The following is a 259,239-nucleotide window of genomic DNA, read 5'->3' on the forward strand; positions in this document are numbered from 1 at the left end:
GTTTACAAATCTGTAAAATAGTTTTGGTTGATCTTTACATTTTTCTATGACATCTTTTTCATATTTTCTTTTTTCGTCTCTGTACACTTGTACATATTCATTTCTATAACTAGTATATATTTTCCATTTTTCAGGTCTTCTGTCTTTCTTCCATTTGGTCCAAACTTTATCTCTTTTGTCTTTTAACTCCCTACAACTTTTGTTGTACCAGCACTTTACATATTCTTTTTCTTGTTTTTGTCTTGGGACATACTTTTCCACTCCTTTTTTTTTTTTTTTTTTTTTAATAAATTTTTGTCAAAATATTTCATTTTTCTTCCACTGTTGTTTCTTCTTTGTATATTCCTTCTCAGTTTTCTTTTTGAAAGAATTCTCTTATTTTATCAAAGTTTGTTTTTTCATGCATCATTCTTCTTTTTCTATATTGTTCATTTCTTTTCATGTATTTTTCCTCATTTAGTTCCAGTTCAATCAATATGTGGTCACTTTCACTTATTGGTGTTTTATATTCAATCTTGTCCACTATTCTAGGTTCAGATGTGATTATTAGGTCTAGTATCGATGATTCTTCTTCATTTCTATACCTTGTGTTCTCTTGTATCCACTGTGTCATTGTATGTTCAATAATCATCACGAGTAGAACATTTCCCCATGAGCCGTCTCCACCCTTTAGTGTTATCTCTTCCCCGAAGACTTCTTTGCAATTAAAGTCGCCCATCATAACTATTCTTCCTCCATCTTCCATTATCTTGTTTAATGTTATTCTTGTGTCTTCTAACATACTTTTATGTTCACTTTCTTCCCACGAGGCTGTTTTTGGAGGCACATAATTTATCACAAACTTTCTGGTCTTCTTATCTCTGTCTTCCACTTCGATCATAATCATCTCTAATGTATTCCTTCCATATGTGACACACCTCACATTTATATCCTTCTTAGTCAGGAACATAACTCCACCCCCTTGTTTTGTCTCTCTGTTTCTAATCCAATAATTATATGCATCATGTCCTACAATGTTGGGTGGTAGTGGACCTTTTAATTTCGTTTCTACAATTCCCATTATGTCCTATTCTTTTTCCTTCAGATAGTCATTCAGCTCATTCAATCCTGTTATTTATCCATCTATATTTGTGTAAGACACTTTTAGTTTTCTGCCACTTACATTGTATTCTCTGTTTCCCTTTTGTTTTTCTCTAGTATGTCGTATTTCCTTACTTTCATATTCACTACTCTCCAATAGAACTTCTCTTTTTCTGACTCTGTTCTCATCTCGTTTTTTTCCTTAGCTTCATGTCTTTTCATTTTTTCCTCCTCTCTTTCCTCTTTATTCATTTTTTTTTTTTTAGCCATACCTTTTTTTTCATTGTTCACTTGCTGCTAGTTTCCCTGTTTTTGCTAAGGTATTCTCTGCCGTCGTTTGTGACCAGAATTTAATCTTAATTGGTCTGGTCTTATCTGTACTATACTTTCCAAGTCTATACATCACTTTAATTTATTTCATGATTTCAGGTTCATCTTCCTGAACTAATTCTAGTAAACTGCTTACTTTTTCTTTTTCATCATTCATTCGTGTGGTTCTATTTAGGTTATGTTTCTCTTCCATTCCTAATATAATTATACATTTCTTTTTATCTGCTAAGTCTCTTACTATATTCTTCTTCTGTCTCATCACTTTAATAACTTAGTCTTTAGTTTGTTCTTTCATTTGCCGTTTCATTATGTCAGTAAATGCAACTTTACTTTTTTCTTGTTTTTTTTTGCAACCCTGTGCTTCTTTTGCTATGGCCTCTTTATTGTCTTTATTATTCCTCTTTAATTCTTTATTCTCCTCTTTTATTTCTTTTAACTGTCTTTTTAAATCTTCTTTTTCTAAAGTTAAGTTTTTTTCACCTTTAATTCTTCCCAATTTTCAACTCTCTGCGGAATCTTTGCTATGTTACCGAACTTACTCTCCCAATGTTCGGTCATTTGTTCAAGTTTCTCCTCTAGTCTTGCTAATTGGGGGAGGTTGGTATCTGCCCCCCCCCCTCATTAAATCCCTGGAAATTACTATCTGCACCTTCTATTGTGCTGCTCTTATCTATATTTCTAATCTTTACATTTTTGTTAATCCCATCACCAAAATCATCTGTCCTTTTCTTGTTTACAAGACACCTGGGCTCCTGGACCAAGTCCTCCCCTTCCTCCTTTCCTTCCATTTCTCTCAGTAATCCCTCCCCTTCTCCTTTTTCCTCACTTTCCCACTACACCACGAACTTTACCCTTCCCTGTAGATACAATAAGGTACTTCCTTTGCGTTGAGATCCACGAAATTTTTACTTTTTCTTCAGAACTCCAATCTTCGCCGTCCATCTGACGAAAGTGTGTGTGTATTTACCTAGTTGTATTTTACGGGAAGGGAAGCTATGCTCGTGGGGTCCCGTCTTCATATCTCATTTTATCTAAACTATTTTTAAATTCATGTATTGTTTTTGCACACACCACTTTCTCATCTAACTTGTTCCAACTGTCTATTACTCTGTGAGGAAAGCTGTTCTTTTTCAAATCTCTTCTATAGCTGTCTTTTTTTATTTTCTTTCCGTGTCCTCTTGTATTTCTGTCATCCCATTTTATCAGATTCTCTCTGTCTGTAATTTTTATGCCTTTCATGATTCTGTAAATAGCTATCAAATCTCCTCTCTCTCTTCTTTGCTCTAGTGTCTGTAGTTCAAGTTTTTCTAGTCTCTCTTCATATGATAGTTTTGAGAGTGTTGGTGCCAATTTTGTAATTGCTCTTTGTATTCTTTCAAGTTTTTTTTATACATTTTTTTGTACTTGGTGACCATATCGTTGCTGCATATTCCAATCTTGGTCTTATCAGGGTGATTAGGATTTTCTTCACCATTTCTTCATCCAGGTATGTAAATGCCACTTTGATTGTTCTTATTAAATTATAAGTTTCTCCAAAAATCTTATTTATATGTTTCTCAGGTGACATATTATTCATAACAAGGACTCCCAGGTCCTTCTCATTTTCTACTATTTTTATTCCTTCTTCTCCCAATTTATATGCTCCTGTTATTCTGTTTTTGCTTTTTCCAAATTCCATTATACTACACTTTTTTGTATTGAACTCCATATCCCACTTCCTACTCCATTCTTGTACTTTATTTAGATCTCTCTGTAGTGATTCACAATCTTCTTCAGTTTTCACTCTTTTCAGTAGTTTTGCATCATCTGCAAAGAAGCTCATATAGCTTTCAATTCCTTCATCCATATCATTAATATATATAGCAAACATTATTGGGGCCAGAACTGTTCCCTGCGGAACACCGCTTATTACTTCATCCCATTTTGAGTGCTGGTTTCTTATCACTACTCTCATTTTTCTTTCTTGCAAAAAGTCTTCCATCCAATTTAGTAGTTTGCCCTGTATTCCTCCTTCAGTTTCTAATTTCTTAAGCAACTTCTTATGTGGTACTTTGTCAAAAGCTTTCTTTAGATCTAAAAATGCACAGTCCGCCCATCCATCTCTTTCTTGTATTATATCTATTAGCCTTGAATAGAAACATATTAAATTGGTGACGCATGATCGTCCTTGTCTGAATCCAAATTGCCTTGGATTTAACACTTTGTTTTTTTTCTAAATATTTTACCCATCTACTTTTGACAATTCTTTCACAAATTTTTGCTATTGTACTTGTTAGAGAGACTGGTCTATAGTTGGTAGGTTCTTCTTTATTTCCTCCTTTATATATAGGTACTATATTTGCTTTTTTCTGATCTTCTGGAACTTTTCCTTCTTTCAAGGAACTATTTAGTATGCTATGTATTTTGTCTGCCAGTTCATTCCTGCATTCTTTCAGTATCCAGTTTGCTATTTCATCTGGTCCATGCGATTTTCTGACATCAAGATTACTCAAGCGTGTTAATATTTCATTCTTTGTTACTTCTATTTCTTCCATAGGGGGGACTTTCTCTTTCCATTCGTTCTCTTCAGGTTGTATGTTCTCCCTTGTAAACACTGATTTAAAAGGCTTGTTCATAATTTCCGCCATTTCCATTTCCTCAGTGTATTCAACTCCCTCCTGTCTTAATTTCTCCAAGTCTTGTTTGTTTTTCAGTTTATTGTTTACAAATCTGTAGAATAGTTTTGGTTGATCTTTACACTTTTCTATGATATCTTTTTCATATTTTCTCTTTTCCTCTCTGCACATTTGTACATATTCATTTCTATAACAGGTATATATTTTCCATTTTTCAGGTCTTCTGTCTTTTTTCCATCTGGTCCAGGCTTTGTCTCTTTTGTCTTTTAACTCCCTACAGCTTTTGTTGTACCAGCATTTTACATATTCTTTTTCTTGTTTTTGTCTTGGGACATACTTTCCCACTCCTTTTTTGTAAATTTTTGTCAAAATATTCCATTTCTCTTCTACTGTTGTTTCTTCTTTGTATATTTCTTCCCAGTTTTCCTTTTGAAAGAATTCTCTTATTTTATCAAAGTTTGTTTTTTCATACATCATTCTTCCTTTTCTATATTGTTCATTTCTTTTCATATATTTTTCTTCATTAAGTTCCAGTTCAATCAATATGTGGTCACTTTTACTTATTGGTGTTTTATATTCAATTTTGTCCACTATTCTAGGTTCGGATGTAATTACTAGGTCTAGTCTCGATGGCTCTTCTTCATTTCTATACCTAGTGTTCTCCTGTATCCATTGTGTCATTGTATGGTCAGTAACCATCTCAAGTAGAGCGTTTCCCCATGAGCCGTCTCCACCCTTTACTGTCATTTCTTCCCAGCAGATTTCTTTGCAATTAAAGTCGCCCATCATAACTATTTTTCCTCCCTCTTCCATTATCTTGTTTAATGTTATCTTTGTGTCCTCTAACATACTTTTATGTTCACTCTCTTCCCATGAGGCTGTTTTCGGGGGCACATAATTTATCACAAACTTTCTGTTCTTCTTATCTCTGTCTTCTACTTCGATCATTATCATCTCTACTGTATTCTTTCCATATGTGACACACTTCACGTTTATATCCTTCTTAGTCAGGAACATAACTCCACCCCCTTCCTTTTTCACTCTGTTTCTAATCCAATAATTATATGCATCATGTCCTACACTGTTGGGTGGTAGTGGACCTTATAATTTTGTTTCTACAATTCCCATTATGTCTGGTTCTTTTTCTTTCAAATAATCATTCAGCTCATTCAATCCTGTTATTAATCCATCTATATTTGTGTAAGACACTCTTAGTTTTCTGCCACTTCCATTGTGTTCTCTGTTTCCCTTTTGTTTTTCTCTTGTATGTCGACTTTCTTTAGTTTCATCTTCACTACTCTCCAATAGAATCTCTCTTTTTCTGACTCCGTTCTTATCTCGTTTTTTTCCTTTGCTTCAAGTCTTTTCTGTTTTTCTTCCTCTCTTTCCTCCTTATTCATTTCCCTTTTTATCCATACCTTTTTATATTGTTCACTTGTTGCTAGTTTCCCTTTTTGGATAAGATATTCTCAGCCGTAGTTTGTGACCTGAATTTAATCTTAATTGGTCTGGTCTTGTCTGTACTATATTTCCCTAGCCTGAATTTCTCTTCGATTTGTTTCATTATTTCTGGTTCATCTTCCTGAACTAATTCTAGTAAATTTCTTACTTTTTCATTTTCCTCTTTGATTCTTGTGGTTCTATCTGGGTTATGTTTCTCTTCCATTCCTAATATAATTATACATTTCTTTTTATCTGCTAAGTCTCTTACTATATTCTCCTTCTGTCTCACCACTTTAATAACTGAGTTTTCAGTTTGTTCATTCATTTGCTGTCTGATTATGTCAGTGAATGCAACTTTGCTATTTTCTTGAATTTTTTTCCAACCCTCCTTGTTCTCCTTATTATTCTCCTTTAAGACTTTATTCTCATCTTTTACTTCTTTTAACTGTTTTTTTAATTCTTCAATTTCCTTAGTTAAGTTTTTGTTCGCCTTCTCTAGTTCTTCCAATTTTTCAACTCTCCGTATAATATTGTTAACATCACCGAACCTACGCTCCAAGTCCTCGATCATCTTATCGACCTTCTCTTCTAGTCTTGTCAGTCGGGGGGGGGTTTGTGTCCCCCCCCACCCTCTTTAAATCCCTGGAAAATATTCTCATCACTTTCTACTGTATTGCTCTTATCTATACTTCTAATCTTTACATTTTTATTAGACATTTCATCGTCGTCGGGGGGGCCTTTTGTTTACCTTTCGCCTGTCTGCCTGGGCCAAGTCTACTCCTTCCATTTCCCTCAGTAATCCCTCCCCTTTTCCTCTTTCCTACTACCCCATGAGCAATTTCCCCCCCCCCCCACCCTGTAAATACAATAGGCACTTCTCTTTGCGTTGGGATCCACAAAACTTCAATTTTCTTCAAAACGTCTTCTAAGCCGTCCATTCGTTAAAGTGTGTGTGTTTGTGTGTGTAGTCGTCACTCAGGTCAGGTCATCCGGATAGCTGCTTCAGTTAATGATATGTCGAGTGGTTGTGTTACCGTGTTCAGCGCCGATGAGGTACAATCTCTACTTAGTAGAATTGAATCCTTGGAGGATGCTGTAAAGTGCCTTAAAGAGGAGAATCGAGTTCTCCGCTCGAAGGCCCAAAATGGGGAGGACAAAACTAGCTATGAGCTTGGATGGAAAACGACGAAAAACAAGATGCGGATTAGTGGAAAAAAGTCCTCGCTTGTAAGTATTTGTTTCAAGTTCTAGCGAATCTGCAGGAAGAAGCAAATGAAACTCAAGAGAAGAAGGGAAGGGCATACGCTGGATCCCTGCCCACAGGTAAGATTTAGGTTGTAGGAGACAGTCAAGTGAGGTACTTAGACAGGGCTTTCTGCAATAAAGATAGGAAACATAGGACGCAGGTGTGTTTCCCCGGCGCGGGGATAGGAGATGTTAGAGATAGGATTGAAGAGTGTTTAGTAGGGGAAGGTAAGGACCCTGTAGTTTGCTTAAGTGCCGGGGGAAATGATATAGGTAAGTTAGGGATTGAGGAATAGTTTGCGCGGTTCTGGGATGCACTAGACAAGATTAGAAATAAGGGAGGTGTTCCTGTTGTATGTGGACTCCTTCCGAGGCATAGAGTTGGAGGCATGTGGCATTCCAGGGCTATTGCAATGAATTGCAGGCTGGCAAAACATTGTAAGGCCAATGGATGGGCAGTTGTCGACAACTGGGACAGCTTTTACTGTAGAAACCATCTGTATACAAGGGACGGGGTGCACTTGTCGCCCAGAGGATTTCGGCTCTTTGCTGAATCCCTTGAGCGAGAAGTAGGCATCCTACAGGTTGTTTTTTTCGGGTAGATTACGTGGGAGTAGGGGGGAAGTATCGGAATATAGTTTAGACAATAGAAACAACTTAGAGAGGGACTGTGAAAAGAATCACCAAAGCAGGTGGAGGGAAGATAAACTTAAAGTTTACTATACAAATAGCAGAAGCGTAATTAACAAAATTGATTTGCTGCGAGGTAAAGCATGCGTAGAGAACTTCGATATTATAGCTATTACTGACTCCTGGATCAACATGGCTGATAAAAATTTCCTTCCGGAAATTGAAAAAGAAGGATATAAGTTTTTTCACAAGGATAGAGTTGGCAGGAGTGGGGGAGGTGTAGCACTTTTCATTAAAAATTCAATAAACTATATTATCAACAATTTGATTAAGGAAAAGGACTGTACGGAATCCATTTGGGTAGAGATTATAGGCAAGAATAAGAAAGTTATTATTAGCGTCTTGTACAGACCTCCTAACCTCAGCATTGAGCAGACTGATCCCCTGATTCATGAAATTCGCAGAGCGTCGTAGTACAAAAACGTTGTGATCATGGGAGATTTTAATCATAGAAACATTAACTGGGAAACTTTAATAGGAGATCAGGAAACAAAGAAATTCCTAGATGTGGTACAGGATAATTTCCTAAAACAAAAGATTACCGACCCTAATAGTGAACACCTAATGAGTAACATAAAAGTGGGAGATAGTCTAGGCTCTAGCAATCATCAAGAAATAAGATTTAATATTATTTGGGAAGAATGAAAAAGTACGAATAATGTCCAAGTACCAGACTTCAGGAGAGCAAACTTTGACAATATGAAAACCTATTTGAATTTGAATATGAAATGTCATGCGGACGATTTGGACATTGTTGAGACTCGGTGCGTGGCCGGGGTCAGGTCATGACTAGAGGTCAGGTCATGGAGGGTAATATGCATATCCTTGGGTCAGGTCATTTGGGGGCGAGGGCTCAACAGACAGGTCAGCGATTTGGATGAAATGTATAGCAATCTAACTGATTTAATTATTAATGCACAAAATACATTTATCCCCCTGAAGTCAATACGGAAAAATAGTAATACTCCCAAATAGATGATGGACAGATTGAAACATGAGATCCGAATGAAAAGAGGACTTTACGTAAAAATTAAAAATGGGGAAACACTCCTTAGATCAAGATATAACAAAATGGCACAGCTGGTTAAAAAGAATACACGTACAGCGAAACGTAATTATGAAATTAAGGTTGCTAGTCAATCAAGATCTAACCCAAAGGGTTTCTTTCATCTCTATGGAACAAAAAATAAAGAAAGAATAGGACCAATTAAAAACGATGAAAATGTCATGATAGAATCCGAGGAAAAAATGAGTGAGGAGTTTAACAATTATTTTCTATCGGTGTTTACTAATGAGAGGTTAGATAAAGTACCTGACTGCGATCCGATTTTCAGAGGGGATGAAGAAAGTAGACTATCTAATATCAGCATTAGTAAAGTAGAAGTAGTCAAACAGATTGAAAGACTTAAAGCTACAAAATCCCCGAGTCCAGACGAAAATTTTCCGAGAATGCTAAAGGAGTGTAAATTTGACATCTGCAACCAGTTAACTGAAATATTTAATAAATTAGTAGACATTGGTTTTGTGCCTACTGCTTGGAGGCAAGCAAACGTTGTTCCTGTTTTTAAGAAGGGAGACACATACATACATATACCAAGGCTTTTTCCCCCTTACAAGGGGGGTAGTCAAAAAGGAAAAGGCATAAAATCATTCCCATCCATTCCATCCCTGAATACACTCCACACCCCTCCACCCTCCCTCTTATCTTAGCACCTCCCGGATGACGGGTCATCCCTGCACCTTGTCCACTGCCCTGGGTCAGAAGCAGTGTCGCAAGACACAGCACATCCACAGCAAGGCCGCTACATTAAATCGGCGACCCCCCCCCTCTCCATTGAAGGAGAAGACGGGGAGAAATCCCTTCGGGCTGCGTCAAATTTTGCTCACACATACTACCTCACCCCCCATCCCCCCGTCCATTCCACCTCATGCATCACAACATCATCCATATACAACCATTCTCCATTCACCCCTGTCTTCTGTCCTCTCCTGTCCTTCCTCAACAGACATTCCCCTCTTCCCCAAAGCACCCTTCACCCCATCCATCCACCTCATCCTAGGACGTCCCCTCATGTTCACTCCCTCCACATCTATCTTCCAAACCTCTTTTACTAGTCTTTCTTCACTCATTCTTTCCATGTGTCCAAACCATCCTAATACTCTTTCATCAACCCTATCTCCCAACTCCCTTTCCACCCCCGTTCTTCTCCTCACCTCCTCATTTCTCACTCTATCCAGCCTAGTAACCCCCATCATACTTCTCAGACACCTCATCTCAAACACATTCAAACTCCTTCTCTCTTCCTCTCTTATGTTCCATGTTTCTGCCACATACAGTGCTGTTGGCACAATCACTCCTTCATACAGTCTCCTCTTGGCATCCATTCCCAAATGTCTATTCCTCATTACACTCTTCAACCCACCAAGGCATTTACTCGCTTCTCTCAATCTACATTCTACCTCCACCTTTTCCTGCCACATTTGCACCCAAGTATCTAAAACTACCCACTTCCTCCAGTCTTTCACCCTTAATGCTCACTTCCAGTCTACTGCCACTTTCACCCCTTGTACATCTCATCACCTTACTTTTACCCACATTTATCTTTAGCTTTCTTCTATCACATACTCTCCCAAACTCTGTCACCAACTTCCTCAGTCCCTCCTCCGATCCTGCCACAAGCGCAGTGTCGTCTGCAAACAACAGCTGGCTCACCTCCCACTTTTCTCCATTTTCTTTAACCATCTCCAGTCCCTTGCCCACTACCCTTGCATTTACCTCTCGCACTACCCCATCCATGTATAAGCTGAACAGCCAGGGCGACATAACGCATCCTTGATGAAGTCCCACCTTTACCTCGAACCACTCACTCTCTCCATTTCTAATCCTGACACAAGCTCTACTACTCTCATAAAAAATCTTGACAGCTCCCAGAAGCTTTCCTCCTATCCCGTATATCTGCATAACCTCCCACAGTGGCTTTCTGTCTACCCTATCGTAAGCCTTTTGCAGATCCACAAAAGCCCAAAAAACATCCTTCCCCTTTCCTATAGCTTTCTCACATATCTGTCTTACCACAAAGATCTGATCTACACAACCTCTACCCGTCCTAAATCCACACTGTTCCTCACCAATTACTCCCTCTGTTCCTCTCCTAATCCTCTCAATCAAGATCCTCCCATAAGCCTTCCCAACTACACTTAACAAGCTAATCCCTCTGAAACTACTACATTCACACTTGTCCCCTTTTCCTTTGTGAAGAGGAACTATACAGGCACTCCTCCGGCACTCTACCCTCTCTTAAACAAACATTAAATAACCTCACCAGCCAGTCCACCATCACTGTACCTCCTTTTTTTAGACATTCTGCATGTCATCCATCCAGACCAGGTGCCTTACCTGCTCTCATCATCTTAACAACTGCCTTCACTTCATCCTTCCTTATTTCTCCTCCATTCTTCTCACTCCTCATTCTCATTTTCTTAGCATTTCCCACTGCAACTATCTTTTACTCCCTATCCTCCTTCACATTTAGCAACTCCCTAAAATATTCTGCCCATCTTCCCCTTACTGCCTTCTCTTCCATTTTTATCTCTTCATTTGCACCTTTTACCTTTTCTTCTCTACTTGATTCGTCTCCTCTTCCTCTCTTAATTTCTTTCCAAAACATCTTTTTATTACTTTCAAAATTTTCTGTCATACTCTTACCCCACTTCACATCTGCTCTCCTCTTTGCTTCCTTTACCTTTTGCTTTACTTCTCTTTTCTTTTCTTTGTACCTCTCATATGACTCCCTCATCCTATTTTGTAACCAATCTGTGAAAGCTCGCTTCTTTTGTTCTACAACCTTCTTTGTAGAAGAGAAGAAGCGAGCTTTCACACATTGGTTACAAAATAGGACGAGGGAGTCATATGAGAGGTACAAAGAAAAGAAAAGAGAAGTAAAGCAAAAGGTAAAGGAGGCAAAGAGGAGAGCAGATGTGAAGTGTGGTAAGAGTATGACAGAAAATCTTGAAAGTAATAAAAAGATGTTTTAGAAAGAAATTAAGAGAGGAAGAGGAGGCGAATCAAGTAGAGAAGAAGGGAGACAGATCGTCTATATGCAACTACAGCCCAATCAGTTTGACATCGGTTATAGAAAAAACGCTTGAGTCAATAATAGTAAATAGACTCAGAGAACACATCGAAAGACATAATTTAATTCGTGATTCACAGCATGGTTTCTCCAAGGGTATGTCATGTGTGACTAATCTTCTATCCTTTTACACTAAAGTATATAAGGCATCAGATAACAATGATAATTACGATATTATTTACCTTGACTTTAGCAAAGCGTTCGATAAGGTGCCACACCAGAGACTACTAAATAAAATTAAAGCCCATGGCATAGGAGGAAAAGTGTTAGAATGGATTAGAGCTTGGATTAGTAACAGAAAACAGCAGGTCACCATAAATGGAGTAAAATCTAGGTGGGGCAATGTTACCAGCGGGGTCCCCCAGGGCTCGGTTTTGGGTCCCTTGTTGTTCATTATATACATAAATGACTTAGATGACGGGATAAATAGTGATGTTAGTAAGTTTGCAGACGACACTAAAATAGGATGCCTAATTAGATCAGGAGACGATGCAGAGATTCTGCAGGATGATCTTAACAAATTGTTCACATTGTTGGTGAAATGGCAAAGGGACTTCATTATCTCTAAGTGTAGCGTGTTAAACATAGGTCTACACAACCCCGAAAATAGATACAGCTTAGATAACATGCTTTTAGAGAAAGCTGAGTGCAAGAAGAGAGACTTGGGAGTTCTAGTGAGTCCGGATCTTAAAACCAGGAAACAGTGCATTAGCGCCAGGAGTAAAGCTAACAGAGGATTAGGTTTCATTGCTAGGATGGTAACGAATAGAAGTGCAGAGGTAATTATTAAACCCTATCTAGCGATAGTTAGACCCATCCTTGACTATGCAGTACAGTTTTGGTCTGCGTCCTACAGAATGGACATCAATTCACTAGAATCAGTATAGAGAAGAATGATCAAAATGATACATGGACTCAGAAATTTGACATACCAAGAGAGGCTTAGGCACCTTAACTTACACTCTCTGGAAAGACGTAGAGTGCGATGTGATCTAATAGAGGTGTTCAAGTGGATCAAAGGCTTTAACAAGGGCAATGCAAACAAGGTCATCATATTAAAACAACAGGGCAGGACTCGCAGTAGTGGGTATAAACTGGACAAATTTAGATTTAAAAAGGAAATAAGCAAGAATTGGTTTACTAATACGGTGGTTGACGGATGGAATAAACTTAGTAACCATGTAGTGAGCGCTGAAACTATCAGTTGTTTTAAGAAACGATTAGACAACTTTATGGATGAGGATGGCAGGTGGTGATGGATACGGAGCTGCTTAGTGTAGGCCTTGTGGCCTCTTGCAGTCCCCTTCTGATTCCATGAGTAATACCATCCAAATCTGCGTTCACTCATAACTGTTCTGACCCCCCCCCTTTTTTTATTTGTTCTTCAGAAGTTTAGTTTAGTATAACAATGATTGATGTTTACAAATTGGCTTCCACCTTTGTTTTGCCAGTCATAATATGTTATATGGTATATGTCTCAGGTAGGGTCCGAGAACAGTTATGATCTGACCTTTTTCCTCGTTCTCTTTGTTGTTCTATTCATTCGAGTACTGGTCCCCTGTACCCTACCTCTGGTGCTTCAGGTTATAATGTACTACTCCCTAGTGCTCATATAAATTGCCCACTCCGTCCTGAGATTCAGGTTAAATGTTAGATTTAATTAATAGGTGACCCTAGCTAAAGTGTAGCATTCACTATAACTACATGTTGTTACAGATGTAGAATATTGTAGTATATCATTAATGGTACTACTCTGATATAGTACTCACTCATACATGTTGATACAGCTGTAGAATTTTACAGTATATCATTAATGGTACTATGATATAGTACTCACTCATACTATTTTCAATTTTGTTACAGCTTAACATTATTTTGTTGTTCCTTTGCTTAATGTAATGTTTCTTTTTGTGTTGGTGCTCAAATTTTTGGTATCAATATTATATTCCTATGTGTACAAACATTTTAGTAATACTAGCAAAACTATAACAATGTTTATGTGTCATATGTGTACTGACTGGTATTACTCATGATTGTCTCTGTTCCCCTTAAACCCCTACATATGTTGTCTGTGTGACTTAGTGTAGAATAACAATCTGATGAGGACCACAATGGAAATAAGCGTACATGCTCTTTGTGTTATCATCGGCAATTTGCATTTATCATTCCCAACTATGTGTTCTTGTCATTATTTGCACTTCATGTACAATGATTCATTGCCAAATAAAGTCTCTCTGTTTGTCTGTCTTCATTCTTGTTCTTATGTTTACTTGATGTTTACAAACGTACAGAACAGATCACAGTAAATTTTGCGTTTTTACAGCCGATCGTATGTTAGCCGCCAAAAAACTTGGAATGGGTATGCGTATACAGCTATTTTAACACTAGAGTCATAAAAAGTGTACTTTTAATAATCAGTAGCTTATAATAATCTATGATCAATTCCCTTGTTTGTCACTTGTCAGATGTTTCATACTCTACCATTCTACACACAAACATGTAATGGGAACAAGATTTGGGGATAGGCTTGCCAAGCCACTCCGGAAGAGCTGACATATGTATTTGGTGATACAATAATTTAGCTTGCCTAGCCCCCAAGTATATTGAGTAAGTAGTCTTTTTTATGCATGTGAATGTATGTATATATATATATATATATATATATATATATATATTTATATATGTATATATATATATATATATATATTTGTATATATATATATATATATATATATATATATATGTGTGTGTGTGTGTGTGTGTGTGTCTGTCTGTCTGTCTATCTCTATACATTTACAATTGGTTTATTTTAACGATATAATGTGCGAACTACAATTGGTAGATTTTTTAGTGTATTCTGCACTGTCCTCAGTAATATTTTATATAGTCAAATCCAGAAACAATAAACGCCGAAAGTTACGCTCAGCGTTTGAAATCAAACGAAAAGTTGTATGTAAACAAGCTTAGGTCGTGTTTCCATGTCGTGTGTTAATATCAGTGATCGCATATTTATAAATATAGATATTGAAAACCTGTTTCTGCAGTTTTGCAGAGAAAAGTGCATCATGCTGTTAAATTATGAAGTTATAGGTGCCTCTCATGATTTTTAACTTCATTCATTGTTAAGTAATAGGTAAGCATTTACTCGCCAGGTTTACTAGTACGTGTAAACTTACATATGATAATAATTATAATATGTCATTCAACCCACGCCATTATTTTTTCCAGTTATTTTGGCATGTATACGCACATGTATAAAAATTGTCACAGTTAAAGTTATCCTTCTGCAGGGAAATGACTAGTTAGATTAAACCCTTCATAACTTGAGGATGTCTTAGTTTTTTTTTTTTTTTTTTTTAGTGCTACTTCACTCGTCATCCCTGACTGGCATTTCATATTCATTCTAGGACACTTCTTCCAAGACATCACTGATTGTAAATAAATCATCCTGGAGATGATATTCTGAATTGGTTGAGTAATGGAATGGAATGGCTTATATATCAAATGAGTGCTTACCATTCATTATTTTGGTAAACTAACCAAGGTAGCTAGGTCAACATGAAAATGAAATTCCTGATATTTGAGCTGAAGTAGTTCTCATGGGATGCAAAAAGTCGCTATGAGTATAATGCAATTTGGATTATCCATCTAGCTGTCCTAATTCTCGAGATATTGCATTTTGAATGGAATTAAATCGGGCCTATTTTTTCCCAGAAAATCGGGCCGAAACGTGCGGTCTGACTATCGCCGATCAAACGTAAACAATGACGGTTTTTACTGACAGGCACAATTTTATATAAAAATTTAATATATGGTTGCATTATTTGACCTATTTTCTATAAGATGTGTGATTTCCATGTAATTTGATCATAGAATTACGTTTCTATCCTTTGCAAAATTACCCACCACAGCTACGAATACCGTCAAATTACATTAAAATCACACATTTTAAAGAAAATAGTTTGAATAATTCAACTATATGCAAGCTATTACACTAATAGCACAATAGTAACAAACTTAATAGTGTAGTTTGATCCATACCACCAGTGATCATAGCGGGCAGGACGAATCGTAGCTGTGGTCCGTAATATTACGGAGGATAAAAACGTAACTTCTCTTTGATCAAATTACATGAAAATCACACATTTTAAAGAAAATAGTTCAAATAATTCAACTATAAGTCTATTACACTAATAACATATTAGTAAGAAACTTAATAGAGTGAAGTTTGATAAGATGGCGGGATGGATGTTGATGTTGTTATCCGATAATCCGACCCGATAGAATAAAAAACTAATTAGTACCACCGATTTCTCAGCTCTACCGTATCACGCTGCCTTTATTTTGGTATAAGAATAATCCACGAGACTAGTAGTTTTCGTTATTTTTGGTTAGTTGTCCGCACTCTGAATTTATTTAGCTCATTTTTTACGCTGAAACATAAACCAATTTTCGATTTACTGCTGAATGCAAGCCGCCATGTTTATCTTATGTTTTTATGTACCGACATGTAACTGATGATGTAATTGTTTGAAATTTACTACGATCGTAGTAAATACACTCGTATAACATTTGTATGAATGAAATATCCGGCGGTATGTAAATTTGGCCGTTTGCATGGCGTGCGCATAAAATGACGCGCTATTGGGCTCCTCATCGACGGTGGCGCCTCTGGTGGTATTTGACCTACCTAACCAAGGTCAACATCATACATGAAAATGGAATTCCTAATATTTGAGCTGAAGTAGTTCTCATGTGATGCAGAAAGTCACTATGAGTATAATGCAATTTGAATTATCCATCTAGCTGTCTTAGTTCCCGAGATATTGAATTTTGAAAGGTACCAAATCAGGTCTATTTTGTCCCAGGAAATCGGGCCAAAAAGTGTGTAGCCAAGTACATAACATTGTTTGTAACAACACTTTTGGAAACGTAGTGCCAAATTGACCTGAGAGGTTAGAAGTGCCCTAGACTTCGTTTTTCAAGCATCAGAAAGTTGGGAGAACTACGAAATAACTATTACCTTGATTAGCCAATATGGCAGCCCAAGTAATGACATATCAACCAGTACAGTTATTCACACAATGTTCAATAGCAAGATATAACTGGATTACACTACCTTACATTAGGTTAGGGTACCAGTATAGATCATGATAAAGCATGCAAAGATGGTTCGATGGACACATCTGCATCGGCGGCTGAGATGCCACAATACATTTAATGTTGTCGTTACCCGACCTAATAGAAAAAACTCATTTTCTATTTACGATTTCTTAGCTCTCCCGTGATACCCTGCCCTGGTTTTGGTATCAGAATAATTTGTGAGACTAGTAGTTTCCATTTATTACTTTACTTAGTTTACTTAGTGAAGTTCCGAGGTCAATCCTCACAGCCGTAGTGGACTACCGCTGCTGCCAGTCCTGTTGTCCCTCCTCGCGAGGGCCAGTTGGTCTGGTATTGAGTTTGGAGAAAACCTACTGATGGCGGTGTAGCCTAGCACTGGAGGCTCGTCTGGCACCTTCCACATAAACCTGTCCAGTGCATGTTTGAAGCTGTCCACCGAGCATTTGGTTTTCTCTCTCACTTCTTTTGGGTCTTAATCCTTTCCGGGGCTCTTGATGGGAGAATTTGTCTCTCACACTTTCGCCCTTGCCTTACACTGTGGTATGGCTTGATTGTTGAGGGCGTGGGGTCCGGAACAAGTCTCTCTAGGATATTCCATGTGTAAATGACCCTGTATCTTTCTCTCCTCCCTTGTTGAGAGTATAGACCTAGTGCTCCCAGGCGATCCCAATAGTTGAGATCTTGCATCCCTTTGATATGCCTGGTGTAGTTCCTTTGGACAGTTTCAAGCATCTGGATGTCTTCGCGTTTGTGTGGCGACCAGAGTTGGCTACTATAGTCCAGGATCGGTTGAATAAGCGCCATCCAGAGGGTAAGCATCACTTGAACCTCTCTTGAGGAGAAAGTCCTTAGTACCCAGCTGGCCATCCCTCTTGCTCTTTTCACTGATTGCATGATGTGGTGCTGGAAAGTGGCATCATTACTTAAGTGAATGCCCAGGCTTTTTACATGGGCTTTGGGTGTGATTTTTAAACCTCTTTCCGCTTGCAGTTCAGTGTTGTCTTTAATGCCTTGGTTTGTGCCATATCTCAAGACCTCAAACTTCTCTTCGTTGAATTGTATGTTGCTGTTGTTGGCCCATGCATAAACTGAGTTGAGATCGTCTTGTAGATGTTGCATGTCCCCACTTTCCCGCACTGCACAGCTGATGTGGGTATCGTCGGCAAAAGACAGGAGGGTTGAGTCCACACTCCTATTTATGTCATTCATGTGGATTAGGAATAGGAGGGGGCCGAGTACAGATCCTTGTGGTACTCCATTTATTACCTTGGATTCAATGGACTTCACACCATCAACGGTGACTGTTTGTGTATGGTCTGTCAGAAAGTTGTGAAGCCAGACTCCTAGCTTCCCTGAGATTCCTAGATCCCTTGCCTTGTGGAGGAGGACACTGTGGTCCACCTTGTCGAAGGCTTTGGCAAAGTCTAGGAATACTACGTCAACATTTCTCCCCTCTGACAGGTTCCGTAGTAGCCAGTCGTAGTGTGCCAGTAGGTTTGAGAGGCATGACCGACCTTTCCTGAAACCATGCTGATTCTCTTTTATGAGTTTATTCACTTCAAGGTGTGTGAACAGCTTGTCCCTTATGCATTTCTCAATTATTTTGACAATGTGGGACGTGAGGGCGACAGGTCGATAGTTCTTTGGCAAGGTCCGATCTCCTCCTTTGTATATTGGGCTTATGATGGCTTGTTTTAGTAGTGCCGGGATCTCTCCTTTGTCTAGGGAGGCTAGCCACAACATATGGATTGGGACTGCCAAGACCTCACTGCATTGTGGGAGTAGGATTGCCGGAACGCCGTCTGGTCCAGTGGCCGAGATAATCCTGAACTCCTTTATTGCCTTTTTGATGTCCCCTACTGTCACTTGAATGTCGGTAAGCTGGTTCAGGTTTGTAGTCACCTGGTTGAAAAAGGTTGTGGGATCGAGGATTTCCATATGTGTCTTTGGTATGCTGAACACACTGTTGTATTGGTGTGCCAGCATCTGGCAGGTTTCCTGTAGGTCATCTGTTATGATTCCTTGTTCAGTCACTAGGGGCCCAATCTGTGACTTGGTTTTCAGGAATTTCTTACAGTAGCTGTAGAAGAATTTTGGATTGTGCTTTATGTTTTCTATAGCTTGGTATTCCTCCGTTCTTCTCTGCTCCTCGTGTGAGTGTTTGATTTTCTGCTCTATGTCCTCAATTTTTTAGGAGATTGAGAGCCTTTGTGTCTCATTGCTACTTTTAGTGAGTTTTAAGTTGAGGTTGGCGCGCTTTTGCATGAGGATTTTCCTGTCACGCGGGATGGAGTACCTGTGATCCTTTTTGTTGTTTTTTTGTGGCACATAGGCAGTACACACCTCCAGCAAAATCCTCAATAGTGTGTTGAGAATGGTGTTGGGATCAGTTTCCTGCAGTGCCATCTTCCAGTCAATCTTCCTGAGATCCTGTTGTAACTGTTCCCAGTCTACCTTTTGACTGAAGAAGTTGAAGCTGGCAAAGGGTGTCATGTCCGGAGGAGTCAGGCATTCCTGCGGTGTCTTACTTTTGATGTAAGTTGTGTTGATATGGATTGTTTTCTCTGACCTGCAATTGCTGACCGACTCTTCATTATTGGTAAAAAAGAGGTTGAGGATGTTGCTCCTTCTAGTTGGCTCCATTATATTCTGGTTTAGGAACAGTTTGTGTGCCGTCTCTAAAAGGAGTTTGGCTTGGGCTTGGTCTTCTAGAGTGCCCCCACAGGTTCTGCCATCAGGCCAGCATATAAAGGGGAAGTTGAAGTCACCACACATGATGATATCTGTCATGGCATATGGGGCGGTCTCCAGCACTTCATTCAGTTTTTCCAAAGCTTTTGAGACTACACTGAGGTGGGCGGTAGCAGTTTACAATGATTAGATTTATGTTAGTGATGTGTAAGGCTAAGAGTTCTATCACCCCGTTTGAGTGGGATAATAGTGTCTTGGTGTGGGCGGCTAGATCGTGCCTGAGATAGACCATTGCACCACCATGGCTTTTTCCTTCTCTGTCAGCTCTAAATGGGGTGTAGTTGGTTATTCCTATCTCAGAGTCTTTTACGTCAGTAGCCAGGTGAGTCTCTGTTAGGGCAATGAACAATGGGTCCTCTTCTAGTGATAGTTCCTTCAGGAAGGAGACTTTGCTTCTGTTGCTTTAAGGGTAGAGGCCCTGTATGTTACCCATTAGGATGGACTCTAGTTGGTGTGAATGACGGGTGCCCAGGGGAATGCCGGATGGGCCTGAAGTGGTGGCCAGCTCCTGTGACTTCCTTGCATCAGGGAGGGTAGTATTAAGCCCTGGGACTCTACAGCTTTGGTCAGCGTGTTCATGGTGGTCTGTAGACCTGTCGCTATCTCTAAAAAAGGTGAGCTAACGTTTGTGTGTGTGTTTGATTGGGAGCCTGTGGGTGTCCCTGGTGCTGCCCTATGTCTGGTATTTCCTGGTTTGCTTCCCAGGTTACCAGGTTTTTTGTTGTTGTTGTTGTTGATGTTTGAGTTTGTGACCTGGGTTTTGGTGTCATTTGGTTTCCATGTCCCTTTGACATGCGTGAATTTGCAAGACTTGACTTGGCATATGCTGTGCCTTACAGAATTCTTACACATGAATGGGTGGAACTGAGGGCATTTATCCCTTCCTAATTTGCAACCACGATCATCCCGAATACCATGCATCAAAAGCTTGTGGCATGGTTTGGGTTGTTTATAGTTGCATTCTGTGCCTGAGTTGCCATGTCTGTATCGGCCCTTCTTATAGTACCGGCAGATAGGGATTTCCTTGCCCTGGTCCTTGAGCCCAGCCCCGTTCTGAGGGGGGTTGGCTGGGCTTAGACTTATAGGTGGGTTTGCCTGGGTGGGGGCAGTGGCTTGTTTCGTCTTGGCATCCGAAACTTTAGCCTTGGGAATTGTCCTGGTAGGGTGAGGTACTTTCGTTGCTTTGTTTTGGACAGGGTTATGAGTCTCCCCTGTCTTAATGGTGACCGCAACTGTGTCTGTGGCGTCAATGGCCTTAGCCTCGGAAATTGTCCTGGTGGGGTGAGGCTCTTTAACCGAGTTGGTGTGATCAGGGTTACTAGTTACTTGCCCTTTCTCTGTAGTCTTGGGCCTAGTCCCTGTGGGGTGGTTTGGGGTTTGGTCAGTTGATATGAGTTGTTGTGTGGTGTGCTGTGTTTGTTGGGATGTTGTGGTGTCCTTTTGGGTCAGTGATTCCTCATTATCTACCCTTGTTTGTGTTGGTGGAAGTGGGTTCAATGTGTTCGGGGAGGCACTGATATCTCTTGTCAGTTTGCTTGTTTTTGGGAGGTTTTTATCCTGCCAGATTAAAGCGTCTTCCGCCTCCTTTGTTTCGTTCATCGCTACGTCGTCATCCCCGTATGTCTTATCAAAACACATTTTACACGTGTATTTTCTGTTTGTTTTTATGAAGAACATGATTTGATATAAGGGAAGCCCCGTGCAAAGATAGTGGATCCAGTTAGGACATCCATTGCAGCCTATGGTATGTTCAATGTCTCCGTCCATGCCACACGAAGTGCAGATATCTGTATGTTGTGATTGGGCGGAGGCAGAATTTTTTCGATTTACTGCTGAATGCAGGTTGCCATGTTTTTTTCATGTTTCTATGTACCAATATGTAACTAATGATGTGATTGGTTGAAATTTACTGTGATCATAGTAAAATACACTCACGTGACATTTTTATGAATTAGATTTCCCATGATATGTAAATTTGGCCGTTTGAATGGCATACGCATAAAATGACATGCTATTGGCAGATGTAATAGATGGTGGCACCTCTAGCTGTGTTTGACCTAGCTAACAATACTATATGAATTAGGTACGAGCACAAAAAAAAAATGGTATCCCTTAAATTCTTGTTGCATGTGAAAGACAATTTCATTAGAAACAAAATACTTTTTAAATTTTTTAAATAGCTTGAAAAATAAGGGAGACTTTTTTTTTTTTTTTTTTTTTTTTTTTTTTTTTTTTTACCTGAATTTTTGGCTAGACTACCATAACAAAATGTTAGAATTAAGAGTGGTAATTCATAAAGATTTTGGTAAAGAAATACATATAAACTCAAAACCACTGGTCCAATTTTATTGAAATTTGGAATACTTGGGCTTTGTGGGTCAACAAATTACCTGGGCATGTCAAAAACTCACAGATACTCACAGATGATTCCCTGGAAGAGGCCCATTTAAAGGGCCTTTGGCTCCAGTATGGTAGCCAGGACACTGTGTGGCTGGCAGTAGCACATTGTATTGATTTTTGCTTTATAATTAAAAAAAAATTCCTGCCCATGCCAATACTTATCCAGTCTGACTTCAAACTGAGCAACTGTTTTGGAGGCCACTACCCTATCTGGCAGACTGTTCCAGACACTAACCAGTTGGTTTGAGAAGGAGTATTTGTGATGATTCAATCTGGCTCTGGTCTTGTATGTTTTCTTTTCATGTCCTTTCGTCACACTGTCTTCCCTCATCCTGAAGAGACCCTCAGTACAGTCCTTATCATACTTGTTGGTAATAATCTTAAAAGTTTTGATTTGATCTCCTCTGGATATCCTGTATGTCAAGGTAGGCAGACCTAGTCTCTTCAGCCTCGCTTCATAAGGCAGCTCTTTAAGACACGGCACCATTTTTGTTGCTCTTCTTTGCACATTTTCAAGTGCTTCACAATGTCCTTGATAAGATATGGGCATCATACCAGGTTGGCATACTCTAATTGTGGTCTGACCAGGGCAGTAAAGAGAGTTTTAAAAACTGTTGGTTCCAGATGTGTAAAAGTTCTTCTTATAAGACCCACAATCTTGTTGGCATTGTTTATTTTCTCAGCCAGATGATCAGAGAAAGTAAGTTTGTAATCAATGACTACACCAATATCTTTTTCTGTTCTTGTTTTACTAATCTCATTGTACATGGAGTAGCTATAGTCTTGTACCTTAGTGTTGCCAATTCTCATATATATACTTTTCTCGGGATGGAAACTTAACCCCTTCCATACGGTGCCGCACACGTAGGCGTCATGGGGAGCGAGTGTATTCGCGAGGCTGCCATATCGGCGTCTTAATTATATTTATTGTAGTCGCCCCTCCATAATGACATTCTTTCTAATTCTTTTGTAATCGCATTTTCTATGGTTATCAAAATTCACGGGTGAAGAGAGAACGATCGATATAAGCGGTGACTATATTTTATGATGCGAGTATTATTACGACACGTCGTACGGCTGGCATTGGCTGCTGCCACCGAGATCTAAGTCCATGACGCCTACGTGTGCGGCACCGTATGGAAGGGGTTAATAGCCATTTTTCTGTCCAGTTCTGGAGCTCATCCAGGTCCTCCTGCAGCTTTATGCAATCTTCAGCCTCCTGTATCCTGTAGGGAAGAGGCCAAACGCAGAGTATGGGAGTCCAATATATTTTACGTTTCGCCCAGCAGGGCTTCTTCAGAAATAACGAAGCCCTGCTGGGCGAAACGTAAAATATATTGGACTCCCATACTCTGCGTTTGGCCTCTTCCCTACAGAGCTGTTGCAGTCATTGCTGCCTTTACTCTCCTGTATCCTCCTGAACACCTTAGTGTCATCAGCATACAGGATCACCTCACTGTTATGTTTAACTGTATCTGGCAAATCATTTATAAAAAGAACAAATGACAGCGGTCCCAATACCGAACCTTGGGGAACTCCACTTGTTACTTCCTTCCAGTCTGATGTCTCTCCATTTACTAAAACTCTCTGCCATCTCCCATTTGAAAAGCTCTGGATCCATTTCAGTAGTTTTTCTTGTATGTTATAGCTCGCCACCTTTTCAATCAATCTTCTATGTGGTACCACCCGGTCAAACAAACATACATACATATACCAAGGGCTTTTTTCCCCCTTACAAGAGAGATAGCCAAAAAACAAAGGCATAAAAATCATTCCCACCCATTCCAACCCCAATACACTCCACTCCCCTCCGCCCTCTATCCTCCCTCTTATCTTGGCACCTCCTGGATGACGGGTCATCCCTGTATCTTGTCCACTGCCCTGGGTCATAAGCAGTGTCACAAGACACAGCACATCCACAGCAAGGCCAAACCCGGTCAAACACCTTCATAAAATCATAATAGACTGCATCAACTGCCTTCCCCTCATCCAGGGCATCTGTGCAGTTGTCCAACACTTTTATAATTTGTAGTACTGTTGATCTGCCTGATATAAATCCGTATTGTCTCTTACTAAACATTTTATTTTCCTTCATATGAGTTATTATTTATTCTCTCAACAATGATTCCATGAGCTTACAAATAACACTTGTAAGGCTGACTGGTCTATAATTCCCTGGGTCTTTCTTATTTCCTTTCTTGAATATGGCAGTAATGTGTGCAATCCTCCAGTCCCGCAGTAGCACACCTTTCCGTAATGAACTACTGAGCAGTATTCTTAAGGGTTCCAGTAGTTCATCTGTCAGTTCCTTAATGATTCTTGGATGTACTCCATCAGGGCCGGGCAATTTATTCTTCTTAAGGTTTTGCACAACTTTATTTATTTTTGTTTCGGTGATCACTTCTTCAAGCACAGGTACTTCTCTCACCATAATCTGTGGTACCTCACCCTCTAGTTCTTTGATGAAGACCCCTGCAAATTATTCTAAGAGAATATCTGCTTTATTCTTGTTATTAGTTGTGTTAGCTGTCCTCTTATTATTAACATACAGATCACCTATACTTGACTTGGTTCTTGTCTTGGACAACATATATTTCCAAAAAATCTTTGGGTTATCTTTCACGTGCCTAGCTATTTCCCTCTCTTTTACCTTTACAGCATTTCTGGTATATCTCCTGACTTGATTATTTAGTCTCCTATATTCCTCTTCTACTCCTCTTACTGTGTCTCACAAACAGTTATCTTGCTTTAATTGTTTTAACCTCATCCATAGCCTTTGTTTCATCTTTATTTTTGACCACAGTTTTCTGTTTATTGGTAGGTTCTCATTTGTCCTTTTCCTCATCTTATTTTATCCTTTACATTGTTTCTTTGGTACACACTCTTCAATCATTTCATGAAGTTTTGAAAGTAGCTTCTTCCATTTTTCTTCCATGTTTAGTTCCTCTGACAGGTATTGGGTCCAGTCCAAATTTAATCTCTTCCTCATAAGCTGATAGTCAGCCTTTTCATATAAATAAATTTCTCTCTTACCTTGATCCGCAACCTCCTGAATATCACAGTTAAACAAAATACACACATGGTCACTTTTACCCAATGGACACTCTACTCTTATATCTTCAACTATAGAATCATCATTACTAAAAACTAAATCAAGGGTATTACCAGCACTATCACCTCTTATTCTAGTAATGTCAAAAATATCTTGGGTAAGGAAACAATCCTGGACTATTTCTATGAACTGTGTGTTGAAGTCTGTCAGCCCAGCATCCGTCATGCTTTTTCTCCATAGGATGTGAGGAAGATTTAAGTCTCCCAACAGTATTTTATATTGCATATTAATATCACACACTTCCTGCATTAGTTGAAGAAGCTTGCTGTTATTTTCCATTTTGCTGTTTGGACTTTGGTATATCACAATCACGATCACGAATCCCTTAACCCCCCTGGGTCGTAGGGGCACTGCATCGATGAACAATTCAGTAGTGACCTCCATCTTTCACGGTCGTGGGCAAGGGCCTGGGTCTCTGCAAAGTTCTTCCCTGTCCATTCTGTGATATTGTCTACCCACTTCTTCCTCTGCCTGCCTCGTCTCCTCTTCCCCTGAACTGTCCCATGGAGGATGGTTTTTGATAGTCCGCTGGACCGTGTCACATGTCCATACCACTTCAGCTTTCTCTTCTTCACTGTGGTCAGGAGGTCTTCATAGTGCTTCACATGCTGTGAGATCGTCTTGCGCACTTCTTCATTTGTGATGTGATCTGTGTATGAGATGCCAAGGAGTCTTCTGAAACATCTCATTTCCATTGCCTGGATCTTTCTCTGCAGTTCTGCTGTCAGCGTCCATGTCTCACATGCGTACAGGAAGATGGACAGGACTAATGCATGGAGTAGCTTCAGCTTTGACTGGAGACAGATGTTCTTATCTCTCCATATGGGTTTCAGCTTTGCAAGTGTTGTTGCCGTCTGTGCTGCTCTTGCTAGAACTTCAATCTTTGATCCTTCTTCGTTGTGTATGGCTCCAAGGTACTTGAACTGAGTCACAGTCTCGAGTTCTTGTCCGTTGACTGTGATCTTTCTTTCGATTGGTGTTGCGCTGTTTGTCATCAACTTTGTCTTCTCGGCACTGATCTCCATTCCAAATCTGGATGATGTTCTGTCCAGGCGGTTCACCATGGTGGCGAGTTCCTTTTCGTCTCCAGCCAACCCATCGATGTTGTCGGCGAACCGCAAGTTTGTGATGGTCCGGCCTCCAATGCTGATTGTGCCATGATGATCTTCTAGGGCCTCAGTCATTATGCGTTCAAGGAAGATGTTGAACAATGTTGGTGATAGCAGACATCCCTGTCGGACCCCTACCGACGTATGGAACCAGTCTCCCATGGTGCCTTTTACAAGTACTGCACTGCTGGCCTTGGTGTATAGTTGCTTGATGGTGTTGATTAGCTTCTGGCCCATGTTGTATTTCTTCATTGTGGCCCACAGTGCGTCGTGCCATACTCTATCAAACGCCTTCTTGAAGTCAATAAAGACGTGATAGATGTCCTGCTGATGTTAACACTACACTACAGTATTCTTCATAATTAGTTGTCAAATCCACTGTAGTAAAATGCAGATCTTTCTTTATATACATTATCAGCCCTCTACCATATTCATTATGCAGGTTCTTTTCCACTATCTCGTAACCATCTAAGCTATACTCCACAGTAGTTCTCTCATGCCTGAAGTTCTTTGGTTTGACTTCCTCAAAGGCTATAATACTGGGTGGTATTACCATCTCTTTGAGCCTAGTTTCTAATTCAGGTCTCATCCATGCTATATACATCCACATTACTAAATATAAACAACAATTTATTTCTATTTATACTATTTACACATCCTGAGGACTTCATTATTGTGTTTAGTTTTACTGAGATTCCATTCTTCCCTTTGGCCTTTGATCTCCTGTCCCATCTGTTTGTTCCTGTGGGTTGTTTGCTTGCTCTTCCTTTGCTTTCCCTATCCTTCTTCTCCAAGGTGGTTCAACGACTATATGTTTTCCCTTTCCCTCCTCTGATAAGTTTTTTGTTTTGTTTCACATTGCTGATTCATGTTGTAGTTCCTGTCGAATGAGATTGTGCCTGATTCTTATATTATCAAAATTTTTGTTTCCTTGTAGCAATTTTAATTTACTAAAAATGTTATGCTTAACAGTTATGTCCAAAAAATTCACTAACATAGGCCTTGGTTTGTTTCTCTCAAGCCCCGGTCTTCCCAGTCTTATCACCCGAAGGATTTTGGCTTGTTCATTTACTAGGAGATCCTTCACTATGTTACAATCCTGCTCAGTTCTTCTCCTCATGTCCCCAGTTTGACAATGGAGAGCCATAAGTCACAATATTATTTTCATTGATTCTCGTGTCACATATTTCCCTATACAGACGCTCCTCTACTTACGTTCATTCGTTTTACATTTTTTCGATTTTACGTTTGAACTGACTGTAAAAATTTTTTTGTAAAAAACATTTTTGAGTGAATTTTTTAGTTTAGCGCACTCTCCGTAGTTCAAACAATACTTACGCATGATGCTGCGTCCATTGTTTACATGGCACAAACGACAGACTGAACGTGCCTTGCCTCATCATCCTCCTCCTCCTCCCCCTCCCCCTCCTCCTCCACCATCTCAATTTATGTTGCTTGAATTTAATTTATTTGAAATTAATGTTATTGTTTTACAATGTTATGTGTATAATTAATGATTTAGGGGTGTTTTATAAGATACGGTAATAGAATTTACGGATGTACGGTACAGTAACAACTTACGTTCATTTTCAACTTACGTTTGGCCGTTCGTAACGTAACTAAAATGTAAGTTGAGGAGCGTCTGTACATTTCTTCTTTTTCTGTGCTTTGAATCTGACTTGTATCATCTTTCTTCAATTTTGGGCTTGTTACTTTCTTCTCCAATCCAACAAATCTCATCTCTAAAGAACCTAACCTTCCATCTAACTCCTTACCGTCTACTCTGTTCTTATCTATTGAATCCTTACTATCAGTTGCACCTACCTCTATAATATCCATCAGTTTAGCTTCCATATCACCAAGCCTCTTTACATTTTCATTTGTCTGTGTTATACATTTCTCCACTGCCTCATTTGCTTAGAGTGTTTTTTGCCTTCAGATTCCCAAGCCTGACCTCCATTTCATCACTCTTCACTTCAATTTCATTCACATTAACAACTAATTTACTTACTGTGAGCTCTGTTTGCTGTTGTGCTTTGTCCATTTTCAACTGTTTATCTCAAATTTTCTTCATTCTCTTTAGCAACATGCTACACCCATGGTGACAAAAACTACAGTACCAGATTAACTGCTTTCCCTGCTCCTTACTAGACATATAGTCATACACTTCTCACACGTAGTCTTCACACTTTATATGAAACCAATACTCACACACTTCACATCCTAGGGCCTTATCTTCATCCAAAATCTTCTTTTTACACCTTTTGTATACGTCTTTCATCTCCTCGGTCATGCAATCCTTGGGTACCTTTTTTTTATGTTTATCAGCTGATGACTCCATCTTATATATTTCCAGTTTATTTCCTACTTACCTCAATTTCCTTCATTTATCCACACTTCTTTTACTAATCTTTCTTCACTCATTCTTTCCATGTGTCCAAACCATCCTAATACTCTTTCATCAACCCTATCTCCCAGCTCCCTTTCCACCCCTGTTCTCCTCCTCACCTCCTCATTTCTCACTCTATCTAGCCTAGTAACCCCTATCATACTTCTCAGACATTTCATCTCAAACACATTCAAACTCCTTCTCTCTTCCTCTCTCATGTTCCATGTTTCTGCCCCGTACAGTGCTGTTGGCACAATCACTCCTTCATATAGTCTCCTCTTAGCATCCATTCCCAGATGTCTATTTCTCATTGCACTTTTTAATCCACCAAGGCATTTACTCACTTCTCTCAATCTACATTCTACCTCCACCCCCACTCCTCCCTTTCCTGCCACATTCACACTCAAGTATCTAAAACTATCCACTTCCTCCAGTCTTTCACACGTAGGCGTCATGAGGAGCAAGTGGATTCGCGACGCTGCCATATCGGCGTTGTGATTATATTTATTGTAGTCGCCCCTGTGTTTTTACATTCTCTAAAATCTGCTCTTAATACCATTCTCTGTGGTTTTCAAATTTCACGGGTGAAAGAGAGAACGATCGATATAAGCCGTGACTATATTTTATGATGCGAGTATTATTACGACACGTCGTACGGCTGGCATTGGCTGCTGCCCACGAGATTTAAGTCCCGTAGTGAAGTGGTTCCAGCCTGCTGTCACTCTCTCCCCTTGTACATCTCATCACCTTACTTTTGCCCACATTTATCTTCAGCTTCCTTCTTTCACACACCTTCTCAAACTCTGTCACTAACTTTCTCAATCCCTCCTCTGATCCTGCTATAAGCGCAGTGTCGTCAGCAAACAACAACTGGTTCACCTCCAACTTTTCTTAATTTTCTTTAATCATCTCCAACCCCTGATCCATTACCCTTTGATTCATCTCTCACACCACCCCATCCATGTAAAGATTGAACAGCCAGGGCGACATAACACATTCCTGACGAAGTCCCACCTTTACCTCAAACCATACGCTCTCTCCATTTCTAATCCTAACACAAGCTCTACTACTCTTGTAAAAACTCTTGACTGCTCTTAACAGCTTTCCTCCAATCCCATATATCTGCAGTATCTCCCACAGTGCCTTCCTGTCTACTCTGTTGTAAGCCTTTTCCAGATTCATAAAAGCCCAAAAAACATCCTTACCTTTTCCTATAGCTTTCTCACATATCTGTCTTACCACAATAATCTGATCTACACAACCCCTACCTGTCCTAAACCCACACTGTTCCTCACCAATTACTCCCTCTTTTCCTTTCCTAATCCTCTCAATCAAGACCCACCCATAAGCCTTCCCAACTACACTCAACAAGCTGATCCCTCTGAAACTACTACACTCACACTTGTCCCCCTTTCCCTTGTAAAGCGGAACTATACAGGCACTCCTCCAGTCCTCTGGCACTCTACCCTCTCTTAAACAAACATTAAATAACCTCACCAGCCAGTCCACCATAACTGTACCTCCTTTCTTCAGACATTCTGCATGGCATCCATCCAACCCAGGTGCCTTACCTGCTCTCATCATCTTAACAACTGCTTTCACTTCATCCTTCCTTATTTCTCCTCCATTTTCCTCACTCATCACTCTCATTTTCTTAGCGCTTCCCACTGCAACTACCTTTCCCTCCCTATCCTCCTTCACATTTAGCAACTCCCTAAAATACTCTGCCCACCTTCCTCTCACTGCCATCTTTTCCATTATCATCTCTTCATCTGCACCTTTTACCTTTTCTTCTCTACTTGATTCGCCTCCTCTTTCTCTTTTAATTTCCTTCCAAAACATCTTTTTATTACTTTCAAAATTTTCTGTCATACTCTTCCCCCATTTCACATCTGCTCTCCTCTTTGCTTCCTTTATCTTATGCTTAACTTCCCTTCTCTTTACTTTGTACCTCTCATATGACTCCCTCGTCCTAATTTGTAGCCAATCTATGAATGCCTGCTTCTTCTCTTCTACACTTTCTTTGCTTCCTCATCCCACCACTCACTACCCTTCCTTCTATTTCCTCCTATCCTCCTTGTTCCACACACCATCTTTACACACCTTATGACTCCCTCCTTGAACCATCCCCATTCCTCCTCCACTCCTAGTTCTACTCTATCCTTTACTCCCTCCCACTCCTCAATAATAATATAGATATATGTACAAAGATATCCTATTACACATTCATCCCACTTTCACATTACAAGAATTGAAATAATAATTAAGCATTCAAGAATGGCGATCACTACAACTCTCACGGAAACTTCGAGAATAATTACACATACAAACATACACACTTTCAATTATGCTTTACTTTCCTAATTCTTAAGGTTTAATATTTTGCCATAAATTTATGAAATGGACATACAATAGGATGATACCAGTAGAGAGTCCCAGATCATCACTAATAAGAGCAATCATTGTTTACCTATCTTTGTGGATCATTTGTCTGACAGCAGCAATGTTTTCCTCAGTTTGTGGGTCATCTTCAAATGACTCCCATTCTTAAAAGACAATACCCATCCTGCTACTGTGCAGTATGAAGGACAATGCCCACCTAGAATTTGGTTAAGGTCAGCTTGAATCTGCTTTGCATCCTTGCCGAGCTTCATCCTCATGAAAACATAGAATCTCCATTCAGTTCTGTGCGGCAAGGCCATTTTCAGGCAGAGTGTAGGAGTAGTGTATGTTCTGCCTCCTGGTAATGCACTAAATAGCAGTCGACATATGTCTCCTGAGTTCCATTTTGTTCCAATAGATGGCACACCACACTGTCACAGTTGCCACCTCATTCCAAAGACGGTCTTTTGTGAGACATACTTGCAAAACTTTTTGAACACCCCTCATAGAAGTTCCATTGTTTGCCTCTTGTTTTACAGAAACTAGTCACCATGATTCGGATTGCTGCACTGAATGACTCATCAGCAGGGAGCAGTGATGAAGAAGATGTTGGCCCAACACGTGAAGCCTTGGAGGCAGCTGCAGCCAAGTGCTACAAGGATGCCATTATGTATATGGCAAAGGATGATCTTTCAAAGGCAGAAAAACTTTTTCAAGAAGTTCTTGAGAACCCTTGCATTGAAAAGGTACTGGTACCTTATGAAGCTGTTTGGTATAATCATTATTTTTGTTTTTCATATAGAATGTTTATGAAGCAAGGGAGGTAAACCAGCTTTGGTTGTCAGGCCATGCCATGGAAGTGCTATGCCTCACTGCTTTGCTGTTGACACAAATGGTGTGATATGAGGTAGAGATGAATCTTTGTCAACAAGGTGCTGAGATGGGGTGGACGTGAAATGAGTTTTGAACATGTATGTCCCTCTCATAGATCTCTCTGGAAAGAAACATTGGACTATTGTTTGTGTTAGTGTGGGACTGTTTCTGTTTTGTTGGCTTAAAGTAATAGTAGGAGCGATTACCAGTTGTGAGAGTGTTGATGGGTTTTGAAGAAGATAGAAGGGATGTATTTGTTGATATGCATCTTAGAGAACCACCTTCCTGTAACACTAAGCTAGGTGAAAATGTGTATACAACTTCATTCGAGGTTTTATATTCTTTCACATCCCATGGAACTTGGTTGATTATAGGATGCATGCATGGTCTTTTTTTTCTTTTAGGTTTGTCCTTCAGAGGATGTAGAAGTTGGAGGAATTTTGCCGCAGGATTTAGCCCTCAAGTATTCATGTTACAAGAATTTAGGCAACATGGCAATGAAAAATTCACAATACGACAAAGCTTGTCAACATTATTTACAGGTAAGCTTATCCATGAGTTGTATTAAATCTATAAAGTTTTCACTGGAGCAGATGATGTGCTACATTGGCTACCAAGCCATCAACAAGTGCTCCAGTAAGCTACATCCAAAAGACGAAATTTCTCAATAGTGCAAGAGAGCAAGAGGCCTGGGTTGTATTGAGTAGGAAGGGTTGCCTGAGATGGTCTAGTGCAGTGCTATTAGTGTCTATTGAGCGAAAATGTAAGGGAATCAGGTTGGAACAAGGAAAAATGGTGGCAAGATTGAGCCAAATGTTGACACAAGCGCAGAATCCTCTAACAGCGCAAAACTGAAGCTTAATGTAAACAGAGGCCTTGAAACTCCAAGGTGATTCCAAAAGTTAAGTGAAGAATAACCTTTTTATGGATTTGGTAAATATGAGAGAAAAAACTTGAGTCAAATCATAGATATAGAAAAAGAGATGAGTTTCAGCAAGAGTTCATGGGATAAAGAAATCATGGCTCTAAAGAGATTATGAATCTAAGAAAGGAATACCTCTAAGTAAACAAAGAGGTGTGTGATTTAAAGAAAAAGAATTCTGAAATAAATAACGAGCTAAATGAATTAAAAAAGATTAATTGAGGATACCACCAATAGTGTGACTTAAAAAAAAAGAGGTAAATGATAGAATACAGGCAATGCCTGAAAAAATTGTGGAAAATTTATTAGAGGAGAATTTGCTAAAGATTAAAAAAGAATGGAAAGAAAACTAATAAACTGAAAAGGTAACTTTTAAAGTAGTACAACAAATGTAGGAGAATGCAAAAAACACAATTATTCAAGTAATCAAAGAAAAAGCAGATTGGGTTAGAGATACAATGGATAAGAAAAAGTGTATTATAGTACAGGAGTCCCTCAAATAACGCGGATTCGAATAACACGGATTCAATCATACGCGGATTTTATTTCAAAACCATCTCAAATGTAGAGAACTGTTTTAAAATTCGCGCCGAGTCGGGCACGCATACGCACACACGCGGCAACATCGCAAACATTTGTAGTGACTGCTTTTTATTTGACCATATACAGTCGATCTTCATATAACGCGGTCATTATGTACACTGGGAACTGCTCAAACAAGGGTGTGGGGTGAGGGGATAGCCGTGGGTGGCTGCCTGCGGTTACGTGTCAACCTCCGGATACTGATGCAGGAGGGAGGGAGGGGAGGAAAGGGGGAGTAGGGGGGTAGCCAACAAGCTTTAGCTTGTTGTTTTCACCACCTGCACTGTGCTATCGTGAAATTTTACCGCCCTAACCTGTTGAAGTGTAATGTTTCTTTCGTTTGGAACACAACTAATAAGTCTGATAATGACTGTGCTTGTTGTACTGTATCTTAATTTCTCTTATGAGGTTCTTGTTGTTACTGGTGGTGGTGGTTTGGGAGATCAAAAACAGACATATACACGCACACGTAGACACATGTTAGACAACCAGTGTATGTTGTGAATGTGCGTGCATGTACACACAAATACTAACACAGACACACGCACGTACATGCTTACTTGTACATGTGAACACAGACACATACACACACACACACACACTTCAGCGAATGGACGGCTTGGATGACGTTCTGAAGAAAACTGAAGTCTGTGGATCCCAACGCAAAGAGAAGTGCCTAGTGTTTTTGCAGGGTGGGGGGGAAATTTCCTTTGAGTAGTGGGAAAGTAGGGAAAGAGGAAAAGGGGAGGGATTACTGAGGGAAATGGAAGGAAATGAGGAGGGAGTAGACTTGGCCCAGCCAGACAAGCGAAAGGTAAACAAAAGACTGAGTGAGGATGAAATGTCTAATAAAAATGTAAAGATTAGAAGTATAGAGAGGAGCAATACAGAAGAAAGTGACGAGAATATGTTCCAGGGATTTAAAGAGGGTGGGGGGGACACAACCCCCCCCCCCCCGACTGATAAGACTAGAGGAGAGAGTTGATAAGGTGATCGAGGACTTGGAACGTAAGTTAGGTAATGTAGACTCCATTTTCCAGAGAATTGAAAGGTTGGAACAACTAGAGAAGGCTAACAGAAACTTAACTGAAGAAATAGAGGACCTAAAAAGACAGGAAATGTAAAGGAGGAGAATGAGAAATTGAAGAAGAATAGTAATGAAAACAGAGAGAAAATAGCTAAAGAAGCTAAAAATTGGAGAACAACCCAAGAAGGGAATAAGGTTTCATTCACTGACATAGTCAAACAGCAATTGAAAGAACATAATGAAGACTCAGTTATTAAAGTGATGAGACAGAAGGAGAATATAGTAAGAGAATTAGCTGACAAAAAGAAATGTATAATTATATTAGGAATGGAAGAGAAACATAACCCAGATAGAACCGCAAGAATCAAGAAGGAAAATGAAAGAGTAAGCAGTTTATTAAAATTAGTCCAGGAAGATGAACCAGAAATTATAAAGGAAATTGAGGAAAAATTCAGACTCGGAAAATATAGTACAGATAAGACCAGACCAATTAAGATTAAATTCAGGTCACAAACAACGGCAGAGAAAATTCTATCCAAAACAGGGAAACTAGCAACAAATGATCAATATAAAAAGGTATGGATAAAAAGAGAAATTAATAAGGAGGAAAGAGAGGCAGAAAAGCAGAAAAGACTTGAAGCTAAGGCAAAAAACGAGGAAAGAACGGAGTCAGAGAAAGAGAGATTCTATTGGAGAGTAGTGAACATGAAAATAAAGCAGTTCGACATACTAAATAAAAACATAAGGGAAACAGAGAACACAATGGAAGTGGCAGAAAACTAAGAGCGTCTTACACAAATATAGATGGATTGATAACAGGATTGAATGAACTGAATGATTATTTGAAAGAAAAAGAACCGGACATAATGGGAATTGTAGAAACAAAATTAAAAGGCCCACTACCACCCAACAGTGTAGGACATGATGCATACAATTGTTGGATTAGAAACAGAGAGAAAAAACAAGGGGGTGGAGTTATGTTCCTGACTAAGAAGGATATAAACGTGAAAGGTGTCATATATGGAAAGAATACAGTAGAGATGATTATGATAGAAGTGGAAGACCGAGATAAGAAGAGCAGAAAATTTGTGATCAATTATGTGCCTCCGAAAACAGCCTCATGGGAAGAGAGTGAACATAAAAGTATGTTAGAGGACACAAAGATAGCATTAACTAAAAAAATGGAAGACGGAGGAAGAATAGTTATGATGGGCGACTTTAATTGCAAAGAAATCTGCTGGGAAGAAATGACAGTAAAGAGTGGTGATGACTCATGGGGAAATGCTCTACTTGAGATGATTACTGACCATTCAATGACACAATGGATACAAGAGAACACTAGGTATAGAAATGAAGAAGAACCATCGAGGCTAGACTTAATAATTACATCTGAACCTAGAATAGTGGACAAGATTGAATATAAAACACCAATAGGTAAAAGTGACCACATATTGATTGAACTGGAACTTAATGAAGAAAAATATATGAAAAGAAATGAACAATATAGAAAAGGAAGAATGATGTATGAAAAAACAAACTTTGATCAAATAAGAGAATTCTTCCAACAAGAAAACTGGGAAGAAATATACAAAGAAGAAACATCAGTGGAAGAGAAATGGAATATTTTGACAAAAATTTACAAAAAAGTAGTGGAAAAGTATGTCCCAAGACAAAAACAAGAAAAAGAATATGTAAAATGCTGGTACAACAAAAGTTGTAGGGAGTTAAAAGACAAAAGAGACAAAGCCTGGACCAGATGGAAAAAAGACAGAAGACCTGAAAAATGGAAAATATATACTGGTTATAGAAATGAATATGTACAAAAGTGCAGAGAGGAAAAAAGAAAATATGAAAAAGATGTTATAGAAAAGTGTAAAGATCAACCAAAACTATTCTACAGATTTGTAAACAATAAACTGAAAAACAAACAAGACTTGGAGAAATTAAGACAAGGAGGAGTTGAATACACTGAGGAAATGGAAATGGCAGAAATTATGAACAAACATTTTAAATCAGTGTTTACAAGGGAAAATATACAACCTGAAGAGATTGAGTGGAAAGAAAAAGTCCCCCCTATGGAAGAAATAGAAGTAACAAAGAATGAAATATTGACACACTTGGGTAATTTTGATGTCAGAAAATCGCATGGGCCAGATGAAATAGCAAACTGGATTCTGAAAGAATGCAGGAATGAACTGGCAGACAAAATACATAGCATAATAAGCAGTTCCTTAAAAGAAGGAAAAGTTCCAGAAGATTGGAAAAAAGCAAATATAGTACCTATATATAAAGGAGGAAATAAAGAAGAACCTACCAACTATAGACCAGTCTCTCTAACAAGTACAATAGCAAAAATTTGTGAAAGAATTATCAAAAGTAGATGGGTAAAATACTTGGAAAAAAACAACGTACTAAATCCAAGGCAATTTGGATTCAGACAAGGACGATCATGCGTCACCAATTTAATATGTTTCTATTCAAGGCCAATAGATATAATACAAGAAAGAGATGGATGGGCTGATTGTGCATTTCTAGACCTAAAAAAAGCTTTTGACAAAGTACCACATAAGAAGTTGCTTAAGAAATTAGAATATGAAGGAGGAATACAAGGTAAATTGCTAAATTGGATGGAAGACTTTTTGCAAGAAAGAAAAATGAGAGTAGTGATAAGAGATCAGCACTCAAAATGGAATGAAGTAATAAGCGGTGTCCCGCAGGGAACAGTTCTGGCCCCAATAATGTTTGCTATATATATTAATGATATGGATGAAGGAATTGAAAGCTATATGAGCTTCTTTGCAGATGATGCAAAACTACTGAAAAGAGTGAAAACTGAAGAAGATTGCGAATCACTACAGAGAGATCTAAATAAAGTACAAGAATGGAGTAGGAAGTGGGAGATGGAGTTCAATACAAAAAAGTGTAGTATAATGGAATTTGGAAAAAGCAAAAACAGAATAACAGGATCATATAATTTGGGAGAAGAAGGAATAAAAAAAGTAGAAAATGAGAAGGACCTGGGAGTCATTGTTATGAATAATATATCACCTGAGAAACATATAAATAAGATTTTTGGAGAAACTTATAATTTAATAAGAACAATCAAAGTGGCATTTACATACCTGGATGAAGAAATGGTGAAGAAAATCCTAATCACCCTGATAAGACCAAGATTGGAATATGCAGCAACGATATGGTCACCAAGTACAAAAAAATGTATAAAAAAACTTGAAAGAATACAAAGAGCAATTACAAAATTGGCACCAACACTCTCAAAACTATCATATGAAGAGAGACTACAAAAACTTAAACTACAGACACTAGAGCAAAGAAGAGAGAGAGGAGATTTGATAGCTATTTACAGAATCATGAAAGGCATAGAAATTACTGATAGAGAGAATCTGATAAAATGGGATGACAGAAATACAAGAGGACACGGAAAGAAAATAAAAAAAGACAGCTATAGAAGAGATTTGAAAAAGAACAGCTTTCCTCACAGAGTAATAGACAGTTGGAACAAGTTAGATGAGAAAGTGGTGTGTGCAAAAACAATACATGAATTTAAAAATAGTTTAGATAAAATGAGATATGAAGACGGGACCCCACGAGCATAGCTCCCCTTCCCGTAAAATACTAGGTAAATACAACTAGGTAAATACACTTCAACGAATGGACGGCTTAGAAGACATTCTGAAGAAAACTGAAGTCTGTGGATTCCAACGCAAAGAGAAGTGCCTAGTGTTTTTACAGGGTTGGGGGGGGAAATTGCTCGTGGAGTAGTGGGAAAGTAGGGAAAGAGGAAAAGGGGAGGGATTACTGAGGGAAATGGAAGGAAATGAGGAGGGAGTAGACTTGGCCCAGGCAGACAGGCGAAAGGTAAACAAAAGACCCCCCGATCAGCTGAGCGACGATGAAATGTCTAATAAAAATGTAAAGATTAGAAGCATAGATAAGAGCAATACAGTAGAAAGTGATGAGAATATTTTCCAGGGATTTAAAGAGGGTGGGGGGGACACAAACCCCCCCGACTGACAAGACTAGAAGAGAAGGTCGATAAGATGATCGAGGACTTGGAGCGTAGGTTCGGTGATGTTAACAAAATTATACGGAGAGTTGAAAAATTGGAAGAACTAGAGAAGGCGAACAAAAACTTAACTAAGGAAATTGAAGAATTAAAACAACAGTTAAAAGAAGTAAAAGATGAGAATAAAGTCTTAAAGGAGAATAATAAGGAGAACAAGGAGGGTTGGAAAAAAATTCAAGAAAATAGCAAAGTTGCATTCACTGACATAATCAGACAGCAAATGAATGAACAAACTGAAAACTCGGTTATTAAAGTGATGAGACAGAAGGAGAATATAGTAAGAGACTTAGCAGACAAAAAGAAATGTATAATTATATTAGGAATGGAAGAGAAACATAACCCAGATAGAACCACAAGAATCAAGGAGGAAAATAAAAAAGTAAGAAATTTACTAGAATTATTTCAGGAAGATGAACCAGAAATAATGAAACAAATCGAAGAGAAATTCAGGCTAGGGAAATATAGTACAGACAAGATCAGACCAATTAAGATTAAATTCAGGTCACAAACTACGACTGATAATATCTTATCCAAAACAGGGGAAACTAGCAACAAGTGAACAATATAAAAAGGTATGGATAAAAAGGGAAATGAATAAAGAGGAAAGAGAGGAAGAAAAACAGAAAAGACTTGAAGCAAAGGCAAAAAACGAGATAAGAACCGAGTCAGAAAAAGAGAGATTCTATTGGAGAGTAGTGAATATGAAACTAAAGAAAGTCGACATCCAAGAGAAAAACAAAAGGGAAACAGAGAACACAATGGAAGTGGCAGAAAACTAAGAGTGTCTTATACAAATATAGATGGATTAATAACAGGATTGAATGAGCTGAATGATTATTTGAAAGAAAAAGAACCAGACATAATGGGAATTGTAGAAACAAAATTAAAAGGTCCACTACCACCCAACAGTGTAGGACATGATGCATACAATTATTGGATTAGAAACAGAGTGAAAAAGGAAGGGGGTGGAGTTATGTTCCTGACTAAGAAGGATATAAACGTGAAGTGTGTCACATATGGAAAGAATACAGTAGAGATGATAATGATGGAAGTAGAAGACAGAGATAAGAAGAACAGAAAGTTTGTGATAAATTATGTGCCCCCAAAAACAGCCTCATGGGAAGAGAGTGAACATAAAAGTATGTTAGAGGACACAAAGATAACATTAAACAAGATAATGGAAGAGGGAGGAAAAATAGTTATGATGGGCGACTTTAATTGCAAAGAAATCTGTTGGGAAGAAATGACAGTAAAGGGTGGAGACGGCTCATGGGGAAACGCTCTACTTGAGATAGTTACTGACCATACAATGACACAATGGATACAGGAGAACACTAGGTATAGAAATGAAGAAGAACCATCGAGACTAGACCTAGTAATTACATCCGAACCTAGAATAGTGGACAAAATTGAATATAAAACACCAATAAGTAAAAGTGACCACATATTGATTGAACTGGAACTTAATGAAGAAAAATATATGAAAAGAAATGAACAATACAGAAAAGGAAGAATGATGTATGAAAAAACAAACTTTGATAAAATAAGAGAATTCTTTCAAAAGGAAAACTGGGAAGAAATATACAAAGAAGAAACAACAGTAGAAGAGAAATGGAATATTTTGACAAAAATTTACAAAAAAGGAGTGGAAAAGTATGTCCCAAGACAAAAACAAGAAAAAGAATATGTAAAATGCTGGTACAACAAAAGCTGTAGGGAGTTAAAAGACAAAAGAGACAAAGCCTGGACCAGATGGAAAAAAGACAGAAGACCTGAAAAATGGAAAATATATACTGGTTATAGAAATGAATATGTACAAATGTGCAGAGAGGAAAAGAGAAAATATTAAAAAGATATCATAGAAAAGTGTAAAGATCAACCAAAACTATTCTACAGATTTGTAAACAATAAACTGAAAAACAAACAAGACTTGGAGAAATTAAGACAGGAGGGAGTTGAATACACTGAGTAAATGGAAATGGCGGAAATTATGAACAAACATTTTAAATCAGTGTTTACAAGGGAGAACATACAACCTGAAGAGAGTGATTGGAAAGAGAAAGTCCCCCCTATGGAAGAAATAGAAGTAACAAAGAATGAAATATTAACACACTTGAGTAATCTTGATGTCAGAAAATCGCATGGACCAGATGAAATAGCAAACTGGATACTGAAAGAATGCAGGAATGAACTGGCAGACAAAATACATAGCATACTAAATAGTTCCTTGAAAGAAGGAAAAATTCCAGAAGATTGGAAAAAAGCAAATATAGTACCTATATATAAAGGAGGAAATAAAGAAGAACCTACAAACTATAGACCAGTCTCTCTAACAAGTACAATAGCAAAAATTTGTGAGAGAATTATCAAAAGTAGATGGGTAAAATATTTAGAAAAAAATAAAGTGTTAAATCCAAGGCAATTTGGATTCAGACAAGGACGATCATGCGTCACCAATTTAATATGTTTCTATTCAAGGCTAATAGATATAATACAAGAAAGAGATGGATGGGCGGACTGTGCATTTTTAGATCTAAAGAAAGCTTTTGACAAAGTACCACATAAGAAGTTGCTTAAGAAATTAGAAACTGAAGGAGGAATACAGGGCAAACTACTAAATTGGATGGAGGACTTTTTGCAAGAAAGAAAAATGAGAGTAGTGATAAGAAATCAGCACTCAAAATGGGATGAAATAATAAGCGGTGTTCCGCAGGGAACAGTTCTGGCCCCAATAATGTTTGCTATATATATTAATGATATGGATGAAGGAATAGAAAGCTATATGAGCTTCTTTGCAGATGATGCAAAACTACTGAAAAGAGTGAAAACTGAAGAAGATTGTGAATCACTACAGAGAGATCTAAATAAAGTACAAGAATGGAGTAGGAAGTGGGAGATGGAGTTCAATACAAAAAAGTGTAGTATAATGGAATTTGGAAAAAGCAAAAACAGAATAACAGGAGCATATAAATTGGGAGAAGAAGGAATAAAAAAAGTAGAAAATGAGAATTACCTGGGAGTCATTGTTATGAATAATATGTCACCTGAGAAACATATAAATAAGATTTTTGGAGAAACTTATAATCTAATAAGAACAATCAAAGTTGCATTTACATACCTGGATGAAGAAATGGTGAAGAAAATCCTAATCACCCTGATAAGACCAAGATTGGAATATGCAGCAACGATATGGTCACCAAGTACAAAAAAAAATGCATAAAAAAACTTGAAAGAATACAAAGAGCAATTACAAAATTGGCGCCAACACTCTCAAAACTATCATATGAAGAGAGACTACAAAAACTTGAACTACAGACACTAGAGCAAAGAAGAGAGAGAGGAGATTTGATAGCTATTTACAGAATCATGAAAGGCATAGAAATTACTGACAGAGAGAATCTGATAAAATGGGATGACAGAAATACTAGAGGACACGGAAAGAAAATAAAAAAAGACAGCTATAGAAGAGATTTGAAAAAGAACAGCTTTCCTCACAGAGTAATAGACAGTTGGAACAAGTTAGATGAGAAAGTGGTGTGTGCAAAAACAATACATGAATTTAAAAATAGTTTAGATAAAATGAGATATGAAGACGGGAACCCACGAGCATAGCTCCCCTTCCCGTAAAATACAACTAGGTAAATACACACACACACATGTACACATTCACATACATACGGTTCTCGGTATTTAATATGGAAAGTCAGCATACGCGGATTTGGTCATATGTGGTAATTTCAGGAACCTAACCCCCGCATTATTTGAGGGACTCCTGTATATAGACTAAAGGAAAAATGCGGTCAGGTTAGGTACTTGAGAGAAAAAGAGAAAGAAATAACAAGAACAATTATAAAAGAAGTACAAGATGGAGATCAAGAAATAGAAAAGGAAATAGATGAAGTGTATAGAATGGGATATTACAGAAAAGAAAGAAATTGACCACTAAAGATAAAATTAAGGTCACAAATGGTAACAGAAGACATATTAGCAAAATCAGGAAAGTTAGCAAAAAGTGAACACTGTCACAATATATGGATAAAAAGAGAAAATGTTGAGGAAAGAGAAAGAGAGAAGATACTAAGAGCTGAAGCTAAAGAAAAATGCAAAAAGAACGGAGAGAAAAAAGGAGTTCTATTGGTATGGTAAGGGAAAGGAAAGGAACAGAAAGCAAAATGAAGGAAATAAATTAAGAGTGGCTTATACTAACATAGATTGATCTCAGGATTAAATAAACTAAATGATTACCTGTCAGAGGGACATTCTCTGTCAGATCAACCAGTGCTTAACACCATCATCTCTCAGATTTTGCTGAAATTTAGTATAGAGGGAAATTGTGGGCCCTGAATCCATTTCTGAAATTTTTAGATCAATTGGACAAACGGTTCAAAAGATATGACCTCGGGAAATTTGAGGTCGCGTGTGAGGTCATATGTTTTCAGTGACCCATAACTTGGTTAATAATGATCAGAATTGCATATATGTATATATATTTAGAATCAGAAAAAGCCAAGGAATTCAAATATACAGGTTTTAAAGCTCTAGGATGAAAAAAAAGTTATACAAAAAACAAAATTTAAGGTCACAATTTGACCTCTGGGGTATCAAATGAGAATTTTTTTATAGATGTAAAAAATGAAGGCAAGGGCATTAGCTATAAGAATCAACAAAAAAAAGTTTGTTTATGTAATTATTTTTTATAAAACTAACCTATAAATGATCATATTCATAAGTCTGGTGTCAGTTCTACCTATTTTTCCACACTTAAGCCCATGTTTTGACATATAGATTTTTTTTTATAGATATAAAAACAAAGAATTATTAGCAATGAGAAACAATCATAAAATGTTTGGTAATGTTAGTACTTTTTATGTAACTAATTTACAAGTGAACAAAATAAAAAATCATTGTTGGTACTTTCCATGTCATTTAAGAAAACACTAAAGTTATAAATTGCATATATATTCCAGGAATTGTAATATCTTAGTCCTTAGATTTGAGGTTGGCAAACACCAAGAATATAAGAAATGAAACTTATATTACTGTTAACCTGCACTGAAAATAATATATATGACAAAGAACAATGTTCACCTACTTTAAGGATTCATGTGCTAGCCAACACCAGTCTTGCATTTGCAATGCTTTCATCAATTTCTTTTTTGGGAAAAATGTATTGAATTCTGCTGCCTCCTCCTTTGCTAGGACAACTTATTACAGATAATATATGATGTCCTGGCACAGCACATGAATTCTTGTTTGAGGGATAATAATATGAACTTGTTCCTGATGACCCAGAAGGGTGTAGAAAGTTCACTATGAAATCATCAAACTCTTCACAGTATTCTTCCAAAATTCCATACCAAACTTCCTTGTTGTAAATACACCCAACATACTCTCGTGGTCACCAAGTATTTTAGGTTCATTAGAAATATGACCTTTCCTTATTCTTTTCTTTTCTCCAATGCCACTTGAGATGGGATACACCATCAGCTCTTCCTTGTTCAGGGGTGCAAGAACTGAGGTTGAAGGATTTTCCGCTATGAAGCAATCACTGTCACTTTTCACATCTTTAATTGGAGACATGTTACTCAAATCACTGTCAATAGCACATGGTTCACTTGAATCTTGATCAGACTTGTTTTCAGTGGTACTAAGTACAGTGGGGTTTTTCATTATAATTTTCCAACAGTTCACACACAACAATGAGTCTTTTTTTCAGTCTACCATCACATTTTTCAACAAGTTTATCTGTCACTTTTCTAAGATTGATTGTTATGCGTTTTTTGTTTTTTAATTGGATCCTGGCAATATTTCAAATGTCAAACCATTGTGATATAATCTGGAAAGATATGAATACAGGAAAATCAATTAGATGACATAATATTTTTTTTTTTTTTTTTTTTAGAAAATATACCCATGTTTTGAGCCTTGAGTCACGATGGATCAGAGCACCATACCCACCAACCACCCAGTTATATGGCTGCAACTGTACTAACCTGTGGACAAGGATGCTAAAATTAGACAAGTAGCAACTTGTTTCAACAGGCTGTTTAGCAACACTGTTAATTGTTTCTCATAGCTTACCAACATACGCTTTGGATTTTATGATTGTTTCTCATTGCTAAGGTACCTGTCTTTGCTTTTATATATATAAAAAAATCTATATGTCAAAATATGAGCTAAAGTGTGGAAAAATAGGTAGAATTTATGCCAGACTTAGGAATATGGTGTTCACTTATAGGTTAGTTTCATGAAAAATACACAAACTTTTTTTTTGCTGATTCTAATAGCTAATGCCTCTGCCTTCATTTTTTACATCTATAAAAAATTCTCATTTGATACCCTGGAGGTCAAATTGCGACCTCAAATATTGTTTTTTGTATAACTTATTTATTTTTCAATTTAGAGTTTTAAAACCTGTATATTTGAATTCTTTTTTTTTTTCTGATTCTAAATATATATACATATATCCAATTCTGATCATTATTAACCCCTTCCATACGGTGCCGCACACATAGGCGTCATGAGGAGCAAGTGGATTCGTGACGCTGCCATATCGGTGTCTTGATTATATTTATTGCAGTCGCCCCTGTGTTTTTACATTCTCCCAAATGCGCCCTGAATCCCATTCTCTGTGGTTTTCAAAATTTGCGGGTGATAGAGAGAACGATCGATATAAGCGGTGACTATATTTTATTATGCGAATATTATTACGTTACGTCATACGGCTGGCATTGGCTGCTGCCGCGAGATTTAAGATCCGTACTGAAGTGGTTAACCTCTTCACTCCGGGGCACATCGCACGTCGGGCAGCATTAGCTGCCCGACGTGCGATGTTGCATCACAATAATCACATTATAAAAAATAAAGTCAGTGCTCAATCGTTCGTTCTCTTTCACCCGTGTATTTTGATAACCATAGAAAATTGATGAAGCCAGTTTAGAGAGAATTGAAATTACGTAGGTACGACTACAATAAATATAATCAAGATGCTGACGTCGGCATCATCGAGTACCCACTTGCTCCTCATGCCGCCGATGTAGGCGTCACCGTATGGAAGTGGTTAACCAAGTTATGGGTCACTGAAAACATATGACCTCACATGTGACCTCAAATTTCCCAAGGTCATATCTTTTGAACCGTTTGTCTGATTAATCTAAAAAATTATGAAATGGATTCAGGACCTATGATTTACAAAGGATTACAAAGGATTACAAAGGCAAAGCATGCCGACAGGAGACCTTTTGATCCATATCTAGGTCGGATGCAAAAAAAAAAAAAAAAAAAAAAAAAAAAAAAAAAAAAAAAAAAAAAAAAAATCATATTAATAATAAATTAAAACTATAACAATGTAAATAACAATTAAAATGCATAAATAAATGCATTGGTATAGTTGAATAACAAACAAACAGGTAAATAGTAAATGATAATAAATTGACATATAACTAATAATAAATGAAAATCAGACAGACAAATTATAACAAAACAAAAATAAATAATATAACATTAATTATAATAATTACAGCATCTTACTTAGGTATTTATCTAAATGATTCTTAAAGCTTCGAACTGAACTACATTGCACTACCGGTGCAGGAAGTTTATTCCATTCATTAACTACACGGTTGGCAAAGTTGTTTCTACCTACTTCCAAATTGAATCTATTTCCGGACAGTTTGAGACCATTGTTTCTTGTCTGATTCTCATTCAATGTGAAAATTTGGTCACTTTTGATGTTGTCAATTCCCTTTAAAATCTTAAAGACCTGTATCAAGTCACCTCTGAGTCTACGCTTTTTTAGGGAAAACAGATTCATGTGCTTAAGTCGATTTTCGTATGATTTATTTTTGATATTTGGAATCAGTTTTGTGGCTCGCCGTTGTACTTTTTCCAGTCTGTCAATGTCTTTAATGAGATTCGGTGACCATACGGAAACAGCATATTCCAAATGTGGACGAACTATCGATTTATATAGCTTGTTAATGAGTGATGGACTTTTGAAATCAAAAGATCGCGCAATCAATCCCAGAATCTTATTTGCTTTCTCAGAGGCTGAAATACACTGCTTGGATGATTTGAGGTCGTTACTGATAATTACGCCGAGATCTTTTTCACTATCCACTTTTGTTAACGAATTTCCAAATAACTTGTAATCGTACTTGCTGTTATTTTTACCTATGTGCATTACCTTGCATTTACTTGTGTTAAATTTCATTAGCCACTTTTCAGACCATTGCTGTAATTTATCTAAATCTTCTTGAATATCTAATTGGTTTGAGTGATCATTTGCCACTCCGCACAGTTTTGTATCATCAGCAAATTTGGAGACAGTAGATTTTAGTCCATGGTCTATATCATTTATATATACTATGAATAGAAGTGGCCCAAGAACGGAACCCTGAGGAACTCCACTTGCAACACTTTTCCATCCAGACGTTTTTCCATTTAAAACAACTCTCTGTTTTCGACCTTTCAACCAATTACTAGTCCAACCTAATAGGCTACCACTTATTCCATGCAAAGCTAATTTAGTAAGTAGTCTTTCGTGTGGGACGGTATCAAAAGCTTTTGCAAAGTCTAGATATATTAAATCTATATTGTTTCTTTTGTCATAATTCGAGATAACTGTGTTGTAGAATTCGAGTAAGTTAGTCACGCAAGAACGTTTCCGTCTGAAACCATGTTGGCTATCATTTATCAAACGGTTACTTTCTAAATGATATTCGATAGCATCTCTGATGATAGTTTCCATTACTTTTCCTACGATCGAAGTCAAACTAATAGGCCTATAGTTATTTGGTTTCTTTTTGTCACCTTTTTTGAATATGGGAGTAACGTTAGCTAGCTTCCATTCTCTTGGGACATCTCCGGATATGATGGATTTCTTGAAAATAATTTCTAATGGAACAACAATCTCATTTTTAATTTCCTTTAAGATTCTTGGATGCCAACCGTCAGGCCCTGGTGTTTTATTAACTTTGAGTTTGTCTATACACCTTTTAATTGTTTCTTTTGTTATATTTACCGTAGTGAGTAAGTTTACCCCAGACTTTTCACAGGTTTCAGTTTGGAATTCACTTTGAGGTGTTTCGTTTATGAATACCGAGCTAAAATAATTGTTTAAGAGATTACACATTCCTTCATTTGAATATTCAAGTTGACCGTCAGCAGATAATAGTGGACCAATGTGATTCCTAACAACCTTTTTATCTCTAATGTAACTATAGAATTCTTTGGGATTCTCTTTGGATTTCTCAGCGATGTTCATTTCGTATTGTCGTTTTCTTTTTCTTATTGTCTTTTTTAAATCTCTCTGTATTGATACATAACTTTCATAGTCATTAGATGCACCCGAGCACTTATATTTCTTATAAGCCTGTCTCTTTTTAGCAATACTTTTTTCAGTTTCTTTGTCGAGCCACTTTGGGCGAGCCTGATTTGGGGGACGTCTGTCCTTAAAAGGAATGTAAGTTTGAATCATCTTAGTGAGCGTATTTTGAAATATTTCCCACATCTGATCTACAGGCCTTTCGTTTAATTTTTCCTCCCAATCTGTAAGCTGAAGCTCCTGACGTAGTTCTATGAACTGAGCTTTACTGAAATCGGGTATTTTAGAAGCACAAGTATCTATTCTAAAATTGTTTAGGAGTTTGAATCTGACTAAGTTGTGATCGCTATTTGCAACAGATTCACCGACTTCTACATCAGTTGCCATGCTTTCGCGGCTAGTGATCAATAAATCGAGTAAGTTTCCATATCTTGTGGGCTCTTTTACATGCTGAATTAAGTAATTGTCACCAAGAAAATCAATCAAGCGACTACCTATATGGCCATGTTCAAGGGTCATCCAATCAATGTCAGTAAAATTGAAATCACCCATTATCAATAAATCCCGGTTACAGAAACTAGACAGTTCTTGAAATAACAGTTTGTCGTCTGCTAATGATAATGTCTTTGGCCTATATATTACACCTATATTCATTTTCTGTCCATTTGTTCGGGTTAACTCAACCCACAAACTGTCATATGCATCCTGTTTCACTTTCTCTAAAACACAAGCATGAACATTGTTTTTAACGTACAATAGAACACCCCCACCTTTCTTGTGGTTTCTATCCTGATGAAAGTGTTTAAATCCCGCAATATTAAATTCAGCTTCGAACTCTGTACCATTTAACCATGTCTCAGTTATTCCTATCATATCGAGATTTTCGCTTTTGACATACGCCTGTATTTCTTGAAATTTGTTCCTAATACTACGAGCATTAAAGTACATAGTTTTAAGAAACTCCTGATTATTTCTTTTTGACACATTTTGAGTTTCAATATCATGTCTTATATTATCATTTTGTTTTTTATTTATGCCTTGTTCTATATTATTATTATTTGGTCCTTCATTGACATTCAATATCTCATTAACATTTCTCCTATCAAAATTAACATTTCCCCCATCACGGACATCTGGTCGATTACGGTCATCCGATCTATTTTGTACATTTTGTCCCCCTACGTCACCGTGATTCACGCCGGCCTCCCGTCGTTCAGTGACATTATGTCCGGCATCCCTTTCTAAAATTATATTTTGTCCTCCAGTGACATTATATCCTACCGTGATATTTTTTCCTCCACTATAATTACATCCCATCGTGATATTTTGTCTTCCACTGTCATTACATCCCATCTTGATATTTTGGCCTTCATTGACATTCTGTCCGGTATCTCTTCCTAAAATTATAATTTGTTCTTGACTGAAATTATATCCTACCGTGATATTTTCTCCTCCATTATCATTACATCCTATCGTGATATTTTGTTCTCCACTATCATTATTTCCCATCGTGATCTTTTGTCCTCCACTGTCATTACATCCCATTGTGACATTTTGTCCTAAGACATTACATCCTAATGTGTCATTTCGTCCTCTAGCGATATTACATCCTATCATGATATTTTGGCCTTCATTGACATTCTGTCCGGTATCCCTTCCTAAAATTACATTTTGGCCTTCAATGACATTATATCCTACCGTGATATTTTCTCCTCCATTATCATTACATCCTATCGTGATATTTTGTTCTCCACTATCATTACTTCCCATCGTGATTTTTTGTCCTCCACTGTCATTATATCCCATAGTGACATTTTGTCCTATGACATTATATCCTAATGTGACATTTCGTCCTCTAGCGACATTATATCCTAAAATTATATTTTGTCCTATACTGGTACATTGTTCTACATTAATGCTATACTCTACACTGTTTTCCCAAGTACATTCTATTTCCCCTTCCCTTTGGCCTTCTACCCTAAAAAAGGAGCTAGTTCATTACAAACTCCCACAATGAGGTTTGTAAGAACATCTTTGCCTCTGCGGGTAAGGTGGATCCCATCAGAAGCGTAAAGGTCATGGCGCCTAGAAAAGAGATACCAAGGATCAAGAAAGTGGTATCCCAATTGTGTGCACAACTGCGATATCCTATCATTGATCCCTATGGCTCTACTGTTCCAACACGAACCTGCGTAGATCCTCGGGAGGATCCCACAGACTACGTGACGGCTCCCACGTTCCTTCATCTCCTGAAGGAGGACCTTGTAATTCCGAACAAGCTCCTCTGATCTCACCCTACCTACATCGTTACTACCCGTATGTACAATCGTAACCGTGTTCTTCCGTCCTTGCTCCCTGATGGACCGGGTACAATCAACGATCCCACGGCCCGGTTGACATATTTCATCAAAATCTTAGAGATGAGGGTGTTAAAAAAAATTTGGTTGATTTAGCAGAGAATGCCTCCAGAAGAAAAGTCAGACATAATGGGAATTGTGGAGATGAAATTAAGGGGTTCATTACCACTGAATAGTGTTGAATATAGAACATATAATCATTGGGTCAAAAATAGTGATGAGAAACCGGGTGGAGGAGTCATGTTTTTGACTAGGAAAAACTTAAATGTGACGAAGGTTACAGAGGGTAAAAACAGCGTGGAAATGATCATGATAAAAGTTGTAGCGACATGAAAAGTAGAAAGTTTGTAATTTATGCGCCCCCAAAAATGGTATCTTGGAAAGAGAGTGAGTATTAATTTTTTTAGAAGATACAAGGCATTTATTAAATGAGATTCTGATAGATTGGAGGAAACCCGGTACTTATTGGAGATTTTAACTGCAAAGAAATCTGTTGGGAAGTGATAACAGTGAAAGGCAGAGAGGATCTATGGGGAAATGTATTACTTGTCTATAGAACATACAATGACACAATGGGTAAAAGAATATACCATAGAAGTAATGAAGAACCACTCAGAATGGTGACACGTTTTGTTTCAGTGTGGAAACTGTGTAGTGACATGATGTTAACTGGGGAACCCGTGTTGAGAAATATTTTCACTTTGGTGTTACTAGACTTAGCATTGAAAGTTAAAGAATCCGAAGACATATCTGCAATATCCAGGGTATGTACCAGTAGAGTTGCAGATTGAATATCTTGGGATGCACCGAGTCTTTTTATTCTGTAGTCACAAGGGAGATGTGTTATGTGAGTGTCTAACAGATGTGTTACATGGATGTCTAACATGAGAGTGATCTGGGATTCTGGTCTGTTTTGTCTCCATGCTAGCAGCACATAGCAACAATCACTTGTGTGGAAACAGGTATCTGTGATAACACACGTCAACGAGGTGTCCTGGTTTGTGGTAATATGTACAAAACATTCGTGTTCTTGAAGGATAGCGTTGACGTGGGCGATCTTGTGCACGTGATGTATTTCTTGATCTCGTGTTATGTGAGGGCAACCATGTGACCTGTACTATCATGTGTTTGGGTGTTATGGGTGCTGACTGGTTTTGTATCTGAGTAATAACTTGGTCCATGTCAGATAATTTCCTGGGGAATTTGCCTAATGTGATACCTGGTGTAAATGTAATGGTGCTGGCTTTCTGGAGTGTGGGTGTAACTGTGAGAGAAGACAAAAGTATGCAATGAAGGAGACTAAGTTTTCCAATGAAATTGTGTTGTCTGAGATACAGTGAGTTTTTGAGGCTTTCTCTGAATTCACTCTTAAATGCTGAAGCTATTTTGACTGCCTTTTCTTTAGTGGTGTGTGGGCCATGATTGTAAGTTTTTGCCAAAGAGTATAGGGGGAAAGTGCTCCAAGTGGCTCAAAAGCAGCAAATGACTTTTTAAATTGTTCTACAAATTGATCAAATGAATGTGTTTCCTCAAATAAGTCAGACTGAATGACATCAGCTAATGTTCCATGCTTGTCTATTTTGGATGTTAAGTTGGATATCTTTGCTTTGTCATCTATGACAGTCTTACTTAGTATTTCTGAGTGCACCTCAATGAGGAAATTGTGTAGAGGAATGTTCCTGCCATTGAAGAGTGGTAATGTTGTCTCATCCTTGATGACTGTGATGAGATTTTGTGTTGTCATGGTGTTGTGAATAGGAGGTGAATTTTCTGAAGAGTTTGAAGTAGAAGGTGGGGACATGGTTGGTGTAAATGTAGCTTGGCTTCATGTATAGGGTCTGTATGTTGAGTCAGAGAAGGCTTTGGACACATTCGATGGAAAGATGCACTGCTGGAAACAGGGAACAATTAGTAAATGGTTGTGAGAAATGAGTTAGAAAATATGTAATCAGGATGTGTTGGAATATGAAGCAATAAAAGAAAATAGTGGGTAGATCTTGCATAGTGAGATGCAGGGGGTGGGGGGAGTGTTGGATTGTAGATGCCGTGATGATCATTGGTGTGTAGAGGTGATTGTGTGGAGCATGATGCGATGTTGGAGAAGGGGGTGGATGATCTGACTCGTACAATGGTGGAGAAGGGTGTCCAATGTCTGTGTTGATATGGTGGAGGCAGCGGGCATCGTGGATACTGGAGAATGCATCTCTGCTTATGTGGTGGAGGCAACAGACATCATGGATGTTGGAGAATACTGTGGGGGGGGGTTTCTCATAGTAGGTACTGGAGGAATGTCTCAGAGGGGGATTTCTCATAGTAGGTACTGGAGGAATGTCTCAGAGGGGGATTTCTTGTCGTAGATGTTGTAGGATGCACAGTGTAGAATTAGGGATTGGCTTCGTAGTTGGATGGTGGACAATGGAGCTAAGAGGAATCAGCATGTAAGTAGGGCTTCACTTTATAGTTGGATGGTGGACGGTACAGTTATGAGGGATTGCCTCATATGTAAAATGCTTCAGCAAAGATGGAAGCCACTATTGTTGAATTGTTTGCTTTGGAGTGGCATTGAGAGGGTGGGTGATGCAGCGAAGAGTGTTGGTGCTTCAAAGGAATTAGTGTTGCACTGCTGCTTTGATGTCCACTGCTGTAGAGTTTAGTGTAGGTTCATATCCCTCTGCTGGCCACCAGAGTGTAGGTTGTAAGTTAACACTACATTTAGTGGAGAAGTAAACTCGGGAGGTCTTCTTGACTTTACTAAGTCCGACAGCTTTCTGCTTTATGAGTACACAGCAAAATCTGTTCAAGACTCAGAGGGTTGCCAAACATGGTACAGTAGGCTATTGCCATATTATAAAAAAGGAGAAAAGTTTCTTTGCGTGGACTTGAGCGAAGGTGAGAGACACCGAATTCACCTTTGTCCACGCATGTGTTCCTTTGTGCGAATAGAGGCTTGATGTGAAATGCAGAGAATCTATTTTTCATCAAAAGGGCATCATCTGGAAAAGTTGGTGAGCTGTCACTTGAATAATGAACCGTCCCTTGGGAGATCGGTGACGTCATCGGAGTACCAAGTTGTAGCCTATGTGTATTTACCTAGTTGTATTTACCTAGTTGTATTTTGCGGGAAGGGGAGCTATGCTCGTGTTGTCCCGCCTTTGTATCTTGCAGTGTCTAGTTTGTTTTTAAACTCATGAATGGTTTTTGCGCATACTATTTCATTGTCCAGTTTGTTCCAAGTGTCCAAAACTCTATGAGGAAAACTGTTTTTCTTCAGTTCTCTTCTATAGCTATGTTTTTTTATTTTCTTTCCATGTCCTCTTGTGTTTCTTTTGTCCCAGTTAAGTAAGTTCTCACTATCGAGTACCTCTGTGCCTTTCATGATTCTGTAGATGGTCAATAGGTCACCTCTCTCTCTTCTTTGCTCCAGTGTCGGTAACTCCAGTTTAGCCAATCTCTCTTCGTATGATAGGTTTGCAAGTGCAGGTGCCATTTTTGTAGCTGCTCTTTGGATTCTTTCTATTTTCTTTATATTCTTTTTGGTACTGGGGGACCACAATGTCGCTGCATACTCTAATCTAGGCCTTATCAATGTAACCAATATTTTTTTCATCATGTCTTCGTCCAAGTATGTAAACGCCACTTTTATTGATCTTAGCAAGTTGTAAGTCTCCCCGACAATTTTGTTAATCTGTATATCATAGGACAAGTCGTTCGTGATAATTACTCCCAAATCTTTTTCGGATCCTACTTTCTTTACTTCTTTGGTTCCAATTTTATATTTTCCTGATATTCTGTTTTTGCTTTTTCCAAACTCCATTATGCTACACTTCTTAGTATTAAAGTCCACTTCCCATTTCTGACTCCAGTTCCATACCCTATTTAGGTCTTCTTGCAGTGCTTCACAGTCCTCATCAGTTTCTATTTTCCTTAGCAGTTTGGCGTCATCGGCAAAGAAGCTCATGTAGCAGTTCATGTCCTCATCCATGTCATTCATATAGATAGCAAACATTATTGGTGCCAGCACAGATCCTTGCGGTACTCCACTGATCACCTCTTTCCAGTCTGAATATTTTTCTCTGAGCACTACTCTCATCTTTCTACCAGTCAGAAAGTCCTCTATCCATTTTAGTAGGTTTCCCTGTATTCCTCCTATGTGTTCCAGTTTTTTTAGTAGTTTTCTGTGTGGTACTTTGTCAAAGGCTTTTTGCAAGTCTAGGAATGCACAATCAGCCCATCCATTTCTTTCTTGCACTATGTCTATGTGCGTGCACACATGTGCATGCTATGCTGAATATCAAAGATGATGATGATACCAGTGAAGGGAGAGATGATAACATAAATTTTAGCTGTTAAAATGGGTATTTTTGTTTTGTCATCAGTGCCTTTTCTTCGTATTATCTATGAATCAACCTTAGTGAGGAACTTGTGTACAGGAATGTTCCTGCCATTGAAGAGGCATAATGTCTTTGATGACTGTGATAAGGTTTTGTGTGATCATGGTGTTTGGCAACGTGAGTGCACCTTGTGACGAATTGCTAGAAGGAGTGGTCATGTCTTGTGTATTTGAATTTTTCGCAGAGCATCTTTGTCCAGGGTCTATCTGTCAAGTCAAAGGTGGGTTCAGACCCATTTATGTATGAAATAAGATGTGTGGAGACTGTTTTGCTCCTAGGTGGCACTGAGAACGGAAAAATATCTACTTACCCATGATGTATGGAGGGGGGTGGAGGGCTGTAGTGAAGGGTGCCGTTGGTTGAGTTTGCAGTGAGGTGCACTGCTGCCAACAATGGGAGGAATTGGTATTTTGTACATGAGAGTTGATTACTTTTATATGTATATATATATATATAGATATATATATATATATATATATAGATATATATATATATATATATATATAAATGTACAATATATATATGTTTGGTTAAGAAAAATAGGAAGGGAGATTGTGTATCTCGTCGCTCATTGAGCAGCTGGGCGAGGGTGGCGTTGGGTGGTCACGTTGGTTGTTGGGCAGTTGAGTGAGGGTTGCATTGGGTGGTCACAATGCTCGTTGGGTAGCTGGGTGAAGCAGCGAGAAGGTGTTGTCTCATGTGGTGTCTCTTGGGAGAGCTGGGTGATGCAGCGAAGAGGGGTTGTTTATCCGATTCGTCTCAGTGGTGGTGGCGGGTGTTGTGGGTTGCTGGTGAACAGCATAGAATTTAACGAAGCAAGCAATCAAGTGGTGCTCTGATGTAAAGCTTGCCAGGTAGATGGCTATGTTCCTCTGTGTTGAAATGTGCTGTTGTCATAGAGCATTTTCTTGGGAGGGCCTTACTTTCCCTTAATTGTAGATGGCTATGTTCCTTTATGATGAAACTGGCTGTTGTCTTAGAGAGTTTGTCTTCAGAGGGTGCTTCATAGGTTCGAATCCCTTCACTCCCACTACCTGTTGGAGGCCAGTTTGAGGAGGAACCAAATTTGGTTTTGTTTAACCAGTTTAATGGTTAGTCCTGCTCTGATACAAAAACTGCTAGCAAGTCCAAAGGAAAACTCCTCCTAAGGTTGCTAGACATTCCTATATAGATACACAAAATGTACAAAAGGGGCAGCCCCCTTGAGAGGGTTGCCAGAAAGGTCATGTATGAAATGGTGGCACTCTTGAGGGTTGCCAGTAAGAAAAATATATCTAAATGTGAGATTCATTGGGCCAGTCCCAAGATGTGAACTTTTCCCAGGCATCTATGCAGCCGGGTGTCTAGCTTCATGAAATGGGACACTACAAAGTTTATAGGGCTTGTCTGTCACCTTGGCCCTTTCCTGACAAATGGTCAATAAAATGCCTGGCTAGCAATGTCCCTGAGTGCCTGGCTGAAGGGCCTTTTGAGAGTTGTTCCTTCACACATGAAGTGAAAGAAAGCTGGCATCGATCACATGATTCAACTCAAATTTCTTCATTTGTACTTACCAAATCCAGAGAAAGGGTCATCAATACTTAGCCTTAGTGGGCCTCTAGGCATTTCTAGGCCTCTGCTTACATTAAGTTTCAGTTTAGCACCTCCAGAGGGATCTGCATTTGTGTCAATATTCAGTTCAAAATCATCGCCACTTTCAGTTGATCCTTCTTGATTTTGTTGCATTTTCTCTCAATAGACAGTACTAGCAGCACTGTTTTAGATCATTTTGGGCAACCACAAGTGCTCCCCCTCCCACTCAATACAGTCTAGGCCTCTTGCTCTCCTTGCACTATTGAGAATTTTCATCTTATTCGGTAGCCTATGGAGCTCTAGTTGATGCTGTTGACTGCTTAGTGGTTCATGTATTTGAGGTGAGGTGCCTGAGAAGTATGATAGGGGTTACTAGGCTGGACAGAGTGAGAAATGAGGAGGTGAGGAGGAGAACGAGAGTGGAAAGGGAGTTGGGAGATAGGGTTGATGAAAGAGTATTGTGATAGTTTGGACACATGGAAAGAATGAGTGTAGAAAGATTAGTAAAAGAGGTGTGGAAGGCAGAGGTAGAAGGAGTAAACATGGAGGTGGGGGCGACCAAGGATGAGATGGATGGATGGGGTAAAAGGGTAATTGGGATATATATATATGTATATATATATATATATATATATATATATATATATATATATATATATATATATATATATATGGAAAAGCTCTAGGAAAAGGTAAGGATGTTTTTTGAGCCTTTATATATTTGTAGGTTTGGAAAGGCCTTATGGCAGGGGAGACAGGAAGGCAATGTGGGAGGTATTGCTGATATACGGGATGGGAAGAAAGTATTTAAGAGCAGTCAAGAGTTTGTATGAGAGTAGTAGAGCTTGTGTTACAATCAGAAATGGAGAAAGTGAGTGGTTTGACATAAAGGTGGGAGTTCGTTAAGGATATGTTATGTTGCCTTGTCTGTTCAATGTATACATGGATGGGGTGGTGTGAGAGGTAAATGCACGGGTAATGGGTTGGGGATTGGAGATGGTTAAAGAAAATGGAGTAAAGTTGGAGAAAAGCTAGTTGTTTGCTGAGGACATTGCACTTCTGGCAGGATCAGAGGAGAGATTGAGGAAGTTAGTGTCAGAGTTTGGGAAGGTGTGCGAAAGAAGGAAGTTAAAGAAAAATGTGGATAAAAGTAATGGGATGAGATGTACAAGGGGAGAAAGTGGCAGCAGACTGGAAGTGAGTATTAAGGGAGAGAGACTGGAGGAAGTGAATAACTTTTGATACTTGGGTGCAAATATGGCAGGAAAGGGAAGAGTGGAGGTAGAATGTAGATTGAGAGAAGCAAGTAAATGTCTAGGTGGATTAAAAAAAGTAATGAGAAATAAACATTTAGGAATGGATGCTAAGAGGAGATTGTACTTACCTAGTTGTATTATATAGGAAAAGAATTATGATCATAGTGACTTGTCTTTGTATCTTTCAGCATCTCATTTGTTCATAAATTCTTGTATAGTTTTTGCACACACTGTTACCTCATCCAGTTTGTTCCAGATATCTACCATTCTGTGTGGGAAACTATTCTTTTTCAGATCCCTTCTGTAACTATCCTTTTTGAGTTTCTTTTCATGTTTTTTTTTTCTCTTATCCCACTTTAATGAATCATCTCTGTTGAGGACTTCCATCCCTTTCATAATTCTGTAAATGGTCAGTAGATCTCCTCTTTCTCTTTGTTCCAGGGTTGGTAGTTCCACTTTGGACAATCGTTGTTCATATGCCAATTTAACCCCTTCCATACGGTGCTGCATACATAGGCGGCATGAGGAGCAAGTGGATACGCGAGGCTGCCATATCGGCGTCTTGATTATATTTATTGTAGTTGCCCCTGTGTAATGACATACTCTCTAAACCAATGGTTCCCAAACTTTTTTCTGTCATTTCCCCCCTGCACCCAGTTCAACCATCCAGATTCCCCCCTTCATGTGTATGAGGGAAAGAGTAGTTAAAATGCACTGTGACTATTTACTAATTTATTTTTCAAATGTACATATCGCTTGTTTGCGAAAATGTCGTCATAACTCAAAATATCGAATTTTTCAGGAGAGGCATTTTAAAGTTTCAAAACGCTCTCAATATTATAAAAAGCCCTCAAACACCATAGGTGGAACATTTTTTGGAGCATCAAATATGCCTCTAAAGTTTATAGAAGTTGAAACAATCATAATCTTTACTAATTCTAAAATATTTGTTGGAACAAGTTGGAACATGTAAGGTTATGTCGTTGGGACATTTAGCACTCCCTAGCGGTCAATTTTTGAGCTACAGATGTGACACTGTTACCAAAAAAATCCGTGTTTGAAGATGAATATGTCTGTATAGATAACTCAAAAATTCAGTTTTTTGAGTTATGACGACGTTTTCGCAAACAAGTGATATATACTGATACACAGGCATTCTCTCTCTCTCTCTCTCTCTCTCTCTCTCTCTCTCTCTCTCTCTCTCTCTCTCAGACATGAGAAAATTCATCTGAGATTTTTTTAGTTTGTAGGTAGTATGATTATTTCCCCCCTGGTAGCTTCAAATTTCCCCCAGTTTGGGAACCCCTGCTCTAAACTGTCTTCATCACATTTTCTATGGTTATCAAAATTCATGGTTGAAAGAGAGAACGATTGATATAAGCGGTGACTATTTTTTATGATACATTATTATTACGAAACATTGTACGTCTGGCAGCTAATGCTGCCCGCAAGATTTTGGCCCGTACTGAAGAGGTTAATGTTGGTGCCATCTTTGTTGTTGCTTATTGGATTCTTTCTAATTTCTTTATATTCTTTTTAGTACTGGTCTTATCAGTGTGACTAATATTTTCTTTACCATATCCTCATCCAAGTAGTCAAAGGCTGCTTTCATTGATCTTAATAAATTGAAGGTTTCTCCAACTATTTTGTTGATATGCTTGTCTGATGACGTGTCTTTGCTGATAATTACTCCTAGGTCACTTTCCAAGTTAACCTTGTTTTACTTCCTATATACCAATTTTATATTGCCCTGATATTCTATTTTTACTTTTTCCAAACTCCGTTATACTACATTTCTTGATGTTGAAGTTTACTTCCTCTATACCAATTTTATATTGCCCTGATATTCTATTTTTACTTTTTCCAAACGCTGTTATACTACATTTCTTAATGTTGAAGTTCACTTCCCACTTTTGACTCCATTCCCAGACTTTATCTAGGTTTTTCTGTAGTGATTCACGGTCTTCCTCTATACTTACTTTCTTAAGTAGTATTGCATCATCTGCAAAGAAGTTCATATATTCCACACCATCTATGTTATTTATATATATATGGCAAACATTATCGGAGCCAATACAGAACCTTGTGGGACTTAACTTATCATTTCTTCCCAGGTCGAGTTTTTGTCTCTAAGTACCACTGTGATTTCTCTCCCATTCAAGAAATCTTCCATCCATTTCAATAACTTTCCTTTTACACCACCTATTGTTTCAAATTTTCTTAGTAGCCTTTTGTGTGGTACTTTATTAAATGCTTTTTGTAGATTTAGGAAAGCACGATCCTCCCATCCGCCTCTTTCTTGCATTATTTCTATTAGCCTCAAATAAAAGGAAATGAAGTTAGTGGCACATGATCTGTCTAAATCCAAATTATTTTTATATTCTGTATATTATTATCTTCCAGATGTTTAATCCATCTACTTTTGATAATTTTTTCACATATTTTAGCTGTTGTACTTGTAAGGGAGACTGGTCTATAGTTAGTTGGATTTACCTTGTCCCCTCCTTTATATAGTGGTACAATATTTGCATTTTTCCAATCTTGTGGTACCTTTCCTTCTCTGAGTGAGTAATCAATTACACTGGCCTGCGAAGTTTCGAAGGTAAAGCATCTGATAACTGATTCTAGGGTAATTTGCTATGCAGAATCTAAAAATCACACTCATTTTGTTCAATCAGGTCACGTTTTTGAGATACAAGGCGGTAAAAATAATTAAAAACGCCATTTAGTGCTATTTATTCCCTTTAATTCTGGAAAAAAATTCTTGACTAACGAAAAAAAAAAAATTCTTGTATAGTTCAGAAGATAAAGAGGATATATTACAGAAAATCTAATCATGGATGAAGGGCCTTTTCAGTGACTTTCTCCTGTGTTGGGCAGCCACCACGTCTCGTTTCAAACACCAACAGTAGTCTGCAAGAAAGTTCACATCCCACCGGCCTTGGTAGCGTTCTTCCATGACACGAATATCCTGGTGGAAACGTTCTCCCTGTTCCTCACTGAAGTCACCACAGTTCTGAGGGAAATAGTCTAAGTGGGACCGTAGAAAGTGCATTTTGACTGACATGCGAGCCCCTAATTTTTTATAGCTGTTCAAGAGCTCATCGACTTCTTTCTCGTATTCTGCACTTTGGTTATTTCCTAGAAAGTTTCTTATCACTGACTTAAGCGACCACCAAACGGACAGCTCAGCTGCATTCAGTGCATCGTCAAACATTGAGTCCTTCATAAGTTCCCTTATCTGAGGCCCATCAAAGATGCCAGCCTTAAGCTTTTCCAGACTGATCCGAGGAAACTTCTGCTGAAGAAAAGTAAATCCCATGCCGTCCTTGTCCATTGCCTTCACAAAGTTCTTCATCAGTCCCAGTTTGATATGTAAAGGTGGGAGTAAGACCTTGTTTGGTTCAACAAAAGAACGAGCCTGAACATTGTGTGAACCAGGTTCCAAACGTTGTCGTGGTGGCCATTCTTGTCTGACAAAATGTTGATCATCAGCCCGACTATCCCACAAACACAAAAAGCATGGATACTTTGTGTACCCACCCTGTAGTCCCAAAACCAATCCAGCTACCTTAAGATCTCCACAGATCAACCAACCATGGTCATTGTAGTTCAGAGCAGACAGTAGCTGATCCATGTTGTCATGAGTTTCTTTCATTTGCACCGAATGACCGATTGGAATTGAAGAGTATTTATTTCTGTTGTGAAGGAGGACTGCCTTGAGACTTCTGCTGGAAGAGTCGATGAACAGTCTCCATTCAGTAGCAACATAGTCCAGCCCCATTGATTGAATCAAACCAGCAATGTTGTTGCTGTAAACTAATGACGAGTCCTTCTGGGTTGTGAAGAACTGTCTAAATTCTCTCTCACGCTCTCGGTACCAAAAGAATGTTGTCTCAGGTGCTAGCAAATTTTTCTCACGAAGACGAGAACCCAGAAGCTGTGCTGATTCCTTTGATAGGTTTAGATCCCGTGTCAGGTCATTGAGATCTGCTTGTGTTAGAGGCACTGGCCAGTCATTCTCTTCTGGCATGTATTCTCCACCCTCTGCCCTGTCTAGTGCGTTATCAGATTCCGATTCAGAGCTAGATTCCATTGCAACATCTGGCTCGGGAACGGGCAGGCCTGGATCATGAGGGACTGGTCGTATGGCAGATGGAACATTAGGATACTGAATACAATGCTTGTTCTTGCGGTTGACTCCTTTAAGGTTAGTCATGCAGAAATAGGAGTCTGACACATGATCTTTACCCTCTCTCCAAACCATTGGAACAGCGAATGGCATACTCTTCCTTTTTTTATTTCTCCAATCACGCAAGTTCTCGACACATGTTTTGCAGCTAACATGGGGTGCAAATGGCTTGTCCTGGTCCCCAAGCTTAACTCCAAAGTAAGCATGATATGCCTTCTTCACAAAATCAGTTATATTTGCTAGTCGACGAGGAAGAACCACATTACCACATATGTAGCAGAACCTATCAGGATGATTTGTGCATTTGCGTTCCATTTTCTGTCAATCTAAGATACGTGTCCAAAATAGAAACACAAGAAGCACAGATTCTTGTAAAAAGCACAGATTCTTATAAAATCAGTCACATTGATTGGAGATCACACTTTTCTAAACCATTTTCAGTTTCAGTGTTGTCAATGCAGCTTGTCAATGTAGTCAATGCAGTTTCAGTTTCAGTTTCGGTTTCAGTTTCCTGAAAGTAAACAAAAACATCATTAGGTTTCAGTATCAGTTTCGGGGTGCTACAGTATAATTTTTATGCAAAAAAAAAATAAGAATAGGCTATACATGCAGCCTCGTTTTCCTTATACTAAGTACTATACAAGGCCCAAAAGTCGCACTTCTCATATCTCAAAAACTAGACCTGATCCAAGAAAACGGATGGCATTTTTGGATTCAGCGCACCAAAAAACCTACAAATCACTTGAAAAACCTTCGACCTTTGAAAAAAAAATTTAAACGCAGGCCAGTGTTATCTTATATGTTTTGTTTGTTAGTTCATCAATACATTCTTTCAATATCCAATTTGCAATTCCATGTGGACCGTGGGATTTTCTGACAAGATTTTTTATTTGGTCCCTTATTTCCTTCTGTGTCATAGTTATTTCTTTCATTAGGGTGGGGGGATCTTTCTGTCCTTCCTCCTAATTTTGTGTACTTTCAATTGTGAGTACAGATTTAAAATATTTGTTCATAATTTCAGCCATTTCTACACCTATATATTCATCATTCCCTTGATGCAGTTTTACTATTTCTTGTTTATCTTTTAGTTTACTGTTCACTTACCTGTAGAATGAATTAGGTTGGTCCTTGCATTTGTCTGTTATGTCTTTTTCATAGTTCTCTTTTTTTTCCTGTGTATTTTTACATATTCATTTCTTAGTTTGATATATGTTTGCTACTTACTCATTTCTTTTTTCCATCTTTTCCAAACTTTGTCTCTATCTTTAGCCTCACTACATGAAGGAGTGATGTGCTGACAGAACTGTATGGGGTAGAAACATGGAACATAAGAGAGGAGGAGTTTGAATGTGTTTGAATTGAGGTACCTAAGAAGTATGGATAGAGTGAGAAACAAGGAGGTGAGGAGGAGAATTGGGGTGGGAAGAGAGTTGGGAGGTAGGGTTGATGAAAGAGTATTGGGATGGTTTGGACACATGGAAAGAATGAGTGAAGAAAGAATAGTAAAAGAAATGTGGAAGGCAGAGGTAGAAGGAGTGAACATAGGGGGGCAACCAAGGCTGAGATGGATAGGGTAAAAGGGGCATTGGGAAAGAGGGGAATATCTGTTGAGGAAGGATGGGACAAGACAGAAGGTAGGGGTGAATGGAGAATGGTTGTATATAGATGATGCTGTGATGCATGAGGAGGAGTGGGTGAGGGAGTATGTGGGATTTCTCTGACCCTGCCACAAATGAGGCAGGGTCTTTTATATAATGAATTATATATATCTATATATATATATCTATCTATATATATATATATATATATATATATATATATATATATATATATATATTACAAGGGAGGTAGCCAAAAAAAACAAAGGCATAAAATCCACTCCTATCCATTCCATCCCCACATACTACACTCCCATTCGCCCCCCACCCTCCCACTTATCTTGAATCCTCCTGGATGATGGGTCATCCCTGCATCTCACCCACTGCCCTGGGTGAGAAGCACTGCAGCAAGACAGCATATCCACAGCAAGGCTGCTTCATTTAATTGGCAACCCCCCCCCCCTCTTCACCCCCTCATGCAGAAATGGAGAAGGGGAGAAATCCCATTGGGCTGCATCAAAATTTCATTCACACATACTCCCTCAACCCCCATCCCCTACCCACTCCTTCTAGGCATCACAGCATCATCCATACACACCCCCATCCCTCACCCACTCCTTCTAGGCATCACAGCATCATCCATACACAACCATTCTCCATTCACCCATAGCTTCTGTCTTCTCTCTTCCTTCCTCAACATTCCCCCCTTTTCCAATGCCCCTGTTACCCCCATCCATCCATCTCATCCTTGGTCATCCCCTCATGTTTGCTCCTTCCACCTCTGCCTTCCACACTTCTTTTACTAATCTTTCTTCACTCGTTCTTTCCATGCATCCAAACCATCCTAATACTCTTTCACCAACCCTATCTCCCAACTCCCTTTCCACTTCTGCTCTCCTCACCTTTTTTCTCACTCTATCCAGCCTAATAACCCCTATCATACTTCCCAGGTATTTCATCTCAAACACATTCAAACTCCTCCTCTCTTATGTTCCATGTTTCTGCCCCATACAGTGCTGGCAGCACAATCATTCCTTCATACAATATCCTCTTAGCATCCATTCCCAAATGTGTATTTCTCATTACACTTTTTAATTCACCAACGTATTTACTTGCTTCTCTCAATCTATATTCTACCTCCACCTCCATTCCTCCCTTTCCCGCCACATTCACACCCAAGTATCTAAAGCTATCCACTTCCTCCAGTCTCTTTCCTTTAATACTCACTTTCAATTGGCTGCCACATTCTTCCCTTGTACATCTCATCACCTTACTTTTACCCACATTTATTTTTAATTTCCTTCTTCCACACACCTTCCCAAACTGTCACTAACTTCCTCAATCCCACCTCTGATCCTGCCAGAAGTGCAGTGTTGTCTGCAAACAACAACTGGCTTATCTCCCACTTTTCTCCATTTTCTTTAACCATCTCTAATTGCAGAGTTGTTGTTTACTGTTTACTTCTACATTGATGAATTATATGTTGGAAAAAAGGATTGTGGTACTCCCCCAGGTAGGCGTAGCTCCTCTTTGGGGATCGGTGCCATCTGCGTAGAGCTGATGGCCAGGGGTGGTTGCTGCTGATTGGCCCCCAACTCTTGGGGGCCAATCGTCCCATATTTACCTAGTTGTATTATACGGGAAGGGAGCTATGCTCGTGGTGACCCATCTTTGTATCTTTCAGCATCAAGTTTATTCTTAAAATCGTGAATAGTATTTGCACACTGTTTTTTCATCCAAGTTATTCCATATATCCAGCATTCTGTGTGGGAAGCTATTCACACTGCGTATTTTTACATAATCGTTTCTTAGTTTGATGTATATTTGCCATTTGCTCTTTTTTTTTTTATTTGTCTTTTTTCCATTTTTTCCAGGCTTTGTCTCTTATATCCTTGGCTTCACTACTTTTTTGTTGTAGCAGTTTTTTATGTATATTCTTTCTTGCTTTTGTTGTGGAACATATTTGATCACACCCTCATTATAAATTTCCTTTAGTATATTCCATTTCTCTTCCATCATTCTTTCCTCACTAAGGAATTTTTCCCAGTTTGCATTTTGAAAACATTCTTTAAGTTTCTCAAAATTCATTTTTGCTATACATTGGTCTTCCTATTCTATGTTTCTTCTTAGGTCCATTTGCTCTTTTAATTTGAATTCTATTAGTACATGGTCACTCTTTCCTAATGGTGTTTTGTATTCTATTCTGTCTACAATTTCGGGTTCCGTTGTGAGTACTAAATCTAGTCTCGAAGGTTCCTCATTGTTTCTGTATCTGGTATTTTCCTTTATCCATTGGGTCAATGTGTATTCAATGGTCATATCAAGTAGCATGCTGCCCCATATGTCCTCTCGACCCCTCACTGTCAATTCTTCCCAACATATTTCTTTGGAATTAAAATCACCCATAACTACTGTATTTCCTCTTTCAGTATATCAGTTAGTTCATGTTTCGTATCTCCTAACAATTTGGAATGATCATGTTCTGTCCAGGCCTGTGTTTTAGGGGGCACATACACTACTACAAATTTTCTACTTTTCATGTGGTTGTTTTCTATCTTTATCATGATGGAATGGAATGGGTGGGAATGATTTTATGCCTTTTCCTTTTTGGCTACCTCCCTTGTAAGGGGGAAAAAGCCTTGGTATATGTATCATGATTGACTCTACATTATTTCTTCCTTCTGTTATCTTTTTCACATTTAAGTCTTTCCTGGTCAGAATTAGTACTCCCCCTCCTTGTTTTTCACTTCTATTCTTCACCCAGCAGTTATATAAACTTTGTCCCACTGTTTTAGGTGGTAGATTCCCTTTCAATTTCGTTTCCACTATTCCCATTATGTCTGGCTTTTCTGATGCCAGGTAATCATTCAGTTCATTCATTCCTGAGATCATTCCGTCAATGTTGGTATATACTAATTTTAATTTTCTTTCCTTTCTTCAGTCTGTTTTGTTTCCTTAATTGTGATATACCATTTTCTCAACTTCAGGTCCACTACTTTCCAAAATAAATAATTCTTTTTGTTCTCGGTTCTTTTTTCATTCCTTTCTTTCGCTTCACTTCTAAGTTCTTTTTCTTTTTCCTTTTCTTCACTCATTTCTTTCTTTATCCATACATTTTTGAGATTTTCACTATTTGCTAGTTTTGTTGTTTTGGATAGTACTTCCTCTGCTATCAATTGTGACCTAAGTTTTACCTTTAGCGGCCTAAATTGCTTTTCTTCTTAGTATCTCCCCATTTTGTAAGTTTCCTCGATTTCTTTATCCAAGGTTTGATTTTCCTCTTGAATCTCCTTTAGAATCTCTTTTACGATCTCTTTTTCTTCCCTTTCTCTCTGGTATCTAGGCACATCATGCTTTTCCTTAATACCGTAAATCACAATGCATCTTTTCCTGTCCACTGCATCCCTAACTAAATTTCCTTTTTCTTTAATCACTTGGATTACCGTTTTTTCGTATTATCCTTAACTTGTTGTTCCATTATTTCCTTGAAGGATAATTTTTTACTTTCCTGTTCCTCCTTCCACTGTTTTTTAATTTCTTGAAAGTCATTTTCTTTCATTTTTTCTTCCACTTTCTCAGTCACCACCTGTATTTGATCCTTCATCTCTTTTTTCAATGCTTCATTCCTATTCATGTTTTCATTTTTCAAACTTATATTTTCTCCCTTTATTCTATTCAGTTCCATTTTTAGATCATCTATTTCCTTATTGTTTTCTTCATTGGCTTTCCTTAATATAGCTACTTGTATATATTTTTGCATTCACTTCTCAGTTCAATTATTTCATCCAACAACTCGTTTATTTCTCTATTTCTTATAATATTTTTAAACCTAGGTTCTCTATCTGTGTCAAGCCCTCTATCTATTAAATCCCGAAAAGAGACCTCTATCCAACCTTTGTTATGATTTTGGGGTCTCATTCAGACACATTCTTTTTTTTATTACACCAAGTGGGGACTCTATTGTACTTACTTCCAGTTGTTGCTTTGCCTTTGCAGTTTCTTTATCACTGAATTCGTTATTTAATTCATCCATTGTTATCACTGGTTCTTCTTTTGCAGTAACTGAACAAAGATACAAAGACTACATTTTGGTCACCTTAGTTTCGATACTCCCACCCTGTATGTACAAACCAGGTTGTTGTTGATAATATGTTCCAAAATCGTATGTCATCAAATCCCTAGGTAGCGGTTCGGAGCATGTTTTGGTTCGTCCTTCCTTGATCGCTGCTCGAATATGTGTGTATGTGTGTGCATGCTGGACATTAAAGTGTTTGATAACAATCCTTGACCCATTACCCTTGCTTTTACCTCTCACACCACACCACTCATGTACAAATTGAAAAGCCAAGGCAACATAACACATCCCAGGCAAAGTCCTACCTTTACCTCAAACCACTCCATTTCTGATTCTACCACACATTCTACTATTCCCATAAAAACTCATAACTACTCTTAACAGCTTTTCTCCTATTCCATATATCTGCAATACCTCCCCCAGTGCCTTCCTGTCTACCCTGTCATAAGATTTTTCCAAATCCTTAAAGGCACAAAAAACATGCTTACCTTTTTGTAAAGTTTTATCACATATCTGGCTTACCACAAAGATCTGATCCAGACAACCCCTACCTGTCCTAAACCCACACTGTTCCTCTCCTAATCCTCTCAATCAAAACCCTCCCTTAACCCCTTCCATACGGTGCCGCACACGTAGGCGTCATGAGGAGCAAGTGGATTCGCGATGCTGCCATATCGGCGTCTTGATTATATTTATTGTCGTCGCCCCTGTGTTTTTACATTCTCCCTAATCTGCTCTTAATCCCATTCTCTGTGGTTTTCAAAATTCACGGGTGAAAGAAGAACAATCGATATAAGCCGTGACTATATTTTATGATGCGAGTATTATTACGACACGTCGTACGGCTGGCATTGGCTGCTGCCCGCGAGATTTAAGTCCCGTAGTGAAGTGGTTAAGCCTTCCCAACTACACTCAACAAACTCATCCCTCTGAAACTACAACACTCACACTTGTCTTCTTTTCTCTTGTAAAGTGGAACTATACAGCCACTCCTCCAGTCCTCTGACACTCTGCCCTCCTTTAGACAAACATTAAACAACCTCACCAGCCAGTCCACCATCACTGTACCTCCCTTTTTTTTTAGAGACTCCACATGGCACCCATCCAGCTCAGGTACCCTACCTGCTCTCATCATTTTAACAACTGCTTTCACCTCATCTTTCCTTATATCTCCTCCATTTTCCTCACTCATCACTGTCATTTTCTTAGTGCTTCCAACTATAACTACTTTTCCCTCCCTATCCTCCTTCACATTTAGCAACTCCCTAAAATACTCTGCCCATCTTCCCCATATTGCTGTCTCTTCCATTATCATCTCTCCATCTGCACCTTTTACCCTTTCTTTTCTACTTTATTCACCTCTTCCTCTCATAATTTCCTTCCAAAACATCTTTCTATTACTTTCAATTTTTTCTTTCATACTCATACCCCATTCATCTGTTCTCCTCTTTGCCTTCTTTATCTTATACTTTACTTCTCTTTTCTTTGTACCTCTCATATGATTCTCTCATCCTATTTTGTAACCAATCTGTATATGGTTGCTTCTTCTCTTCTACAATCTTCATTGCTTCCTTATTCCACCACTCATTACCCTTCCTTCTATTTCCTGCCATCCTCCTTGTTCCACATCCAACTTTGCACACCTTATGACTCCCTCCTTGAACCATCCCCATTCCTCCTCCACTCCTAGTTGTAGTTACCTAATTGTAGTATACAGAAAAGGAGCAACACTCGTTGGGTCCTGTCTCCTATTCTCTAATTTTCCAAGATACCTAGACTCAGATTTATGTATGGTTCAAGCTTAATCTATATCTTTGATTTCTAATTATCATATTTAGATTTGAACACATGTATTGTTTGAGCTTGGACTATATCACCATCTAAGCTATTCCACATATTTATACATCTATATGGAAAACTATTTTTTCACATTTCTTAATTTACTTCCATGACCTATTGAGGGCCTCCCATCTTTAATCAGGATACTCCATTCAATGCAATCTAACCCCTTTAGTGACCAGAACACTAATCATGTCACCCCTTTTTCTTCAATCTTTCAAAGTTGGCTGACCCAATATCTTTAGTCTTTCCTCATATGGTTTATCTGCCAGACTAGGGACCAGTTTGGTTGCTGCCCTTTGTATTCTCTCAATCTTACTTATATCTTTCACTCTGTGTGGGGACCATACTACTGACACATATTCCAGTCTTGGACATATCAAGGTTTCAATGAGTTTTTTTCATCATCGCTTCATCCATATAATGGAATGCCACTTTAGTCTTCTGCAGTAGTCCATATGTCCCTCTCACAAGGAATAGTTTAAAGATGGCCATTTGCTGTTATTGCCCATTTCCAGTACTTTGCATTTTTTGGTATTGAACTTAATTCCCATTCTTGGCTCCATACAAAAATAGTATCTAGATCTTTTTGCAATATTCTACTGTCCTCATTTTTCACTCTTCTCATGATTTTTGTATCATCTGCAAACTTGTTGGCATAGCTTGTTCCTTCCATCATGTTAACATAGATAAGAAACATTATTGGTGTAAGCACTGAACTTTGTGGAACTCCGCTCATTACTGCTCTCCAACTTGACATCTTGTCCTTTACTACTGTCTTAATGTATCCTTCCTTCAAAAAGTCTTTAATTCATTCTAATAGTTTGCCTTTCAGTCTTCCAACATGCTCCAGTTTCCACATAAGTCAACTGTGAGGTACTTTATCAAATGCCTTCTAGGTCCACATGCAGTCCATCCACCCTTCTCTCATGCAGCACATCAGTCACTCTCAAGTAAAAGCTTAAAAGTTTCGACACACATGACCTTCCAGATCTGAAGCCAAACTGACTGTCAGAATGTTCATCTTTTCAACATATTTGGTCCATTGATCTTTTGCAATCCTTTCACATAGTTTCATTATTGTGCTGGTTAGTGATACAGGCCTATAATTTTGTGGTGTTTCCTTGCTTCCTCCTTTGTGAATTGGCATTTGCTCTTTCAATGATATTTTGATGCTGCTTGAAGGGATTTCTCCCCTTCTCTTTTTATACATGAGTAGACAAGGAGGGGGTCTCCAAATATGCTGATGATAGAAAACTGTGCTGAATGGCAAATGATCACTTAAATCAGTTAGATATTCAAGAAGATTTAGATAAACTACAGCAATGGTCTGAAAAGTGGCTAAAGAAATTTAACACAAGTAAATGCAAGGTTATGCACATAGGTAAAAATAACAGTAAGTATGAATTCAAGTTATTTGGCAATTTGTTAACATTTACAAAAGTGGATAGTGAAAAGGATCTTGGCATAATTATCAGTAATAATCTCAAGTCATCTACAGGGTCAAACAGATAAATCCGTACAACTTCTTATCACATGTTTTAAGATTAATATCTCGGGTTATAATAAACAGAGAGTTATGAAATTTTCAGTATATTTAGAAAAGGCAATAAGAACAATGATTTAATTCAATGTAACCACCTTCAGCTGTTATGACGCTTTCAACGCGTTTACGAAACTTGGATACAGCGTTGATGATCTCAGACTTTGATAATGAACCCACAGCCTTCTTGATGTCTGTCTTCAGGGTTGTTATACTTCTGTGTGGCTTGTCACATGCCTTGGCCTCAATTCGCGCCCAAAAATAATAATCTAAAGGGTTTAGGTCTGGCGAATTTGAGGGCCACAACTCTTTGTTCCAGAACTGCACATTTGACCCTTCGAGAAGGTTGGTGGTCCTCTTCGCTGTGTGGGCTGGAGCCGAGTCTTGTTGGAAGACAAACTGGTTGCCACTAGCCTTATCTTTCATCCAGGGTATTATTTTCTCTTCTAGAACTTTGCAATAGACAACGGCATTGACTTTCTCCTTGTTGTTGAAGAAGTGAGTGAAGACGTCCCCCTCAGTTGACGCCACACAGAGCACCATGACACTTGCTGGTTTCTTCGTCGTTGTCTTGTGTTGAACCTCTGAGGATGAGGAGGCTATCCAGCGATCATTCCGCTTATTGAAAGTCGCATCAACCGTGAAAATCTTCTCGTCGGAAAAAAACTTGATGACTGAGCCATTCGACTTCATCCAGTTCAACAGCTTTTGGCACCTGGTCAAGCGGATTTCTTTCATTTTTCGTGTCAAAAGATGTCTTTTTCCTTGTGAGAATGAGGTTAATCCCAATTTCTTTAATGCTCTGTGAATTGTCATTGTGCTGACACCTCTCTTCTTTGCCAATGTCGATAATGGTAAGGCTGGATTTGCATTGACACTTCTCTTGAGACTAGCTAAAAAGCGAGGTGTTAGAATTCTGCCCCTTCTGGGCTTGTGAGCAGCTCGTTGGTCTTCGCCGGTCTCATCAAAATGTTTACAAACATCGTAAACAGTTTGTCTGGAGTATTTTAGCATCCTTATTATGGCGCTAGGAGTGAGACCCGCGCGACGAAGTTCGCATATGGCTGAACGTTTGGCTTGTTCCATTGCTTAATGTTTATTGCACCGGTGCTAGTATACAACTGGTTAAATTATTAGACAAATGGAAGTATCTGGAAACAATCAGAATTGCCATATGTTACTTTTTAAGTGCTTAAAACCTCTTCAAAGTTTGTACGGATTTATCTGTTAGACCCTGTAAGCAATGCATTTCAGCCTCTGAGAAATTAAATAAGATTCTAGGACTGATTGCACAATATTTTGACTTCACAAGTCCATCGCTCATTAACAAGCTATATAAATGGTTTGTCCACATTTGGAATATGCTGTTTCTGTATGGTCACTGAATCTCGTTAAAGACATTGACAGATTGGAAAAAGTATAACGGCGAGCCACAAAACTGATTCCTAATATAAAAAATAAACCATACAAAAATTGACTAAAACATATTAATCTGTTTTCCCTAAAAAAAGTGTAGACTCAGAGTTCACTTGATAGAGGTCTTTAAGGTTCTAAAGGGAATTGACATCAAAAGTAACAGAATTTTCACATTGAGAATCCGACAAGAAATAATGGTCTCAAACTGTCAGGAAATAGATTTAATTTGGAAGTGGGTAGAAACAACTTTGCCAGCTGTGTAGTTAATGAACAGAATAAACTTCCTGCAGAAGCAGTGCAATGTATTTCAGTTTGAAGCTTTAACATTCATTTAGATAAACACCTAATCAAGATGCTATAATACCTGCCATTTGTTTTATATTATGTTATTGTCTGTTTATTATTATTTGATTGATTATAATTTATTATTATTTATCTGTCAATTTATTATTACTATTACCTGTTTGTTAATTATTTAACGTTACCTATTTATTTGATTTATTGTTATTTATAATGTAATTTTTGTTTATTTACTTTCATTTTTTATCATTTTTTTCACATCTGGCTTAGTTATGGACCAAAAGGTCTCCTGTAGGCATTCTTCTTTGTATTGTACCCCATCTGGGGTATTGGCTGCATGTTATTATGGCAAAGTGGCATGCAGTTGATACTTTAGGGTCTATATGGGGCGCCCCTACGGATCAGAGCCACACATCATTTTGGCTGTGATAGAGGAAAACTCTGTTCATAGAGAAATGATGACACTTTTATACTACGACTGTCCCTTCATTATGCTGTCCCCCAACCCCTTGTTACTGTCCTGTACAATTTCTCTGAATATTCATTTCCTTTTTCGCCTACCTTCCCTGTGGTGGGGGAAAAGAATACTGTCACCAAGTATTTCCACTTGGATCGTAAGAGGCGAGAAGAAAGGGACGGGGATTGGGACTAGGCATCCTTCTCCTTGTAGCCCCACAGGGGAAATTCCTAAAAAAAGTAAAGGCATAAGAGGGTCTGGGAGTTTTCCGACCAGCACCCTAAGGTTTGGGTCTTTTAATGTGCATGGATGTGGTACAGATGAGAGTAAAAGGGAAGAGATAGGTAGTATGTTTGTGAGAAGAAAGATGGATGTGTTGGCTTTGAGTGAAACTAAGCTGAAAGGGAAGGGCAAGTGTAAGTTTGGGAGTGTGAGAGGTTATCAGGAGTGAAAAGAGGGCGAGGAAGAGAAGGGGTGGCTATACTAGTAAGTGAAGAGATAGGTAAACGTGTAGTGTAGTGGAAGGAGGTTTCCTCAAGGATAATGTGGATGAAGGTGAAACTGGGAAAGGAGATGTGGGTTTTTGTAAGTGCATATGGGCCTGGCAGTGAGAAGAGTGTAGAAGTAAGGGAGGCTTTTTGGATAGATGTAAATGAGTGCATAGAGGTTTTAGGGAGAAATGTCAATGTAATAGTACTGGGAGACCTTAATGCTAGGGTAGGAAATGATCCAATTGATGGAGTGGTTGGGAAATGTGGAGTTCCAGGAAAGAATGGTAGTGGAGAGTTGATGGTGGAAATGTGTCTAGAAAGAGAGTTGATGATAGCAAATACAGTGTTTTGGAAGAAAGTCAAGCATAAGTACACATGGGAGAGGGTGGTGGATGGAAGGGTGGTAGATAGAGCGTTAATGGATTATGTAGTGGTAAATAGGATTATGATAGGAAGAGTTAAGGATGTACATGTGCTAAGGAGAGGGGGTGGGGGAATATCAGATCATTTTTTGGTGGAAGGTAAGTTGAGAGTGGAGGTTAGATGGAGAAAGAGGAAAGGGACAAAAGGTAGGGAGGTGCTTAGAGTGAACTCTTTAAATGAAAAGGAAAAGGAGGAGTACAAAAAGAAGCTGAAGGAGGAGTGGGAGGGAGTGAAGGATAGAGTAGAGCTAGGTGCGGAGGAGGAATGGGGATGGTTCAAGGAGGGAGTCACAAAGTGTGCAAGGATGGTGTGTGGAACAAGAAGGACAGGAGGAAATAGAAGGAAGGGTAGTGAATGGTGGGATGAGGAAACAAGAGAAGAAGCAAGCTTTCACAGATTGGTTACAAAATAGGATGAGGGAGTCGTATGAGAGTTACAAAGAAAAGAAAAGAAAAGTAAAGCAAAAATAAAGGAGGCAAAGAGGAGAGCAGATATGAAATGGGGTAAGAGTATGACAAAATTTTGAAAGTAATAAAAAGATGTTTTGGAAAGAAATTAAGAGAGGAAGAGGAGGTGAATCAAGTAGAGAAGAAAAGGTAAAAGGTGCAGATGGAGAGATGATAATGGAAGAGAAGGCAGTAAGGGGAAGATGGGCAGAATATTTTAAGGAGTTGCTAAATGTGAAGGAGGATAGGGAAGGAAAGATAGTTGCAGTGGGAAATGCGAAGAAAATGAGAGTGATGAGTCAGGAAAATGGAGGAGAAATAAGGAAGGATGAAGTGAAGGCAGTTGTTAAGATAATGAAAGCAGGTAAGGCACCTGGTCTGGATGGATGCCATACAAAATGTCTAAAAAAAGGAGGTACAGTGATGGTGGACTGGCTGGTGAGGTTATTTAATGTTTGCTGGAGAGAGGGTAGAGTGCCGGAGGACTGGAGGAGTGCCTGTATAGTTCCACTTTACAAGGGAAAAGGGGACAAGTGTGAATGTAGTAGTTTCAGAGGGATTAACTTGTTAAGTGTCGTTGGGAAGGCTTATGGGAGGATCTTGATTGAGAAGATTAGGAGAGGAACAGAAGGAGTAATTGGTGAGGAACAGTGTGGATTTAGGACAGGTAGAGGTTGTGTAGATCAGATTTTTGTGGTAAGACAGATATGTGAGAAAGCTATAGGAAAGGGGAAGGATGTTTTTTTGGGCCTTTTTGGATCTGGAAAAGGCTTACGATAGGGTAGACAGAAAGGCACTGTGGGAGATTTTGCGGATATATGGGATAGGAGGAAAGCTTCTAGGAGCTGTCAAGAGTTTTTACGAGAGTAGTAGAGCTTGTGTCAGGATTAGAAATGGAGAGAGTGAGAGGTTTGAGGTAAAGGTGGGACTTCGTCAAGGATGTGTTATGTCGCCCTGGCTGTTCAACGTATACATGGATAGGGTAGTGCGAGAGGTAAATGCAAGGGTAGTGGTTCAGGGATTGGAGATGGTTAAAGAAATTGGAGAAAAGTGGGAGGTGAGCCAGCTGTTGTTTGCGGACAACACTGCGCTTGTGGCAGGATCGGAGGAGGGATTGAAGAAGTTGGTGACAGAGTTTGGGAAAGTGTGTGATAGAAGAAAGCTGAAGATAAATGTGGGTAAAAGTAAGGTGATGAGATGTACAAGGGGTGAAAGTGGCAGTAGACTGGAAGTGAGCATTAAGGGAGAGTGACTGGAGGAAGTGGATAGTTTCAGATACTTGGGTGTGAATGTGGCAGGAAAAGGTGGAGTGAAGGTGGAGGTAGAATGTAGATTGAGAGAAGTGAGTAAATGCCTTGGTGGATTAAAGAGTGTAATGAGGAATAGACATTTGGGAATGGATGCTAAGAGGAGACTGTATGAAGGAGTGATTGTGCCAACAGCACTGTATGGAGCAGAAACATGGAACATAAGTGAGGAAGAGTAGGAGTTTGAATGTGTTTGAGATGAGGTGTCTGAGAAGTATGATAGGGGTTACTAGGCTAGACAGAGTGAGAAATGAGGAGGTAAGGAGGAAAACAGGGGTGGAAAGGGAGTTGGGAGATAGGGTTGATGAAAGAGTGTTTGGATGGTTTGGACACATGGAAAGAATGAGTGAACAAAGGCTAGTAAAAGAGGTATGGAAGGCAGATGTGGAGGGAGCGAACATGAAGGGACGTCCTAGGATGAGGTGGATGGATGGGGTGAAGGGGGCTTTGGGGAAGAGGGGAATGTCTGTTGAGGAAGGACAGGAGAGGACAGAAGACAGGGGTGAATGGAGAATGGTTGTATATGGATGATGTTGTGATGCATGAGGTGGAATGGGCGGGGGGATGGCGGGTGAGGTAGTATGTGTGCGCAAAATGTGACGCAGCTCAAAGGGATTTCTCCCTGTCTTCTCCTTTTATGCATGGGGGGGATGGAGAGAGGGGGGGTTCACCGATTTAATGAAGCAGACTTGCTGTGGATGTGCAGTGTCTTGCGACACTGCTTCTGACCCAGGGCAGTGGACAAGGTGCAGGGATGACCCGTCATCCAGGAGGTGCTAAGATAAGAGGGAGGGTGGAGGGGTGTGGAGTGTATTCAGGGATGGAATGGGTGGGAATGATTTTATGCCTTTTTCTTTTTGGCTACCCCTCTTGTAAGGGGAAAAAAGCCTTGGTATGTATGTATTATTTATTCATTTATTTATTTATTTATTTTTTATGTGCTGCATCCTGTTTATTGCCTCTGACCCAGGGCAGTGGGGGGATACAGTGATTACCTGTCATCCATGAGGAGCTAAGTTGAGAGGGGGGAAGGGGTGGTGGATGGGAGTGGAGTGGGTAGGAATGAAATGGGTGACAGTACATGCCTTTTGACATGGCTACCTCCCTGGTAAGGGGGAAAAAAAGCCCTTGATATATAAACAGAATAGTACATATAAGAAACTACAGTTATACTATCATGAGCTTACATATTTTTTAACAACTTTAATTGATGTTGTTATTCACAGGCAGTGCAGATTGATGGAACTGAAGTCACATTGTGGCAACGGCTAGGAGCAGCTGCCATTAAACTGCAGGACTTTGAGTTGGCTTTAGTTGCATTTCAAGAGGTTTGTATTTGTTCTTAGTCCACATCATTACAAAAGAAAGCTTGATATTGACACAATTTCCTTTGCATATCAAGGTGAATGACCATATATCTAGGATGAGTGATGTCTTCAGCTCTACTCCTAGAATAAGGATGAAGGACCTTACCCCATTGAACTATGATCAGATTCCCAGGTCTCAGTCCTGCCCCTGGTCTTGAATTGGGAAGTCATTAGGATCAGGTCTGCTTGCAGTTCTGACTGTCATAGCAGTTGCATTGATTGTCTCCAGAATTAGGATAATATGCATGAAAGGGTGTAAATCAATCAGTCTGTTGGCCCAGATCTCTTTTGCAATACACCTACAGCTCCCAGGTAGCAAACACCAGTCACTGGATTGACCCATAAGTCACTCAAGAAGGGAATATTTTGTTATCTGGGTATGGCTAGTATGGAGCAATGTAGGATGAGGTGTTCAATATCTTTTTGTGTGATGGTTGCATCTGAGGTAGTTTGCATTTGTGGCCCAGCTTATTCTGTGTTGGTATTATTTTAATGCTGGATAGTAACCTGAATAGACTCATGCTAGTGTGGTTCTTGCTTCCTTTGGGAGGGAGAAGTGTAGATGAAAATAATAATTGTTGCCTCAAGTCTCATGAACCACCTGGATCCCCACAGGAGCTAATGAAAGTTTTTAGGCCTTCCCATAGAAAGAAACTGTGGTGTATTATTGTGGAACTGTTCTGTGTAACTGGCTGAAAGTAGTAGTAGTAGGACAGTGGTCACTACTTATCAGTTTTCCGTATATGATATGGAAGAAATACAATTGAAGTTGATTGAAAGAGATCTTGGGCCTGGCCAGAAAACCAGGTATCATTCCTTCTGAGATGCACCTCCAGATGGAATTGAGGGGGTTGATGGGTTTTGAAAATGGATAGTAGGGAAATGATTCTTTCTGCCATGTATCTTGGAAGACCATAAATGGAGGGTGCCCATCATTGATACCAGGAATGTAGATATGATGTTGCAGAAAGTGAAAGCCCTTCATGCTGGGGCATTTGCTATGAAATATTTTATAAATACCAGGCAATTTTATTCAGCTTTAGAATTAAGTGTAGACTTAGGCATATCTTTATTCATCATTGGCCCACCACACCACCACCACCACCTCCTCCTCCTCCTCCTCCTCCTCCTCCTCCTCCTCCTCCTCCTCCTCCTCCTCCTCCTCCTCCTCCTCCTCCTCCTCCTCCTCCTCCTCCTCCTCCTCCTCCTCTCCTCCTCCTCCTCCTCTCCTCCTCCTCCTCCTCCTCCTCTTCTACTCCTCCTCCTCCTCCTCCTCTACTCCTCCTCCTCCTCCTCCTCCTCCTCCTCTGTAGTCTGTGATCCAGTCCTTCAGTTAGATAAAGTTATTTGGTGTTAGGTGTAACAAAATCTTGTATGACTTGTATGAAAAGGTTAACAAGTACATATCAAAACAAGGAATGTTAAAGATGATGTAGTTGGGCTAAATTATTGTTTGAATCTTGGAATTTTGTTTCTTTGATTTAATCCTTTATTTTACAGGGACTGAATGTTAATCCAAACCATTGGCCATGTATAGACCAGCTGTTGTCAATTGTGTTTATATTGAGAATGTACATAGATTGCCTAGGCCTCTGTATCAACACTTTGCAACGGGATCCAGGTTACATCAAAGCTTTGGCCTTCAAAGACAAGATATTTGAGCAACAGCCATCTTTGATGCAGGATATTAAATATTTCTTTAAAGACAGGTTAGATATGTACCTCTGAAGTACTAGAAGCATTTGGGCATATTTTACATTGGATTTTGTAATACTGATAATCTATCTATCAATCTATATGTATACCAAGGGATTTTGTAATACTGATAGTCTATCAATTTATCTGTATACCAAGGGATTTTCCCCCCTTATAAGGGAGTTAGCTGCTGGTTGTGATAGAAAAATATTTTGCCTTCATAATTATGTTCATTTTGGTTTTCAGCTCACTTCTATTCAAAAAGGTCGAATATGATAAAGCCAAGGGCGATAAATTTGTAAGTGTTTGTGAAAGTCTTCGACAGCCTTACAAAACTCCTCAGAAGCTTAAGGAATCTCCCTTGCAATGTTTTAAAAGATCCATATCATCTCTTACATGGTCTGAAGTTGCTTTGTCACTCATTGAAACCTATGATCACCTTGTGGAGCAGGATGCAATGGTGAGTTGTTTATCATGCTAATGTTGATGTGTAGTAATAAGATTACTTAGGATTAGTCTTGTATTACAATATTGTAGTGAAATAGAATTGTAGCATTATCTGCTAAGATGTTGTAAGACTAGAGAATGAAAAATGAGCAAAGTAGAAGAAACAAGCCAACTTTTAATAGACTGTTGGTGGATCATGCACCAACAGTCAACTTATATTTGAAGTTTAAGATGCAGGGATTTAATTAGTGTTCCATTTGAGTAATAGATCAAATGGGCTAACTGATAGAAGTACCTACTATAACTGAACTTCCAAAAAAGGTTGAGGGCTAGTATAGGTCTGGAATATCATTGTACATGCAAATATATATACCAGTGGCTATTTCCTCCTTACAAGGGAGGTAACCAAAAAACAATGGTATAAAATCCACTCCCACCCATTCCATCCTAACATACTCCACTCCCATTCACCACCCTCTATCACTCTTTTATTGGCTCCTCCTGGATAACAGGTCATCCCTGCATGTCGGCCATTGCCCTGGGTCAGAAGTAGTGCAGCAAGACACAGCATATCCCCAGCAAGGCTGCTTCATTTAATTGGTGACCCCCTTTCCATCCTTTCATGCAGAAAAAGAGAAGACTGAGAGAAATGCCTTCAGGCTCCATCAAAATATCATTCACACATACTCCCTCAACCCCATCCCGTACCCACTCTCTTCCATGCATCACAGCATCATCCATACACAACCATTCTCCACTCACCCCCAATCTTCTGTCTTCTCCTTCTGTCCTCAGTAGACATTCCTCTCTTTCCAATGACCCTTTTACCCTATCCATCCCTCATATCCTTGGTTACCCCCCCCCCCCCCCGGTTCACTCTTTCCACCTCTGACTTCCACATCTCTTTTACTAATCTTCATCTTCATTCATTCTTTCCATGTGTCCAAACCATCCCAATACTCTTTCATCACCCCTATCTCCCAACTCCCTTCCCACTCTCACTCTCCTCCTCACCTCCTCGTTTCTCACTCTATCCAGCCTAGTAACCCCTATCATACTTCTCAGGCACCTCATCTCAAACACATTCAAACTCCTCCTCTCTTATGTTCCATGTTTCTATCCCATACAGTGCTGCTGGCACAATTACTTCTTCACACACACACACACACATGACAGTCGAAGTGACAGCGAAGATTGGAACTCCAGAAAAAAATTCAATTTTTGTGGATCTCAATGATGAGGGAGTACCTGTGTTGTATTAGTAGGGAAGGGGAAAGCTCATGGTGTAGTGGGAAGGTGAAGAAAAAGGGAAAAGGAGGGATTACTGAGGAAAATGGAAGGAAATGAGGAAGGGGATGAACAGGCCCCGGAAGTCAGAAGGAATGTCAGCAAAAGGTGCGCAGACGACAGAGGTGAAGTCGAAGAAATTAGTAAAAATATAAAAATTAGATAAGAGCAGCACAGTGGAAGGTGAAGATAATTATTTCCATGGATTTAATGAGGGAGGAAATGAACGAACAATGGGAGGTTAGGTTCATTCAACTTGCGCTGAGTACACAAAGTTGATAAATTGGAATAACTAAAGGAGAACCAAAACCTAAATAAAGAAATAGAAGAATTAACCTGTTAAGCATCACCCTCTGCGACCATTGGCGCTTTGGCAGTGTCATTCTCTTTCTACTTTAGGATGCATTTTTTTTTTTTTTTTCTATTACTCATTTCTCAAGAACTTGTTTGCTTTTGTTTTATCATTTTTGTATTCTTCAAACAATTCATTTGTCTATTTTGACATAATATACATATTTAGTCAATGTTGGAATAATGAACAAATTAGGGAAAAGAAAAAATTACTTGATTTCTTTTTATTTAAAAAATGTTAAATTCAATGACAAGAAAATGGAGAAAATGATGCACACACACACACACACTTCAGCGAATGGACGGCTTGGATGACGTTCTGAAGAAAACTGAAGTCTGTGGATCCCAACGCAAAGAGAAGTGCCTAGTGTTTTTGCAGGGTGGGGGGGAAATTGCTCGTGGAGTAGTGGGAAAGTAGGGAAAGAGGAAAAGGGGAGGGATTACTGAGGGAAATGGAAGGAAATGAGGAGGGAGTAGACTTGGCCCAGCCAGACAAGCGAAAGGTAAACAAAAGACTGAGTGAGGATGAAATGTCTAATAAAAATGTAAAGATTAGAAGTATAGAGAGGAGCAATACAGAAGAAAGTGACGAGAATATGTTCCAGGGATTTAAAGAGGAGACTAGAGGAGAGAGTTGATAAGGTGATCGAGGACTTGGAACGTAAGTTAGGTAATGTAGACTCCATTTTCCAGAGAATTGAAAGGTTGGAACAACTAGAGAAGGCTAACAGAAACTTAACTGAAGAAATAGAGGACCTAAAAAGACAGTTAGGAAATGTAAAGGAGGAGAATGAGAAATTGAAGAAGAATAGTAATGAAAACAGAGAGAAAATAGCTACAGAAGCTAAAAATTGGAGAACAACCCAAGAAGGGAATAAGGTTTCATTCACTGACATAGTCAAACAGCAATTGAAAGAACATAATGAAGACTCAGTTATTAAAGTGATGAGACAGAAGGAGAATATAGTAAGAGAATTAGCTGACAAAAAGAAATGTATAATTATATTAGGAATGGAAGAGAAACATAACCCAGATAGAACCGCAAGAATCAAGGAGGAAAATGAAAGAGTAAGCAGTTTATTAAAATTAGTCCAGGAAGATGAACCAGAAATTATAAAGGAAATTGAGGAAAAATTCAGACTCGGAAAATATAGTACAGATAAGACCAGACCAATTAAGATTAAATTCAGGTCACAAACAACGGCAGAGAAAATTCTATCCAAGACAGGGAAACTAGCAACAAATGATCAATATAAAAAGGTATGGATAAAAAGAGAAATGAATAAGGAGGAAAGAGAGGCAGAAAAGCAGAAAAGAATTGAAGCTAAGGCAAAAAACGAGGAAAGAACGGAGTCAGAGAAAGAGAGATTCTATTGGAGAGTAGTGAACATGAAAATAAAGCAGTTCGACATACTAAAGAAAAACATAAGGGAAACAGAGAACACAATGGAAGTGGCAGAAAACTAAGAGTGTCTTACACAAATATAGATGGATTGATAACAGGATTGAATGAACTGAATGATTATTTGAAAGAAAAAGAACCGGACATAATGGGAATTGTAGAAACAAAATTAAAAGGCCCACTACCACCCAACAGTGTAGGACATGATACATACAATTATTGGATTAGAAACAGAGAGAAAAAGCAAGGGGGTGGAGTTATGTTCCTGACTAAGAAGGATATAAACGTGAAAGGTGTCATATATGGAAAGAATACAGTAGAGATGATTATGATAGAAGTGGAAGACCGAGATAAGAAGAGCAGAAAATTTGTGATCAATTATGTGCCTCCGAAAACAGCCTCATGGGAGGAGAGTGAACATAAAAGTATGTTAGAGGACACAAAGATAGCATTAACTAAAATAATGGAAGACGGAGGAAGAATAGTTATGATGGGCGACTTTAATTGCAAAGAAATCTGCTGGGAAGAAATGACAGTAAAGAGTGGTGATGACTCATGGGGAAATGCTCTACTTGAGATGATTACTGACCATTCAATGACACAATGGATACAAGAGAACACTAGGTATAGAAATGAAGAAGAACCATCAAGGCTAGACTTAATAATTACATCTGAACCTAGAATAGTGGACAAGATTGAATATAAAACACCAATAGGTAAAAGTGACCACATATTGATTGAACTGGAACTTAATGAAGAAAAATATATGAAAAGAAATGAACAATATAGAAAAGGAAGAATGATGTATGAAAAAACAAACTTTGATAAAATAAGAGAATTCTTCCAACAAGAAAACTGGGAAGAAATATACAAAGAAGAAACATCAGTGGAAGAGAAATGGAATATTTTGACAAAAATTTACAAAAAAGGAGTGGAAAAGTATGTCCCAAGACAAAAACAAGAAAAAGAATATGTAAAATGCTGGTACAACAAAAGCTGTAGGGAGTTAAAAGACAAAAGAGACAAAGCCTGGACCAGATGGAAAAAAGACAGAAGACCTGAAAAATGGAAAATATATACTGGTTATAGAAATGAATATGTACAAAAGTGCAGAGAGGAAAAAAGAAAATATGAAAAAGATGTTATAGAAAAGTGTAAAGATCAACCAAAACTATTCTACAGATTTGTAAACAATAAACTGAAAAACAAACAAGACTTGGAGAAATTAAGACAAGGGGGAGTTGAATACACTGAGGAAATGGAAATGGCAGAAATTATGAACAAACATTTTAAATCGGTGTTTACAAGGGAAAATATACAACCTGAAGAGATTGAGTGGAAGGAAGAAATCCCCCCTATGGAAGAAATAGAAGTAACAAAGAATGAAATATTGACACACTTGGGTAATTTTGATGTCAGAAAATCGCATGGGCCAGATGAAATAGCAAACTGGATTCTGAAAGAATGCAGGAATGAACTGGCAGACAAAATACATAGCATAATAAGCAGTTCCTTAAAAGAAGGAAAAGTTCCAGAAGATTGGAAAAAAGCAAATATAGTACCTATATATAAAGGAGGAAATAAAGAAGAACCTACCAACTATAGACCAGTCTCTCTAACAAGTACAATAGCAAAAATATGTGAAAGAATTATCAAAAGTAGATGGGTAAAATACTTGGAAAAAACAACGTACTAAATCCAAGGCAATTTGGATTCAGACAAGGACGATCATGCGTCACCAATTTAATATGTTTCTATTCAAGGCTAATAGATATAATACAAGAAAGAGATGGATGGGCTGATTGTGCATTTCTAGACCTAAAAAAAGCTTTTGACAAAGTACCACATAAGAAGTTGCTTAAGAAATTAGAATATGAAGGAGGAATACAAGGTAAATTGCTAAATTGGATGGAAGACTTTTTGCAAGAAAGAAAAATGAGAGTAGTGATAAGAGATCAGCACTCAAAATGGAATGAAGTAATAAGCGGTGTCCTGCAGGGAACAGTTCTGGCCCCAATAATGTTTGCTATATATATTAATGATATGGATGAAGGAATTGAAAGCTATATGAGCTTCTTTGCAGATGATGCAAAATTACTGAAAAGAGTGAAAACTGAAGAAGATTGTGAATCACTACAGAGAGATCTAAATAAAGTACAAGAATGGAGTAGGAAGTGGGAGATGGAGTTCAATACAAAAAAGTGTAGTATAATGGAATTTGGAAAAAGCAAAAACAGAATAACAGGATCATATAATTTGGGAGAAGAAGGAATAAAAAAAGTAGAAAATGAGAAGGACCTGGGAGTCATTGTTATGAATAATATGTCACCTGAGAAACATATAAATAAGATTTTTGGAGAAACTTATAATTTAATAAGAACAATCAAATTGGCATTTACATACCTGGATGAAGAAATGGTGAGGAAAATCCTAATCACCCTGATAAGACCAAGATTGGAATATGCAGCAACGATATGGTCACCAAGTACAAAAAAATGTATAAAAAAACTTGAAAGAATACAAAGAGCAATTACAAAATTGGCACCAACACTCTCAAAACTATCATATAAAGAGAGACTACAAAAACTTAAACTACAGACACTAGAGCAAAGAAGAGAGAGAGGAGATTTGATAGCTATTTACAGAATCATGAAAGGCATAGAAATTACTGATAGAGAGAATCTGATAAAATGGGATGACAGAAATACAAGAGGACACGGAAAGAAAATAAAAAAAGACAGCTATAGAAGAGATTTGAAAAAGAACAGCTTTCCTCACAGAGCAATAGACAGTTGGAACAAGTTAGATGAGAAAGTGGTGTGTGCAAAAACAATACATGAATTTAAAAATAGTTTAGATAAAATGAGATATGAAGACGGGACTCCACGAGCATAGCTCCCCTTCCCGTAAAATACAACTAGGTAAATACAACTAGGTAAATACACACTTCAGTGAATGGACGGCTTGGATGACGTTCTGAAGAAAACTGAAGTCTGTGGATCCCAACGCAAAGAGAAGTGCCTAGTGTTTTTACAGGGTGGGGGGGAAATTGCTCGTTGAGTAGTGGGAAAGTAGGGAAAGAGGAAAAGGGGAGGGATTACTGAGGGAAATGGAAGGAAATGAGGAGGGAGTAGACTTGGCCCAGCCAGACAAGCGAAAGGTAAACAAAAGACTGAGCGATGATGAAATGTCTAATAAAAATGTAAAGATTAGAAGTATAGAGAGGAGCAATACAGTAGAAAGTGACGAGAATATGTTCCAGGGATTTAAAGAGGGTGGGGGGGACACAACCCCCCCCCCCGACTGATAAGACTAGAGGAGAGAGTTGATAAGGTGATCGAGGACTTGGAAAGTAGGTTAGGTAATGTTGACTCCATTTTCCAGAGAATTGAAAGGTTGGAACAACTAGAGAAGGCAAACAGAAACTTAACTGAAGAAATAGAGGGCCTAAAAAGACAGTTAAGAAATGTAAAGGAGGAGAATGAGAAATTGAAGAAGAATAGTAATGAAAACAGAGAGACAATAGCTAAAGAAGCTAAAAATTGGAGAACAACCCAAGAAGGGAATAAGGTTTCATTCACTGACATAGTCAAACAGCAATTGAAAGAACATAATGAAGACTCAGTTATTAAAGTGATGAGACAGAAGGAGAATATAGTAAGAGAATTAGCTGACAAAAAGAAATGTATAATTATATTGGGAATGGAAGAGAAACATAACCCAGATAGAACCGCAAGAATCAAGGAGGAAAATGAAAGAGTAAGCAGTTTATTAAAATTAGTCCAGGAAGATGAACCAGAAATTATAAAGGAAATTGAGGAAAAATTCAGACTCGGAAAATATAGTACAGATAAGACCAGACCAATTAAGATTAAATTCAGGTCACAAACAACGGCAGAGAAAATTCTATCCAAAACAGGGAAACTAGCAACAAATGATCAATATAAAAAGGTATGGATAAAAAGAGAAATGAATAAGGAGGAAAGAGAGGCAGAAAAGCAGAAAAGACTTGAAGCTAAGGCAAAAAACGAGGAAAGAACGGAGTCAGAGAAATATTCTATTGGAGAGTAGTGAACATGAAAATAAAGCAGTTCGACATACAAAAGAAAAACATAAGGGAAACAGAGAACACAATGGAAGTGGCAGAAAACTAAGAGCGTCTTACACAAATATAGATGGATTGATAACAGGATTGAATGAACTGAATGATTATTTGAAAGAAAAAGAACCGGACATAATGGGAATTGTAGAAACAAAATTAAAAGGCCCACTACCACCCAACAGTGTAGGACATGATGCATACAATTATTGGATTAGAAACAGAGAGAAAAAACAAGGGGGTGGAGTTATGTTCCTGACTAAGAAGGATATAAACGTGAAAGGTGTCATATATGGAAAGAATACAGTAGAGATGATTATGATAGAAGTGGAAGACCGAGATAAGAAGAGCAGAAAATTTGTGATCAATTATGTGCCTCCGAAAACAGCCTCATGGGAGGAGAGTGAACATAAAAGTATGTTAGAGGACACAAAGATAGCATTAACTAAAATAATGGAAGACGGAGGAAGAATAGTTATGATGGGCGACTTTAATTGCAAAGAAATCTGCTGGGAAGAAATGACAGTAAAGAGTGGTGATGACTCATGGGGAAATGCTCTACTTGAGATGATTACTGACCATTCAATGACACAATGGATACAAGAGAACACTAGGTATAGAAATGAAGAAGAACCATCGAGACTAGACTTATTAATTACATCTGAACCTAGAATAGTGGACAAGATTGAATATAAAACACCAATAGGTAAAAGTGACCACATATTGATTGAACTGGAACTTAATGAAGAAAAATATATGAAAAGAAATGAACAATATAGAAAAGGAAGAATGATGTATGAAAAAACAAACTTTGATAAAATAAGAGAATTCTTCCAACAAGAAAACTGGGAAGAAATATACAAAGAAGAAACATCAGTGGAAGAGAAATGGAATATTTTGACAAAAATTTACAAAAAAGGAGTGGAAAAGTATGTCCCAAGACAAAAACAAGAAAAAGAATATGTAAAATGCTGGTACAACAAAAGTTGTAGGGAGTTAAAAGACAAAAGAGACAAAGCCTGGAACAGATGGAAAAAAGACAGAAGACCTGAAAAATGGAAAATATATACTGGTTATAGAAATGAATATGTACAAAAGTGCAGAGAGGAAAAGAGAAAATATGAAAAAGATGTTATAGAAAAGTGTAAAGATCAACCAAAACTATTCTACAGATTTGTAAACAATAAACTGAAAAACAAACAAGACTTAGAGAAATTAAGACAAGGAGGAGTTGAATACACTGAGGAAATGGAAATGGCAGAAATTATGAGCAAACATTTTAAATCAGTGTTTACAAGGGAAAATATACAACCTGAAGAGATTGAGTGGAAAGAAAAAGTCCCCCCTATGGAAGAAATAGAAGTAACAAAGAATGAAATATTGACACACTTGGGTAATTTTGATGTCAGAAAATCGCATGGGCCAGATGAAATAGCAAACTGGATTCTGAAAGAATGCAGGAATGAACTGGCAGACAAAATACATAGCATAATAAGCAGTTCCTTAAAAGAAGGAAAAGTTCCAGAAGATTGGAAAAAAGCAAATATAGTACCTATATATAAAGGAGGAAATAAAGAAGAACCTACCAACTATAGACCAGTCTCTCTAACAAGTACAATAGCAAAAATTTGTGAAAGAATTATCAAAAGTAGAAGGGTAAAATACTTGGAAAAAACAACGTACTAAATCCAAGGCAATTTGGATTCAGACAAGGACGATCATGCGTCACCAATTTAATATGTTTCTATTCAAGGCTAATAGATATAATACAAGAAAGAGATGGATGGGCTGATTGTGCATTTCTAGACCTAAAAAAAAGCTTTTGACAAAGTACCACATAAGAAGTTGCTTAAGAAATTAGAATATGAAGGAGGAATACAAGGTAAATTGCTAAATTGGATGGAAGACTTTTTGCAAGAAAGAAAAATGAGAGTAGTGATAAGAAACCAGCACTCAAAATGGAATGAAGTAATAAGCGGTGTCCCGCAGGGAACAGTTCTGGCCCCAATAATGTTTGCTATATATATTAATGATATGGATGAAGGAATTGAAAGCTATATGAGCTTCTTTGCAGATGATGCAAAACTACTGAAAAGAGTGAAAACTGAAGAAGATTGTGAATCACTACAGAGAGATCTAAATAAAGTACAAGAATGGAGTAGGAAGTGGGAGATGGAGTTCAATACAAAAAAGTGTAGTATAATGGAATTTGGAAAAAGCAAAAACAGAATAACAGGATCATATAATTTGGGAGAAGAAGGAATAAAAAAAGTAGAAAATGAGAAGGACCTGGGAGTCATTGTTATGAATAATATGTCACCTGAGAAACATATAAATAAGATTTTTGGAGAAACTTATAATTTAATAAGAACAATCAAAGTGGCATTTACATACCTGGATGAAGAAATGGTGAGGAAAATCCTAATCACCCTGATAAGACCAAGATTGGAATATGCAGCAACGATATGGTCACCAAGTACAAAAAAATGTATAAAAAAACTTGAAAGAATACAAAGAGCAATTACAAAATTGGCACCAACACTCTCAAAACTATCATATGAAGAGAGACTACAAAAACTTAAACTACAGACACTAGAGCAAAGAAGAGAGAGAGGAGATTTGATAGCTATTTACAGAATCATGAAAGGCATAGAAATTACTGATAGAGAGAATCTGATAAAATGGGATGACAGAAATACAAGAGGACACGGAAAGAAAATAAAAAAAGACAGCTATAGAAGAGATTTGAAAAAGAACAGCTTTCCTCACAGAGTAATAGACAGTTGGAACAAGTTAGATGAGAAAGTGGTGTGTGCAAAAACAATACATGAATTTAAAAATAGTTTAGATAAAATGAGATATGAAGACGGGACCCCACGAGCATAGCTCCCCTTCCCGTAAAATACAACTAGGTAAATACACACTTCAGTGAATGGACGGCTTGGATGACGTTCTGAAGAAAACTGAAGTCTGTGGATCCCAACGCAAAGAGAAGTGCCTAGTGTTTTTACAGGGTGGGGGGGAAATTGCTCGTGGAGTAGTGGGAAAGTAGGGAAAGAGGAAAAGGGGAGGGATTACTGAGGGAAATGGAAGGAAATGAGGAGGGAGTAGACTTGGCCCAGCCAGACAAGCGAAAGGTAAACAAAAGACTGAGCGATGATGAAATGTCTAATAAAAATGTAAAGATTAGAAGTATAGAGAGGAGCAATACAGTAGAAAGTGACGAGAATATGTTCCAGGGATTTAAAGAGGGTGGGGGAAAGAGGGAAAGTAGGGAAAGAGGAAAGGGGGAGGGATTACTGAGGGAAATGGAAGGAAATGAGGAAGGAGTAGACTTGGCCCAGGCAGACAGGCGAAAGGTAAACAAAATGCCTCCCGACGACGACGAAATGTCTAATAAAAATGTAAAGATTAGAAGTATAGATAAGAGCAATACAGTAGAAAGTGATGAGAATATTTTCAAGGGATTTAAAGAGGGAGGGGGGGACACAACCCCCCCCCCCCCCCGACTGACAAGACTAGAGGAGAAGGTTGATAAGGTGATCGAGGACTTGGAGAGTAGGTTAGGTCATATGAACACCATTTTACAAAGGGTTGAAAGATTGGAAGAACTAGAAAAGGCGAATAAAAACTTAACTGATGAGATAGAAGACCTAAAAAGACAGTTAAGAGAAGTAAAGGTGGAGAATGAGGAATTGAAGAAGAATAGTAAAGAAAACAGAGAGACAATTGCTAAAGAAACTAAGAATTGGAAAACAACCCAAGAAGGAAATAAGGTTTCATTCACTGACATAGTCAAACAGCAATTGAAAGAACATACTGAAGACTCAGTTATTAAAGTGATGAGACAAAAGGAGAATATAGTAAGAGATATAGCAGACAAGAAGAAATGTATAATTATATTAGGAATGGAAGAGAAACACAACACAGATAGAACCACAAGAATCAAAGAGGAAAATGAAAAAGTAAACCAATTACTAGAATCAGTTCAGGAAGATGAACCAGAAATTATGAAACAAATCGAAGAGAAATTTAGACTCGGAAAGTATAGCACAGACAAGACCAGACCAATTAAGATTAAATTCAAGTCACAAACAACAGCAGAGAATATCTTATCCAAAACAGGGAAACTAGCAACAAGTGAACAATATAAAAAGATATGGATAAAAAGGGAAATGAATAAAGAGGAAAGAGAGGAAGAAAAGCAGAAAAGACTGGAAGCTAAGGCAAAAAACGAGAACAGAACGGAGTCAGAGAAAGAGAGATTCTATTGGAGAGTAGTGAACATGAAACTAAGGAAGTTCGACATACAAAAGAAAAACATAAGGGAAACAGAGAACACAATGGAAGTGGCAGAAAACTAAGAGTGTCTTACACAAATATAGATGGATTAATAACAGGATTGAATGAGCTGAATGATTATTTGAAGGAAATAGAACCGGACATAATGGGAATTGTAGAAACAAAATTAAAAGGCCCACTACCGCCCAACAGTGTAGGACATGATGCATACAATTATTGGATTAGAAACAGAGAGAAAAAGCAAGGGGGTGGAGTTATGTTCCTGACTAAGAAGGATATAAACGTGAAAGGTGTCATATATGGAAAGAATACAGTAGAGATGATTATGATAGAAGTGGAAGACCGAGATAAGAAGAGCAGAAAATTTGTGATAAATTATGTGCCTCCAAAAACAGCCTCATGGGAGGAGAGTGAACATAAAAGTATGTTAGAGGACACAAAGATAACATTAAATAAAATAATGGAAGATGGAGGAAGAATAGTTATGATGGGCGACTTTAATTGCAAAGAAATCTGCTGGGAAGAAATGACAGTAAAGGGTGGAGACGACTCATGGGGAAACGCTCTACTTGAGATGATTATTGACCACACAATGACACAATGGATACAGGAGAACACTAGGTATAGAAATGAAGAAGAACCATCGAGACTAGACTTATTAATTACATCTGAACCTAGAATAGTGGACAAGATTGAATATAAAACACCAATAGGTAAAAGTGACCACATATTGATTGAACTGGAACTTAATGAAGAAAAATATATGAAAAGAAATGAACAATATAGAAAAGGAAGAATGATGTATGAAAAAACAAACTTTGATAAAATAAGAGAATTCTTTCAACAAGAAAACTGGGAAGAAATATACAAAGAAGAAACATCAGTGGAAGAGAAATGGAATATTTTGACAAATATTTACAAAAAAGGAGTGGAAAAGTATGTCCCAAGACAAAAACAAGAAAAAGAATATGTAAAATGCTGGTACAACAAAAGCTGTAGGGAGTTAAAAGACAAAAGAGACAAAGCCTGGACCAGATGGAAAAAAGACAGAAGACCTGAAAAATGGAAAATATATACCGGTTATAGAAATGAATATGTACAAACGTGCAGAGAGGAAAAGAGAAAATATGAAAAAGACGTCATAGAAAAATGTAAAGATCAACCAAAACTATTCTGGAGATTTGTAAACAATAAACTGAAAAACAAACAGGACTTGGAGAAATTAAGACAAGGGGGAGTTGAATACACTGAGGAAATGGAAATGGCGGAAATTATGAACAAACATTTTAAATCAGTGTTTACAAGGGAGAACATACAACCTGAAGAGATTGAATGGAAAGAGAAAGTCCCCCCTATAGAAGAAATAGAAGTATCAAAGAATGAAATATTGATACACTTGAGTAATCTTGATGTCAGAAAATCGCATGGACCAGATGAAATAGCAAACTGGATTCTGAAAGAATGCAGGAATGAACTGGCAGACAAAATACATAGCATAATAAGCAGTTCCTTAAAAGAAGGAAAAGTTCCAGAAGATTGGAAAAAAGCAAATATTGTACCTATATATAAAGGAGGAAATAAAGAAGAACCTACCAACTATAGACCAGTCTCTCTAACAAGTTCTAACAAGTACAATAGCAAAAATTTGTGAAAGAATTATCAAAAATAGATGGGTAAAATACTTGGAAAAAAACAACGTACTAAATCCAAGGCAATTTGGATTCAGACAAGGACGATCATGCGTCACCAATTTAATATGTTTCTATTCAAGGCTAATAGATATAATACAAGAAAGAGATGGATGGGCTGATTGTGCAGTTCTGGCCCCAATAATGTTTGCTATATATATTAATGATATGGATGAAGGAATTGAAAGCTATATGAGCTTCTTTGCAGACGATGCAAAACTACTGAAAAGAGTGAAAACTGAAGAAGATTGTGAATCACTACAGAGAGATCTAAATAAAGTACAGGAATGGAGTAGGAAGTGGGAGATGGAGTTCACTACAAAAAAGTGTAGTATAATGGAATTTGGAAAAAGCAAAAACAGAATAACAGGATCATATAATTTGGGAGAAGAAGGAATAAAAAAAGTAGAAAATGAGAAGGACCTGGGAGTCATTGTTATGAATAATATGTCACCTGAGAAACATATAAATAAGATTTTTGGAGAAACTTATAATTTAATAAGAACAATCAAAGTGGCATTTACATACCTGGATGAAGAAATGGTGAGGAAAATCCTAATCACCCTGATAAGACCAAGATTGGAATATGCAGCAACGATATGGTCACCAAGTACAAAAAAATGTATAAAAAAACTTGAAAGAATACAAAGAGCAATTACAAAACTGGCACCAACACTCTCAAAACTATCATATGAAGAGAGACTACAAAAACTTGAACTACAGACACTAGAGCAAAGAAGAGAGAGAGGAGATTTGATAGCTATTTACAGAATCATGAAAGGCATAGAAATTACTGATAGAGAGAATCTGATAAAATGGGATGACAGAAATACAAGAGGACACAGAAAGAAAATAAAAAAAGACAGCTATAGAAGAGATTTGAAAAAGAACAGCTTTCCTCACAGAGTAATAGACAGTTGGAACAAGTTAGATGAGAAAGTGGTGTGTGCAAAAACAATACATGAATTTAAAAATTGTTTAGATAAAATGAGAAATGAAGACGGGACCCCACGAGCATAGCTCCCCTTCCCATAAAATACAACTAGGTACAACTAGGTAAATACACACACACACACACACACCTAAAGGTGACAAAAATTGCAGAGGGCAAAAGTAATGTTGAACTGATCATGATAAAAGTTGAAGGCAAGAATATGAAAAGCAGAAAGTTTGTAGTGACCTATGTGCCTCCAAAAACGAATGCTTGGAAAGAAAACGAACATACAAAAATGTTAGAAGATACAAGAAAATCACTAAATGAGATACTAATGGGTAAGGGTAATCTGGTAATTATGGGGGACTTCAATTGCAAAGAAATTTGTTGGGACAGCATGACAGTGGAAGGAGGAGATGACTCGTGGGGCAATGTACTGCTAGACATGACCATGGAGTACACAATGACCCAATGGGTCCGTGAAAACACAAGGTACAGAAACAATGAAGAGCCATCGAATCTAGATCTAATATTTACAACAGAACTTGAAATAGTGGATAAAGTCCAGTACGAGACACCAATTGGAAAGAGTGACCATGTACTCATCGAAACTGTACTAAAGGAAGAAATAGACATGGAGAGGAACGAAAAGCATAGGAAAGGAAGATTGATGTACAACAAAACAGACTTTGCAAAACTAAAGACATTCTTCCGGAATGCAAACTGGGAAAAATTTTATAGGGAAGAGACAACAGTGGAAGAGAAATGGAATATATTGATGGATAATTACAATGAAGGGGTAAACAGGCATGTACCAAGACAAAAGCGAGAGAGTGAGTACATTAAATGTTGGTTCAACAAAAGATGCAGTGAGGCAAAAGACAGAAGGGACAAAGCTTGGAAAAAGTGGAGAAAAGACAAAAAACAAAGCAAATGGCAAATTTATATAAACTGTAGAAATGAGTATGTTAATGTGAGAAGAGAGGAAAAAAGGAACCATGAGAAGGATATTATAGACAAATGCAAAGATCAACCCAAGCTATTCTATCGGTATGTGAATGGTAAACTTAAAACCAAACAGGAAATGGTGAAACTATGCCAAGGAAATATAGAATACACAGAAGATTTAGAGATGGCCGAAGTCATGAACAATCACTTTAAATCTGTCTTCACCAGAGAGAAAATACAAAATTGGGACATAGATAATAACAAGCAATCTCTCCACATGAGTGAGTTTACAACATCACTAAAAGAAATATCAGAACATCTATCAAGACTGGACGTCAGAAAATCACATGGCCCGGATGGTATTGCAAATTGGATTCTAAAGGAGTGCAAAGAAGAACTAACAGACAAAATACACATCTTAATAAACAGCTCACTCAAAGAAGGAAAGATACCCAAGGACTGGAAAAATGCTAACATTGTACCAATATATAAAGGAGGAAACAAGGAAGAACCCACCAACTATAGGCCAGTATCACTAACAACCACTATAGCCAAAATTTGTGAGAAAATAATCAAGAATAGATGGGTAAAACATCTGGAAGACAATGACATATTAACCCCTTCCATACGGTGCCGCACACGTAGGCGTCATGAGGAGCAAGTGGATTCGCGACGCTGCCATATCGGCGTCTTGATTATATTTATTGTAGTCGCCCCTGTGTTTTTACATTCTCCCAAATGCGCCCTGAATCGCATTCTCTGTGGTTTTCAAAATTCGCGGGTGAAAGAGAGAACGATCGATATAAGCGGCGACTATATTTTATGATGCGAATATTATTACGTTACGTCATACGGCTGGCATTGGCTGCTGCCCGCGAGATTTAAGTCCCGTACTGAAGTGGTTAAACCCAAGACAATTCGGGTTCAGACAAGGAAGATCATGCACCACAAACTTAATATGCTTTTACTCAAGACTAATAGACATAGTGCAAGAAAGAAATGGATGGGCTGATTGTGCATTCCTAGACTTGCAAAAAGCCTTTGACAAAGTACCACACAGAAAATTACTAAAAAAAAAACTGGAAAACACAGGAGGAATACAAGGAAACCTACTAAAATGGATGGAGGACTTTCTGACTGGTAGAAAGATGAGAGTAGTGCTCAGAGAAAAATATTCAGATTGGAAAGAGGTGATCAGTGGAGTACCGCAAGGATCTGTACTGGCACCAATAATGTTTGCTATCTATATGAATGACATGGACGAGGACGTGAACTGCTACATGAGCTTCTTTGCTGATGACGCCAATCTGTTAAGGAAAGTAGAAACTGATGAGGACTGTGAAGCACTGCAAGAAGACCTAAATAGGGTATGGAACTGGAGTCAGAAATGGGAAGTGGACTTTAATACTAAGAAGTGTAGCATAATGGAGTTTGGAAAAAGCAAAAACAGAATATCAGGAAAATATACAATTGGAACCAAGGAAGTAAAGAAAGTAGGATCCGAAAAAGATTTGGGTGTAATTATCACGAACGACTTGTCCTATGATATACAGATTAACAAAATTGTCGGGGAGACTTACAACTTGCTAAGATCAATAAAAGTGGCATTTACATACTTGGACGAAGACATGATGAAAAAAATATTGGTTACATTGATAAGGCCTAGATTAGAGTATGCGGCAACATGTGGTCCCCCAGTACCAAAAAGAATATAAAGAAAATAGAAAGAATCCAAAGAGCAGCTACAAAAATGGTACCTGCACTTGCAAACCTATCATACGAGGAGAGATTGGCTAAACTGGAGTTACCGACACTGGAGCAAAGAAGAGAGAGAGGTGACCTATTGACCATCTACAGAATCATGAAAGGCACAGAGATACTTGATAGAGAGAACTTACTTAACTGGGACAAAAGAAACACAAGAGGACATGGAAAGAAAATAAAAAAACATAGCTATAGAAGAGAACTGAAGAAAAACAGTTTTCCACATAGTTTTGGACTCTTGGAACAAACTGGATAATGAAATAGTATGCACAAAAACCATTCATGAGTTTAAAAACAAACTAGACACTGCGTGATACAATGGTGGGACATCACGAGCATAGCTCCCCTTCCCGCAAAATACAACTAGGTAAATACACACACACACTTCAACGAACGGACGGCTTAGAGGACGTTCTGAAGAAAAAGTGAAATTTCGTGGATCCAGAAGCAAAGGAAGTACCTATTGTATTTACAGGGTGGGGGGAAATTGCTCGTGGTGTAGGGGAAAGTGAGGAAAAAGGAGAAGGGGAGGGATTACTGAGGGAAATGGAAGGAAATGAGGAAGGTGAGGACTTGGCCCAGGCAGGCAGACGCCATCTAAACAAAAGAGGTCCGGACCAATTTAGCGACGACGAAATGTCTAACAAAAATGTAAAGATCCGAAGTATAGATAAGAGCAATACAGTAGAAGGTGATGAGAATATTTTCCAGGGATTTAAAGAGGGTGGGGGGGGGGGGGACACAACACCCCCCCCCCCGATTAACAAGACTAGAAGAGAAGCTCGATAAGATGATCGGGCACTGGGAACGTAGGTTCGGTCACGTTAACAACATTGTGCAGAGGGTTGAAAAATTGGAAGTACTAGAGAAGGCAAACAAAAACTTAACTAAAGAAATTGAAGAATTAAAAAAAACAGTTAAAAGAAGTAAAAGAAGAGAATAAAGTCTTAAAGGAGAATAATAAGGACAACAAGGAGGGTTGGAAAAAAAATCAAGAAAACAGTAAAGTTGCATTTACTGACATAATCAAACAGCAAATGAAAGAACAAACTGAAGACTCAGTTATTAAAGTGATGAGACAGAAGGAGAATATAGTAAGAGACTTAGCAGATAGAAAGAAATGTATAATTATATTAGGAATGGAAGAGAAACATAACCCAGATAGAACCACAAGAACCAAAGAGGAAAATGAAAAAGTAAGAAATTTACTAGAATTAGTTCAGGAAGATGAGCCAGAAATAATTAAACAAATCGAAGAGAAATTCAGGCTTGGGAAATATAGTACAGACAAGACCAGACCAATTAAGATTAAATTCAGGTCACAAACGACGGCAGAGAATATCTTATCCAAAACAGGGAAACTAGCAACAAGGGAACAATATAAAAAGGTATGGATAAAAAGAGAAATGAATAAAGAGGAAAGAGAGGAGGAAATAAAGAAAAGACATGAAGCTAAGAAAAAAAACGAGACCAGAACGGAGACAGAAAAACAAGAATTCTACTGGAGAGTAGTGAATATGAAATTGAAGCAATGGAAAATAACAGAAACACAAAAGAAACAGAGAATACAATGGAAATAACAGAAAGTTAAAAGTATCCTACACAAATATAGATGGATTAATAACAGGACTGAATGAACTGAACAAATATCTGAAAGAAAAAGATCCAGACATAATGGGAATTGTTGAGACAAAATTAAAAGGTCTACCACCCAACAGCATAGGACACAATGCATATAATTATTGGATTAGAAACAGAAAGAAAAAACAAGGGGGTGGAGTTATGTTCCTGACTAAGAAGGATATAAGCGTGAAGAATGTCACATATGGGAACAATAGAGTAGAGATGATCATGATAGAAGTAGAAGATAGAGATAAGAAGAGCAAAAAGTTTGTAATAAACTATGTGCCCCCAAAAACAGCCTTGTGGGAAGAGAATGAACATAAAAGCATGTTAGAAGACACAAGAATAACACTAAACAAGATAATGGAAGATGGAGGAAGAATAGTTATGATGGGCGACTATAATTGCAAAGAAATCTGCTGGGAAGAGATGACCGTAAAGGGTGGAGAAGACTCATGGGGAAGTGTTCTACTTGAGATGATTACTGACCACACAATGACACAATGGATCCAAGAGAACACTAGGTATAGAAATGAAGAAGAACCATCGAGACTAGACCTAATGATCACATCAGAACCTGAAATAGTGGAAAAGATAGAATACCAGGCACCAATAAGCAAAAGTGACCACATACTGATAGAACTAGAACTAAATGAGAAAAAATACATGAAAAGAAATTAATAATATAGAAAAGGAAGATTGATGTATGAAAAAGCAAATTTTGATAAAATAAGAGAATTCTTTCAAAATGAAAACTGGGAAAGAATACACAAAGAAGATATAACAGTAGAAGAGAAATGGAATATTTTGACAAAAATCTATAAAACAGGAGTAGAAAAGTATGTCCCAAGACAAAAACAAGAAAAAGAATATGTAAAGTGCTGGTACAATAAAAGTTGTAGGGAGATAAAAGACAAAAGAGACAAAGCCTGGGCCAAATGGAAGAAAAACAGAAGACCAGAAAAATGGAAAATATATACTTGTTATAGAAATGAATACGTACAAGTGTGCAGAGAGGAAAAGAGAAAATATGAAAAAGATGTCATAGAAAAATGTAAAGATCAACCAAAACTATTCTACAGATTTGTAAACCACAAACTGAAAAACAAACAAGATTTGGAGAAATTAAGACAAGGAGGAGTTGAATACACAGAGGAAATTGAAATGGTGGAAATTATGAACAAACATTTTAAATCTGTGTTTACAAGGGAGAACATACAACCTGAAGAGATTGAATGGAAAGAGAAAGTCCCCCCTATGAAAGAAATAGAAGTAACAAAGAATGAAATATTGAACCACTTTTGAGTAATCTTGATGTCAGAAAATCGCATGGACCAGATGAAATAGCAAACTGGATTCTGAAAGAATGCAGGAATGAACTGGCAGACATAATACATAGCATAATAAACAGTTCCTTGAAAGAAGGTAAAGTTCCAGAAGATAGGAAAAAAGCAAATATAGTACCTATATATAAAGGAGGAAATAAAGAAGACTCTAACAACTATAGGCCAGTCTCTCTAACAAGTACAATAGCAAAAATTTGTGAAAGAATTGTCAAAAATAGATGGGTAAAATATTTAGAAAAAAACAACGTGCTAAATCCAAGACAATTTGGATTCAGACAAGGACGATCATGCGTCACCAATTTAATATGTTTCTATTCAAGGCTAATAGATATAATACAAGAAAGAGATGGATAGGCTGATTGTGCATTTCTAGACCTAAAAAAAGCCTTTGACAAAGTACCACATAAGAAGTTGCTTAAGAAATTAGAAACTGAAGGAGGAATACAGGGCAAACTGCTTAAATGGATGGAAGACTTTTTGCAAGAAAGAAAAATGAGAGTAGTGATAAGAGACCAACACTCAAAATGGGATGACGTAATAAGCGGTGTTCCACAAGGAACAGTTCTGGCCCCAATAATGTTTGCTACATATATTAATGATATGGATGAAGGAATTGAAAGCTATATGAGCTTCTATGCAGATGATGCAAAACTATTGAAAAGAGTGAACACGGAAGAAGATTGTGAATCACTACAGAGAGATCTAAATAAAGTACAAGAATGGAGTAGGAAGTGGGAGATGGAGTTCAATACAAAGAAGTGTAGTATAATGGAATTTGGAAAAAGTAAAAACAGAATATCAGGATCATATAGATTGGGAGAAGAAGGAATAAAAATAGTAGAAAATGAAAAAGACCTGGGAGTCATTGTTATGAATAATATGTCACCTGAGAAACATATAAATAAGATTTTTGGAGAAACTTATAATTTAATAAGAACAATCAAAGTTGCATTTACATACCTGGATGAAGAAATGGTGAAGAAAATTCTAACCACTGATACGACCAAGATTGGAATATGCAGCAACGATGTTGTCACCAAGTACAAAAAAATGTATAAAAAAACTTGAAAGAATACAAAGAGCAATAACAAAATTGGCACCTACACTCTCAAAACTATCATATGAAGAGAGGCTAGCAAAACTTGAACTACAGACATTAGAGCAAAGAAGAGAGAGAGGAGATTTGATAGCTATTTACAGAATCATGAAAGGCATAGAAATTACTGATAGAGAGAATCTGATAAAATGGGATGAAAGAAATACAAGAGTACATGGAAAGAAAATCAAGAAAGACAGCTATATAAGAGACCTGAAAAAGAGCAGCTTTCCTCACAGAGTAATAGACAGTTGGAACAAGTTAGATGAGAAAGTGGTGTGTGCAAAAACAATATATGAATTTAAAAATAGTATAGATAAAACGAGATATGAAAACGGGACACCACGAGCATAGCTCCCCTTCCTGTAGAATACAACTAGGTAAATACACACACTTCATCGGATGGACGGCGTAGAGGACGTTCTGAAGAAAAAGTGAAATTTTCGTGGATCCCAAAGCAAAGGAAGTACCTATTGTATTTACGGGGGGGGGGAATTGCTCGTGGTGTAGTGGGAAAGTGAGGATAAAGGAGAAGGGGAGGGATTACTGAGGGAAATGGAAGGAAATGAGGAAGGAGAGGACTTGGTCCAGGCAGGCAGACGCCATGTAAACAAAAGAGGGCCGGACCAGTTTAGTGACGATGAAGGGTCTAACAAAAATGTAAAGATTAGAAACATAGATATGAGTAGCACAATAGAAGGTGAGGATAATTTACATGGATTTAAGGAGGGGGGGGAGGATTCCAACCTCCCCCGACTGGCAAGACTCGAAGAAAATCTTGAACAAATGACTGAACATTGGGAGAGTAGGTTCGGTAGAATGTCAAAAATGGCTGAAAGGATTGAAAGATTGGAAGCACTAGAGAAGGCAAACAAAAACTTAATTAAGGAAATAGAAGAACTAAAAAGACAGTTAAAAGAAGTAAAAGAGGAGAATGAAGAATTAAAGAGGAATAATAAAGAAAACAAAGAGGCCATAGCTAAAGAAGCTAAGGGTTGGAAGACAATCCAAGAAAACAGTAAAGTTGCATTTACTGATATAATTAAACAGCAAATGAAAGAATAAAATGAAGACTCAGTTATCAAAGTGATGAGACAGAAGGAGAATATTGTAAGAGACTTAGCAGACAAAAAGAAATGTATAATTATATTAGGAATGGAAGAGAAACATAACCCAGATAGAACCTCAAGAATCAAAGAGGAAAATGAAAAAGTAAGCAGTTTACTAGAATTAGTTCAGGAAGATGAACCAGAAATAATGAAACAAATCGAAGAGAAGTTCAGGCTTGAAAAGTATAGTACAGATAAGACCAGACCAATTAAGATTAAATTCAGGTCATAAACGACGGCAGAGAATATCTTATCCAAGACAGGGAAACTAGCAACAAATGAACAAAAAAAAAAAAGGTATGGATAAAAAGGGAAATGAATAAAGAGGAAAGAGAGGATGAGGAAACAAGAAGACTAGAAGCTAAGGAAAAAAACGAGAAAAGAACAGAGACAGAAAAAGAGAAATTCTATTGGAGAGTAGTGAATATGAAAGTGAGGAAATGGTTCATAGCAGAGAAAAACGGAAGGGAAGCGGAAAACACAATGGAAGTAGCAGAAAATTACAAGTTAGATGAGAAAGTGGTGTGTGCAAAAACAATACATGAATTTAAAAATAGTTTAGATAAAATGAGATATGAAGACGGGACACCACGAGCATAGCTCCCCTTCCCGTAAAATACAACTAGGTAAATACACACGCACACACACACACACACACACACACACACACACACACACACACACACTTTTGTTGGATGGACGGCGAGGATTAGAGTTCTGAAGAAAAAGTGAAATTTTCGTGGACCTCAATGCAAAGGAAGTACCTATTGTATGTACAGGGAAGGGGATAACTCGTGGTGTCATGGGAAAGTGAGGAAAAAGGAGAAGGGGAGGGATTACTGAGGGAAATGGAAGGAAATGAGGAGGGGAAAGACTTGGTTCTAGGGGCCAGACGTCTTGTAAACAAATGGAGGACCGATGACTCTGGTGATGGGATTAACAAAAATGTAAAGATTAGAAATATAGATAAGAGCAGCACAATGGAAGGTGAGGATAATAATTTCCAGGGATTTAATGAGGGTGGGGGGGATACCAACCTCCCCTGATTGACAAGACTAGAGGAGAAACTTGATAAGATGATCGAACATTGGGAAGACAGGTTCGGTAACGTAACCAACATTGTGCAGAGAGTTGAAAAGTTGGAAGAACTAGAGAAGGCGAACAAAATTTTAACTAATGAAATAGAATTAAAAAGACAGTTAAAAGAAGTAAAAGAGGAGAATGAAGAATTAAAGAGGAATAATAAAGACAATAAAGAGGCCATAGCAAAAGAAGCACAGGGTTGGAAAAAAATCCAGAAAAACAGTAAAGTTGCATGTACTGACATAATTAAACAGCAAATGAAAGAACAAACTGAAGACTCAGTTATCAAAGTGATGAGACAGAAGGAGAATATAGTAAGAGACTTAGCAGATAAAAAGAAATGTATAATTATATTGGGAATGGAAGAGAAACATAACCTAGATAGAACTTCAAGAATCAGTGAGGAAGAAGAAAAAGTAAGCAGTTTACTAGAATTAGTTCAGGAAGATGAACCTGAAATAATGAAACAAATTGAAGAGGTGTTTAGGCTCGGAAAATATAGTACAGATAAGATCAGACCAATTAAGATTAAATTCAGGTCACAAACAACAGCAGAGAATATCTTGGCAAAAACAGGGAAGCTAGCAGAAAGTGAACAATATAAAAAGGTATGGATAAAAAGAGAAATGAAAAAAGAGGAAAGAGAGGAAGAAAAAATGAAAAGGAAAGAAGATAAAGAAAAAAAAAACGAGACCAGAGCGCAGTCAGAAAAAGAAAAATTGTACTGGAGAGTAGTGAATATGAAATTGAGGAAATGGACCATAACAGAGAGAAACAAAAAAGAAACAGAATACAATGGAAATAACAGAAAGTTAAGAGTGTCCTACACAAATATAGATGGATTAATAACAGGACTGAATGAACTGAACGAGTATCTGAAGGAAAAAGAACCGGACATGATGGGAATTGTAGAGACAAAATTAAAAGGTCCACTATCACCCAACAGCATTGGACACAATGCATATAATTATTGGATTAGAAACAGATAAAACAAGGGGGTGGAGTTATGTTCCTGACTAAGAAGGATATAAACGTGAAGAGTGTCACATATGGAAAGAATAGAGTAGAGATGATTATGATAGAAGTAGAAGACAGAGATAAGAAGAGCAGAAAGTTTGTAATAAACTATGTGCCCCCAAAAACAGCCTTGTGGGAAGAGAGTGAACATAAAAGTATGGTTGAAGACGCAAGAATAATATTAAACAAGATAATGGAAGATGGAGGAAGAATAGTTATGATGGGCGACTTTAATTGCAAAGAAATCTGCTGGGAAGAGATGACCGTAAAGGGTGGAGAAGACTCATGGGGAAATGTTCTACTCCAGATGATTATTGACCACACAATGACACAATGGATTCAGGAGAACACTAGGTATAGAAATGAAGAACCATCGAGACTAGACCTAATAGTCACATCAGAACCTGAAATAGTGGAAAAGATAGAATACCAGGCACCAATAAGTAAAAGTGACCACATATTGATAGAACTAGAACTAAATGAGAAAAAATACATGAAAAGAAATGAACAATATAGAAAAGGAAGATTGATGTATGAAAAAACAAATTTTGATAAAATAAGAGAATTCTTTCAAAATGAAAACTGGGAAAGAATACACCAAGAAGATACAACAGTAGAAGAGAAATGGAATATTTTGACCAAAATCTATAAAAAAGGAGTAGAAAAGTATGTCCCAAGACAAAAACAAGAAAAAGAATATGTAAAGTGCTGGTACAACAAAAGTTGTAGGGAGATAAAAGACAAAAGAGATAAAGGTTGGACCAAATGGAAGAAAAACAAAAGACCTGAAAAATGGAAAATATATACTTGTTATAGAAATGAATATGTACAAGCATGCAGAGAGGAAAAGAGAAAATATGAAAAAGATATCATAGAAAAATGTATAGATCAACCAAAACTATTCTACAGATTTGTAAACCACAAACTGAAAAACAAAAAAGATTTGGAGAAATTAAGACAAGGAGGAGTTGAATACACAGAGGAAATAGAAATGGCGGAAATTACGAACAGGCATTTTAAATCAGTGTTTACAAGGGAGAATATACAACCGGAAGAGATCGAATGGAAGGAGAAAGTCCCCCCCTATGAAAGAAATAGAAGTAACAAAGAATGAAATAATGAAACACTTGAGTAATCTTGATGTTAGAAAATCGCATGGACCAGATGAAATAGCAAACTGGATTTTGAAAGAATGCAGAAATGAACTGGCAGACAAAATACATAGCATAATAAATAGTTCCTTGAAAGATTGGAAAAAAGCAAATATAGTACCTATATATAAAGGAGGGAATAAAGAAGACCCTACCAACTATAGACCAGTCTCTCTAACAAGTACAATAGCAAATATTTGTGAAAGAATGATCAAAAGTAAATGGGTAAAATATTTAGAAAAAAACAGCGTGCTAAATCCAAGGCAATTTGGATTCAGACAAGGAAGATCATGCGTCACTAATTTAATATGTTTCTATTCAAGGCTAATAGATATAATACAAGAAAGAGATGGATGGGCTGATTGTGCATTTCTAGACCTAAAAAAAGCTTTTGACAAAGTACCACATAAGAAGCTGCTTAACCACTTCACTCCGGACTTAAATCTCGCGGGCAGCAGCCAATGCCAGCCGTACGACGTGTCGTAATAATACTCGCATCATAAAATATAGTCACCGCTTATATCGATCGTTCTCTCTCTCACCCGCGAATTTTGAAAACCACAGACAATGGGATTCAGGGCACATTTGGGAGAATGTAAAAACACAGGGGCGACTACAATAAATATTATCAAGACGCCGATATGGCAGCGTCGCGAATCCACTTGCTCCTCATGACGCCTACGTAGGCGGCACCGTATGGAAGGGGTTAAGAAATTAGAAACTGAAGGAGGAATACAGGGCAAACTGCTTAAATGGATGGAAGACTTTTTGCAAGAAAGAAAAATGAGAGTAGTGATAAGAGACAAACACTCAAAATGGGATGAAGTAATAAGCGGTGTTCCACAAGGAACAGTTCTGGCCCCAATAATGTTTGCTATATAAATGATATGGATGAAGAAATTGAAAGTTACATGAGCTTCTTTGCAGATGATGCAAAACTATTGAAAAAAGTGAACATGAAGAAGATTGTGAGTCACCACAGAGTGATCTAAATAAAGTATGGGAATGGAGTAGGAAGTGGGAGATGGAGTTCAACACTAAAAAGTATGGTATAATGGAATTTGGAAAAAGCAAAAATAGAATAACAGGATTATATAAATTGGGAGAAGGAATAAAAAAAGTAGAAAATGAGAAGGACCTGGGAGTCATTGTTATGAATAATATGTCACCTGAGAAACATATAAATAAGATTTTTGGAGAAACTTATAATTTAATAACAATCAAAGTGGCATTTACATACCTGGATGAAGAAATGGTGAAGAAAATTCTAACCACTGATAAGACCAAGATTGGAATATGCAGCAACGATGTGGTCACCAAGTACAAAAAAATGTAAAAAAAACAACTTGAAAGAATACAAAGAGTAATTACAAAACTGGCACCAACACTCTCAAAACTATCATATGAAGAGAGACTAGCAAAACTTGAACTACAGACACTAGAGCAAAGAAGGGAGAGAGGTGATTTGATAGCTATTTACAGAATCATGAAAGGCATAGAAATTATTGATAGAGAGAATCTGATAAAATGGGATGACAGAAATACAAGAGAGCACGGAAAGAAAATCAAGAAAGACAGCTATATAAGAGATCTGAAAAAGAACAGCTTTCCTCACAGAGTAATAGACAGTTGGAACAAGTTAGATGAGAAAGTGGTGTGTGCAAAAACAATACATGAATTTAAAAATAGTTTAGATAAAATGAGATATGAAGATGGGACACCACTAGCATAGCTTCCCTTCCTGTAGAATACAACTAGGTAAATACAACTAGGTAAATACACACACACAAACTGAAAAACAAACAAGATTTGGAGAAATTAAGACAAGGAGGAGTTGAATACACAGAGGAAATAGAAATGGTGGAAATTATGAACAAGCATTTTAAATCAGTGTTTACAAGGGAGAACATACAACCTGAAGAAATTGAATGGAAAGAGAAAGTCCCTCCTATGAAAGAAATAGAAGTAACAAAGAATGAAATAATGAAACACTTGAGTGATCTTTACGTCAGAAAATCGCATTGGACCAGATGAAATAGCAAACTGGATTTTGAAAGAATGCAGGAATGAATTGGCAGACAAAATACATAGCATAAACAGTTCCTTGAAAGAAGGAAAAGTTCCAGAAGATTGGAAAAAAGCAAATATAGTACCTTTATATAAAGGGGGAAATAAAGAAGACCCTACTAACTATAGACCAGTCTCTCCAACAAGTACAATGGCAAAAATTTGTGAAAGAATGATCAAAAGTAGATGGGTAAAATATTTAGAAAAAAACAGCATGCTAAATCCAAGGCAATTTGGATTCAGACAAGGACGATCATCCATCACCAATATAATATGTTTCTATTCAAGGCCAATAGATATAATACAAGAAAGAGATGGATGGGCTGATTGTGCATTTCTAGACCTAAAAAAAGCTTTTGACAAAGTACCACATATGAAGTTGCTTAAGAAATTAGAAACTGAAGGAGGAATACAGGGCAAACTGCTTAAATGGATGGAAGACTTTTTGCAAGAAAGAAAAATGAGAGTAGTGATAAGAGACACTCAAAATGGGATGAAGTAATAAGCGGTGTTCCACAAGGAACAGTTCGCCCCAATAATGTTTGCTATATATATTAATGATATGGATGAAGAAATTGAAAGTTATATGAGCTTCTTTGCAGATGATGCAAAACTATTAAAAAAAGTGAACACGGAAGAAGATTGTGAGTCACTACAGAGTGATCTAAATAAAGTATGGGAATGGAGTAGGAAGTGGGAGATGGAGTTCAACACTAAAAAGTATAGTATAATGGAATTTGGAAAAAGCAAAAACAGAATAACAGGATCATATAAATTGGGAGAAGGAATAAAAAAAAGTAGAAAATGAGAAGGACCTGGGAGTCATTGTTATGAATAATATGTCACCTGAGAAACATATAAATAAGATTTTTGGAGAAACTTATAATTTAATAAGAACAATCAAAGTGGCATTTACATACCTGGATGAAGAAATGGTGAAGAAAATTCTAATCACTCTGATAAGACCAAGATTGGAATATGCAGCAACGATGTTGTCACCAAGTACAAAAAAATTTATATAAAAACTTGAAAGAATACAAAGAGCAATTACAAAATTGGCACCAACACTCTCAAAACTATCATATGAAGAGAGACTAGCGAAACTTGAACTACAGATACTACAGCAAAGAAGAGAGAGAGGAGATTTGATAGCTATTTATAGAATCATGAAAGGCATAGAAATTACTGATAGAATCTGATAAAATGGGATGATAGAAATACAAGAGGACAGGGAAAGAAAATCAAGAAAGACAGCTATAGAAGAGATCTGAAAAAGAACAGCTTTCCTCACAGAGTAATAGACAGTTGGAACAAGTTAGATGAGAAAGTGGTGCGTGCAAAAACAATACATGAATTTAAAAGTAGTTTAGATAAAATGAGATATGAAGATGGGACACCACAAGCATAGCTCCCCTTCCCGTAAAATACAACTAGGTAAATACACACACACACACACACACGTCGGTAGAGGTGACAACGAAGTTTGGACTCCAGAGAAAACTGCAAATTTCGAGGATCACAACGACAAGGAAGTACCTGTGTTGTATTAATAGGGAAGGGGAAAGCTTGTGGTGTAGTGGGAAGGTGAAGGAAAAGGAGAAGGGGAGGGATTACTGATGAAAATGGAAGGAAATGAGTAAGGGGATGAATGGGCCCAGGATCTTAGGAGAGGCATAAACAAACGGGGCAGAATATACAGATGAACAACAAGGAAGCAGAGGTGTGAAGAGCAGAAATATAGATAATAGCAGCTCAATAGAAAGAGATAACTACTTTTATGGATTTAAAGAGGGAGGAGGGGACAACCTCCCCCAACTAGTAAATCTAGAGGAAAAACTAAAAAAAATGAATGAAGAATGAAAGGTTAGGTTTGACCAATTAACTCTAGTTGCAGAGAAAGTTGATAAACTGGAAGAACTAAGAAAAGAGAATCAAAATCTAAAGAAGTAGAAGAATTAAAAAGACAGTTAAGAGAGGAAAAGAAAGAGAATGAGGAATTAAAGAGGAATAATAAAGAAAATAAAGAGTCCATAACAAAAGAAGTACCGTATTTTCCGCCGTATAGTGCGCGACTTTTTTCCGTTGGAAGGGCCTAAAAATGGGGGGTGCGCGTTATCTGGTGGTGCACATTATCTACGGCCTACGATAAAAATTCTGCGGCTGTGTGTGTAATTTTTTTCACAACAACGTGACGATGTTGGCCGTCACAAAGTCGGGACGGCACACTTCTCCGTGACGTTCCGTGAGAACAAGAAGAACAGCCATGGTGACATGAAAGAATACGCCAGCATGGGCTACCGTATATAAATATTTGGTATAGGTAGGTATCAATCGAATCTTATTTTTCATGCTTAAATAGGCCTAAACACCATGAAACATGATCAATATTCATGATATTTGCCCATGTTCACAGCATAGTTTGAATTTTTATGTTGGCTTTGTTGCTTCACTTTAGGTATGGTACAAATTCCGTTGCGGCCGTTCATAAACTCGTGTCAAACACCTTACTACAACACCCTCTTTCGGGAGTTATATTAACTAAACGTCACCTCGATGAGAGACTGTCCTATTTCATCACTGTCATTGCAGGTTCAAAGCTAAAACGAAACAGTCTGTAGTTTGTTTCAGTATTAAATAAAAAATGGTAAAGACGAATTATTTCCTCAAGATATAAAATGAACATTTTCTGTAAAAATCCCAAAATTTTTCTGTATATTTTACTTTCAATAAACTTTTTTTAGATCATATTTCCTACAAACTATTTAAGCTACAAAGTAATAAGGGACCAACGCACAACATGAGTCATATACCGATACATGTAGTTCCGACTTTTTCTTAGTTGTGTCCAGTAGTGGGATTCAAATTTTTCGTCAGCCGGTTCTGTTATAGTCGGTGTATTTCCATCTGACACTAATTTGCAACCACTTCTTAGCCACATTTTCTTTATATTATTGTTATCAATTAAATATTCTAACTAGAAATATGGAAAACTAACAATATTATATTTAAAATGCATCTCTGGCTGCCAAACGTAAAAAATATTCAAATATTTACATACGAAAAACCTGAAAAATTGTCAGGTGGAAAAAAAATGGGGTATAGACCTGGGTGCCAACCTATAGTTAGTCTCGTGATCAAAAAATTCGATTTGGGCAACCTAGTGCAGGTGTATTTATTTTTTTACGGACGCATGTTTGTGTGGGGGTAGTGTGTGCATGTGTAGGCTATGTATGTGCTTACACGTGTGCATATGTGTACATGTACATGAGTATGTGTGTGCAATGCATTTGTGTTATTTATAAACAAACATGTTTGTGTGGGTAGGCCTAAGGAGTGTGTATGAGAGTGCGTGTATGTATGTATGTCCATAATTATAATAAAATGTAGTTTAATAACACAAATATACAGAGAAACCAAGCACTATATACATGAAAAAAAACTGGTAACCACTTGTGTAAATAAACTATGCAATAAATCACTAACGAAAGTTACGAAACATACCGTCCCGGTACTTATCAGATGAGATGCAGAAGACCACTGACCAGCTGAGCAACTAGTCGGTTCGCCAGTTAGCCGGTTCGCCGAACTGACAAATTTGCGTGAGCCGGTTCTAGCGAATAGGTAAGAACCGGCTGAATCCCACTACTGGTTGTGTCCTGATTGATGCCTAAACCGACACTTAATTTAGTGACAAATCAACAGATTTCCCAGCGGTGGCTCTAGCCAATGAAAAGTACTTCTCCATGTAACCTCGTTCACATGATATCAATACTGAGGTAAAACTGCGTTGTAGACAAATGCGATCGGGCATGCGCCTTATACGTTGGTGCGCGCTATCTGTGTACTGAGATAACGAAGTGCATGGGTGCGCATTATAACCCGATGCGCATTTTAAGCCGGAAAATACGGTAAGTGGTTGGAAAAAGGTTCAGGAGAATAACAAAATTAAATTTAGAGATATAGTGAAACAACAGATGAAGGAACAAACTGAAGGCACAGTTATTAAAGTAATGACAGAGGAGAATATAGTAAGAGACTTTGCAGATAAAAAGAAATGTATAATTATATTAGGGATGGAAGAGAAGTATAATCTAAATAGGACTACAAGAATAAAGGAGGAAAAGGAAAAAGTAAATAGTATATTAGAAGTAGTTCAAGAAGATGAACCAGAAATAGGGAAACAAATAGAAGAAATATATAGACTCGGGAAATACAATACTAAGACCAGACCAATTAAGGTTAAATTCAGGTCACAAACGACAGCAGAGAATATCTTAGCCAAAACAGGGAAACTAGCAGACAGTGAACAATTTAAACAGGTTTGGATAAAAAGAGATAAATAAAGAGGAAAGAGAGGATGAGGAAACAAGAAGACAAGAAGCTAAGGAAAAAAACGAGAAAAGAACAGAGACAGAAAAAGAGAAATTCTATTGGAGAGTAGTGAATATGAAAGTGAGGAAATGGTTCATAGCAGAGAAAAACGGAAGGGAAGCGGAAAACACAATGGAAGTAGCAGAAAATTAAAAATGTCCTACACAAATATAGATGGATTAATAACAGGCTTGAATGAACTGAATGATTACCTGAAGGAAAAAGAACCGGACATAATGGGAATTGTAGAGACAAAATTGAAAGGTCCGTTACCACCCAACAGTGTAGGACATGGTGCATATAATTGTTGGATTAGAAACAGAGAGGTAAAACAAGGGGGTGGAGTTATGTTCCTGACTAAGAAGGATATGAATGTGAGGAATGTCACATAGGAAAGAATAGCGTAGAGATGATTATGATGGAAGTGGAGAACAAGGATAGGAAGAGGAGGAAGTTTGTAGTAAATTATGTGCCTCCTAAAACGGCCTTGTGGGAAGAGAGAGAACACAAAAATATGTTAGAAGACACTAGGATATCACTAAGTAAGATAATGGAAGATGGAGGACAAATAATTATAATGGATGACTTTAATTGTAAAGAAATCTGCTGGGAAGAGATGACAGTGAAGGGTGGAGACGACCTATGGGGAAATGTACTACTTGATATGATTATAGAACATACAATGATGCAATGGATACAAGAGAATACTAAGTATAGAAATGAGGAAGAACCATTGAGATTGGACCTAATAATCACATCAGAACCCAAAATAGTGGACAAGATCGAATATAAGACACCAATAAGTAAAAGTGACCACATACTGGTTGAACTGGAACCAAATGATGAAAAATACATGAAAAAAACGAACAATATAGAAAAGGATGATTGATGTATGAAAAAACAAACTTTGACGAAATGAAAAAATTCTTTCAAAAAGCTGATTGGGAAAGAATACACAAGGAGGAAACAACAGTAGAAGAGAAATGGAGTATTTTGACAAAAATTTATAAAGGAGTGGAAAAGTATGTGCCAAGACGAAAGCAAGAAAAAGGATATGTTAAGTGCTGGTACAACAAAAGATGTAGGGAGTTAAAAGACAATAGGATAAAATGGAAAAAAGACAAAAAAAACTAGAAAATGGAAAATATATACTTGTTATAGAAATTAATATGAACAAGTGCACAGAGAAGAAAAGATAAAATATGAAAAAGATGTCATAGAAAAATGTAAAGGTCAACCAAAATTATTTTACAGATTTGTAAACAAACTGAAAAGCAAACAGGAATTAGAGAAACTACGACAAGGAGGAGTCGAATACACAGAGAAATGGCAGAAATTATGAATAAACATTTTAAATCTGTGTTTACAAGGGAGAACATACAACCTAGAGATATCGAATGGGAGGAGAGAGTTCCCCCTATGAAAGAGATAGGTATTGACCCCTTCCATACGGTGCTGCATACGTAGGCGTCATGAGGAGCAAGTGGATATGCGAGGCTGCCATATCGGCGTCTTGATTATATTTATTGTAGTCGCCCCTGCGTTTTGACATTCTCTATAAACTGCCCTTAATCACATTATCTAAGGTTTTCAAAATTCACGGGTGAAAGAGAGAACGATCGATATAAGCGGTGACTATATTTTATGATGCGAGTATTATTACGACACGTCGTACGGCTGGCATTGGCTGCTGCCCGCGAGATTTAAGGCCCGTACCGAAGAGGTTAAGAAATGAAATAATGAAACACTTGAGTAATCTCGATGTCAGAAAATTCCATGGATCGAATGAAATGGCAAACTGGATTTTAAAAGAATGCAGGAATGAACTAACAGACAAAATACATAGCCTAATAAACAGTTCATTGAAAGAGGGAAAAGTTCCAGAAGATTGGAAAAGAGCAAATATAGTACCAATATATAAAGGGGGAAACAAGGAAGACCCTACTAACTATAGACCGGTCTCTCTTACAAGTATGATAGCTGAAATCTGTGAGAGAATTATCAAAAGTAGATGGGTAAAGCATTTGGAAAAAAAGTACTAAATCCAAGGCAATTTGGATTTAGACAAGGATGATCATGTGTCTCAAACTCAATGCGTTTCTATTCAAGGCTAATAGATGTAATACAAGCAAGAGATGGATGGGCTGATTGTGCATTTCTAGACCTGAAAAAAGCTTTTGATAAGGTGCCACATAAGAAGTTGCTTAAGAAATTAGAAACTGCAGGAGGAATACAGGACAAACTATTGAAGTGGATGGGAAACTTCTTGCATGAAAGAAAAATGAGAGTGGTGATAAGAGACAAACACTCTAATTGGGATGAAGTGATAAGTAGTGCTCCACAAGGAACAGTTTTGGCTCCAATAATGTTTGCCTCCGTCTGGGGCATTGGCTGCATGTTATTGTGGCAAAGTAGCATGCAGTTGATACTTTAGGGTCTATATGGGGTGCCCCTATGGACCAGAGCCACACATCATTTTGTCTGTGATAGAGGAAAACTCTGTTCATAGAGAAATGATGACACTTTTATAATATGACTGTCCCTCCGTTATGCTGTCCCAAACCCCTTGTTACTGTCCTGTACAATTTCTCTGAATATTCATTTCCTTTTTTGCTTACCTACCCTATAGTGGGGGCCACCAAGTATTTCCACTTGGATCTTAAGAGGTGAGAAAAAATGGACAGGGATTGGGACCAGGCATCCTTCTCCCTGTAGCCCCACAGGGGACATTCCTAAAAAAAGTAAAGGCATAAGAGGGTCTAGGAGTTTTCCAACCAGCACCCTAAGGTTTGCGTCTTTTAATGTGCGTGGATGTGGTACAGATGAGAGTAAAAGGGAAGAGATAGGTAGTATGTTTGTGAGAAGAAAGATGGATGTGTTAGCTTTGAGCGAATCCAAGTTGAGAGGGAAGGGCGAGTGTAAGTGGGAGGTTATCAGGAGTGAAGAGATGGCGAGGGAGAGAAGGGGTGGCTATACTAGTAAATGAAGAGATAGGTAAATGTGTAGTGTAGTGGAAGGAGGTTTCCTCAAGGATAATGTGGATGAAGATGAAACTGGGAAAGGAGATGTGGGTCTTTGTAAGTGCATATGGGCCTGGTAGTGAGAAGAGTGTAGAAGAAAGGGAGGCTTTTTGGATAGATTTAAATGAGTGCATAGAGGGATTAGGGAGAAATGTCAATGTAATAGTACTGCGAGACCTTAATGCTAGGGTAGGAAATGAACTATTTGACAGAGTGGTTGGGAAATGTGAAGTTCCAGGAAAGAATCGTAGTGGAGAGTTGATGGTGGAAATGTGTCTAGAAAGAGAGTTGATGATAGCAAATACAGTGTTTCGGAAGAAAGTCAAGCATAAGTACACATGGGAGAGGGTGGTGGATGGAAGGGTGGTAGATAGAGCGATTAATGGACTATGTAGTGGTAGATAGGAGTATAATAGGAAGAGTTAACCACTTCAGTATGGGACTTATATCTCGTGGGCAGCAGCCAATGCCAGCCGTATGACGTGTCGTTATAATACTCGCATCATAGAATATAGTCACCGCTTATATCGATTGTTCTCTCTTTCACCCGCGAATTTTGAAAACCACAGAGAATGGGATTCAGGGCGCATTTGGGAGAATGTAAAAACACAGGGGCGACTACAATAAATATAATCAAGACGCCGATATGGTAGCGTCGCGAATCCACTTTCTCCTCATGACGCCTACGTGTGCGGCACCGTGTGGAAGGGGTTAAGGATGTACATGTGCTAAGGGGAGAGGGTGGGGGAATATCATATCATTTTTTTGGTGGAAGGTAAGTTGAGAGTGGAAGATAGAGAAAGAGGAAAAGGACAAAAGGTAGGGAAGTGCTTAGAGTGAACTCTTTAAATGAAAAGGAAAAGGAGAAGGAGTACAAGAAGAAGCTGAGAGAGGAGTGGGAGGGAGTGAAGGATAGAGTAGAGCTAGGAGTGGAGGAGGAATGGGGATGGTTCAAGGAGGGAGTCACAAAGTGTGCAAAGATGGTGTGTGGAACAAGAAGGACAGGAGGAAATAGAAGGAAGGGTAGTGAATGGTGGGATGAGGAAACAAAGAAGGTTGTAGAAGAGAAGAAGCGAGCTTTCACAGATGGTTACAAAATAGGACGAGGGAGTCATATGAGAGGTACAAAGAAATGAAAAGAGAAGTAAAGCACAAGGTAAAGAAGGCAAAGAGGAGAGCAGATGTGAAATGGGGTAAGAGTATGACAGAAAATTTTGAAAGTAATAAAAAGATGTTTTGGAAAGAAATTAAGAGAGGAAGAGGAGGCAAATCAAGTAGAGGAGAAAAGGTAAATGGTGCAGATGGAGAGATGATAATGGAGGAGGGGACGGTAAGGGAAAGATGGGCAGAATATTTTAGGGAGTTGCTAAATGTGAAGGAGGATAGGGAAGGAAAGATAGCTGCAGTGGGAAATGCTAAGAAAATGACCGTGATGAGTGAGGAAAATAGAGGAGAAATAAGGAAGGATGAAGTGAAGGCAGTTGTTAAGATGATGAAAGCAGGTAAGGCACCTGGTCTGGATGGATGCCATGCAGAATGTCTAAAAAAAGGAGGTACAGCGATGGCGGACTGGCTGGTGAGGTTATTTAATATCTGCTGGAGAGAGGGTAAAGTGCCGGAGGACTGGAGGCGTGCCTGTATAGTTCCACTTTGCAAGGGAAAAGGGGACAAATGTGAGTGCAGTAGTTTCAGAGGGATTAGCTTGTTAAGTGTCGTTGGGAAGGCTTATGGGAGGATCTAGATTGAGAGGATTAGGAGAGGAACAGAGGGAGTAATATGTGAAGAACAGTGTGGATTTAGGATGGGTAGAGGTTGTGTAGATCAGATCTTTGTGGTAAGGCAGATATGTGAGAAAGCTGTAGGAAAGGGGAAGGATGTTTTTTTGGCTTTTATGGATCTGGAAAAGGCTTATGACAGGGTAGACAGGAAGGCACTGTGGAGGTTTTGCGGATATATGGGATAGGAGGAAAGCTTCTGAGAGCTGTCAAGAGTTTTTACGAGAGTAGTAGAGCATGTGTCAGGATTAGAAATGGAGAGAGTGAGTGGTTCGAGGTAAAGGTGGGACTTCGTCAGGGATGTGTTATGTCGCCTTGGCTGTTCAACTTGTACATTGATGGGGTGGTGTGGGAGGTAAATGCAAGGGTGGTGGGTCAGCCATTGGAGATGGTTAAAGAAAATGGAGAAAAGTGGGGAGTGAGCCAGCTGTTGTTTGCGGACGACACTGCACTTGTGGCAGGATCGGAGGAGGGATTGAGGAAGTTGGTGACAGAGTTTGGGAGAGAGTGTGAAAGAAGAAAGCTGAAGATAAATGTGGGTAAAAGTAAGGTGATGAGGTGTACAAGGTGTGAAAGTGGCAGCAGACTGGAAGTGAGAATTAAGGGAGAGCGACTGGAGGAAGTGGATAGTTTTAGATACTTGGGTACAAATGTGGCAGGAAAAGGTGGAGTGAAGGTGGAGGTAGAATGTAGATTGAGAGAAGCGAATAAATGCCTTGGTGGATTAAAAAGTGTAATGAGAAATAGACATTTGGGAATGGATGCTTGGCGGAGACTGTATGAAGGAGTGATTGTGCCAACAGCAATGTATGGAGCAGAAACATGGAACATAAGAGAGGAAGAGAGGAGTTTGAATGTGTTTGAGATGAGGTGTCTGAGAAGTATGCTGGGGGTTACTAGGCTTGATAGAGTGAGAAATGAGGAAGTGAGGAGGAGAACTGGGGTGGAAAGGGAGTTGGGAGATAGGGTTGATGAAAGAGTATTGGGATGGTTTGGACACATGGAAAGAATGAGTGAAGAAAGACTAGTAAATGAGGTATGGAAGGGAGATGAGGAGGGAGTGAACATGAGGGGATGTCCTAGGATGAGATGGATGGATGGGGTGAAGGGGGCTTTGGGGAAGAGGGGAATGTCTGTTGAGGAAGGACAGGAGAGGACAGAAGACAGGGGTGAATGGAGAATGGTTGTATATGGATGATGTTGTGATGCATGAGGTGGAATGGGTGGGGGGATGGCGGGTGAGGTAGTATGTGTGAGCAAAATTTGACGCTGCCCGAAGGGATTTCTCCCTGTCTTCTCCTTTTATGCATGGGGGGGATGGAAAGGGGGTCGCCGATTTAATGAAGCAGCCTTGCTGTGGATGTGCTGTGCCTTGCGACACTGCTTCTGACCCAGGGCAGTGGACAAGGTGCAGGGATGACTCGTCATCCAGGAGGTGCTAAGATGGAAGATAGGATGGAGGGGAGTGGGGTGTAATTCAGTGATGGAATGGGTGGGAATGATTTTATGCCTTTTTCTTTTTGGCTACCCCCCTTGTAAGGGGGAAAAAGCCTTGGTATATGTATGTATATATATTAATGATATGGATGAAGGAATTGAAAGTTATGTGAGCTTTTTTGTGGACGATGCAAAATAATTGAAAAAAGTGAACACTGAAGAAGATAGTGAGTCGCCACAGAGTGATCTCAATAAAGTATGGGAATGGAGTAGGAAATGGGAGATGGAATTCAATATCAAGAAATGTTGTATAATGAAATTTGGAAGAAGCAAAAAAAGAATAGTGGGATCATTCATAAATTGGGAGAAGAAGAAATAAAAAAAGTAGAAAATGAGAAGGACCTGGGAGTCATTATTATGAATAATATGTCCCCTGAGAAACATGTAAACAAAATTTTTGGAGGAACTTATAATTTGATAAGAACAAAGTGGCATTTACATACCTGGATGAAGAAATTGTGAAGAAAATACTATTTACTTTGATAAGACCAAGATTGGAATATGCAGCAACGACGTGGTTACCCTCCTATATATTCCAGTTTTTTTTTTTTTTTTTTTTTTTTGTCAAAAGCTTTTTCTAAGTCCAGGAAGGCACAATCAGCCCATCCATTCCTTTCTTGTACTATGTCTATTAATCTTGAGTAGATACATATCAAGTTTGTGGTACATGATCTTCCTTGTCTGAACCCAAATTGTCTTGGGTTTATTATATTATTATCTTCCAGGTGTTTTACCCATCTATTCTTGATGATTATCTCACAAAATTTGCCTATAGTGCTTCTTAGTGAGACTGGCCTGTAGTTAGTTGGTTCTTCCTTGTTTCCTCCTTTATATATTGGTACAATGTTAGCATTTTTTCAGTCTTTTGGTATTTTTCCTTCTTTAAGTGAGCAACTTGTTATGTATTTTGTCCATTAGTTCTTCTTTGCATTCTTTTAGAATCCAATTTGCAATTCCATCCAGGCCATGTGATTTCCTGATGTCAAGGTTTGATAGATGTTCCAATATTTCTTTTTGTGTTATTGTTATCTAACTCATGGGGGGAGATCACCTTTCATTACCTTCGTCCCAATATTGGGCTTTCTCTCCAGTGAAGACAGATTTGAAGTGATTATTCATGACTTCAGCCATTTCTAATTCTTCTGTGTATTCTATTCCCTTGGCGTAGTTTCACCATTTCCCGTTTGTTTTTAAGTTTACCATTCATGTATTGATAGAATAGCTTGGGTTGCTTTTTGCATTTATCTATAATATCCTTTTCATGGTTCCTTTTTTCCTCTCTTCTCACTTTAACATACTCATTTCTATAGTGTATAAACTTGCCATTTTCCAGGTTTTTTATCTTTTCTCCATCTTTTCCAAGCTCTGTCCCATCTATCTTTTGCCTCACTGCATCTTTTGTTGAACCAGCATTTAATATACACTCTAGCTTCTGTCTTGGTACATGCCTATTCACTCCTTCATTATAATTATCCATCAAGATATCCCATTTCTCTTCCACTTTTGTCTCTTCCATTTAAATTTTTCCCAGTTTACATTCTGGAAGAATTTCTTTAGTTTTGCTTAGTCCATTTTGTTGTACATCAATTTTCCTTTCCTATGCTTTTCATTCCTCTCCATGTGTATTTCTTCCTTTAGTTCAGTCTCAATGAGTACATGGTCACTCTTTCCAATTGGTGTCTTGTATTGGATTTTATCCACAATTTCAGGTTCTGTTGTAAATATTATATCTAGTTTTGACAGCTCATTATTTCTGTATCTGGTGTTTTCACTGACCCACTGAGTCATTGTATATTCCATTGTCATGTCCAGTAGTACATTACCTCTCACTGACATGTTCTCCCAACAAATTTCTTTGCAATTGAAGTCCCCCATAATTACCATATTACCCCTGCCCATTAGTATCTCATTTAATGATTGCCTTGTATCTTCTAGCATTTTCGTATGCTTGTTCTCTTTCCAAGCGTTCATTTTTGAAGGCACATAAGTCACCACAAACTTTCAACTTTTCATGTTCTTGTCTTCTACTTTTATCACAATCAGTTCTACATTACCTTTGCCCTACGCAATTTTTGTCACATTTAAGTTTTTCTTGGCCATGAACATGATTCCTCCTTGTTTCTTGTCTCTGTTTTTAATCCAGTAATTGTATAGTCCATGTCCAACATTGATGGATGGTATTTCACCCCTTAGTTTATTCTCCGCAATTCCCATTATGTCTGGTGTTTCTTCTAGCAGGTAATCATTAAGTTCATTCAGTCCTGAAATTAATCTGCCGATGTTGGTATAGGTCACTTTTAATTTTTTTTTTTTTTTTTTTTTTTTTTTTTCTCTCTCCCTGTCTTTGGTTTGCCCATTCTGATGTACCATTTCCTCATTCTCATGTCAATTACTCTCCAATAGAATTCCTTGCTTTCTGTTTCAGTTTTCTTCACATTTTTTTTTTTCTTTGCTTCATCTCTTAGTGTCTGTTCTTTTTCTAATTCCTCAATACTCATTACTCTTTTTATCCATATCTGATTATACTTTTCACTCCTTGCCAAGTTGCCTACTTTTTCAAATATGTCTACTACCATTTGTGATCTTAGTTTTGTCTTTAGGGGTTGATTTCTATCCTTAGAATAGTGACTAATTCTATATGCATTGTTGACGTCTTCCCTGCATCTTGGGCTCCATCTTGAATTTATTTTAGGATTGCTATTGCTGTCTCTTTTTCTTCTTTTTCTCTCATGTACCTCACCAGACCATGTTTTTCTTTTAGTCCATATACCACAGTACATTTTTTTCGTATCCACTGTGTCTCTGTCCCAATTTGCTTTTTCATTGATTACTTGGATAATTGTGTCTTTTGCATTTTCCTGCATTTGTTGTTGGACTATTTCCTTGAAAACAATTTCTTTATTTTCAATATTTTCCTTCAATTTCTTAGTCTTTTGGATACTTTTCTCACCTAAGTTCTCTTAGATTTTTTCAGTTATTTCTCGTATTTGTTGTATACCTCTTAATTTTAAGTTTTCACTATTAGTAGTATAATTAATTCTCTTCTTTTTATTATCACTCTTCAGCTCTCTTATATCATCTTTCCTTAATCTCATTTCTTAGATCCAAGTTAGTTCCTCAGGTCAGAAATTTCAATGTTTGCTTGCGCTAAGGAATCCATTAGTCCAATGATTTCATTCCGGGACTGTGGGAAGTGCTTATAGGTGAACGTGTCATAAAAGTTGTTCAATTTCTTTGGTGAACTTATGTATACTTACGCTATCGGAAAGAGTATTATTGCATACTAAATTGTTTTAGTAACATGTATATATTACGTGTAGTTAATTTTTTCTTTCTTTTTTTTATGATAGTATCTGTAATCATTGAAGTATCCATAGGCATAGGAAATCAGCCTACTATATAGGAAATGAAAGATTAGAGTCTTGGGAACAACTTCATTAAGTTAGATTTTTTCCTATTTTTTTTTTTTTTTTTTATGATTTATTTTGAATAGTAGAAACTTCAGTGAAAATCTGCTATGATAAATTAAAAAAAAAATTAAGTTACAGTTTCCTTTGTTTTTTCTAATCAAATTAAAAGTTTCCTTTGTTTTTTCTAATCAAATTGAAGAATTACTCTTTCTCTTTACAAATTCGAAAGAATGAATGAAATCGGACAAAAAGAAACAGAGATATGGTTATTTAAATATAAAAAACATAAACTTTTCAGGAGAGGCATTTAAAGTTTAAAGGAGCGCACCGGCATTTAAAATCCTCTGGCCGCGTACTCACTCGTGACATTGTCTATTTTTTTTTACGTTTCCGTTTAAAACTTTAAACAAAACTGAACTGGCTATCGAAAATTTGACTTTATTTCAATATACAGAATGTTTTTTCATGCAATGGGGTTGCCAGATGTCGCCAATAATTTATCTATTTCATTTTATATATAAGAACAGAAACGGAATTGAGCTGTAATATTTGGTCGAAGTGTCACAGCCATCATAGATAATCTTTTGAATACCTGTTGGTAGAAAAAAAGATAATACGATCGCATGCATGACTGGTAGGCTAACAGATACGCAACAGGGCGACATCCTTTCTCCTTTAGCTTTGAAGAGATACTGAGATCCTTGTGGTGATTGACGATTAGTGTTGGGCAAGTTGCCAGATATCTCCATATATATTAATTATAGTAAACAAAACAGAACTGGGTATCAAAATTTTGACTTTATTTCAATATACAGAATGTTTTTTTCATGCAATGGGGTTGCCAGAGGTTGCAAAAAATTTATCTATTTTATTTTATATATATATATAAGAAAAGAAACCGAATTGAGCTGTAATATTTGGCCAAAGTGTTACCACCATCATAGAGAATCTTTTGAAATGTTTACCTAAAATTCGTTAATTTTCCAGAATTTTTCATGTTTTCGCGCCCTACAGTCCCTTAAGGGGGTACGCGACACCTGGGGGGGGGTGAATTTGGTCAAGATATAGCATTTTTCAAAACTGTGTTCAAAATGTTTGTATACCATTTAGAAATAAATCCAGACAAATAATGTTCCAGCGGCGCGCAATTTAAATGTCTTGGGCGTGGGTTTAAATGGATGGAGTTAAAGGTGCAACCTGCACTAGAGAGGGGGGCGTGCCACTTAGGACCTTCAGGAGCATCGAATAACGTTGAAATTCGATTGAATTTACGCTTGCCCAATGCTTCAACGGCCAGTATGAGGGTGGAGGGGAAGGGAGGAAGGTGGAGGGATAGCTCTTCCCAACTTAGAGCTCAGCTGGACGTCAGTTACCTACTAGCTTTGAAAGAAAAAGTGCGCATGTCTCATGAGCTTTCCTGGCAATATATTACCTTAGCTAGTACATATTACTCATTAGTACAGTCATCATGGGTAGCAAAAAGAACATCTACAATGACAAAAAAAAAACAGTCAAAGATGGCAAACAGTCAAAGACGACTAGCCTAGACCTCACCACCTCTCGCTCCACCACTGCCCTCACTTCCACCTCTCTCAACATATGTAGCCAGGTTCTACACCATCAAGTACTTTATTCATCTCGAATACAGCAAGAAAATTAGATACTAGTTATGAAATTGTACAGAGGGGAGATAAGAATGAATGTGAATTTATGATTGTGGAGAAGAGCAGTTTTTTGCCGTGGATAAATTCGCTTGTTAGATGCCAGTGTGGTGAGAAGATGTATGTTGAAGTGATAGGAGAATGTGGAATGGTGAAGACATTTCAGGCAGAATGAAAGTTGTGCTCTGAAAAGAGCAAATGGTGTACTTCACCAGGCGGTAGAAATGAAGTTATGAAATACATAACAGAGTTGTGGAGGCCGGCTTACTCTGTGGGGATGTTGCAGTACAGAAAATGTGCATGGCAATGAACATGAAAATGATACATCACAAGACGTTTAGTAAACTTTGCCATCATATTATAGAGACCAGCATAAAGAAGTATGAGGAACTCTTGGAAAAAACAAGAGAACATGTACATGCAGCATTAGAAAAGGAAGACCCAACTTTACCGGAAGTAAAAGTTACTCGATGGTTTGTGGAGTAAGAGAGGATTCACTTCCAAAGGCACCCACTGCTGGTTAAAATAAACCTCTTTCCAATGATTTAGATACCCCGAAGACCCCCAGCAGTGAGGTTTCATATGAAGAAACCGACATGTGCAAAAAAGCAAATTATATGATGGTGTCGTCTGTGCGTCGCCACTACTTATACTTTAGTTTTTCATTATTTAAAGTACTTATAATTAAAATATGTTGATGATTTTTACTGTACTTATCCATTATATAATAAGAATTAAGCCATGAAAAAATCAGTCAAATTGGTGAAACTATAAGCAAGTTACAGATATATTTATATTTCAAGTCGCCATATCTCCGTTCGATATTTTTTTTACTTTTTTTTAATCATAGAAAATCTAAAATACATCAGATTTAGATGAAACTTACAGAAAATATTACATTTAGTAACTGCTAGGGCTGGTCATTCGAATATTTTGAATAAGATGAAAGAGTTAGGAGTAATAATGGAAACAAGACCAAAAAAATGTCATTTTTCACGATTTTTGCCGGACATTAAAATTGAAATGCCTGTATGCAAAAGTATAAAGGAAATTGTTCAATTTCTCAATGACCGGCCCTATGTGTACTGACTAATCATAGCCAAAATATAAAACAAATTGGTCCACATATTATGATGCTGTGCACTTTTAAATGTCGCTACTGGTATATGTACATGTGTACATACATCATTCTGTTTCACCTAAAATGTAGGCAACATGGATACCTATTTACCTGAGAAGTTTCAGCTCTTTACTCTGAATAGTTTAGAAAATGACCTCCAGGTGTTGCGTACCCCCTTAAGGGGGTACGCGACACCTAGGGGTCATTTGCCTACATTTTAGGTGAAACATAATGATGTATGTACACATGTACATATGTACACATGTACACATGTATGTATACCAGTAGCGACATTTAAAAGTGCACAGCACCATAATACGTAGACCAATTTGTTTTATATTTTGACTATGTTTAGTCAGGCACACCTAGGGCCGGTCATTGAGTAATTAAACAATTTCCTTTATCCTTTTGCATACAGGCATTTCAATTTTAATGTCCGGCAAAAATCGTGAAAAATAATATTTTTTTGGTCTTGTTTCCATTATTACTCCGAACTCTTTCATCCTATTCAAAATATTCGAACGATCGGCCCTAGCAGTTACTAAAAGTAATATTCCCTGTAAGTTTCATCTAAATATGATGTATTTTAGATTTTTTATGATTAAAAAAAAAGTAAAAAAATATCAAACGGAGATATGGCAACTTGAAATATAGATATATCTGTACCCTGCTTATAGTTTCACCAATTTGACTGATTTTCTCATGGCTTAATTCTTATTATATAATGAGTAAGTACAGTAAAAATCATCAACATATTTTAATTATAAGTACTTTAAATACTGAAAAACTAAAGTATAAGTATATCACAGTAGTGACGACGCACAGACGACACCATCATATAATTTGCTTTTTTGCACCTTTGGCGGTTTCTTCATATGAAACCTCACTGCTGGGGGTCTTCAGGGTATCTAAATAATTGGAAAGAGGTTTATTTTCCAGCAGTGGGCGCCTTCTCTTTCCTCATCAGATTCCCCTCACCAATCTATGTTGGTAGGGCACCCCCTCCAGCATCATATGATGTCCCTTCTTCTCTCTCCTTCCTGTATAGCCTTGATCTTTTTCCTCTTGCTTTCTTCTTTGGATTTAATCTTCCTCTTTGAATTGTTTAGTCTAATGTTGTCCTTTACCTCTGTCACTGTCACAGAGGTGCAGGTGAGGGCGGTGGTGGAGTGAGAGGTGGTGAGGTCTTGGCTAGTCGTCTTTAACTGCTTGCCATCTTTAACTGCTGTTTTTTGTCATTGTGGATGTTCTTTTGTTCTTTTTGCTACCCATGATGACTGTACTAAAGAGTAATATGCACTAGCTAAAGTAATAGATTGCAATGAGAGCTCATGAGACATGCGCACTTTTCCTTTCAGAGCTAGCCGGTAACTGACGCTTAGCTTCGCTTAAAGTTGGCAAAACTTCTCCCTCCACCTTCCTCCCTTCCCCTCCACCATCGTACTGGCCATTGAAGCACTGGGCGAGCGTAAATTCAATCAAATTTCAACGTTATTCGATGCGCCTGAAGGTCCTAAATGGTACGCCTCTGTCTAGTGTGGGTTGTGCCTTTAACTCTGTCCCTTTAAACCTCACCCAAGACCTTTAAATTGCGCGCGGCTGGAAAATTATTTGTCGGGATTTATTTCTAAATGGTATACGAACATTTTGAACACAGTTTTGAAAAATGCCATATATTGACCAAATTCACCCCCCCAGGTGTTGCGTACCCCCTTAAGTCCATGATTTTATTCTCCCACTGTATCCTATTTTTGCTCATTTCCCTCTCTATCTCTAAGATTCTACTTAAACTCCTTCTTTCGTACTTACTGAATCCAGAAAAAGCATTGTTGTGATATTCTCGCATGGTCGCTGAAGTCTTGTAAAGTTTGTTTACATCGGGGTTTGGCATGGCATCACTAAATGGCTGTGATTTGCAGTTGTCATTCGAGTCAGACTTTTCGTTATTTTCCTTCATTTTTTTTCTAATTGCATCTTAATACATTTAACCCCTTCCATACGGTGCCGCACACGTAGGCGTCATGAGGAGCAAGTGGATTCGCGACGCTGCCATATCGGCGTCTTGATTATATTTATTGTAGTCGCCCCTGTGTTTTTACATTCTCCCAAATGCGCCCTGAATCCCATTCTCTGTGGTTTTCAAAATTCGCGGGTGAAAGAGAGAACGATCGATATAAGCGGTGACTATATTTTATGACGCGAGTATTATTACGACACGTCATACGGCTGGCATTGGCTGCTGCCCGCGAGATTTAAGTCCCGTACTGAAGTGGTTAACACTGCAGAGATATCATTTCGGACACCCACAATTTCTCCCCTCCCATACAGTACAAACCAGGTTTCCATTTTCGTTGTTTATGCTCTTCTTTGGGACCCAGCGACTAAGGTGTTGACAGTTCTGTGGTCAGTATAAAGGAGTGATTGTGCCAACAGCACTTTGGCAGAAACATGGGATATAAGAGAGGAAGAGAGGAGTTTGAATGTGTTTGAGATGAAGTGTCTGAGAAGTATGATAGGGGACATAAAGGGTTTCCTTTTTCTCTACTCAGCTTGATAGAGTGAGAAATGAGGTGAGGAAGAGAATGGAGGTGATAAGGGAGTTGGTAGATAGGGTGGATGAAAGAGTATTAGGATGGTTTGGACACATGGAAAGAATGAGTGAAGAAAGACAAGTAAAAGAGGTGTGGAAGGCAGATGTGGAAGGAGTGAACATGAGGGGGTGACCTAGGATGAGATGGATGGATGGGGTAAAAGGTGCTTTGGGGAAGAGGGTAATGTCTGTTGAGGAAGGACAGGAGAGGACAGAAGACGGGTGAATGGAGAATGATTGTATACGGATGATGATGTGACCCAGGGCAGTGGACAAGATGCTGGGATGACCCCTCATCCAGGAGGTGCCAAGATGGGAGGAAGGGTGGAAGGGAGTGGAGTGTATTAGGGATGGAATGGGTGGGAATGGTTTTATGCCTTTGTTTTTTGGCTACCTCCCTTGTAAGGGGGAAAAAGCCTTTGGTATATGTATGTATAACTTGTTTAGCCAGGAAAAGAATAAAAGTTATATTGGAGGGAGGCTCTTGAGGCAATGAAATGTATAGTTTATGTAATGAAAAAAAAAAACATAGAATAATGGAACAAAAGGATCAGATTATTATTATTACTCTGTGACACAATTACCAGGAGAGTTGGGGAGGTTATAAAGAAATTCCTTTTGGGGCAAACTCACCATGACCCTGGCCCAGGCCCTTCCTCTTGGTTGCAAACCTAGGAAAAGCATGTGTAAATGTGTGAGGGGGGAGACAGGTCAGTGTAGTATGGAGATGGGTTTAAGATATTAAATACTAGTCAGTTTGTAACCTTAAGTATCTTTCATTCCATAAGACCTGTATTTACCTAGTTGTAATATATGGGAAGGGAGCTATGCTCGTGGTGACCCGTCATTGTATCTCTCCATATCAAGTTTTATCTTAAAATCTTGTATAGTGTTTGCACATACTGTTTTGTTGTCTGATTTGTTCCATGTATTTATCACTCTGTGTGGGAAGCTGTTCCTTTTCAAGTTTCTTCTATAACTGTCCTTTTTCAGTTTTTTTCCGTGTCCTCTCGTTTTACCGTTGTCCCACACTAACAAGTCGTTCCTGTCTAAAACTTCCATTCCTTTCATTATTCTGTAGATAGTCAGCAAATCTCCTCTTTCTCTTCTTTGTTCCAAAGTTGGTAGATTCAATTTGGACAGTCTTTGCTCATATGTTAGTTCGGCGAGAGTTGGTGCTAGTTTGGTTGTCGCTCTTTGTATTCTTTCTAGTTTCTTAATATTCTTTTTGGTACTGGGTGTCCAAAGTGATGCTGTGTACTCAAGTTTTGGTCTTATTAGTGTAGTTAGTATTTTCTTTATCATTTCTTCATCCAAATAAGCAAATGCCACTTTGATTGACCTCAATAAATTGTAGGTTTCTCCGAATATTTTATTTATATGCTTATCTGGTTTCATGTCCTTTCCAATCATCACTCCAAGATCTTTTTCAGAGTTTGCTTTTTTTACTTTTTCTTCCCCAATTCTGTAATCTTTTGATATTCTGTTTTTACTCTTTCCAAATTCCATTATACTACATTTTCTTATATTAAATTTTACTTCACAATTTTGAGTGCAATTCCAGATCATGTCCAGATCTTGTTGCAATGAGTTGCAGTCCTCTTCCGTTTTACCTTCTTTAGTACTTTTGCGTCATCTGCAAAGAAATTCATATAGCACTCCACACCTTCATTCATGTCATTAATGTATATGTCGAACATGATTGGGGCCAGTACTGATCCTTGCGGAACACCTGTTTTTACTTCTTCCCAGTTGGAGAATTTTTCTCTAATTACTACTCTCATTTTCCTCCCAATCAGGAGGTCTCATCCATTCCAATAATTTTCCTCTGATGCCACCTTTTGACTAACTTCTTTATAAGTTTCCTATGTGGTACCTCATCAAATGCCTTTTGCAGGTCCAGAAAAACACAGTCTGCCCACCCATCTCTTTCATGTATTATGTCTATTAATCTTGAGTAGAAGCAGATCAAATTTGTTGTACATGATCTCCCTTGTCTGTATAGATTTTTCTTCCAGGTACTTAACCCATCTGTTTTTGACAACTCATTCACAAATTTTTGCTATTGTGCTTGTTAGTGAGACTGGTCTGTAGTTAGATGGATCTTCCTTATTACCTCCCTTATAAATTGGTACGATGTTTGCCTTCTTCCAGTCCAATGGCACTTTTCCTTCTTTAAGTGAGAGTTTAATTATATTATATATTTTGTCAGTTAAGGGGACCGGCTGATCAAAAGATGAAAATCTTTATTAATTGGGTTATTGCACAGAAATTTATGCCAGGAGTTAAGGACACCATATACATCTTTCCTAACCCAAAAAAACTAATCTGCAACCCTTTCATGTTTTGCCCCCCCATCTCCCTTTCAAAAAAATTGATAATTTTGAAATGACTACTACTCCTATAATAATTGCTCTACATGAATGAAATTAATATGGTGGAAGGACCTTATCCAGACCTTCAAACTAATAGAGAGAAATTTTAGTTAAAGTAATTAGTTTGTGGAATTTTAATTTTTATATCTTTTCACACCCCGTCCCCCTTCAAATAGGGGGAAAAAAAAATTGGCAAAAATTAACCCTTTCAGATATTAAAAAAAACGTTCTATTTCATCAATCAGGCAGATTTAGACATATTATGTGTGAGTTTTCATTGAAATTGATTAAGAAGTTATGGAGGAGTAGAAGTTTGAAGGTATAAAACTTAGGTTTTGAGATACGGGCCGTCAAAGTTTTCACTAACTTTGAACCCCTACATACTAATATAAATAAGGGATACCATGGCATTTCCTTATTTAGCTTTTTAGGTTTGAATGTTGATGATATTTAGAATAAAATTTATTTATATTCAGTCATATATGTTGAGGTCCAGTCATATAATCCTCCGTCTTCTAGCTCCTGGTCCCCACCTGCATTTTAGGCAGGTTATTACATTAGGGTGTCATAGCTTGCTTACTTTGTAATTATTGCCTTTTCCTAGCTTCCTGAAGGTGTTTGGTTTGCTTGCGAGGACATGGCATCTCAAAAATAGTATAACAGCTTGTCAAATGACAAAAGGATTGATGGTGGCTTGCAGTGGAGCGTATCACTCAATTTTTGTCTACTGTTTATCGCTTTCTGAGGCATCTACCCATTCTGGGGTCTGTATATAACCTCTGGTACAGAGACAGAGTTGCCAGAAGTCACTAGGAATAGCACTCAATCATTACAAATTATTGTTATTTATTGCAATAATATATATATTGTAGTGACCAATACGTATCATAGGGCCGAGATGGGGTCGAGTTGGGGGGAGGAGGGGGTTTATTTGCCATAACTACGAAAATAAGGCGAATTTTGATTAAATACTCCACATACAGACTGTCGATTGCCATACGCAGATGTAGAATTTTTTTCCCAGTTTTTCATTTTTTTCCCAATTTTCATCGATTCTTGACCAGCCGGTCCCCTTAATTCTTCGATACATTCTTTCAGTATCCTGTTTGCAATTCTGTGTGGGCCATGTGATTTTCTGACATCAAGGGTTTTAATTTGGTCACTGATTTCTTTTTGTGTTACAATTATTTCTTATATTGCTGGGGATAATTCTCTCTCATTTTCTACACAGGCAAGTTTTCTATTGTGAATACAGATGCTCCTCTACTTACGTTCATTCGTTTTACGTTTTTTCGATTTTACGTTTGAACTGACTGTAATTTTTTTTTTTTTTTTTTTTTTTTTTTAGTTTAGCGCACTCTCCGTACTTCAAACGATACTTATGCATGATGCTGCGTCCATTGTTTACATGGCACAAACGACAGACTGAACGTGCCTTGCCTCATCCTCCTCCTCCTTCCCCTCCTCCTCCTCCTCCCCCTCCTCCTCCACCATCTCAATTTATGTTGCTTGAATTTAATTTATTTGAAATTAATGTTATCATTTTACAATGTTATGTGTATAATTAATGATTTAGGGGTGTTTTATAAGATACGGTAATAGAATTTACGGATGTATGGTACAGTAACAACTTACGTTCATTTTCAACTTAGGTTCGGAACGTAACTGAAACGTAAGTTGAGGAACGTCTGTACTGATTTGAAGTGGTTGTTCATAATTTCAGCCATTTCCAGTTCTTCTGTATATTCCTTTTTGTCTTGGTGCAGTTTTTCTATTTCTTGTTTGTTTTTCAGTTTTCCATTTACATACTTGTAAAATAGTTTTGGTTCTTCCTTACATTTATCTATTATCTTTTTTTTGTAGTTTCTCTTTTCATCTCTGCATATTTTTATATATTCATTTCTTAGTTTGATGTACGTTTGCCATTTGCTTGGTTTCTTATCTCTTTTCCATTTTTTCCAAGCTTTGTTTCTTTTGTCCTTGGCTTCACTACATTTTTTGTTGTACCAGCTTTTTATGTTTTTTTTTTTTTTTTTGTGGTACATGTTTATTTACTCCTTCATTATAAATTTCTTTTAGTATTTTCCATTTTTCTTCTATCCCTGTATCTTTGTTTTGGAATTTTTCCCAGTTTGCATTGTGAAAGAATGTTTTAAGTTTCTCAAAGTTTGTTCTGTTATACATTGATCTTCCTATTTTATGTTTATCATTTTTGCTTTGATCCATTTGTTCTTTCAATTCCATTACTATTAGTACGTGGTCACTTTTTCCCATCGGAGTTTTGTAATCAATTTTTTCGACAATCTCAGGCTCTGTCATAAGTATTAAGTCTAATTTTGAGGGTTCTTCATTTCCTCTATATCTAGTATTTTCTCTAATCCACTGAGTCATTGTGTATTCAATGGTCAAGTCAAGGAGGACATTGCCCCAGTGTTCCTCTCCCCCCTTCACTGTCATCTCTTCCCAACATATTTCTTTTGAAATAAAGTCACCCATAATTACTGTATTTCCTCTGTCTTTCAGTATTTCGATTAATTCATCTTTTGTATCTTCTAGTATCTCGAAATGATCCCTTTCTGTCCAGGCTTGTGTTTTGGGGGGCACATATACCACTGCAAATTTTCTTTTCTTCATTTGTTTGCCTTTGACTTGTATCATAATTGATTCTACATTATTTTTTCCTTCAGTTATTTTTGTTACATTTAAATCTTTCTTGGTCAAAATTAGAACTCCTCCGCCTTGTTTGTTCTTTCTATTCTTTTTCCAACAGATATATAAACCTTGTCCCACAGTGTAGGGAGTTAGGGTATACTTTTATTTAGTTTCCACTATTCCCATTTTGTCTGGTTCTTCTAAGACTAGATAATCGTTTAATTTGTTCATTCCCGAGATTATTCTATTTTAGTATAAGCTATTTTTAGTTTCTTTTCTCCTCTTCTTTTTCTGTTTTCTTTGATTCCATTTTCCTTATATATCTTTTTCTCAGCCTCATATCTATCACTCTCCAAAAAAACTGTGGCTGTGGCTATTTGTGTTTATCCATAGATCACTCAGGAAGAGGCTTGGTATTGTCTAAATTGTGGGTATTCAGTAAATCTATTGCCCTAATTGTCGTTGTAGAAGACCTGTGGTCCCCAAGAAATTGGCCACAGCCACCAATTCAGCCCATAAATTGGACCAAATATTTTAGGGTTTTTGTCCAGTAGGAAAGTTTAACCACTTGATTCAGCCAGTGACAGTTATTCATAAGTGTTTGTCTTGCTGCCTATCTTTAAAACTTGTCAACACTCTCATCTCTATAGATGCAGCAGGATAATGTGTGGTCTCTGGAATGGGCCCAGGACTTCAACTGTATTTTCTCCACATTTTTTCATAAGGATAGCTGACAATTGCTAGTTGCTCCCTTCTGTAAGCCAGTGACAAAGAAACAGGCCCACCTTTACCTCAAACCAATCACACTCCCCATTCACTACCCACACCCAAGTTCTACTACTTGTGTAGAAAGTAATGCTTCTTCTATCTTTATTATTTCAGGACTTCATTGCATGTATAGATGTTGTTGAATCCATGAAACTCCCTGTGAAAGAGTCCATATGTGTTGAAGAACAGAATGGCGATGTTTCAAGCTCTAAAGAAAAATCAGAAACATCAGAAAAATCAGATCACACCAACAGTGGGAAGGAAGAAAATGCAGAACCAAAAGTTGAAACATCTCAATCAACTAATGCTGCCTTGATTGAAGGAAAGGAAATGCTTCGTAAAATAGAGGGTGAGAAGATGAGGGATGTTATGGGCACCTCAAACATAGAAGCCAACATAAGCAAGATAACCAGTCGACGTCAGACAATAGAGCTTGGAGAAAGTCAAGATTCTTTCAGGGTTGAATGCAAATCAGATGACACAGAATTAGGTACACTACAAGATAGAGCTGATGATAGTCAAAATGATGACAACAAAACAGAAAAATTTTCAACCTGTTTATCAATGGATGAACCTAGTATTGCTGTGTTTAGTACTCAAGACCTCAGAGGAAAGGAACATGCTAAGAACACCTCAGACTCTACTGCAGAACTTTTTGGGCCTACTGTAAAGCCACTGGAAGATAAAGATACATTAGATTCAGAAAGAAATTGTGTTGAAATCTCAATTACAGCCACTGAAAGCATACAAAGTGAAGTGGTGTCCAAGCCAGAATTTTCTGCCAAGTCCAAAGTGCTTAGCATTAGTCAAGAAAGTTTAGCTGAAAATACAACAGCAGAAGAGACATCTGAAACTTCTGATAATGACCATGAAGTGGATGGGCCCAGCCCATCAGGAGATATGATTGGTAGCATGTCTGATCATGAAGGTGATAATATTGGAGAGAAAGAGCTACAAAAGGATTCAGTTGTGAAAGTTAGGTTTACTGGAGAGACTGATCCTGATACTGGTGGCACGTCCTCTCAAGGAAATGAAAAACCCTCAAAAGCTATTGGAGACAAAGTTGAGGCTGAAAAGATCAGTTCAAAACGGGAATTGGGGCAACTAGGTGAAGAAAATTTAGAGAAGACAAAAGCCCAGAACCTTCCCAATTCAGAGGAGGAACAGGAAGCAATGAACGTTAATGAAATGGATGATATGGAACTTTGCCCTGAAGATGACATGTCTCTCTCTGGGTTTCGGGAACAATCTGAGGAAACTGAGGCAACAGAAGACTCACAAACCCTCAGACTTACAGAAACAGAGGCTGCTGTCAATACTTTACAAAACATTATGGGCTTACAGGCACCAGGAGAGATTTTGGGTCTTCCTGAAGCTGATTACCATTTTGAAACTGAGTTTGAAGAAGAAGAATATGATTACTTTGATGGTGGTGTTTATGAAGAAGAAGTGAATTATGACATTACTATGGGGATCAGTATTAGTGATGAAACCTCACAAGACAGAGACGGGGAGGAAACTGGAGATATGGAAGGGGCAGTTGGAGATGAGGACATTCATATTGTGGATGAGATGGATCATCTACTTGATAGTGGCCTCCCGGTGGAACAGGAAATAAATGGAAATGATGAAGTGGAAGTTGCTGGGGGAGACATGGAGGGAGAGGCAGGAGAAGTTGGACCAGGAATAGGTGAGGGTGAAGAGGAGGATGGCGGAGTAATGGCAGGTGAGGAGGGAGAAGAGGATGTTGAAATGGGTGATGTTATGGGAGAAGAGGATAATGGTGATAATGGGGGAGATGAAGTTGGAGATGGTGATGAGGAGGACATTGGTGAGGAGGCTCTTGAAGGTACTGGAGATGAAGATGTTGAAGAAGGAAAGGAAGGTGATGGAACACATCAGAGAAAGAGCAGTGAGCTGGAAAAAAAGAGAAGCCAATTGAAAAGAATGGAAGATGGCAGGGCTCTGACTGAGAAAGATAAATTGGATAAAGATACAAAAGATAAAGATAGATCATTAGTAGAGGAAGATAGTACTGCACATTCCAAAAATTGGGCAAAGAGTAATGATAATGACACTTTGAGTAAAGATGCTAAAGCAGTGCATAAAAGTCCAGAGAGGAGGGAAAGTGAAGAATTTCATACAGACACAGACAAAGAGACTGCTGATGAAAACTCAGTTGATCGAAGGAAAGAAGACCATGGGGATGCAGAGACTTTAGCTGATGAAAGTAAATCCCATGGGGAGGTCACACACACAAATGAAGAACAACGGAAGCGAACAAAACGAACCAAGCGAGGACTGGAGAGGGAACTGGAACAGTTAGACTACTGGGGTCGACGTCAAGCTCGAGATGCCAAGAGACGCAAAAGAAGTTTACCTTCCAAGCTAGTTGGTGTTGTGGAAGAAACAGATTTCATGTCCTGGACAGACCTGTTAAGAAGCTTTCTTCCACCATCCCTATGGTAAGTTCACCATCACTGTACTTCCCTTTTTTTAGACACTCTGCATGACACCCATCTAACCCAGGTGCTTTACCTGCTGTCATCATTTTAATAACTGCTTTCACCTCATCTTTTCTTATTTCTCCTCCATTTTCTTCATCCATCACTGTCATTTCTTAGTGCTTCCCACTGCAGTTACCTTTCCCCTATCCTCCTTCACATTTAACATACATATATACCAAAGGCTCTTTCTCCCTAACAAGGGAGGTAACCAAAAAACAAAGGCATAAAATCCATTCTCACCCATTCTATCCCCACATACTCCACTCCCATTCATCCCACTCCCTCTTTCTTATCTTGGCTCCTCCTGGATGACAGGTCATCCCTGCATCTTGCCCACTACTCCAGGTCAGAAGCAGTGTCACAAGACACAGCACATCCATGCCAAAAAAGAGAAGACAAGGAGAACTCCCTTCAGGCTGTATCAATTCATTTTCTCACACATACTCCCTCACTCCCCATCCCCCATCCACTCCCTTTCATGCATCACAGCATCATCCATACACAACCATTCACATTTAACAAAATACTCTGCCCATCTTCCTCTTGCTGCCCTCTCTTTCATTATTATCTCTCCATCTGGACCTTTTACCTTTTTGTCTCTACTTGATTCACCTCCTCTTAATTTTTTTCCAAAACATCTTTTTATTACTTTAAAAATTTTCTGTCATACTCTCATCCCATTTCACGCCTGTGCTTGTTTTTTCCTCCTTTATCTTGTGCTTTACTCCTCTTTTCTTTTCTTTGTACCTCTCATATGGTTCTCTTGTCTTACTTTGTAACCAATCTGTGAATGCTTGTATCTTCTCTTCTACAACCTTCTTTGCTTCCTCATCCCACCACTGTACCTTTCCTTCTACTTCCTCCCATCCTCCATGTTCTACACATCATCTTTGTCATTCCTCCTCCACTCCTATTTCTACTTTATCATTCATAACAAATGAGGCTGAAGCCACAAGTTCAATAATACTAAAAGAAAACAAACATCATGCAAATAATCAGTCAGGCAATAAAGTCTCCTAGTCATCTCATGAGGTAGCCCTGTCTCACTTCAGTTGTCAGCCTTGTGATCAAAACCCTACAGTTCGAAACATTAAACCATTAAAATTCTCCCATTAATCCTCATGTACTTCCTCCGCCTTCAGTCTCATATATATGTATATATGTATATATATAAGGAGTTGGGAGATAGGGTTGATGAAAGAGTATTGGGGTGGTCGAGACACATGGAAAGAATGAGTGAAGAATGATTATTTTAAGAGGTGTGGAAGGCAGAGGTTGATGGAATGAACAAGAGGGGGTGACCAAGGATGAAATGGATGGATGGGGTAAAAGGGGCATTGGGAAAGAAGGGAATGTCTGTTAAGAAAGGAAAGTAGAAGACAGAGGATAGGGCTGAATGGAGAATGGTTGTGTATGGATGATGCTGTGATGCATGGAAGGGAGTGGGTGGGAGATGGGGGGTGAAGAAGTATGTGTGAATGATATTTTGGCATTGCCTGAAGGGATTTCTCCCCATCTCTTTTTCTGCATGAGGGGATGAAGAGGGGGTCACTATTAAATGAAGAAGCTCTGCTGTGGATGTGCTGTGTCTTGCTGCATTGCTTCTGACCCAGGGCAATGGGTGAAATGCAGGAGGAGCCAAGAAAAGAGGGAGGGAGATGTGGTGAATGGGAGTGGAGCATAGGGGGATGGAATGGTTGGGAGTGGATATATGCCTTTTGACTTTGGCTACCTCCCTTGTAAGGGGGAAAAAGCCCTTGGTATATGTATGTATGTATATATCTTTTCCCTTCTACCAGTTAGTCCTAAATTACTTTGTCAGTACCAAAAGTTAGGACTAATTTCTAATAGTATTGAATTCCCCCATTTTATTTATTTATTTATTAATCATTATTATATTTTCTTCTTTTTTTCTTATCTTTTATTTTTGTGTATAGGGTATTGACATTGATTGGTCTTATACAATTATTTTAGGGACCTCAGTGATATCTCTACAAACCCTGATTCATGCACCATTCTTTTATGATTCAATAAAAGAATGCTGATTAATTATTGTTGATTTTAAATATCCCTCCCCTCTACTGCCCTTCATGGATCTCACCTTTATCACTTCTACAATATTCTTCAGTGTGATTTTTCCTTGGTGATAGAACTGGTGATTATAGCCAACAAAAATATTTTTGTTGAAATAATTATTTAGATTTTTGTCTTGTTCAAAATGTTCACATCCCTTGTTCTTTAACACAGCAAGAGCAAGACCAAAGGAACTCAGGATCAGTCAAACGCATCTTCATTGCATGTTAACCAAAGAAGTGCTTCTCAAATTCTGTCTGCAGAGAAAAAGAACCAAAGTACTCCATCTAATGGTCCTACTTCAAAGGAGAGTGAAAGTGCAGAAACAGAAAAGAAACAGAATAATCATAGGCAAAAGGAACAAAATACAGCAACAGGTCAAGTATCCTCAGGCAAAGATAATGAAAATGGAAAGAAATCTAGTGATGGATTAAAGGATGTTAATGGTGGTTCATCAAGAGTGGAAGAAGAAACTGGTGATAAAGTTGAAAACAAGAAGGGGCATGAAGGAGACAGAGATGATGATAAAGCTACCCTTAGGACCACACTTACTGAGGATGAGGAAGTAAGTGCAGTAAAGTTTTCCTTAAATGAGTATGAGGTTTTGTTTCTTAAACATAAATATGTGCAAGAATAAGATTTTGATATACATACATATACCAAGGGCTGTTATAGGGTGGCTAATAAAAGTATAGGAATCACTAAATAATTATATTAATCACAATGGGATAAAGCACTACAATAACAAATGCACACAGGAAGGAGGCAGAGTAACAACTGCTACACCAAGCCTTGAGTTGACACAGGAAACATACATGACTCACTTGGTTCTCCTTATAAAGGCACATGGAATTGTAATTAGATAATACAATGACAATAGTAAAATTAATATACAACAAAATCTATGATAATTATGTAATAGAAAAACACAAACACAATTCAACAACTTGCAAGTATAATACACAATAACTATACAATGCTACAATGCAGTACATAAATATATTATACATAATGGTACAATACCATCACATCACTTGACACCACCAAGCAAACAAGAAAAATGAAAGACTGAGGCAAAAGAAAATCAAAAGGATGATCTACTCCACACACCATAGTGTGCATACAAAAATGGTGGAGAAAAATGTATACATGAAATCACCCTAGACAATACAACATACACAGATATCTACATAGGAAGGAGGCAGAGTAACAATTAGGATGCCAAGCCTTGAGTTGTCATGGGAAACATACATGATTCTCTCGGTTCTCCTTGTAAAGACACACAGAATTGTAATTAACCCCTTCCATACGGTGCCGCATACGTAGGCGTCATGAGGAGCAATTGGATACGCGAGGCTGCCATATCGGCGTCTTGACTATATTTATTATAGTTGCCCCTCCGTAATGACATACTCTCTAAACTGAATGTAATCACATTTTCTATGGTTATCAAAATTCACGGGTGAAAGAGAGAATGATCGATATAAGTGGTGACTATATTTTATGATGCGAGTATTATCACGACACGTCGTACGGCTGGCATTGGCTGCTGCCCGCGAGATTTAAGGCCCGTACTGAAGAGGTTAAATAACACAATGACAATAGTAAAATTAATATACAACAAAATCTATGATAATTATGTAATGGAAAAATACAAACACAATTGAACAATTCACAAGTATAATACACAACAATAACTGTACAATGTTACAACACAGTACATAGATATACATAATGGTACAATACCATCACATTGCTTGGCCACCACCAATCAGTGACACCACCTAGCAAACGAGAAAAATGAAAGACCAAGGCAAAAGAAAATCAAAAGGATGATCTACTCCATACACCATAGTGTACATACAAAAGTGGTGGAAAAAAAAATCTATACATGAAATCACCCTAGGCAATACAACATACACAGATATCTATTCTAAATAATAACATGAATATGTATTTGTGTATATATATATATATATATATATATATATACACAGTCACTATCCGAGTTATGACGTATGCGAGTTACGACCACCCATCCTTACGACCACATGTAGCAGATGCCTATTATGAGTTTACTGTACATGTCTGGCAGCACAGCGCGTAAGATAGTTGTGGCAACCGGCATCGCGTACGGCAGTTATGGCAGAGATGGAAAAGTTGCTATAGACGTGGTTGGAAGATAATAGGCAAAGAAATGTGAGAGTGACTTTGCAAGCAGTGCAAAGTAAGGCTACAAGTTAATTTCACATGTTGAAAGAACGTGCAGGTGAAGAATACGCTTCACATGAGTTCATAGTGAGTGCTGGGTGGTTTTGTTGCTTTCGAGAGCGTTACCAGGTTCACCACGTGTTGTCGAAAGGTGAGGCTGCTAGCAGTGATACGTCTGCAGCTAAGGCATTTGTGGAAGAGTTTGATAAATTATGGATGAAGGATATTTACGTACTTACGACCACGTCTAGCTGATGCCTATTATGAATTTACTAATACGAATACACTATAATAAGTATTTTCTTTCTTTAACTTACCATATCATATTAACAACTAAGCAACTGAAAACAATACTGTATACAACTGTAGGAGAGAAGCCAAACGCAGAGTATGGGATCCAATGTATTTAACGTTTCTCCCACCAGGGCTTCTTCAGAAACATAGTGGACACACATCTGACTCCTTGTATAACCCGAGCTTGTGGGGAGAAACGAACATGAAACTGGTGTTAAAAAAAAAAAAAAAAAATAGACTGAACAACTTCACACCAGGCTTAATGACCCCCTTATGGGTCGATAGCCTTAAAAAAGTCCACTATGTTATTTCGGGAGAAGCCCTGATGGGCGCAATGTTAAATATATTGGATCCCATAGTCTGCGTTTGGCTTCTCTCCTACAGTGCTGTTGCAGTTGTTGCTGTACCTATATCTCACACTTAGAATGGATTGAAATGGATGAGAAAAATAGATCTTAAAATTCACATATATTTAGAGTACATACAACAATTGAAGAATTAAGAAAAAAATATTAAAAGGAAACTACAATTTAAAAAACAAAAATGGTAAGCAAGGTTATATTTAATATGTGTGTGTTTGTGTGTATATATATATACAGGTATAGTATATACATACAGTACCTGCATACGTATATATACTGAAATACAGTACAGTATTAAAACATTAAAAAATATATAAAAAAAATATAAAAATGAAACTAAAAAGCTTGTATTTAATAGTATTCAATAGAAAAAGTTACTTAAAAAAGCAACAGATTGATATCATGTATCCTAGAGTAGAACCCTTGTGTCGGCCATTTTGAATAGGATCCGACTTACGACCAATCCGACTTATGACTGGTTGGTCGGAACCTAGCTAGGTTGTAACTCCGATAGTGGCTGTATATATATATATACAGTCGTACCTCGGTACTCGACCGCCTCTATACTCGACCAAATCGGTGCTCGACCAAAAAATTCGAGTAGAAAATGCATCGGACCTCGAACAGATTTTCAGTACTCGACTAGCTCGAACAGCGGGTAAGCGTCAGTTCGACTCAGACCGCCAGCGGAGTAAGACGTACGCAGTTTGTTCGAGTATTTCTTCCCAGATTTAAACTTTTTCGTGTTGCTCTAGCCCTTAATAATGGGTCCAAAGAAAGACAGTGATAAGGGGAAAATTGGTTTCGGTGTTCGAACAAATCGGTGCTCGACCACCACCTCAGAATGGATTATGGTCGAGTACCGAGGTACGACTGTATATATATATATATATATATATATATATATATATATATATATATATATATATATATATATATATATATACATATACATATATATTATAAGTACTGGCACCAGTGAAAACAAAAGATAACAATTGCCAGATGTCCAGGACATTACACTTAATAGCTAAACAATAGTTACACATTATACCTAAGAAATGGACACACAAATGGTAAACATCAAAAGGAATACAACATAAAAATTACATAAGAAATGGACACAAAAATGGTAAATATTACAAATAGTATAATTCAAGACACCATGGATAACATCATAAGTGGGACAGAAGAGAAACAAAAGGACACGAAAAGAAACTGATGAAAGACAGTTACAGAAGAGATCTGAAAAGAAATAGCTTCCCACATAGAGTGATCAATGTCTGGAACAAACTGAACAGAGAAACAGTGAATGCTAGAACTATACACGATTTTAAAAACAAACTGGATATGGAAAGATACGAAAACGGGTCACTACGAGCATAGCTCTTGTCCCGTAAAATACATGAAACTAAAAGGTCCAATACCACCTAATACCGTGGGACAATGTTTATACAACCATTGGATGAAAAATAGAAAGAAGAAACAGGGTGGAGGAGTTGTAACATTATGTGAATGTTACTTGTGCTTAGGTGCCGAGGGAGTGAAGGAGACTCTGTGGTACCTAGGCGCCAAGAAACCAGTACAAAGATCTACACAGAGAAACACCTTGTCTGCCGACATGAGCGTGGGGTGGTGGTATGTGGTGGATGTTGCAAGAGGTTTAGGCGGCTGAGGTCTGAAAGACCTCATTGCTTGGCGAAGGGCAGACATGAACGCGAGCTCGGAGTACATGTCAAGGGCAGGCGTGTACTGGGAGGGTAGGTGTAGGTCGTCGCCGTAGACTAGTTCCGCTGGCGTGAGCTGGAGGTCCTCCTTAACGGTGGAACGGATGTTCAAGAGAACGATTGGAAGTGCGTCCGCCCATGACGTTGGGTGTGGTTGGGCGCGAAGGGCTTCTTTAAGTCTCCTATGGAAACGCTCCACCATGCCGTTGGACTGTGGGTGATAGGCCGTGGTCCGCTGCCTGCTGGTGCCAAGGAATAGTAGAAGATCTGTCCACGCCTTCGATTCCCACTGCGGGCCCCGGTCCGTGATGATTGTGTGAGGGGCTCCCAGACTGGCCACCCAACCATGCAGGAAATGGAACGCTGTGCACTCTGTAGTACTATCCACCATGGGAATCGCCTGCATCCATCTAGTTGCTCTGTCAACGCAGGTGAGGAGGAAGTGGTACCCCCGGGAGGGGGGGGGGAGAGGTCCCACAATGTCGATGTGCACAGTGTGAAACCTCTGGGTTGGTGTGGGTATCTGATGTAGCGGGAGCTTGGTGTGCCGATGGATCTTCGCTGTCTGGCACGGAATGCATATCCGCACCCATGAATTGAGGTCCCTCTTCATCCCTGGCCACACGGCCCGTTTCTGAATTAGGCGCTGTGTCGCGAGGATTCCGGGGTGGGCCATATCATGGAAATGGCGGAACACAGTTTGGCGGAATGCTTTCGGGATGCAAGGGCGCGCGTGCCCCGTGGAGATGTCACACCACAACGGGGTCGCCAGTCTCTCAGCCTGCTGCAGTACTAGACGGAGCGACGTGGTTCCTCGTTGCAGCTCCCGTAACTCCTCATCTTCCATTTGGGCCTGCGCGATTGCAGCATAGTCCAGCGTTGCGGGACGCGTAATTGCGTTGGCACTACGAGACAGTGCGTCTGCCGCGGCGTTATCCGCACCCGGAATATGCCTGATATCCGTGGTGAATTCAGATATATAAGCGAGGTGGCGTCTGGCTCTCGGGGTTAGCTTGTTCCCTGGTCTCTCCATAGCATACGTAAGGGGCTTGTGATCTGTAAGCACCCTACACGTCCTCGCCTCCAGGAAATGGCTGAAGTGACGCACCGCTTCATAGATGGCTAGAAGCTCTTGATCAAAAGCGCTGTAGTGACGCTTGGCGTCATTCAATCGTTTGCTGAAGAATGCCACCGGGGTAAGGACGCCCTGTACCTCCTGCTGGAGGACGGCGCCCACTGCCTCTGCCGACGCGTCTGTCGTGAGTACCGCCGTCGCTCCCGGAACTGGATATGCGAGGAGGGACAGCTGTGTAAGGCGGTGCTTAACAGCCTGGAAGGCCTGCTCTGCAGTCGCGGACCATTGCAGCGGCTTCGGCGAGTGCTTTTTCGCTCCCTTCAGAAGATCGTACAGCGGCGCGAGGAGGCCCGCAGCCCCCGGGATGAACCGGTGGTAATAGTTAATAAGCCCTAGGAATTGCCTCAACTTTCGGACGGTGGTTGGCTGTGGGAAGTCGTCGATGGCCTTCACCTTTTGGCCCATCTTGTCATAATTCGCCCCAAGATACAGACCATCTCGTACTGCACTGCCCAATCACAGCAGTGCCAGGGGGTTACCAGACTATCTATGAAGCAAATCAAACATTCATAGACTGGCTAGCAAATACAAAGTTGGAGGTGTAAGAAAGCCATACGATACTACTACTACCTTTTGCGGAAAGGGCGAAACACCCGACGCCGAAACTCTATGGCCGAGGAAGTCGACCGACTCGGTCCCGAACACGCACTTTGCAAGGTGAATCCGCAAGCCGTGATCATGGAGCCGTTGGAAAAGAAGGCGGAGGTGTTGGCAATGCTCGTGATGGGATGCTGACACGACGAGGATGTCGTTGATGTATACCACGACGAAGTCTAATCCCTGCACCACCTGGTCCATGAAACGCTGGAAGGTTTGTGCGGCGTTCCGGAGGCCGAAGTTCATGACCGGAAATTCAAACAAGCCGAATGGGGTGGTGACAGCCGTCTTGGGGATGTCCTCCTCTGCCACGGGGATTTGATGGAACGCGCACATCAAGTCGATCTTCGAGAACACAGTCTTCCCGTGCAGCCTCTATTGGAAGTCCATCACATGAGGTATCGGGTAACGGTCCAGTTGCGTCATCGCGTTCAGAGCCCTGTAGTCACCACATGCACGCCACTCTCCATCCTTGGCTTTCGGCACTAAGTGCAGGGGCGATGCCCAACTGCTGGCCGAAGGTCGCGCAATACCATCCTGAAGCAAAAGTTCGAATTCTTGCTTCGCTGCTTGTAAAAGTTCCGGCGGGAGGCGCCGTGGGCGGGCGAAGCAAGGTGGGCCGTGCGTGAGAATGGTATGCTGAACGGTGTGTCTCTGTTTCCGTGGGTGGGGTTGACCGGACGTAATGGAGGGGAATTCTTGGACGATGTTGGTATACGGTGAATGCCCCTGAACGTGTGTAAACACCGGCGCTGGGGACGTCCAGAGAACGGTGCGGATGAAGGCGTTGGAAGGTCTGTGTATCAACCGTTGGCGCCGTGCATCCACCAGAAGGTCGTGTTCCCGCAAAAAGTCCAGACCCAAGATGGATTGTCCGACGTCCGCCACCATGAACGTCCACGGAAATGCCTGGTGCCGTATGTGGCAATTGGAGTGCCGTTGGCAGCTAAGAGGTCATACGCCGTAAGTGTATGCGTCCTGTCCTTAGCGGCGGGAGGGATGACGCTGACCACGGCCCCTGTGTCGACGAGGAAGTGACAGCCAGTAGCCGTATCCTTTACGCGCAATAGGGCGCGACTGTGTGCCCGGGACGAGCGAGGGGGGTTGTGACGTGGGCGTGAAGGACAGGCCGTCGGCATAGCCTGCGTGGAAACGGGAGGGACTAGCGCCTCCCGCTTGCTGCGTTTCCCGTCCCCCGTGACCATGGCTGTTGCTCAAACCAGGTGCATGGAGGGCTGCAGTTTCTAGCCCTGTGGCCAAACGTGGCGTGGTAGAAACAATACGAGCGTCGACGCGGAGGAGGAGGTGGGTCGCGCGCGCCCCCTGCTACGACGAGCTTCTCTAGCATGCCCTCAACACGCGCTAAGCGCGCGTTCATGGTGTCCGCCGGTGCAGGCCGAGGCGTACTGTCGCGCGCACTAGCGTCAGTAGAATCACAGGAATTGGCACTACACACACGATTAGACGCACTGTTGTCTACGTTATACACTCGAGCACTCTCATTAGAAAGGTTACTGGACACTGATCCAGGGGGCACGTCCTGAGGAGCGAGTGCGTGGAAAATCTTGTCTGCCTTTTTCGAGTAATCACTGATATCTGCAATGTCTAAAACCGTAAGGGGCGCCCTTACGTGCGGTGGCAATAATTGTTTATGGCGAAACATCACTAAGTCATCTGACATCGGGTTGCCTGCAGCATGATTGAGGTCCTTCAAACGCTCGAGGAATACTGAGGGCCTGCAGCCGTCGTAGGTGATGTTATGGAGTTCCTCCATGGCGAGTTCCTTAGTCCTCCCGCACGCTTGTTTGAGTGCCTCTTTGAGGCCGTTGTACGGGTCAGTCTTGGGGGGATCTGTGAGGAGTGTAGAAATTCGCGCCGCAATCTGCGCTGGGAGGGCCGCGACGGTTAGTCGGAACTTATACTGGTCGGTAGTCTGGGTATTGTTTGTGGGCCAACATGCGTCAATATGTGCGAGCCAGAGGTCTATGTCATAGGTAAATGGTGGAAGTTGGACGGACATTGCGTATGATGGGTGTGGTCGAAATGTGCCAGAAACAAAAAACTGACCGGGCTGGGTGTCAAGTCAAGACTCCGGGTTCACCAATGTAACTATGCGCTGTTACTGGGCTAGTGACACCGGGGAAGATTGACAGTCGGTTTAGGTTCTGGGCTTTATTGACATGACACTGGTATACACATGCGAGTGGGCCGGCCGAGCCTTAGAAGGATACTAGGGCTGGGCAGGATCCGAGTTCTTAAGTATTCGCGGATCCGAGTACTTGGCCAGGCGGATCCGCGGGATTCGGATCCGGATCCGAGTACTTCCTTCAGCACGGAGAACTGGCAGCGCGAGTCCACGGATTCGTTTGGGAGCGGGATCCGACTGACATCCTCTGTCGGATCCCAGTCGCGCGGTATTCGCCTGGCATTGGTAATCGCCACAGCTACATCTACTCGAGTCCACACCAACTAGGCGAATCCCACTCAAGAGGAACACCAAGGAATCTCTATCTGACTGCTGAATTATCTCTGACTGCTGAAGTATTTTGTCCACTATAATACGTCAGTTATGCATACAGATTTATATTTGTTACATATTTACTGCTGTACAAAAAAGTTTGCATTAGTTATATTACGGTTCAGTGATACTCTACCGAAAAAAGATTGTACACGGTGCACGTTACAAAACATATTTAGGGTGAACCTTGTGGTATAATTGAAACACTTTTAAGGACCTTTGGTTTTATTTGTTCACTGACAGCTATATAATATACAGCATACATGTATACCAGCAATGTATGCTTTTTTTGTTTCAGGAAAAATAGTACAGGAAATTGTTCCTTGGAAATAGTATTTTTTGTGTCAAATTAATAACAAATAAAGTAAAGTATATATTTTTTCATATCACAGGCAGTAATATCCACAAACGGTATTTCCTTAACAGTAATTATTTGTCTCACATTTAAAATAATATCACACAATATCACAAACAGTAATTCCTTCAATGTAGAGAGTAAAAGAAATAAATAGGATCACATGTAAGGGGAAGAAATGTGACGTCACAGCGCATCAGCCAATCAGTCTCCCAAGAATTTGAGATGCCGATGGCAATACTGAAATTGTATGCCATGTATCGCTAGCCGAAAATAATAGTTTATTTTGTATTGTAATTTCATTTGCAACATATGACTTTGTAACTAATTAATGATAATATCAAGTATGGTATAAATGTAATGATTCGTATAGATAGTGGTCATAACGAATTTTGGCTCCACAGGGAAAATAGATCCTTGAGTAATCGTTTGTACTCGTCTCAGCGGATCCGAGTACCAACATCTGGTACTCGGGTCCCTCCTGCCTTGTCGGATCCGGTGGATTCGGGTCCAGTACTCGGATCCCGCCCAGCCCTAAAGGATACTAACCGCGACCTGACATCACACACGCCTTAAGTACCTGCGGGGCGTACCTAAAGGTAGCGCCCCTCTGGCTGGCACAGGGTTGCCGGGCATAGCCTGGAATTGTGTTTTTATGTGGATACAAATGCCTGCAGAACAGGCGTACTAATGACTTAACCTACACATTTGTACTACAAGGCTGAAGGCCAACTGTTTGCACACCACCTATATGTTCTTTGTCCCTCTCATTTCTGCAGGGACGATATTATAAGTCATAATACCGCGTAGAAACACATGTGAGTTGGCTACAGAGTCATGTTTTTGACTAAAAAAGGCTTAAATGTGACAAAGATAACAGAAGGAATAAACAATGTGGAATTGAATATAATAAAAGTTGAAAACAGTGACATGAAAAGTAGACAGTTTGTAGTAATATATGTGCCCCAAAAAACTTATTCTTAGACAGAGAGTGATCATAGTCCAAAATGCTGGAAGACACAAAGCATGCATTAATTGAATTACTGAAAGGAGGAGACATAGTAATTATGGCCGACTTTAACTCTAAAGAAATATGTTGGAAAGAGATGACAGTGAAATGTGGAGAAGACCTTTGGGGGAAACCTACTACTGGATATGACCATTGAATACACAATGATTCATTGGGTAAAAGAAAATACCAGATATAGAAACAATGAAGAACCATCAAGACTAGATTTAATATTTACGTCAGAGCCAGAAATTGTGGATATAATGGAATAACGAATCTGGAAGTGACCACATACTATAGAATTTGAACTAAAAGAACAAATTAGTTTGGGAAGAAATGAGAAACACAAAAAAAGGTAGACTAAAATACAAGAAAATGGATTTTGAGAAACTCAGAAAATTCTTTCAAAATGTAAATTGGGAAAACTTCTTAAATGAAGAAACAAAGATGGAAGAGAAATGGAACATATTAAAAGAAATTTATAAAGAGGGAATAGACAAATATGTACCAAAGCAGAAGCAAGAAAGGGTGTACATTAAGTGCTGGTACAACAAAAAATGTAGTGAGGCTAAAGATAGAAGAGACAAAGCTTTGAAAATATTAAGAAAAAAAAAATATATATATATATATATATAAGCAAGAAAGGGTGTACATTAAGTGCTGGTACAACAAAAGATGTAGTAAGGCTAAAGATAGAAGAGACAAAGCTTTGAAAATATAAAATATATATATATATATATATATATATATATATATCAAACTATGAAATGAATATATAAATATACATTTGGAAGAAAAGAGAAACTATGAAAAAGACATAATAGACAAATGCAAAGACCAACCTAAAGTATTCTACAGATATGTGAATGGTAAACTAAAAGATAAACAAGAAATAATAAAATTGCGTCAAGGGAATGACGAATGTATAGGTGTAGAAATGGCTGATATTATGAACAAACATTTTAAATCTGTATTCACAATTGTAAGTACACAAAATTGGGAGGAAGGACAGAGAGAAAGACACAGAAGTAAATAATGGACCAAATAAAAAACCTTGACATTAGAAAATCCCATGGTCCAGATGGAATTGCAAATTGGATATTAAAAGAATATATAGATGAACTAACAGACAAAATATGTAAGATAAATTATTACTCACCCAGAGAAGGAAAGGTACCACAAGATTGGAAAAATGAAAATATTGTACTAATATATAAAAGGGGGGGGAAATGAAAACTGAAACTGTAGACCAGTCTCCCTTACAAGCACAATAGCAAAAATATGTGAAAAAGTGATCAAAAGTAGATGGATTAAACATCTGGAAGAAAATAATATACTGAATCCAAAACAATTTGGCTTTAGACACAGAAGATCATGTGCCACTAACTTGATTTGCTTTTACTCGAGGCTAATAGAAATAATGCAAGAAAGGGATGGATGGGCTGATTGTGCTTTCCTAGATTTACAAAAACCATTTGATAAAGTACCACTTAAAAAGCTACTATGGAAACTCAAAATAGTAGGTGTACAAGGAAAGTTATTGAAATGGATGGAAGATTTTTTGAACGGGAGAAAAATGAGGATGGTACTTAAACAAAAACTCAATCTGGGAAGAAATAAGCGGAGTCCCACAAGGTTCTGTGTTAGTTCTGATAATGTTTACCATATATATAAATGACATGGATGAAGGTGTGGAATGTTATGTGAACTTCGCAGATAATGCAAAACTACTTAAGAAAGTAAGTACAAAGGAAGACTGAATCACTACAGAAAGACCTAGATAAAGTTTGGGAATGGAGTCAAAAGTGGGAAGTAAACTTCAACATCAAGAAATGTAGTATAATGGAATTTGGAAAAATTGAATATCAGGGCAATATAAAATTGGTAGAAAGGAATTAAAAAAAAAAAAAAAATTAGCTCTGAAAAGGACCCAGGAGTAATTATCAGCAAAAATAATTTCCTCGTTGTGAAGAGGAAGGAGGGTCAGTGATTGAGCTCTGACTTAGAGCTTTATTGCTGGATTCAGGGAAAACACCTTATTGTTGTCTTTTGAGATGTAGTGTTGTGCTCTCAGTGACTGGTAAGGTGTCTAATCCAATACTTAAATAAGTATAGTTTTAGCACAAAATGAAGGAAAATAAAGATGAAAAAAGAATCAACAAACCAATAAAGAGAGGATTAGACATGAGTAGAGTGGAGTCACCACTGGGACTAATCCCTAAGAAAACGTGGGTAAATGTCACTCCAAAGACATCACAGAGGTATGACAATAGAGTATTTTTGGGGGGATTTCAGAGGGAAAGGGGAACATTAGAAATAATTATGGACACAGAAAGAGATATTGGGATTAGCAGGACACTAAGAAACTGAGAAATCAACGACTTAGTTGATGAATTAATTGATGTAAAATTAGACCATAGAGCTTTGCAATTAGAGATGTCAAACTTACGCAGTACCAATGATGAAATAATCAGAGAATTAAACAATATAAAAAGTGAACTAAGTATGATTAAAAGAGAAAATGAAAGAAAGGAAAATGAAGATAGAAACAAAAATGAAGAACTAAAAAAAAGAGGTCAAAGAACAATTACAAGCAGTGACCAAAAAGATGGGAGAATCAATCAAAGAGACAGATCTTATTGAAAAAAAAAAAAAAAAAAAAAAAAAAAAAATCTGTGGAAACAGGAATGCGAAAATAAAAAAAATCGCCTTCAAAGAAATAGTGCAACAGCAGGTAAAGAATGCAAAGGAAACAGTAATTAAGGTAATCAAAGAAAAGGAAAACTGGGTGAGAGACACAGTGGATAAAAAGAAGTGGATTGTGGTTTACGACATCCAAGAAAAATATAATGTACACAAATACCTAAAAAAAAAAAAGAAATTGCAAAGGAAATACTGAAAATTGTTCAGGACAAGGGTCCAGAGTTGGAAGAATAAAGTCGACGACATGCATAAGATGGGCACATACTCTAAAGAAAAAAATATAGGCCAATGAAAGTTAAACTAACGACTCAAATGATAGCTGAAGAGATAATATCAAAAGTGTCAAAACTAGCAGTGAAAATTACAAAACATGTGTATAAAAAAGGAAATAAAAGATGAAGAAATAGAGAAAGGTAGGGCACTAATAAATGAGGCTAAAAAAAAAAAAGGAAGAACGGAGACTTTTGAGTGCTGGATCTGAGACTAAAAATATAGTACATCAGAAAAATGGAAACAAACGAAAAAAGAGAAGAAAAGAAACGAATTAAAAGTGGCATACACAAACATGGATGGTATGATTTTTGGATTAAATGAACTAAACAACTGTTTGTTAATAGAGAAACCAGACATAATGGGAATTGTGGAGACAAAATTGAAAGGTCCTATACAATCTAGTATGGTGGGACAAGGATTCTCTGCCTTATAAATGTTTGATGTGTAACAAATCCGAGCACCATGGAGCCATGTGTCCTATGGTTAACAAGTTGCCTCCTTCTGAAGGGAAAATGTTTAATTTCCATGGTTTGTTTGATTCAATTGTTCCTTTAGTTTCCCTTCCAGTTAGTAGAGGCAAGAGAACTGACCAATGTCTTTTCCTATTAGACACTGGAGCCCAGTTTTCCATTATTGATAAGGAATTGGTGGAAGACAGGGTAGGACCTTGTTTAAGTCCTGCTATGGACAAGTTGGTTTCTTCATTTGGTTTACCTCTAATGAATAAAAGAGGTTTTAATTACACTGAATCTCAAAATCCCCTCCGGGATTAAACTAGTTTGCTTTTCACAGTAGAGGGATTCAACTTGTCCACACAAATTCCTTCCTTATCCTCTACCTAGTTGTATTTACCTAGTTGTATTATACGGGAAGGGAGCTATGCTCGTGGTGACCTGTCTTTGTATCTCTCAGCATCAAGTTTTTTCTTAAAATCTTGTATAGTGTTTGCACACACTGTTTCGTTGTCTAATTTATTCCATGTATCTATCACTCTGTGTGGGAAGCTGTTTCTTTTTAAATTTCTTCTGTAACTATCTTTTTTTAGTTTCTTTTTGTGTCCTCTCATTTTACTGTTGTCCCATATTAACAAGTCGTCCCTATCTATAACTTCCATTCCTTTCATTATTCTGTAGAGATGCAGCAGGTCACCTTTTTCTCTTCTTTGTTCCAAAGTTGGTAGTTCTAATTTGGACAGTCTTTGCTCATATGTTAGTTTGGAAAGAGTTGGTGCTAGTTTGGTTGTTGCTCTTTGTAACCTTTCTAGTTTTTTAATGTTCTTTTTGGTACTGGGTGTCCAGAGTGCTGCTGCGTACTCGGGTTTTGGTCTTATTAGTGTAGTTTGGATTTTCTTTATCATTTCTTCGTCCAAATAGGCAAACGCCACTTTGATTGATCTCAATAAATTGTAGGTTTCTCCAAATACTTTGTTAATATGCTTATCTGGTGTCATGTCCTTTCCAATCATCACTCCAAGATCTTTCTCTGAGTTTACTTTTTTCACCTTTTCTTCACCAATTTTGTAATCTTTTGATATTCTGTTTTTACTCTTTCCAAACTCCGTTATACTACATTTCTTTATATTGAATTTTATTTCCCACTTTTGGGTCTAATTCCAGATCTTGTCCAAATCTTGTTGCAATGAGTTGCAGTCTTCCTCCGTTTTTACCTTCTTTAATAGTTTTGCATCATCTACAAAGAAATTCATATAACACTCTACACCTTCATCCATGTCATTAATGTACAGTGGCCGCGAAAAGTTTGGGCGCGTAATTAACGAGACACAAATGTAAACACTTGTGACATTTAAATAATCATTTAAAGACCTATAAATGGCTTATTACATACCTTATTTACCAAGCGATTTTCCTTTAAGCTTTATGACCTTCTCCAAACGTGCCAGGATGCATCTTGCCAGGTTTTGTACGTGTTGAGGAATAATATTATCCCAAATATCCTGTATTTCTGTTTTTAGCTTAGCTACAGTGGAGACGTCACGATCTTGAAGCTGTTTTTTAATTATATGCCATACGTGCTCAATGGGATTTAGGTCTGGAGAATTTCCAGGCCATTTTTTTACGTAATCAACACCACAGTCTTCTAACCATTGGGTAACAGACCGAGCTGTGTGAGCAGGAGCTCCGTCCTGCATAAACCAACTAGCATTGCACTTTTCAAAACTTTCAGGCAGGTTATCACACAATAACTCAAAATAAGTGTGCTGATTTACACTCATTTTGTGCAAGAAACACTAAATTGCCAACTCCACCAAATGCAAAGCATCCCCACACCATAACACTTGCAGCATGTTTCACCACTTTAGCTGTATAGCGAGGGTCATTAGGGTCAGACCCCCTGGGGCGCCTCACATGCTTCGACCTGCAGCCCGACGACACCACAAACGTAGACTCATCACTCCACAATACTCGTTCCCAGTCTTCTAAGGACCAGTCCTTATATTTCTTGCAAAATGCTATGCGATCACGTATGTTCTTTGCACTTAGGAGGGGAAGAACTTTAGCACAGCAACTACGGTATTGTAAATCTTTGGCTAAATGATCAGAAATACATCTTACAGACACATCATGCAGCAGTGCAGGGTTATTTTCTTTCAGTTTTCGAGCTGTGAGCGTTGGATCTTTATCTAACTGCCTCCTAATAACTGTAGAAGTACGATTTGATATCTTCCTTGGCCGACCAGAGCGATGCTTTGGAGTAGGAATGATGTCACTTCCTCCGTCTCGAAATTTCTTGGTCCACTTTTGCACTTGACGCACTCCAATTCCCACACGAGTAGCAATATCTTTACACTTATAACCCTCCTTATAGAGGGTTATGATTGTAACAACTGTGTCTCTTTCCAGCTCTTTACCACTTCCCATTACGGAGATATCAAGGCACAAAAACAGAGACCACCGCAAAAAAAGACTACTCCCTGTGAGAGATGTTTAGAAACTGACTCCACGTGACATCGAGTGCGCCTAAACAGAGTTGCCAAGTAGTGCGTATTGTCTCGGCTAAATACGGGTACAAATGCTAGCATTGAAAAATAGCGAAAAGTTTGGGCGGAAAGTTGTATTTTTCGCATGTTTTGAGTTTAACGGAAAGTTTGGGCACCTATAATTTTGCGCCCAAACTTTTCGCGGCCACTGTATATGGCAAACATGATCGGGGCCAGTACTGATCCCTGTGAGACACCGCTTTTCATTTCTTCCCAGTTTGAGAATTTTTCTCTAATTACAACTCTCATTTTCCTCCCAATAAGGAAGTCTTTCATCCATTTTAATAATTTTCCTCTGATACCACCTTTTGACTCTATCTTCTTTATAAGTTTCTTATGTGGTACCTTGTTGAATGCCTTTTGTAGGTCGAGAAAGGCACAGTCTACCCACCCATCTCTTTCTTGTATCATGTCTATTAATCTTGAGTAGAAGCAGATCAAATTTGATCTCCCTTGTCTGAATCCAAACTGATTTGGATTTAGTATAGTTTTTTCTTCCAGGTGCTTTACCCATCAATTTTTGACAATTCTTTCACAAATTTTTGCTATTGTGCTTGTCAGTGATACCAGTCTGTAATTAGATGGGTCTTCTTTATTAACTCCCTTATAGATTGGTACAATCTTTGCCTTCTTCCAATCCAGTGGCACTTTTCCTTCTTTAAGTGATACTTTAATTATATTGTATATTTTGTCAGTTAATTCTTCCATACATTCTTTCAGTATCCAGTTTGCAGTTCCATCTGGGCCATGTGATTTTCTAACATCAAGAAGAGAGGAAGAGAGAAGGAGTTTGAATGTGTTTGAGATGAGGTGTCTGAGAAGTATGATGGGGGTTACTAGGCTAGATAGGGTGAGAAATGAGGAGGTGAGGAGGATAACGGGGGTGAAAAGGGAGTTGGGAGATAGGGTTGATGAAAGAGTATTAGGATGGTTTGGACACATGGAAAGAATGAGTGAAGAAAGACTAGTAAAAGAGGTATGGAAGGCAGATGTGGAGGGAGCGAACATGAGGGGACGTCCTAGGATGAGGTGGATGGATGGGGTGAAGGGGGCTTTGGGGAAGAGGGTAATGTCTGTTGAGGAAGGACAGGAGAGGACAGAAGACAGGGGTGAATGGAGAATGGTTGTATATGGATGATGTTGTGATGCATGAGGTGGAATGGGCAGTGGGATGGGGGGGTGAGGTAGTATGTGTGAGCAAAATTTGACACAGTCCGAAGGGGTTTCTCCCCGTCTTCTCCTTTTATGCATGGGGGGACAGAGAGGGGGGGTCGCCGATTTAATGAAGCAGCCTTGCTGTGGATGTGCTGTGTCTTGCAACACTGCTTCTGACCCAGGGCAGTGGACAAGGTGCAGGGATGACCCGTCATCTGGGAGGTGCTAAGATAAGAGGGAGGGTGGAGTGGTGTGGAGTGTATTCAGGGATGGAATGGGTGGGAATGATTTTATGCCTTTTCCTTTTTGGCTACCCCCCTGTGTAAGGGGGAAAAAGCCTTGGTATATGTATGTATGTATTTCCTTTTATGTTACGATTATTTCTTCTCTTGATTTCTTCACAGTCAGGTGAACCTTCTAATGTGAACACTGATTTGAAGTGGTTGTTCATAATTTCTGCCATTTCTAGTTCCTCTATATATTCATTTTTGCCCAGGCGCAGTTTTTCTATTTCTTGTTTGATTTTTAGTTTTCCATTTACATACATATACCAAGGCTTTTTCCCCCTTACAAGGGAGGTAGCCAAAAAGGAAAAGGCATAAAATCATTCCCACCCATTCCATCCCTGAATACACTCCACACCCCTTCACTCTCCCTCTCATCTTAGAACCTCCTGGATGACAGGTCATCCCTGCACCTTGTCCACAGCCCTGGGTCAGAAGCAGTGTCACAAGACACAGCACATCCACAGCAAGGCCACTTCATTAAATCGGCGACCACCCCTCTCTGTCCCCCCATGCATAAAGGAGAAGACGGGGAGAAATCCCTTCGGGCTGCGTCAAAATTTTCTCACACGTACAACCTCACCCCCCATCCCCCCACCCATTCCACCTCATGCATCCCAACATCATCCATATACAACCATTCTCCATTCACCCCTGTCTTCTGTCCCCTCCCGTCCTTCCTCAACAGACACTCCTCTCTTCCCCAAAGCCCCCTTCACCCCATCCATCCACCTCATCCTAGGACGTCCCCTCATGTGCACTCCCTCCACATCTGCCTTCCACACCTCTTTTACTAGTCTTTCTTCACTCATTCTTTCCATGTGTCCAAACCATCCTAATACTCTTTCATCAACCCTATCTCCCAACCCCCTTTCCACCCCTGTTCTCCTCCTCACCTCCTCATTTCTCACTCTATCTAGCCTAGTAACCCCCATCATACTTCTCAGACACCTCATCTCAAACACATTCAAACTCCTCCTCTCTTCTTCTCTTATGTTCCATGTTTCTGCCCCATACAGTGCTGCTGGCACAATCACTCCTTCATATAGTCTCCTCTTAGCATCCATTCCCAAATGTCTATTCCTCATTACACTCTTTAATCCACCAAGACATTTACTCGCTTCTCTCAATCTACATTCTACCTCCACCTTCACTCCACCTTTTCCTGCCACATTTGCACCCAAGTATCTAAAACTATCCACTTCCTCCAGTTGCTCTCCCTTAATGCTCACTTCCAGACTACTGCCACTTTCACCCCTTGTACATCTCATCAACTTACTTTTACCCACATTTATCTTCAGCTTTCTTCTATCACACACTCTTCCAAACTCTGTCACCAACTTCCTCAATCCCTCCTCCGATCCTGCCACAAGCGCAGTGTCGTCCGCAAGCAACAGCTGGCTCACCTCCCACTTTTCTCCATTTTCTTTAACCATCTCCAATCCCTGACCCACTACCCTTGCATTTACCTCTCGCACTACCCCATCCATGTATAAGTTGAACAGCCAGGGCGACATAACGCATCCTTGACGAAGTCCCACCTTTACCTCGAACCACTCACTCTCTCTATTTCTAATCCTGATACAAGCTCTACTACTCTCATAAAAATTCTTGACAGCTCCTAGAAGCTTTCCTCCTATCCCGTATATCCGCAAAACCTCCCACAGTGCCTTTCTGTCTACCCTGTCCTAAGCCTTTTCCAGATCCATAAAGGCCCAAAAAACATCCTTGCCCTTTCCTATAGCTTTCTCACATATCTGTCTTACCACAAAAATCTGATCTATACAACCTCTACCCGTCCCTTGCATTTATCTATTATCCTTTTTTCGTAGTTTCTCTTTTCATCTCTGCGTACTTTTACATATTCATTTCTCAGTTCGATGTATGTCTGCCATTTGCTTGATTTCTTGTCTCTCTTCCATTTTTTCCAAGCTTTGTCTCTTTTGTCCTTAGCTTCACTACAACTTTTGTTGTACCAGCTTTTTATGCATGTTCTTTCTATTTTTTGTTGTGGTACATATTTATTGACTCCTTCATTATAGATATCTTTTAGTATGTTCCATTTTTCTTCTATCCCTGTTTCTTTGTTTAGGAATTTATCCCAATTTGCATTGCGGAAGAATGTTTTAAATTTCTCAGTTTGTTTTGTTATACAGTCTTCCTATTCAATGTTTATCATTTTTGCTTTGATCCATTTTTTCTTTCAATTCTAGTTCTAGTAGTACATGGTCACTCTTTCCTATCGGGGTTTTGTAATAAATGTTTTCAACAATCTCAGGCTTTGTCGTAAGTATCAAGTCCAATGTTGAGGGTTCTTCATTACCTCTATATCTAGTATTTTCTCTAATCCACTGGGTCATTGTGTACTCAATGGTCAAGTCAAGAAGGACATTACCCCAGAGTTCCTCCCCCCCCCCTTCACTGTCATCTCTTCCCAGCATATTTCCTTTGAATTAAAGTCACCCATAATTACTGTATTTCCTGTCTTTCAGTATTTCAGTTAATTTGTATTTTGTATCTTCTAATGATTTGGAATGATCACTTTCTGACCAGGCTTGTGTTTTGGGGGGCACGTACACTACTACAAATTTTCTACTCTTCATATGTTTACTTTCTACTTGTATCATAATTGATTCTACATTATTTTTTCCTTAAGTTATTTTTTTCGCATTCAAATCTTTCTTGGTCAAAATTAGAACTCTTCCACCCTGTTTGTCACTTCTTTTCTTTGTCCCAAATACAAATTTTTTCTTTCCCCTAGTTTCCCCAAGGTGAAGGGAGATCAACTGAAGCTTTTGGGGATCATTGGAAATGAAATTCTGCAAAACTTTCAGCAGTTTTCTATTGAGAGAGCCCCCTTATATGGTAGCTCATCTTGCAAGGTTAACTTGCTAATGGTTTCATTCCATACGGGACTGGGGCTCAATATATCCCTCCTAGTGAGAAACCTTTCTATATAAGAAGGATGATAAAGGGGGTTTCTGAAATATCCTCTACAGAAGGACAAAATTCTGATGGTTTTAGATTTAAAGGCAAGCCTTTAAGGATAAATCCAGAATCTGACCTTGGAGTCGATTCTTTTAATTGTATTGAGGAATACAATAGTGATTCTCTTATTTTCTGCAGTTCTTTGAAGGCCAATGGAATTTCTCTAAAGAACCCTGAGAAAGGGACTTCCTGTACTCAGTCTAAAAAGACTGTTAAATTCTTTCCATCCCAAAAAGTTAGGCAAGGAAAGGTTACTTGTCAATTTCTGCTTGGAACCAGTAAGTTTACAATTTGATCCTCAGCAGGAAGCTTTTGTTAACTCTAATGTAGAGTATGGTCTTGATAGTTTTTATTCTTTAGAATCTATAGGCATTAAAGAAGAACAAACCCCTGATATTAACCCCTTCAATACGGGCCAAAATCTCGCGGGCAGCATTAGCTGCCAGATGTTTGGCCTCTTACACAGACGTGCGATGTTGCGTCATAATACTCGCATTATAAAAAATAAAGTTACCGCTGTATTGCTCATTCTCTTTCACCCGTGAATTTTGATAACCATAGAAAATATGACGAAGCCAATTTATAGAGTATGGGGGTCACGCAGGTACAACTACAATATATATAATCAAGACGCCGACATCGGCATCCTCACGTACCCACTTACTCCTCGTGACGCCTACGTAGGCATCATCGTATCGAAGGGGTTAATGCTTTGGAGGTTGATGAATAAACAGTCCATTTCCATCGAGGATGGTCACTATTATGTAAAGATCCCATAGAAAAGGGATTTGGTGGACCTTGTTCCCTCAAATCTAAAGATAGCCTTGGCAGTGGCACAAAGGGTCTATGACAAGCTTGAGCAAAAAGGCCTTAGGGAGGAGTATGAGGCTGTTTGATCAGCAAGAGCCCTTGGGCATTATTGAACCTGTTACTTAATGAGTCCCTGGCCAAATTTTCATACCCCATAGATATGTTCTCAAGAATGATGATCTTGCCACCTCTAAAATAAGACCTGTTTTCAATTGCTCACTCAAAATAGGAGAGGCCCCTTCTTTAAATGAGGCTGCATTCCCAGGAGTTGATTTGATGAACAATCTCCTCTCTCTTGTTGTACTTAGAACCAACAATTTTGTAATTTTAGCAGATATTATGAAAGCCTTCTTGCAGATCCGTTTGAAGGATGAGGGTGATCGTAATAGGTTCTGTTTCTTTAGGAGGATTAACAACCAATATATTCCTTACAGGTATAATACTATTATTTTTGGTTTCATCTGCTCTCCCTTTATACTGAACTTCATCATCCAACATCATCTTTCCATGCAGGCTGACTCTCAAACTGCCTCCTTAATTAAGGATAAATTCTATGTAGACAATCTGATCTACACCTCCAATGAATTTCGTTCGCTCCCTACTATGGTCGAGAGGATTAATAAGATCATGCTTAATGGAGGTTTACCTTTCAGGGAGTGGACATGCAACTTTACTTCTGTTCTCTCTGTTCTTAAACAAGAAGTCATTTGTAATAAGGAAGAGGTAAAGGTGTTGGGATATATTTATGATAAGAATTATGATACCTTGAGAATCAAGGATGTTTTCCTTAACAAAGATGCCTCAACCAAAAGACAAATTTTGTCTTCTTTGGCTTCTATATTTGATCCAATAGTTCTTTTTTCTCCTGTGTTATTACAAGGAAAAATTCTTATTAGAGAGATGTGCCAAAAAAATGGTAGATTGGAATTTGAAATTGGATAGTGAGTTGCTTACAAGATGGAAGAAGTTATGTGAAAACTTTTGGGAGGATGACTTATCCTTTAAAAGGAAAACCTGTTCAGAATCTCCCCTTAAGTTATTTTTGTTTTTGCTGATGCTTCTAAGGAAGCTTATGGGTGTGCCATTTATGTAGGGCAAGAAAGAAGAGAGATAAAAGAGTCTAATGGCTCTCTTCTATTTGCCAAGGTCAAGGTGGCTCCTATTAAACAAAGAACATTGCCTTCTCTGGAGCTTATGGCAGCTTTACTATCTTTAAAATGTCTCAAAACTATTTTTGAGGAAGGACTGGTGTCTGCTCCACTGGTTGATTCTGTTGTACTCCATGTTAATAGTCAAATTGCTCTTTCTTAGATTCTAACCAACAAGGCTCCTAAGAAGAACATATTTGTTAACAATAGATTGAAGGAAATTTCCAATCTTTTGGAAAATTTCAAAGCCAAATATACTCCTATATCCTTTACCTATGTTCCTTCGGAACATAATATGGCTGATTTTGTAACCAAACTTTGCAGTGCTAAGCTGTTTAAGGAAAGATTCATTTGCTGGGTTTATGTAGGTACGGGCACAAAATTTTCAAAAAAAAAAATTACCCCTTAATTTATTGTTGCATATGAAAGACAACTTTATTAGAAACAAAATGCTTTTTAAATTTTTGAAATAGCTTGAAAAATAAAGGAGATAAGATTTTTTAAATTATTTTTATAGCCCACATTTTTGGCTTGACTTTACCATAACAAAATGTTAGAATTAAGGGTGGTAATTTGTAAAGATTCCGGTAAAGAAATATACATTAACTCTAAACCACTGGTCCAATTTTATTGAAATTTGGTAAACTTGGGTTTTAAGGATCAACAAATCACATGAGCATGTCAAAAACAATGTGAGACATCTCCATCATACCATATTTGCCTTTTCATGGCAACCATGAAGTTGTCAATTTTCAGATTATCATCAATAAAATCCAAACCACTGGCCCAATTGACATGCAACTTAGCATGTAGAGGTTTTATGGGCCAATATATCACCTGAGCATGTCAACAGCATTGCGGGACCTTCTTCTTATACCATTCTTACTAACACCTATCATGTTGCCATGGCAACTGTTGTCAATTAAGAAATAACCAATAAAATCCAAACCGCTGGCCCAATTGACATGCAACTTGGCATGTGAAGGTTTTATGGGTCAACAAATCACCTTGCAGGGCCTTCTTCTTATACCATTCCTACTAACACTTATCATGTTGCCATGGCAACTGTTGTCAATTTAGAAATAATCTATAAAATCCAAACCGCTGGCCCAATTGACATGCAACTTGGCATGTGAAGGTTTTATGGGTTAACAAATCACCTGAGCATGTCATTAACATTGCAGGACCTACTACTTATACCATTCTTACTAACACCTATCATGTTGCCATGATAACTGTTGTCAATTTAGAAATAATCAATAAAATCCAAACCGCTGGCCCAATTGACATGCAACTTGGCATGTGAAGGTTTTATGGGTCAATAAATCACCTGAGCATGTCATTAATATTGCAGGACCTTCTTCTTGTACCATTCTTACTAACACCTATCATGTTGCCATGGCAACTGTTGTCAATTTAGAAATAATAAAATCCAAACCGCTGGCCCAATTGACATGCAACTTGGTATGTGAAGATTTTATGGGTCAATAAATCACCTGAGCATGTCATTAACATTACAGGACCTTCTTCTTATACCATTCTTACTAACACCTATCATGTTGCCATGGCAACTGTTGTCAATTTAGAAATAATCTATAAAATTCAAATTGCTGGCCCAATTGACATGCAACTTGGCATGTGAAGGTTTTATCATAAAACCCGATTCTTCAAAAGCAAACAAATATTCACCGATTCAAACACAAATTTGGTTATCAACCTCGGCAAATTAGTTTTCTGAGTAAAAATATTAAGGTAAGGCATCAATAAAATATTATTTTGATGTAAGAAAATTGTTTTTTAATTTATTTTCTCCCGGTTATGAGCAGCTTAAGATCGTTGTGTATTATACACTTGGTGATTTGTTGATCCAAAAACCATCACAAGCCCAGTTACATGTCAATTGGGCCAGTGGTTTGGATTTTATTGATTAATTCTAAATTGACAACAGTTGCCATGGCAAGATGATAGGTGTTAGTAAGGATGGTATAAGAAGAAGGTCCTGCAAAGTTAATGACTTGCTCAGGTCCTGCAATGTTAATGACTTGAGCATTAATATTGCAGGACCTTCTTCTTATACCATTCTTACTAACACCTATCATGTTGTCATGGCAACTGTTGTCAATTTAGAAATAATCAATAAAATTCAAACCACTGGCCCAATTGACATGCAACTTGGTTGATTGATTGATTTGTGGAATTTTTGTCTTGAACGTCAAACAGCGGAGCCGGTAGGCCATTCGGCGCACGTGCAACTTGGCATGTGAAGATTTTTGGGGAAAAAAATCACCAAGTGTATATTACTCAATGATACTGAGCTGCTCATATACGAGAGAAAATAGGTTAAAAAACAACATTCTTACATATAAATATGATGTTATTGATGTCTTACCTTAATATTTTTACTCGAAAAACTAATTTGCCACGGTTGATAACCAAATTTGTGTTTGAATCGGTGAATATTTATTTGCTTTTGAAGAATCGGGCATACACTTGCACAATAACAGGATAATTTGAATATCCTGCGCATACGCTGAACGCTCAAAGCATTCAAACTAAGCCAAACAAAATCCAATGGGTCGCAAAATTATGGCGACGTAAACAGTACCAGCGCGATCGTAGTGCCGCGCTTGTTTTCGCGCGTACCTAGTTTATGGGCTGGAATGGTTGTTGTTGCCACCTCATGCTTGGCCGAAGGGTCACTTGGGATGTATTCCTTCTTGCATCAAGGGAGACATTGTCAATGCGGCTGTTGTGCAAGTTGGAACTCCTCCTCTAGTTGGCATCTTAAAGTTTTCTTCTAACAGCAAACTTTTACATCACACTTCCTTGATCTTTAAAGCTGTGTTTTTGTTTAAGAAGTCTAATACTGACCCTGTTAAGGCCACTTCTAATTATTTGATAGGTATAATGCAAAAGGATGCCTTCCCCTCTGAATTGGCTTATTTAGAGAACCCCAATACTAATGACATACCTCCTTTAGTAAGTCAAATGAACTTGTTCTTGGACAAGAATGGTTTAATAAGATCTAAGGGCAGGATGGACAAGAATATTGACCTCAAATATGAGATTGTGAACCCCCTCCCCCCCCCTTTTTTTTGGGGGGGGGGTGTCCAAATCCCATCACTTGACAAGCCTTTTGATATTTTTTGCTCATTGCCAAGTAATGCACATGGGACTGCAAGCTACTCTTAATTTTCTTCGCAAGCAAGGATTCTGGATCTTTAAGGCAAGACAAGCAGTTTTAAACATTTTGAAGGATTATAGTTTGTAAGAAATATAATTCCCGTGCTGTTAAGTATCCTTCTCCTTCCTCTTTACCCGCCTCTAGAGTAAAATTAAGTGTGCCTTTTGCCCATACTGGTGTGGATTACACAGGACATTTATGTGTTAGAGACAGGAATGTAGATAAGGTCAAGCAGGAAGTATTATTGGACAACTTCTATCGTCTTCAGAATTTGAAGAGAAGTTTAAAACTTCCTTGTTCAGCACAGAACCGTCCCTGTTTATGCTGCATGGTATGGTGCCACTTGGGAAAGGTTGATTCAGATGGTGAAACAATGTCTCTATAAGGTTTTGGGTAGGTCTGTTCCTTCCCTGGCAGAGATTGCCACCCTTTTGTCCGATGTTCAAAATTTTTTGAACAATAGACCTCTTATCATTCCAGTGAAAACGAAGTAGATGTTATTATCCCTAATCATATCCTTATAGGAAGGACCATTCCTTCCTTGATGTTTGGTCACTTGGAACAAGTCCCTGAAGGGGCATTGGGAGAAGACTATCCTTCTCTTCTTAACTTAGTCATGAACTCTAGGGATTTTTTTTATGAAGAGTTTAAGAAACGATGGCTGACAGAATACTTGGTCAGCTTAAGGGAAAGGCATAGAGCTGTGTACCACAGTTCTAGAAACTGGGAAAAGGGTGAAATTGTCTTCTTGAAACTGCCCTTTAAGACCAGACCCTTCTGGCCCATGGTTTGTGTCATTGACACTTATCCTAACCAAGATCTTGTGATTCATACTGTCTCTGTCATTAAGCCTGATGGAAACTCTGTTAAGGTCAATGTTAGACTTTTAATCCCACTAGAGCTCCATTCTGAGTTACATTCCTTTCATGAGGATGAATCCCCAGTGGATGCTACTTTGCAGGCTGGCGAGTTGGAGCCTTTTGAAGAGGCCTCAAACTTGGAGGAGGTTATTTCTTTGGAAGACAACTATGTCGATTCAGAACCTACCTCTTTGAGACCTTCTCATAAGACTGTGCTAGCCTCTAGAGACCAAGTAAGGGCTCTAGCTTCTAAGGGGTTATTGTAGATTTTTTTTAAAGTGCTGTATTTATTAAACACTTTCTTTTTGTTGTCGGGGAGGTTGTGGTAATTGTTATTGGGAATCTTTTAGTGCTTACCTTCATTCAGGAAACTTTCCCTCAAAGTGTTGTATACTTCATTCGAATCAGGAGCATTTCCTGAAGCTTTGAACCATGCCAATTGTAACTTTAAATAAGATGTGATTTAACTCCCCTCCTCTTTATTTGCTTGTTAAATCTATGTAATAGATTCTGGTTTGATAAATCGGATTGAACTTTTGAGAATTTGCTTAAAAGCTCAATTTTAACCCGTGGCCTTTTGGGCTTTTTCGAACTTGTAAGAGTCCTACTGAATACAGTCCGCACTAACGTCGTGTCAGACTACCCAGAGCTCTGGTTCCAGACAGACCTCAAAATTAGAAATGTCAAGGCAAGGGACCTATGTCTTCAGAGTTGTTGTTGTTGTTGTTGTCGTTCCCTAGACTCTGTCCGAGCAGTCCCGTCTCCCCAAGGAATGCCATAGCCGAAACTGGGTTTTCCCACAAATCCTTTATAGAGCGTATGTTGTGTTGTTTGCGTGCATGATTGTGTATAATGCAGTCTTCCATTATGTGTTGTATGTCTTCAGAGTTCTAAGGCAAGGCCTTAATCTTCAGATTTCAAATGCCACATTTTGAGAACCCAACCCATTAGAAACTGTGACTGGTAAGTTCTCGAGCGTTAATCTTTGTATTTGTGAAACCTTAATTCTCATAATCAATACTGCGGTCTGCGGTATCATGTTTTCACTGTTGGAGTTGAAAGAGCAGCGTGGGCTAGCTGGTAATCCAGAGATAATTGCTCTTTTGACCCTGCTTGACCTGAGAGATGTGGTCTTGAGCAGGCTCACTACCACCAACTCTTCATCCATGTGTGCATCTGTGTACACTGGTACTGGCTGGTAAAATGCATGTAGACCGTTGGTATGATACGTGCAACATAATTCCCATATTTCCTCCTTTCAGTAATTCAATTAATGCATTCTTTGTGTCTTCCAATATTTTGGAATAATCACTCTCTGTCCAAGACTGTGTTTTTGGGGGCACATATATTACTACAAATTTTCTACTTTTCATGTCACTGTTTTCAACTTTTATCATAATTCCACATTATTTTTTCCTTCTGTTATCTCTGTCACATTTAAGCCTTAGTCAAAAACATGACTCCACCCTGTTCTTCTTTTCTAGTTTTCATTCAGTGGTTGTATCCTTGTCCCACAGTATTGGGTGGTAGTGGACCTTTTCATTTTGTCTCCACAATTCTCAATATGTCTGGTTTATCGACTGCCAGATAATCATTTAATTCATTTAGTCCTGAAATCATGCTGTCTATGTTGGTATATGTTATTTGAAATTTTTTCCTTTCTCCTTTTTTGTTTATTATGTTTATATATATATATATATATATATATATACACACACACACACTCATTCTTTTCAGTCTCCATTCTTTCGTTTTTTCATTTGCTTCACTTCTGATTGTCTTTTCTCTCCTCATCGCTCATTTCTTTTTTTATTCATACATTTGTGTAATTTTCACTATTTGCCAGCTTTGCTGTTTTTGAAAGTACTTCTGCTTCATTTGAGACCTTGGTTTGACTTGGTAGTGGTCTATATTGTTTTTCTTTAGAGTATTGGCCCATCCTACATACCTCTTCTATCTCTTTGTTCATTACCTGTCCTTCCTCTTGTATTTCATTCAGAATTTCTTTTGCAATTTCTTTCTCTTTTTCTCTTTGTTATCTAGGTACATTATGTTTTTTCAAATACCCTAAACTACAGTGCACTTTTTTATCCATTGTGACTCTGACCCAATTTTCTTTTTCCTTAATTACTTTTATTACAATTTCTTTAACATTTTATTCCACTTGTTTCTGTACTATTTCATTAAAAGTTATTTTTTATTTTATTTTTCCACTTTCCATTGATTTTTTATTTCTTGGAGATATGTCTCTTTAATTGTTTCTCCAATGTTCTTGGTCACTGCTTGTATTTGTTCTTTCATTTCTTTTTTCAAAGCCTCATTTTAATTTTATCTTTATTTTTCATTCTTTTGTTTTCACTTCTGACCATGTTTAATTCTTTTTTTAGATCATTAAGCTCCCCGTTAGTCTCGTCATTAGTTCTTTAGTTGATTCACCTCTCTGTACATTGCCCTGCATTCAGCTTTTAGATCCATTAGTTCCTCTATCAATTCAAGAATATCCTGATTTCTGAGGACATTTTTATACCTAGATTCTCTTTCCAATTTTATACCTCTACCTAATATTCCACTTTCTTTTATAAACCCTGAAAATGCATTATTATCCAACCTTTGAGTAGATTTCGGGGTATCAATCATACAAGATTTCTTAGGTATGACCCCCAGCGGCGATTCCACTCTGCTTACATCCAAACATCTCTTCGTTGGTTCACTTTTTTGTCTTTCTCCTTTATCATTCTCCATTTTGTGTATTTAACACTAATGTTGAATACTCTATTTTATCATTTCAGTCACTTTATAAACATAACTCTCTTTCCCGAATGTAAATACAACTAGGTGTTTCCTTTGAATTGATCAAAAAAGCACTGTAAATCAGAGCTTGTTTCTAGCCATCTGTTCCTGCCTGTGGTTCTCGCTCATATGTGGGGTATGTATTTACCTAGTTGTATTATACGGGAAGGGAGCTATGCTCATAGTGACCCATCTTTGTATCCTTCAGCATCAAGTTTTTTCTTAAATTCTTGAATAGTATTTGCACACACTGTTGCCTTCTCTAATTTATTCCAGATATCCACCACTCTGTGTGGGAAGCTATTCTTTTTCAGATCTCTTTTATAATTATCCTTTTTGAGTTTCTTTTCATGTCTTGTTTTTCTCTTGTCCCACTTTAATAAATCATCTCAATCTAGGACTTACGTTCCTTTCATGATTCTAAAAATAATCAGTACATCTCTTTCTCTTCTTTGTTCCAGAGTTGGTAATTCCAATTTAGACAATCTTTGTCATATGTCAATTTGGAGAGTGTTGGTGCCATCTTTGTTGTTGCTCATTGTATTCTTTCTAATTTCTTTATATACTTTTTAGTACTTGGTGTCCTTAGTGTCGCAGCATACTCCAATCTTGGTTTTATCAATGTAACTCATATTTTCTTGACCATTTCCTCATCCAAATAGTCAAAAGCCACTTTCATCGACCTTAGTAAGTTGAAGGTTTCTTGGATTGTTTTATTAATATGTTTGTTGGGTGACATGTCTTTGCTGACAATTACTCCTAGGTCCTGTTCTGAGCTAAATTTTTTTACTTCTTTTTCACCGATTTTATTATTCCTCGATATTCTATTTTTACTTTTTCCAAAGTCCATTATACTATATTTCTTGATGTTAAAGTTACTTCCCACTTTTGACTCCAGATTTTATCTAGGTCTTTCTGTAGTGATTTGCAATCTTCTTCTGTATTTTCTTTAGTATTTTTGCATCATCTGCAAAGAAGTTCATATAACATTCCACACCTTCATCCATGTCATTTACTTAAATGGCAAACATGATCAGAGACAATACCAAACCTTGTGGTATACCACTTATCATTTCTTCCCAAGTTGAGTATTTGTCTCTATTTACTACATACATATACCAAAGGCTATTTCCCCCTTACATGGGGGGTTAGCCAAAAAGAAAAAGGCAGAGAAACCGTTCCCACCCATTCCATTCCCTACATATTCCACTCCCCTCCACCCTCCTCCCTCCCTATTATCTTGGCACCTCCCAGATGACGAGTCATCCCTGTATCTTGTCCACTGCCCTGGGTCAGAAGCAGTGTCGCAAGACACAGCACATCCACAGCTAGGCTGCTTCATAAATTCGGCGATCCCCCCCCTCTCCGTCCCCTCATGCAGAAAAGGAGAAGACAGGGGAGAAATCCCTTTGGGCTCCATCAAATTTTTTCTCATACATACCTCCTCACCCCACCCCCACCCCCTCATACATCACATCATCATCCATACACAACCTTTCTCCATTCACCCTTATCTTCTGTCCTCTCCCATCCTTCCTCAACAAACATTCCTCTCTTTTGTAATGCTCCTTTTACCCCATCCATCCATCTCATCCTAGGATGCCCCCTCACATTCACTCCTTCCACCTCTGCCTTCCACACCTCTTTTACTAATCTTTCTTCACTCATTCTTTCCATGTGTCCAAACCATTCTAATACTCTTTCGTCAACCCTATCTCCTAGTTCCCATTCCACCCCTGTTCTCCTCCTCACCTCCTCATTTCTCACTCTAGCCTAGTAACCCCTATCATACTTCTCAGACATTTCATCTCAAACACATTCAAACTCCTCCTCGCTTCCTCTCTTATGTTCCATGTTTCTGACCCATACAGAGCTGTTGGCATAATCACTCCTTCATATAACTTCCTAGCATTCATTCCCAGATGTCTATTTCCCATTTCACTTTTTAATCCACCAAGGCCTTTACTCGCTTCTCTCAATCTACACTCTACCTCCACCCCCACTCCTCTCTTTCCTGCCACATTTGCACCCAAGTATCTAAAACTATCCACTTCCTCCAGTCTTTCACCCTTAATGCTCACTTTCAGCCTGCTGTCACTCTCTCCCCTTGTACATCTCATCACCTTACTTTTGCCTACATTTATCTTCAGCTTCCTTCTTTAACACACCTTCTCAAACTCTGTCACTAACTTCGTCAATCCCTCCTCTGATTCTGCTAAAAGTGCAGTGTCGTCAGCAAACAACAACTGGCTTATTTCCCATTTTTCTCCATTTTCTTTAACCATCTCCAACCCTCTACCCACTACCCTTGCATTCACCTCTTGCATCACCCCATCCATGTATAGATTGAACAGCCAGGGCGACATAACACATCCCTGGTGAAGTCCCAGCTTTACCTCAAACCATTCACTCTCTCCATTTCTAATCCTAACACAAGCTCTACTACTCTCATAAAAACTTTTGACTGTTCTTAACAGCTTTCCTCCTATCCCATATATCTGCAGTGCCTTCCTGTCTACCCTGTTGTAAGTCTTTTCCAGATCCATAAAAGACTAAAAAAACATCCTTACCTTTTCCTATAGCTTTCTGACCCTGTCTTACCACAAAAATCTGATCTACACATCCCCTACCTTTCCTAAAACCACACTGTTCCTCACCAATTACTCCCTCAGTTCTCCTAATTCTCACAATCAAGACCCATAATCCTTCCCAACTACACTCAACAAGCTGGTCCCTCTGAAACTACTACACTCACACTTGTCCCCCTTTCCCTTATAAAGCGGAACTATACAGGCACTCCTCCAGTCCTCCAGCACTCTACCCTCTCTTAAACAAACATTAGATAACCTCACCAGCCAGTCCACCATAACTGTACCTCCTTTCTTCAGACATTCTGCATGGCATCCATCCAGACCAGGTGCCTCACCTGTTCTCATCATCTTAACAGCTGCTTTCACTTCATCCTTCCTTATTTCTCCTCCATTTTCCTCACTCATCACACTCATTTTCTTAGTGCTTCCCACTGCAACTACCTTTCCCTCCCTATCCTCCTTCACATTTAGCAACTCCCTGAAATACTCTACCCACCTTCCTCTCACTGCCTTCTCTTCCATTATCATCTCTCCATCTGCACTTTTTACTTTTCCTTCTCTACTTGATTCACCTCCTCTTCCTCTTTTAATTTCTTTCCAGATTATCTTTTTATTACTTTCAAAATTTTCTGTCATACTCGTACCCCATTTCACATCTGCTCTCCACTTTGCTTCCTTTATCTTATGCTTAACTTCCCTTCTGTTTACTTTGTACCTCTCATGAGGTATGAGAAGTACCTCCCTTGTAAGGGGGAAAAAAGCCTTTGGTATATGTATGTATGTGTCTCTTACCCAATTTTCCTTTTCTGTAATTAGTTTAATTACCATTTCTTTGGCTTTTTCCCCTACCTGCTGTTGTACTATTTCTTTAAATGTTATTTTCTGATTTTCTTGTTCTTGTTTCTATTGATTTTTTATTTCTAGGAGATCCATCTCCTTAATTGATTTTCCAACTCTTTCAGTCATTGCATGTATTTGTTCTTTGACCTCTTTTTTTTTTTTTTTTTACAATGTTTCATTTTTGTTCTTATCTTCATTTCTCATTCTTTCGTTATCACTTATGACCATATTTAATTCATTTTTTGAGATCATTAAGCTCTCTGTTCATCTTTTTGTAGGCTTTTAGTAGATAGCTTATCTCTGAGCATTGCTCTATAATAAATTTTTAACCTCTTCACTCTGGGGCACATTGCACGTCTGGCAGCATTAGCTGCCCGACGTGTGATGTTGTGTCATAATAATCACATTATAAAAAATAAAGTCAGTGCTCAATCGTTCGTTCTCTTTCACCCATGAATTTTGATAACCATAGAAAATATGATGAAGCCAGTTTAGAGAGAATGGAGGTTACGTAGGTACAACTACAATAAATATAATCAAGAAGCCGACATCGGCATCATCGCGTACCCACTTGCTCCTCATGATTCCTACGTGGCGTCACCGTATGGAAGTGGTTAAATTTACTAGTTCCTCCATCAAATCATTGATATCCCGATTTTTAGTATATTGTTATACTTAATTTCTCTTTCTACATCTAATTTGTCTCAGCCTGAAGGGATTTCTCCCCACCTTCTCTTTTTCTGCACAAAGGGACAGAGAAGGGGGGGTCACTGATTTAATGAAGTAACGTTGCTGTGGATGTGCTGTGTCTTGCAACACTGCTTCAGACCCAGGGCAGTGGGAGAGATGCAGGGATGACCCATCATCCAGGAGGAGCTAAGATAAGAGGGAGGGAGGGGAGTTAATGGGTGTATTTACCTAGTTGTATTTTACGGGAAGGGGAGCTATGCTTGTGGTGTCCCGTCTTCATATCTCATTTTATCTAAACTGTTTTTAAATTCATGAATTGTTTTTGCACATGTCACTTTTTCTTCCAACTTGTTCCAGATGTATATTACTGTGTGGGGAAAGCTGTTCTTTTTCAGGTCTCTTCTCTAACTGTCTGTCTTGATTTTCTTTTCGTGTCATTTCATCTGTGTCATTTCATCCGTGCCATTTCATCCGGTCCATGCGATTTTCTGACATCGAGATTACTCAAGTGTTTCATTATTTCATCTCTTGATACTTCTATCTCTTTCATAGGGGGAACTATCTCCTCCCATTCGATATCTCTAGGTTGTAAACACCAATTTAAAATGCTTATTCATAATTTCTGCCATTTCTATTTCCTCTGTGTATTCGACTTCTCCTTCTCGTAGTTTCTCTAATTCTTGTTTGTTTTTCAGTTTGTTGTTTACAAATCTGTAAAATAAATTTGGTTGATCTTTACATTTTTGTATGACATCTTTTTCGTATTTTATCTTTTCTTCTCTGTGCACTTCTACATATTCATTTCCACCTAACACAGTGGGATAAGGTCTATATAACTGCTGGATGAAGAATAGAAAGGAAAAACAAGTAGGGGGAGTACTAATTCTGACCAAGAAAAACTTAAATGTGAAAAAGATAACAGAAGGAAGAAATAATGTAGAGTCAATCATGATAAAGATAGAAAACAACCACATGAAAAGTAGAAAATTTGTAGTAGTGTATGTGTCCCCTAAAACACAGGCCTGGACAGAACATGATCATTCCAAATTGTTAGAAGATACAAAACATGAAATAACTGATATACTGAAAGAAAGAGGAAATACAGTAGTTATGGGTGATTTTAATTCCAAAGAATGTTGGGAAGAATTGACAGTGAGGGGTCGAGAGGACATATGGGGAAGCATGCTACTCGATATGACCATTTTGAATACACATTGACCCAATGGATAAAGGAAAATACCAGATACAGAAACAATGAGGAACCTTCGAGACTAGATTTAGTACTCACAACGGAACCCGAAATTGTAGACAGAATAGAATAGAAAACACCATTTGGAAAGAGTGACCATGTACTAATAGAATTCGAATTAAAAGAGCAAATGGATCTGAGAAGAAATGAGAAACATAGAATAGGAAGACCAATGTATAGCAAAACGAATTTTGAGAAACTTAATGTTTTCAAAATGCAAACTGGGAAAAATTCCTTAGTGAGGAAAGAAGGATGGAAGAGAAATGGAATATACTAAAGGAAATTTATAATGAGGGTGTGATCAAATATGTTCCACAACAAAAGCAAGAAAGAATATACATAAAAAACTGGTACAACAAAAAATATAGTGAAGCCAAGGATAAAAGAGACAAAGCCTGGAAAAAATGGAAAAAAGACAAAAAAAAAAAGAGCAAATGGCAAACATACATCAAACTAAGAAACAATTATGTAAAAATATGCAGGGAGGAAAGGAGAAATTATGAAAAGGAAATTATAGAAAAATGTAAGGATCAGCCGAAGCTATTTTACAGATATGTGAATGGTAAACTGAAGAACAAACACTTGCTGCAGCCACCACAAACACATCACACCCGCTACACTACATAGCAGAACACCCACACACACCAAGAAACATTAAAACTACACCCAAAGACCTTTATTACGCACAGATACTCTCTTCTCTTCCTCCACAACCACCAAATACCAGCCTCCGGAAACATATTCATAATCATATCACTCACCGCTCCATTAACACACTGAAAGACAACACACTGCTGCATGCCAGACCCCCTGATATCCACCCTTCTGAATCCTCTCTCCCACGAAAGGACAGAGTCCACTTGGCCAGACTGCGATGCGGTCACCACTTCTAAGCTACCAGAAGAGGCTGGATGACCGTGTTGTGAACAGCTGCCCAGGATGTAACACTTCACCCCATACCATACAACACATAATGGAAATCATGCACGCAAACAACACAACATACACTCTATAAAGGATTTGTGGGAAACCCAGTTTCGGCTGTGGCCTTCCTTGGGGAGACGGGACTGCTCGGACAGACAGTCTAGGGAACGACAACAACAACAACAACAAACAAGAAATAGAAAAACTACACCAAGGAAGTCATGAATACACACTAAAAACAAGAAATGGCAGAAATTATGAGTAACCACTTTATATCGGTTTTCACAATTGAGAACTCACCTAACTGTGAAGGAATAGAAAAACAGAATTCCCCCCCAAATGAAGGAAATAACCATAACAAAAAAGGAAATCAGTGACCAAATAAAAAACCTAGATGTTAGAAAATCGCATGGTCTGGATGGAATTGCAAATTGGATACTGAAGGAATGTGTGGAGGAACTAACAGATAAAATACACACTATAATAAAATACTAGCTCAAAAAAGGAAAAGTACCACAGGACTGGAAAAATGCAAACATTGTACCAATATATAAAGGAGGAAGTAAGGAAGAAACTAACTACAGACCAGTCTCCCTAACAAGCACAGTAGCTAAAATATGTGAAAAAGTGATTAAAAGTGGATGGGTTACATTTGGAAGAAAAATCTATACTAAACCCAAGCCAATTTGGATTTAGACAAGGAAGATCATGTACAACAAATCTAATCTGCTTCTATTCGAGAATAATAGATATAATAGATGAGAGAGATGGATTGGCAGACTGTGCCTATCTAGAACTACAAAAGGCATTTGACAAAGTACTGCACAAAAAATTAATAGGAAAATTAGAATCAATAGGTGGCATTGCAGGTAATTTATTAAAATGGATGGAAGACTTCCTGACTGGGAATGAGGGTAGTAATTAGAGACAAATACTCAAAATGGGAAGAAATGATAAGTGGTGTTCCACAAGGGTCAGTACTGGCTCCAATCATGTTTGCCATATATGTAAATGACATGGACAAAGGAGTTGAATGTTATATGAATTTCTTCGCAGATGATGCAAAAATGAGGACTGTGACTCATTACAATCAGACCTGGACACAATCTGGAAATGGACTCAAAAGTGGGAGGTGAACATTAATATCAAGAAGTGTAGCATAATAGAGTTTGGTAAAAGCAAAAACAGAATTTCAAAAAATTACAAAATTTGTGAAAATGAAGTTAAAAAAAAAAAAAAAAAAAAAAAAAAAAAAAAAAAAAAAAAAAAAAAAAAAAAAAAAAAAAAAAAAAAAAAAAAAAAAAAAAAACAGTGCACTTGGAAAGGGACCTTGGAGTGATAATCAGCAATGACATGACACCGGACAGACAGACATATAAACTAAATAGTAGGTGAAACATACAACCTACTAAGGTCATTGAAATTGGCATTTGAATAATTGGATGAAGAAATGATAAAAAAAAAATATTAGTCACATTGATTAGACCAAAACTGGAATATGCAGCGACACTATGGGCACCCAGTACTAAAAAGAATATAAGGAAAATAGAAAAGTGGGAGGTGAGCCAGCTGTTGTTTGCGGACGACACTGCGCTTGTGGCAGGATCGGAGGAGGGATTGAGGAAGTTGGTGGCAGAGTTTGGGAGAGTATGTGATAGAAGAAAGCTAAAGATAAATGTGGGTAAAAGTAAGGTGATGAGATGTACAAGGGGTGAAAGTGGCAGTAGACTGGAAGTGAGCATTAAGGGAGAGCGACTGGAGGAAGTGGATAGTTTTAGATACTTGGGTGCAAATGTGGCAGGGAAAGGTGGAGTGAAAGTGGAGGTAGAATGTAGATTGAGAGAAGCGAGTAAATGCCTTGGTGGATTAAAGAGTGTAATGAGGAATAGACATTTGGGAATGGATGCTAAGAGGAGACTGTATGAAGGAGTGATTGTGCCAACAGCACTGTATGGGGCAGAAACATGGAACATAAGAGAAGAAGAGAGGAGGAGGAGTTTGAATGTGTTTGAGATGAGGTGTCTGAGAAGTATGATGGGGGTTACTAGGCTAGATAGAGTGAGAAATGAGGAGGTGAGGAGGAGAACAGGGGTGGAAAAGGAGCTGGGAGATAGGGTTGATGAAAGAATATTAGGATGGTTTGGACACATGGAAAGAATGAGTGAAGAAAGACTAGTAAAAGAGGTGTGGAAGGCAGATGTGGAGGGAGGGAACATGAGGGGACGTCCTAGGATGAGGTGGATGGATGGGGTGAAGGTGGCTTTGGGGAAGAGGGGAATGTCTGTTGAGGAAGGATGGGAGAGGACAGAAGACAGGGGTGAATGGAGAATGGTTGTATATGGATGATGATGTGATAGCATGAGGTGGAATGGGCGGGTGGATGGGGGGTGAGGTAGTATGTGTGAGCAAAATTTGACGCAGCCTGAAGGGATTTCTCCCCGTCCTCTCCTTTTATGCAATGGGGGGACGGAGAGGGGGGGTCACCGATTTAATGAAGCGGCCTTGCTGTGGATGTGCTGTGTCTTGCGACACTGCTTCTGACCCAGGGCAGTGGGCAAGGTGCAGGGATGAGCCATCATTCAGGAGGTGCTAAGATAAGAGGGAGGGTGGAGGGGTGTGGAGTGTATTCAGGGATGGAATGGGTGGGAATGATTTTATGCCTTTTTCTTTTTGGCTACCTCCCTTGTAAGGGGGAAAAAGCCTTGGTATATGTATGTATGTATGTAGAAAGAATACAGAGAGCAACAACAAAGTTGACACCAGCTCTTTCCAAATTAACATACGAACAAAGATTATCGAAGCTAGAACTACCAACACTAGAGCAAAGAAGAGAAAGAGGTGATCTACTGACTATGTAGAATCATGAAAGGAATGGAAATTCTTGACAGAAAAGATTTACTAAAAATGTATATATAGAATCATGAAAGGAATGGAAATCCTTGACAGAAAAGATTGACTAAAAATGACAATGGAAAAACAAGAGGTCATGAAAAGAAACTCAAAAAAGGACAACTATAAAAGAGATGGGAAAAAGAATAGCTTCCCACACAAAATGCTGGATATATGGAATAACCTAGATGATAAAACAGTGTGTGCAAATACTATTCAAGCTTTTAAGAATAAACTTGAAGCTGAAAGATACAAAGACAGGTCACCACGAGCATAGCTCCCTTCCCATATAATACAACTAGGTAATACAATTAGGTAAATTTTGTATAACTAGTATATATTTCCCATTTTTCAGGTTTTTTGTCTTTTTTCCATTTTATCCAAGCTTTATCCCTTTTGTCTTTTAACTCCCTACATCTTTTGTTGTACCAGCACTTTACATATCCTTTTTCTTGCTTTTGTCTTGGCACATATTTTTCCACTCCTTTATAGATTTTTGTCAAAATACTCCATTTCTCTACTGTTGTATCCTCCTTGTGTATTCTTTCCCAGTCAGCTTTTTGAAAGAATTCTTTTGTTTTGTCAAAGTTTGTTTTTTCATACATCAATCTTCCCTTTCTATATATATATATATATATATATATATATATATTATGTATTTTTCCTCATTTAGTTCCAGTTCAACTAATATGTGGTCACTTTTACTCATTGGTGTTTTATATTCAATCTTGTCCACTATTTCAGGTTCTAATGTGATTATTAGGTCCAGTCTTGATGATTCTTCCTCATTTCTATACCTAGTATTCTCTTGTATCCATTGCGTCATTGTATGTTTAATAATATAATCATATCAAGTAGTACATTTCCCCATAGGTCGTCTCCACCCTTCACTGTCATCTCTTCCCAGCAGATTTCTTTACCATTAAAGTCACCCATTATAATTATTCGTCCTCCATCTTCCATTATCTTACTTAGTGATATCCTGGTGTCTTCTGACATATTTTTGTGTTCTCTTCCCACGAGGCCATTTTAGGAGGCACATAATTTACTACAAACTTCTTGCTCTTTCTATCCTTGTCCTCCACTTCCATCGTAATCATCTCTACTCTATTCTTTCCATATGTGACATTCCTCACATTTATATCCTTCTTAGTCAGGAACATAACTCCACCCCCTTGTTTTACCTCTCTGTTTCTAATCCAACAATTATATGCACCATGTCATACACTGTTGGGTGGTAATGGACCTTTCAATTTTGTCTCTACAATTCCCATTATGGCTGGTTCTTTTTCCTTCAGGTTATCATTCAGTTCGTTCAAGCCTATTATTAATCCATCTATATTTGTGTAAGCCACTTTTGATTTTCTGCTACTTCCATTGTGTTTTCCATTTCCCTTCCATTTTCCTCTGCTATGAACCATTTCCTCACTTTCATATTCACTACTCTCCAATAGAATTTCTCTTTTTCTGTCTCTGTTCTTTTCTTGTTTTTTTCCTTAGCTTCCAATCTTTTTGTTTTCTCATCCTCTCTTTCCTCTTTATTCATTTCTCTTTTTATCCATACCTGTTTAAATTGCTCAATGTCTGCTAGTTTCCCTTTTTTTGCTAAGATATTCTCTGCTGTCATTTGTGACCTGAATTTAACCTTAATTGGTCTGGTCTTATCTGTATTGTATTTCCCGAGCCTATATATTTCTTCCATTTGTTTCCCTATTTCTGATTCATCTTCTTGAACTACTTCTAATATACTATTTACTTTTTCTTTTCCTCCTTTATTCTTGTAGTCCTATTTAGATTATACTTCTCTTCCATCCCTAATATGATTATACATTTCTTTTTATCTGCTAAGTCTCTTACTATATTCTCCTTCTCATTACTTTAATAACTGTGCCTTCAGTTTGTTCCTTCATCTGTTGTTTCACTATATCTCTAAATTCAATTTTGTTATTCTCCTGAACCTTTTTCTAACCACTTACTTCTTTTGTTATGGACTCTTTATTTTCTTTATTATTCCTCTTTAATTCCTCATTCTATTCCTTTACTTCTCTTAACTGTCTTTTTAATTCTTCTACTTCTTTAGTTAGATTTTGACTCTCTTTTCTTAGTTTTTCCAGTTTATCAACTTTCTCTGCAACTAGAGTTAATTGGTCAAACCTAACCTTCCATTATTCATTCATTTTTTTTTCTCTCTCCTCTAGATTTACTAGTCGGGGGAGGTTGTCCCCTCCTCCCTCTTTAAATCCATAAAAGCAGTTATCATCTCTTTCCATTGAGCTGCTATTATCTATATTTCTGTTCTTCACACCTCTGCTTCCTTGTTGTTCATCTGTATATTCTGCCCCTTGTTTGTTTATGCCTCTCCTAAGATCCTGGGCCCATTCGTCCCCTTCCTCATTCCCTTCCATTTTCCTCAGTAATTCCTCCCCTTCTCCTTTTTCTTTACCTTTCCACTACACCATGAGCTTTCCCCTTCCCAATAAATACGTTGTGATCCTTGAAATTTTTGGATACCTCCGGAGCTCGAACTTTGCTGCCACTCCGACCGACGTGTGTGTCCGTGTGTGGAGTATATGGGGTAGGAATGGGTGGGAGTGGATTTTATGCCTTTGTTTTTTGGCTACCTTCCTTGTAAGGGTGAAAAAGCCTTTGGTGTATGTAATTATTATTAGTATAAAGTGAGTGTAGTTTAGAATGTACTCAAAGTCTGCATAAGAATTATAAACATTATTTGTAAAATTTCCAGAAAGGGGACAGAGGGAGGGGATGGAGAAGGGGGGTGGCCACTGATTAAGTTAATGGGTCTTGCCGTAGATGTACTGTCTTGTTGCATTCTGACCCAGGGCAGTGGTTGGGATGTAGGGATGATCCATCTTCCATGAGGAGCTAAGATGAGAGGGAGGAAAAGGTAATGGAGGGGAGTGGAATAGGTGGGAGCAGAAATGTGTTTTTGACCTGGCTACCTCCCATGTTAAGGGGAAAAAGCTCTTGATATATAGATAGAAATCTTCCATAGGGCTGTCACAAGGTCTGGTACTTGAGGTGTCATTTGCAGAGATTAGATATTGTAGAACTGAATTATGGGATATAGATTAAAAGAAAATACACACAAACCAGATTCTTTTTTTATAAATATTTTAATATCCTTTACAGGTTAAAACTTTCCTACTGAGGCATCAGAAGAATGGAGGTGTGTTAGACTTATTGACACATTTACTTGACTTTCTTATGCTGAAGTTTAAATATGTTTGGCCACCTGATATTGCAAAAATCTTCACAAACATGTACAGTCGTGTTAGGTAAGTTGACATTGTTTCTTAACTATTGAGCATTTTATTTAAAGGTGCAACCCTTAGGATGACACTATGTCAGTTAGACAATTTATTGCCACAGACATCAGTTGGAGGAGATCCGTGGCTACCAGATAAAAAGTAACAGCCACTGCATTGGCCCGTAAGTCGTAAGTCATTTGAGGAAGAAATAATTTGTTGTATGGGGCAGTGTAGGAAGTGTTGTGTCTTTTGTATGATGGTTGCATATGGGGTAGTTGTATAGAACTGTGTGCCTATCATTTTCATGTGGTATTCTGTCGGGAGGACTGTGGTGTCTGGATACATATGTTCTGTCTGGAAGGATTTGGTACATCCTTAGTCTCAATGCTGCTGGGGTAGTGCTTGTGTGATAAAATGAGGTGGGAAAGAGGAGTTGAGGGCCCTAGCATAGAATTATTTGCCAAATGTTTTCATATATTTCATGGGGAAGATTTTAGTTTGTGTCCATGTGTTCAATTGGGGTGGTTTTGGTAGATCTTAGTGCTTTGTTTTGTATGGTTTGTCAGTTGTTAATGTTTTCCTGATTGTTAAAAACCATGTTGTGAAAGTGTAGTGAATGGTGGTTCTTATGGATTGTTTGAAGATGGTAATTAGTTTCTGTTGTCCAAAACCCATGCTTGTGATGCAGTTTTATTAGGATGGATGGGGTGAAGGGGGCTTTGGGGAAGAGGGGAATGTCTGTTGAGGAAGGACGGGAGAGGACAGAAGACAGGGGTGAATGGAGAATGGTTGTATATGGAAGATGTTGTGATGCATGAGGTGGAATGGACGGTGCGCATTATCTACGGCCTACGATAAAAATTCTGCGGCTGTGTGTGTAATTTTTTTCACAACACCGTGACGATGTTGGCCGTCACAAAGTCGGGAGGCACACTTCTCCGTGACGTTCCGTGAGAACAAGAAAAACAGCCATGGTGACATGAAAGAATACGCCAGCATGGGCTACCGTATATAAATATTTGGTATAGGTAGGTATCTATCGAATCTTATTTTTCATGTTTGAATAGGCCTAAACACTATGAAACATGATCAATATTCATGATATTTGCCCATGTTCACAGCATCCTAGTTTGAATTTTTATGTTGGCTTTGTTGCTTCACTTTAGATATGGTACAAATTCCGTTGTGGCCGTTCATAAACTCGTGTCAAACACCTGACTACAACACCCTCTTTCGGGAGTTATGTTAACTAAATGTCACCTCGATGAGAGACTGTCCTATTTCACCACTGTCATTGCAGGTTCAAAGCTAAAACGAAACAGTCTGTAGTTTGTTTCAGTATTAAATAAAAAATGGCAAAGATGAATTATTTCCTCAAGATATAAAATGAACATTTTCTGTAAAAATCCCGAAATTTTTCTGTATATTTTACTTTCAATAAAAAAAATTTAGATCATATTTCCTACAAACTATTTAAACCACAAAGTAATAAGGAAGGAACCAACGCACATCATGAGTCATATACGGTACTGGTACATGTAGTTCCGACTCTTTCTTAGTTGTGTCCTGATTGATGCCTAAACTGACACTTAATTTAGTGACAAATCAACAGATTTCCCAGCGGTGGCTCTAGCCAATGAAAAAGACTTCTCCATGTAACCTCGTTCACATGATATAAATACCGAGGTAAAACTGCGTTATAGACAAATGCGATCGGGCATGCGCGTTATACGTTGGTGCGCGCTATCTGTGTACTGAGATAACGGAGTGCATGGGTGCGCATTATAACCCAATGCGCATTTTAAGCCGGAAAATACGGTATTGGCTATAAAAGACACCCAATTTTTTTTTTATTATGATTATTATTTTTTTTTATTTACAAAACTGGTAACCCCAGCAGCAATTTTTCAGGGGCTTGGGGTATAAAATCAGCCTTTAGGACGTAATTTAGGTGACTCTGTTGTACGAAACAAAGTACAAGGAGGTGAAGTTGTATTTCAACAGTTAGACAGGTGCTGTTTAGTATGTATTCAGACATATAGAACTGGCAATTTTGTACTGCCAATTTTTGTAATAAATGCATAATACAAAATGTGGCCAGGCAATAATGGTGTGATGGATGCTTATTAAAACATTTACCAAAACAATAAGAAACACCACAATCACCTATCCTCCATGAAATGTAAAAAGATACCTAAAAATCAATTTACTATATAACAAAGTGATAAATATTTGCCAAAAACTCCACAAAAACTATTTATAAACACGTTTTCTGTAAGTGTCAGACTATTATGGGCGACTGTACATTGATTTGAAACATAAATGTAAAATTCCTTTACTCTGAAATTCTAACGAAGCTTCCCTGAAAAATACGACCTCATTCAACCCACGTGAGAAGCAAAAGAAAGTCTATTGATGTTCTACCAAACTTTAGCATGCATATCTGGACAAAATCGACCCAATTTCTCCACTTCTAGGCTAAGATTAATCAAAATAAGCAAGATTTGTTGGTTTTACATTATTTTAAGTTGATTTAAGCAATAAAAAAAAAAATAAAAAATTGGCTCCGACACTGTACAGGTTAAATTCTGGATCAGGGGTTTGGAGGCTGCTTATGAAGAGATTGAGTAACATGTTGTTCCTTGGGGGGTTCCATTGTATGTTTTATTTGTCCTTGAAAAAATTGTAGTTTTGGGCTAATCTGCATAGATGAATGCAAATTAAATCATTAATAATTCTGTTGTTATGGCCCCTGAGGTCTGGTAACTAGTTGTTGTAGTTGTATTTCCAGTATCGAGTTGTTCTACTTTTATTTTATATTCTTGCAAGAGAAGTTGATGGTTTTACTGAAAATATGAATATAGCAATATTGCATTGCAGTGAGTCACGTGCTTGTTTATTTTTCCCCAACCCCTTGTTGCTGTCCTGTACCATTTCTCTGAATTTCATTTCCTTGTTTTGGGGTAGGAGTATGACAGAAAATTTTGGGGTAGGAGTATGACAGAAAATTTTGAAAGTAATAAAAAGATGTTTTGGAAAGAAATTAAGAGAGGAAGAGGAGGCGAATCAAGTAGGGAAGAAAAGGTAAAAGGTACAGATAGAGAGTTGATAATGGAAGAGATGGCAGTGAGGGGAAGATGGGCAGAATATTTTAGGGAGTTGCTGAATGTGAAGGAGGATAGAGAAGGAAAGATAGCTGCAGTGGGAAATACGAAGAAAATGAGAGTGATGAGTGAGGAGAATGGAGGAGAAATAAGGAAGGATGAGGTGAAGGCAGTTGTAAAGATGATGAAAGCAGGTAAGGCACCTGGTCTGGATGGATGTCATGCAGAATGTCTGAAAAAGGGAGGTTCAGTGATGGTGGACTGGTTGGTGAGATTATTTAATGTTTGCTGGAGAGAGGGTAGAGTACCGGAGGACTGGAGTAGTGCCTGTATAGTTCCTCTTTACAAGGGAAAAGGGGGCAAGTGTGAATGTAGCAATTTCAGAGGGATTAGCCTGTTGAGTGTAGTAGGGAAGGCTTATGGGAGAATCTTAATTGAGAGGATTAGGAGAGGAACAGAAGGAGTAATTGGTGAGGAACAGTGTGGATTTAGGAGGGGTAGAGGTTGTGTAGATCAGATCTTTGTGGTAAGACAGATATGTGAGAAAGCTATAGGAAAGGGGAAGGATGTTTTTTGGGCTTTTATGGATCTGGAAAAGGCTTATGATAGGGTAGACAGAAAGGCACTGTGGGAGGTTATGCAGATTTATGGGATAGGAGGAAAGCTTTTGGGAGCTGTCAAGAGTTTTTATGTGAGTAGTAGAGCATGTGTTAGGATTGGAAATGGAGAGAGTGAGTGGTTTGAAGTAAAGGTGGGACTTCGTCAAGGATGCGTTATGTCGCCCTGGCTGTTCAACTTATACATGGATGGGGTGGTGCGAGAGGTGAATGCTAGGGTAGTGAGTCAGGGATTAGAGATGGTTAAAGAAAATGGAGAAAAGTGGGAGGTGAGCCAGCTGTTGTTTGCGGACGACACTGCGCTTGTGGCAGGGTCAGAGGAGGGATTGAGGAAGCTGGTGGCAGAGTTTGGGAGAGTATGTGATAGAAGAAAGCTAAAGATAAATGTGGGTAAAAGTAAGGTGATGAGATGTACAAGGGGTGAAAGTGGCAGTAGACTGGAAGTGAACATTAAGGGAGAGCGACTGGAGGAAGTGGATAGTTTTAGATACTTGGGTGCAAGTGTAGCAGGAAAAGGTGGAGTGAAGGTGGAGGTAGAATGTAGATTGAGAGAAGCGAGTAAATGCCTTGGTGGTTTAAAGAGTGTAATGAGAAATAGACATTTGGGAATGGATGCGAAGAGGAGACTGTATGAAGGAGTGATTGTGCCAACAGCACTGTATGGGGCAGAAACGTGGAACATAAGAGAAGAAGAGAGAAGGAGTTTGAATGTGTTTGAGATGAGGTGTCTGAGAAGTATGGTGGGGGTTACTAGGCTAGATAGAGTGAGAAATGAGGAGGTGAGGAGGAGAACAGGGGTGAAAAAGGATTTGGGAGAGAGGGTTGATGAAAGAATATTAGGATGGTTTGGACACATGGAAAGAATGAGTGAAGAAAGACTAGTAAAAGAGGTATGGAAGGCAGATGTGGAGGGAGTGAACATGAGGGGACGTCCTAGGATGAGGTGGATGGATGGGGTGAAGGGGGCTGTTGGTAAGAGGGGAATGTCTGTTGAGGAAGGAAGGGAGAGGACGGAAGACAGAGGTGAGTGGAGAATGGTTGTATATGGATGATGTTGTGACTGCATGAGGAGAAATGGGCGGGGGGGGGTGGGGGGGTAGTATGTGTGAGTAAATTTTGACGCAGCCCGAAGGGATTTCTCCCCGTCCTCTCCTTATATGCAAAGGGGGACGGAGAGGGGGGGTCGCCGATTAAATGAAGCGGCCTTGCTGTGGATGTACTGTGTCCTGCGACACTGCTTCTGACCCAGGGCGGTGGGCAGGGTGCAGGGATGACCCGTCATCCAGGAGGTGCTCAGATGAGAGGAAGGGTGGGAGGGGTGTGGAGTGTATTTAGAGATGAAATGGGTGGGAGTGTTTTTATGCCTTTCCCTTTTTGGCTACCTCCCTTGGAAGGGGGAAAAAGCCTTGGTATATGTATGTATGTATGTATGTTTTGCCTACCCTGTGGTGGGGGGAAAAGAATACTGCCACCAAGTATTTCCACTTGGATCGTAAGAGGCAAGAAAAACGGGACAGGGATTGGGACCAGGCATCCCTCTCCCTGTAGCCCCACAGGGGACATTCCTAAAAAAAAGTAAAGGCATAAGAGGGTCTAGGAGTTTTTGGACCAGCACCCTAAGGTTTGGGTCTTTTAATATGCGTGGATGTGGTACAGATGAGAGTAAAAGGGAAGAGATAGGCAGTATGTTTGTGAGAAGAAAGATGGATGTGTTGGCTTTGAGTGAAACTAAGTTGAGAGGGAGGGGTGAGTGTGAGTTTGGGAGTGTGTATCCCTTACATAAGGCGGTTCATAAAGAATATTCACTTGTTTCTATTTTCTTTATTGGTTCACAATTTCTTCCATGGTTCTACACTAAGTCAATCACCTCCTAGTTCTATATTACAATTTGCACATGATTATTTCTTGGTACGTCTCATCGGACCGACTCCCCTCCGAGCTCCGTGCATTGCCTTAAGAAGGCCGGAAACTCGTTTATGAGGTGCCACGCTCGTATAAACTTAAGAGTTTATGCGAGCGAGATTTAGTTCGTCACTTCTTAATATATTTTACATAACTATTTTATAATTTAGTCTGACAGCCAGACTATAATATATATCCAGGGGAGGTTCGTCAGTATACGTAATAATGTGTTTATTACTGTGTGGTTATTTGTGTGATCGCGTGTGTTCGTGTGTGCATGTCGCCTGGTGGCGCGGCAGGAACTGCTGTAGTCAGCAGATTGGTCATCGAAATGAACAGGATGTCTGGCGGGCGCCTCATTGTCTGGTGAGTGTGTGAGGGAGTGAGTGGGTTATATGACTGAGCGATACTACTCGTCATGTATATGAGGCGTATACAAGTGTAATTGGGAGGCGTTCAGGAGTGAAGAGAGGGAGAGGGAGAGAAGGGGTGGCTATACTAGTGTAGTGTAGTGGAAGGAGGTTTCCTCAAGGATGATGTGGATGAAGGTGAAACTGGGAAAGGAGATGTGGGTTTTTGTAAGTGCATATGGACCTGGTAGTGAGAAGAGTGTAGAAGAAAGGGAGGCTTTTTGGAGAGATATAAATGAGTGTATAGAAGGATTAGGGAGAAACATCAATGTAGTAGTATTGGGAGACCTTAATGCTAGGGTAGGAAATGAACCAATTGACGGAGGAGTTGGGAAATGTTGAGTTCCAGGAAAGAATCGTAGTGGAGAGTTGATGGTGGAGATGTGTCTAGAAAGAGAGTTGATGATAGCAAATACAGTGTTTTGGAAGAATGTCAAGCATAAGTACACATGGGAGAGGGTGGTGGATGGAAGGGTAGTAGATTGAGCGTTAATAGGAAGAGTTAAGGATGTACATATCCTAAGGGGAGAGAGTGGAGGAATATCAGATAATTTTTTGGTGGAAGATAAGTTGAGAGTGAAGAATAGATGGAGAAAGAGGAAAAGGACAAAAGGTAGGGAGGTGCTTAGAGTGAACTCTTTAAATGAAAAGGAGGAGTATAAGAAGATGCTGAGAGAGGAGTGGGAGGGAGTGAAGGATAGAGTAGAGCTAGGAGTGGAGGAGGAATGGGGATGGTTCAAGGAGTGAGTCACAGAGTGTGCAAAGATGGTGTGTGGAACAAGAAGGATGGGAGGAAATAGAAGGAGGGGTAGTGAATGGTGGGATGAGGAAACAAAAAAGGTTGTAGAAGAGAAGAAGCGAGCTTTCAAAGATTGGTTACAAAATAGGACGAGGGAGTCATATGAGTGGTACAAAGAGAAGTAAAGCACAAAGTAAAGGAGGCAAAGAGGAGAGCAGATGTGAAATGGGGTAAGAGTATGACAGAAAATTTTGAAAGTAATAAAAAGATGTTTTGGAAAGAAATTAAGAGAGGAATAGGAGGCAAAACAAGAAGAAAAGGTAAAAGGTGCAGAAGGAGAGATGATAATGGAAGAGAAGGCAGTTAGGGGAAGATGGGCAGAGTATTTTAGGGAGTTGCTAAATGTGAAGGAGGATAGGGAGGGAAAGATAGTTGCAGTGGGAAGTGGTAAGAAAATGACCATGGTGAGTGAGGAAAATGGAGGAGAAATAAGGAAGGATGAAGTGAAGGCAATGGTTAAGATGATGAAAGCAGGTAAGGCACTTGGTCTGGATGGATCCCATGCAGAATATCTAATGAAAAGGAGGTACAGTGATGGTGGACTGGCTGGTGAGGTTATTTAATGTATGCTGGAGAAAGAGTAGAGTGCCGGAGGACTGGAGGAGTGCCTGTATAGTTCCACTTTACAAGGGAAAAGGGGACAAGTGTGAATGTAGTAGTTTCAGAGGGATTAGCTTGTTAAGTGTAGTTGGGAAGGCTTATGGGAGGATATTGATTGAGAGGATTAGGAGAGGAACAGAGGGAGTAATTGGTGAGGAACAGTGTGGATTTAGGACAGGTAGAGGTTGTGTAGATCAGATTTTTGTTGTAAGACAGATATGTGAGAAAGCTATAGGAAAGGGGAAGGATGTTTTTTTGGCTTTTATGGATCTGGAAAAGGCTTATGACATGGTAGACAGGAAGGCACTGTGGGAGATTTTGTGGATATATGGGATAAGAGGAAAGCTTCTGGGAGCTGTCAAGAGTTTTTACGAGAGTAGTAGAGCATGTGTCAGAATTAGAAATGGAGAGAGTGAGTGGTTCAAGGTAAAGGTGGGACTTTGTCAGGGATGTGTTATGTCACCCTGGCTGTTCAATCTATACATGGATGGGGTGGTGCGAGAGGTAAATGCAAGGGTGGTGGATCAGGGATTGGAGATGATTAAAGAAAATGGAGAAAAGTGGGAGGTGAGCCAGCTGTTGTTTGCGGATGACACTGCGCTTGAAGCAGGATCAGAGGAGGGATTGAGGATGTTGGTGACAGAGTTTGGGAGAGTGTGTGAAAAAAGAAAATTGAAGATAAATTTGGGTAAAAGTAAGGTGATATGAAGTACAAGGGGTGAAAGTGGCAGCAGACTGGCAGTGAGCATTAAGGGTGAGCAACTGGAGGAAGTGGATAGTTTTAGATACTTAGGTGCAAATGTGGCAGGAAAGGGTGGAGTGGGGGTGGAGGTAGAATGTAGATTGAGAGAAGCGAGTAAATGCCTTGGTGGATAAAAGAGTGTAATGAAGAATAGACATTTGGGAATGGATGCTTAGAGGATACCATGAAGAAGTGATTGTGCCAACAGCACTGTATGGTGCAGAAACATGGATCATAAGAGAAGAAGAGAGAAGGAGTTTGAATGTGTTTGAGATGAGGTGTCTGAGAAGTATGATGGGGTTTACTAGGCTGGATAGAGTGAGAAATGAGGTAGTAAGGAGGAGAACAGGGGTGGTAAGGGAGTTGGGAGATAGGGTTGATGAAAGAGTATTAGGATGGTTTGGACACATGGAAAGAATGAGTGAAGAAAGACTAGTAAAAGAGGTATGGAAGGCAGATGTGGAGGGAGTGAACATGAGGGGGCGTCCTAGGATGAGATTGATGGATGGGGTGAAGGGGGCTTTGGGGAAGAGGGGAATGTCTGTTGAGGAAGGATGGGAGAGGACAGAAGACAGGGGTGAATGCAGAATGGTTGTATATGGATGATGCTGTGATGCATGAGGTGGAATGGGTAGGGGGATGGGGGGTGAGGTAGTATTTGTGAGAAAATTTTGACGCAGCCCAAAGGGATTTCTCCCTGTCTTCTCCTTTTCTGCATGGGGGGACAGAGAAGGGTGTCGCCGAATTAATGAAGCAGCCTTGCTGTGGATGTGCTGTGTCTTGCAACACTGCCTCTGACCCAGGGCAGTGGACAGGGTGCAGGGATGACCCGTCATCCAGGAGGTGCTAAGATAAGAGGGAGGGTGGAGGGGGGTGAAGTACATTTAGGGATGGAATAGGTGGGAACAGTTTTATGCCTTTTTCTTTTTGGCTACCAAATGTATGTATATTTATTTTTCCATGAAGAATGGCCTGGTCACCAACATTCCCTCTAAGCTGTACCTAGTTCTATTATATGGGAAGGGGAGCTATACTCATAGTGATCCGTCTTTGTATCTCTCAGCTTCTAGTATTTTTTTTTTTTTTTTTTTTTTTTTTTTACATCTTCAGATCTCTTCTATGACTATTCTTTTTGAGTTTCTTTTCATGTCCTCTTTTTTTTTTCTTTTATCCCACTTTAATAAGTCTTCTCTGTCAAGGACTTCCATGCCTTTCATGATTCTGCAAATGGTCAATAGGTAATGGTGACATATAATGTTCCTTGTTTGTTGTACATACTTATTTGTAATATTGTTTATTTATTATTATATATTTTATATATTATTGTGAGAACTAAGTGTTCATTTAAGGGTCTATATGGGGTGCCCCTATGGACCAGAGTCACACATCATTTTGTCTGTGATAAAGGAAAACTCTGTTCATAGAGAAATGATGACACTTTTATATTACGACTGTCCCTCCGTTATGCTGTCCCCCAACCCCATGTTACTGTCCTGTACCATTTCTCTGAATATTCATTTCCTTTTTTCGCCTACCCTGTGCTGGGGGAAGAGAATACTGCCACCAATTCTTTCCACTTGAGTCGTAAGAGGCGAGAAAAAACGGGACGGGGGATGGGATTAGGAGTCCTACCTGTAGTCCTAAAGGGGACATTCTTAAAAAAATAAAGACATAAAAGGGTCTGGGAGTTTTCCAACCAGTACCCTAAGGTTTGGGTCTTTTAATGTGCATAGATGTGGTACAGGTGAGAGTAAAAGGGAAGAGATAGGCAGTATGTTTGTGAGAAGAAAGATGGATGTGCTGGCTTTCAGTGAAACTAAAATGAAAGGAAAGGGTGAGTGTAAGTTTAGGAGTGTAGCTGGGAGGTACTCAGGAGTGAAGAGGGGACAAGGGAGAGAAGGGGTGGCTATACTTGTAAGTGAAGAGATAAGTAAGTGGGTAGTGGAGTGGAAGGAGGTTTCATCAAGGCTGATGTGGATGAAGGTGAAGCTGGGAAGGGAGATGTGGGTTTTTGTGGGTGCGTATGAGCCTGCTAGTGAGAAGAGCGTAGAGGAAAAGGAGGCTTTTTGGATAGATTTAAATGAGTGCATAGAGGAAGGGAGAAATGTCAATGTAGTAGTATTGGGAGACCTTAATGCTAGGGTAGGAAATGAACCAATAGACGGAGTGATTGGGAAGTATGGAGTTCAAAGTAAAAATTGTGGAGAATTGATGGTGGAGATGTGTCTTGAAAGAAATTTGATGATAGCAAATACAGTGTTTAGGAAGAAAGTCAAGCATAAGTACACATGGGAGAGGGTGGTGGATGGAAGGGTGGTAGATAGAGTGTTAACCCCTTCCATACGATGCCGCACACGTAGGCGTCATGGGGAGCGAGTGTATTCGCGAGGCTGCCATATCGGCGTCTTGATTATATTTATTGTAGTCGCCCCTCCATAATGACATTCTTTCTAATTCTTTTGTAATCGCATTTTCTATGGTTATCAAAATTCACGTGTGAAGAGAGAACGATCGATATAAGCGGTGACTATATTTTATGATGCGAGTATTATTACGACACGTCGTACGGCTGGCATTGGCTGCTGCCACCGAGATCTAAGTCCATGACGCCTACGTGTGCGGCACCGTATGGAAGGGGTTAATAGACTATATAGTGGTGACCAGGGGTATGGAAGGAAGAGTTAAGGATGTACATGTTCTAAGGGGAGAGAGTGGGGGAATATCAGATAATTTTCTGGTGGAATGTAAATTGGGAGTGGAGAATAGGTGGAGAAAGAGGAAAAGGGCAGAACGTAGGGAGGTACTTAGATTGAACTGCTTAAATGAAAAAGAAAAGGAGAAGGAGTATAAGAAGAAGCTGAGAGAGGAATGGGAGGGAGTGAAGGATAGAGTACAACTAGGAGTGGAGGAATGGGGATGGTTCAAGGAGGGAGTCATAGGGTGTGCAAAGATGGTGTGTGGAACAAGGAGGGCAGGAGGAAATAGAAGGAAGGGTAGTGAGTGGTGAGATGATGAAGCAAAGAAGGGTGTAGAAGAGAAGAAACAGGCATTCATAGATTGGCTACAAATTAGGACGAGGGAATCATGTGAGAGATACAAAGTAAAGAGAAGGGAAGTTAAGCATAAGATAAAGGAAGCAAAGAGGAGAGCAGATGTGAAATGGGGTAAGAGTATGACAGAAAATTTTGAAAGTAATAAAAAGATTTTTTTGAAAGAAATTAAAAGAGTAAGAGGAGGTGAATCAAGTAGAGAAGAAAAGGTAAAAGGTGCAGATGGAAAGATGATCATGGAAGAGAAGGCAGTGAGAGGAAGGTGGGCAGAGTATTTTAGGGAGTTGCTAAATGTAAAGGAGGATAGGGAGGGAAAGGTAGTTGCAGTGGGAAGTGCAAAGAAAAGGAGAGTGATGAGTGAGGAAAATGGAGGAGAAATAAGGAAGGATGAAGTGAAAGCAGCTGTTAAGATGATGAGAGCAGGTAAGGCACCTGGTCTGGATGGATGCCATGCAGAATGTCTGAAGAAAGGCAGTAGAGTTATGGTGGACTGCCTGGTGAGGTTATTTTATGTTTGTTTAACTCCTTCGATACGATGACGCCTACGTAGGCGTCATGAGGAGCAAGTGGGTACACGAGGATGCCGATGTCGGTGTCTTGATTATATATATTGTAGTTGTACCTGTGTGACCCCCATACTCTGTAAACTGGCTTCATCATATTTTCTATGTTTATCAAAATTCACGGGTGAAAGAGAACGAGCAATACTGCAGTAAATTTATTTTTTATAATGCGAGTATTATGACGCAACATTGCACGTCTGGCAGCTAATGCTGCCCGCGAGATTTTGGCCTGTATTGAAGGGGTTAAGAGAGGGTAGAGTGCCGGAGGACTGGAGGAGTGCCTGTATAGTTCCACTTTACAAGGGAAAGGGGGACAAGTGTGAGCATAGTAGTTTCAGAGGGATCAGCTTGTTGAGTGTAGTTGGGAAGGCTTATGGGAGGGTCTTGATTGAGAGGATTAGGAGAGGAACAGAGGGAGTAATTGGTGAGGAACAGTGTGGTTTTAGGACAGGTAGAGGTTGTGTAGATCAGATTTTTGTTGTAAGACAGATATGTGAGGAAGCTATAGGAAAAGGTAAGGATATTTTTTGGGCTTTTATGGATTTGGAAAAGGCTTATGACAGGGTAGACAGGAAGGCACTGTGGGAGGTAATAATAATAATAATAATAATAATAGGTTTATTGAAATAGCAGTGATACACTGACAATAGTACAATACAGTAATTATATGAGTAATACGCCTAGTCTAAATTTAACAGTCATACGCTAACAATAATGCAATACAGTAATTATATGAGTGATATGCCTAGTCTAAGTTTTATAATGAGTTTATTGTGCGAACAATGGATGGAATAGCACTGTTCTTGTATCAGTCAGTCCTCGGTGCTCTGATGGGTTGGATCTTGTTTGAATGTCGTGTGGCATACTGCAGATACATGGGATAGGAGGAAAGCTGTTAAGAGCAGTCAAGATTTTTTACAAGAGTAGTAGAGCTTGTGTTAGGATTAGAAATGGAGAGAGTGAATGGTTTGAGGGAAAGGTGGGACTTCATCAGGGATGTGTTATGTCGCCCTGGCTGTCAATCTTTACATGAATGGGGTGATGCGAGAGGTGAATGCAAAGGTAGTGGGTCAGGGGTTGGAGATGGTTAAAGAAAATGGAGAAAAGTAGGAAATACGCCAGTTGTTGTTTGCTGACGACACTGCGCATGTAGTAGGATCAGAGGGAGAGAGGAAGTTAGTGACAGAGTTTGAGGTGTGTGAAAGAAGGAAGTTGAAGATAAATATGGGCAAAAGTAAGGTGATGAGATGTACAAGGGGAGAGAGTGACAGCAGGCTGGAAGTGAGCATTAAGGGTGAGAGACTGGAGGAAGTGGATAGTTTTAGATACTTTGGTGCAAATGTGGCGGGAAAGGGAGGAGTGGGGGTGGAGGTAGAATGTAAATTGAGAGAAGCAAGTAAATGCCTTGGTGGATTAAAAAGTATAATGAGAAATAGACATTTGGGAATGGATGTAGGAGGAGGTTATATGAAGAAGTGATTGTGCCAACAGCACTGTACGGGGCAGAAACATGGAACATAAGAGAAGAAGAGAGAAGGAGTTTGAATGTGTTTGAGATGAAATGTCTGAGAAGTATGATAGGGGTTACTAGGCTAGATAGAGTGAGAAATGAGGAGGTGATGAAGAACAGGGGTGGAAAGGGAGTTGGGAGATATGGTTGATGAAAGAGTATTAGGATGGTTTGGACACATGGAAAGAATGAGTGAAGAAAGATTAGTAAAAGAGGTGTGGAAGGAGTGAATATGAGGGGGCGTCCTAGGATGAGATGGATGGATGGGGTGAAATGGTCATTACAAAAGAGAGGAATGTCTGTTGAGGAAGAATGGGAGAGGAGAGAAGATAGGGGTGAATGGAGAAGGGTTGTGTATGGAGGATGCTGTGATGCATGAGGGGGAGTGGGTGGGGGATGGGGAGTGAGGAAGTATGTATGAGAAAAAATTTGACGCAACCCGAAGGGATTTCTCCCATGTCTTCTCCTTTTCTGTATGAGGGGATGGAGAGTGGGGGGGGGGTCGCTGAATTTATGAAGCGGCCTTGCTGTGGATGTGCTGTCTTGCAACACTGTTTCTGAACAAGGGCAGTGGACAGGATGCAGGGATGACCTGTCATCCAGGAGGTGCTAAGATAAGAGGGAGGGAGGAGGGTGGAGGAGAGTGGAATATTGTGGGGGTTGAGATCGGTGGGAGTGGTTTCTATACCTTTTTCTTTTTGGCTACCCGCCCATGTAAGGGGGAAAAAGCCTTTGGTGTATGTATGTATGTATGTTTTTCCTGACAAGTCTGAGCTTGTTGGCGTTGCTTGGCGTCGGATTCAGTCTTGGTTCAGCTTACAAAGTGACCGCACACTTGTCTTTGTAGTGCTTTATCCCATTTTCTTAATTGGTTTAATTGGCCACTCCTGGTACAAATAGATCTCCACTTTCTCTTTGTTCCAGGGTTGGTAGTTTCAGTTTAGACAATCTTTGTTCGTATGTCAATTTTAAAAGTGTTGGTGCCATCTTTGTCATTGCTCTTTTGATTTTTTCTAATTTCTTTATATTCTTTTTAGTACTGGGTGTCCATAATGTCACAGCATACTCTAATCTTGGTCTTATCAGTGTGACTAAATTTTTTTTACCATTACCTAAGCCAAGTAATTAAAAGCCACCTTTATTGATCTTAGTAAATTGTAGGTTTCTATGACTATTTTGTTTATATTCTTGTCTGGTGACATGTCTTTGGTGATCATTACTCCTAGGTCCTTTTCCAAGCCAACTTCCTTTGCTTCCTTTGTACAGATTTTATATTGTCCTGATATTCTTTTTTTTTTTACTTTTTCCAAACTATTATATTACATTTCTTAATGTTGAAGTTCCAGTCTTTGTAGTGATTCAGTCTTTTTCTGTACTTTCTGGAGTAGAACAGGGGTGGAAAGGGAGTTGGGAGATAGGGTTGATGAAAGAGTATTGGGATGGTTTGCACACATGGAAAGAATGAATGAAGAAAGACTCTTCCATACTGGAAGACAGAGGTGGAAGGAGTGAACATGAGGGGTCGGCCTAGGACGAGATGGATGGATGGGGTAAAAGGAGCATTGGGAAAGAGGGGAATGTCTGTTGAGGAAGGATGGGAGAGGACAGAAGATAGGGGTGAATGGAGAACGGTTGTGTATGGATGATGCCGTGATGCATGAGGGGGTTGGGTGGGGAGATGGGGGTTTGAGGGTGTATGTATGAAAAATAGATTGACACAGCACAAAGAGATTTCTCCCCATCTTCTCCTTTTCTGCATGAGGGGATGGAGAGAGGGGGTCACCAATGTAATGAATCAGCCTTGCTGTGGATGTGCTGTGTCTTGTAACACTGTTTCTGACCCAGGGCAATGGACAAAATGCAGGAATAACCCGTCATCCAGGAGGTACCAAGATAAGAGAGAGGATAGAGGGGAGTGGAGTATGTAGGGGATGGAATGGTTGGGAGTGGTTTCTATGCCTTTGTTTTTTGGCTACCTCACTTGTAAGGGGGAAAAAGCCCTTGGTATATATATGTATATATTTTCTTTTGTAGTTTTGTGTCATCTGCAAAGAAGTTCATACAACATTCTACACCTTCAGCCATATCATTTATATATATAGCAAACATTATCGGAGTTACTGAACCTTGTGGGACTCCACTTATCATTTCTTCCCAGATCGAGTTTTTATCTCTAAGTACCACCCTCATTTTTCTCCCATGCAAAAAAGCTTCCATCCATTTCATTAATTTTTCTTGTACACCTGTTGTTTCAAGTTTTCTTTGTAGCTTTTTGTGTGGTACTTTATCAAATGTCTTTTTTAAATCCAGGAAAGCACAATCTGCCCATCTGTCCCTTTCTTGCATTATATATATTTATCTTGAATAAAAACAAATTAATTTGTGGCACATGATCTTCCTTGTCTAAAAACAAATTGTTTTGGATTTAGTATATTGTTTTCTTCTAGATGATTAGTCCATTTACTTTTGCAGACTTTTTCACATATTTTAACTATTGTGCTTGTAAGGTTATCAAATTATATTAAAATTCATTCAGTAAAGAAGTTCCACCTAAACATTATCTTATAAATTCTCTAAAGATATGGTAACTTGCAAACTGGCAAACCAATACATGCTTTTTTTTTGTTTTTTTTCTAACTCTACTTTCATTGTAAATGAAATGAATATTAATTTGTTGGGTCATTGCTTTGTGGAGGTAATATGTAATACAAACTTACAAATTGTGCATATTTGCTTAAATGATCAGATGATGACTCACACAGTGACAGTCAAACGAATCGAATGTACCTGAAAACGCTCCGCGAGCTAGCGCTAAATCTAGGGATTCTTCAACTGAAAATTGGCGATTTACCTAGTAAACAGATCAGAAGGGGGCAATGATGATTGGTACCATGATGTAGCAAAGTGATTTAAGTTTAACAAGAATAGAAAAAAAAGATGATAAATTGACATACACAGAGACAACCAAAAGAAGATTAGGTATGAGTAAGTATGAAACACCTTTGGGAGTGGTTAGAAAGAAAATATGCAACATAGACAGTCCTAGATATAAATATGAATAATTCCATGGATTCAGAACAGAAAGAGGTATCGACCTCAAAAGCATACTAATAAACCAAGAAATATTTGAAATGAAAAGGGATATTGTTAAATGGATAAGGGAACATAACCAATTAGACAAAGAAGTGAGTGAATTGAGGAAGGAAAATGCACTATTAATTACGGAAATGGAAGAAATGAAAAGGGAACTGGCTAAAGTAAAAAATGATAATGAAAAGATGAAAAGTGAAGACAAACATAAATGAAACTTTGTTGAGGGAAATTAATGAAAAGATATTAATAGAGGCAGGCAAAGTTGGTGAAAATATAAAACAAAAATCAAACATGATGGAAATCAAAAACCAAATGAAAGACAAAGAAAACCAATAAATAGTATTTAAAGAAATAGTCAAAGAACAAATGAAGGAAAGTACAAAAGACACAGTGATAGAAGTAATAAAGGAAAAAAGAGATTGGGTAAGAGACACAATAGACAAAAAAAAAATGTATTGTAATCTATGGTATCAAAGAGAAACATGGACTAATAAGTTTCCAAAGGGAAAAAGAGGAGAAGAATGTAGTGACAGAGATACTAAGAGAAATACAGGAGGAGGGGCAAGGACTTGAAAAGGCAATAGAAGAAATCTACAGGATGAGCAAATATTCTGAAGAGAAGAATAGACCTCTCAAAAAAAAACTTAAATCACAGAGGATAGCAGAAGAAATATTAACAAACGTAGGAAAACTAGCAAAAAGTAAAAACTACAAAAGTCTATGGATAAAAAAGGAATTGAGTGATGAGGAAAAAGAAAAGGGAAAAACACTTAATGAGGAAGGCAAGGAAAAGAACGAGAAAAGAATAGAAAATGAAAGGAAGGAGTGTTGTTGGAGAGTGATAGACTTGAGACTGAGGAAATGGTACACAAGGGAAAAGGAAGTTAAGAAGAAAAGAAAGATAAGGGAAAAAATTAAAGATAATATATACCAACATAGACGGATTGATATCAGGAATCGATGAATTGAATCTGGAACAAGAAAAACTAGACATAATGGGGATTGTGGAGACAAAATTGAAAGGATCATTACCACCAAATAGTATAGGCCAAGGATTATATAATTGTTGGTACAGAAATAGAGAAACAAAGCAGGGTGGAGGAGTGATGTTGCTAACCAAGAAAGGCCTAAATGTGACAAAAATCACAGAAGGAGAGAACAATGTGGAGTTGATTATGACGAGTTGAGGATAGAGATATGAAAAATAGATAGTATGCAGTGATTTATATCCCACCTAAAACTCGTGCATGGAATGAAAGTGAACGCTCCAAAATGCTGGAAGACACAAGAAAAACACTAAATGAAATACTAAAGAAGGAAATTAGTAATGGGTGATTTTAACTCAAAAGAGATATGTTGGGAAGAAATGACTGTGAAAGGTGAAGATCACTGGGGAAACATATTACTGGAAATGACCATTGATTACACATTGACACAATGGGTCAAGGAAAATACCAGATATAGAAATAATGATGAACCCTCAAGATTGGATTTGATATTCACATCAGAACCCAAAATTGTGGATAAAATCGAATACAAGACACCAATTGGAAAAAGTGATCACATACTACTAGAACTAGAATTAAATGATGAAACAAATATAGAAATTAACAAAAAGCACAGGAAAGGAAGACTAATGTATAATAAAACAGATTTTGAGAAACTTAGAAAATTATTTCGAGAAGCAAATTGGGAAAAATTTAATAATGAAAAAAGAAAGGTGGAATAGAAATGGACAATATGGAAGAAAATCTATAATCAAGGAGTGGATAAGTATGTACCTAGACAAAAAAGTACCGTATTTTCCGGCGTATAGTGCGCGACTTTTTTCCGTTGGAAGGGCCTAAAAATTGGGGGTGCACGTTATCCGGTGGTGCGCATTATCTACGGCCTACAATAAAAATTCTGCGGCTGTGTGTGTAATTTTTTTCACAACAACGTGACGATGTTGGCCGTCATAAAGTCGGGACGGCACACTTCTCCGTGACGTTCCGTGAGAACAAGAAGAACAGCCATGGTGACATGAAAGAATACGCCAGCATGGGCTACCGTATATAAATATTTGGTATAGGTAGGTATCTATCGAATCTTATTTTTCATATTTAAATAGGCCTAAATACCATGAAACATGATCAATATTCATGATATTTGCCCTTGTTCACAGCATCCTAGTTTGAATTTTTATGTTGGCTTTGTTGCTTCACTTTAGGTATGGTACAAATTCCGTTGCGGCCGTTCATAAACTCGTGTCAAACACCTGACTACAACACCCTCTTTCGGGAGTTATATTAACTAAACGTCACCTCGATGACTGTCCTATTTCACCACTGTCATTGCAGGTTCAAAGCTAAAACGAAACAGTCTGTAGTTTGATTCAGTATTAAATAAAAAATGGTAAGGACGAATTATTTCCTCAAGATATAAAATGAACATTTTCTGTAAAAATCCCGAAATATTTCTGTATATTTTACTTTCAATAAACATTTTTAGATCATATTTCCTACAAACTATTTAAGCTACAAAGTAATAAGGGACCAACGCACAACATGGTTCTCGATTCTCTCGCTAGATGGCGATCGGGCATGCGCGTTATACGTCGGTGCGCGCTATCTGTGTACTGAGATAACGAAGTGCATGGGTGTGCATTATAACCCGATGCGCATTTAAGCCGGAAAATACGGTAAAGGGTATATATAAAATCCTGGTATAATAAAAAGTGCCGGGAGGCAAAATACAGAAGAGATAAAGCCTGGAAAAGGTAGAAGGAAAAAAAACTGAGAAATGGAAAATATATACCAAACTAAGACATACATACATGGTGGGGGTAGCCAAAAAGAAAAAGGCATAGAAACCACTCCCACCCATTCCATTTCCTATACATTCCACTCCCCTCCTCCCTCCCTCCTATCTTGGCACCTCCTGGATGACGGGTCATCCCTGCATCCTGTCCACTGCCCTTGGTCAGAAGCAGTGTCGCAAGACAACACATCCACAGCAAGGCCGCTTCATAAATTCGGCGACCCCCCCTCTCCGTCCCCCCATGCAGAAAAGGAGATGGGGAGAAATCCCTTCGGGCTGTGTATTTTTTTTTTTCCCCATACTTCCTCACCCCCCTATCCCCCACCCACTCCCCCTCATGCATCACAGCATCATCTATACACAACCCCTCTCCATTCCCCCCTATCATCTGTCCTCTCCCGCCCTTCCTCTACAGACATTCCTTTCTTTTGTAATGCCCCTTTCACCCCATCCATCCATCTTATCCTAGGACGCCCCCTCATATTCACTCCTTCCACCTCTGCCTTCCACACTTCTTTTACTAATCTTTCTTCACTCATTCTTTCCATGTGTCCAAACCATCCTAATACTCTTTCATCAACCCTATCTCCCAGTTCCCTTTCCACCCCTGTTCTCCTCACCTCCTCATTTCTCACTCTATCCAGCCTAGTAACCCCTATCATACCTCTCAGACATTTCATCTCAAACACATTCAAATTTCTTCTCAATTTCTCTCTCATGTTCCATGTTTCTGCCCCTTACAATGCTGTTGGCACAATCACTCCTTCATATAACCTCCTCATAGCATCCATTCCTAGATGTCTATTTCTCATTACCTTTTTCAATCCACAAAGTCATTTACACGCTTCTCTCAATCTACATTCTATCTCTACCCCCAAGTATCTAAAATTATCCACTTCCTCCTGTCTTTCACCCTTAATGCTCACTTCCAACCTGCTGTCACTCTCTCCCCTTGTACATCTCATCACCTTACTTTTGCCCATATTTATCTTCATCTTCCTTCTTTCACACACCTCAAACTCTGTCACTAACTTCCTCAATCCCTCCTCTGATCCTGCTACAAGCGCAGTGTCGTCCGCAAACAACAACTGGCTCACCTCCCACTTTTCTCCATTTTCTTTAATCATCTCCAACCCCTGACCTTTGCATTCACCTCTTGCACCACCCCCATCCATGTAAAGATTGAACAGCCAGGGCGACATAACACATCCCTAACGAAGTCCCACCTTTACCTCAAACCATTCACTCATTCCATTTCTTATCCTAACACAAGCTCTACTACTCTCGTAAAAACTTTTGACTGCTTTTAACAGCTTTCCTCCTATCCCATATATCTGCAGTACCTCCCACAGTGCCTTCCTGTCTACCCTGTCATAAGCCTTTTCCAGATCCATAAAAGCCCCAAAAAAATCCTTACCTTTTCCTATATCTTTCTGACATATCTCTCTTACCACAAAAATCTGATCTACACAACCCCTACCTGTCCTAAACCCACACTGTTCCTCACCAATTACTCCCTCTGTTCCTCTCCTAATCCTCTCAATGAATATCCTCCCATAAGCCTTCCCAACTACACTCAACAAGCTAACCCTCTGAAACTACTACACTCACACTTGTCCCCCTTTTCTTTGTAAAACGAAACTATACAGGCACTCCTCCAGTCCTCCGGCACTCTACCCTCTCTTAAACAAACATTAAATAACCTTACCAGCCAGTCCACCATAACTCTACCTCCTTTCTTCAGACATTCTGTATGACATCCATCCAGACCAGGTGCCTTACCTGCTCTCATCATCTCAACAGCTGCTTTCACTTCATCTTTCCCTATTTCTCCTCCATTTTCCTCACTCATCACTCTCCTTTTCTTTGCACTTCCCACTGCAACTACCTTTCCCTCCCTATCCTCCTTCACATTTAGCAACTCCCTAAAATACTCTGCCCACCTTCCTCTCACTGCCTTCTCTTCCATTATCATCTCTCCATCTGCACCTTTTTCCTTTTCCTCTCTACTTGATTCACCTCCTCTTTCTCTTTTAATTTCCTTCCAAAACATTTTTTTATTGTTTTCAAAATTTTCTGTCATACTCTTACCCCATTTCACATCTGCTCTCCTCTTTACTTCCTTTATCTTATGCTTAACTTCCCTTCTTTTTACTTTGTACCTCTCATACGATTCCCTCGTCCTAATTTGTAGCCAATCTATGAATGCTTGTTTCTTCTCTTCTACACCTTTCTTTGCTTCCTCATCCCACCACTCACTGCCCTTCCTTCTATTTCCTTCCGCCCTCCTTGTTCCACACACCATCTTTGCACACCTTATGACTCCCTCCTTGAACCATCCCCATTCCTCCTCCACTCCTAGTTCTACTCTATCCTTTATGCCCTCCCACTCCTCTTTCGGCTTCTTCTTATACTCATTCTCCTTTTCTTTTTCATTTGAGCAGTTCACTCTAAGTACCTCCCTACCTTCTGCCCTTTTCCTCTTTCTCCACCTATTCTCCACTCTCAATTTACCTTCCACCAGAAAATCATCTGATATTCCCCCACTCTCTACCCTTAGAACATGTACATCCTTAACTCTTCCTACTATACTCCTGGTCACCACTATATAGTCCATTAACGCTCTATCTACCATCCTTCCATCCACCACCCTCTCTCATGTGTACTTATGCTTGACTTTCTTCCTAAACACTGTATTTGCTGTCATCAACTCTCTTTCAAGACACATCTCCACCATCAATTCTCCACTACGATTTTTACTTTGAACTCCATACTTCCCAATCACTCCGTCTATTGGTTCATTTCCTACCTTAGCATTAAGGTCTCCCAATACAACTACATTGACATTTCTCCCTAATCCCTCTATGCACTCATTTATATCTACCCAAAAGGCCTCCCTTTCCTCTACGTTCTTCTCAATTCCAGGTCCATATGCACTTACAAAAACCCACATCTCCCTTCCCAGCTTCACCTTCATCCACATTAGCCTTGATGAAACCTCCTTCCACTCCATTACCCACTTACTTATCTCTTCACTTACTAGTATAGCCACCCCTTCTCTCCCTCGTCCCCTCCTCACTCCTGAGTACCTCCCAGCTACACTCTCAAACTGACAGTTATGTTGAGAAGAAAAGAGAAATTATGAAAAGGACATAATAGACAAATGTAAAGCTCAACCCAAATTATTTTATAGATATGTAAATGGCCAGCTAAAATATAAACAGGAAATACTTAAATTACGTCAAGTTAACAGAGCATACACAGAAGATATAGAAATGGCAGATATTATGAACAAACATTTCAAATCTGTATTCACCTAAGAGGAAAAAAATCTACAGAACTGTGATCAAAGAATTGAAGTAAGATTTCCTCCAATGTAGAAATTAAATATTACTGTAGATCAGATGTGGGAAATATTTCAAAATACGCTCACTAAGATGTTTCAAACTTACATTCCTTTTAAGGACAGACGTCCCCCAAATCAGGCTCGCCCAAAGTGGCTCGACAAAGAAACTTAAAAAAGTATTGGTAAATAGAGACAGGCTTATAAGAAATATAAGTGCTCGGGTGCATCTTATGACTATGAAAGTTATGTATCAATACAGAGAGATTTAAAAAAGACAATAAGAAAAAGAAAACGACAATACGAAATGAACATCGCTGAGAAATCCAAAGAGAATCCCAAAGAATTCTATAGTTACATTAGAGATAAAAAGGTTGTTAGGAATCACATTGGTCCACTATTATCTGCTGACGGTCAACTTGAATATTCAAATGAAGGAATGTGTAATATCTTAAACAATTATTTTAGTTCGGTATTCATAAACGAAACACCTGAAAGTGAATTCCAAACTGAAACCTGTGAAAAGTCTGGGGTAAACTTACTCACTACGGTAAATATAACAAAAAAACAAATTAAAAGGTGTATAGACAAACTCAAAGTTAATAAAACACCAGGGCTTGACGGTTGGCATCCAAGAATCTTAAAGGAAATGAAAAATGAGATTGTTGTTCCATTAGAAATTATTTTCAAGAAATCCATCATATCCGGAGATGACCCAAGAGAATGGAAGCTAGCTAACATTACTCCCATATTGAAAAAAGGTGACAAAAAGAAACCAAATAACTATAGGCCTATAAGTTTGACTTCAATCGTAGGAAAAATAATGGAAACTATCATCAGAGATGCTATCGAACGTCATTTAGAAAGTAACCGTTTGATAAATGATAGCCAGCATGGTTTCAGACAGAAACGTTCTTGCATGACTAACTTACTCGAATTATGACAAAAGAAACAATATAGATTTAATATATCTAGACTTTGCAAAAGCTTTTGATACCGTCCCACACGAAAGACTACTTACTAAATTAGCTTTGCATGGAATAAGTGGTAGCCTATTAGGTTGGACTATTAATTGGTTGAATGGTCGAAAACAGAGAGTTGTTTTAAATGGAAAAACTTCTGGATGGAAAAGTGTTGCAAGTGGAGTTCCTCAGGGTTCCGTTCTTGGGCCACTTCTATTCATAGTATATATAAATGATATAGACCATGGACTAGAATCTACTGTTTCCAAATTTGCTGATGATACAAAACTGTGCGGAGTGGCAAATGATCACTCAAACCAATTAGATATTCAAGAAGATTTAGATAATTTACAGCAATGGTCTGAAAAGTGGCTAATGAAATTTAACACAAGTAAATGCAAGGTAATGCACATAGGTAAAAATAACAGTAAGTACAATTACAAGTTATTTGGAAATTCGTTAACAAAAGTGGATAGTGAAAAAGATCTCGGCGTAATTATCAGTAACGACCTCAATTCATCCAAGCAGTATATTTCAGCCTCTGAGAAAGCAAATAAGATTCTGGGACTGATTGCGCGATCTTTTGATTTCAAAAGTCCATCACTCATTAACAAGCTATATAAATCGTTAGTTCGTCCACATTTGGAATATGCTGTTTCCGTATGGACACCGAATCTCATTAAAGACATTGACAGACTGGAAAAAGTACAATGGCGAGCCACAAAACTGATTCCAAATATCAAAAATAAATCATACGAAAATCAACTAAAGCACATGAATCTGTTTTCCCTAAAAAAGTGTAGACTCAGAGGTGACTTGATACAGGTCTTTAAGATTTTAAAGGGAATTGACAACATCAAAAGTGACCAAATTTTCACATTGAATGAGAATCAGACAAGAAACAATGGTCTCAAACTGTCCGGAAATAGATTCAATTTGGAAGTAGGTAGAAACAACTTTGCCAACCGTGTAGTTAATGAATGGAATAAACTTCCTGCACAGGTAGTGCAATGTAGTTCAGTTCGAAGCTTTAAGAATCATTTAGATAAATACCTAAGTAAGATGCTGTAATGATTATAATTTATCTTATATTATTTGTTTTTGTTTTGTTATAATATGTCTGTCTGATTTTCATTTATTATTAGTTATATGTCAATTTATTATTATTTACTATTTACCTGTTTGTTTATTATTTAACTATACCTATGCATTTATTTATGTATTTTATTTGTTATTTACATTATTATAGTTTTTATTTATTATTTTATTATTAATATGATTTTTTCTTTTGCATCCGACCAAGATATGGATCAAAAGGTCTCCTGTCGGCATGCTCCGCCTTTGTAATCCTTTGTAATGAAATAAGGAATCAAATATTATAGCTTGACATTATCAAGTTGCATGGCCCGACGGAGTTGCAAACTGGATACTAAAGGAATGTATAGGTGAACTAATAGGAAAAATATACAAAATAATTGAATGTTGACTCAAAGAAGGAAAATTACGAAAATATACAAAATAATTGAATGTTCACTCAAAGAAGGAAAATTACGAGAAGACTGGAAAAATGTCAATATAGTGCCAGTATATAAAGGGGGAAATAAGGAAGACCCAACAAATTATAGACCAGTGTCCCTAACAAGTACAAAAGTTAAAATTTGTGAGAGAACCATCAAAGATGGATGGACAAAATATACATACATACATATACCAAGGCTTTTTCCCCCTTACAAGGGAGGTAGCCAAAAAGGAAAAGGCATAAAATCATTCCCACCCATTCCATCCCTGAATACACTCCACACCCCTCCACCCTCCCTCTTATCTTAGCACCTCCTGGTGCTATACTGAACCCAAGGCAATTTGGATTCAGACAAGGAAGATCATGTACTACTAATTTGAGTTGTTTCTATTCAAGATTGATAGATATATTGCAAGAAAGGGATGGCTTGGCAGACTGTGCCTTCCTGGACCTACAAAAGGCATTTCATAAAGTACCACACAGAAAATTGCCATATAAACTGGGAACAATATGAGACATACATGGAAAACTATTGAATTGGATGGAGGACTTCCTACATGGAAGAAAAATGAGAGTGGTGCTCAGAGACAAATATTCAAAATGGGAAGAAATGAGTAGTGGCATCCCACAGGGGTTAGTGCCTGGATAAGGAGATGATTAAGAAAATATTACAAACACTGGATAAGGAGATGATTAAGAAAATATTACAAACACTGATAAGGCCAAAACTGGAATATGCAGTGCTGATATGGTCACCAGTACAAAAAAGAATATAAGAAAATTAGAAAGAATACAAAGAGCAACGACAAAGATGGCATATGAATAATAACTGGCCGAACTGGAATTGCCAACCCTGGAACAAGGAAGAGAACAAGGGGACCTACTAACCATCTACAAAACTATGAAATGAAAAGAACACCTTGATAGAGAGGACTTATTAAAGTGGGACAGAGGAAAAACGAGAGGACATGCAATGAAACTCAAACAGGATAACTACAAAAGAGACCTGAAGAAGAAAAGCTTCCGACACAGAGTGATAGATATATGGAACAAATTGGATGAAAAAATAGTGTGCAAACACAATACTAGAATTTAAGAACAAACTTGATCTTGCGAGATATAAAAACGGGTCATCGCAAGCACAGCTCCCCTTCCTGTTTAATACAACTAGGTAAATACATGGGTGTGCACATACTTTTCAGAGAAACCAAAGTTTGCACACAAGCAAATTTCTGCACATGCAGCAAAGAATTAGAAGGAACATTGCTGGTCACCTCTCTTATAAGGGGGAAAAGATCAATTTATATGTATGTATGAATAATGTTATACATTGTGCCAGTATTTCATTTATACTCTTTATTTGTATTGGCAGAAAACACTTTTGCCATGGAGCTGCCCTCTGTCTTAGTGAGGATGAAAGTCGCCTTAAAAGGGAGTCATGGCTGGCTCTTACCAACCTGGAGCTTCTAGTTAGTCTGCACTTAGTCTCCAAGCAGGGATCTTCAAGTGTGTAAGTATTTAATTGATCCTTGAATGATGAAGGAGTATTCACTATCACTTGTGAAAAAGTTGAAAATTGCAAGTGAAAGTAATTCCTCTTGGAGGACTCCACTGTACAGTGTGTGGGTGTACTCTTTGATTTGGTTACCCTCCCATATAAAGGAAAAAGACTTTTTGGTCAATCCATTGCCCCAGGTTTCTTTTGCAGGAGACCAACAGCTACCAGGAACTGGCAACAGCTTCAGGGCAGGCCCATGAGTCACTCAGGGAAGAAATATTGTGTTATCTTAGGATTGTTAGTTTTCAAGAAATACTATATACCGTATATTTCCACGTATAAGACGACCCTAAAATCCAAAAATTCACCCCTTAAAATTGGGGGTCGTCTTATACTACCATTATAAAAATCAGACCTTGAATTCTACGTGAGATGACTTGGTAGGCTAGCCTGCCGATAACCACCGATACACAGGAAATGATTCACATTATGATAAGAACTGGTAATAAAGGTAATTAAACCATATTTACCAAATATATCATTGGCATATCTTTATAGTAAATGGCAATTGTTAATAAATTCGAGGAATAATTCTATATTAATGAAATTTCGGTACTTTTAACTACTCTACGTAAACACATTTAACACAGCTGAAAAAAATGTAAACATCAAGCACTGGTTGCGTTCATAGCAACCTTTTTCTTTCGCTAACTTTTCATTAATTTTTAAGACTGAAAATAAAATTTTTGGATTACAGTACATAAACGTTTATTTATCAATAAAAAATATATATTACAGTAGTTGCATTTAAAACATAGAAAATTTAGAAATTATAAAATTATAAAACTTAATTTCTAATCATCATCAATATTACGCATAAAACGTATTTCTAAAACCTTTATTTTCAATGAAATTACATTACATTACATTTAAAACTTAAAACATGATAAAACTTTATTTCTTTATTTATATAAAACCCTTCAAACTCGTCACAATCATCACTCGCTGTTTCGAAAAGTTGTTCGAACATATCACAAGATTCCTCAAATATGCCATCGTAGGGATCCCAGTCCGGTTCTGGTGAGTCGACTTCGGCTTCGTCATCACTTTCATACAATAAATCATCTTCAGTGCCATCCATGGCATTAGAGATTCCACATTTTTTAAAGGATTTTATGATTCTTTCGACCTTAACCATTTCCCAAGCTTTAATAACAAACTCGCAGTGAACATCATGTGATGCACTACGCATAGCTCCACCTTTTGTAAATGACTTCTCTCCATTCGTCATCCACTCGTTCCATTGATACCTAACGTTATCTTTAAACGGTTTGTTTAAACTTACATCAAGTGGCTGAAGTACAGAAGTTAAGCCACCTGGAATAACAGCAATATCAGTATTGCTTCGTGCCAACCATGTTTTAGAATTTGAAACTTGCCTCGTATTTTCTTCTCTTAGTTGGTGGCTCCATGATTGATATGGGCAAGCAGCTGATTAACGCAAGATTGTTGTGTGCCAACCGTTGTGTGTGGTGGAGTGAGCTACGTCGAACCAGGAACGTAAACAAATAATTTTTTTTTTAGTTGACGTGTACTCTCAGAAAATCATGATACATGATTTGCTTTGTTATTTCATTTATTTTGAATTTATAAGGATACAGTAAATAATTTATCTGGTATAAGGATACAATTAAGTAATAGAAAGAAAAGAGAAAAAGTGGAAAAAACAGCTGATTAACGTAATCAAAACGATTCTTTTTATACGGTAGGTTTGATACACTGATGCTTTTGTAATTTAGCAGTCGTCTTATACTACCGATATGAGATAAATTAAGAATAATTTTGTACCTCGTCTTATACAAAAGTCGTCTTATACACGGAAATATAAGGTACCCCATCTTCTCCTTTCAGAATTTACTTTCTTTACTTTTTTCCATCAATTTTATACTGTCCTGATATTCTCTTCTTGCTTTTTCCAAATTCAATTATATTGCACTTCTTGATGTTCAATTCTACCTCCCATCTCTTGCTCCACTCTGAGACTTTGTTCATATCACTCTCTAATGAGTCAGTCACAGTCTATTTCTGAGTTTATTCTCTTTAATAATTTTGCATCATCCGCAAAGCAGTTCATGTAACTTTTAATACCTTCTTCATCCATATCATTTACATATATAGCAAACATTATCGGAGCTATACTCGTTGCATTGAGAAATGGCCGTTAGGGCGGAGCACTGGGAGTCCCCCTGTGGTGCCACATATAATTATTTCATAATTTTATTTTATTTTATAATTATATTTTATGTTTTTATAATGTTGCCACATATAATTATATTATAATTTTTTGTCACACACCACCACTGAAGTAAAAATCAAAGCAATGTTTTCTATACAAAGGTTTCGTTTCCTCGAGTCTAGACATGGCATATGAGGATGAGAGAGCGATATTACCGCTACATCTAATCTCTGGCCCCGCCCCCCTCACACTGCATTCAGAAAACATTACATCCACACGCACGTTCTCGCCATGGATGCCCATGTGTGGCAACACCGGGAAATCTCCTAGCCACACCTTAGCGGTCATTTCTCGTTGCGCTGACTATAGTACTAACCCCCTGTGGGATGCCACTACTCATTTCTTCCCATTTTGAATATTTGTCTCTGAGCACCACTCTCATTTTTCTTCCATGTAGGAAGTCCTCCATCCAATTCAATAGTTTTCCATGTATGTCTCATATTGTTCCCAGTTTATATGGCAATTTTCTGTGTGGTACTTTATGAAATGCCTTTTGTAGGTCCAGTAAGGCACAGTCTGCCAAGCCATCCCTTTCTTGCAATATATCTATCAATCTTGAATAGAAACAACTCAAATTAGTAGTACATGATCTTCCTTGTCTGAATCCAAATTGCCTTGGGTTCAGTATAGCACCAGGAGGTGCTAAGATAAGAGGGAGGGTGGAGGGGTGTGGAGTGTATTCAGGGATGGAATGGGTGGGAATGATTTTATGCCTTTTCCTTTTTGGCTACCTCCCTTGTAAGGGGGAAAAAGCCTTGGTATATGTATGTATGTATATTTTGTCCATCTATCTTTGATGGTTCTCTCACAAATTTTAACTTTTGTACTTGTTAGGGACACTGGTCTATAATTTGTTGGGTCTTCCTTATTTCCCCCTTTATATACTGGCACTATATTGACATTTTTCCAGTCTTCTCGTAATTTTCCTTCTTTGAGTGAACATTCAATTATTTTGTATATTTTTCCTATTAGTTCACCTATACATTCCTTTAGTATCCAGTTTGCAACTCCGTCGGGCCATGCAACTTGTTAATGTCAAGCTATAATATTTGATTCCTTATTTCATTCGGAGTAATATTTAATTTCTTCATTGGAGGAAATCTTACTTCAATTCTTTTATCACATTTCTGTAGATTTTTTTTCCTCTTAGGTGAATACAGATTTGAAATGTTTGTTCATAATATCTGCCATTTCTATAGCTTCTGTGTATGCTCTGTTAACTTGACGTAATTTAAGTATTTCCTGTTTATATTTCAGCTGGCCATTTACATATCTATAAAATAATTTGGGTTGAGCTTTACATTTGTCTATTATGTCCTTTTCATAATTTCTCTTTTCTTCTCAACATAACTGTCAGTTTGGGAGTGTAGCTGGGAGGTACTCAGGAGTGAGGAGGGGACGAGGGAGAGAAGGGGTGGCTATACTAGTAAGTGAAGAGATAAGTAAGTGGGTAGTGGAGTGGAAGGAGGTTTCATCAAGGCTGATGTGGATGAAGGTGAATCTGGGAAGGGAGATGTGGGTTTTTGTAAGTGCATATGGACCTGGAATTGAGAAGAACGTAGAGGAAAGGGAGGCCTTTTGGGTAGATATAAATGAGTGCATAGAGGGATTAGGGAGAAATGTCAATGTAGTTGTATTGGGAGACCTTAATGCTAGGGTAGGAAATGAACCAATAGACAGAGTGATTGGGAAGTATGGAGTTCAAAGTAAAAATCGTAGTGGAGAATTGATGGTGGAGATGTGTCTTGAAAGAGAGTTGATGATGGCAAATACAGTGTTTAGGAAGAAAGTCAAGCATAAGTACACACGAGAGAGGGTGGTGGATGGAAGGATGGTAGATAGAGCGTTAATGGACTATATAGTGGTGACCAGGAGTATGGTAGGAAGAGTTAAGGATGTACATGTTCTAAGGGGAGAGAGCTGGGGAATATCAGATGATTTTCTGGTGGAAGGTAAATTGAGAGTGGAGAAAGAGGAAAAGGGCAGAAGGTAGGGAGGTACTTAGAGTGAACTGCTCAAATGAAAAAGAAAAGGAGAATGAGTATAAGAAGAAGCCGAAAGAGGAGTGGGAGGGCATAAAGGATAGAGTAGAACTAGGAGTGGTGGAGGAATGGGGATGGTTCAAGGAGGGAGCCATAAGGTGTGCAAAGATGGTGTGTGGAACAAGGAGGGCGGAAGGAAATAGAAGGAAGGGTAGTGAGTGTTGCAAGACACAGCACATCCACAGCAAGGCCGCTCCATTAATTTGGCACACACACCCCTCCGTCCCCTCATGCAGAAAAGGAGAAGACAGGGAGAAATCCCTTTGGGCTGCGTCAAATGATTTCTCATACATACTTCCTCACTCCCCATCCCCCACCCACTCCCCCTCATGCATCACAGCATCATCCATACACAACCCTTCTCCATTCACCTCTATCTTCTGTCCTCTCCTGTCCTTCCCCAACAGACATTCCTCTCATATTTAATGCCCCTTTTACATCCATCCATCTCATCCTAGGATGCCCCCTCATATTCACTCCTTCCACCTCTGCCTTCCACACCTCTTTTACTAATCTTTCTTCGCTCATTCTTTCCATGTGTCTAAACCAGGGGTTCCCAAACTTTTCAGCTCTTCGACCCCCTAGTAAAGTTAAAGATTTTCTATAGACCCCCAAACTATGAATTCGCAAATTATGTCAGTTTATTATTATTATTGGTGTTGTTATTGATACTAGTAATATTATTATTATTATAGTTATCATCATTATTATTATTATTATTATTATTATTATTATTATTATTATTATTCTATTATTGTCATTATCATAATTTTAGTTATCAATAATGATATCATCATTTTTGATCTGATATAAAAGGGATAAATGGTAACATTCAACAAGGCGATGACGTTCCAATGATGATAGAGACACTTAAACATATACATAAATATAAGCTTTAAGAGTGGTATTATATATTTTTTAATTATTCACATGGAAAGAATGAGTGAAGAAAGACTAGTAAAAGAGGTATGGAAGGCAGATGTGGAGGGAGTGAACATGAGGGGACGTCCTAGGATGAGGTGGATGGATGGGGTGAAGGGGGCTTTGGGGAAGAGGGGAATGTCTGTTGAGGAAGGAAGGGAGAGGACAGAAGACAGAGGTGAGTGGAGAATGGTTGTATATGGATGATGTTGTGACTGCATGAGAAGGAATGGGCGGGGGGATGGGGGGTGGGGTAGTATGTGTGAGTAATTTTTGACGCAGCCCGAAGGGATTTCTCCCCGTCCTCGCCTTATATGCAAAGGGGGACGGAGAGGGGGGGTCGCCGATTAAATGAAGCGGCCTTGCTGTGGATGTACTGTGTCTTGCGACACTGCTTCTGACCCAGGGCGGTGGGCAGGGTGCAGCGATGACCCGTCATCCAGGAGGTGCTCAGATGAGAGGAAGGGTGGGAGGGGTGTGGAGTGTATTTAGGGATGAAATGGGTGGGAGTGTTTTTATGCCTTTCCCTTTTTGGCTACCTCCCTTGGAAGGGGGAAAAGGCCTTGGTATATGTATGTATGTACTATAAGTAATATTCAAGCCAATAATATTACACAAGCTCGTCATCTTGATATTCATTCACGATGTGGTTGTGTGTATGTGAGATTCTCCCTACATACACAGAATGGGGAGGATTTTCAACTCAGAGTGAACTGACATGGTTTTTCCTTAAGTTTAGATATTGGTTGGTTGATTATTCTCACTTTTTCAGTACGGGAAGAGAACAGAGTCATTTCATGTTAACAATTTAATTTTAAAGACTACCTTTCTACCCCATAGTAATTTACTGACCCCTTTCGACCCCCTAGCAATCTACTGAACCCTTTTTCGACCCCTTCCGACCCCTTGGATGGTTTCATGAACCCCTGGGGGTTGATATTGACCCCCTAGCAATTTACTGACCCCTTGGCTATTTGTCGACCCCTTGGATGGACTCATCAGCCCCTGGGGGTCGATATCAACCACTTTGGGAACCCCTGGTCTAAACCATCCTAATACTCTTTCATCAACCCTATCTCCCAACTCCCCTTCTACCCCTGTTCTCATCCTCACCCCCTCATTTCTCATTCTAGCCTAGTAACCCCTATCATACTTCTCAGACATTTCATCTTGAACACATTCAAACTCCTCTCATCCTCTCTTATGTTCCATGTTTCTGCCCTGTACAGTGCTGTCGGCACAATCACTCCTTCGTATAACCCCCTCTTAGCATCCATTCCCAGATGTCTATTTCTCATTACACTTTTTAATCCACCAAGACATTTATTCGCTTCTCTCAATCTACATTCTACCTCCACCCCCACTCCCTTTCCTGCCACATTTGCACCAAAGTACCCAAAACTATCCACTTCCTCCAGTCTTTCTCCCTTAATATTCTCTTCCAGCCTGCTGTCACTCTCTCCCCTTGTACATCTCATCACCTTAATTTTACCCACATTTATTTTCAGCTTCCTTCTTTTACACACCTTCTCAAACTCTGTCACTAACTTCCTCAATCCCTCCTCTGATCCTGCTACAAGCGCAGGGTCATCAGCAAACAACAACTGGCTTATTTCCCACTTTTCTCCATTTTCTTTAATCATCTCCAACCCCTGACCCACTACCCTTGCATTCATCTCTCGCACCACCCCATCCATTTATAGATTGAACAGCCAGGGCGACATAACACATCCCTAACGAAGTCCACCTTTACCTCAAACAATTCACTCTCCATTTCTAATCCTAACACAAGCCCTACTACTCTCGTAAAAACTCTTAACTGCTCCTAACAGCTTTCCTCATATCCCATATATCTGCAATACCTTTCACAGTGTCTTCCTGTCTACCTTGTCGTAAGCCTTTTCCAAATCCACAAAAGCCCAAAAAACATCCTTACCCTTTCCTATAGCTTTCTCACATATCTGTCTTACCACAAAAATCTGATCTACACATCCCCTACCTGTCCTAAAACCACACTGTTCCTCACCAATTACTCCCTCTGTTCCTCTCCTAATCCTCTCAATCAATATCCTCACCATAAGCCTTCCCAACTACACTCAACAAGCTGATCCCTCTGAAACTACTACCTTGTAAATTGGAACTATAGAGGCACTCCTCCAGTCCTCTGGCACTCTACCCTCTCTTAAACAAACATTAAATAACCTCACCAGCCAGTCCACCATAACTGTACCTCCTTTCTTCAGACATTCTGTATAGCATCCATCCAACCCAGGTGCCTTACCTGCTCTCATCATAACAGCTGCTTTCACTTCAGCTTACCCTATTTCTCCTCCATTTTTCTCACTCATCACTCATTTTCTCAGCTCTTCCCACTGCAACTACCTTTCCCTCCCTATCCTTCACATTTAGCAACTCCCTAAAATACTCTGCCCACCTTCCTCTCACTGTCTTCTCTTCCATTGTCATCTCTCCATCTGCACCTTTTACCTTTTCTTCTCTACTTGTTTTGCCTCCTCTTTCTCTTTTAATTTCTTTCCAAAACATCTTTTTATTACTTTCAAAATTTTCTGTCATATTCTTACCCCATTTCACATCTGCTCTCCTCTTTACTTCCTTTATCTTATGCTTAACTTCCCTCCTCTTTACTTTGTACCTCTCATACGATTCCCTCGTCCTAATTTGTAGCCACTCTATGAAAGCCTGCTTCTTCTCTTCTTCACCATTTGCCTCCTCATCCCACCACTCACTACCCTTCCTTCTATTTCCTCCTGCCCTCTTTGAACCATCCCCATTCCTCCACCACTCCTAGTTCTACTCTATCTTTCACTCCCTCCTACTCCTCTCTAAGCTTTTTCTTATACTCCTTCTCCTTTTCTTTCTCATTTAAGCAGTTCACTCTAAGTTCCTCCCAACCTTCTGCCCTTTTCCTCTTTCTCCACATATTCTCCTCTCTCAATTTATCTTCCAGAAAATGATCTGATATTCCCCCACTCTCTCCCCTTAGAACATGTACATCCTTAACTGTTCCTACCATACTCCTGGTCACCACTATATAGTCCATTAATGCTCTATCTGCCACCTTTCCATCCACCACCCTCTACCATGTGTACTTATGCTTGACTTTCTTCCTAAACATTTGCTATCATCAACTCTCTTTCAAGACACATCTCTACCATCAATGCTCCACTACGATTTTTACTTTGAACTCCATATTTCCCAATCACTTCGTCTATTGGTTAATTTCCTACCCTAGCATTAAGGTCTCCCAATACAACTACATTGACATTTCTCCCTAATCCCTCTATGCACTCATTTAAATCTACCCAAAAAGCCTCCCTTTCCTCTACGTTCTTCTCACAATCAGACCCATACGCTCTTACAAAAACCCACATCTCCCTTCCCAGATTCACCTTCATCCACATCAACCTTGAAGAAACCTCCTTCCACTCCACTACACGTTTACCTATCTCTTCACTTAATAGTATAGCCACCCCTTCTCTCCCTCGTCCCCTCTTCACTCCTGAGAACCTCTCAATTACACTCCCAAACTCACACTCGCCCCTCCCTTTCATTTTAGTTTCACTGAAAGCCAGCATATCCATCTTTCTTCTCACAGACATACTACCTATCTCTTCCCTTTTACTCTCATCTGTACCACATCCATGGACATTAAAAGACCCAAACCTTAGCGTACAGGTTGGAAAACTCCTAGACCCTCTTATGCCTTTACTTTTTTTAGGAATGTCCCCTGTGGGGTTACAGGTAGCAGGATTCCTAATTCTATCCCCCGTCCTGTTTTTTCTCCTCTTATGACTCAAGTGGGAATACTTGGTGGTAGCATTCTTTTCCTCCACCACAGGGTAGGCAAAAAAAGGAAATGAATATTCAGAGAAATGTTACAAGGGGTTGGGGGAGAGCATAATGGAGGGACAGTCGTAGTATAAAATTGTCTTCATTTCTCTATGAACAGAGTTTTCTTCTATCACAGACAAAATGATGTGTGGCTCTGGTCCTTAGAGGCACTCCATATAGACCCTAAAGTATCAACTGCATGCTACTATGCCACAATAACATGCAGCCTATACCCCAGACGGAGTTGTGATTGTGAATATGTTTCTGGAGGTTGGTATTTGGTGGTTTTGGAGAAAGAGAAGAGAGTATTTGTGTGTGATATAGATATTTGGGAGTTATTTTTATATTTCTTGGTGTGTGTGGGTGTTCTGCTATGTAGTATTAATTTACCTAGTTGTATTTTACAGGACGATAGCTATGCTCATAGTGACCCATTTTCGTATCTCTCCACATCCAGTTTGTTCCTAAAATCGTGTATAGCTCTGGCATTCACTGTTTCTCTGTTCAATTTGTTCCAGACATAGATCACTCTATGTGGGAAGCTTTTTTTTTTTTCAGGTCTCTTCTGTAAGTGTCTTTAGTTTCTTTTCGTGTCCTCTCGTTTCTCTTCTGTCCCACTTTAATAGGTCGTCTCTATCAAGAACTTCCATCCCTTTCATAATTCTGAAAATGGTCAACAAATCGCCTCTTTCCATTCTCTGTTCTAGTTTGATAACTGTAATTTTCCAATCTTTATTCATATGTCAGATTTGACAGTGTGGGTGCCATTTTTGTCACTGCTCTTTGGATTCTTTCTAATTTTCTTATGTTCTTTTTTGTGCTAGGTGCCCACATTGATACAGCATATTCTAATTTCGGTCTTATTAGTGTAACAATTATTATTTTAATCGTCTCCTCATCTATGTAGTCGAAGGCCACTTTCATTGATTTTATTAAGTGTGCTGTGTTTTTGGAGGCTGCAGCCAGTGTTTGTGTGCCTCTCATGTCAAGGTGATTTTTGACTTTTAGGACTTTTGTTTCATATTGTAGGTGGTTTGTAGGTGTTGTATATGTGCAGCTTGTAATTGTTTTTAATGCTTTGTTTTGTATGGTCTGAAGGGTGTTGAGGTGTGTCTCACTGAGATTAGGTGCCCATGCTGGACTCGCATAATTCATCACTGAGCGTATGCATTGTTTGTATATTGTAGTATTAGTTTCTCTATTTTGTCCAAATGTTGTTCCAGTGATTGATTTAAGTGTGTTGAGTGTAGGTGTGTGCATTTATTTTTATGTTTGTGATTTGTTTAAATGACATGGATGTATCGTATCACCAAGAATTTTCAGGGTGTGTGTGTGTGGTATTAGAGTGTTGTTGATATAGAGTTGAGTAATGTATATGTGTTCTTTTGTCCATTCGGTGAGAAATGTTGCTGTAGATTTGGCTTGGGCTATTTTGAGTCTGTTTGTAATAAACCATGTGTTGAGTGTATCAAGGTATGGCTGTATTATTTCTGTGGCTTTGTCTGTGTTATGATGTGTACATGTGATTGTTATGTTATCTGCGTAGGAAGAGATTTGTTTTTCTGAGGTGTCTGGTTGGGTATATCATGCATGTATAGATTAAAGAGTGTGGGGGATAGAACAGAGCCCTGTGGTACTCCATTCTTAATATTTCTGATATGCCATGATTGGCCATTATATGACACGTAAGCATTTCTGCCTGCCAGGTAATTGGCCAACCATCATTTGGTGTTATTGTGCATGTCTGTGTGATATATTTTGTTTGTTAGTTTGTGGTGAGGGATAGCATCAAAAGCTTTACTAATGTCTAATGTTATAAGAAGTGTTCTGTGATGGGGCCTATCTGAGTTGATGCCATGTAATATTCTTTGTGTGAGGTTTATTAGAAGAGTGTTTGTGGAGTGTAGTGGCCAAAAACCGTGTTGTGATTCAGCAAGGGGAATATGTGATGTGATGTGTTGAAGTATGAGGCATTCAATCAGGCGAGGATCCAGGGGGGGGGGGGCTGAGGGGGCTGAAGCCCCCCCCCAAATTTGTTCTTCCATGAATCATTGTATGAATCATGTATTTACACCCCCAAAAAAAAACAGGAGGTTGATGTTCGTGTGAGATCCCATGAACAATGCTGTGTGTTATTAATGTAATTTAGATACTTTTATTAACAGGTTCAGAAGTTCATACACGTTTTTGTTTGTATTTGTGTTTTTAAAGCTACTTTTATTTTTTATTACTTCCATGTGTCCATGTGCACTAACACTACACAAGGATCCTGAAATATTTTCTCTCTATGCGAGAGTATACGCATGCCAGTGCCTTATCACTGACTAGCACAAGCGTGTAACAATATATAACGAATATACATTCTTTTACATATGTCTAAAATACAGAAATATCTGAAAAAACACTATTAAGTTAAGTATACCTCAGACTTCTGATACATCAGACTACTCAGGGGAAGGAATTCAGGTTAGGCCCCCCCCAAATTTTTATCCTGGATCCGCCACTGCATTCAGTGACTTTGGAGGGGGTGCAGAGAAGTGTGATTGGGTAGTGTGTGATGTTGGGATTGTTGGGTCTTTATTGGGTTTTGGGATTGGGATTATTTTCCCATGCTTCCAGATGTCAGGTATAGTGTGTGAATAGCTGTAATTTGCAATGTTTGTGAGTGCATGTATACCTTGTGGTCCTATGTGTTTTAGGTGGATGTTATGTTGTCAGGGCCACAGGCAGATGAGTGCTTGAGGTCATGTATCATGTGTTTTGTCTGTCTATGAAGGGTGTATAGTCCGAGTCTATGGGAAAGTCTTTCTTACGTCGAATGGTGTGTTTTGATTGTCGATGTGAGATGGCTTGTCTGTGCAAAATGATTTATGAGTGTGTTTGCTTGTTGTCTGTTTGAGGGTAGATTATCTGTTGTTGTGGTTATTGCTGCATGAGAGCATGTTGTGTTACTGTTGGATAGTGTAATGCTGTTGAGTGTTTTTTACAATTTGCTGGTGTTTGTTTTGTGATCAAGTGTATTGATAAACTTTTGCCAATTTTGTGTTTTTTGTTCATGTATTTTATTGATAATCTGTGTGTTTAGTGTTTGTATTTGGTCTGCTATGTTTTGGGGGATAGGTGTGGGGGTATTGTGTTTAAGTTTATCTTGTTGTCTTATGAGGCCTTGGATTTCTGGTGTGAAATTAGGATTGTGTGAGTTTTTTGTTGCCTCCAGGGATATATCTCTTGTCTGTGTTTTGTATGTATTAAAAGTGTGTACAGCATTGTTTATGTTTGTGATTGGTGTAGTTATGTGTCTCAAAATGTTGTTCTGTCTCTTCAGTAAAAGCTTCCCAGTTTGCTCTCTTGTAATTGGTGTATGTGTGTCTGTGGCCAACTAGGGTGCATCTTGTTTCGGTGGTGGTGATGATTGGAAGGTGGTCAGATCCCTTGGATCTGACCACTCTCCATGAAGTTGTTGGAGTTAGGCAGGGGGAACAGAAGGTGATATCAGGAGAGGAGGTGGTATAGAGGGCTTGGTGTGGGATATGTGTATGATTATGTGTGTTGTTCATGATGGTCAGTGAGTCAAGTTGAGTCTGCATATCAAGCCCCCTGTCTGTGTCTGGGTTGTTGACACACCAGGCTGACGACTTGGTGTTGAAGTCACCACCCATGGTAAGGTTTGGGATTGTGACTAGTTGATTGAGTTGAGGCCTGAAGGTGTTTGGAACTGTGGGAGATAATTGTTTGGGAATGTATATATCAATTATTGTCAGTGTTGTTGTTGTTGTTGTTGTCGTTCCCTAGACTGTCTGTCCGAGCAGTCCTGTCTCCCCAAGGAATGCTACAGCTGAAACTGGGTTTTCCCACAAATCCTTTATAGAGTGTATGTTGTGTTGTTTGTGTGCATGATTGTGTATAATGCAGTCTTCCATTATGTGTTGTATGGTATGGGGTGAAGTGTTACATCCTGGGCAGCTGTTCACAATGCGGTCATCCAGCCTCTTCTGGTAGCTTAGAAGTGCTGGGTGGTGGCTGCACCGCAGTCTGGCCAAGTGGACTCTGTCCTTTCATGGGAGAGAGGATTGAGAAGGGTGGATATCAGGGGGTCTGGCATGCAGCAGTGTGTTGTCTTTCAGTGTGTTAATGGAGCGGTGAGTGATATGATTATGAATATGTTTCCGGAGGCTGGTATTTGGTGGTTGTGGAGGAAGAGAAGAGAGTATTTGTGCGTAATAAAGGTCTTTGGGTGTTGTTTTAATGTTTCTTGGTGTGTGTGGGTGTTCTGCTATGTAGTGTAGCGGGTGTGATGTGTTTGTGGTGGCTGCGGCAAGTGTTTGTGTGCCTCTCATGTCGAGGTGGTCCTTGACTTTGAGGACTTTTGTTTCATGGTGTAAATGGTCTGTAGGTGTTGTATTTGTGCAGCCTGTAATTGTTTTTAGGGCTTTGTTTTGTATGATTTGAAGGGTGTTGTGGTGTGTCTCACTGAGAATAGGAGCCCATGCAGAACTCGCATAATTCAACACTGAGCGTATGCATTGTTTGTATATTGTTATATTAGTTTCTTTGTTTTGTCCAAATGTCGTTCCAGTGATTGACTTAAGTGCGTTAAGTCTAGGTGTGCATTTGTTTTTTATGTTTGTGATGTGTTGTTTGAAAGACATGGATGTATCGTATGTTACACCAAGAATTTTCGGTGTGTTTGTGTGTGGTATTAGTGTGTTGTTGATGTAGAGATGAGGTATGTATTTGTGTTCTATTGTCCAGTTGGTGAGAAGTGTTGCTGTAGATTTGGTTGGAGCTATTTTGAGTCTGTTTGTGATGAACCATGTGTTGAGTGTATCAAGGTATGGCTGGATTATTTCTGCAGCTTTGTCTGTGTTACGATGTGTGCATGTGATTGTTATGTCGTCTGCATAGGAAGAGATTTGTATTTCTGAGTTGTCTGGTGTGGGGAAGTCATGCATGTATAGATTAAAGAGCATGGGGGATAGAACAGAGCCCTGTGGTACTCCATTCTTAATGTTTCTGATGTGCTGCAGCGTCTACGTCGTGGGACCACCCCCCAACCCCAAGAGTTGGGGGCCAAACAGCAGCAACCACCCCTGTCCATCAGCTCTACGCAGGTGGCACCGATCCTCAGTGTTGATTTGTTGCCTGTATGGATTAGGATAGATTGGATTTCTGTGGTAGGGAGGAGGATTTTGGTTGTGGCACTTGTGTCCACAAAACAAATGGATTGGTGGACCAGGGTGATGAGTCCACCGCCATTGCTGTTGTTCTGGTCCTGTCAAATGGTGGTGAAGTTGTGAAATGTTGGTGTTTTGTGTTTGTGCTCAACAGACATTCCCTTTTACCAAAGATCCCCATCACCTCAACCATCCATGCCATTCTCAGTCTACCCTTCAAGTTTGCTCCATCTAACTCTGCCTTCTATATTCTATTTTCCTTCATCAATTTTGTATTTATATATGACATATATTAGAAGTTTTTTCAAAGGGAGAGGCCATCTTTTTGGGGTTTCATAGAGTTAAAGAAGGAATATGACAGGGTTAACAAAGGGGTGTTTCAGTGTGTTGTGGATGTAGTAGGGAACAATGATGACCCTTCTTTCATAAGACATAAAAATAGAAAGGGCAATGGATGGGTGTGGGTGGGCGAGGAGTGAGTGTTTGCTTTGACTCGTGTAAGGGATAAGAAGCCATAGGGTAAATATATATATGTGTATTTGCTATCCTTTCCTTCCAGGAATCAGATAAATAGTATTGTTATGAATGATCTTCTTGAAGAGGACATGATACATTTGCGTCTCATGGAAGGACGAGGAGATATTTGGAAGGAGGACACTCTTTCTTTCTGTACAAGGATGTCCTTCATACAAGCCCAACTTCACTTGAGTCGAGGGGATCCTGACAATGCCTTCATTTACTTGGAACAGGTTAGACCTTCTCTCATTTACTTTATTTCTTATTTGTATGTTAAGTAGAAAATGTTATTCTTATTTATGAAACTTTTCAACAAAGTGACCTAATTTTATGCACTTTTTGTTATGATTTTTTTTTCTTCTTTCTTCTAATGTGGTTCAAGGTTATTTTGAAATTTCTTTGTCCAAGTTGTACCCCACTGCTATCCTATTTGCTTCCCTCATTATATGTTGTGTTTCTCCCTTTTTCTCTTTGTACTTTTCATATGCTTCCTTAGTTCTACTTTGCAACCAATCCTCAAAAACTTGCTTTTTCTTCTTCTTTCTTTCTTCTAATGTGGTTCGATGTTATTTTGAAATTTCTTTGTCCAAGTTGTACCCCACTGCTATCCTCTTTGCTTCCCTCATTATATGTTGTGTTTCTCCCTTTTTCTCTTTGTACTTTTCAAATGCTTCCTTAGTTCTACTTTGCAACCAATCCTCAAAAACTTGCTTATTCTCTTCCATCACCAGTTTCCTTTCTTCATCTCACCATCTGCTCCCACTCCTGCTTACTCCCCTCTTTCTCATTGCAGACACCATCTTTATATACTTTATCATTCCCTCCTTGAAACATACTCATTCTTCTACCATTTCCCACCTATCGTTCACCACCTCCCACACTCCTCACTGCTTCTGCTAATATTCATTTTCTTGTACCCTCAACACTTCACCACCTCCTTGAAATATAGTATTAGATTTTTTTTCTTTTACAGTTGCAGTATGACCTGAAGCGCATTGATAAAGAATCTGAGAAATATGAGCTTAATAGAGTCCATGTTGAAAATGACACTCTAATCGTTTCTTACCAGGAAGTCAACAAGCACCTGCTTTATTTGCAGAGGTAATGATGCCAGACACACATTCTTTTTCTTTGCATGACATGGTTTGGTGATGGGATGTCATTCAACCATGGGTTTTCAAGGAATCTTACAAAAGAATTTACTTCTTGTTGCACTTCTTTTCTTCTCACAGCTTAATGTGTGAATTCTATATGTACGACCTTTGGCATGGTTACATATTTTAGAAATTTTAATTTGGTTCATGATTGCTTATTTGTATGAATAATCTGGATCACAAAGCACATCCTAGAGAATTATTTTATTAATTGTTAATGCATAACATATAGGGGATCTGGAGATACTAACATAATACAAATACTCCAGTTCACAACCATGTGTTTGTCCTTAGGGTTCTGATTATAAAAAATATATATATATCTTCTAATTAAGGTAGATGTCATGATAATAAGACTTGGTAGCTACTCCCAAGCTTTAATCAACTAGAACACCTGGAAATACATTACAAAATATAGTTTACACAATATATATATATATATATATATATATATATATATATATATATATATAATGAACATATAGGACTCATCATATGAGTAGACCACATAATTGAACAAGTAAAGGGAAGGAAGCAACTTATGAGGAGAGTCACGACTGTTTCTCAAACCGGTCTCAGACAGAATGCGACGACGTAGCTAGTCAGCTTCGTCTACAGTTTACCGAGTATGACGCGCAACCAAACAAACGACGTAGCCAGACAGACAGAGTATGACGCGCAAACAAACGATTCGAAGTTCAGTGACAAAATATGACACTCTCCCCTCCTAAAAAAAAAAAAAAGATAAAGTATTTTATAGGTATCAATCCCATCCGTATCTGTCCGGAGCCTTAGACACACAGGTTGACCTCCGTACTAGAGGTGTTGACACATTAGTCTCTACATCAGCCTCTTGATGAAGTTCAGTGTTCTCTGGAACGTCAGGGAGAATAGTAGTATGTACAGCCTCTGGTGACGAGGTAGAAGATGGTTCCAGATTTCCAGCAGGAGAGTAGTTGACCTGTCTTTTGGGATAAGGATCCAAGTCGCAGACAGAAACTGTTGACTCCTGTCCATCCTAATGTCTAATATCAGCATAAGTTGGATTAACATCCAGAAGTTTGACTTGATCAACCAAAGGTTCATTTTTGTTTGCCCTAACAAATCTTCTCAATAATACTGGACCTGGTGTCATTAGCCATGAAGGTAGAGAGCTTCCAGAGGAAGAACAACGTGGAAAACCAAAGAAATGTTTGTGGGGTGTGACATTTGTAGATGTAGACAGAAGTGATCTTAGAGAGTGCAGTACATCAGTAAGTACCAATTCCCAATGTTGATCGGGTAGGTCACGCGACTTCAGGGCCAGCTGGATTGCCTTCCATATAATACCGTTGAGCCATTCCACTTGTCCATTGCTGATAGGGTTATATGGGGTAGTTCGACTCGTAGCAACTCCTTTTTGTAAGAGATAGGTTTTAAGATCCTTGGACATGAACGATGTTCCTAGATCAGAATGAATATAATTAGGCATCCCAAAGGCTAAATATCTGTTCGCATTTGATTACATTTGTCGTATTCATATTGGGACATGGAAAAGCAAAGGGGAAATGGGAGTATTCATCTACAACAGTAAGTATATAGGGATTACGTGAGGCGGTTGGGAGAGGTTCTTTGAAGTCGATGCTTAACCTCTCCATAGGCTGAGTAGCCTTGATGAGTGTTCCTTCTTGAGGTCTATAGAATCTTGGCTTTACCTTTGCACAAATCTTGCAGGAAGTACAAACCTTCCTGACATCTTCAGTGGAAAAGGGAAGGTTTTTAGATCTCACAAAGTGCAATAAATGAGTCACTCCTGGATGACATAGACCCTCATGTAGTTCAGTGAGAGTAGAAGATGCAGAGACAGTAGAACAACAGAAGGCTCAAGAGAAGGCATCAGGAACCATATTTTCTTTACCAGGGTGATAATGTATGGTATAATTGAAGGCAGCGAGTTCCATCTGCCACTCCTGGATCTTGGTATTCTTGATTTTTGTGTGTTTCCGGTTATTGAACATAAAGGCTACCGAAAGCTGGTCAGTAATAAGATCGAAATGTTGTCTAGAAAGGAAGTGGCCCGATTTACGGACAGCTTCAAATATAGCCATGGCCTTCTTTTCTACAATGTGATAACGTGTTTCGCTTCCTTGTAGAGTCCTAGACATGAAAGCTACTGGTCTCCCACCCTGGTTAAGCACAGCCAAAATAGCTACTTCGGAAGCATCACATTCGACTTCAAAGGGCAAGTTTTCATCCACAGAGTATAATGTTGTTCTTTCAAGTTCTAACTTGAGCAGACTGAAAGCCTGTAGAGCTTCTTTATCTAAAGGAAACTTCTTTGCACTCACTAATGGTCTTACTTTGGTTGAAAAATCTTGTATCCATTTGGCATAGTAAGCAAACATACCCAGTGCTCTCTTTAAAGATCCCCGACTTGTGGGGGATGGGAGTTCTTGTAGTGGACGAAGCCTCTCGGGATCAGGTTTTATAATCCCATTTCCTACACAGTAACCAAGGATATTAATGGAGCGAACAGACTTAATAGTTTTAGAGGTATTGAGGGTTAAATTTCTGTTATGGATGACTTCAAGAAAGTGTTGTACATTACGATTGTGTTCTTCTTGAGTGCGGCCATGGCCTCTTTTTCTACAATGTGATAACGTGTTTTGCTTCCTTGTAGAGTCCTAGACATGAAAGCTATTGGTCTCCCACCCTCCCATGGCCTCCTTTTCTACAATGTGATAACATGTTTCGCTTCCTTGTAGAGTCCTAGACATGAAAGCTACTGGTCTCCCACCCTGGTTAAGCACAGCCAAAATAGCTACTTCGGAAGCATCACATTCGACTTCAAAGTGCAAGTTTTCATCCACAGAGTATAACGTTGTTCTTTCAAGTTCTAACTTGAGCAGACTGAAAGCCTGTAGAGCTTCTTTATCTAAAGGAAACTTCTTTGCACTCACTAATGGTCTTACTTTGGTTGAAAAATCTTGTATCCATTTGGCATAGTAAGCAAACATACCCAGTGCTCTCTTTAAAGATCCCTGGCTTGTGGGGGGTGGGAGTTCCTGTAGTGGACGAAGCCTCTCAGGATCAGGTTTTATAATCCCATTTCCTACACATTAACCAAGGATATTAATGGAGTGAACAGACTTAATAGTTTTAGAGGTATTGAGGGTTAAATTTCTGTTATGGATGACTTCAAGAAAGTGTTGTACATTACAATCGTGTTCTTCTTGAGTGCGGCCAGCGATACTTATATTGTCAAGATATGGAAATGCACAATGTTAGTTTTTTTCTTTCACAAGCTTATCCATGGTTCGTTGAAAGACAGCTACTCCATTTGTCACTCCGAACAGAACCCTACAAAATTGATATAGGCGTCCATTGGCCTCAAAGGCTGTGTATTTCTTGTCCGATTCTTTCAACGGAATTTAGTGATATGCGCTTTTTAAGTCAAAAGTTGAGAACACATGGTATGTTGATAGTTCATTCACCATAGTGTCTATTCTTGGCAATGGATAAGCGTCTAGCTCTGTGTATAAATTCACAGTTTGTGAGTAATCCACACACATCCTTTGCTTATGTCGATTCATTGGGTCCTCCACTACAACAACTTGGGCCCTCCATGGGGATAAGCTATTCTCAATAATACCCTCAGCAAGTAGACTGTTTATTTCCATTTCAGTGAATTCTCTGTCATCTTTACTATAACATCTCGACTTGGTGACTATAGTGACTATAGGCTTACAGTTAGGTGACAAATGTTGAAAAAGAGAAGGCTCATCTACAGCAGCAGCCGCCAGAGAACAATACGAGTCAGTATCAGGTAACTTGAGCGTAGGTTTTGATCCACCATATTCAATGACTATACTCTGGTGCTGTTTTTGGAAATCCTGACCAAGTAGTACCCCACAGCACAAATCTTTCATCAGTGCAAGACAAGTGGAAGGATAAGTTTGTCCATTAAGATGTAGCGTTAAGTCAACTACGACATAACCATGAGAATTAGTGTGTAATGACTTCTGAGCTAAAGTGATATCTTTACCTGTTCGATGTATTAGAAGTTTCAAGTCCCGTGCAATTTCCTCGTCTATGTAACTGTCATCATTGCAGGAATCGACAAGTACCGATAACTTTTGTCCATTGATAGTTGTCGAGGTGGCTGCTAGATGGAGGCTCTGAGGGAAAGTGGTACCAGAGATGGTGGCAAGGGCGGAAGGTTGGGAAGAGTCAAACATAGTAGCTGTAGGGGTCTTACCTGAAGGACCCGGCACCTTGGACATACACACACGAACGAAATGACCTTGCTTACCACACTTATTACAGGTAGTATTTCAAGCGGGACAAGTAATACGCTTATGGCGTAGTCCTCCACAGAATTAACACCTACTCTTCATGGATAGGGTAGCTGCCAATACCGGATCTTCAGCAGTCATCACACAATCCTTAGACATAGGTTTATTCTTCACAGTCTCATTCCAAGTCTGAGTATGATCAGGGGTCATCACAGCGGCGCTGTGCACAAACTGAGGAGTTACGGGACCGTAAGAGTTGGCATTGCGTTGAGCTAAGTCTAAAGAATAAGCTTGATCATAAGCAGCCTGTAAATCTAAAGTCTTGTTTTCCAAGAGACGTTGGTGAATCAAAGGCGAGGTTCGACCATTAATAAAGGCATCCCTAATTAACTCTTCCTTGTACTGTTCAGCACTAATTGCCTTTAGGTTACAATCCATACCTAACTTACGTAGTTCTCTCAAAAACTCATCTAAGGATTCACCGGGCTTTTGTTGACGAGTTGCGAGTAAATGCGTAGCGAATAGTTCACTGGGTGTCTTTACATACAATTTCTGTAGAACAGAAATAGCCAAATCATAATTACAGTAGTACATTCCTCGATGTATTCATAGACATTATGACTAACACAGTTCACAAGAGTTCTTAGTTTGTCAGGTGCATTTTCTCCACACTCTTGTATGAAGTTGGAGAAGGTTTTATACCAATGCTTCCACTCTCGCGCTGCAGTTGAGGAGCTGGGGTCCAGATCCAGACGAGCCGGCTTTAATAGTTTTTCCATGTTCTAGTTGATTAAATTGTCATGATAATAAGACTTGGTAGCTACTCCCAAGCTTTAATCAAATAGAACACCTGGAAATACATTACAAAATATAGTTTACACAATATGTATATATGTAATGAACATATGGGACATAATTAGACAAGTAAAGGGAAGGAAGCAACTTACGAGGAGAGTCACGACTGTTTCTCTAACTGGTCCCAGACAGAATGCGACGACGTAGCTAGTCAGCTTCGTCTACAGTTTACCGAGTATGACGCGCAACCAAACAAACGACGTAGCCAGACAGACAGACAGAGTATGACGCGCAAACAAACAAACGATTCGAAGTTAAATGACAAAATATGACAGTAGACTTGTGCCTTGCTTTTTCATTATGAAATGGCTTTTTGCTTTTGTTTTTCACAGATCTCAGAATTTAGAGCAGGTGGTCAATTATTACACAGAGGGGCAATATCAGTTGGTGGCAGAATTGATTGTTGCTCTCTTTCATGAAACATTACCAAAACCAAGACCTGGGGTAACTTGGCCATCACGTCAAACTCAACTTGCTATCATGGTTGACTCTCATCTTAAATTAGGTAATCTTAAGGTATGTATTCTTTGTTGTGTTATTGTGTGATAATTAATAGATATGATACTGTTTAAAGAAACTCCACAAATACCTACACATTACATACTTGAATGCTTCCCTATTTTGACCCTTACAAAGTGGCATACATATACGTAAGGCCTTTTCTCCTTACAAGGGAGGTAGCCAAAAAACAAAGGCATAATCCACTCCCACCCATTCCATCCCCACGTACTCCACTCCCATCCACCCCTTCCCTCCCTCTTATCTTGGCTTCCTACTGGATGAAGGGTCATCTCTGCATCTCACTCTCTGCCCTGGGTCAGAAGCGTGTTGCGAGACACAGCACATTCACATTAACCTCTTCAGTACGGGCCAAAATGTTGCGGGCAGCATTACCTGCCAGACGTATGATGTGTCATAATAATACTCGCATCATAAAATATAGTCACCGCTTATATCGATCGTTCTCTCTTTCACCCGTGAATTTTGATAACCATAGAAAATGTGATTAAAGACAGTTTAGAGAGTATGTTATTACACAGGGGCAACTACAATAGATATAATCAAGACGCCGATATGGCAGCCTCGCGTATCCACTTGCTCCTCATGCCGCCCACGTATGCGGCACCGTATGGAAGGGGTTAAAGGCTACTTCATTAAATCAGCAACCCCTCTCCCAAACTCTGTCCCCTCATGCATAAATGGAGAAGATGTGGAGAAATCCCTTCAGGCTGTGTCAATTGATTTTTCACACATACTCCCTCACCCCCCATCATCCCCCACCCACTCCCCCTCATGTATCAGAGCATCATCCATACACAGCCATTTACTCACCCCTATCTTCTGTCCTCTCCTGTCCTTCCTCAATAGACATTCCCCTCTTTCCCAGAGCCCCTTTTATCCCATTAATCCATCTCATCCTTGGTCACCCCCTCATGTTCACTCCTTCCACCTCTGCCCTCCACACCTCTTTTATTAATCTTTCTTCATTCTTTCCATGTATCCAGACCATCCCAATACTCTTTCATCAACCCTATCTCCCAACTCCCTTTCCACCCCCGTTCTCCTCCTCACCTCATTTTGCACTCTATCCAGCCTAGTACATACATATACCAAAGGCTTTTTCCCCCATACATGGGAGGTAGCCAAAAAACAAAGGCATAAAAATCACTCCCACCCATTCCATCCCCACATACTCCACTCCCATCCACCCCCTTCCCTCCCTCTTATCTTGGCTCCTCCTGGATGATGGGTCATCCCTGCATCTTGCCCATTGCCCTGGGTCAAAAGCAGTGTCGCAAGACACAGCACATCCACAGCAAGGCCGCTTCATTAAATCGACGACCCCCCCCCCCTCTCCATCCCTTCAGGCAGAAAAGGAGATGAGGATAAATCCCTTCAGGCTGTGTGTTACTTTTCACACATACTCCTTCAACCCACTCTCCCTCATGCATCACAGTATCATCCATACACAACCATTTTCCAATCACCCCATCTTCTGTCCTCTCCCATCGTTCCTCAACAGACATTCCCCTTTTTCCTAATGCCCCTTTTACCCTATCCATCCATCTCATCCTTGGTCACCCCTTGTGTTCATTCGTTCCATCTCTGCTTTCCACACCTCTTTTACTAATCTTTACTCATTCTTTCCATGTGTCCAAACCATCCCAATACTCTTTCATCAACCCTATCTCCCAACTCCCTTTCCACCCCTGTTCTCCTCCTCACTTCATTGTTTCTCACTCTATCCAGCCTAGTAACCCCTATCATACTTCTTGTGCACCTCGTCTCAAACACATTCAAACTCCTCTCTTCCTCCCCTATGTTCCATGTTTCTGCGCCATGCAGTGCTGTCGGCACGATCACTCCTACAAAGGATTATAAAGGCGGAGCATGCCAGCAGGAGACCTTTTGGTCCATATCTAGGTTGGATTAAAAAAAAATCATAATAATGATGAATAAATGAATGAATAAATAAAAACTATAATAATGTAAATACATACATATACCAAAGGCTTTTTCCCCCTTACACAGGGGGTAGCCAAAAAGAAAAAGGCATAGAAATCACTCCCACCCATTTCATTTCCCATATATTCCACTCCCCTCCACCCTCCTCCCCCTCCTATCGTAGCACCTCCTGGATGACGGGTCATCCCTGCATCCTGTCCACTGCCCTGGGTCAGAAACAGTGTCGCAAGACACAGCACATCCACAGCAAGGCCGCTTCATAAATTCGGCGACCCCCCCCCTCTCCGTCCCCTCATGCAGGAAAGGAGAAGACGGGGAGAAATCCCTTCGGGCTGCGTCAATTTTTTTCTCATACATACTTCGTCACCCCCCATCACCCACCCACTCCCCCTCATGCATCACAGCCTCATCAATACACAACCCTTCTCCATTCATCCCTATCTTCTCTCCTCTCCTGTCCTTCCTCAACAGACATTCCTCTCTTTTGTAAAGCCCCTTTCACCCCATCCATCCATCTCATCCTAGGATGCCCCCTCATATTCACTCATAATGTAAATGATAATGTAAATAATAAATAAGATACATAAATTAATGCATAGGTATAGTTAAATAATAAACAAACAGGCAAATAGCAAATAACAATAAATTGACATATAACTAATAATAAATGAGGATCAGGCAAATAATAATAAACAGACAAATGATAACAAAACAAATAAACAAATATAAAATAAATTATAATCATAACATCTTGCTTAGGTGTTCATCGAAATGATTCTTAACCTCTTCAGTACGGGCCAAAATCTTGCGGGCAGCATTATCTGCCAGACGTACGTTGTGTCGTAATAATACTCGCATCATAGAATATAGTCACCGCTTATATTGATTGTTCTCTCTTTCACACGTGAATTTTGATAACCATAGAAAATGTGATGAAGACAGTTTAGAGAGTATGTCATTACACAGGGGCAACTACAATAAATATAATCAAGATGCCGATATGGCAGCCTCGCATATCCACTTGCTCCTCATGCCGCCTACGTATGCGGCACCGTATGGAAGGGGTTAAAGCTTCGAACTGAACTACATGACACTGCCTTTGCAGGAAGTTTATTCCATTCATTAACTACACCCACTCCTTGTTTAACGACCTACTCGGTTAATGACAACTCGGAGTAACGACGGGCTTTATGACATTCGTTTAACGTAAATCTCCCGAAGTTACGACGTGTACAATAATTAAGTTGGCTGAGGCAAATTTATATGATGTTATAAATGAACTTGTACGGTGGATATTACCTGTGAGGTAAAGTGTTCTGAAGCTTAGGTCTACATTACCATGCTATATTGCGCCCATGGTCAAAACTAAAAAAATACCCCGGTATTCAATATGGAATGTCAGCATATGCGGATTTGGTCATATACGGTAATTTCAGGAACCTAACCACCGTAAATAAACAGTAAATAAAGCTTTAATGTACTGTATAAAAGAGGGAAAATACACGAAAATAAAGATACATGTATTGCTGGACATTGTACATACAGTACATGTACGTATATGTATACACTTTCGCTTAACGACCAATTCGGTTAACAACGGCGCACTGGTCCCAATTGTCGTTGTTAAACGAGGAGTGGTTGTACACAGTTGGCGAAGTTGTTTCTACCCACTTCCAAATTAAATCTATTTCCAGACAGTTTGAGACAATTGTTTCTTGTCTGATTCTCATTCAGTGTAAAAATTTCCTCTTATCATCCATTCCCAAATGTCTATTTCTCATTACACTTTTTAATCGCCCAAGGCATTTACTTGCTTCTCTCAATTGACACTCTACCTCCACCCCCACTCCTCCCTTTCCCGCCACATTCGCACCCAAGTATCTAAAACTATCCACTTCCACCAGTCTCCCTCCCTTAACCCCTTCCATACAGTGCCGCATATGTAGGCGGCATGAGGAGCAAGTGGATACGCGAGGCTGCCATATCGGCGTCTTGATTATATTTATTGTAGTTGCCCCTGTGTAATGACATACTCTCTAAACTGTCTTTAATCAAATTTTCTATGGTTATCAAAATTCACGGGTGAAAGAGAGAATGATCGATATAAGCGGTGACTATATTTTATGATGCGAGTATTATTACGACACGTCGTATGGCTGGCAGCGGCTGCTGCCCGCGAGATTTAAGGCCCGTACTGAAGAGGTTAATACTCACTTCCAGTCTGCTGCCACTTTCTCCCCTTGTACATCTCATCACCTTACTTTTCCCCATATTTATCTTTAACTTCTTTTGCACACCTTCCCAAACTCTTAACACTAACTTCCTCAATACCTCCTCAGATCCTGCTACAACTGTAATGTCATCAGCAAACAACAACTGTCTTATCTCCCACTTTTCTCCATTTTCTTTAACCATCTTCAATCCCTGACCCACTACCCTTATATTTACCTCTCGCACCACCCCATCCATGTATAGATTGAACAGCCAATGTGACATAACACATCCCTGACAAGGTCCCACCTTTACCTCAAACCACTCACTCTCTCCATTTCTAATCCTAACACAAGCTCTACTACACCTGTAAAAACTCTTGACAGCTCTCTTGTATTCCATATTTCTGCCCCATAGAGTGCTGTCGGCAAAATCACTCCATAAAGTCTCCTCTTAGCATCCATTCACAAATGTCTATTTCTCATTACACTTTTTAATCCCTCTATGCATTTACTTGCTCCTTTCCATCTACATTCTACCTCCACCTCCACTCCCTTTCCCACCACATTCGCACCCAATCATCTAAAACTATCCGCTTCCTCCAGTCTCTCTCCCTTAAGGGGGTACGCGACACCTGGGGGGGTGAATTTGGTCAAGATATGGCATTTTTCAAAACTGTGTTCAAAATGTTCGTATACCACTTAGAAACAAATCCCGACAAATAATTTTTCAGCCGCGCGCAATTTAAAGGTCCTGGGTGAGGATTAAAGGGACAGATTTAAAGGCGCAACCCACACTAGAAGGAGGCGTGCCACTTAGGACCTTCAGGCGCAGCGAATAACGTTGAAATTTGATTGAATTTACACTCACCCAGTGTATCAACGGCCAATACGATTGTGGAGGGGAAGGGAGGAAGGTGGAGGGAGAATATTTCGCCAACTTTGTGCGAAACTAAGCGTTAGTTACCGGCTAGCTCTGAAAAGGGAAGTACGCATGTCTCATGAGCTCTCATTGCAATCTATTACTTTAGCTAGTACATATTACTCTTTAGTACAGTCATCATGGGTAGCAAAAAGAACAAAAGAACATCACAATGACAAAAAACAGCAGTTAAAGATGGCAAGCAGTCAAAGACGACTAAAGATCTCACCACCTCTCACTCCACCACCGCCCTCACCTGCACCTCTGTGACGGTGACAGAGGTAAAGGACAACATTAGACTAAACAATTCAAAGAGGAAGATTAAATCCAAAGAAGAAAGCAAGAGGAAAAAGATCAAGGCTATACAGGAAGAAGAAAGAAGAAGGGACATCATATGATGCTGGAGGGGGTGCCCTACCAACATGGATTGGTGAGGGGAATCTGATGAGGAAAGAGAAGGCGCCCACTACTGGAAAATAAACCTCTTTCCAATGATTTAGATACCCTGAAGAACCCCAGCAGAGAGGTTTCATATGAAGAAACCGCCAAAGGTGCAAAAAAGCAAATTATATGATGTTGTCGTCTGTGCGTCGTCACTACTGTGACATACTTATACTTTAGTTTTTCAGTATCTAAAGTACTTATAATTAAAATATGTTGATAATTTTTACTGTACTTATTATATAATAAGAATTAAGCCATGAAAAAATCAGTCAAATTGGTGAAACTATAAGCAAGTTACAGATATATTCATATTTCAAGTTGCCATATCTCCGTTCGATATTTTTCTACTTTTTTTTAATCATAAAAAATCTAATATACATTAGATTTAGATGAAACTTACAGGGAATATTACTTTTAGTAACTGCTAGGGCCGATCGTTCGAATATTTTGAATAGGATGAAAGAGTTTGGAGTAATAATGGAAACAAGAGCAAAAAAATTGTATTTTTCACGATTTTTGCCAGCCATTAAAATTGAAATGCCTGTATACAAAAGTATAAAGGAAATTGTTTAATTACTCAATGACCGGCCCTAGGTGTGCCTACTGACTAATCATAGCCAAAATATAAAACAAATTGGTCTACGTATTATGGTGCTGTGCACTTTTAAATGTTGCTACTGGTATACGTACATGTGTACATGTGTACATGTGTACATACATCATTCTGCTTCACCTAAAATGTAGGCAATATGGATACCTATTTACCTGAGAAGTTTCAGCTCTTTACTCTAAATATTTTAGAAAATGACCTCCAGGTGTCGCGTACCCCCTTAATACTCACTTCCAGTCTGCTGCCACTTGCTTCCCTTGTACATCTCATCACCTTACTTTTGCCCACATTTATCTTCAACTTCCTTCTTTTGCACATCCCAAAAGGACACCCATTCCTGTATTACAAGAAATCCTCCATTCTGTTGGTCAGAATAATACTGTCTTTTCAACTTTAGACCTAATGTCAGGCTATTTCCAGATTCCTCTTACTCCAGAAAGCCGACCCCTAACAGCCTTCTCAACCCCTTCTGGTCATTTTCAATTCAAGCGCATAGCTTTGGGTCTAACCTCTGCTGCTTCTGTCTTCACAAGACTTATGCATACTGTTCTTGATGGCTTACTTGGTGATAATGTCTTTATGTATTTCGATGACATCATAATAGCTTCTGAATCAATACCCGAACACATTCAAACCCTTCAACAAGTATTTTCTCGTCTTGCTGATACCAACCTCAAACTCCAGTTGAGCAAATGCTCTTTTCTTAAGAAAGAAATTCATTTTCTTGGTCATGTCCTAACTTCTAATGGCATTCTTACTGTTCCTGATAAAGTCAAAGCTGTTGCTGACTTCCCTCGTCCCACGGACATTGAGCACCTTCACTCCTTTCTTGGACTTTCAGGGTATTATCGAAGGTACATCTGCAATCATTCTAAAATTGCAGCTCCTCTTACTTCACTGCTAAAGAAAGATGTTCCTTTCCATTGGTTGTCTGCCCAGAAACAAGCTTTTGCAGACTTAAAGAATGTCCTTACCACTGCTCCTGTCTTAGCTTTTCCTGACTATAACTTACCTTTCATTCTCTACACCGATGCCTCTTTCCAAGGTCTTGGTGCTGTCCTTATGCAAGAACAAGACACACACCTTTGCCCCATTGCCTTTGCCAGCAGACTCCTTAACAAAGCTGAACATAACTATTCTGTCACGGAAATTGAAGCTTTAGCAGTCATGCATGCTCTTCGACATTTTAAGGAAATAATACAAGGCTATCCCGTCACAGTCCATACAGACCACCAGGCACTTCTTCAACTTTTCAAAGGCAAGAACTTGTCTGGAAAACTTGCTTGCTGGTTCTTGAGCATTCAGGAATTCAATCCCACCTTCTTGTATGTGCACAGAACAGCAAACAATGTTGCTGATGCACTTTCTAGGAATGTTGCTGCTATAAATTCCCTCCCTCAGCCAGTCACTCTTACTCATGCACGTATTCATGCAGCTCAAAGATCCAATCCAATTTGGAAACATGTGATATTTTCTCTCGAGTCAGGAGGTACATCAGATCTTACAGACTTCCCTACCTCCTTGGAACATTTAAGACTCGTCGATGACTTTCTTGACCACGAAACCACACTTTCCAACAAACATGAACCAAACAGACTTGTACAACAACTCGTAGTTCCTTCTGACTTAGTACCTGAAGTTCTGTTCCTTTTACATGATTCTCCACTTGCTGCAATATCCAGGTAAAGACAGATGCTTAACACAGGCCAGACTTCAGTACTTTTGGCTTACTATGAGAAAAGATATCCATGCCTACATCGACGCCTGTCATTCTTGTGCTACCCATAAAGGTCATATTCACAGCAAAGTTCCCATTTTGAAATATCCAATCCCTAGCAAACCCTTTGATATGGTTGCGATTGACCTTCTCAAGTTACCACTCACTTCTAGTGGAAATCAGTACCTGTTTGTGTGTATGGACCATTTTTCCAGATTCTGTATCCTTGAACCAATTCCCGACAAGACTGCTACAACAATTGCAAAGACCTTCATTGACAAAGTTATTTGTCCCTTCACTACTCCCAAAATTCTTCTCTCTGACAATGGCACGGAATTCAACAATGAGATTCTTTCCAATATTTGCAAATCCTTTCAGATAACAAAATGTAATATCGTTGCATACCACCCCAGTTCAAATGGCCTTGTCGAACGCCAAAACAGAAAGATTCTCAATGTTCTCCGACACCTCGCTTCCGACCTTCATCTCTCCTGGGATATGTCCCTATGATAAAGTCTTGCCTCAACAGTGCCATCAATAGGTCCATATTAGAGTCGCCTCACTTTGTCATCTTTGCTTCTGACAAGCGACTTCCATATGACCTTCTTGCTTCAGATATAGGCCCCATTTACAACCTTGATGATTTTGTAAAGGTTTTACTTTCAAATTTCAGCTCTCTCTTCAAGAGAATTACTCAGTCTCTTTCACCAAAGATGAGATGGCCCATTTTCACAATAAAAATACAAGAGAATCTAACATTGCAATAGGTGACATCGTCTATGCCCAGAACCATTCTCCATCTTCCAAGCTTTCACCCAAATTCCTTGGTCCCTTCAGTGTCCTCGCCTTCAAACCTACAAAGTCAAATTGAAATATTTACATCAGACACAGAATCCATCATACACCTGGACACCCTTAAGCTCTTCTCCTGAGGTGTAGATTATGACAATGACCCTCTGACTCCCACAGACACACTTCCTCCTTCCCTTCCCCATTCAACGACCCGTCTCCCACCCATATAATCTTCGCAGCCATCATACTTCTTGAACCTTCTCACTATATAGCTGCCAAAGTGTTCTCCACTTCTGTCCTTTCTAGACTTTAATATTACAATATGTTTATATATATACAATTCCTTATGTATGCATGTCAATTCTAGCTCACCATACCTCATTTATCTTCGAATTCAATTTCCAAATGTATCTTGTCAGATTCCACTGTACATTGCTGGGGTCAGCGACAGATAGCTGGCCGAGCATTTGTAGTATATGCTAGTCATTATTAATTCTGTTAGCATTGTGTATACATGTAGGAAATAAAAGTGATGCGTAATTGGATGTGTGTGTGTGTTCGTACGTGTAACAAGTATGGAAGTTTCTCGAAGAAAGCATAATGGCCATTTCTGTTTACATAATTATCATTTCTATTTTTTGTAAATGCAAAAGTTGAATGAATGAAAAATAGATTATTGATATTATTAAATTTGAATTATTGTATTATATTGAGTGTATGTTCATTTCTGTGTGCGAGGAAATATTTGTTAACAATTGAGTGAAAGCAATTCTCGAGACGCCATTCCAGAACTAGGTGACGCGCTATACATGGGTCAGAAGTGATTCAGAAGCATTAGAGGCAAGACCTAGAGAGTGTGTGTGTGTACTAGTAACATTGGTACTTTGATCAACTAATTCTGTGCTTTTCTGTGAAATAAACACTGTGAACTACAACAGACTTGTTTTCCATTGTTGTTCAACCAACACCAAACTCCATCACTAACTTCCTCAATCCCTCCTCTGATCCAGCTACAAGTGCAGTGTCAGCAAACAACTGTCTTATCTCTCACTTTTCTCCATTTTCTTTAACCATCTCCAATCCCTGACCCACTACCCTTGCATTTACCTCTCACACCACCCCATCCATGTATAAATTGAACAGCCAAGGTGACATAACACATCCCTGACGAAGTCCCACCTTTACCTCAAACCACTCACTCTCTCCATTTCTAATTCTAATACAAGCTTTACTACACCTGTAAAAACTCTTGACTGCTCTTAAAAGCTTTCCTCTTATCCCATATATCTGCAATACCTCCCACAGTGTCTTCCTGTCTACCCTGTCATAAGCCATTTCCAAATCCATGAAAGCCCCAAAAAATCATTACCTTTTCCTATAGCTTTCTCACATGTCTTACCACAAAAATTTGATCTACACAACCCCCACCTGTCCTAAATCCACATTGTTCTTCACCAATTACTCTCTCTGTTCCTCTCCTAATTCTCTCAAAAAGACCTTCCCATACACCTTCCCTACTACACTATACACACTATAATCAAATGCTCGCTCAAAGAAGGAAAGGTACCACGACTGGAAAAATGCAAACATTGTACCAATATATAAAGGAGGAAACAAGGAAAATCCAACTAACTATAGACTGGTCTCCCTGACAAGCACAGTAGCTAAAATATGTGAAAAAGTGATCAAAAGTTGATGGGTTAAACACCTGGAAGAAAAAGCTCTATTAAACCCAAGGAAGATCATGTACAACAAACCTAATCTGCTTTACTCGAGACTAATAGCTATAATAGATGAGAGGGATGGATGGGCAGACTGTGCCTATCTAGACCTACAAAAAGCATTTGACAAAGTACCACACAAGAAATTAATAAGAAAATTAGAATCAATAAGTGGCATCGCAGGTAATTTATTAGAATGTATGGAAGATTTCCTGACTGGGAGAAAAATGAGGGTAGTAATTAGAGACAAATACTCGAAATGGGAAGAAATGATAAGTGGTGTTCCACAAGGGTCAGTGCTGACTCCAGTCATGTTTACCATATACATAAATGACATGGATGAAGGAGTTGAATGTTATATGAATTTCTTCGCAGATGAATAAAAAATATTAAAGAAAGTAAGAACAGAAGAGGACTATAATTAATTACAATCAGACCTGGACAAAATCTGGAAATGGACTCAAAAGTGGGAAGTGAACTTCAATATCAAGAAGTGTAGCATAAAGGAGTTTGGAAAAAGCAAAAACAGAATTTCAAAAAATTACAAAATTGGTGAAGAAGAAATAAAAAAGTGCACTCAGAAAGGGACCTTGGAGTAATAATTGGCAAAGACATACATACATATACTAAAGGCTTTTCCCCCCCTTACACGGGGGAGTAGCCAAAAAGAAAAAGGCATAGAAATCACTCCCACCCATTTTCATTTCCCATATATTCCACTCACCTCCACCCTCCTCCCTCTTATCTTGGCACCTCCTGGATGACGGGTCATCCCTGCATCCTGTCCACTGCCCTGGGTCAGAAGCAGTGTCGCAAGACACAGCACATCCACAGCAAGGCCGCTTCATAAATTCGGCGACCTCCCCTCTCCGTCCCCTCATGCAGGAAAGGAGAAGACGGGGAGAAATCCCTTCGGGCTGTGTCAAATTTTTTCTCATACATACTTCGTCACCCCCCATCCCCCACCCACTCCCCCTCATGCATCACAACCTTATCTATACACAACCCTTCTCCATTCACCCCTATCTTCTGTCCTCTCCCGTCCTTCCTCTACAGACATTCCTCTCTTTTGTAAAGCAAAGACATGACACCAGATAAACATATAAACAAAATAGTTGGTGAAACCTACAACCTATTAAGGTCAATGGAAGTGGCATTTGACTAATTGGATGAAGAAATGATTAAAAAAAATATTAGTTACCTTGATTAGAGAATAAACTGGAATATGCAGCGACACTATGGACACCCAGTACTAAAAAGAATATAAGGAAACTAGAAAGAATACAGAGAGCAACAACAAAGCTGGCACCAGCTCTTTTCAAATTAACATACGAACAAAGATTATTGAAATTGGGACGACCAACACTAGAGCAGAGAAGGGAAAGAGGTGATCTACTGACTATATTTAGAATCATGAAAGGAATGGAAATCCTTGACAGGAATGATTTACTAAAAGATGACAATGGAAAAACAAGAGGTCATGAAAAGAATCTCAAAATGGATAACTATAGAAGAGATTGGAAAAAGAATAGCATCCCACACAGAGTGCTGGATATATGGAATAACATAGAAAAAGAAACAGTGTGTGCAAATACTATTCAAGATTTTAAGAAATACTTGATGCTGAAAGATACAAAGACGGGTCACCACGAGCATAGCTCTCTTCCCATGTAATACAACTAGGTACAACTAGGTAAATACTTAACAAACTGATCCCTCTGAAACTACTACACTCACACTTACCCCCTTTTCCCCTCATAATGTGGAATTATACAGGCACTTCTCCATTCCTCTAGCACTCTACCCTCTCTTAAACAAACATTAAATAACCTCACCAGCCAGTCCACCATCACTGTACCTCCTTTTTTTAGACACTCTGCATGATACCCATCTAACCAAGGTGATTTACCTGCTCTCATCATCTTAACCACTTCCATACGGTGACGCCTACGTAGGCGTCATGAGGAGCAAGTGGGTACGCGATGATGCCGACGTTGGCGTCTTGATTATATTTATTGTAGTCGTACCTACGTAACCTCCATTCTCTCTAAACTGGCTTCATCATATTTTCTATGGTTATCAAAAGTCACAGGTGAAAGAGAACGAAAGATTGAGCACTGACTTTATTTTTTATAATGCGATTATTATGACGCAACATTGCATGTCGGGCAGCTAATGCTCCCAGACATGCAATGTGCCCCGGAGTGAAGAGGTTAACAACTGCTTTCATCTTATCTTTCCATATTTCTCCTCCATTTTCCTCATTCATCACTGTCATTTTCTTAATGCTTCCCACTGCAACTACCTTTCCCTACCTATCCTCATTCACATTTAGCAACTCCCTAAAATACTCTGCCCATGTGCTTACTGCCTTCTCTTTCATTATCATCTCTTCATCTGCACCTTTTACCTTTTCTTCTCTACTTAATTTGTCTCCTCATTCTCTCTTAACCCCTTCCATACGGTGCCGCACACGTAGGCGTCATGGGGAGCAAGTGGATTCGCGACACTGCCATATCGGCGTCTTGATTATATTTATTGTAGTCGCCCCTGTGTTTTTACATTCTCTCAAATGTGCCCTGAATCCCATTCTCTGTGGTTTTCAAAATTTACGGGTGAAAGAGAGAACGATCGATATAAGCGGTGACTATATTTTATGATGCGAGTATTATTACGACACGTCGTACGGCTGGCATTGGCTGCTGCCCGCGAGATTTAAGTTCCGTACTAAAGTGGTTAATTTCTTTCCAAAATATATTTTTATTACTTTATAAAAAAATTCTTTCATACTCATATCCTATTTCCCATCTGCTCTCCTCTTTGCCTCTTTTATCTTATGCTTTACTTCTCTTTACTTTGTACCTCTTGTATGATACTCTCATCCTATTTTGTAACCAGTCTGTGAATGCTTGCTTCTCTTCTACACCCTTCTTTGCTTCCTCATCCCACCATTCACTACCCTTCCTTTTATTACGACCCATCCTCCTTGTTCCACACACCATCTTTGCACACCTTGTGACTCCCGCCTTGAATCATCCCCCATTCCTCTTCCACTCCTAATTCTACTCTATCCTTCATTCCCTCCCACTCCTCTCTCAGCTTCTTATACTCCTCCTTTTCTTTCTCATTTAAGCAGTTCAATTTAAGGACCTCTGTACTCTCTCTCCTTTTCCTCTTTCTCTATCCTCCACTCTCAACTTACCTTCCAACAAAAAAAAATCTGATATTCCTCCACTCTCTCCCCTTAGAACATGTACATTTTTAACTCTTCCTACTATTCTCCGTCTGTGGTATTGGCTGCATGTTATTGTGGCAAAGTAGCATGCAGTTGATACTTTAGAGTCTATGTGGGGTGCCCCTATGGACCATAGCCACACATCATTTTGTCTGTGATAGAGGAAAACTCTGTTCATAGAGAAACTATGACACTTTTATACTACGACTGTCCATCTGTTATGCTGTCCCCCAACTTCTTGTTACTGTCCTGCACAATTTCTCTGAATATTCATTTCCTTTTTTGCCTACCTACCCTGTGGTGGGGGCAAAAGAATACTGCCACTAAGTATTTCCACTTGGATCGTAAGAGGTGAGAAAAAAGGGACAGGGATTGGAAACCAGCATCCTTCTCCCTGTAGCCACTCAGGGGACATTCCTAAAAAAAGTAAAGGCATAAGAGGGTCTAGGAGTTTTCCAACCAGCACCCTAAGGTTTGGGTCTTTTAACCTCTTCACTACTAGGCACATCGCACGTCTGGCACCATTAGCTGCCCGACGTGCGATGTTGCGTCATAATAATCGCATTATAAAAAATAAAGTCAGTGCTCAATCATTCGTTCTCTTTCACCCGTGTATTTTGATAACCATAGAAAATTGATGAAGCCAGTTTAGAGAGAATGGAAATTACGTAGGTACAACTACAATAGATATAATCAAGATGCCGACGTTGGCATCATTGAGTACCTACTTGCTCCTCATGCCGTCTACGTAGGCGTCACTGTATGGAAGTGGTTAATGTGCGTGGATGTGGTACAGATGAGAGTAAAAGGGAAGAGATAGGTCGTATGTTTGTGAGAAGATGGATGTGTTAGCTTTGAGTGAAACTAAGTTGAGAGGGAAGGGCGAGTGTAAGTTTGGGAGTGTAATTGGGAGGTTATCAGGAGTGAAGAGAGGGCGAGGGAGAGAAGGGGTGGCTATACTAGTAAGTGAAGAGATAGGTAAATGTGTAGTGTAGTGGAAGGAGGTTTCCTTAAGGATAATGTGGATGAAGGTGAAACTGGGAAAGGAGATGTGGGTTTTTGTAAGTGCATATGGGCCTGGTAGTGAGAAGAGTGTAGAAGAAAGGGAGGCTTATTGGGTAGATTTAAATGAGTGCATACAGGGATTAGGGAGAAACAACAATGTAGTTGTATTGGGAGACCTTAATGCTAGGGTAGGAAATGAACCAATTGACGGAGCAGTTGGGAAATGTGGAGTTCCAGGAAAGAATCATAGTGGAGAGTTGATGGTGGAAATGTGTCTAGAGAGTTGATGATAGCAAATACAGTGTTTCAGAAGAAAGTCAAGCATAAGTACACATAGGAAAAAGTGATAGATGCAAGGGTGGTAGATAGGGCTTTGATGGACTATGTAGTGGTAGGTAGGAGTATAATAGGTAGAGTTAAGGATGTACATGTACTAAGGGCAGAGAGTGAGGAAATATCAGATCATTTTTTGGTGGAAGGTAAGTTGAGAGTGGAGGATAGATGGAGAAAGAGGAAAAGGACAAAAGGTAGGGAAGTGCTTAGAGTGAACTCTTTAAAGGAAAAGGAGAAGGAGTACAAGAAGCTGAGAGAGGAGTGGGAGGGAGTGAAGGATAGAGTAGAACTAGGAGTGGAAGAGGAATGGGGATGGTTCAAGGAGGGAGTCTCAAAGTGTGCAAAGATGGTGTGTGGAACAAGAAGGACAGGAGGAAATAGAAGGAAGGGTAGTGAATGGTGGGATGAGGAAACAAAGAAGGTTGTAGAGGAGAAGAAGCGAGCTTTCACAGTTTGGTTACAAAATATGACGAGGGAGTCATATGAGAGATACAAAGAAAAGAAAAGAGAAGTAAAACACAAGGTAAAGGAGGCAAAGAGGAGAGCAGATGTGAAATGGGTTAAGAGTATGAGCAAAAATTTTGAAAGTAATAAAAAGATGTTTTGGAAAGAAATTAAGAGAGGAAAAGGAGGCGAATCAAGTAGAGAAGAAAAGGTAAAAGGTGCAGATGGAGAGATGATAATGGAAGAGAAGGCTGTAAGGGGAAGATGGCCAAAATATTTTAGGGAGTTGCTAAATGTGAAGGAGGATAGGGAGGGAAAGATAGTTGCAGTGGGAAGTGCTAAGAAAATGATCGTGATGAGTGAGGGAAATGGAGAAATAAGGAAGGATGAAGTGAAGGCAGTTGTTAAGATGATGAACGCAGGTAAGGCACCTGGTCTGGATGGATGCTATGCAGAATGTCTGAAAAGAAGGAGGTACAGTGATGGTGGACTGGCTGGTGAGGTTATTTAATGTTTGCTGGAGAGAGGGTAGAGTGCCGGAGGACTGGAGGAGTGCCTGTATAGTTCCACTTTACATGGGAAAAGGGGACAAGCGTGAATGTAGTAGTTTCAGAGGGATTAGCTTGTTAAGTGTAGTTGGGAAGGCTTATGGGAGGGTCTTGATTGAGAGGATTAGGAGAAGAACGGAGTAATTGGCGAGGAACAGTGGATTTAGGACGGGTAGAGATTGTGTAGGTCCGATTTTTGTTGTAAGACAGATATGTGAGAAAGCTATAGGAAAGGGGAAGGATGTTTTTTTGGCTTTTATGGATTTGGAAAAGGCTTATGACAGGGTAGACAGGAAGGCACTGTGGGAGGTTTTGCAGATATACAGGATAGGAGGAAAGCTTCTAAGAGCTGTCAAGAGTTTTTACGAGAGTAGTAGAGCATGTGTCAGTATTACAAATGGAGAGAGTGAGTGGTTTGAGGTAAAGGTGGGACTTCGTCAAGGATGCGTTATGTCTCCCTGACTGTTCAACTTATACATGGATGGGGTGGTGTGAGAGGTAAATGCAAGTGTGGTGGGTCAGGGATTAGAGATGGTTAAAGAAAATGGAGAAAAGTGGGAGGTGAGCCAGCTGTTGTTTGCAGACGACACTGCGCTTGTGGTAGGATCGGAGGAGGGATTGAGGAAGTTGGTGGCAGAGTTCAGAAGAGTGTGTGAAAGAAGAAAGTTGAAGATAAATTTGGGTAAAATTAAGGTGATGAGATGTACAAGGGGTGGAAGTGGCAGCAGACTGGAAGTGAGCATTAAGGGAGAGCAACTGAAAGAATTGGATAGTTTTAGATACTTGGGTGCAAATGTGGCAGGAAAAGGTGGAGTGGAGGTGGAGGTAGAATGTAGATTGAGAGAAGAGAGTAAATGCCTTGGTGGATTAAAAAGTGTAATGAGGAATAGACATTTGGGAATGGATGCTAAGAGGAGACTGTATGAAGGAGTGATTGTGCTAACAGCACTGTACAGGGCAGAAACATGGAACATAAGAGAGGAAGAGAGAAGGGGATTGAATGTGTTTGAGATGAGGTGTCTGAGAAGTATGATAGGGGTTACTAGGCAGGATAGAGTGAAAAATAAGGAGAAGAACAGTGGTAGAAAAGGAGTTGGGAGATAGGTTGATGAAAGAGTATTAGGATGGTTTGGACACATGGAAAGAATGAATGAAGAAAGTCTAGTAAAAGAGGTATGGAGGGCTGATGTGTAGAGAGTGAACATGAGGGGACGTCCTAGGATGAGATGGATGGATGGGGTGAAGGGGGCCTTGGGGAAGAGGGAAATGTCTGTTGAGGAAGGACAGGAGAGGACAGAAGACAGGGATGAATGGAGAAAGGTTGTATATGGATGATGTTGTGATGCATGAGGTGGAATGGGTAGGGGGATGGGGGGTGAGGTAGTATATGTGAGCAAAATTTGATGCAGCTTGAAGGGATTTCTCCCTGTCTTCTCCTTTATGCATGGGGGGACGGAGAGGGGGGGGGTCGCTGATTTAATGAAGTGGCCTTGCTGTGGATGTGCTGTGTCTTGTGACCCTGCCTCTGACCCAGGGCAGTGGACAGGGTGCAGGGATGACCCGTCATCCAGGAGGTGCTAAGATAAGAGGGAGGGTGGTGGGGAGTGGAGTGTATATAGGGATGGAATGGGTGGGAGTGATTTTATGCCTTTTTCTTTTTGGCTACCTCCCTTATAAAGGGGAAAAAGCCTTGGTATATGTATGTATGTACTATTCTCCTGGTTACTACTGCATAATCCATTAATGCTCTATCACCTTTCCATCCACCACCCTCTCCCATGTGTACTTATGCTTGACTTTTTTCCTAAACATTGTATTTGCTATAATCAACTCTCTAGATACATCACCATCAACTTTCCACTATGATTTTTTCCTGGAATTCTACATTTTCCAAGCACTCCATCTATTGGTTCATTTGCTACACTTGCATTAAGGTCTGCCAATACTATTACATTGACAATTTTCCATAATCCCTCTATGCACTCATTTAAATCTATTGAAAAAACTTGCTTTCCTCTACACTCTTCTCACTACGAGGCCCATTTGGTCTTGCAAAACCCACGTCTCCCTTCCCAGTTTCACCTTCATCCACATTTATCTTGAAAAAACCTCCCTCCACTCCACCACATGCTTACCTATTTCTTTACTCAATAGTATAGCCACCCCTTCTCTCCCGCATCCGCTCTTTACTCCTGAGATCCTCCCAACTTCCCTCTCTAATACTCGCCCCTCCCTTTCAACTTAATTTCACTCATTGCCAACACATCTATCTCCTCACAAACATACTGACTATCTCTTTCCTTTTACTCTCATCTTTACCACATCTACGCATATTAAAAGACCCAAACCTTAGGAAACTGGTTGGAAAACTCCTCCCAGTCCCACCAACGGCTCTGTTTACACACACACACATATATATATATATATATATATATATATATATATATGTATATATATATACTATATACATGTATATATATATATAATTATATATATATATATATATATGTTTGAAAGAGAAAGAGGTGATCTGCTGACTATATTTTGAATCATGAAAGGAATGGAAATCCTTGACAAAAAAATATTTACTAAAGAATGACAATGGAAAAACAAGAGCTCATGAAAAACTCAAAAAGGACAACTACAGAAGAGATCGGAAAAAGAATAGCTTCCCACACAGAGTGCTGGGTATATGGAATAACTTAGATAAAGAAACAGTGTGTGCAAATACTACTCAAGATTTTAAGAAAAAACTTGATTCTGAAAGATACAAAGACGGGTCACCACAAGTATAGCTCCCTTCCTGTATAATACAACTAGGTAAAGTCGAGGAGAACCGAAGTGTAAACAGCTGCTCTGGGTTCACTCTGAGTTTCGCTACGGTTAGCGCTTTAACGGATCACCAGGATAAATACCTTGTTGGTATTGCAAAGAGTATCAATATGTATTCGTGGGACCGCTGGGGTTTGTATCCGATCCGGTTCTTAAATGAGTGAATAGTTAATACAAAACTAGAAAATAACAAAGAAGGAAGAATCAATGAGCCAATGAAAAGAGGACTAAACGAATCCAGGATTGAGTTCCCGTTGGGGGTAATACGAAGAAAAAAAAAAACATGCCTGTACAACACCCCCAAAGCGACCAGCAGGTATGTAAGTGATGAATATTTCTCGGGATTTAGGAGGCAAGGGGAAACATTGGAGAAAACCTTGGACACTGAGAGAGATTTCAGAATTAGCAGAGCAATATGAAACAGAGAAATTAACAACTTAGCAGATGAAGTGATCAATTTAAGATTAGACTATGAAGCTCTGCAACTAGAAGTAACCAACCAACGAACAACGAATGAGGTAATACTAAGGGAATTAAATGAACTAAAATGTGAACTAAGTGCAATAAAAAGAAGAAACGAAAGAAAGCAAAATGAGGTTTAGACTGCAAATGATGATCTGAAAAAAGAGGTAAAAGAACAATTTAAAGTAGTAACGGAAAAAATGGAAGAATCAATCAAAGAGACTGACCTAAACAAAATGAAGAACCAGTGGAAAAAGGAATGCGAAAGTCAAAAACTATCATTCACAGAAATAGTACAGTAGCAGGTAAAAGAGAATGCAAAGGAAACAGTCATCAAGGTAAACAAAGAGAAGGAAAATTTGGTGAGAGACACAGTAGACAAAAAGAAATGTATTGTGGTTTATGGTATAAATGAAAAACACAATGTACACAAATACCAAAGGGTAAAGGAAGAGAAATTATGAAGGAGATTCTAAAAGCGGTCCAATAAGAAGGTCAAAGTCTAGATACAGAAATCGACGACATACACAGAATGGGTACATACTCAAAAGATAAGAATCACAGACCAATGAAAATCAAACTAAGAACACGAATGATAGCAAACTAGGAAAACTAGCAAACAGTGAAAAATACAAAAATGTATGGATAAAAAAGGAAATGAATCCCGAGGAATTAGAGAAAGATAGGGAACTGAGAAGTGAGGCTAAAGAAAAAAACGAGAAAAGAATGGAGACAGGAAAAAACAAGTTTTTTAGGAGAGTGGATCTGAGACTGAGAAAATGGTACATCAGAAAAATGGAAACTTAAACCAAAAAAGAGAAGAGAAGAAAAAATTAAAAGTGGCATATACAAATATGGACGGTATGATATCAGGATTAAATGAATTGAATGACTACCTATCAATAGAGAAACCTGACATAATGGGAATTGCAGAGACAAAACTGAAAGGACAGACAAACAGGGGGAGTAGTCATGATATTGACTAGAAAGAACCTAAATGTAATAAAGACAACAGAAGGAAAAGATAATGTGGAATTAATCACAGTTAAGGTTGAAAACAGCCATATGAAAAGTAGAAGGTTTATAGTTGTTTATGTGCCACCAAAAACTAAGACCTGGACTGACAGTGAATACTCAAAATTACTAGAAGATACAAAGAATGAATTAATCGAGACTCTGAAATACGGAGAAGATATAGTAATTATGGGTGACTTTAACGCAAAGGAAATAAATAGGGAAGAATTGAGAATGGGAGGTGGAGATGAACTCTGGGGAAATGTCCTACTGGATATGACCATAAATTACACATCAACGCAATGGGTTAATGAAAATACTAGATTTAGACAAAACGAAGAACCATCGAGACTAGATTTGTTATTCACCTCTGAACCAGAAAAAGTAGAGGAAATGAATTATAAAACACCAGTTGGGAAGAGTGACCACATACTAATAGAGATTAACTTAAGGAACAAAATGCGGAAAGAAGGAAAGCGAAATATAGAGAAGGAAGACTGATGTATAACAAAACTGATTTTGTAAAACTTAAGAATTTTTTCCAAAATGCCTGTTGGGAAAAATTTGCAAATGATAAAAAAAAAAAAAAAAGATGGAAGAGAAATGGAGCATTTTCAAAAAATTTATAAGAAGGGAACAGACAAATATGTGCCTAAGCAGAAACAGAAAAGGGAGTACATAAAGTGCAGGTACATAAAGTACATAAAGTGCAGGGTAGCGATGCTAAAGACAAAAGAGACAAAGCTTGGAAAAGATGGAAAAGGGACAAAAAAAGAGACTAAATGGCAAATATACATTAAACTGAAAAATGAATACGTAGACATAAGAAGAGAGGAAAAAAAAAAACTATGAAAAAGATGTAATAGCTAAATGCAAAGAACAACCTAAACCGGGGGTCAGCAACCCGCTGCTCTAGAGCCGCATGCAGCTCTTTAGCGCTGCCCTAGTGGCTCCCTGGAGCTTTTTCAAAAATGTTTGAAAATGGAAAAAGATGGGGGAGGGAAATATATTTTTTGTTTTAATATGGTTTCTGTAGGACAAACATGACACAAACATTCTTAACGTTTTCCAATGCTGTAGAAATGTGTAGAATAAATATTAAATTTCAACATTTCTGTCAACGAAGATTTGCGTCATAGCCTGCGACATGTAGTGAACAACACATTTCATTTAGCTTTTTTTTTTTCTCATATTATCCATGTTTTGATTGTTTAAATAAACATTTAATCATGAAGGCTCATTATGTATTTGTAGCCAACTTAGTCATTTTGATAGTAGGCTAATATAGTTAATATAGATACAGCATGTGTTGCCTTCATTATAAGGCTTATATAAGGCTTTTAATTTTTTGCGGCTCCAGACATATTTATTTTTTGTTTTTTTTGTCCAATATGGCTCTTTCAACATTTTGGGTTGCCGATCCCTGACCTAAACTGTTCTACAGATATGTAAATGACAAACTAAAAGACAAACACGAAATAATAAAAATGCGTGAAGGAAGTCAAGAATACACAGAAGATGTAGAAATGGCCGAAGTAATGACCAGACACTTTAAGTCTGTTTTTACAATTGAAAGCTCATAATTGTGGGATGATAGTCACCAGGAAGGATCCCCAAAAATGGAAGACCCCTCTGCCCTGTGAGCAGGTGGCAGTCCTGGAGGGGCTTGTGCATAGTGATGAAGGTATGGGCTATGGCAGGGGGGAGAGTTTTCCTCCCTGGCAGATTCAATCATGCTGCACAGACCATACTGGAGCTGTCAGACCAAGACTCACAGACTGGAGTGTAAGTAACTGGTAAACGACCCCCACCCCTCTTTCTTTTGATGGCTCGTTTATCCCTACCCTTCTTAGTTACTGCACTCTTTCTTCTCTTTCTGAACAGGCTATTATCACGGGATAGGCTCTCTGGAAAGCTCCAGATTGCCTTCCCTGAGAAGCCCCCTCAACTTTCTCTTGCTCCTTCTTAAGGTAGTTCTAAGTTCCCGATTTCTCTCTGACCTGTGTGTTGGTATCTGAGTTGGTGGGGCCCCACCTGGCGACAGGTTCCACCGGCGAGGGCTCGCAAGGTTCGGTGGTCAGTGGATGCTCATGAGAAGGAGGACTCCTGAGCTTGATACCGTTCTCCCTTCCAGTACAAGTAAAAGGGTGGCTACGCTGGCCTCATACTATATGGGACAAAACTACCAAGGACAAACGGGTTGTCAAAGCCAAAAAACTCGATGCTGAGGCCCTTTACTTGTAAATAGCCATTTCTGGACCCTTTTCTGGCTCTGCAGGGACTTTCCTTAAGTGACTGGGGCGCCAGGCACCTGCAGTATCTCTTTCCACGCACTTTAAACCTCATGTTGCTTATGGTATGGCCCTACAACTTACCGAAAGTGCTCTTTAAGTAGTAGGCTATACCATAAAACTTTGATTCCATCCAATTATGGATGAATCATCCACCCAGGTTTTGGAGGCCCCTCCTCCTCCAAAACCCATTGACCAGGAGGGAACCGATGCTGACCCTTCCGCCGTTTCAAATCCCGATTTGGATAATTCTCACTCTTTGTGTCCTTCAAAGGAGACTATAACTCCTAATGAAGGACAGCATTATAATTCCACTAGTAAAGATAATGTGGTAAAAGTTACTGCTGAGTTGGGTTCTCCCTCCTCCAGAGCTTTGGAAATCAAGAATGTGAAAAACCTGACTGTGGTCCATATCCTCCAGCTTCCTAAGTCCTGTAACTATGAGATTCTTATGAAGTGCTTTGGTTGCTATGGTAAATGACAGAAATCCATATGTGTTATGATGAACCTGGAAATTCTTGGGAAGCCTGGATGTCATATACTAGCCACAATGCTGCTCTGAAAGCTAGTAGCAATATTCCTAATTTGAAGGTTTGTGGAGCAGGCATCACTGGGGCTTTATGTGCCAGTGCCCCTAATGCCCTAGATGTTTATGTACCTTCTTTGTATGCTCCTTCTGGGAAGGAAAATGGCTTAAATACTTCCCACAAGGAGAGACTACCAAGTCCTCCAATGTGGTTGGTGGCCACTGCCCGGGAAGAAAACTATAATTACTTTAAGGTCTGTAAATATTTGAAGAGGAAAGTTGGTGGAATTTGTAGTGGTGATATCACCAGATTTGGCAAGAACAAAGTTCTAGTACATGCAAAGTCCAAAACTCAGTCTTATTTGCTGAGTCACTTGAAAGCTGAAAGTGGTGAGATGCTGAAGGAAATTAAGCCACACATAGACTTCAGCTACGGTAGAGGTGTCATATATGACAAAGACCTATATGATTTTGAAGAGGAAGAGATTCTGGACATGTGCCCTGATGACATCTTCCATATCCGGAAACTACGGGGCACCAAAATGATTGTACTAACCTTTACTAGCCCTGACCTGCCTACGCATATCATAATTGAAAATGAAAAGATTGCTGTGCGCCCTTTTAAGCGAAAGCCATTACAATGTTTCAAATGCTTTAAATTTGGCCATACGTCGACTGCTTGCAGTGGAGAGCAGCTGTGTGCTATATGCTCCTACCCCATTCATGGTGAATGCACAACACCACCCAAGTGTGTGAATTGCAGCCAGGGTCACCAGACCCGTGACAGGACTTGTCATTCCTATAAGGATGAAGAAGCAGCACTTCAAAAATCCAAAGCAGAGCATATCGATATCCAGTATGCAAAGAAGCTTCTAGGCCAAACTAGAACATATGCCCAGGTCACAAAGAGAAGAGCTACTGTCTCTAAGGTGCCTCAGCCTTCCGCTTCACACAATAAAACCCCTGAGGTAACAGATACCCACCTGAAGCAGACTTCGACCGTTGCTGAGGTAGCACCTCCCAGCTCCCCCACCCCTCCTTCCCAGGAGTTAACTCAGGCATCATCTCTGCCCATTATTGAGGGCTCAGAGGACACTCCCTCACCAGCGAATGTGCATTCGCGAGATGATGCGCGGCCAGCAAAGGGTGTTACGGCGGAGAGATCCCCAACACGTGGTAAGAAAAGGGAAGGAACATCCCCTACCCCTCCCTCTCCTACCTTGAGCATCCCTGCCTCAAACAAATATAAGGTGCTTTCATCAGATGCTACTGGTCCTCAAAAAACTAATACATCGACAGCAAACGCATCAAAGAAGATCAAGATTGAGGGCCACAATCCTAGCCGTATAAACTCCTCTCAGGGCAATTCAAAGAATGAGAGATCTAGAGGTGGAAAGCCTCCAGCTGGAATTGCTGGCAGGTCTACCATCTCTAGACAAAACACTGATCAGGCAGAAAAGAAAAAGTCTCTTAAAGTCGGAAGTGGAAAGCTCCCTAAATAAAAATGTCCATCTTACAGTGGAACTGCCGAGGTCTCAACATTAGCTCTGAACACATCCGAACACTGTTTAGAGACTACAACACCATGATTTTGTGCCTTCAAGAAACAAAACTAGGAGATACAAGTTATAATCCTGGACTCAATTATAATTTTCATAGATCACCCCCTATTATTGATGAGAGGGCACAGGGTGGCACTGCTTTCATAATTCACAAGTCTATCAGATTTTCTACAATCCAACTCAGTACAGACCTTCAAGCCTGTGCTGTACAGGTTCACTTTGAGAGAAAGATCACTTTGTGCTCCCTTTATTTAGACCCTAAACTTGAAGACCACCTTTTCGATGGCCATAGGTGAAATAGACAGCTGGATGTCTCAGATATCCAAGACTTAGTGAACCAGCTCCCTCCACCATTTATTTTAATGGGTGACTTCAATGCCAAGCACACCTTATGAGGTGACATACACTGTGATAGATGGGGTTACATCATTGAGCAACTACTTGATGCCAAAAATGATTTAGTGCTGCTGAACGATGGCTCTCCCACTCGATATGATATTTTTCATAACACCACCTCAGCCATCGACTTAACTATAAGCACAGCATCCCTCCGGTTAGAGTACAATTGGGCTGTTGATAGAGATCTGCATGGCATTGACCTCTGGCCAATACTACTTCAATATGTTAAAAGTATCCCATCACCCTGCCTGCCAAAATGGAAGATCAAGGAGGCTGATTGGAAAGAGTTCGCTAAATCATCAGCCATCAATGAATTGCACACCAATTTTCTATCCCCTGTTGCTGCTTATGCCCACTTTTCACAGACCATCACAGATTCTGCGCAACAAACCATCCCCAAAAATGCTGGCCTACCCAGGTGCCCTGTAGTCCCTTGGTGGAATAAACAGTGTGAGGTTGCTAGGAAAATTACCAGGACATGCCTTCGTAGATTGCTCAGGTCACCATGTGAGGCAAACTGACTTGCTTATTCTAGAGCCCGTGCGAGACAGAAGAAAATATTTAAAGAAGTCAAGTGTGAATCCTGGAAGAAATATGTTTCGGAATTAACCATCGCTACCCCTACGAGTCAGATTTGGAATAAAATCCGTAAATTACAAGGTAAATTTGTACCGACTGCCTTGCCCGTTTTAGAATCTAACGGTACTCAAGTTTGTGACCCGAAGAGGGTTGCTGAAATCTTGGGTGCCCACTTTGCTAGTGTTTCAAGTGCAGCTAATTATGCTCCTGAATTTCAAATACATCGTGACTCGGCAACAGTTCTCCCTCTGCCTTCAAACAATACAGAGTCCTTTAATCTACCTTTCACCTTCGATGAAATGAAACATGCTTTATCAAGCTCAGCCCTCACTTCCCCTGGCGATGATGACATTAGATATGAGATGATTGTCAACCTTCCCCAGTGTTCACAGCTGTTCCTGCTTACAGTATATAACGATTTTTGGACCACACACTCTTCACCTGATACCTGGGATCTGTCGGTACTAATCCCGTCATAAGCCAGGGAAAAACCCAGAACTTCCAGGAAGCTATAGACCAATTGCCCTCACTAGCTGTCTTTGTAAACTCTTTGAGAGAATGGTTAATAACAGACTTGTCTGGTATCTAGAATCCAGAGAGTTACTGTCAAACAGGCAGTTTGGATTCCGGAAGAATCACAGCACACTTGACCCTTTGCTAATACTCTCAAGAGAAATCCAAAATGCCTTTGCTAGAAGACATCAAACCATTGGTGTGTTCTTTGATTTAGAGAAGGCCTATGACACAACCTGGCGGGGTGGCATCTTGAAACAGCTAGCATCATGGGGCATTGGAGGCCACATGTTTGCATTTGTACAGAACTTCTTATCAAACCGACGACCAAAGGTCCGAGTTGGATCTGTATTTTCATCATCTTATCTGCAGGAGGAGGGTGTCCCCTAGGGTAGCGTGTTAAGTGTTACCACCGACAGTTCAGGGTACCTTACTTGTTGATGACCATGCTATTTGCTGTAGTGCCCCAACGGCCCTTGAAGCTGGTAGAAAAATACAAGCTACGATAAATGCAGTCACTAAATGGGCTGACAGGAGAGGTTTCAAGTTCTCACCTCAAAAAACTAAGGCCATCAGATTTACAAGGTGTAGGAAGCGAGAAGAGATACCAACTCTGTTTTTGAAGGGAGTCATCCTCCTATATGAGAGTGAGGTGAAGTTCCTTGGTGTGATTTTTGACAAGGGCCTCACATTCGTTACCCATGTTAATGACTTATGCATTAGAGTACGACAGTCCACCAACATTCTGAAAGTTGTCTCACATTATGATTGGGGAGCTGATCATACTATTTTATTGAGGCTCTATAAAACTCTCTGCCTCAGCAAAATAGATTATGCTTGCCAGATATATGGCTCCGCTGCTAGAACCACCCTTGAAAAATTAGATGTGCACAATTTGGGTTTGAGAATCTGCACGGGTGCCTATCGTACCTCCCCTGTGGACAGCCTATATGTGGACTCAGGTGTACCACCTCTTTCCTTATGCAGAGAGGAGCTGGGACTACGATATTTGGCCAAATGTTTGACATCAAAGGATAACTCCAACTTTAAATTTGTTATGAACCCTTATGATATCTCTCCAAATAGGCCCTGTATCCCTAAGCCACTGGAGGTTCGATTGGAGAAGGAATCTAGAGAGATTGGTCTCTATGACTCTACTGTAGCCAAATTAGGCCCAACAAAGTATCCTCCTTGGTGTAAACCCCCTGTGGAGATTTGCATTTGTACCGGTGGTAAACAACACCACGACCCTCAGGCTGTCAAGGCGCAATTCTTAGAACACTCCTCTAAACACAACACTTCTATCTCTGTCTATACCGATGGCTCTAAATCTAAGCAAGGTGTAGGCTCTGCTGCAGTTTTTAACGGAAAAATTATTAAACATAAATTACCCTCTGCTCAAATTTCACTGCAGAAGCCTATGCAATACTCCTGGCAGTGAAAAAGATCTACTACAGTTGCTCAAACAAGCAAAGTTTCATTATCTATACAGACTCCAACAGTGTTTTAGCTTCTCTTCGGCAACTTTTGCCCACTCACCCACTGGTGCAAGAAGTGCAAGATTGGGCTGGGCCTCCTGCACTCATGAAAACGTACCAAGGTGAACTTTTGTTGGGTACCTGGTCACACCGGTGTCATGGGGAATGAAACGGCAGATAAAGCTTCGAAGTCGGCAGTAGCTGATCTACAGCCGACTACTGCCATCCATATACCCCATGGTGACCTTAAGTAGATTATACACACTCATATACAAAATAAGTGGCAGCATAGATGGAGCAACTTAACTGATAACTTGAAGCTAAAAAAGATCCGTCCCTTTATAAAAAAAATGGGAATCATCCAGTTGCCCAAATAGAAGGAACAGCATCATCTTGACCAGAATGCGAATCGGACATACACATCTGACGCACATTTTTTTAATGACAGGTGACAACGAGCGGCAGGTACCATTCTGTCTTACATGTCAGGCTCACATTACTATACAGCACTTTTTAATGGAGTGCATATGTTTTCAACATGAGCGACGAGCATGTTCAATCACAGGCAAGTCCATGATGGACTTGCTTGATGATAACTGAAGTAGCCTGTGTGGTCAGATTTTTAAAGCTTATCAAGTTTTATCACCTATGATAACTCACTGTATTTTTCAATTTTATAATTATTATTATTATTATTATTATTATTATTTTTTTTTTTTATGAAATCTCTAAACTTTTAGCTTTTATCCACCTTTTAGCTTTCATAGCACTGAATAGCCCTTGATGCTCCAGTGCTTGGCTTTTGAGCCTAAAACTCATAAACCAACAAACCAACCAACCTAAAATGGAAGAAATAATGGTGACACAGAAAGAAATAAGGGACCAAATAAAGAAACAAGATGTCAGAAAGTCACATGGCCCAGACAGAATAGCGAACTGGATACTAAAAGAATGTATAGATGAACTCATGGACAAAATACACAAGATAATTGACTTCTCACTCAAAGAAGGAAAAGTACCACAAGACTGGAAGAATTCTAATATTGTACCAATATATAAGGGAGGAGACAAAGAAAATCCAACAAATTATAGACCAGTATCCCTGACAAGCACAATGGGACCTTTTGCAGTGAGCGATTTGATACCAGACACCGCCAGATTTTGTAATTCTTGCCGGAAAATAAATACTTTTTTGGGCAAGTTTTATGAGCTTACAGAAGTGTATCATTGTACATTATTGTGTCTGAAATTTAGGTCAATTAATTTCATGATTGCAAACGGCATATAACATTGTTTGAGCCTCTATTTATAATTATAGATGATATTCGTAAAACAGCCTATAATTGTATCAAGCCAAGCAATTTGTTATTTTCTACTGACTTCAATGGACGTATACTGATATAAATTTCATTTGAATGCACCAAGCAATAGGCAAATCCATGTAGTGTATAGAAAATATAATTTTGCATCGAAGACTTAATTTTCCCGGTACGATTACGGTTTGTCTTTCTCTTTTTCTTGAATCTGACATGCAGTCTGCCATGGCACACGTAAAATTAGTCATATTTGTTTGAAAATAGCTCCTAGCAGATCTAAGAGGCTACTGTTTACACAAACGTCAGTCACCTCATACGTCCACCACCACTGTTGTTATCTTTTATCTCTCTGATTATCTTCATATACAGGACGTTACAGTGATATCCATTATTTTTCAACACTCTCAGATAAAATGCACAAACCGAAAGCAACATCCTCTTATTTTTACTGCTCATACTTACTTCAGTAAAAATAATGACCTATTTTTAGTTTTATCTTATAATTAGATAAACAAAGGCTTATCACACACCAGTAAATAAAAATTATAAATTTAAGAGTCATGTTTTTAATTTTGAATATACTTATGCAGCAATTTATGTCGTATTTTTTTAAATATTGGTTTCCAAATTAGCTAAGTCACCCCTTTGCCTCGTGAAATCCGAGACAATTGAAAATTCTAGCTGCGAAAGGTCCCATTGCCAAAATATGCAAAAAAGTTATTAAAAACAAATGGACTAAACACTGAAAAGAACAAAATATTAAACCCCAACCAATTTGGATTTAGAAGTGGAAGATCATGTACTACAGACTTAATATGCTTTTACTAAAGATTACTAGACATAATGCAAGAAAGAGATGGCTGGGCAGTTTGTGCCTTCCTGGACCTACAAAAGGCTTTCAACAAAGTACCACACAAAAAACTATAAAGAAAAATTGAACTAATAGGTGGATTACAAGGAAAATGATTGGAATGGATGGGAGACTTCTTGAAAGGAAGAAAACTGAGTGATACTTAGAGAAAAGAACTCAAAATGGGTAGACATGATAAGTGGAGTACCCCAAGGTGTATTGGCTCCGATAATGTTTGCTATTTATATAAATGACATGAATGAAGGAATTAAATGCTACATAAACTTCTTTGCAGATGATGCAAAACTATTAAAGAAAATGAGTAATGAAGAAGACTGTAAATCTTTTCAGGGAGATCTGGACAAAGTGTGGAACTGGAGTAAAAAGAATGAAAATTTCAACATTAAAAAATGTAGTATAATGGAATTTGGAAAAAGCAAAAATAGAATATCTGGCAAATACAAAATTGGAACAAAAGAAGTTACAAAAGTAAATTCAGAAAGAGACCTAGGAGTGATCATTTCAAATGACATGATACCAGACAAACATGTAAATGAAATAGTTAGAGAAACCTACAACTTAATAAGATCAGTGAAAGTGGCCTTTGACTACATGGATGAGGAGATGGTGAAGAAAATTCTAGTTACACTGATAAGACCAAAATTAGAGTATGCAGCGCCACTATGGTCACCCAGTACAAAAAAAAAAAAAAAAAAAAAAAAGGAAGAATTCAAAGAGCACTAACAAAGATGGCACCAACACTCAGTATGCTGACATATGAACAAAGATTAGAAAAACTAAAAATATTAACTCTGGAGCAAAGAAAAGAAAGAGACGATTTGATATCCATATATAGAATTATGAAAGGGGATGGAAATCCTTGACAGGGATGATCTACTTAAATGGGATAATGGAAATACAAGGGGACTCAAGAAGAAACTTAAGAAGGACATTTATAGAAGAGCATGGAATAAATTGAAAGAGAAAACAGTGAGTACTAAAACTATACACAACTTTAAGAAAGAACTGGATGCGGAAAGATACAACTGAGGGTCCCTGCAAGCATAGCTCTTCTCCTGCAAAATAAAACTAGGTAAATACACACACAGACAGTCAAATGCTCTGCAAAGTAGTGCTAAATCCAGCTATTTATCAACTGAAAATTGCAGATTTACCTAGTTGTAAACAGATCGGAGGGGGGCTATGACGAGTGGTACCGTAATGTAGAAAAGTGATTTAAGTGTAACAAGAATAGAAAAAAGGAAGGGATATGGTTGATAAACCAACTTACGCAGAGACAACCAAGAGAAGATTGGACATGAGTAAGTATGAAACACCTTTGGGAGTAGTTAGGAAGAAAATATGTAACATAGATAACCCCAGATATGAAGACGAATCATTCCATGGAGTCAGAGCAGAAAGAGGTTTCAACCTATAAAACATAATGATGAGCTAAGAAATATTTTAAATGAAAAGGGATATTGTTGAATGGAAAAGAGAACATAACCAATTAGACAAAGAAGTGAGTGAATTGAGGAAGGAAAATGCACTATTAGTTAGGGAATTGGAAGAAATGATAAAGGAACTGGCTAAAGTAAAAAATGATCATGAAAAGATGAAAAATGAAGACAATTAAAAATGAAACTTTGTTGAGGGAAGTTAATAAAAAAATATTAATAGAAGCAGGCAGAGATGGTGAAAATTTAAAAAAATCAAACATGATGGAAATCAAAAAACAAATGAAAGAAGCCAAAGAAAACAAAAAAATAGTATTTAAAGAAAAAGTCAAGGAACAAATGAACAAAAGTTTAAAGGACGCAGTAATAGAAGTAATAAAAGAAAAGAAATTGGGTAAGAGACACAATAGACAAAAAAAAATGTATTGTAATCTGATGGTATCCCAAAAGGGAAAAAGAGGAGAAGAATATAGTTACAGATACACTAAAAGAAATACAGGAGGAGGGCCAAGGTCACGGTAAGGCAATACAAGATATCTATAGAATGGGCAAATATACTGAAGAGAAGAATAGACCTCTTAAAGTAAAACTTAAATTCACAGAGAATTAGCAGAAGAAATATTAAACAAATGTAGGAAAACTAGCAAAAAGTAAAAACTACAAAATCTAGGGATAAAAAAGGAACTACCATATTTTCCGGCTTAAAATGCGCATCGGGTTATAAATGCGCACCCATGCACTTCGTTATCTCAGTACACAGATAGCGCGCACCGATGTATAACGCGCATGCCAGGAAAAGCCACTGGTGGCTAAAGCTCGTGAACTGCATGTATGCGACTCCTGCTTGCGTTGGTCCATTGTTTTGTGGGAAATTTTGAGCCATGAAAAGTTTATTGAATACAAAATGTACATGAAAAATTTCGGATTTTTACAGAAAAAATTTTAATTTACTATCCTGAGGGAATAATTCATCTTACAAGTTTTTTATCACTGTGTACAAGTTTTTATCGCCAATGCAGCAACAAACTATGTTTCGGTTCATAAGTGTCTTTACTGAAGTGACGTTTAGTTTAACAAACTCTCGCAAGAGGGTTTTAGTGTAAGCTACATTGGCAATAGAACTGTAAATCTCGGCCCTGATCTAGCAGATTCCGGGTGAGCTAAAACGGCCAACGTTCATGATGTTGGTACCAGTGCTGTTTTACGGATCCCAAATATTTGCATAGACTAACGATAATTTATGTTAGTAAAAATAAACTAATGAAATAATGGCGATTAATTACTTAGTATCATGTGAACAAGGTTACATGGAGAAATATTTTTCATTGGCTAGAGCCACCGATGGGAAATCTGTTTGATTTGTCACTAAATTAAGTGTCAGTTTAGGCATCAATCAGGACACAACTAAGAAAAAGTCGGAACTACATGTACCGGTACATGACTCATGTTGTGCGTTGGTCCCCTTATTACTTTGTAGCTTAAATAGTTTGTAGGAAATATGATCTAAAAAAAGTTTATTGAAAGTAATATACAGAAAAATTTCGGGAATTTTACAGAAAATGTTCATTTTATATCTTTGAGGAAATAATTCGTCTTTACCATTTTTTATTTAATACTGAAACAAACTGTTTAGTTTTAGCTTTGAACCTGCAATAACAGTGGTGAAATAGGACAGTCTCTCATCGAGGTGACGTTTAGTTAATATAACTCCCGAAAGAGGGTGTTGTAGTCAGGTGTTTTGACACGAGTCTATGAACGGCCGCAACCATACCTAAAGTGAAGCAACAACGCCAACATAAAAATTCAAACTAGGATGCTGTGAACATGGGCAAATATCATGAATATTGATCATGTTTTCATGGTGTTATAGGCCTATTTAAACATGAAAAATAAGGATTAGATAGATACGTACCTTATACCAAATATTTATAAAGCCCATTCTGGCGTATTCTTTCCATGTCACCGCATGGCTGTACTTCATAGTTCTCACAACTGTAATGTCAAACGGAGAAGTGTGCCGTCCCGACATTTGGTGACGGGGCCAACATGAGTCACATGTGTTGTGAAAAAAAATTACACACACAGCCAGCAGAATAGTTTATCGGAAGGCCGTAAGAAAAAGCGCTACCACCGGATAATTGCGCACCCCCCATTTTTAGGCCCTTCCAACGGAAAAAAGTCGGTGCACTAT

General features: G+C 39.0%; 2 protein-coding genes across 6 annotated transcripts; both read left to right on the plus strand.

Annotated features, from left to right (window-relative positions):
• The first annotated feature begins 13,858 nt into the window (after positions 1-13,858).
• On the plus strand, positions 13,859-225,883 carry LOC143037946 (uncharacterized). 5 transcript variants are annotated; one of them, XM_076206675.1, is made up of 14 exons: positions 13,859-13,895; positions 14,002-14,143; positions 31,343-31,549; positions 32,081-32,218; positions 76,506-76,607; positions 78,147-78,355; positions 78,588-78,801; positions 131,409-133,759; positions 136,049-136,439; positions 177,609-177,754; positions 204,113-204,250; positions 219,083-219,272; positions 220,013-220,140; positions 225,655-225,883. In XM_076206675.1, exons 3-14 carry the CDS (start codon positions 31,355-31,357, stop codon positions 225,866-225,868), a joined length of 4,416 nt encoding a protein of 1,471 aa, XP_076062790.1. In that variant the 5' UTR covers positions 13,859-13,895; positions 14,002-14,143; positions 31,343-31,354; the 3' UTR covers positions 225,869-225,883. The 5 variants fall into 5 exon arrangements, with proteins under 5 accessions (XP_076062790.1, XP_076062783.1, XP_076062773.1 ...); XM_076206650.1 differs by lacking the exons at positions 13,859-13,895; positions 14,002-14,143 and adding exons at positions 14,869-14,970; positions 18,386-18,536; XM_076206668.1 differs by having other exon boundaries at positions 13,888-14,143.
• A 24,515-nt stretch (positions 225,884-250,398) lies between these two features.
• LOC143035044 (uncharacterized) lies at positions 250,399-253,388 on the plus strand. Its single transcript, XM_076201510.1, has 5 exons — positions 250,399-250,748; positions 250,872-251,341; positions 251,549-251,891; positions 252,049-252,237; positions 252,410-253,388. Exons 1-5 carry the CDS (start codon positions 250,399-250,401, stop codon positions 253,386-253,388), a joined length of 2,331 nt encoding a protein of 776 aa, XP_076057625.1.
• The last annotated feature ends 5,851 nt before the right edge of the window (positions 253,389-259,239 follow it).

Source organism: Oratosquilla oratoria, chromosome 2 (genome assembly GCF_046742065.1).
Source record: "Oratosquilla oratoria isolate Oo_2021 chromosome 2, ASM4674206v1, whole genome shotgun sequence".
Classification (NCBI taxonomy): Eukaryota; Metazoa; Arthropoda; class Malacostraca; order Stomatopoda; family Squillidae; genus Oratosquilla; species Oratosquilla oratoria.

Bases quoted from the DNA above. Each gene is read 5' to 3' on its own strand.
- LOC143037946 (XM_076206650.1), top strand. The intron at 78,356-78,587 runs GTTAGATATGTA...TTTGGTTTTCAG, and splicing joins AAATATTTCTTTAAAGACAG to CTCACTTCTATTCAAAAAGG. The intron at 177,755-204,112 runs GTAAGTTGACAT...TTGTATTGGCAG, and splicing joins AACATGTACAGTCGTGTTAG to AAAACACTTTTGCCATGGAG.
- LOC143035044 (XM_076201510.1), top strand. From the start codon at position 250,399: ATGTCCATCTTACAGTGGAACTGCCGAGGTCTCAACATTAGCTCTGAA. The intron at 251,342-251,548 runs GTAGATTGCTCA...TGCCCGTTTTAG, and splicing joins AATTACCAGGACATGCCTTC to AATCTAACGGTACTCAAGTT. The intron at 251,892-252,048 runs GTCGGTACTAAT...ACTGTCAAACAG, and splicing joins TCACCTGATACCTGGGATCT to GCAGTTTGGATTCCGGAAGA.